The 288,358-nt window shown below is 37.4% G+C and overlaps 2 long non-coding RNA genes and 1 pseudogene across 3 annotated transcripts; 2 read left to right on the forward strand and 1 right to left on the reverse strand.

Annotated features, from left to right (window-relative positions):
* The first annotated feature begins 67,651 nt into the window (after nt 1-67,651).
* Nucleotides 67,652-68,336, forward strand: LOC145513732 (peroxiredoxin-5, mitochondrial pseudogene; annotated as a pseudogene). Its single transcript, XR_014059708.1, has one exon. The product of XR_014059708.1 is annotated as a peroxiredoxin-5, mitochondrial pseudogene (transcript).
* A 5,497-nt stretch (nt 68,337-73,833) lies between these two features.
* Nucleotides 73,834-195,401, forward strand: LOC145515056 (uncharacterized). Its single transcript, XR_014060653.1, has 8 exons — nt 73,834-73,945; nt 76,380-76,614; nt 77,130-78,071; nt 84,387-84,774; nt 85,091-85,119; nt 88,696-88,756; nt 99,638-99,718; nt 194,748-195,401. It is a non-coding gene; the product is annotated as an uncharacterized LOC145515056 (long non-coding RNA).
* Nucleotides 102,959-206,998, reverse strand: LOC145515059 (uncharacterized). The gene is made up of 3 exons (XR_014060656.1): nt 206,760-206,998; nt 198,418-198,660; nt 102,959-106,180 (listed from the first exon to the last, which is right to left on the reverse strand). It is a non-coding gene; the product is annotated as an uncharacterized LOC145515059 (long non-coding RNA).
* Nucleotides 206,999-288,358: the final 81,360 nt, after the last annotated feature.

The raw sequence follows: 288,358 nt of genomic DNA on the forward strand, positions 1-288,358 counted from the left end.
CAGGAAGACAAAACTGGTCTACCATTCTCACACACATAAAAATATTAAATTGCAATAAATTAATATTAAATTGTAACTGTGAGGCTATGCAAAGATACAAGCAGATATGGTCTAGTAATTCTATATCTCCCCTTGGGCTTTTAAAATGTATTCTAGCCTATAAAAGTTGCTGAGAATCCCTAGGCTGTAAGTATTCTGTACACGTCTCCCCCAACATAGCATATTCACCCACAGTATGGAACTCAGCTCTGACTTGATTCCTGAGCACCCGGAGAGCCCCAAGAACATAGTTGTATATGGGCCCCTCTAAGAACAAATAAACTAGAATCTCTGAGAGAGGATCCCAGGTGATTCACATGTGCAGCTAGGGTCCAAAACCTCTTCTCAACCTTAATGGAGTTTGGCACTGGGACTGCCCCCATTAAATTCACCCAGAAGTAACACCATGGACAGCTGTGCTCTCACTTCTGGGGCTTAGTATGTCCCTTGACCCTGTGTTGTCTTCAGTGCCTATCAGCATGTGCTCCATGGTGGGGACGCAGTGGATATTTGATAAGTAAAAAAAAAAAAAAAAATGCTTTTTTGGTATTCCTAATAAGGGGAATAATATATTAACACACTTTGAAATTTTGGTCAGTTTCATAAAATACGATGGATGCACAAATATAGTACAAAGAAGGAAAATGTCATGCATTACAGATGTCATGTCTTACAGATTATTTGTGCACAGTCCAAATAATTAAATAGAACCTACTGAATGACATTAATATTAGATTTCACTTAAAAAAATGTTCAATTGAAATGAGTCTTACTATCATGTGTTTATTTAATGTGGTTATATTTTAAGTTGTTATTAAATCAGTGGTGTATTTTACAATAAAAGCTATCTTAGGTTTCAGTAAAATGTCACTCAATCAGTAAATGCTTATTATATTGGTTGGCTGCAATATAAATAAAATCAATTGTCTTTCTGTAAAGAGCAGTAATCTGTTAGATGATAAAAACAAAAAGTTAAATCTCATTTTCAGTACTAAAACAAAATACTTTTACAGTAAATGTATTAATAACACAAAATGTTTGTGATCTATTTGGAATAAAATAGATAAAGGAGACTTGCATAAGAGAAACACACACCTTGATGTATGGCAGAAACCAACCTAATACTGTAAAGCAATTATCCTCTAATTAAAAATTAAAAGATAAAATAAATAAAAACAAAAAGATAAACACTCTAGTTTCTGCATGAGAAAATGGAACATTATTGCTTTTCCAGGTTATTTTTGAGATATACACGTGGTTGACTGAAATGTACTGATTCATTTATTCATTCATAAGATATTTTTGAGCCCTTAATAGATGTCATATTATATGTTGAGAGCTGAAGATTCAATGAGAGAAAGCCAGGTGTGTCCCCACAGAGTTTTAAATCTGGAATCTTTAATATAAAACATATGAAATAGATGATATGTATAATTGTCAAATACTTGTGTGCTCTGCTGTGCTAAGTCACTTCAGTAGTGTCCAACTCTTTGTGACCTCATGGACTGTAGCCCGCTAGGCTCCTCTGTCCATGGGATTCTCTAGGCAAGAATACTGTAGTGGGTTGCCATGCCTTCCTCCATAAAATACATACACATTTAACTAAATAACAAAAATTGCTAGAGACCTATTGTCCTGGAAGAATCAGCAAGTATTTCTATCACGTATTATTTTGATTAAAAAAATTTTCCAGCAGAATGTCTTTATTGCTGATAGCAATAAAAAGTATAGATGTGCTTTCCCTTTAAACAAACACAAAATCTAGACCAAAGTAACAGAAGTCCAAGGAAAATATCTGATAACATATATGAAATTCCATAGTGATAGGGTAGAGAATAGTCATTTAACAAATGATTCAGGGAAAACTGGTTAGCTATTTAAAAATAAAAATTAATCTATACCCCATTGTACAGCATATACCAAAACCCAAACAAACAATGGCTTTGTAAATATATGCATACATACAAACACACTCATATAAATGTAATCAAATAAAATAGAACTAGTCAGATCTTATGAAACATAACATCCTAAGTTTTAAATCAATACAGAAAATAAGAAAGGAAGAGATAAATTCGATATTGTATAGTCAAATATTCTCGTATTGGAAATGGTATGATAGACCATTTTGTATTTAAAAAATACAAAGCAAGAAAAAACACTGACACCAAATATAACTGACATAATGTAACCTTTCCATCTGATGAAAAAGTAGCTCACACAATTTGATGAAGAAAAATACCACATCCCCAACAGAAATAGAAAGAAAAGGTACAATTCACGTGAGAGGAAATACATTTAGGTTTAACAGATGCATTCTGTTCAAATCATCATAGAAATGTATAATAAAACCTTTAAATGCATAATCTATATATATTAATAGAAAACAGGGGAACATTACGTGAAATATCTATACTTAAAATGTGATGGTTTCAGTGTAATTGAAATGCCATTTGACAAGACCCATTAACCATTACCCTCTTTCACCTGACCTATGGCTCACATTCTTAAAGCATTGTTAATTCTGTTTCTAAAATTTATCTTGGATCTGAACAATTCTCTCCCTTTCTCCTTCCACTGTCTTAGTTTAAAGCCACATCATCTCTTGTTTGGAAGACTATGAAAGCAGCCTCCCTGACCACCCCATTTTGACTCTTTCTTATTCTGCACCCTGCAGGCAGCAGGATCATTATAAAACACAAACTTCACTGTTAATCTTCTGCATAAAGGGCCCCACTGGCTTCTTCTTGTATCTAGAATCAGTTTCACACTCTTAACTGTGACCCACAAGCTGCAGTATAATCTGGTTCTCCTTGGTCTTCAAACTCATTTCCTGCTGCTCTTCTTCCCTCTTGTTGCCTGGCTACCCTGTCCTCTTTCTGTTTCCTTTCCGGCTGCAAGAGCTCCTTTGCACATTGCTGTTCCCTCTATGCTGGATGCTGTTCTCTCTTTTCTTGCCCAGGATGACTTCTCCTTGTCCTTGAGATTTTGTATGCCTGTCCTCCCTCTAGCAGGGATTCTAACATCATGTCTACATCAAACCATCTACTTACCACTCCTACCCCACTCCCTTTCTTCACCATCCTCTTCTTTGCAGTGCGCACAGTGAGTGATTATTCATTTGCTCTCTGTTCTTTGTCAGTCTCTTTACTAAATCCTGTTTCATGAGTGCAGAGTCTGTTTCACTCTTTGTCCTTAGAACAATACACAGAGCCATGTACATAGTTCATCCGTATGTGATAACTATTTGGAGACTGGATGAATGAATGAATATGTAAATGAATGAATGAATTAAATCTCTCTGCCTCAGAACACTCAATTTTCCAATTCCAACTTGGCTTTCCACCCAGAGTAATCTTTACAATATGACTATGCTCTGTTTTATTTTAGGCATGACAACGGTTGTTTGCTGTAACTCAAGAGAAAGTACAAACACTTTAACAGGTATATTAGTTTCTTAGGGATGTCATGACAAATTATATGGTAGGCTGAAGATATAACATATTTTGGTCATAAAATCAAAATTATATCCACATTATGAATTCAACTATGCAAAATGTACGCAACTATAAATGAAGGACTCAAATGAAATATGGAAAGATAGAAAATTCAAATGTCAAAGTGGGGGAATTAGGTGGGTAATATTGTGGATTTTTTTTCTCCTGTTTATTTTAGTGTTGTCCTAATGTTATTTGTATAATAGAACCATTTGCAGGCATAACGCTCGTGAGGTGGAGAACCCACCAATTTGAATTTCATGAAAATACAAAGAGCTGTCTTAGATATGTTTTCTGGCTATTAGAAGTGGAAATGCCTATGATAGGCTGTGTCTTGAGATGATGATGATGATGGTTTTTAAGGAAAAAGAGTACAAATAAAGTAATATAGGTCATCTAATTTTGGAAGAGCTTGGTCAAATTCATTTACTCTACCAAGCCTTTATTTTCATCTTATATAAAATACAGAAAGTTAGACTAAAGAATTGTTTTTATTTTTCTCCTCACAGAATCCCATCAACATATCTATTACTCCATACATAATTCTCTGCTTTTGTTTCTGTTACTCAGTTGCTAAGTTATGTCTGACTCTTTGCAACCCCACGGACTGTAGCACACCAGGATTCTCTGTCCTTCACTGTCTCCTGGAGTTTGCTCAAACTCATATCCATTGAGGCCATGATGCCATCCAACAATCTCATCCTCTGTTGCCCTCTTCTCTTCATGCCCTCAATCTTTCCCAGCATCGTGGTCTTTTCCAATGAGTCAGCCCTTTGAATTAGGTGGCCAGAGTATTGGAACTTCAGCTTCAGCATCAGTTCTTCCAATGAATACTCAGGGTTGATTTCTTTTAGGGTTGACTACTTTGATCTCCTTGCAGTCCAAGGGACTCTCAAGAGTCTTCTCCAACACCACAGTTCGAAAGCATCAATTCTTTGGTGCTCAGCCTTCTTTATGGGCCAACTCTCACATCCATACATGGCTACAGGAAAAACCATAGCTTTGACTATATGGACTTTTGTTGGCAAAGTGATGTCTCTGCTTTTTAATACACTGACTAGGTTTGTCATAGCTTTTCTTCCAAGGAGCAAGCATATTTTAATGTCATGGCTTGCATAACTCTCTACTCATTGCTTGTTTACTATCTCAAGTCTGCTGGCTGGTGGACCATTGCAGAAGGGCTTTTCAACCCTTCTTTCATATTAGAAGAGTTTTATCTGAAGAGCTTTGAAAAATGCTGATGCCCAGTCCCTCCCCAACCCTAGGTTTTGTTATATAATTAACTAGGAAGTGGAAACAGCTGTCAATATCTTAAAGCTCCCTGGCAGTCAGTGTCGAGATCTAGTCTCCCACAGGGAAGGATCTGCTTCTGAGCCACTGCTATCTGTGCGTACTTCTCAAGGAGCGATGGGGGGATGTGCAGGTCTGCCTTTGCTTAGCTGAAGCATGCAAGTGTTGAAGAGGCATGTTCCTGGCATGGTTGTGAAGAGTCTGCATTTTGGGAGCTACATTACCTTTCAGGTCTTAATCAACATTTACTACAGGTAAGATAAATTTCACCAACCACCTCATCTAAAGTCCATCCTCGTTTCTCTCTGTCAGAAAATAATCTTTGTCACATGCTCACTACCATTCTTTAATGAGGATCAACCCCAGCAAGAGAGTCAACAGGGAGAAGAAACACCAGGACTCTTACTTCCTGAGGGTGGAAATAAGTCAGGCCACCCACTGAGATAGTCTAAGTGTCCCTCAGATAATCCAAGAAGGAATATATTGCTGTGATATCTTTTAGCTATCTAAAAGAATGTGTCAGAGGCATGAATGTTGCTTCTAATTAGAGAGGGATTTTTTTTTTTCCTTCTTCATAGATTTCAGGTGTTTTCTTAGTTTACTGAGTACATTAGTTAAATAAACAACAAAATAACATTAGTAATAAATGTTTCCTTCCCCCAAAATGCCGATGCAAGTCACAAGATAGTCTGGCTTGAAAGCAGCTGTGAAGATGGCTTTAGTGAGAGTACACTCACCCATCTCCCGAGTCTAACACTCCTAAATAATTGCATTTGCAATTTTATTGCTTTCACCCAATAAACTCAGTTTCTATACTTTCTCATTTCTGCAGATTTTAATATGTGTTTCTCTCTTTTAGTCAAAATCAGGTCAATTTTATTGGCTCTTAAAAATAGGTAGTTAGTTGGTTAGCAAGAGTATGAAAAGGTATCAAATGGCTCCAGGTATATGGAAATAGCTTTAAATAGATTCCAAGTTTATGGAAAGATTGAACCTCAACCATGCTGACTGCAGCAGAAAGTGGAAATTAAGTCTTCCCTGAGGATGGTTGACTGTTGAATATAATTTTTAATGATGAAACATCTCTAAATAGGGAGGAGTGCAGCTATTTTGACCACAGAGGGAAATATATAATGTAAACCCCTGAAAGAATAAAGAGCAAACACAATTTGAATAAGGAAAGATGAGAAGTAAAATAGCATCTCAGATCCTAAGATGATAAAAGCCTGTCCTCTGGGGACCCATTTTCAAAAGTGTCCTCTACAATAACACCCATCCCCGAACAGCAGCGGTGCTTGCAAACAGGTCCCAATTACATGACTTGATTACAGATTCAACCCACTGTCATGTGCAGCAACTAAACTTGACATCCTCTCTCCTACGTCTCTGCCCTTGTAAGATTAGAAAAAGGGCAGCTTCACAGAATTGCAAATACTTTTCTCTTGAGCAGGAAAATAGGAGAAATCCATCTGCAAAGTGATGAATGTTATAGAAAGTGTCCAAGGGAGTGAGGTTTACTGCTTTCTCATTTCACTTGGGTGACACAACCGCTGACAATTAAGTGTGTTTGTGTGTTTATGCGTGTGTGTGTGTGTGTGTGTGAGTTTGGTTTCACTTTTGCAGTTTCATCTAAATGCATTTACATCCAAAAATATACACATTATTTCTTACACACATTTAAGGCTGGGTTTGCTTTTGCTCTTCCAGATCACAACTGACCTTTCCAGCAATGGCACACAAAAAGACATTCCCTTTGAAGGGGAGGAAATAAAAGCACAGAATCGAGTCCTTATTTGTTTGTAAGAAAAATGAACTGAAAGGCCAATCTCCCAACTCCTAAATTAGTGCTGTTTCCATAAGCAGCACTTCTTAAACATTAATATGTGTAGGAATCACATGGGGTCTTGCTTAGATGCTCATTCTGGTGAACCTAGAATGAGGCCTCAGAGTCTGTATTTCTAAGAAGCTCTGATGCTGCTGGACCATGCACTGAACGCTGAGAAGCGAAGTATTAAATCAGAGGAGCCAGCCAGAGCACATTTCTTAATCATGCTTTTGCCTGAACATGCTGAAGTGAACTAGTTTTTTCCCAGGATAATTTTTCTTTATTCTGGTCAGAGGGTCCTAATTAAGGTAAAGGGAAAATAAAGAAATGGGACAAAGTTAAGGTTTCTGAAGTACTTAATACATGCGCAGTATTGTGTTGGGGAGGAGGAAAACTTTCCTCTACTCTTCAAGGTTCTTCTGGCTAGTCTAAGAATTAAATGGATGTGAGTAAATCAACTATACTTCAGCAAAAAATAAGATAAATTGATGTGCAATGAGTTAACAGGAGAAAAATAATCAAATTTAATTTCATATACATGGGACTCTCAACATACATGAGAGGGTCAGAGAAAGGCAAAATGAGGTCTGTGTGCCGTCCTGAGGTAAGGAGCGGGACTCGGGGCTGCCAAGGAACAGATGGGTCATTCCCAGGACAAAAAGAAGATGACCAGATGTTTCAAAATGAGATGTTTTCCCTGCCATATAGATGAGACCACTTAGATGAAATTTATCTCTAGTAGTAATTCTCTTCTGGGGGGAAAAAATTAAATTCTTCTAGATAGTTAAGGGAAGGGTAGAAGTTTCTCTTGAAAACATAGAGTTTCAATTGCTTTTAGATCAAAATAATTCTCATGCAAAAGTGGTACATTTTAGGGAGGCTTGTTCTGAACCCCTATAGTTGTACTGGGGCTGACATCTGTCTTTTTATTATATCACTCAATTTTCACTGAAACAAAATATTGTTTTCTCTTTTATATCTACCATGAAATATCCTCAGAGACATTAGGAGGCTTCCCGAAGGTAAAGTGACAAAATTACAGAACAGGAGTCCAACCCAGTTCTACTGACCTAGAGTCCTCCCTGTAGTTTATATTACAGCATAGTAAAGGTGGCATCTTTGAGCTAATTAAAACAAATCTTGTGTCCTTGTTTTTTAATGAATTTTAATACTGCCAGAACTGAAAGTGTGTGATTCTTATAGCAGCTGTGTCCCTGGTGACTCCTGACCTGACTCAGTAGTCCTCAGCTTGGAGGAGGCACAGGGAGGGTTTGCAGTGCTATTCTAAGATGTAACTTTGGATGGATACTAAAATAAATTTTGTTTTCATCCCTCCTATGTGGAAGATGACAATCTTTGAAAAACTAGAGCCCAAAGAAATGGAAATACAGCTTATTCAGGCCTGACATTTCAAAAGAGGTCACCCCCACCAGCAGTACCAGCCCTGGTCTATCATCAGCTTTTCTGTCACTCATGTTGATTAAGGTTGATAAACAGTGCTAAGCACTGGAGGTAGACCAGAGGGCATAAAGAGAGATGTAGCTGACTTGAAAAGGACTGCATTTCCTGAGAATAGAAAAGCCCATCCTCCCTTTATGCCTTTGTTTCCAAAGAGGAAATCTTTTTCCTTCAGTGAGAGAGCAAGCATCTTGCAGAGTACTGCTAGTTGGTCCATGGTGGGGACAGTTAACCAAGCTACGGAAACTGCTGGGTGGAAGAACAGCCACTTGTATCATTGGGCTTCCACTGTGATCCCTACTGCATTCCATCTGACTGGTCCTAGATGGGTTTGAAGTTAGTGAAAAAGGAGACAGGGATGTACAAAGACTTTTGTGGGTTAAAGGAAGTACTTTTGCTAGTGCTGTCTCACCTCTAATTCCTACCACTGACCTGCCATAATTCCAGTTTGTGAGGCTTTCCCCCCACAAACAAGCAATTCTCCAACATCAGCTGGGTGTCTTACAACTCAACACAATTCTGACACTATCTACTTGGACACAGCACCAGATCTCACAGGTTAAGACTTCAGTCATATAAGACCATCCTTCAAAGCCCACTTGAGATACCAACCCCAAGTCTAGGTTGTCATCTGTGTGTCTGATGGACCAGCTATAGATTAGAAGTTCTAAAGTCCCCCTCACTGGGATTGATGGCTAAAGTGACTCATGGGACTCAAAGAAACATTTTACTTACTAGATGATTGATTTATTATAAAAGAATATAACTCAGGAACAGCCAGATGGAAGAGATACACAGAGCAAGGCACGGAGCAGGAGCCTTCATGCTCCTCTGAGTATGCCACCATCCAAGAGTTCATCAACCTGGAAGCTTTCTGAAATTAATCTTTTTAGGTTTTATGGAGGCTTCATTACACTGGCAGAATGATTAAATCATCAGTCATTAGGGAGTGCGGAGAAGGCAATGGCACCCCACTCCAGTACTCTTGCCTGGAAAATCCCATGGATGGAGGAGCCTGATAGGCTACAGTCCATGGGGTCGCTAAGAGTCGGACATGACTGAGCGACTTCACTTTCACTTTTCCCTTTCATGCACTGGAGAAGGAAATGGCAACCCACTGCAGTATTCTTGCCTGGAGAATCCCAAGGACGGCGGAGCCTGGTGGGCTGCCGTCTATGGGGTCGCACAGAGTCGTACACAACTGAAGCGACTTAGCAGCAGCAGCAGCATTAGGGAGTGATTCAACTTTTCTCTCCCTTCCCCAGAGGTCAGGGGAGTGGGATTGAAAGTTCCAAATTCTAATCACTTGGTTGATTCTCCTGGCAACCAGTCCCCATTCTTAAGTGGGGTCCAAAAGCCACCTCTCTAATATAACAAAAGACACCTTTGTTGCTCTCATCACTTAGGAATTTCCAATGGTTTTGGGGACTCTGCACCAGAAAAAGGAAAAAAGACCAAATACATATTTCCCGTTATAAATCACACCCAGCATTGGTGACAGCCCATGGGGGCATGATATCCAGCTCATGCTCTTTCCCCTGTCTGAAAGAATAGTGTGCTTTCTTTCAGGTCCAGAATTCTGCTGTCTCCTTATTGACTGTGAGGCAAGAGCCTCCCATGAAAGCCTGGGACCCTGTTGGGGACCAGTTGTATGTCCTTCAGATTTTGGGAATCTCTGCTCTCTTTCTTTTCTGCTTTCCATGTGAAACACACAGCATTTATTTTTCAGTATTTGGGACTAAACATTCAGTTTAGTTCAGTTGCTCAGTCATATATGACTCTTTGCAACCCCATGGCCTGCAGCACATCAGCCTTCTCTGTCCATCACTAACTCTTAGAGCTTGCTCAAACTCATGCCCATTGAGTCGGTGATGCCATCTAACTATCTCATCCTCTATCGTTACCTTCTCCTCCTGCCTTCAATCTTTCCCAGCATTGGGGTCTTTTCTAATGAGTCCGTTCTTCCTATCAGGTGGCCAAAGCATTGGAGCTTCAACTTCAGCATCAGTCATTCCAATGAGTATTCAGGACTGATTTCCTTTAGGATGGACTGGTTGGATCTCCTTGCCGTCCAAGGGACTCTCAAGAGTCTTCTCCAATACCACAGTTCAAAAACATCAATTCTTCGGCGCTCAGCTTACTTTATAGTCCAACTCTCACATCCATACATGACTACTGGAAAAACTATAGCTTTGACTAGATGGACCTTTGTTGGCAAAGTAATGTCTCTGCATTTTAATATGCTGTCTAGGTTTGTTGTAACTTTTCTTTCAAGGGGCAAGAGTCTTAATTTCATGGCTGCAGTCATTATCTGTAGTAATTCTGGAGCCCAAGAAAATAAAACACACAGCATTTGCTTTTCAGTATTTAGGACTAAACTTTCAGTTCAGTTCAGTCACTCAGTCGTGTCTGACTTTCTGTCAACCCATGAACTGCAGCACACCAGGCTTCCCTGTCCGTCACCAACTCCCGGAGCTTGCTCAAACTCATGTTCAAATAAACTTTGGATTCAAGCAATTGTTTCCTGTCTCACAAAATGTCCAAGACAAGAAAATTAAAAGGGAAGAGAAACTACAGGGAAGACATACTCAAACTTGTGTCTCAATAAATTATAACAGCAATTGATATTCTTATAGTTTGCTTGTTTTCCCCTAAGAAACACAATTATGAAATATGGTAAAGGCATTGGACACATACAGGATCAGATTCAATGTACCAAAATGTAACAGAATAGCTGTGTGAATAGGTTTCCTGTACTACAAAGTAAGTCTAAACATAGTCCCTGCTTCATGTTGGCATAAGGATTATGACCAAATTTCTAACATTGCACTGCCTCAGAGTACCCAATAAATTGGACCTATGTTGCCTAGGTTGGGCTTAATAAAACTAGAAAGATAAGATACTCCAGAGGAATGATGCTATTTATACCTACCACATTCAGAGAGATTTGAAAGGAAACTTTATATCAACCTGAAATACTCCTCAATCTATAGCATCCTAAAGTGGGATTAATCCTCACACTGATATCCACCAGTTCTAATAATTTTAAGAAAGAAAGACAAAAATGACAAACAAGCAAACAAAGATTATAGTAGGGTCCATGGTTAATTTAACTGTTGAGTTCTTTCCTCCACATATAAAGAAGTTCAGTTCCATCACATAAAATACAGACTGTATTTCCCAGTAATTTTTTTTTACTATCATAAACAGAGAATATAATCATATTTATACAATATTCTGGATTAAATTGATGAAGTTGCTTGCAATAGAAAGCAATAGACTTGAGGGCCCAGACAGTCCCATGTACCTTATGATAGCCCTTAGGGCTAACAGAATCAAACTTTTGGCCTAATTGCAACCCAATGAGGAATGTCAGAAGCCAGAAATTGGGAAACTCTGAGTTAAGATATAGAAAATGATTTTCACACATGCATATAATGAAGAATACAGCTATATTTAGGAGTGAAGTATACATTGGAATAAATATAAATTAATCAATATAACCACTGACTCATTTAATAACCCTAAGTGCCTTCTGATCTATTCACTGTTATTTGGTAAATGATAAGATCTGATTCCTACTTTAGAAGCACTTACATAATTTTTCTTTTTTTTGCCCTTGCCATGTAACATGTGGGATCTTACATCTCTGACCAGGGATTGAACCTGTACCCCCTGCATTGGAAGCACAGAGTCTTGACCACTGGACCACCAGGGAAGTCCCGACATATGTAATTTTTAAAAATTTCTAGGAGGGTAAAAAGAAAGAGATGTGAATTCTAATATTTTCTAGTTAACCCAATACATCCAGAATAGTATCATTTCAACATGTAATTAATGTGTCATTAATGCATTCTACATCCTATTTTTTTGTATTAAATCTTTGAAATCCAGTATCTGTATCTCAGTTTGTACTAGCTGTAGTTCTAATGCTCCACTGTAATGTGGAGCTTATAATAGCTATGGTATTAAACTGTTCAGGTCTAGAAAGATAAGATATGCCTGTAAACAGACAAGAGCAATAGAAAGGTGGACAGAGGTGAGTGAGAAAACAAAGGAAATAAGAATGAAACCCACCTTTCAAGAGCACTCAGAAGAAAAATATGCATATTTTTATCTCATGTGATACTTAAGGATAGGACAACTTTCCTTAATTATTTATACAAAAAGACTGAACCAGAGCTGCTTTCTTTTAATTGCCCGAGAAATTACAAGGAATAAAAAAAATATATTTTAAGTATGATACAACACCCTATGTCTATTAGGTCTTTTTTTTTTTTTGCCATTTATAGACTGCAAAGTACATTTTAATAATTGAATATAAATTAAAGGTGCAGTGTTTTTCATCAAGGAGATTTCTGTGACCATCACTTTCCCTCTCACATTCTATCTATGGGGCTATGGCCACTCACTCCCCAGTGTGTATCCCTGATCTGACTGTATAAAATCAGGCAACAAAAATGTGTACGTTGGGGAGCAGGAAGATCAATTGATGGGAAGAAGTGGGTGGGAGAGAGAGAGAGAGAAGGGAAGGAAGAAATTTATTTTGACACGATCTTCTATTTTAATAAGTATAATCAAGATGGCTTTAAAACATTAAGCCCCAGATTCCATGGTCATTTAACTTTCAAACAATTTGAAGCTGTTGGCTAGTCTGGGAAAAAGCCACTTACTTATGGTCTTTAAGAAGGGACATCCTCTAGAACCAGAGTAGGCAGTAAAATGAAGCCTAATTGGGTAAGTGGCTCAAAAGAAAATAATAAATTTAATTCAACAAGTAAAAGTACTAAAGAGATATGCAAAATTCATGGGTTTCTTATGTCTGGCATTTTAGGATGAGACTGTTACTTATTTTAAAATTGGACTCTTTAGCAGGATTACTCAATATCAGCAGCATTAAAATTGGCTTTGGAATCATAATTTAAGGGGTAAATTAAGGTGACCTCAACTAGGGTGAAATACCTTTAAAGAAGCTGAGATATATAATATGAGCCATTTTTATGAAATGGAAGACAATTGGGAGCTGTTGAAAATGGACCAACAAAAGTGGAAAGGGGAAATAAAAAAACAGATTACAGGACAAAAGCCTGAGCACCTAATTTAAAACAAAAATGGTTTCCTATGGTTTATGATGAGTGATAAACAGAGTCCACTGTGTGGCCATAAAAATATATCTTTAGCTCAGAAAATATGAGTCTCACTGTCAGCTTAATGTAGTGATTTAAACTCATAGCTTTTCTCCTTGAAAGAGTTACAAGGCTGCAGTTACCAATCATTCCAAATGATGTGTATTTGGAAATTATTAACTATGACCCACAGACATTATTTTTTAGTGTAACTTAATCATGGATTTACCTAGTTCAAGTTGTTGTTTAGTTATGTATTTCTTACTGCAGCAAGAGTTGTGGAGTATTAATAGCTATAAAGCTTCATTAAACTGGCATTAGGCTTCTGAGAAAAAACCCATAAAACTGGAAAGAAAGCCCCACACTGGAGTTCTGCCTGCCTCTTCTGGCTTCAAGTCAACTTTGTTCTAATAAAGTCGTTCAAAAGACTCAACCAAGAGCCAAGAGGGTCTACTGAGAAACCTCATGATGTTATAGCAGGAAATTTCTGATTCATGTAGAAGACTAATGAGCATAAAAATCATAGGAAATTCTGAGATAGAGCTTCCTAAGAAGCATTAAAGTGGCAAATGAGGATATTGACTCTATTAGCATATGAAGACAACACAGAAAAGAAAAAAAGGAAAAAGAGAAAGAAGGAAAGAGAAACAGTATAAAATGGCCATTCACAGTTCTTCTACTGTGTCCCTGTGTCTAGACAGTGAGAGTCTTCAATCACAAGGTCATCCTCTTGTAAACGCACTAAGGAAAGAGGAAAGTCACAAATCACTGAATGTCAAGCAGAGTTAAACAAAGTGCAGGAGCCATAATATTTTAAATAAGGAACTCAACTGAGAACTCATCAAATTGGAGATGGAGGACAAATACAAAAATCCATTCCTATCTCATAGCAATTTCTAAAGGGAGATAAAGAAAGTGGAAACCAGGAACCAACATTTCAGAGTGCGTACTCATACTTATTAATAGATGCACTGCAGCTGTGTTATTCAAGCTGTGGTCTGTGGGCCTGTGGCATCTGCCTCACTTGGGAGCTTGTTAGAAATGCAAAATCGCAGACCCTTTTCCTTTGGACCACACTGCCTTTGTATCAGATTTTAGTTGATTTTTAAGCCCATGAAACATTGGTTGAGAATCAAAGCTTTGCATTCCTATCATTTAAGACTACATTTCTACCAGTTTTTACTCTCACTTCAAAGACAGGAAAATGGAAACTATAAGGACTGTCCAAAGGTGTCTTGCTAGCCAACTGGGAAAATGGAATTCCAAATTAAAACAGCCAAATTCCTCTAAAAACAAAACCAATTTTCTTTGCTTTGCAATACATATATATGCATATTCTACATTGTATATTCATCAATAAACTAAAACAAGATTCTCAAGATTGTGTTTCATTTCTTTGTTCTCATTTGCTTTTCTCATTTGCTTAGCATGCCTAACAGATGCTTACTAAAGTGTTGATGATTAAGAGTTTATTTATGGAGTGCCTGTTCTGTGTCCAGTTCAATTCAGTCGCTCAGTCGTGTCCGACTCTTTGGGAACCAATGGACTGCAGCACGTCAGGCTTCCCTGTCCATCACCAACTTCTGGAGCTTGCTCAAACTCACATCCATTGGGTCGGTGATGCCATCCAACTATCTCATCCTCTGTCGTCCCCTTCTCCTCATGCCTTCAATCTTTCCCAGCATCAGGGTCTTTTCCAATGAGTCACTTATTTGCATCAGGTGGCCAAAGTATTAGAGTTTCAGCTTCAGCATCAGTCCTTCCAATGAATATTCAGGACTGATATCCTTTAGGATTGACTGGTTTGATCTCCTTGCAGTCTAAGGGACTCTCAAGAGTCTTCTCCAACACCACAGTTCAAAAGCATCAATTCTTTGGCATTCAGATTTCTTTATACTCCAACTCTCACATCCACACATGACTATTGGAAAAAACCATAGCTTTAACTAGACAGACCTTTGTTGGCAAAGTAATGCCTCTGCTTTTTAATATGCTGTCTAGGTTGGTCTGGTTTCCCTCCTAGTTCAGTTGGTAGGGAATCCGTCTGTAATGCAGGATTCCTGGGTGAGGAATATCACCTGGGGAAGGAAATGGCAATGTACTCCAGTATTCTTGCCTGGGAAATCCCATGGGCAGAGAAGCCTGGCGGGTAACAGTCCATGGGGTCTCAAGAGTCAGACACAACTTAGTGTGTAAACCACCAAATCACCACTAGGTTGGTCACAACTTTTCTTCCAAGGAACAAGCGTCTTTTCATTTTGTGGCTGCAGTCACCATCTGCAGTGATTTTGAAGCCCCCAAAATAAAGTCTCTCACTGTTTCCATTGTTTCCCCTTCTATTTGCCATGAAGTGATGGAACCAGATGCCATGATCTTAGTTTTTTGAAAGTTGAGTTTTAAGCCAACTTTTACACTCTCCTCTTTCACCTTCATCAAGAGGCTCTTTAGTTCTTCTTCACTTTCTGCCATAAGGGTGGTGTCATCCGCATATCTGAGGTTATTGATATTTCTCCTGGCAATGTTGATTCCAGCTATCAATAACCTCAGATATGCAGATGGCACCACCCTTATGGCAGAAAGTGAAGAACTAAAGAGCCTCTTGATGAAAGTGAAAGAGGAGAGTGTAAAAGTTGGCTTAAAACTCAACTTTCAAAAAACTAAGATCATGGCATCTGGTTCCATCACTTCATGGCAAATAGAAGGGGAAACAATGGAAACAGTGAGAGACTTTATTTTGGGGGCTCCAAAATCACTGCAGATGGTGACTGCAGCCATGAAATGAAAAGACGCTTGTTCCTTGGAAGAAAAGTTGTGACCAACCTAGTGGTGATTTGGTGGTTTACACACTAAGTTGTGTCTGACTCTTGAGACCCCATGGACTGTTACCCGCCAGGCTTCTCTGCCCATGGGATTTCCCAGGCAATTTCTCCTGGCAATGTTGATTCCAGCTTGTGGCTCATCCAGACTGGCATTTCTCATGATGTATTCTGCATATAAGTTAAATAAGCAGGGTACAGTATACAGCCTTGACATACTCCTTTCCCAATTCGGAACCAGTCCATTGTTCCAGGCCCAGTTCTAACAGTTGTTTCTGACCTTCATACAGATTTCTCAAGAGGCAGGTAAGATGGTCTGTTATTTCCATCTCTGGAAGAATTTTCCACAGTTTGTTGTGATCCACACAGTCAAAGGCTTTGGCATAGTCAATAAAGTACGTGTTTTCCTGGAACTAGCTTGCTTTTTCGATGATCCGATGGATGTTGGCAATTTGAGCTCTGGTTCCTCTGCCTTTTCTAAATCCAGCTAGAACATCATAAGTTCATGGTTCACGTACTGTTTAAGCCTAGGTTGGAGAATTTTGAGCATTACTTTGCTAGTGTGTGAGATGAGTGCAATAGTGCAGTAGTTTGAACATTCTTTGGCATTGCCTTTCTTTGGAATTGGAATGAAAACTGACTTTCTCCAGTCCTGTGGCCATTGCTGAGTTTTCCAAATTTGCTGGCATATTGAGTGCAGCACTTTCACAGCATCATCTTTTAGGATTTGAAATAGCTCAACTGGAATTCCATCACCACCACTAGCTTTGTTTGTAGTGATGCTTCCTAAGGCCCACTTGACTTCACATTCCAGGATGTCTGGCTCTAGATGAGTGATCACACCATCGTGGTTATCTGGGTCATGAAGATCTTTTTTGTATAGTTCTTCTGTGTATTCCTGTCACTTCTTCTTAATATCTTCTGCTTCTGTTAGGTCCATACCATTTCTGTCCTTTATTGTGCCCACTAAAGTTCTTTTTCCAGAGTACTGACAAACAAGAGAACCCCATGAACAGTTCTATGCCCAGTGCTCTGTAAAATATATCTCAGTCTCCAATGATGATGGACAACAAATGGCTGAAATCTTAAATCAAAGTGAGACAAGAGAAAGCAAAGTATCAAATGATCGCACATAAATATAGAATCGTAAAAAAAAAAAAAAAAGAATACAAATGAAATTACTTGCAAAATAGACACAAACTCACACACTTGAAAAGCAAATTTATGGTTACCAAGGGGAAAAGTGAGGGAAGGGATAAATTTGGAGTTTGAGATTAACATATACACATTATTACATATAAAATAGATAATCAGCAAGGACCTACTGTATAGCACAGGGAATTCTACTCAATATTCTGCAGTAACCTATATGGGAAAATAATCTGAAAAAGAATGGATACATATATATGTATAACTGAATCACTTTGCTTTGTACCTGAATCAAACACATTGTAAATCAACTATACTCTAATACGAAAGAAAAATAAATAAATGTGAAACTAACACTTTGAAAAAAAAAAAGATTGCCTTCAAAATCAGTAAAAATAATGAAAACAATTTTCTGTTCACAGAATCATGGGAAAAAAAATCAGCAATCTCTCAATATGAATATAGAGGAGGGTATGTCAAAACGGGGAGAACTATAATAAATTTCCCCTATAAAAGTTTCTAATCTCTTTTTTAGGCAAGAAATTTACTTATTGATTTTCCTAAAGCAGCATTATTGCTAAGAGTTAACTTGCCACTGTGGGCTATAGGAATAATAGCTTCCTAATCAATCACCGTTCCACTTTCCCCACCACCCATCTTGCTGATACTTCTAGCACATATCATAGAAGCTTGAGGTGATGGCAATAAAATGATTTGTTAATAAAGCTTGTAAAGAATCAATATGTGCTAGTGTGGTAGATTAAAGATGGATGTAGACATCTTTCTGCTTCCCACTAAGAGCGCTGAGAAGTCAGATGAGTTTGACTGCCTAATACTGCCTGCTGGAGAGGCCGCACGTAGGTGCTCTAGTTGATAGTCCCAGCAGGGAACAGCTTTCTGTCCCAACCTCTTCTGCATCTCACCCAGGGCACCAGCCCCTCGAGTGAAGGTGTATTAGACCCTAAGGTTCACCTGCTAACTGAATACCAAGAAGTGACCTTGGCTTTTCCTACCCAGTTTCAATTCCTAATCCACAAAGTTATGAAGTATAATCACATGACTGTCGTTTTAAGCTGACGAGTTTGGGGGTAGTTTTTTTGTGCAGCAGTAGGTTACTAGAACAGCTGGTGTAACTAAATCTATTCATGGGGTAGTTTTTACTCTAGATTCATTTTCATCATTATGATCATAGCAAAAATCAAATAAATCCTCCAAGGAATAGATTTACTTTGCAAACATGTCAGGAAATTTCAGAAATGTGTGAACTGATTACAGAGTAAACAACTAGTCAAAAATCCCAACTTTCGTTCATTGCCAAGTGTGCTTTTAAAGTAAGGGATTATGGCCTTCCCTGCCCCAAAATTGAGCAAAGCAAGATTTGTTGCAAGAATTTAAAGAACTTAAAGCATCCAACACATCCTTTATGCAAAGAGCACCTAGAGTGTTCCAAAGCAATTACCACAAAGATAACTGCAGATGAAATGAAGCAGAGTGCTGGATTTGTCTTCATGTACAGTTTTCTACATAGTAAAATGTCTCCCATTTGTCTCTGCTCCTTTGACATTAGATTGATCAGTTAACTAGCTTTAGAAGCAAAAGATCAACCAGCTGACTAATTGTTCCTCTTGACTTCAAAGCACACCGAGGCCTAAATTTTAGGCCTAATGATTTTAAATCACCCTTCTTGTTACAACAGAATGCACAATGCGACTTAATCAAATCTCTAAGAAGTCTGTAAAACATGGCTTGTTTGTGCACATCAGAGGCATCAGAGTAATAAATGGATGTGGAGTGGACGGGGTCCTGGTGTCTTCTATGTGTACCACGTGCAGGATTCTATTGAGTTAAGCAGGCATCCCCGTTAACAGAAGAGACTGCATAAATGGACTCAGCTATAAATTAAGCAGACCTCATTAGCCTGCCTTTCTGCGGGAAATGAGTTCCTCTTTGTGGATCAGAGTGAAATAAGACCTCAAGGGCTCATGTAATAAGAAGAATTCACAACATTCTACCTGGTAAAACCAAAGCACCCAATGCTTTAAATTTTATTCATCCACCAATTTTAGCTCATATGCAAGGAATTTAGTTTTAATAATCATAATAATACTGTTTGTTTGTAGTAAAATATTAGTAATGTTATTGGGTTATAATAATTATTATTAACACCAGCAGTTACAGCTTCTATTTATGTCAGTTTTCTTAAAATAATCAGGAACACAACGTTGAGAATAAGAGTAGGGGATTTTTTTTTTTTTTTTTTCCTGTAGGAAAGAATGCTTATATGCAGAAAACTACAGACTATCAAAGGGCTATGCATGCCTGAAGTTCATCTAAGGACCCTCCCCAAAACCCTTCCCAGGGAGGTTTGCTTTCTAGGTTAAGAATTTCAGGATAAGTGCATAAACTGGCCTTTAATATAGGGTCTCTTTTGTTAATCAACTCAATAACTCCCCATGTTGGATGATCAGTTCAGTTCAGTTTAGTCACTCAGTCATGTCCGACTCTTTGAAACCCCATGGACTGCAGCACGTCAGGCCTCCCTGTCCGTCACCAACTCCCAGAGTTTACTCAAACTCATGTCCATTGAGTGAGTGATGCCATCCAACCATCTCATCCTCTACTGTCCCCTTCTCCTCCCATATTCAATCTTTCCCAGCATCAGAGTCTTTTCCAATGAGTCAGTTCTTCCCATCAGGTGGACAAAGTATTGGAGTTTCAGCTTCAACATCAGTCCTTGCAATGATGTTCAGGACTAATTTCCTTTAGGATGGACTGTTGGATCTTCTTGCAATCCAAGGGACTCTCAAGAGTCTTCTCCAACACCACAGTCAAAAGCATCAATTCTTTGGTGCTCAGCTTTCTTTATAGTCTAACTCTCACATCCATACATGACTACTGGAAAGACCACAGCTTTGACTAGATGGACATTTGTTGGCAAAGTAATGTCTCTGCTTTTTAATATGCTGTCTAGGTTGGTCATAATTTTCCTTCCAAGGAGTAAGTGTCTTTTAATTTCATGGCTGTAGTCACCAACTGCAGTGATTTTGGAGCCCCCAAAATAAAATCTCTCACTGTTTCCATTGTTTTCCCATCTATTTGCCATGAAGTGATGGGACCAGATGCCATGATCTTAGTTTTCTTAACATTGAATTTTAAGCCAACTTTTTTCACTCTCCTCTTTCACTTTCATCAAGAGGCTCTTTAGTTCTTCTTCACTTTCTGCCATAAGGGTGGTGTCATCTGCATATCTGAGGTTATTGCTATTTCTCCCGGCAATTTTGATTCCAACTTGTGCTTCATCCAGACCGGCATTTCTCATGATGTACTCTGCATATAAGTTAAATAAGCAGGGTGACAATATATAGCCTTGAGATACTCCTTTCCTGATTTGGAACCAGTCTGCTGTTTCATATACAGTTCTAACAGTTGTTTCTGACCTGTATACAGATTTCTTAGGAGGCAGGTCAGGTGGTCTGGTATTCCCATCTCTTTAAGAATTTTTCACAGTTTATTGTGATCCACACAGTCAAAGGCTTTGGTATAGTCAATAAAGCAGAAGTAGATGTTTTTTGGAACTCTCTTGCTTTTTTGATGATCCAACTGATGTTGGAAATTTGATCTCTGTTTCCTCTGCCTTTTGTAAATCCAGCTTGAACATCTGGAAGTTCATGCTTTACATACGTAAAAGCATATTGAAGCCTGCCTTGGGGAATTTTGAGCATTACTTTGCTAGTGTGTGAGATGAGTGCAATTGTGCAGTAGTTTGAACATTCTTTGGCATTGTCTTTCTTTGGGATTGGAATGAAAACTGACCTTTTGCAGTTCTGTAGCCATTGCTGTATTTTCCAGATTTGCTGGCATATTGAGTGCAGCACTTTCACAGCATCATCTTTTAGGATTTGAAATAGCTCAGGGGAATTAAATCACCTCCGCTAGCTTTGTTTGTAGTGATTCTTCCTAAGGCCCACTTTACTTTGCATTCCAAGATGTCTGGCTCTAGGTGAGTGATCACACCATTGTGATTATCTGGGTCATGAAGGTCTTTTTTTATAGTTCTTCTGTGTATTCTTGCCACCTCTTCTTAATATTTTCTGCTTCTGTTAGGTCCATGCTGTCTCTGTCCTTTATTGTGCCCATCTTTGCATGAAATTTTCCTTTGGTATCTCTAATTTTCTTGAAGAGATCTCTAGTCTTCCCCATTCTATTGCTTTTATCTATTTCTTTGCATTGATCACTGAGGAAGCCTTTCTTATCTCTCCTTGCTATTCTTTGGAACTCTGCATTCAAATGGGTATATCTTTCCTTTTCTCCTTTCCCTTTCCCTTCTTTTCTTCTCACAGCTATTTATAAGGCCTCCTCAGACAACCATTTTGCCTTTTTGCATTCCTTTTCTTGGGAATGGTCTTGATCCCTGTCTCCTGTACAACGTCACAAACCTCTGTCCATAGTTTTTCAGGAACTCTGTCTATCAGATCTAATCCCTTGAATCTATTTGTCCCTTCCACTGTATAATCATAAAGGATTTGATTTAGGTTATACCGAATGGTCTAGTGGTTTTCCCTACTTTTTCAGTGTAAGTCTGAGTTTGGCAATAAGGAGTTTATGATCTGAGCCATAGTCAGCTCCCAGTCTTGTTTTTGCTGACTGTATAGAGCTTCTCCATCTTTGGCTGCAAAGAATATGATCAATCTGATTTCGGTGTTGACCATCTGGTGATGTCCATGTGTAGAGTTGTCTCTTGTGTGGTTGGAAGAGGGTGTTTGCCGTGACCAGTGAATTCTCTTGGCAAAACTCTATTAGCCGTTGCCCTGCTTCATTCTGTACTCCAAGGCCAAATTTGCCTGTTACTCCAGGTATTTCTTGACTTCCTCCTTTTGCATTCCAGTCCCATATAATGTAAGGGACATCTTTTTTGGGTGTTAGTTCTAGAAGGTCTTGTAGGTCTTCATAGAACCATTCAACCTCAGCTTCTTCAGCATTACTAGTAGGGGCATAGACTTGGATTACTGTGATATTGAATAGTTTGCCTTGGAAACAGAGATCATGCTGTTGTTTTTGAGATTGTATCCAAGTACTGCATTTTGGCCTCTTTTGTTGGTATGTTGGCTACTCCATTTCTTCTAAGGGATTCTTGCCCACAGTAGTAGACATAAGCGTCATCTGAGTTAAATTCACCCATTCCAGTCCATTTTAGTTCGCTGATTCCTAAAATGTTGATGTTCACTCTTGCCATCTCCTGTTTGACCACTTCCAATTTGCCTTGTTTCATGGACCTAACATTCCAGGTTCCTATGCAATACTGCTTTTTACAGCATTGGACATTACTTCTATCTCCAGTCACAACCACAACTGGGTGTTGTTGTTGCTTTAGCTCCATCTCTTCATTCTTTCTGGAGTTATTTCTCCAGATGAATGTTATTTTCTCCATGTTGGATGTTACTATCATCATTTTAGTGGTGGGAAAAATGAGTCTCTAGGCATAAATCAGTGAAGGAATTGAGTTTGAATGTCATGTTTGTCTGTTTTCAAAGCCTTGGTCTGTGGAATAATGCTGATTAATTTGATGCAGGCATCTTCCTTTGACTAACTGCCTTATGAGAATTCTAACCCTTCAACTTTATTGAGATTGAGAAAAGAATGGGGATGGTAATGCCCCATCTCCTAATTCCCAGATAGTGGCAAATTGCCACGTTTCAATCAGTGGGGGAAAAAAAAATATACACACACATACATACCTCATACATACATCTATATATAATGTGCACATGCCTGCATAGATATATACATACACATATTCCTATCTTAGTACATATATAAATGGTCAGTAGGCACTTGGTAGACGACTATAATCTATCAATTACTTGTTTGCAGTGGCTGAGATGTTTCTTTTTCTATAGATCTTATTTTTCTCATCTATAAAACAGAGGGTGTTAAATATTTCAAGGCCTGTGGAGTTGTAAAACTGCAAGAGCTTTGAAATATAAATTGGGCACAGGGTTGGGGGGTATGGAGCAAAGGAGGAAGAAGAGATGGGAGGGAGAGACAGAGAAGGGATGAGAATACTAAAGAAAGAGAAAGAGATTTAACAGTGGAGATGGTGAGATTTATCCCAGGTCCATGCTGTGTGCTTTCATTTTCACAAAATGCTTAGTCTCAGGCATATTTTTAGCACCACTGCAAGCATCTGTTTGTCATTGACAAGGTTGCATTCACTCTGAAGAACAGAAAATATGGCCAGTCTTTCAAGAAAGTCTTTCTAAAAAAATACTTTCTCCTGTATCTTGAAACAAAATTATTAGCACATATAAATCTATATATTGGTGAATCTCATCATGAATCAATCCTCTCTACCCTGGACTTTGTTGAAGAAGTGATATGATATGGTTCCTTTGGTGTTCTAGAGTACATTTGCTTTGTATAATTTCTTTTCTAAAACTTGTCTTATTGTCATTGTTATAAAAATTATGGATATTCATGGAAAAACACAAATACTTCGGAATGAAAATCAATTAAACAATATACTGTATTGATGCCTTACACAGTTCCAGCATCCAGAAACACCACTATTAAGAGTCAGTTCAGTTCAGTTCAGTCGCTCAGTCATGTCCGACTCTTTGCGACCCCATGAATTGCAACACGCCAGGCCTCTCTGTCCATCAACAACTCCCGGAGTCTACCCAAACCCATGTCCATCGAATCGGTGATGCCATCCAACCATCTCATCCTCTGTCATCCCCTTCTCCTCCCACCCCCAATCCTACCCAGCATTAGGGTCTTTTCAAATGAGTCAACCCTTCGCATGAGGTGGCCAAAGTATTGGAGTTTCAGCTTCAACACCAGACCTTCCAATGAACACCCAGGATTGATCTCTCTTAGGATGGATTGATTGGATCTCCTTGCAGTCCAAGGGACTCTCAAGAGTCTTCTCCAACACCACAGTTCAAAAGCATCAATTCTTCGGCGCTCAGCTTTCTTCACCATCCAACTCTCACATCCATACATGACCACTGGAAAAACCATAGCCTTGACTAGACGGACTTTTGTTGGCAAAGTAATGTCTCTGCTTTTAAATATGCTATCTAGGTTGGCCATAACCTTCCTTCCAAGGAGTAAGCGTCTTTTGATTTCATGGCTGCAATCACCATCAGCAGTGATTCTGGAGCGCAAAAAATAAAGTCTGACACTGTTTCCACTGTTTCCCCATCTATTTCCCATGAAGTGATGGGACCAGATGCCATGATCTTAGTTTTCTGAACGTTGAGCTTTAAGCCAACTTTTTCACTCTCCTCTTTCACCTTCATCAAGAGGCTCTTTAGTTCTTCTTCACTTTCTGCCATAAGGGTGGTGTCATCTGCATATCTGAGGTTATTGATATTTCTCCTGGCAATGTTGATTCCAGCTTGTGTTTCTTCCAGCCCAGAGTTTCTCATGATGTATTCTGCATATAAGTTAAATAAGCAGGGTGACAATATACAGCCTTGACGTACTCCTTTTCCTATTTGGAACCAGTCTGTTGTTCCATGTCCAGTTGTAACTGTTGTTTCCTGATCTGCATACAGGTTTCTCAAGAGACAGGTCAGATGGTCTGGTATTCCCATCTGTTTCAGAATTTTCCACAGTTTACTGTGATCCACACAGTCAAAGGCTTTGGCATAGTCAATAAGCAGAAATAGATGTTTTTCTGGAACTCTCTTCCTTTTTCGATGATCCAGCAGATACTATTAAGAGTAGCTTGCATATATAAGCCTACTGTCTATCTATCACCATCTGGCTTATTACAATGGCTTATTATAAGTAAACATATTAAAAGGAAACATGTTTTCTAAAAAAAATTTAAATTACATACTTTAATGTCTCATATTTATACACAAAGGTCTGATTCATTCTTTTTACTGGCTAAGTACAATTCCGTTACACATTTATTTGGTCCACTATTGATAAATACTTTAAAGGAGTTTTCATAGAACTTTACTATTACAACAAAAACTTCAATAAGCATTCTTTTACATATACCTTTGTACACTTGAATAAGTGAATGTAGTGAATATATATTTCTAAAAGTGACTGGATCTATGGACACCTTATCTTCAACAAAGGAGGCAAGAATATACAATGGAGAAAAGACAATCTCTTTAACAAGTGGTGCTGGGAAAACTGGTCAACCACTTGTAAAAGAATGAAACTAGAACACTTCCTAACACCGTACACAAAAATAAACTCAAAATGGATTAAAGATCTAAACGTAAGACCAGAAACTATAAAACTCCTAGAGGAAAACATAGGCAAAACACTCTCCGACATAAATCACAGCAGGATCCTCCATGACCCACCTCCCAGAATATTGGAAATAAAAGCAAAAATAAACAAATGGGACCTAATTAAAATTAAAGGCTTTTGTACAACAAAGGAAACTATAAGCAAGGTGAAAAGACAGCCTTCAGAATGGGAGAAAATAATAGCAAACGAAGCAACAGACAATTAATGTCAAAAATATACAAGCAACTCCTGCAGCTGAATTCCAGAAAAATAAATGACCCAATCAAAAAGTGGGCCAAAGAACTAAACAGACATTTCTCCAAAGAAGACATACAGATGGCTGACAAACACATGAAAAGATGCTCAACATCACTCATTATTAGAGAAATGCAAATCAAAACCACAATGAGGTACCATTTCACACCAGTCAGAATGGCTGCTATCCAAAAGTCTACAAGCAATAAATGCTGGAGAGGGTGTGGAGAAAAGGGAACCCTCTTACACTGTTGGTGGGAATGCAAACTAGTACGGCCACTATGGAGAACTGTGTGGAGATTCCTTAAAAAAACTGGGAATAGAACTGCCATATGACCCAGCAATCCCACTGCTGGGCATACACACCGAGGAAACCAGAATTGAAAGAGACACGTGTACCCCAATGTTCATCACAGCACTGTTTATAATAGCCAGGACATGGAAGCAATCTAGATGTCCATCAACAGACGAATGGATAAGGAAGCTGTGGTACATATACACAATGGAATATTACTCAGCCATTAAAAAGAATACATTTGAATCAGTTCTATTGAGATGGATGAAACTGGAGCCCATTATACAGAGTGAAGTAAGCCAGAAAGAAAAACACCAATACAGCATACTAATGCATATATATGGAATTTGAAAGACGGTAACGATAACCCTATATGCGAGACAGAATAAGAGACACAGATGCATAGAACAGTCTTATGGACTCTGAGGGGGAAGGTGAGGGTGGGACGTTCTGAGAGAATAGCTTTGAAACATGTATATTATCGTATGTGAAACAGAACACCATTCCAGGTTCGATGCATGAGACAAATGCTCAGGGCTGGGGCAATGGGATGACCCAGAGGGATGGGATGGGGAGGGGAGTGGGAGGGGGGCTCAGGATGGGGAACACATGTAAACCCATGGGTGATCCATGTCAATGTATGGCAAAAACCACTACAATATTGTAAAGTAATTAGCCCCCAACTAAAATAAATAAATTTATTTAAAAAAAAATCAACAATAGCATAAATAAATAAATAAATAAATAAATAAATAAATAAAAGTGACTGGATCAAAAAATACATGTATTTGAAATGCTGACAGATATTTCTGAATTACCTTGCAAAATGGTTACACCAGTTTCATTTCATCTAACCATGCAGAGCAGTGTTTCTTTCCCCACTTGGTCAAAATGCGACGTTACCAACTTTTTTGTACGTAGCTAGTGATATTAGTAAATTACGGCATCTTAATAATTTCTAGTGTTTCTCTACATAAATTATCAATGCATTCCCCATTCCCTTCACTTCTTCATAATTGTCAAATATCTTTGTTTCTATTTTCAGATCATTGTTTTAGGACAATGGATTACTTCTGGAGAACTGGTTATATTTGCTGATTGTAATTTACACAGGAAGAATTACACTTTCGGTTCTTAAATTTCCATATTACTGTCTCTCGTCTCCCATTTATTTATGCTGGTGCTTGCTAATATATTCATTTATATTCCATCCATTTCCAAGGCTGATTTGAAGTGGCATATGATAAAATAGCAGGCATAAAGAAAAATAGCATTGAAATGGAAGGAAAAATATCCTTAAAAAATTAATATTGTGACTTTAGCAGTAAATCTAGTTCTGGGCTTCCTAGATATCAAGGCCAAAAGAGCAGTCGGTGCTTTGATTAATGCATAGCCTATTGAAAGAGAAAACATATTAGCTCATATGGAGATCAACCTTTTTTCTGATGTTTAATTATTTAATGTATGTTTCAAGTATTCATTAACATTAGAACATATTCTGTCCTCAAAAATTATGAGCCATATGAAGCAGAACTTTTGTATAGGATTGCTTAAAAAAGAGATAAGTATAACTTGAGAATATCATTCACAAAAGGCATTTCCTAAAGACAGAGAAGCTTAGCTACTGCTATTAGATATTAATTTGAATATAAATCATTTTTATTATATTTAATATATTCCCTAAATGCACAGGCTCACTGCTATTGTATTGAATTTGGGGTCTAAAGAGAAAAAAAGTGTGAAATACATTTAAATGGCTGAGCAAAAAAATACTGATGATAATTATGATAAAGATAATTATGATTTATCCTCATACAAATTGCAGCTGCCCTTTTTCCACTTGTATCCAGCATTCATTTTTTTTCCCTCACAATAACACAAGAACTTCAGGTAAAGCAACTGAGGGAAATCTGGGAACATAAATAACATTTTCCAACATTAATTCAGTCCAATCCCATCTACCATTGAACGACATCAGCACATCAATTCATCGGTCCCTTTGTTTGTATTATCTTTATGAGACAGATCTCATGTTCCCTAATCACAGGTTTCCATGTTCTCTGATAAATGCCCTGCACCTTCTGTTCGATATATTTATCTTCTGATACTTCTCTACGTACTGGTTTAAGAAAATGTCGACTTCAATAGCAACTGTAGGAAAAACTGGGGAGAACGCCCAAATAAATGGAATTCAACAATTTCACAAATTAACTTCTTTTTTCTCAAGCCACATCAATCTTCACTGAAATTGTATCCATTGTATACAGTCCAAATTCTAATCTACCCCTTTGCTTTCATGTATTACCATCCTCCCTGTAGCACTCCCAATCATTCTGAATTAATTATTTTCTGAAAACAAGAACTCCCTGCCTTCTAGACTTTCCTTCTGCTTACTTTTGGGAGAATTTCCATTGAACAAATTACCATTGCTTAAAGGCCTTTTCTGCTCAATCAACAATGTTAATAGTATGCAGCATGCCTTGAAAAACTCTGTTGACTTGATCATTTCTTTCAATTGAAGAATACATATGTATGTGTACACAAGTATATGTGTATACAAATATGGAAGAGTGAATGTATATGTTTGTGTGCATGCAGCATCAGATCCCTTGAGACTCATGCTCATGCTCAGCCACTCGGTTGTGTCTGACTCTTTTGTGACCCCATGGACTGTAGCCCACCAGGCTCCTCTGTCCATGGGATTCCCCAGACAAGAATACTGGAGTGGGTTGCCATGCTCTCCTTCAGGGGATCTTCCCAACCCAGGAATCGAACCCACATCTCTTGCATTAGCACGTGGGTTCTTTACCACTGAGCCAGCAGGGAAGCACCCCACTCCCCTTGAGTCTAGAAAGCACTAAATAAATATTTCTTAAGCCAATATATTCTTATTTCTTAAACAAATAAGTAGTAAATCCTTTCCAGTCACTCATCGGGCATTTGTTCCTAACTGCTTTGTGCCTTGCATAGTGGGAGGGTCTGCAGATACAGGGAGGGCTACACACAATCCTTAGCTCAAGAACTCCATAGTGCAGTGAGGAGGTTTGTCCACATATTCAGAGCATACTCACGTTAGGAAGTAATGCTAAAATGGAGATGGACTCAGGACACTCTGAAATTACCCATCAGGGAACACCTGCATCTTCATGTATGTTCAGGAAGGGCTTCACAGAGGAAGAGGCTATGAAGGATGAACAGGAATCTCAAGGTGGAAGACAGAGAGACCCTTATGTTGGACAGACATACAACGTAGCCACTAGAAAGGAAGCCTCTAGTCCATATTAGGGGGAGCCATACTAACAGATTTTCACAAAAGGAAAAAGAAAAATGAATCCACTTAAATCTATTAGTGGTAGATTTATGTTACCACTCCGAGGGGTATTTGCCTGCACACAGGAAACACAAAAGAATAATCTGAAATAGAAACATACTAGACATAAAGATAAACTATATAACATTTACTAATCAGAGGCTAACACACTAACTGTAATTTATACTTGAACTGTTTACTCAAAAAATAATTGAAGAGAGAGTCAATTGGGGAAAAGGCCAATGGTCATTTAAATTTGAGAGATCCTTGATTGTATGGAATTAATCAAAACCCTCACTGGAGAATGAAGTACTTTGAGAATCTATACACTTCTCCCCACCTCCACTAAGGCACATTTAGCCCAAAGTCCAGCTGGGTCACATCTGGACAAGTATGGCAACTTCTGAACTCAGTTTCTGCCTCCCTGCAACGTGTAAGCTACATTCACTGATCCCTCTAAAATGCCAGCCAGGTTACTTCACTCGTCTTCTCAAATCCCTCCAACCACCATTTCCAGAGTCACATCATAAGTTCCTACAATCCTTATACTGCTTCTAAAACAGGAGACAACCTGGCCCCTTGCTACCAGCCTTCTCTCCTACCTTCCTTCCCTCCCAGCTCTAGGCACACAGCTTTTGCTCCTTCTTAAACCTATGAGCCATACTCCCACTGCAGGACTGCTGTATGGCTTCTTTGTAATATGCCTGGACATTGCTCCCTCTCTTCATTTAGGGATTTGTTCAAATAGTATTTCAGGGTTGTTTCTCTTACAGCCCTTTATGGAATGGCATGCCCCTCAATAATTTAGCTCTTTGCTTGTTTTATTTGTCTTTATAGTGCTTATTTATCTACCATCTGTTTCCCTCCAGTCAAAATACAATCTTTCTGAGAGCAGGAACTATTTCCTATATAACTACCTTTCTTGAGCTTAGAATAGGTGCCTTATAATTGGTTGGCACTCAATAGATACTCCCTGAGGAAATGAATAAATGCCTTTTAGAACCTTATCCTGTAATATGCATTATAAAAATAAAAAGTAAACCATAAACATCCAGGAGAAGGATATGATACTTGGTGCTTCTAAACAGTTTGCACATGGCACTGTTTTGCAGATTAGCTCACATGTATCCATCTCTTCAGCAACTATTTACCTATTATGTTCCAGCAACTTGCCATGGAAACTAGCATGTTCTGAACAAACTCTGGAAATTACTGTTTCAACAGACACCAAGGGAGGACGACTCTCCCTACTTTGGAGCCTGCAATGAGTCACAGTGAAAGAAAATGAAAGTGGCCTACAGGTCTGTCTCAGTGACAGTCTAGGATGGAGGGACTGTGAAGACTCTGGACTCTGACATTAGAAGAGGTAACAATGGAAAAATGGGTTGAAGCCCATTGAACACACCTCAGAAGGCAGGCAATAAGATTACTGAAGGGAACAATGATTAAATTGCTAAAATGGAAGTTGGGACCTTTAACTTTATGTGTCAATTTGATTGGACCATGGGGTGTCCAGATATTTGGTTAAACATTATTTCTAGATGTGTCTTTGATAGTATTTATGGATGAGATTTAACATCTGAATCAGTAGCCTGAATAAAGCAGATTGCCTTCCACAATATGGATGGACTTCATCCAATCCCTTGAAATCTTGACTAGAATGAAAGGCTGAGGAAACAAGACTTCTTTTTCTCTGTTTGCTTGTCTTTGAGGTGGGGTGGCTTTCTCCTTTCAAACTCAGGTTTGGACTGGAACTACACCGTTGGCTCTCCTGAGTCTCCGGCTTGCTGACTACACACTGTGGAACTTCTCAGCCTCCTTTATCACAAGAGCCAATTCCTTCTAGTAAATATCCTTCTCTTGCTCTCTAGATAGATAGATAGATAGAGATGCGTATAGATAGATACAGAAATACAGAATAGTATATCCTGTTTTTTATATGTATGTATAGATATAGTTTGAGTTTCCCAGGTGGCACAGTGGTAAAGAATCCCCCTGCAAAGCAGAAGACATAGGTTTTATCCCTGGGTCAGGAAGAGTCCCTGGAGAAAAAAATGGCAACTCACTCCAGTATTCTTGCCTGAGAAGTCCCATGGAGAGAGGAGCCTGGAAGGCTACAGTTCATGGGGTTACAAAGAGTCAGACAGACTGAGATACTGATCACACAGATACTGATCGCACAGAAATATATATTATCTATCTATCTTACTGGTTTTGTTCTTCTGGGGAACCTAGACTAATACCAAAGTTAAAAAAAAAAAGAAAAGGAGAAAACATAGTATAAAGGGATCCGTACAGTTCCTCGATGAACCTGCAGTTCTGAGTAAAGACTATTTAGATCTGTAATGAGTCAAAAGTTGAACATTTCCATAAAGACTTGGGAGGCCCTTACTTTTAAGGCAAAATGGAAGTGACTCTTGAGGGCTGTGGTTTCAATGCTATGCTCTAGATTTATGGTCAGAGGGGAAACACCTCTGAGAGACAGGAGAGCCCAGACAGTGTGAAGGAAGAAGAAGAAGGGAAGGAGAAAAGAGAGGGAGAAAAAATAAGGAGAGGGGGGAAGATCCAGCTAACATCAAAGGGTTTTCTACTCACTTTTCTCCCTGTAGCTTTGGAGGTTATGTTTCAACAAAAACTGGCTATTCTCAAAATTCTGTAACTTTTACTTTCCCTCCTCAGGAGACTCAAATAAAACTGCAGTGTTGGGGAGAGGTGGTTGCCACTTAGTTTCCATGGAAACACCTCTGGTTCCATAGTGGCATCTCTCTCATATCTTAATCAGCATGTTGTTAATAAGACAATTTGATATTGAATGATAAATATGAGTGATGAGGGGAGCACAGGCTTGGTGGTGATAGATACGTGCGGTAAAGCATGCAGCCTCAGAGGATACTAGGGGCCAGATGGGCCTGGATGGATCTTGTCCCAGGCTCATTGCTGTCCTGCTGCTCTGGGGAGCGCGATGCCCAGAGCAGGGGAGCCAAATTGCAACAGATCAGGGTTTGGATCTGAGCGCTGCCAACCAGTCCTGTGATCTTGGGACATTCTTTATACTCTCTGGGTTTCATATGTTATTTAAGCTTTGAGAGGAGGATAATCACGCCTCCTGTTTACAATGCACCATGACTATTGAATGGCGCTAAGAACACGAGGGGTCTGGCATGTGCACAGAGTGTGTTTGGTGTTCAGTAAATGTTAACTCACCCTTCCTTTCCTGAGATAATATTTTCTTTCATTTGTTCAATTATTAATTTATTCAGCAAATATTTACTGACCAATTCTAGGATGTCAGGCACTGTGCTGAGCACTGAGGATAAAATGAGGAGAGACAGAGAGAGAGACAGAAATAAAGGGAAAATCTACTTATTTATGACAGTTATTGTCATTATTATTAGAGTTATAGTTTCCATTTTTAGAATTGTTGAGGCTTTTGATTCCCTGACATTAGAAAATGGTCAGTTCACTCGATGACAAGAAATGGCTCCTGGCTTTCACAATGTTGCTTTATTTTTTTCATGTAAAATACTTTTTCTACCCTTATTTCCCTAAAAGTTCGCCAAACTTCTTTTCAGGCTCCACGTGTATACCAGTTCTGGACACTGAGATTGCAACATGGAACTAAAAAGATTTGGTTTCTGCTCCCAGAGGCTTACAAACTATTTTTATGACCCTGGTCTAACACCTAGCTTGTGACACAGGACCTAGTAAATAGGGCTTACTGAAATAATGAAAGATTGAATGAATGTCTAACTGAGGGCATGCAACTAATCCCCATCAGCACCATCAGAAAAACTGTCCTGAAGCAGCCATGTGGATGGCTGCAGAGAGGTGGGTCTAAGAGAGTGGTTCCCAGCCCTGGGCACACTGGCATTACCTGGGGAGCTAAAAAAGTTATTGGACACATTGCCAGGAGTTATAGAAACTTAGCAGATAATGCTTAAGTGCAGCTTGAGTGGAAAATGACTATTCTAAAGAGGATCAGCATGAAATCACCTCAGTTCTCTCTATGAAATGCCCCATGGACTGCAGCATGCCAGGCTTCCCTGTCCTTCACCATCTCCCAGAACTCGCTCAAACTCATGGTAACTTTTGATAAATCGAAGTTCTTGATTTTTTAAAAGTATTTATTGTTTTTGGCTGTGCTGGGTCTTCATTTCAGTGCATAGGTTTTCTCTGGCTATGGAATACAGGCTTTCTCTAGTTGTAGCGAGCAGGCTTCTCATTTCATCTACAAAAGCTAATAGAAGGAGTGCTACCACCATGGGTAAACTTTGGATGATTGTTGTTTAGGCCCAACTCTGCTAAGCTGAGGCCATTCCATCAGGCTAAGGTGGCTGTGAACATTATCAACCAATAGAGGGCACTTTAAAAAATAATTCAAAATGTTGTATATACATTCAAGAATGCACAAAGCATACCAATCAATGAATGTCACAAAACATGTATATTCATAATACCAACAACCCAAAGGGAGAAGGAAAACATTACAATAAACCAGAATCTCCCTCACTCCCCTACCCCACCAGTCTCTGTGTCCTTCAAGGGAAATTGCTGCTTGGATTTCTAGGTGGATGGATTAGTTTTGCTTGTTTTTATAAATGAACCCATAGCGTATGTGCTCTTGTCTGGTTGCTTTAATTCAGTATTAGGTTTGAGAGATTCACCCATATAATTGTATTTAGCTGAACACCATCCATGTTTTCTCTTCATATTTCATTGTTGTGAATATATTACAACTTACCTATTCATTCCACTGCTGAGCATTTGGGTAGTTTCCAATCTTGGATTACTAATAGTGTTACTATGAGAGATTTAATACATATATTTTGGTGAGCATACGTATCTATTTCTTTTGTGCACATATCCAGGAGTAGGAGTATTCATCATGGGTATACATGAGCAGATGCTGAACTTTTGGTGGATAACTGGCAAAACACTTTTTAAAGTGTTTTTTTTTTTTATCAACTTATTTTTCCATTAGCAACACTAAAGGTTCTTCTTGCTTCATATCCTAATAATAGTTGAAATCATCAGTCTTTATCATTTTAGCCATTGTAACGTATTTGTATTGACAGCTGCTGCTAAGTCGCTTCAGTCGTGTCCAACTCTGTGCGACCCCATAGATGGCAGCCCACCAGGCTCCGCCATCCCTGGGATTCTCCAGGCAAGAATACTGGAGTGGGTTGCCATTTCCTTCTCCAGTGCATGAAAGGGAAAAGTGAAAGTGAAGTCGCTCAGTTGTGTCCGACTCTTAGTGACTCCATGGACTGTAGCCTACCAGGCTCCTCCATCCATGGGATTTTCCAGGCAAGAGTACTGGAGTGGGGTGCCATTGACAGCTATTGTGGTCTAAATTTGCATTTCCATGAAGGTGGATGAAGCTGAGCATGTCTTTGTATGTCAATTATCCATTTTCACAGCTTCCTTTATGAAGCACCCATTCATGTCATTTGCACCAGTGGATTGTCTTATCTTTTTCCTTTTGATTTGTCTGGAGTTCTTTATATATTCAGTATACACAAATTATTTGTGGGATATACATTGAAAATATCTTTTTCCCACTCTGTAAATGGTTTTTTCACAGTCTCAATGGTTTGTTGTTCAGTTGCTCAGTCGTGTCAGACTCTTTGCAACCCCATGGACTGCAGCATGCCAGGCTTCCCTGCCCTTCACCATCTCCCAGAGCTTGCTCAGACTCATGGTATCTTTTGATACATTGAAGTTCTTGATTTTTTAAAAGGATTTATTGTGTTTGGCTGTGCTGGGTCTTCACTGCAGTACATGGGTCTTCTCTGGCTGTGGAATACAGGCTTTCTCTAGTTGTGGTGAGCAGGCTTCTCATTTCAGCAGCTTCTCTTGTTGTGCAGCATGGGATTCAGGGCACGCAGGCTCAGTGCACAGGCTTAGAAGCCCAGCAGTATGTGGGATCTTTCTGGACCAGGGATGAAACCCGTGTCCTCTGCATTGGCAGGTGGATTCTTACCACTGGATCACCAGGGAAGTCCCAGTTCTTGATTTTAATAAGATTCAGTTTATCTTGTTTGATTGATCCTTCATTATTAGTTATTTTTGTTTGTTTTAAACAATATATACTGTTGTTGTTATAAACAACAATAAAAATATTGTTGCTTACTCCAAGTTCAGGACATATTTGAGAGTGAAAAGGAATATTTAATATTTTAGGACAAATGACAAATATTGTTGCTTACTCCAAGTTCAGGACATATTTGAGAGTGAAAAGGAATATTTAATATTTTAGGACAAATGACACAGATTGGATTGTCCTAAGCATTCCAAAATGTATGTACATTCTAAGCACATTTTCCCCACTCTGAGCTGCACCAGACCAGGGAGTCTCAACCCTGGTGGCACATCAAAGTTATCTAAGATGCTTCTAAGAATTATTGCTGCCAGGAGCACCACCTGAGACCAGTGAATCATGATTTCCAAGGGTGTGGTCAAGTGTGGGTAATTTTTTTTTTTTTTTTTTTTTTAAGAGCTACCCTATTGACTCTGTGACCCTCAAGTGTGAAGAACTACACTCTAGCCCAATGTCTCTTAAACTATGAGCATATGAATCCTTTGGAGTCTTGTCTATATAAAGTTTTTGATTCATTCTTTGGGATAAGGTGACATACTACACAAAAGTATGCAGTATGATGCTGATACTGGTCCATGGACTAGAATTTGAGTACGAGGGCTCTAGATCAGATTTCTCCACCTGGGCACTGTTGACATTTTGGATCAAATAATTCTTTGTTGTAAAGGACTGTCCTATGCATTGTAAGATGTTAACCAGCATTCCTGGCATTACACACTAGATGCTAATTGCATCCCCCAAGATGTGACAAAAATGTTCCCAAGCATTGCCAAAAATTCACTTAATGGGGAAATCAATCTTGGTTGAGAATAATTTGTCTAAATCTTTTAGGCACAGCTACAAATGGCTGAGAAGCCCAGGAGGCATCATGATGGATCTCAGGTCACATTACTAAATCGTAGATTAGATCAAATATTATTTAGTATTTTGTTGTTATGACTGTATGACAGTTTTGGTTCAAAAAGCCAGACTGAGTGTGCCACATATGGATTGGTTGAGCTGTTTAGGTATTAGTTTGTTTCCTCTGCAATGACAAAACATGGCACCTGATCCATGGGTTCTTATCCATTTGGGCTCCAGAAGTAGTAGGTACCCTTAGGAGTACATTGGAGGAAAAGAGATAAGGGTGAGGATAACCATTTCTTTACAAAGGCTTCAAAACAAGGAGATTATCACCACCTCCTCCCACCTAAATGTCTGAAATGTATATTCCAATAATACAAAAATGCCTCTTTTTTTTTTTTTTTTTTTTTTGGCCCCACTGTGTGGCATGTGGTCTATTATCTCCCCAACCAAGAATCAAACTGTGCCCTTGCTTTGGGAGCTAAGAGTCTTAACCACTAGACCACCAGGGAAGTCCCTAAATGTCTCTACTTTGACACAGTCACTTTAAAAGTTATCAGAGCTAAGACCCCAGAAAACATTTCTTAGTATTGTACATTTAGTAAAGTTCTATAGATTACAAAAACAACAACAAAAAAATTGCTGCTTTGTTTTGTGGGCTTACATATGCATATCTCTCCTACCATATATAACTATTGTATCGTATCATGACTGATTCCAAAGACATTCTTCCTTCTTTACTCCTGTGACATCATAACTGACTAATTTATCCTACCCAAGACCGGAAACAGAATAATAACCCATGTTCCTTGCTCCCTTGAACTTTAATCTTCTAGGAAGATTAAAGACTTTCCTTCTTCTAAGGAAAGTCTTCTAGACTTCTAGAAGACTTCTAGAAGACTAGAAGTCTTTCTAGACTTCTAGAAAGTCTTCTAGAAGACTTTCCTTCTTCAAGGAAGTCCCAAATGACATAGCACAATGGTTATCTTAATGGCCACAATTATTATCATTAAACACCCACTATCTTTTTTTTTTTCTTATAAGAGTGCATCTAGCTACATTTATTTTACTTTTTTAAAAGAAAGAAATAGTGTGACAGACAGAATAGAAATAATCAGAATTCTGAATGCCAAATGGAATTCAAAACACCTATGAATAATCTCAGTGTAATATGCTCTTAGCTTTGGCTTAGATAAGAAATCCTGGCCATAAAATAGTACAAGAAAATTGATGTAAAGAAATTGTTCAAAATGTAAGGCCTATATCTTTTGCATTTTCCAGCCTTCAATTACCCTTACCCTGGTACTTTCCAAAGATATAATCTATTTTTGTAGGATGGAGAAAAGGTCTAAAAAAAAGTCACTGCAATGAAAACAACTCAGAAGTTTCAAACACCAAATCAAGAACATAGATTGCTTTGTTTGAGTTTTCTCTATGCATTACTAAATCCAATTCAACTAAAATTGTTGAGGACTCATTATGTGTCATTCAGCATGCTGAAGAGGCATTAACATCAAGTTACATTCAGTTCATTCTCTAAGAATTTCACCTTTTAATACTGAAACAAAACATGCACCTGAATTATCATTATCATCAATATCACCATTTTTATCATCATCACCACATTATTAATATATGTTATGGGGTGTTGTGTTATAAGAAATGAACAGATTCAGGGCTTTGGGTTTGTGTTTTTAATTTTAGTGTTGTGTGGGGTACAAAATTCGTGGAAAACTTTTGAAGTAGATGATATTTTAGAATGATTTCATGTATTATACAAGTGGAAAAATGAAGACAGGAAAGACATCCAGGCACTTCAAGAACTGTTAAAAACACACTTAGGCAGAGGTAGGCAAGCAAATTTGGTACAGCCAGAACACGGAATTGTACAAGGAACTGGGTGCTGGAAGTAGGGTGGGGTGAAAAGGTACAATGTGGATTTGGTCACAGTTACTTAGGTCCTTGAATGTCAACATACACAGAGATCTTTACATGAAGTCCCCATGAATGTTACACAATCTGAAGTATACAGATGCCCCAGAACATGTGTAGAAATTATCTAAATCAGAACACAATTCGTCAGTCACTGTGTTTCTCTGAACTGAGTGGTCTCACTAGAGCTCCCTCTAATAAGCCCTTGTCAGAAAGCCTCTCACCACTTCCCTGAAAGACAGTGAATTAGACTCTCACATCTGACAGAAAAAGATTCTGGGGCATAGAAGGACATCAAGCAAGAGAGAGCAGAAGCTTGGCAGAAGCCAGGGTACCCACGAGCATGTGCAAACTCTCAGCGGAGCCTAGGTGATGTAATAAGGTGAGCTAATTGAAAGGACTGTATTTCCCTTGGAGAAGGTTTTCCATACAGCAGGATGGAATGGAGAGCTGTCATCATTTCTGTTCTCTCTCAATTTTTGTTTTCCCTTTTCAAACAGGCAATTGAAGCCAGAGGCTATTTTTAGTCCCCTGGCTAAGGGTGAGTGATAGAGTACATTAGTGCATTGGTGGGGCTGGAGGTAAACCTAAGTGGGAGCCTTGATGGGATAACCCCACAGAGCTGGCCAGGGGCAGTAGATTGGCAGCAACATTACAGCGACAAACAGGATCCAACCAAAATCTTCAGGGGCTATACTTTCAAGTGCTGCAGCTAGTAGACTCTATATAAATAGAAGGAAAGGAGAAGAGGAAGAAAACCAACTTCTAGGACTGATTCCTTTCTGATTTGGATGCACAGGTTCTGAGAAAAATGTGGAATTTAAGTCAATTTTGTAGGCACAAAAGATCCCAGATGGTAGACCGAGGCAATCTTGTTGGAGTTGGCGGGTTATTTTATGGATTTAGCTTGTACGTATAGTCTCAAACCTTTAAAAAATTAATTTTATCTATTACATATCTACCATCATCTATTAATACTTATTTTGTCTTTTTTTATTTTTTTTATTTTTTAGTATTAGCTGGAGGAACTGTCTTAAACCTAATGTCACACTACTTCTAGTCCAAGGAGATTTCACCTTTTCTTTTTTTGCAGTGAAGAAAAATGAAAATAGCTTTCTTTTCATCAGGTATTTACTGGGGATCAGATTCCACACATACATAGTATAATCTGCCATGCCATGCTGTGCTAAGTCACCTCAGTCATGTCTGACTCTTTGTGACCCTGTGGACTGTAGCCCACCAGGCTCCTCTGTCCATGGGATTCTCCAGGCAAGAATACTGGAGTGGGCTGCCATGCCCTCCTCCAGGGGATCTTCCCAACCCAGGGATCAGACCCACATCCCCTATGTCTCCTTCATTGGCAGGCAAATTCTTTACCTCTAGTGCCACTTGGGAAGCCCTGATGCTATAATCTAATAACATATATACATATGTGTGTATATATATATATATATATAATTTAATATTTAGTAAAACTGCAATGTTGGCCCTCTCCCGAACTTATAGATGAGTGTTGTGAGATTCTCAGAAGCTATGAGACTTGTCTCAGTTTCTATTACATACAAGGATTTGAACTTGAATTTGAACCCATGTCTGTTTGCCCATATGCCACACATTTTTGTACTGCTCTTTCTGCTTGTTGAGTGTGTGTGTTTTGGGGGGTGAGTAGTAAACAACAAGGCTTCCTGATACATCGATGTTCAGAGAGTTGATGGGAGGAGATCATACTGGAGAGTCATGGTTTAGTAAAGAAAACTGGAAATGGTTTGAACAACAGTTGTTAAATAATCACCTCACATTTAAAAAAATGCATCACCCCTGAATAAAAGTGGATTATCTAAAACAAAAATTGGAGAAATTTGATCAGTTAATTCCTTAGACACTAACTAAACTCAGATATGAGCCTTCTGGGCATAAGCTCCAAAGGACGCTAGTGCATCCAGTAAGCCAGTAAGTATGGAATAATACAATTCCTTTGATTAGAGATTCAAATTGTTCTAGGGCAGTTTGCAGAGGGAAGGAGGAGCAAAGAAGAAGGAGGAATCAGAGTTTCTATCTGTCCAGTGAAGGATATTCAGACAGACAGATGTGAAGGCACATGACTGCAAAGTGGTCCCTGATTTGGAATTACTTGTATGAAGAGAAAACAGCCGGTGAAGATAAGTGGGGCTGGGGTGAGCTCTTCTTGCTGTTTAGAGAAACATTTGAAGTTAAACTCAGGAATGGGTTGTCAGTCAGAATCTCAGAAGTGAGACCAGATGCCAGTCAGTGTGGTAGGAGTGAAGTCTGAGTAGAGGCTCGTGCCTGTCATCAAGCTACACAGTGATGCCTGGCTAAACCTGAACCAGGCCACTGGCACAAAGCAAGAGTAATGAACTGGCAGCCTGTGTTTTGGCATGATTAGAGGGAGTGATGTTGGGGGAAGGTGGTTGTTTGCAGACAGCTCCTGCTGGAAGCCTAAGGTTCTGCCCTGAAGGCAAACTTTCAGAAGCCTTCATACCACTCTCTTAAGTTTGCTCTGCAGCAGTTCTGCAGCTGAAAAATAAACAGTCTTATAAAAATCATGTCCCTTGACCCTCACACACAACCATCAAAGATATAGACAAATTTTAATCCTTACAGATGCTATAGATTGCAGTCAAGGCAATTTTGAAATATAGAACAGAACTATTGTATGCAAATACACATTTGTGGAATTAATGCATGAGTGACTGGGAACAAACCAGCCATGGGTATACAGCTCTCTGTGTGAATGCATTTGTGTGTGTGAGAGAGAGCGAGCGAGCGTGTCTGTGTACCTTATGGAAACAACGTCCTAAAACTTATAGAAACCAGAAGGACCTGGAATGGCCTCCTTTAGTCGTGTAAATATCAGAAAGTTGGAATAAACAAGCTTATATTTCTTAAACATAAAGAAGGAAAGTATAAATATTTAAGGAAATACTCAAGTTTAATTCAATTCTCAGTTATGGTGAACTGACCATATTCTGGAAATAGAAAAAAAAAAATAGTAACGATACCAGTACCAACTATTAAAGCAATGATAATCACAGTAGTTACTGAGTTCTTGCTTTGTATTAAGTATCGTGTGATGCACTTAATGGACAGTATCATACAGAGCAGGTACTATTATAATCCCGTTTTACTTATGGAGAAATTAAGGTACAGTTAAGTGATTCACACAGTGTCACTTAAACTAATACATGGCAAAACTGTATTTCCATCCTGTTCTATCTGACCTGAGTCCAGATGAACTGGGAACATAATGAGGCATTTACCAGGATCATTCTTCTGATTTCTCTACTCTCTGCAAGGAAAGGATAGGCAGGGTTTTCCTCAGAAAATGGTGCCCTTCAGTTGTTTACTCTGTCTCATCTTCTTATCTGTGGGGCACATCTATCCATGCTCATTAAACTATGCTTAGCATGTGTGTGGAACATCTGGATGTGAGTAGACTGTTGAATTTAGTAAATGCTTATCACTTCAGGGTACTATCATGTTATTCGTGATTAGTATCCCTCCTCACTTCTTGTTTCTCAGAGTAAGGCTTTTCTGTATAAACTCAAGGTGTAATTTCCACAGATTTCATGCTGGAAATAGGATCTGCCTTTGCCTGGCTAAGTGCCTTGCAGGCTGTTGACGGCCTTCAGAGTTGAGAAGGAGACTTTCAGGTCGGACCTTCCATTCATAGTCAGGATGTGCTTTTCCAACCAAATGAAACTCTAGCTGTAGGCAATTGGACAGAAATGCACTATTCTGTTCAGACTATATGAGTCCTGCACAGAAAATTAGGTTCCTCTCCTTGCTGGCTTCATTCTGGCGTTTTCAACACCTTCGACTCGTAGTGGAAATGATGGAAAATATGGACAAAACAGAAATGAATTCTAAATTAAGGCTCAAGTGGTCACTTTGAGCTCTCATTAGAATGGAGAGTTAATATCCCAGAAATGTTTGACTGCATGTCCAAATTAAAATATGTCCCCTGAACAAATTTTAGTTCTAGAAATTTGGACTAATGCCTTCTTCTGCAGAATAGGGAAGGTGATGAATGCTCCCCAGAAGCAGTCACAAAAGACTGCTCTATTTTGACCCTGAAAATTACAATGAATTGTTTTGCTTTTTATCTTAATAAGAAAGAAAAATACCCTAAAGTTTATATTTCTTTCATATCCACCCACAGCAGGGACTCATAAATGTCTGCTAATGAAATTAAGGAGAACTATGTGCTCAGGCACTATTAGCCCCAAGCACTCAAAAATAATTAAATTAAATACTTAATGAGAGTCATTCTTTTTGGGGGAGGATGGGGTATTAGTTCTGAAATGTTTAGGTTACTGGAACATTTTGGTCTTAGTGTAGCTGCTTAACTTAGGCTGAAACTTTTTGCTCTATATTTGCTAAATAAGTGTTAGATCATGATGAAAGGCAAATAGTTTTGAATATTTTAACAAGAGCAACTACCACCAAGACCAAAACATTGTGCAGTTTTTATTGTCACTACTCTTGCACTATAATGCTATCCCACAAAAGCAGCAGTACTTAGAAAACAATCTTTTTCTCTGTCCAGTAGAGAAGAAACAGTGACTGCTTGGAAACTTTCGAAGACAGAGTAAATTCTGGAAAGACTAAAATGATTTTTTTTATGTAAGTTTTCAAGCCACACAAACTTTTATTAACCTCTCTGTAAACTGCAGAGGAAAATAGTTAATGCTTTTCAAAAGAAGTCCTCCACAACCAGATTTCAGCCTTCAGCTCCAGTGTAATCAGTATTTTCCATAATCACTATTCCCTAAATTTCATTTGTAACAAGAGTGAAATAGTTACACATCAAAAGCCCATGGTCTAAATCTAAGGAATAGACTTGCTTTATTTTACCCATTTTGTTTGAAAATTGGGATATTTTACTAAAAAACTAAAACTTTGGAAACATTCTTTAAAAATGGAAAGGTCTGGAAACAGTGAGTTCATATTTCTGCATAGCATTAATTAGCTAGAACTAAGTAATGGCTGAACTGTGTGGATGAGGTAGGGATTTTCTTGTTTACCCTACTCCTCTCTATTGTCTTATTTCTAGGTCTTTGTGCTGATTTACACTATATATATATATATATATATATATATATATATATATATACTTGGTTGTCATAAACATTTGAATTTGCCCTTCAGGTACTTTTCTAATTCCTTGTTTTTGATTTTCCTTTCTGCTGTGCTCTCTCTACCCGACACCCCCCCCCCTTTTTTTCCCCTTTCTGATGAATGCTTTTTTCAAAGATTACCTCTTTTTTGGTATCTTTTTCTGGTTCTTATAACCTTTGCACAGAATTGATTATACCCTCAGCTGTCTTCATTCATTCAACAAGTATTCAGGGAGCAAAGGCCATAAGTCAGGTACTCTGCCAAGTACTGGGAGCGTAGTAGTAAGTCATTGCACGTAGTAAGTCATTACTTGTGTCTAGGATGTGTTCCTGGAGTCATTTGATCACATTACTGTTAAAGGACTCAGATTAATCTTATAGATGTGAGAACTAAATAGTCAGTGCAGTTCCTCCAACAACTGCAGTTTTCTTCCAGGCAAAGGGTAGGATTGTAGGTCCCTCCCTTGCTGGTGGTAGGTATGGCCAGTTGATTTGTTTTGGGGAGTGAAACGTGTGTAACTGATGGGTATCACTTTTTCAAGGAAAAACATTAAAAAATTCTAAGTGACTTATCACGCACTCTCTTTCCCTTTGCCAAAGTGATCAGCTGCACTGGTGACTTCTCCAGTGACCCAGGTCCTCGAATAGGATATAGAACAGAGTCAGGTGATCCATAATGAACATGAGTTCTGAATGAGAAATAAAACTTATTATTTTCACATCATGAGACTTTTTTTAGTTTCCTTAGTAAAACTAGGATAGATTCTAGTCTGTCCTGATTGCCACATTTAGTGCTTCCCAAACTGGGGACTAAAAGACTCATAAGATTTAAGAAAACAAATTAGTAATCTAAATAATACAATTTAGGATGACAAAATTTCTTATTTGCTGTGGTTACAGTAATTGAAAATGGGTGTTTTGTTTGTTTTTTGGCTACACTATATGGCTTCGGGGATCTTGGTTACTCACTAGGATTGAATCTAGGCCCATGGCAGTTAAGGCGCTGAGTCCTAACCACTGGACCACCAGGGTATTCCCTGAAAATGGGTTTAATACACTTAGAATATTATATTCCTGGAATTAAATATTATTCATACTGGTTTTCTGGACAAAATGACTCCTTGTATCTCTATTTTGGATAGAAATATTTTTCCTTTTGTAAAATCATCCATCTAATGGCTAAACTCGAGAAATATTCTCTGGGTGAAAAGGGCAACTGTAACAATCTTTAATTCTATTTTTGATGTTTATTTCAATGAAACATAAATATATCTGTAGATAATTGCACTAAACACAAAGGTCAGTGAATTTTTATAAAATAAGCACAACCAGGTCATTATAAAGGCCAACAAATATAATTATCAGCATTATTTCTTCTCAAATGCCTTTAAAAAAAAAACAACCCTCTTTCAATCAATATCCTCCCTGTCCAAGATCAATATTAACCCCTACTGGGAATTCAAATATCATAGATTAGTTCTGCTTATTTTTGAACTTTATATAAATGGCACCATATTGAATCTACTCTTTAGCGTTTGAAAGAAAATTCGCTAAAGCTTTGTGCTATTCATTCATCTTGTGTTGTATAGCTGAAGTTATATTGTAATCCAGTATGTAGATATACAGCATAATTTATTTATGTACTGTATTGAAGATGGCCATTTAGATTATTTTCAGCTTTTGCTATCAAAAGTAGTGTTGTTGTGAACATTTTTTAAAATATATATTTTGTACTTGTATTTTGGTAAATGTGTGGATATTCTTATAATACTTAAGTATTACACAATCTGACCCTTTAGGGTCAGAATGTTTATAGTAGAATTACAGGGTAATAAGGTATGAGAAGTTCAGCCAACAGTTTGTATGTATTAATTTCTGGTTACTCCAGATCCTTGTCAATACTTGGTATTATCTATTTATTTTTCTTCCTCTTTCATCCTTTTCTTCCTTCCTTCCTTGTTTCTTTTTCTCCCTGTCTTTACCTCTCTCCCTATCTCTCCTTCCTTTTATTTCCTATAATTTTGGGACAGTTGTGTTACTACATTGCTTTTTCTTTTCTGGTTGTAGTTTTTTTTTTTTTTTTAATTTAGTTTTAATTAGAGGATAATTGATTTACAATGTCATGTTGATTTCTGCTCTGCAATAATGTGAGTCGGTCATAAGTATACACAGATCCCTTCCCTCTCCAGCCTCCCTTCCCATCCACCCCCATCCTGCCCCTTTAGGTCATCACAGAGCATCAGGCTGAGCTCCTTGTGCTATACAGAAATTTCCCATTAGCTGTCTATTTTACACATGGTAATGTATATATGTCAATAGTAGTAGTAGTAATAGTTTAGTCGCTCAGTCATGTCTGACTCTTGCGATCCTGTGGACTGTAGCCTGCCACACTCCTCTGTCCATGGGATTCTCCAGGCAACAATAATAGACTGGGTTGCCATTTCCTTCCCCAGGGGATCTTCCTGGCCCAGGAATTGAACCTGGGTCTCCTGCATGGCAGGCAGATTCTTTACTGACTGAGCTACGAGGGAAGCCCGATATATGTCAATACTACTCTCTCAACTCGTCCTACCCTCTCCTCCAGCTGCTGTGTCCACAAGTTTAATCTCTGTCTGCATCTCAATTCCTGCCCTGCAAACAGGTTCATCACTACATTGTTGCTTTAACTCTGCTTCTCTGATTACTAGTGAATTTGAGTATCTATTCATATGTTTTGACATTTAAAAAAAAATTATTTTTTTCTTATTGTATTGTAAATAGGAGTCATTTGTTAGATTAGATATATGCAGAAAACTACTCAAGAAAAAGTCTTAATGGTTATATGTTACACAGATTCCTCAAATATTAATGTTTTACTACATATGCTAGTCTCCCCCCAGGCCCACCTACCTATCTAGGTGAATAAAGATGTTTTCTTTCGTTATTGGCCTATATGGTTAGAACTTTTGGTGTCCTGTTTAAGAAAACATTGCCCTCAAAGCCCTAAGTATGTCCTGCTTATCTTTATTTTACATCAGTTTAAAGGAAGAAGTGCACTGAACCTGCTGTTGAGATGCCTGGACATTTTTCAGGCAGAAATGTGGGATTAGGTAAATACATGGAGAGAATTACAGGCATATTTGTTATTCTCTTCAGAATAAACAATTTTTTTTTATTCTGTTCTTTGGCTCTATGCTTTTGTTTTATTTTGTTTATATTTTTTGGTTCTTGTTGCAGTTTAATATTGTTATTTTAGATTTACTAAAGTGATAAGTCCCAAGATGCAAATTTAAGCTTAAAGAAAATTATCATTTAAAATATCACATCATATCAAATGTATTCTGCATATAATTTGGCTCAGTTTACCAAGTTTAAGGTCAAAGGCAGCCATATGTAAAGCAGTATTTTGCCTGCCTTTGACTTCTTTGTGTCTGTATCTCCCCTCACACGTTAGGGAGGCATAATGGCCAGGTGACTTTAGCTATTGCTACATCCTATGGACTAAGTCCCGTTATTAGTCTCCTAACTTCAAGTCTTCATAGATATATGTTTTATCGATCCAGCAAATTTTCTTATAAATGACAAAAAATCAGTAAGAAAATGGAAAATTACAATTGGTTTGAACTTTATGGGAAAACTAGACAGAGCTGAATAAGGAAGAGGGGGAGCAAGAGCATACCTTTTTGGTATAATTGTTTACTAATAAAACATATGGAAATTAAATAAGCTAGACTAAACAGTCTCCTCTTTATATTTCATGAAGAACTGTATTATCTTACATTAGGACAAGGCCTTTCTACAGTATGCCCAAATATTTACTTTCACATTATGAACATTTGAACTCTTTTGACATTTTCTACAAACCTCAGAGCATCCATTTAAACCCCACTGCTCACTTATGCCTTTTAATTTCTTCATGCTGTAATTTAACACTAGAATTACTTTTCTGATGTATTTGGTATGAATAAATTACATCCTACAAATGTTTCAAATGTTCAATAGGCTCTAACTAGTCATCATTTATCTATGAGTACCCTTTAGAAAAGAACAAAATGATCTTCATTTTTTTGATTTGTACAATTTAAATCTAAGAAATGTGCAGTTATGTAAGCGCAAGATTAAGGACTTCTCTCATTGCAAATTTCTAATCCTCCTGCTGGAGGATTATAAACTCCCATGCTGTTGTAAAGTTTCTCTGTACACCAGGGTTTTATAACTGACTGGAAGATTGAAGGGTTTTTTTTTTTTTTTCTTCAATTTAAATATGTTTGAATTATGGGAGTCCATTAGAAAAATATAGCCTCATTGGAATTAGGAGAAAATATACCCTTTGTTCAACATTTAATATTGTATTTCCAATTCATATATAATTGTTTATATGGTTTTCAGTCTCCCACAACCCAAATAAAAAAGGTTTTATCCTCTATAGCTATAAATTTCAAAAGACAAAGTCAAAACATTCAGTAGAACAGAACTTTCTTATCACTCCCAGCAGACTCTCAGCTCCTACATGGCATGGCAAGAAAAGGGCTTAATTACAACCGGTTCCTATTACAGTAACCTACTTGGTTACCACATGTTGCAAAGTTAGCAGACATGAAAAAATGTGGATCATGTTTCTTTCTGTTTATTTTTCCAAGATGTTTGGGGAGGGGAGTTGCACTAGGGGAGCAGAGTCATGGCCTTTGGGGCAGCCCTTAGTGATCACTAAATTTACATTAAAATGAACTGGATTAAGGTTTAAACAGGCTCCATTCTGTGTATGGATTTATTTAGTGGCTATTCAGTAGATACCAAGTCTTAGTCTAAATCAAGACATACATGTTTGTGAGGCAGGGGTAGGGGTGAGGTGGGTATTTTGCTGACTCTGACATTAAATCTGGTAGTAAAAATAGGAAGAGGGGAGGAGCACCCTCTTACTTTTCTTGTTGACTTAATAGAAAAGAGAAGTGGGAGTCACCAGTAGGATGCATAATAAGGGCCTGGATATTTGTCCATAGAAATAGCCTGGATACCTAGGTTTGACCCAGTACCTAGAATGCATTAAAAACAAAACAAAACAAAACAAAACAAAACAAAAAGACAAAACAAGAGAGGGAGAGAGAGAAAGGAAGAGATAGAGAGAGCGAAAGGAAGGATGGAAGGGAAAAAGAAAGAAAAAAAATTGGTTTTCTTCCCACAGAGGTACTTAGCACTCAAGGCAAGGATACTTGGATCTAGATCTAATTGTGTCACAATGTATCATAATGTGATGCCTTAGTCAAATCATTTCCTCTCTATGGGCCTTAGTTCAATCATTTATTAAATAGTAGGGAGGAAGGAGGATGGTTTTGTCTGTGAGGTTCAGAGGAAATGCTGGGTATAAAAGGATGTTCCTTGAGAAAAATCATTGCTGAAGGCAGTTTTATTTTCAATAGTCTGTAAAGATGTGCTTGGTCCAGAAACCAAAAATTAGAAGATTGGCACCCGAGCCTAGGGGAAGGTCAAGATGACTCATGACTGAAGCAAATTTAGAGGCAAAGAGTCCTGTTGGTTAAAGGCACCTGTACCCAGTCATGATGCAGTGTTGTAGATGTGGTAACCTCATCAGCGACTAGCTTAAAGCTAATGACCATCATTCCCCAGCTGTGCCTTATTTGGGCTGCGCTAAAAGTAGTTATGTGCAGATGTGAGAGTTGGACCATAAAGGAATCTGAGCACTGAAGAATTAATGCTTTCAAATTGTGGTACTAGAAAAGACTGTTCAGAGTCCCTTGGACAGCAAGGAGATCAAACCAGTCAATCCTAAAGGAAATCACCTATGAATATTCATTGGCAGGACTGATGCTGAAGCTGAAGCTCAAATACTTTGGCCACCTCATTGGAAAAGACCCTGATGCTGGGAAATGTTGAGGGCAGGAGAAGGGGGTGACAGAGGATGAGATGGCTGGATGGCATCATTGACTCAACAGACGAGTTTGAGCAAACTCTGGGCGATAGTGAAAGACAGGGAAGCCTGGTGTGCTGCAGTCCATGGGGTTGCAAAGAGTTGGACACAACTTAGCCACTGAACAACAAAAAAAGTGAGCTGGTGATTGCAGTGCCCAAGGTGTTTGCCTCTACTCTTTGAGTTTAATAGTGTCAGTGAAAGTGTCAATTCCATAGATAAGAAAACCTTCCCCTCGACATTCTGAAAAGCAAGTCCAGCATCCAACCACATAATGATCTGAATTATATTTTAAAATTTTATTTTGAAGAAAGTAAACCTTTTGGAAGGAAAAAGGAGGGGAGGATGAAATCTGATGCAATAAAGGGAAAAGCTCTGAGCTTGATTATAGTAGATGTGACTCAAGTGAACTATCCATATAGTAGATGTGACTCAAGTGTTTATGTGATTTTCTACCCAGCATCACTTCTTTCTCCCACATTTCTATCCCCTCTCCTCTCTTTCACTTTGACTGCTCACACAATCGTGTTTATTCTATTACTTTGTCTGTTACTTGTACCATGTTCTGTCACAGGCAACGTGAGGGCTGGTGGGAAACAAGAATGACATATATCTGCTTCCATAGGATTTACCTTTTAGTGTTGGAAACAGGAAGGAATGAGGCCCTTAGAAATGATCCCATGATAATCAAGACAGCAGATGATCTGAGAAAGAAGCAAGTGGAGTTTTAGAAAACCAATGATATGAAGAAGTACAGGGTTTTAGAAATCCATATAACAAGAGGACTGCAGGCATGCCTCGCTTTATTGTACTTCTCAGAAACTGCATTTTTTTTTTTTAACATTGAAGGTTTGTGGCAACTCAGTGTCACGCAAGTCTACCAGCACCATTTTTCCCAACAGCGTTTGCAGATTTCGTGTCTCTGCATCACATTTTGGTAATTCTTGCTTATATCCCAAGCCTCCACCAGCAAAAGCTCAAGAAGACGGTTAGTATATTTTTTAGCAATGAAGTATTTTTAAAATAAGATATGTATACTGATTTTTTTACATATAATGCTATCACATACTTACAATATACACTATATTTACAGTAGATTGTAAAAATAACTTTTATGTTCAATGAGAAACAAAAACAAATTCTTGTAACTCACTTTATTTTGATGTTTGCTTTAATTGAAGTGGTCTGGAACTGTACCCACAATATATGTGAGATCTGTCTGCACTCTCTTTAGGGAGTTCTGGAAAGCTTCCGTGAAGAAGCAATATTGAAAGGGAGACACTGTCAGCTAAGTAGGAGTTAGTATCAGGTTTCTGAGTGAGTTAGAATCAAAGACAATATATTTAAGTCAGTTGCTTTTTACACTTCTTTTTCTCATTCTCCTATGTGTGTTTATTTGCATAGCCAGCATATATGCAACTGGATATTATTTCTGAAACATTTTAAATTCCCTGATTCCTTCTCTAACCAGTAGTGGTTGGGGCTTTTACTTCTATGAAACTCTTACATGGTTTCTTCTTTCTTAAATTCACAGCCAGGTAGAAGCTAATAATATTCCTACTCTCTACAACTGGAAATTTTCATTTTTGCAAAACATAAAAAGCTGCATGATTGTCTATTTTGACTGTGTGGTGCTAGGCACTGTATTGAGCATTTAAAATACATGATCTCCTTTAATGTTTGCATAACCAGGTGAGTATTTACAGATGATAAAACTAAGTTACAGAGAGATGCTATAGCTAGTCTACAAGCTAGTGATATACTGAACCTGGAATTTGCAACCAGAAAGTTCCGAAGCTGACATCTGCATATTTCATTTCATTCATTACATGCCTCTTCAGTTTAATCAGCTTTTGCTTCTCCTGAAGCCCAAGGAAGGAAAATTGACTTGCCTAATATGGCAGAACTTAGTGAGAACAGTGTTCTTATATCACCAGTATCCACTATGAGGAGGAAAAAATATAGTCTAAGACGCAATTTTTTTTTCTCTTTCTATCTCATTTAAGTATACAGATATAGAGATGATAGATAGATGTTTATTATATATATATATATTTGGATATATTGATACATAGATTTAACAATGTCTTTTATGGATATACATCTTTAATTTTACTATAGCCCCGTTTATTTTTCCATTATAGTTAGAGCTTTGGTTTCAAGATTAGAATCCAGGCTCCAGTACTTTCTAGTTATATGCCTTTTTTGACAAAGCATCTTAATGTCTTTGCTCTGTATTTCCCATCTAAAAATAAAGTTAATTAAATGATGTGTCTATCATGTAGGTTGGTAGTTGATGGAATGTATATCAAGTGGCATCCTCAGTGGTCAGCAGACAGAAAACATCAGTAAATGAGAAGTTAAGTCAGGTTTAACACATAAGGTATGGGCTTCTCTGGTGGCTCAGAAGTAAAGAGACCACCTGCCAATGCAGGAGATATAGGTTCAATCCCTGGGTTGGGAAGGTCCCCTGGAGAAGTAAATGGCAACAGACTCCAGTATTCTTGTCTGGAAAATTCCAAGGACAGAGGAGCCTGGTGGACTACAGTCTATGTGGTTGTAAAGAGTCAGACGCAATTTAATGACTACACAACAACAACACATAAGATAGGCTTGAAAGGAAAGAGAACATGGAAGGGCAGCCTGAGTAGATAATGTGCCTGGAGGGAGGTGGAGGAGAAAAGGCATAACTCTTTTATTTCTTTTTTTATTTTAACCAGCCACTCTGTACTTTTTCATAAGTATTCCTAAGCTGGAGGCATTATATGAGCTCTAACAATGTGATATCCTCCAAATTATGAGCAAATTTCCTTCAAGTTAAGTAGGCTGACGATGATTGATCACCTCTGAAATCTGTTCCTTTTCTGACTCTCAGTACCAATTTATCTGCCCTGCTCTTTCAAAATGTATCTCTTCCGATCTCTGTGACTCAGGTCTACTCTCCCATAATAGAAAATGAGTCCCTTTAAGACAGGGTCAAGGAGATTGTTTTCCCCCCTCACTATCCTTCCTTCCAGGGTTATGCTTTTACATGGAGGAGGGAATAATAAATGCTAACTAACTGTACATAGAGCAATTTCTTTTCCCACTTTTCTTTCTCTTCTCTGCCTTTGGCCAAGTGTCACCATCACAGACACTTTTTTTCTGCTTCTCAGCTTTCTTTACTTCCAGATCATTATGATTTTGACTACAGATTATATATCCAGGCTTCCAGATATCTGACTGACTATGATGTGAGATTCATAATAACCTTCCTTCTGGTTTAGATTTTGTGACAAATCTAGCTGTATGGTCTTTGACAAGCCACAACCGCTCTCTGGACCACAGCTTTCTCATCTTCAAAATGAGGTTGCAGGCTCCAAGACCCTTGATTATCTAAATTCCATGCCTTTGGCAGCCATCCTCATTCCTGAAATAATGAAGCTCTGAAATAAAATTTCAAGTGGAACGTTTTTGGGTGAACTGGAGATGCTCGTAGATGCTCATGAGGTTTATCTTGAGGCATGAGGATGCAGAGCATCTTCCTGAATCTGACCTTGGGTCTGGATCTTGCCTGGCTCTTGGACTATAGTCTTCTTTCTATAATGACAACACAGCATCAGCTGAGCGCTGTCATCTGCCGAATTACCTCTTCCATTCCAAAAAATGAAACTATACTCTCAGATACATTTTAAGGCGTGAAATGTACATGCTATGTAGACACTTCACTGTCTATGGAAAACAAAGGTTTGAAAAGAGAAAAAAAAATGTTTTTCAGTCTATATTCATCCCATTCTTAACTTCATCTGACATTAACTTCAATACAGAAACTAAGTTTTATGTGGGAGAAGAATAATCTCTGATTCTTAGGACTTTGGTTATAGTTAGTTCCAGCTCCATCGCTGACTTAAGGCAATGTTTTAAATAATTTGTTCAGCATTACTTTGTCACATCTATCTTTGTGTAAAATGGAGATAAGGATTCTTTCCTTTGAACCTAAGGCACCTTACATAGGAACACTTGATAAGAAGGAGATAACTGGTCACTTACTAGGTTTAGTGATAAATTCCTCAACTTTTCTGAACATCCTTAAGATGATGATTCCTACCTCATGCAATTTTTGTGAGAATTAAAGGATTGTAGCTTAGCTTCTGGCACTTAGTAGGTATTCAACACACAACAGTAGTAGTTAATGCCTTGAGATAGCAGCCATCCTAACTGTCTATAGTTATGCTTTGTTAAATCCTAGATGTAGAGCAGAGTGATGGCAACAGAATTCACGTTGGAGGACACATGGTGTGGCACAGGCATTCGGTATTCTAGGGTCTGGAAGAAGCTGTACAATAAACACAGAAACACCTTTGGCTGGACCTGAACTGCTCTGTCCTTTTCAAAACAGGTTCCCATTTCTCCACCTCTCTTTTTCTTGCCTGGCATTCGAGCAATGTCAGTTAGGTATTGTCAGTGTTTCTTCAGGCTTACCAATGTTAGGGGTGAGAGACTGAGCCTTTCTCTTTCCAGGAATAGTTTCTAGGGATTTGATGGTTTCAAAATTAAGATAAGTTGTAACTGTACCCTGGAGGTACAATGGGGAAACTTCAGGTGTGTTAAATCCATTGTAGAGTGGGGAAGCCTTAGTTTCAAGGATGCCAACAACAATGTCCTGTTTGTAATGTTAGTAGCTTGTATGTTTCTTGGCCAGTATATTCACCAAGACTCAGAAATATTTATGCCATTTTTCGCTCTACTCAAAGACCAAAAGACTTAGCTTCTTAAAACTCCAAGTGATTTTTTTTTTTTTATCAAGCTCCAAGGCTTGATAAACAACAGGGTATGCTAATAATAATCATTATGAGGATTTTTTATGACAAAAGTATATCTATGCCAAATTCTCTAGGCACCTAAGAACGCCAAACTGAATATATTGCCTAATAAAAGGGCAGCCCAGCTCTATAAATCTGAAGCATAGCGAAGAAAAATTCTCCATAACCACCACCAACTATATAATAAATAAAGAAACTATTCACCCATGCAAAACAAAGGAAAGAAGGAGCTTTATAAAGCACCAGTGTTTTGCATCTGAAGACTGTAAAACAGAGGTTGAAAACTTAGAAAGGTGTTATATGCAGAAATGGTCTACTAGGCACTTAGAAGCTAAACTAAACCTCTTCTTAGCTGGGTAAGCCAACTAGCCATTGACAACTTTATAGCAGCTGAGATAGAACAAGATGTATGTGCTGCAGTAACACACACTTCCAAAGTTTCAGTGGTTTTAATCCATTAGATGTAATTTCATGTTCATGTTAAGTCCTATGGGGATTTGAGGTTTGTTTAACTTTCATCCATGTCAACTATGGGAGCTAGGCTGGATCTTGGCTGCTACCATCTATTGACCTCAAAATCTTGATGTTCTTCACTTCTAGCCATACAAATGAGGGGAAGAGATAAGGAAGAGTAAAAGACTCACATTCTTTCTTATTTACCTTGGGCAAAGGATAACTCTTGCCAGTGCTGCTCACAGCCCATTGCTCAGAACTAGCCACATGCCTTAAGTTTAAATGAGGGAGACTGATGTAAGAAGACTGCATTGTGAACAAAATCATTTTGCTTTTTAGCAGATCTCTTTCATCCTCAAGGGTGAATCTTGTCTGTGTCTCTTACCTTGATGCATGATCCTGGAAAGAGCTTGCACCCTCATGGACTACAGTATACTCAGGAGTGAACACATAAAAATATTTTTTTCAGGTGGGCAGACTGCAACAAAGATCAAGTGGAATAAAGGCCAAGGAAGTGTTGAGCCTTCCATAAAGAAGCATCCAAAAATGAGTTATTATATATCAGGAAGATTATGGGTCCTGGTGCTGTTGTATCTTTGTTCAAATTGTAATATTGACACTTATTTAAACTATTCCTTGTCAAGTTACTTAAGGCTTCCCTGGTAGCTCAGAGGGTAAAGTGTCTGCCTGCAATGCAGGAGACCCAGGTTCGATCCCTAGGTCAGGAAGATCCCCTGGAGAAGGAAATGGCAACCTGTTCCAGTATTCTTGCCTGGAGAATCTCATGGACGGAGGAGCCTGGTAGGCTACAGTCCACGGGGTCACAAAGAGTCGGACATGACTGAGCGACTTCACTTTACACTTTACTATTTGTCGAGTTACTTAATCTTTTGTTTCTGATTTCCCATTATTTAAATGGATTCATATTTGCCTTAAAACTATCAGAGGTGAGTTATGAGTTTTTTATATAATAGATGTGGTCAAAAACATTATATACTTAATTTGAGTTGAGGGTCTTAGGTCCTATAGACCTCTTGAAGTCAGATAGAATACTGCTTTCAGTAGCAAGTAACAGATGGCTTGATCTAAAACAGAACTAAATAATGAGGACACTCATTATCTTCCATAATGCGGAGTCCAGGAAAAGGTAAATATGGCAGATCACTGATGACTCAAGTTTGTGTCATGTCTCCACATTAATATCCTTCACACTACTTCACCCTCAGTCTACCAACAAGGAGACTGTTGCAGTTCCAGGGGTCATATCCAGACAAAACAATTAAGGGCAAGAAGAATTATCATTATTCATAGGTTCTCTTTTTTCAGCCTGAAGAATTACATAAATTTTACATTTCCCTCTACTCCTTCCTGTCAAAACTTTCCCTGCCTATTTCTAAATGAATAGTTGGCAAAAGGGATTAGAAAATTGCCATAACTGGATTGAACACATGGCATCAAAATTAGGCTGTTAAGGAATCAACTGGAATAATATCTAGGCTTACTTTGTGTTCAATTCTAGAGTAGCATTTCCTTCTTGAGGAAATGTTTCCTTTTTATGATAGAGTCTGCATTGTGTTCTCTTGAAATCTAACAAAGAATCTTAGCTTTGCTATAGCTGTCAAGGGATCCTATTTGACACCAAGGTGAGGATATCAGATAGATCAAGATTGGGCTGGCCACCTGACCTTGTGAAAGAACAAGGGCATTGTAGGCAGTCGGATTTAGATTAAAATCCTGACTCGACCACTACTGACTTGATTTTTGAAAGATGCTTACATCTTTTATGCATCATTTCCTCTGTATAAAACTGGCTATTACCAGCTATCTCATGAGTCTTTAGAGATGACTGAATTAAATAATGCAACATTTCTGCACATAGTGGTCAATCAGTAAGTGTTATTATTGGAAATAGTGTTAATATTGTTAGTGGCTCAGTTGTGTCTGACTCTTTGTGGCCCCATGGACTGTATCCCACCAGGCTCCTCTGTCCATGGAATTCTCCAGGCAAAAATATTTCAATGGGTTGCCATTTCTCCCTCAAGGGGATCTTTTCCTCCCAGGGATTGATGCCATGTCTCCTGCATTGGCAGGTGGATTCTTTAACACTGTGCCTCCTGGGAAGCCCCAATATTAATATTAGTGTGCGAATAATAAAGAATTAGAAGAAGAAAAACTATTTTTGGTACCTTTTCCCATATCCTTTTTCTTCTGGTCATGTTGGACATATATTACACTATTTCTTTTCCAGGAAACTCTCTGTCAGAATGTATAATTCTCACGTTTTTATGCAAAGACCGCTTAAAAAATATTTGTCTTCAGTGTCCAAAAAGAGGGGTATGGTTAGGTAAATTGGGGAACATCTGCATGACAGAAAGCCAATCAACCATTAAAAATGATGTCCGTGTAGCATTTTTAATAACACATAGAATGACTTACATTACACTTTTAAAATATGGTCCAAAGTATATCCATAATTGATATCAACTATGTAAGAGAAAAAGATTCAGAGGAAGAAAACTTGGAGAGAAAATTAATAAATTGAACAAACTTTGGCTCTCATCAGATAAATTCTGTGCAATATTATATTTTCAGTTCTTTAATTCCATATTATCCACATTTTCTATTTTGAGCATTATTAATTATGCATTTAAATTAAACTATGTCAAATATAGAGTTATCAATATAGACATATAGATAGACATGGGTATGTAGATGTTATCATTTATTACAGATATTATCACTTATTGAGCTTATACCTGACCTTGTGTTAAACTCATTATATAGGCATTACCTCATAAATTTCCTACTAGAACCCCAAGGAGTAGGTAAAATTATTTCCATCACTATTTCCATATGATGAAAATGGATCTTAGAGATGGAAGTAATTTCCAAGATTACTGATGCCTGTGAGAAAGCTAGGATTGGAACACTAAGTCTCAGCCCCAGCACCCATGATTTGAACCACTCCAAATACCTCTCCTTCTACAAGGCAGAGACTTAGAGATGAATTATTTGTTGGATGTTAGTGTGGTAACTTAAGTACAAAGCCAGGTGAACTTAAAGGTCCCATTCAATGTAAAGACTCTTTCTTTAATTCCATGAAGAGTAAAGTGGGATGCGTGTCTTGGACTTGTGAGTATCCAGCAGAAAATGATGTGCAGGGAGGTAAGGAATAACTGATTTGGGTAGAGATAAAATGGGGGGAGAGCAGGATGAAAGACATGATAAATAAGAAGTGGCATTTTGGTTTTTCTGATTACGTTGCTGCAGCGCGATGGTAGGTGTTGGCTATTTCTGATGGAGACTGCCATCTACCTAACTTCCCAGTCCATCGCATTTTGTTCACACAACCAAGAGGTATGGATATATTTGCATGTCACCCTATGGAGCAAGAGTGGAAGCTGCTTTTTCTGGAAATGGGAGACACATATGATTTGTTTAAAAGTCACATCATTAAAGACATAAATTAAGATGAGGAAGCAACATATCAAGGCAAATGTGTGCTGTCATTTCTAGTACCTTGATGACTCTAGTGAGGGGTCTATAATGAACTAAGTATAAGGAAGTTGCTTGGGTTAAATTACAGAGTCAAATCTTATCTTCCACATTTTCTGTGATTTTTTGATGAGCACTGATATGATGGAATCAAGATTTCTGGGAGAAATATCAGTAACCTCAGATATGCAGATGAGAAGAGGAACTAAAGAGCCTGTTGATGAAAGTGAAAGAGGAGAGTGAAAAAGTTGGCTTAAAACTCAACATTCAGAAAAATAAGACATTGGCATCTGGTCCCATCACTTCATGGCAAATAGGTGGGGAAACAGTGGCTGACTTGGTTTTTCTGGGCTCCAGAATCACTGCAGATGGTGATTGCAGCCATGAAATTAAATGACAGTTACTCCTTGGAAGGAAAGTTATAACCAACCTAGACAGCATATTAAAAAGCAGAGACATTACTTTATCCACAAAGGTCTGTCTAGTCAAGGCTATGGTTTTTCCAGTGGTCATGTATGGATGTGAGAGTTGGACTATAAAGAAAGCTGAGCGCCGAATAATTGATGCTTTTGAACTGTGATGTTGGAGAAGACTCTTGAGAGTCCCTTGGACTGCAAGGAGATCCAACCAGTCTATCCTAAAGGAGATCAGTCCTGGGTGTTCATTGGAAGGACTGATGTTGAAGCTGAAACTCCAATACTTTGGCCGCCTGATGAGAAGAGCTGACTCATTTGAAAAGACCCTAATGCTGGGAAAGATTGAAGGTAGGAGGAGAAGGGGATGACAGAGGATGAGATGGTTGGATGGCATCACCGACTCAATGGACATGGGTTTGAGTGGACTCCGGGAGTTGGTGATGGACAGGGAGGCCTGGTGTGCTGTGGTTTATGGGGTTGCAAAGAGTCGGACATGACTGAGCGACTGAACTAAACTGAACTGATAATGATGATTTGCCAATGCAAATTCTTTGTCTGAATTCCGTTAGACTGTATGTGCTGGAGAGAGGATACTCCTACAACAAAACCCCATGCCGTTTCTGCTACTATCTGTGGGTTCTTGTCCATGTCATGTTGAAGAAATACAAGTGTGAAGGCTGTGTTTGCTTATAGTGGATATACTTAGATGACATAAAAGAGAGAGAACTCCATGACTGTGATGAATACTATGCAACGCATTATTTTTAAATGTCAGTCTCAAAGTATAGATGCTGCCTGAACTGAAATGGGATGTGGGAATAAATTTGGCTATGACATTGACACACTGACATCTACCAGATTATGATGTGATGGCAGCAGGACACTTGGGTCTTGAGCAGTAGGCACACCCTTAGAGGGAAGCATATGGTTAATATTATCTAGAATACTGACATTTTCTAGCTGCTCAGCACTCAACCTTCTTTCTTTTAGTAAGATCTCTCAGGTTCTGGAGACACCATCTTTAGTCTTTCTGGGTACAGTGAAGCTGACTCTGGTTTTAGTGCCAGGAGTTGGGTATGTAACCAGGTTGGCCAACCAGAGTCTCACTTTTCTCAACAGCAAAGCTTGAATTAGGGATAGTGAGATGGCCAGGACTAAACCAATCAATCAGAAACAACAACTGCCTGACAACTTCTTCATTTTCTTTTTTTTTCAATTTTAAGAGAAGAAACGATTTTCCTATTTAACTTAAAGATCAGTCTTTATGTGATGGGGGACAGAGAGGTAGACAAGGAATAAAGATAATCTTCCTTATGAAGAAAATAATACAGAAGCAAAAAGAAAGTGCACAATAATGAAGAAAAACCTTATTCAAAATACACTGAGTGAGCCCCTGTATCCAGCAAAATCTGAAACTATACTTAGGATTACTTAATTATATGAGCTGATAATGTCATTTTTTCTTTATTCTGGTTTGAGTCAGGTTACTTTCATGAAAATATAAGAATCTACATTAGGACCAAGTTTTCTGTATGTAAAAATTGCCACATCTGAAGTTTCCTTTTCATAGATTTTTTCATTATATATATGAGTTTATTATAGTTGAAAAATTAAACTAGTAAATGGCAAAAATAATGTAACTATATACATCAATAACAAACAAAAAATCCTCCACTTTGTTCCATCGTTAAGTGAAATGTTTTAGAATTAATAAAGGGAGTTAATATCTCTTGTAACAGGTTTTAGAAATGCTAAGATTTGTCCCTTGAAGGTGGGTGTTCAACTCGACGAGTGAATGGTAGCTGTAACTGTATTCAGCCATCCGTGTTTGTGGAATCCATAAAAGAGAAACTGATCATAGACAAACACAGCTTGTGTTATGAACCACTGCATTTAAAAAGAAAAGACAATGATTTGTTCAAGCTTATCAAAGACTTCTGTTAGAAGCATAAAAATACACAGCTACATGTGCATTGATCTACACCGATGACGCCCCTGCTAAGCTTGGGTAAATTCCAGAATGGTTCTTTAAGAAAAGCGTACCTCACAGCTTCATTACAGACTGTATGTTGCACAATCATGAAAAGGCTGCAAAACCCATTCATCATAATCAAGGAATGCTTTGGTTACTGCAGCAAACATAGTCAACTTCAAGGGAGGATGTGTTCTCAATTATCATTGATTCTATTTCTTTTGTTAATAAATTGATAGAGAGCACTGCCTTTCTTTTCTGTGAAGAAGTACAGTGACTTTTTTGGTACCTAGATAATTACTTGTATTTTTTTTCAAATGTACAAAATAAAAATGTCTCTTTACAATTGAAACAATAGTTCAGTTGACTTAAAAATAATTGCATGTAGTAGATACACTCAAATACTTAGCTATACTAAATGCACATTAGTCAAAATCAGGATAAGCACAATAATGGCTAGTGTGAAGTTACATCCTTTTATTAGGAAGTTACATTAGAGTGAAGTTACATTTCCTTTTATTAGGAAACACCATGTGGTTCATAATTACTTCACTACCATTTCTTTTTAAATAAAGAGTTGTTATGGAAAAAGAAGGAATATCCCTCATCCCTCATGAGTGAATGACTATGCATTTGCCACATTTGAAGTCTCCTTTCCATGAATATTTTTACTCTGGAGGCAATGGTGTGGGAAAAAAATAAGTGCTAGGCTCCTTCCCAATATTGATATGATGGAAGTGTAAGTTTTACACCACTGTGTCCCAAATTTTAACACCTGGAACAGTGCCTGGCATGTAGTGGGAGTTCAAAAATATTTTGCAAAAAAAAAAAAAAAGAATAAAGGAAGAGCCAGTTGTTGCAAATGAAGGGAATGATATTGAAGTTTGAGACTGTCGATGTGCTCAAGTATCATCTTTTCCAACAACATGCAAATACGGTGCTGTAGACCTGGGCGCCAGACAGCATTATCATCACTTTACACATTCAAACAAAGACCTGGAACCACTTAAATGTGAACGATGACATGTATGTGTCTATTTCAGCAAGGCTCCTCATTTTTTCCAGAGTCATAGACACAAGTTCTAACAGAAGAGTGATTGACAGAGCAATAATAATAATAATAAATAAAGAATAAACAAGAAGTAGTAAATTTGACACTATTTCATGTACTCTTAGGATTCTTTTGAAACTAAAAATAAAATATAATGATAAGCCTTTCATTGCTTGCTCATGATATATCTAAAATTTTAATAACTAACGTCTCATGTGCTTTTTTTTTTTTAATAAATTTATTTATTTTAGCTGGGGGCTAACTACTTTACAATATTGTAGTAGTTCTTGCCATACACCGACATGAATCAGCCATGGGCCCACATGTGCTCCCCATCCTGAACCCCCCTCCCACCCCCCTCCCTATCCCATCATGTGCTTTTTAATAAGATACATGAGGACAGGTCTTGAAAACAAAAGGCAGGGGTCTGAGGAAGGCTACAGTGAAATTAAGTACCACTGATGTGTACTAAACCTACACAGTTGTCTAAACAGAAGCTGTCAGAAAGAGAAAGACCGCTATCAGGTTATGTCATGCGATCCTTTCACATAGCCTCTGACCTTGCAGAGTTTTCTTGAAGGAAGTGGTAGACTCTACGTTTAGCCTCTGCTCTGTCCATTGCCCTCATCTTCTTGCTGTGCCCAAACCTCAGTTGACTCTGCACCCTCATTCTCAGGACTCCTGTGGGGTGAGTCATCAGGTTTCTATTCCACTTGCCTGGTGCCAAGGAAGCCAGGCAGCAGTCATAGGTAGGGCATCTACATTTGAGAGTGAAGCTCTCAGAGAGAGCAGGAGATGGAGAACATTAATTCAGGATGGAAAATAATGTAATCGCAGGGGAAAAAAAAATGATTCCAAGGATTTGTTAACTCCAACTTCATAGTCCCATCTTAGCCTTAGAGACAGATGAATATTACTTTCAGTCAACTAAGCTAGAGGAGAAATATTTTATGTATCCAAGCTACTTCTCCATCCATCTCATGGGCAACATAAAGCCTATAACCCTAATGAACAAGACATGGCCTTAGTTTGCCCATGAAAACATCATGCTAGTGTTCAGACAAGAGTGTATCAGCTCCTCTGAGTCTCAGCTCCCTCTTCCAGGAGGCTATAAATGCTCCTTTTTCCTAATTTTATTAGGGTTTAATTTAATCCTCTTTCTCAAGCTTACACTGCAAAAATCACATACCTTTCTAATGTGCTATTCATATGGCACTTCTCTTCTCACCTGCCAAATATCTCATTTTTAATAATTCCTTAAAAGCACAATGAATGGCCAGCTCCTGGTAGGTCAGACAATGGATTTGTGATTGATGTTAAGAGAAAAATAGTGTCTGAAGTAGGGAGATAATGTTTCTACTTTGTGACAGTGGCCATACCATACTTGGAATATTGGTTTTCATTCTGGATACTAAATGAACTTTGGTCAAAGAATCATGTTCAGAGGGAACTGGCAGAAAGAGGAAAGGGCCAAAAAATATACTATTCATGGAAAAATTGAGGAATTAGTGCCCAGAGAAGGAAAGGAATAAGAGAACATAAGAATAGGATTGAAGTATTTGAAGAAGCATCCCACAAAAGTAGAAGCCTTTTACTTTTTAGTAATTCCCAAAATTTGAATATATATTTAATTTACTAAATTAAAGTTACTTTCTAAAGATCAGATTCATCCTCAAATTACAAAGTTTGCTTTATAGGACATAGTGGGTTAACAGAGGGTCTAAAGAGGTCTTGGAAAAATACCTGTGTGTGTGCATGCTAAGTCGCTTCAGTTATGTCCCACTCTGTGCCACCCTAAGGACTACAGCCTGCCAGGCTCCTCTGTCCATGGGATTCTCCAGGCACGAATACTGGAGTGGATTGCTGTGCCCTCCCTCAGGGGATCTTAAAAAAGGAAGTCAGTGAATTTATGGCCATGGACCAAGTTCAATGTGCTGCCATTTTTACTGGGAGTCACCTCATCCATTTAGTTACAGATTTGCTATGCCTGTTTCACCTCTATAAAGCGGAATTGAATGGCTGTAATAGAAACTGTGGGCTTCCTAGGTGGCGCTAGTGGTAAAGAACCAGCCTGCTAATGGCAGGAGATGTAAGAAACATGGGTTCAGTCCCCGGGTCAGGAAGATTCCCTAGAGGAGGGCATGGCAATTCACTCCACTATTCTTGCCTGGAGAATCCCATGGACCAAGGAGGCTGAGAGGCTAGAGCCCACAGGGTCTCAAAGAGTCGGACACAACTGAAGCGACTTAGCACACACTCACAATAGCGACCGTATGGCCCAGACAATCTAAAATATTTATTATCTGGCTCCTTAAAGAAAAGATTTGCTGATTCCCCCCATAGAAGAAACTCAAGTGCATGAATAGAGACCTTGAGAGGTTAAATTTTCTGACTTTGTCTTGCTGACTTTCTTTACAAGGGAGAAATCTCTATTTGGAAGCAATGGAGAAGAAAATGATTTAATTCCCAAAAATATTTTGTAGAAACACACCCTTATAAATAAGTACTATAAAGGGAATTATCGCTTGATGGAGAATTTATGGATTACCTCATTAAAATAATCATGAGTGGGAGGCATTAATAGTCCAAATTTAACAGTTTCTAACAGCTATTGCAAAGTCATTTTCATGATCATCAACAAAATATTATTACCTAGTTCTTTTTGAGATACACGGAAAAATTTGAGATATCATCTCTGTAATGTATGCATACAAAGCATATTGAAGGAGGAAGCAAGTTACCGAAAGAAAAGAGTTTTGGAGAAGTAAATGATAAATCTCTATATCATAAAACATACTCCAACTTTTATAGAACCTTATTCATATTCTTGGAATACGTTTTAAAGGTTCAGGCATGTTTTTACTGTACCTGAAGTCAAGTAAGTCTTTTAATTGCAAACATTATGTTCATTTCCATATGCTCATAACTTCGAAGATGGTGAATAGCAGACATTTTGCAAGATTTATTGGAGTGTTATTTCCTGTAGGCATTCATTTGGTGAGTTTTTATGTGATGAATGCATTTCTAATTGGGATTATTTACATAGGCATCTGGGACCTAGTTAGGAATGGAGAGTGGGGACAGGGAGACTCAGGTTCAGTTGATTTTACATTTGATTTAAAAATTTCCAGAATGGAGTGGGGTTCACGATATGTCATTTCTGCCACAGTTTTGGAGTGACATAGGTAGCTTTCACGGTTCCTTCCAGCTCTTATTGTCTATTAACTCCATATCCCAACAAAATTTATCTTTACAACACCCTGGATATATGTTAAAGGGGGAAAAGAGGAGAAGGTAAAGAGGCCAGAAACCTCTAGCTCAGACTGAAAATTTGTTGATTTTGTCAGCTGGGTTAGGCTGGGAAGACAGGTACAAGTCAACTACAAAGCAATGAGAATTTTTCCAAATGCTGTTTGTGTGCCCATGCTTGTGGGGCCTAGGAATAAAGTGAAGAGGTGTTTTTTTTTTTTTTTTTTAAGTTCATAAATAGATTTTTCTGGAGATTATTTTTGTACATTCATAATTTGGGAATCCCTCATCTAAGATAGCTATTAAAACGTTTTTTTTTTTAACCACTGTCAGACTGCATGTCTATTGTTCCTAAATTAGTAGGGCAATTCAGACAGCAAAATCAAGAATAATAATGACATATATTGCTTTCTATATGTCTAAGTCTGCAATAGGCTGAATAGTTCTCACTTTGGGTTATTTAGCACCTAATAGATCACAGGAAAATAAGAGGAATGTATAATAGGAGGGATGGGGATTGGTTGGGAAGAGATAAGTGGACAACAGAATAAGAACAGGACCTGCAGAAGCTGGAGCTATCTATTTTGGAGACTGTGCATTTAGCAGAAGTATGGTTAAGACTAAAGGTTGTATAACCATGGCAGAAAAGTAAGCATACATCAAATGCTGTGTGTGTGAGCTTAGGAAAGAGAAGAATCTCCTCTCATGATTGTGCAATTTTTAACCCTAAGTCCATCTAGTTTTCCAATGTCTCTGTGCAATCTAAGTTGAAAAGCTGTAGAAAGTTACAAATGCATGGCCTGCTCTGGATTCTTCGCTGTTTGTGAGACACTGTGTGGTTTGTTTACCTATTGCTACATAATGAACAACCCCAAAATGTAGTGACTTAAAAACAACTGTTCATTATTTCTTATGATGCTGCCATTTGGCTGGGTGGTTCTCCATGTGAGGTTGGCTAAGGTGACTCATATGGTTCATTCAGCAGGGAGCTTATAGGGCTGGAGCATTCTGGACTGGGTCCTTGTTCTGACTATTGGTAGAGGACTTTGCTTTTCTTTTGATTCCTCATTCAATAGCCTAGATCCAAGTTGTTTTATGAGAAAGCAAATATTAACACTGTCCAGACCGCCTAAGGGGCTTCTCTGGTGGCTCAAATGGTAAAGAATCTGCCTGCAATGTGGAAGATCCAGGTTCAATCCCTGGGTTGGGAAGATCCCATGGAGAAGGGAATGGCTACCCATTCCAGTGTTCTTACCTGGAGAATTCCATGGACAGAGGAGCCTGGCGGGCTACAGCTCATGGAGTTGCAGAGAGTCAGACACTAAGACCCCATAAGGGCTGGTCTCAGATCAAAAACAATACTATTTCTGCCATAGTTTATAAGCTACATAAAGCCGGGGAAACAGACCTCATCACCTGATGGGAGGAGCTGCAAGCACCTACAGCCTTCTGTACTATGTGCAATCTTCTTTGGACATAAGCTACCACACCCCGATTAATGGAAGTATTTGATAAACTCCAAACTGTAGTCATATACAACTATATTTCCAAAGCCTATGTCTTATTCAGAAAGTAGGTGAAAGATAATTAAATGAATCCATAGAATACCAAAGTAGAAACATGGTTGTATGCAGTTTGAATAATAGCTATGGTGATATAAGTACAGAAAGCTTCCTGTGGTCACAGAAGTTGAAACTTACTCAAGCAACTTTCTTTACTTCTTAGACTTACAGGATTTCTCACAGCTTTTAATGTGATAATATGCACTGCTGTTTTCAAAATACTAAATATATTGTGAAGCATTCCTGTATGGATTTGATTACAGATCTCTTTTTTCATGGAATACTTTAAAGAAGAAATGCTTTACGGAATACATTCTGGAAAACGCTGAGGCAAAGCATTAGAGGGCCATATAAATGTGTGTGTGTGTGTGTGTGTGTTCTGGAAAACGCTGAGGCAAAGCATTAGAGGGCCATATAAATGTGTGTGTGTGTGTGTGTGTGTGTGTGTGTGTGTGTGTGTGTGTGTGTGTGTGTGTGTGTGTGTGTGTGTGTGTGTGTGTGTGTGTGTGTGTGTGTGTGTGTGTGTGTGTGTTATGTTGCCTCAGTCATGTCCAACTCTTTGCGACCCTATCGACTATAGCTGACCAAGCTTCTCTGTCCATGAGATCTCTAGGCAAGAATACTGGAGTGGGTTGCCATGCCCTCCTCCAGGGGACCTTCCTGACCCAGGAGTTGAAGCCACATCTTTTATGTCTTCTGCACCAGCAGGTGGGTTCTTTATCACTAGCACCACTTGGGAAGCCCCAGATAAGTGGTACATATTAATACATCATACCCTCTGAGACTGCAGACACAAGAAGAAAGTGAGGGAAAGCCCACAAAGCACACTAGGACATGAAGGAAAATGCCCAGGGTTTGTATTCAGAACACCTTTCTGTCATTTCCAGCCCTGTTGAGTATGCTGAGCAGTGATTTCATATGATCTATACAACGGAAAGAAAAGTGTTCCTTTCGCATAGGAAGGATTCTCTGCACAGGTTCAATTGGGACATGAATTATGATGTTGTTGGAGGTGGTTTCCAAGTTTTTTTTCATTATGAGAGTATTGTTTTTATTATTTTTCTATGAATCCTATAATCTAAGTTTGCTTACCAAGTAGTGATTAAGGAATGACACAGGCTAAACTTGGTCCACTAGAGATATGTATGCACATACTAGTTAGTTTAATTTTTACTAAGAACTGTTAAGACATATTCTAACCTTTGATATCTCTGGTGGCAGCACTATCACAGGATTTTACTGTGTGGATTTGGAGGAGGGTCATATGATCTCCTGTCAGCCCTCTCACATATCCCTTAGTTTTGAAATTAGCTATTCTCTTTACATTCATTCCTGCCACTGCTTCTCACAAGAGCAGGAAGAGGAAGAGGGGATAATAGTCACCTCAGAGACAATGATCTCAGGGCATGTTTTAAAAATGGTGGAAAGGTCCACGCCTGCGCGGTGGTGGCGCCTCGCGGCTGGCCAGGTGGGAGATGCTATTCCGTCAGTGGAGGTATTTGAAAAGGAGCCTGGGAACAAGGTGAACCTGGCAGAGCTGTTCAAAGGCAAGAAGGGAGTGCTGTTTGGCGTCCCTGGTGCCTTTACCCCTGGTTGTTCCAAGACCCACCTGCCAGGGTTTGTGGAGCAGGCTGGCGCTCTGAAGACCAAGGGGATCCAGGTGGTGGCATATCTGACTGTTAATGATGTCTTTGTGACTGAAGAGTGGGCACACGCCCACAACACAGAGGGCAAGTTTCGGCTCCTGGCAGACCCCAGTGGGGCCTTTGGGAAGGAGACAGATTTGTTACTTGATGATACACTGGTGTTTCTCTTTGGGAATCAACGACTGAAGAGGTTCTCCATGGTGATAGAGGATGGCATCGTCAAATCCCTGAACGTGGAGCCAGATGGCACAGGCCTCACCTGCACCCTGGTCCCCAATATCCTCTCACAGCTCTGAGGCCTGGAGCCCAGATGTCCTCCTCTGGCCCTTTCCTGTTTTTACCTGCCCAGTCCTGGGCAGAGGGCCCCAGCCTAGCCTCACCTGTGGTCACTCAGCTGAAATCTTGGCCAAATTTCTGCAATAAACACTTCTGGTTCAAAAAATAAAATAAAATAAAGATGGTGGAAAGAAAACTTCTAAGATCTGTGAATGACTGGCACACATGCAGTTGTACCCATCATGATTTTGCCTTCCACATTTCCATCAGAACACATGGGCATTTGCATTTTTTTATTTCTCTCTCTTCTCTCTCTCCTCCCTTTCTTTTTCAGACTTCCTTATCTCTTCCTCTCTCCCTACTCTCTCCCACCTCCCATTTTCTCTCTCTCCCTCACGCACTTTCCTTCTTTTGTCCTCACTCCATCCCACTGCCTTTATCACACTTCTGTTAAATCTTCAAGGATATACTCATCCTATTCTACCCTTTAAGGCTGAGGGCCTGAATTACTGTAATGAAGGTGCTTCTGGAGGCTAAATAGTGTTAGTGTCATCCGCTATAATGAAACTCTGTCAATTCCACCCCCACCTCCACCTGCTCTTTTAATAGTCCATTCTGTTGTGAAATATAGAAGTTAAAATTTCATTAAAGCTGGATTTAGGTCATGAGATATTTCAAATCCAGCCTGGGCATATAATAGGCACTTGGTATATTTTGTGGGATTTGTTGATGTTGCTGTTGCTCAACAGGAGAATTGGGGATCTACAGTTATTTGTCCTATAATGTAGTAGAAAAAAAAAAAAAAAGCCATGGTGTAATATATTGGGGGAAATTGTATTTTTCTTAGAGATTTTAATATTAACATTAACATCTTAAAGTCTCTGACATGTCCTAGAGCCAAGAAACATTTATCTTTCTTTAGCGCAGAATCTTTAGATTTATTTCAAGGCAGAATTAAAAAAAAAAAATTCAACCGATATCCAGGGGAATGCAGAGAGGAATTGAAAAAAGAAGAAGGAGAAAAAGAGAGGAATTGGGAAATCTGCTCTAAATATTCTCAGAGTCCTTCAATTTATCAACTCTATAGTTATAAATTAGCAGGATATCTTCATGAATGTGTTTTATTTTTGTATAATATTTTCTGCAAATTTCGTAACCAAAAATAAATAAATAAATAAAAATCCCTGGCCTGCTTTGATCTAGTAATTGATATGTAAATTTTAATATCATGTGAGGTGATTGCCAAGTTTTTAATTATCAAATTATTGCTTTAATTATTTTTCTATCAAACCCGTGGTATGAGTTTGCTTACCAAACAAACTGCGTTTATTCATAGCTCATTTGTTTTCTTAGGGTTATTAATCAGAGACATATCTTTACAGCTTGAGCTAACCACAGTGACTTCATAACATTTCAACCAAATAAAATTTAAAAACAGAAACTTTTTATTTGTATTTAAACTGTGTAGTCTAATTAGAAGTAAGACTTTTTTTTCAACATGGAAAACAGCTCACAAACCCCATTTACTGCTGTTAAAGTAGCCAAGGATCTAGAGTAGTGGTTCTCAGCTTTGCACATTAATCACCTGAAGAGCTTGAAAAAGAAAATGCCAATGCTGAAGCCTCACCCTCATGTTTAAGTCTGAATCTCTGAGATAGGCACCCAGTACTTTTGTAATAGGGCTTCCTGGGTGGCTCAGCGGTATAGAATCCGCATACAATGTGGGAGCCTCGGGAGACATAGTTTCCACCTCTGGGTCAGGAAGATCCCCTCGAGGAGGGCATGGCAACCCATTCAAGTATTCTTGTCTGGAGAATCCCGTGGACCAAGGAGCCTGGCAGGCTACAGTCCATAGTGTCGCAAAGAGTCGGACACACTGAAGCAATTTAGCACAGCACACACTTTTGTAATGCTCCAGATTATCCTCATTTACAACAAAGATTGAGACTCTCAACCCCTGGTATCACTACTCTGGTTAAATCATATAGGTGAGATACAGAGATGGAGTTACCTGTTTGGAGACAAAAGGTAAAGAGGAAGGCACTGCTTAATAATGAGTCAGCTCATTCAGGGTCATTGCTCCCTTGAAAAAAGTGTTCTTTGGTTTTATCCAATCTCCTATATTGTATCATAATCTTAGTCATAAATTAAATCTCCCCAAAGCAATCATGTGGGACATTGATGCATGTTAGAATGTAGAATTTGGATAAGACCCCAGAAACTAATTCCTCTTAGCTCATTATTTAGGAAAATTCATTGAACTGCATCTCTCTAACCTTCAGTTTCTTTATTTTCATTCCAATAAAAATACCTGTGTTGTAGGCTTTTGTAAGATTTAAACAACAAATATAAATCAAAAATTGCATGGTTTTACATACAAAGTTGTTGTTCAACAAATGGTAGTTGATGCTGGATCATTAATTCCAATGTATTATTAAAAAACTTAGGATAAGCATTATTGATACACTTCAAAATTAACCAAGAAAAAAGTAAATAGAAAATTTGCTTTAATTAGAATTCTGAAATTGTAGCAATATATTCTGAAAAATATGTAACATTCATTGCTTATTTATTTTTGTGCTTTTTTCATGGAAAGATTGCCAACGTTCAGTCTAAAAAACTAGCATTTTCTCCAATGGCTCCTCATAACTTTGAGTTAATAGGAAAGATATTAGTAATCTTCCTTTTTACATTGAAAGCAAATTTGAAGATGGGCCCAATGCTGGCTAAGGACGTGCACAATCTAGGAAGGTTAAGAAAACAGTTCCTTACTGATGTATTAATACAGGATCTATAATTTTTCAACTCAGTTTGTCTTTGAGTTAATTTTTATTTTTTCAATATTTGAAAACTTTTCAATTTTCTGGAGTTAAATTTCTCAACTGTTTCTTCTGTTATTTTATTGCTTAGTGGGTAAAAGATCCTACCTCCCAACAATTACTAGATAATTAGCTATATTCTCTTCTTATATTTAAAATCTTTTTTTGAATTTTACATTTAATAATTTAATCAGGAAAGCCCAATAATTTAATTTAATTTAACTTAGTTGGAACTAATTTGATGTATATTCTGATACAAAGAGTATTTTATTGCTGATATTAGAAAATCTTTGTTACATAGAACTAATGTTGACTCTTTGTCATGATATATATGCCATCTTATTACTATATTTAAAGTAGATTAATGAACTTAATATACAAGCTCAACATGGCACACAAGGTCTTACAAATTCAGCCCTAGATTCCTTCTCTGATCTGTATCCTACTGCCCAAGTTGGCTGTTGGCACCTAGAAAGCATATTCATTGAGTACAGGGAACATTCTAGTGATCCTTGATCCTGTTACCTCCTTTAATTCACACCTTGATGCGTTTACACTCAGTCATGCCTCCTCTTCAACTGGTAAATTTATTAAGAAGATAAAGGAAGAATAAGTAATATCTCTCATACATTCTCTATATCCTGACAATATTCACAATTATTCCTGTATCTATTTGTCCTCACCAAATTTTTGAGTGGAAATTTTTCTCCATTTTAACATTGGACACATCATGTCTAAAATTGTGAAATGTTAAGAATCTGCCCAATGTCTCACAACTGACAAGTGAGCAAAATGGGATTTTATAATGTGGATCTGTCTTAAGTCAAATCTCACTTCCTTATATTCTTAAATTCCTTGTATTCTATACTGTTTTGCTTCTCGTTTTAGCAACTTTATGCAGTCTGCTTGCCAGCTCAGACTTCCCTAGTCATCCATGCTTCAATGTACTTATGTACATTTCTATGCATCACTTATGTATCATGTGTTATTTTGTGGGTGGGTGTTGATATTTCTGACCACTTGTGATCTCATCACTTTCTTGAGGAATCACATAGAATTAATCTTTGTGCTTTCATCAGTTAGCACAAGGCTGGACACAGATTAGATGTGATAATAATAAATATTGGATGGATGGATGCAATTTGATCACATGGTATTGTCTATTCTCTTATTTGCTTTCTATTTTAGTTACATTGCACCTCTCAATATAAAGTTCCATTATAATGTATTTGCCATTCCAAATGGTTTAGAGGCGCTTTTATTTTAATTGAAGATACAGTAATACAATTGTGTGAGTGATATCATATCTCTATGAGAGGCAAAATATATTCCTTTTAAACATATACTGAAGAGTTTGTATGGGAATTGTTTCCAAGCTATAAAGTTATTTACTGCTGCAGTGAAGAGAAAACAAAATCAATTTCCCTCCAGAAATTTATGAGTGGTCTAGATAGAGCTTTAGGTAATACATCTCAAGGAGATCTTTTGATAGACCCTCGCTGCTGCTGTATTTCTTTTGAACTGCACTCTACATTTCCTAATCAGCTATATCCAGACATTAAAGTAAAATTTATGATAAAAATAGAAAAGCCTAAAGTCCTTGAATTCCATTGGTTTGAATAAAACACTAGATGGGAAAATTGTTCAACAGTTGATTTTTCCCATTAATCATCTTGTTAAAATATTTTTGTAAGTCAGAGGACTAGAAGTGGATTTCCCACATTTTATTCTGTCAAGTCTAAGGCAAGGAACACTTCCTGCATAACTAGCATGAGAAACAAATGAATACAAAAAAAGCATCATCAGTATCCTTCATTTTCAGCACACTCATTTTAGTACACTTGAAATACTGAAGTTAGGAAAAATGAGCAAGAATGTAATTATCATCATCAAGGCTCTATTATTAGGAATTTGATCTGGATTGCATCTTTGACACTGTAGGCTAAGTATGTAAGAAAAAAACTATCCCTATTGTTTACTGTAAATATGGAGAATATACTGAAAGGAATCAAACTGTAAGAGTTGACTTAGAAGTGACATATTTTAATATTGAAAATAGTTAATGGTGTGGTCATTTTGTTCTGAATGAGATTAGAATTTGAAATTGTGGATTTAATAACTATCACAATGTGGGTGGCATCATCCAATCTCTTGAGGGACTGAATGAAAAAAAAAAGTTGGAGGAAGAAAGAGTTTATTTTTTTTTCTGCCAAATTGCTTGAGTTGGGACATCCATCCCCCCTTCCCATGGTGCTCCTGGTTCTCAGGTCTTCAGAGCTTGACTGAATTACAACACTGGCTTTCCTGAGTCTCCAGTTTGTAAACAGAGGGACATCTAGGCCTCCATAATTATGTGATTTGATTTCTTGTAATAAATCTCTTCCTGTATATCTCGTGTTGTTTCTCTTTCTCTAGAGAACTCAGACTAGTTCAAGACTCATTATAATGCAGAAGACCACAATGTAAAACAGATAAATACCAAACTGCCATACCTGAAGCACGAAAGGAGATTGGAGACCTGCCTAATTATCTGTCTCTCAAATCCAACTCTAGAAGCCCCTCAGTTCCATAGTTTACAGTTTAAAATTACCAATTAATTCTCATAACTTTCTTTTAAAATTGATGGTGGATATGGAAACTGAAAGAAGTTAATCCCTCAGCCCAAAATGAGGGATTTACTTATGTAACAGCCAAGTCAAATCTATGTAGTTTAGTTTCCAATTTGACAACTTTGAAGATGAAAATTAAAGTACCATTGTTAATGAAAAGAAAGTAGAAGCCTGGGAATCACACAGTTGTACAGTAACTTCAGAATTTTAGGAAAGGAAATGAGGTCACATTTGTTCTAAACTTCTAAGTGAAGTGAAAGTTGCTCAGTCATGTCCGACCCTTTGTGACCTCATGGACTGTAGCCCACCAGGCTCCTCTGTCTATGGGGATTTTCCCATAGACAATAAACAGGATACTGAAGTGGGTTGCCATTTCCTTCTCCAAGGGATCTTCCCAACCCAGGGATTGAACCCAGGTCTCCCGCATTGCAGGCAGATTCTTTACCATCTGAGCCATCGGGGAAGCCTGACCTTCTAAGTCTCAGTGCAAATACCTTTCCTTACTATGGAGAATTAAGATAGCCTTTTCTATCCCTTTCTATTCCTATGCTCCTTAGAGCATATTAAAGCATAGGATGCTTTAATATGCTCTAAGTTATTTGCAAAAAATGGTCAAGGGCTTGAGAATTATCATATTTTAAAATCATCTGAGTGAGGTTGTCTATCACTATCTATTGCTATTCTCACTATAAATGTACACATGATAGATATACTCTATTTGCTCCAATAAGTTATTTTATTATAAAGGGAAGCCCTGTTCATCCTCACATTGGCTTTTCAGGATATTGTTCTGTTTTCTTCATTCTTGCACATCTATGAAGATGTCCCAGAACATCTTATGTTGGTTCCTTTTCCTTTTGTTTTTGACTCTTAGCAATAAATAGCATGTGTATTTACTTTGACCTCGCTGTTCACTTTGGTGATGGTCAGCCTCTCCTTCCAAGTCCAGGCGATTCTGCCTGTTGCACGGTACTCAGCTTTGCTGTACAGAGGTGATTGCTTCCTATCTCCAGTGCATGGTTCTCCAAAGTTCTCACTGGTTGGTGGGCATGGAAAGTGCAGCTGGATAACCTGCTGTAAGAGCTCTTTTCAGTAAGACCCTGACACAGCTATGACTTACTACGACTTGTTTCTATCTCCAGTACTGCAACTGCCTGCCATTTTTACTTCCTGCCCAATTGTCTTCTTGGAGTTTCACATTAGGATGTTAAAAAGGAAAATTTCTATTGGGGAAGGAGATTAAAAGTAGCAGCATTTGGGGAATCATACACCCAGAATCAGATGATGACCAACTGGCATTCAGTGGTGGGGTTGAGGTGGGTTACAGCTGGTCCAATATCAATACATTACAGTATATGAACTTGTGAAATAAGGACCAAAGAGTAGGGGGAGTAAATAGGGATTGTTTTACTTATTTTCTGGAGAAATAAGCAGACTCTAGTCCTCTAGGTTGTTCCATTTCTTGCCTTCAGAGTTGAGGTGAATTCACCTCAAGAATAGAAATTTCTCTCAAATTCCAGCAGTAAAATTGACAGCTATGCCCAGTTTTCAGAGACGTGATTTCTCACCTCTGTTGGTTTCTTTGTAGGTATGTTGGCAGAGAGGTGGGAAAAATGCCATCAAGAGTTGCTTTCCAAATGCCATTTTAAACCATCATCACAAGTCTCTTTTGGTAAAGGATGAGTAAGGAGGAATGTTCTGTACTCAGCTTCAGAGGATTTTATTTCCCTCTTATGTAAACCACTTCATGTCAGAATAAGAGTTTATGTAAAATTAATGTGTTATATATACCAAGACTAAATGACTTAATTTTGGATATATAGACATTTTCAGTGATTAAATATTAGTATATAGAAATTGAAGGGCCTCTCAGGAATGCTGGAGCTCCCAGCCCTCCTTTATGTTTTGTCTAAAACAGGATTTAAAGGTTTTTAATAGACTTGAGAAAGGCTAGAAATCTCCATATATACAACCTTGCCTGCCCTGATTTATTGGTGGATTTCCTGCAGAATTTTTAATGCGACACTTGATTTCCCCTGTGGGGCTTGTTAACTCCTGATTGGATAATGTAAATTTCCAGCCAAGATTAAGCACAAACAAAGCCAAAACTCATTTATTTTAAGGAGGGAAATTGAGATTCTGAAGGTCTGGTGTTTCCCTTTTCAAATAAATGAGTTTGTCAGGTGACTCTTTTTAAAATATCTGATTGGGATTAAGAACAAACAAATTTAATGTTTTAGATTCTGAGTTATTCATCAAAGTTTGAAATCAGAAATTAAAGTTGGAAAGTATTTTGTTTGAGTCTCTCCCTCTCTGTCCCATTCTCTTTTTTTGCCTTATAGGATAAACTACTGGGAGATGTATTTCTACTTTTCCTTAGGCCTGTGCTGTGCTGTGCTTAGCACTCAATCTTGTCTGACTCTTGGCAGTCCCACGGACTACAGCCCTCCAGGCTCCTCTGTCCAAGGGGTTCTCCAGGCAAGAATACTGGAGTGGGTAGCCTATTCTTCCTCCAGGGGATCTTCTTGACCTGGGAATCAAACCAGGGTTTCCTGCATTGCAGGTGGATTCTTTATCAACTGAGCTACCAGGGAAGCTCTTCCTTAGGCCCAGGTACTCCCCATCTCAAATGTCTTGCTAGATTCATTCTCAACATAGAGATGGCATTTCTGCTGGCCTTCAGCAAATTAATGAGACATTATTTAGCCAAAGACAAACTAATGATATGTTTGTACTAGAAACTGTATAAGCTCCTTACATGTTTTTTTTTTCTATTAATTATTTCTCACCAAAAGAAAGACCGCTGTAATGGAATAAAAGACTTTCCTCAGAGTAGTGACAACATGTGATAGAGTAGAAAGTGTTTCCGGGCAAGACAATTAGGAGAAAGACGTGATGGTGGGAAAACGTCGATTGGGAATGTGAGGGGAGAAGAAGGAAGAAATTATATCAGATTTCCTGGCTTGAATTAACTGATGACAGATTTACGGATGGGAAAGACATGAAGAGAAGAAGATTGTTGGTTGAAAGGTGAGAAAGTTAATAAACTAGTATTTGGATATGCTGAGTTTAAGTTACCTTGGGGACATCTAAGAGGTCATGCTGACATCTTGAAACATATATTTGGAGTATGGAAGGCAGTCTGAGGAGATAGTTATACATTTTGGAATAATTTTCATAGGAGTTCCTTAGAAACTTTGGATATTAAAGTTGTAATACACATTTTGTCTTGTTTTTTGCTATAATTCTGGCATATAAATTACCATATCACTCAATATGTATTTCTTAATATCTGAATGGATTAATATGTGAATCAGTAAATGAAGTGGAATAATGTCATTAGAGAGAGAAAGAGTTACATTGGATAACAAGTTATTACTTATCTACTTGCAATTTTCTATATTCATTCATTCAGCAAGTTCAATTTTTTTGATAGTTTCAACTCCTTGACATTAATGAAAATTCTTTATCAGTCAGAAATTGTCACAAACCACTCCAAAACTCAGTTTCTTAAAATAATAATTATTACTCATTTTTGTTCTCAGGACTTCACACTGGCTGGAGTTCAGTTGGCTTGGACTACACTTATCTGGGATTGGCTTCAGGCTACAGATTGAATCCAGTTTTTTCTCATGCATCTGGCATCCTCCTTCATAACAGCAACTATTAAGATTCTCGCAGCAGAAATAGGAGGCAAAGCCCTACCCTTCAAGCACATTCTAAAACCCCTTGTCTACTATGTAATACTGTCTTTAAAAGTCACATGAGTAGGTTCAAAATTAAGGAGCAGAAAAGTCCATTCCCTACACAGAACCATGAAAAGGCAGTGAATATTTATCAATGATAGTTCTATCTACCTCATTTTCCAAAATCAGTATCTGAAGTTTCATAGTCTTGCTAACATGTTAGGTCAATAAAATGCCTACTGGATATCTTTCTTTGAATGTACCACATCCTTTCTAAGGGCAACACTTTTCAAAATCCTGTCAAAGGACTCTCTTCACCTCACGGTTTCCATATTTACATGATCTTTTAGGTTAGGAAGTAGAAAGCTTTATGTACTCTAAACCTTTCATAGCATCTGGTCATTAAATGTTTTCAAATTTCCCTATGATATTCCTGTTTAGTTTCTCTCTTTATGCTCCATTTCAATTGTCCAAACTGCACTGATTCCCTCATTCCCTCTTCCTGATATAGTCACTCAAATTCAAGTCATTCCTTACCAAATAAGCCTGCGTATCATTTCCACTTTCCCACAAAAATGACTTTCTTCACGTCACACCCTGCCAAACATTGGTTGACCATTTTATTAATACAGCAAATGTCTATGTAGCCCTTCTAAGTGCCAGATACACTGCCATGTGCAGGGGTAAAATAGTGAACAAGGAGAGAAAGTCTCTGGGCTCTCTTGCAGCTTCATGCCAGCAGGGTCAGAGAAAAAAGAAACATAAAAATGATCTGAGAAATATCTAAGAAAACTCTTAATGGTAAGTAACCTGCAGTATGTAGAAGGTGATGATTTGATAGACTACAACTGGGCACTGCCTTTAGAATGAGTGCTAGTAGGGCTTTTTTCTGAAGAGGTGATGCTTGAGTTAATACTTGGATGGTAAGAGAGTTACAAACATGCAAGGATCAGTGAGAAGAACATTGTAGGCAAAAACTGTACCAAACCTATAAACAAACATTTTAGGTAGGGAGAACAACCGATGCAGAGACCATGAAATAACAGGAATGATTTTGGCAAGCCTGAGAATCAGAAAGAAAGCCACCATGGCTGAAACATGGAGAGAAAAAGAAGTTGGCTGACAAATGATTTTGAAGAAATGACATTGAAGATTGAGGGAAAACCATTTAAGGGCTTGAGGCCAAGAAAACAAGATTTAGATTCCATTCTAAGAGTGATGGAAAAACACTGAAGACTTAGATGGTTAACAAAGCTTTATTTAAAAGAGTACTTTGGCTATGTTTTAGAGAACTGATTGGTCAGAAGTAGTAGTAGTCAAGATTGGAAGAAGAAATCAAAGATACATGGCCAAGATAGCAGTGCAAAGCATATAACAATGAAAAATCAAGTTTTATTTTATGTCTCACATTGTTTTGTGAAGTGCTAAAATCAAGAGCTCTGTTTAGACATACAAGATTTGAATTGTTTAATTAGACATCTAAAGTGGAGTCATCAAATAGTTGAAGTCAAATATCTGGAGATCTGTCAATTTTAACAATCATACAGATATTGTTATGGTTTTTTCAAGGTTTGAGGACATTTTGGATTAAGTGGGGCTCAATAACTTGTTAGTGTGTGTTGGTGCTAGAACTAGTCCCTAGAGAATTAACTTCCAACTACTGCAGAGCTCTTGACTGGCCTCCTCCTGTGCTTAACCCAGAATAGGCAAATATGTTCTTTAAAAAACAACAATAAAAAACTTGATAAGGTGAGGAACAATTGTCTGCCAGAGTGGAACACTTCTCATAGAATCTAGCCATACACAACTTAAGCAAATGGACTTCCCACTACTGCTCTACCCAAATTGTCCACTTTGGGCCATCACATCTTCTTTTGACCTTAGTGATCCTTCTCGCATCCAGCTAAACTTTACTTTTTCCTTTATTTAAAATCCTATTTCTGTTCTTCTCAGTACCTTTCAATTTCACTCATTCTTTAGGTCTTAATCATGATGATTCATAAAACACTTTACTTCCCCTAGCCTACACTGATATCTCACCTAATTTTATTTCTTTACCATAAAATTTGGCACTCCTACATCATCTGCATCTAATTAATTATCCTTGAGTTCTCAGGTTGTTTTTCAGCCAGACCTACACTCTTTGTATACTCTTAAGCCCCAATTATGAAAATATATTAATAAGAAAAATGTGAGCTTTGTACTTAGAATTCAGCTTGCAGCTCCAAGCTTTATCAGTTTTGGATCTTGAGCTAATTATTTAGTGTCTCTAAGCCTTCAGTTTTCTTATAAAATTGTTGGTTATTGGTTCTGCCTCAAAAGGATGTCGTAGGCCTGATATGAAATGTAATATGCAAAAACTTCTCCTACAATGATCTGTACATTGTAAATTCTCAATAAATATTAGACTCCCTATTTTCTTCTCCTTAGAACCTTAGCATCTATCCAAATATTGGGATCACAATAGGAGCTGCCACTAGCTATATGGACGAAAGAAGAAAAAATGCAATTTGTTATGAATTGCTATATGGAAGATTTTTGTTTGTTTGTTTTCCTATTTGCAATACCCCACTGTGACTCACTTGATTTTCTGAAATGTCCTTCTTAATCAAAGTGCAGCATGGCCTGCAATTTTGCAAATTGAAGTGGATTAAAATTAGTTTTGTCAGAGAACTTCATGACACCCTCCACCCCCTCCTGGAAATAATTGGAGACATCCTGGGATATCACAGACCTGGACTCAGGAATCACCACTCTCTATGTTGTCTCACTTGTGTTTTTATGAGAACTAAATTGACAGCAGCAGTTCATTAGGGGAACATGATTGAATGTGCATGGTTTGCTGATAAACTTGTAAGCACTTGGGGAACCATGAAAAACGCCTTCCATTTTCTCAAAGAGGTTGAGCAGAAAATGTCAAAGTGTGAGAGTGGGTGTGCATGTGTTTAATAAAAAAGTAATTAGAAATAAGATGCCTAGATATCTAACTATAGTAAGAAATTAGTCAATATTAAGACAAGCTTTTAAAGATACACTCAGTAGTTTTACTGCTCCCATTACGCTATCTAAAAGTAAGAATGTCATACCTACACTATATATTTATAGCTTATGTGTGTTAGTCACTCAGTTGTGTCCAACTCTGTGACTCTGTGGACTGTAGCCCTCTAGACGCCTCTGTCCATGGAATTCTCCAGGCAAGAATATTGGAGTGGATTGCCATTCCCTTCTCCAGGGGATCTTCATAACCCAGGGATTAAACTTGGGTCTCCTACATTGCAAGTGGATTCTTTACCTTCTGAGCCACCAGGGTTGTATGCAATTCCAAAGAAGGAAGACATGAAAAACAAATGAGAGGATGACGGATGAAAGGAACGATACGAGTCCTCAGCACCAGGAAGTGTTTACTGAGCTCCTAGGAATTGAGGAAAAAGCTCCTTTCCAATTTTAGACTGCTGGGGGTGGGGCAAAGAAAGAGGCAATTAGACTTGAGTTGGATTGCTGCCCATCACGGATTTTGAGTAAGAGCTATCTCCCTAAAACCCACTGGCATGTAGGAAGGGTGTAATCCCACAGTGTTCATTAATAATAGATGTCTACTAGAATTTGTGCTTATTACCACTGCTTTTCTCTGGACTTGCATTTTGAAATTGATCATCTTGTTTCTCAGCATATCCAGTTTAGGAAGTCAATCAGTAGAATTTCGACACATTCTTAGAACACTTAAAGATTCTTCTATGGCTGTGGTCATGCTCATTAGCAAATGATCTGCACACTAATTCCTCAGCCCAGAGGGTTCACAACAAGCAGAGACCTCATTAGGAAGTCCTTTGACACTCCCTTCCTCTCTTCTTTTCATCTGTTCACTTCGTCCTGAGAAAAGCCAGTGCCCCTACAGATCTGCCTCCTTTGGCCAGCAGCCTAAACTCATGGAAGCCAGCCACACAGGAAATGTGGATTCAGGGGAAGAAGCCTATTTTCAAGCCCCCAGGGATACTTTCAGTACGAATTACAGCAAATGTCTGAGTCAGGCACCAAGTCCTGAAACCACTGATGGTGGGTCAAGGACTGAAGCTACAGGGCCTCCCTCTCAAGCTTCCTGAAATATTTTTTATCTTAATTTTTCTTTTATCCCATCTTCTCCATGAAGACTCTCATGCAAGTCAGATCATGAGGATAAAATATGATTTGAAAGACACTGTCATTGTAACAAATACACATATTACAATAGCTTATCTAATAACATTACTAATACTAGTATTTATGAATTGCTGAAACATGGGAAAGCATTCTATCTGTATTCTCTAATTTTATTTTCATGGCACTCCATATGTGTTATTGGTTCTATTATAAGGAAATTGTGACTTGTGATAATAACTTGCTCAGAGCCAGGAAGTATTAGAGTCAGCTTCTAAATCCCAGTCTGTATTATATCATAGTCTGTGCCCTTCCTACCATACTGGGCAGCTAATAGATAGTTAAATAGATAGATAGACATATGTATGTTTATAAATACAAGGGCAGCCATTAAGCTTGGCTTTAAAAGATCCTTGCCATCCAGGGGAAGATCTTATTTGCTAAAAGCTTTTCCAGAAATCAGAATGCATGATATTTTGGGGCTATTTTCACCTTGGTTATTCCTCCTGTGGATCAGCTTTCCTCCTGTCCCTAAGGATAAATCTTATTGATAATGTTGATACCAGCAGTAAGCTCTGAATTGATTCCCATCTGATATGCATCCTTGATAGCAATTTGTTCTTTCCTTAGTGTTCATTGGCTTTGGCCTGCTTTCCTTTTAGTTAGTGAAATGTAATTAAACTTGGAGGCATTGCTTAAATTCCATTCCCCAGTGTCCCAAACTTTCTCTTCCAAATCAATCTTATCAAAGAAAATGTCGAAGTTAAATTAGATCTTGGAAGGGACTTAAAAACAAAACAAAACAAAAACATAGGACAAGAAGATTGAGTTCTAAGGTTTGGGGTGGTTTTTTGCAAGGTCAAAGAGCTGACAATGTATGAGAGGTTGCAGTGTGGATAGAATAGAGTAGATTGAATTAAAAAAATGAATATATGGTTTTAAGCAAGGAACCTAGAAGGTCAGGTTTGGAAGCTCACAGTGGAGAGATTGCTCTCATCCCTGTGGCCCCTTTAAACTTTCCTAGGTGAATCTCCTACTCTTAGAAAAATCAAAGTGCCTCCCATTTTCATGTGCTGTTCTCCAGTGAAACTTTATCGGCTATTTTTGGTCATTGTTGCCTCTGGGTTCCCCCTTCCTTCTCCCAAACCAAATGTCATGCTGTTGGTGGTCTTCCTCACTTACCTGAATTTTAGTATTTGTGGTCATACTTTGTCACCTACTTTTGTTGTAAAGTATTGGAGTTTTGGAGTTTACTTTGGCCACCTGATGCAAAGAGCTGACTCATTTGAAAAGACGCTGATGCTGGGAAAGATTGAGGACAGGAGGAGAAGGGGATGACAGAGGATGAGATGGTTGGATGGCATCACCGACTCAATGGACATGAGTTTGGGTAGGCTCCAGGAGTTGGTGATGGACAGGGAGGCCTGGTATGCTGCAGTTCATGGGGTCACAAAGAGTCGGACATGACTGAGCGACTGAACTGAACTGAACTTTGTTGTAAATCTTATCTATCAATGTTGGTTTTGTAATTTCATTCTGTTTCTATTAATATGTGATATTTGGAGAGTCTGAACCTATTGCATTTTTCTTCCACCCCATGATCCCCATGTGGCCTTTATGGGACTCCTTGCATTTTTTTTGCTAATCTAGACCATTTGCTTTCCTTCCTATCCTGTAAGCTGAGTTCCTTTGAAACACATAAGATCAGATCATTGTACTCATTGCTTCTTCATTAGATTTCTGGTCACTTCTTATTGATTAAAGATTTTAGCTATAAATTATAATATACTATTCATCATTGTTACTTATTATTCTTAGAAAATTCAACATCCAAATAAACTATATATTCAACACCCTGATCTCATTAGTCCCTGAACTCATTCATATATTATCCTACTATTTCCTACCTCAGCAACACATTCTAATGGTCATATTTGAGACATCACTAATAACTGCATCATTTGAAAATCTTGATTTCAAGTACAGCATTCTCCTCTAATCATCTTTCTATCTCCCTGTTCTATTACCCTGCATCCAAAAGTTTTTTGATCTTATTGAGACTTCCAGACCATTCACTATAATATTTTTCACTGAATATACCTTCATGTTTTTATTATTGTCCTTAATTAATTATGAGAACATAACCTATCATTAGTTCACTCCCTTGGATATGCCATTCCTATAACATACTAAAATATTATGAAACTTAGATCATATATTATCCACCATTTTAATAGTAATTCCACATTCAAAGGCCTAAGGTAGAAGAAGGAGACACTTCTGGGAGAATAGGGTTGCTATTTTAAAGGTCAAACCATGTGGAAGAAGAGTTAGGCTGAAAAAGTACATAAATGTCAGGTAACGAGAGTTTTTTCATGCCAAAGAACTTGCTTTTGGTTTGCTTGTTTTTCTTAGGCAATAAGGAACCATGGAAAGTTGATGAGGTGTTTGTGGTATTATGAGTCGTCTTAGATTGCTAGAGCTGCTGTAACAAAGTGCCACAAACTGAGTGATTTAAACAAAAAACATTTTTTTGTCTCACTGTTCTAGAGGCTAGAAGTCTAACATTAAGGTGTTGGTGGCACCATGTTCCCTCTGTGAATACAAGGAAGGATATGTTCAAAGATTCTTTCCTAGTGTCTGGTAGTTCCTTATGACAGCATAACTCCAATTTTCACATAATACTTTTCTAGTGTATATATTTCTGTCTTCAAATTTCCCCTTTTATAAAGGACACCAATCATATTGGACTAGGGGCTCATTCTACCCCTGTATGAAATCACCTTAATTAATTATATTTGCAACGATCCTATTTCTAAATAAAGTCATGTTCTGAGGTACTAGGGTAGGGATTTCAACATAAGAATTTTGTGGGACAAAACTCAACCTATAACATGAATATTTGTGAAAAGCATTTTTGATATCACATAGGAATTCAAATGCTACCTCACCAAAAAGGACTCTATTTTCTCCTACCATTAGGAAATAAGTTTGCTGCAGGATGGATGAGAAAAACCCAAGAGGGTACCTCTGTAGATTTTCTCTTTCTGCAAATGGCCTGGTTAAGAGACGGAGAAAGGATTTCAACATAATGTGCATTTGGCACTCACTGCTAATGCAGGAGAGGAAGATCCAGAGTGGAACACAGAGATGGAAGCTGTGCCTCGTTATTTCTATGGGTGATGCTCAAAAAGGCCTCCATTTTCATGTCTGGTAGCATTTGTCAAAGATAGGCCAAGAGAAGTCAAAGTAATTTAGATTCAATCTTCTCTCAGAAATAAAATGAACAGAAGTTTTATTAAAAGGAAATGAAGAGGAAATTGAACTTTCATATTTCATTGTGCAATTGTGATGACAAAAAACAATATTCGTGAGTAGAAGTTTGAAAGATTGTTATTTATATGTCTTTCCCCTCCCCTCCTGTGTTCACCTACACTCTACCTGCTCTTGTCAAAATAGGGGGCAAGGTATTTTTTTTTCCCTTAAGAGCTGAGTCATGGTAGTGGCATGGCAAGCCTTCAGATAATACGTTCTGTATTATTTTTAAATTTTTATAGTTTCCATGAAGAACAAATTTACTTAAAATATTTAATAGTGGAAGTTGGAATAATATCATAATTTATTTTTATATAATTATTAACTAAAACATAGATAAACATGTATTTCTGGCTTTTTCTATCTTTTAGGGGAAAGAATATAATAGAAGAAATCTATAGTAAGTAAAATCATAATGGAATTAGCAGTTACTTGAGCAAACTTTTTCTACTGAGAAATCAGAACATGTATTTTAAGATTCTGTTTCTACTTACTTGTATCATTCTGTTGCATGGAAAAAAAAAAATGCCTGAAATACGATTGCTATGACTAAATTCTTTAAGAGACAGGGGGTGTTGCTTCCCTCATTGGAGTCAATCTAGGTAGTGAAGTGCTGACTTTAGTGGTCAGGAGGGGTCCTCAAGGTAAGGAATCTTCATTACTATCTTGAGAATTCCTTAATGTAGGGCTTTATGAATCTACAGTGAGTCTGTTGAGAATAGCTGATGGTGCATTTAGAAATGGGCATTGGAAACTACTTTTTCCTGATACCTAAAAGTCAGTCCCCCATTGCAGCAAAGGTGAAATACTGGAGATATGTGCATAGTGTGTCGCTGTCCTGGCTCCCAAATGACCTGCATCGGTTTTAATCACAGGAAGGGCCAGAATTAGTCATACTCAACTACTAAACTTCAAGAAGCTTAGAAACCTTGGGACTATTTAGTGAGCAGCAGCATAGGTCCAAGTTTCCTTACTGTATATCAGAATCCACCTCACACTACCCTCTTTATGGGCTACAACCTGAGCTTTATGAACAATGGTGTTGCTGAGGGATGAATTTTTTCTTAGTGACTGGCAATGCTGGGAGGCATGAATGAAAGTTCAGTAAAGCAGGACCACCATCTGGGCAGGGTCAGAGGTTGAGGGAAAAATAAAAATGAAGAAAAACCTATAGTCTGAAACAATTATTATTCAGGAAGATTATTTAGGACTCAGACCATTGTCTTGACTTTTTAAATCATAAGCTTATTATTTCAACTGTCAGTCCTTTTAATTACAATATTCAAATCCATAGGCTCTGTATTTATAATAAGAAATTAGGATACCAAGGTGGGGCAATCAAAGAACTAATACTTAGAGAACTCTGACAGTAAAGGGTTATTTCTGGTGAGGGTCCTGCCTCAGGAGTGGCTAGGGAAGGACGTAAGAAGGAGCTAGAAAATAGGAATGGCTATGCATTAAAGCAGAAGGGATTAGGGGTCTTAAGTAGAAGAGTTTCTGCCTTGGAATGATAAACACTGAAACTGGTTAGCAGTAGAAAGGGGTAGAGGAATATAACTTCGCAGAGAGTAGAGGTCCTGAAATTTAGAGCTGGGTGTTTCCTTACATGCCACTAGACCATCTCCTTAATTTTGTTATTGAAACATAAACACTAGAATACATTTCATAGAATGTTAGTAGGCTTTCCTGGAAAATAGTATTCAATGGATAATTAAGTTTAGGAAATGCCTCTTAAACACAATTAAGGAGATAGGTGTGACACTGGGCTTCTTTCAGTATTTAATGTGATAATGCATGCAGTTAATCTCCAAGAGAAAGGATATATTAGAGAATATTTCTTCAAGATTTGACCATGGTACATTATTTTTGTCAAAATAATCCCTGTGACAAAACAAGCGTGTGGAAATACTGAAAAAAAAAAAAAAAAAAAAAAAACAAGCAAACAATAAACAAACATAAAACAGCCAAACTGTCATTTCTTCCTGAGGATTTAAACACTAATGCTTTGGTTAGAAAGGAGAGAGGTTCCCATAGCTCACTGTGGTCATATACTGGTTAGTATTCTGCGCTGTGGCTGGAAGATGGTGAAGGACAGACAAGCGTAGTGTCCTGCAGTCCATGGGGTCGCAAAGAATCGGACGCAACTGAGTACCTGAACAACAGCAACGAAAGAAGATGCACCCATAATCTTTTCTCCTCCTGGACTTTGTCAGTGTTAGGAGTTCAAATATCAGGCCAAGAAAGAGTTTTCTTAGAGGTAATCTTACCTTTATTACATATCAGCTGTCTGTTTTCTTGGTTTGTGGGCTCACAGTAGGAATTTAAACCTCACTATAAATGAAAAGTTCAACCTAGCCTTTCAGGATTCTGTCTTGAGATCCATCTAGTCTGGGCATGTGCTTGGGAGGAGGTATGAGTGTTCTCACTTGCACCTGCATCATTCAGTTGCTGGCAGATTTCATTTATATAAGAATAGTTTGGCATTTAAGCCAAACTAAATTGAGGATAGGAATGCAAACGTGCCTCAGAAACTCCTCTGCCGTATCACTTATCCTGGAAACTTTTATTCCTTCTGGAGCCGTGGTGGAGTAGAAACTCAGAGGAAAAAAAAAAAAAAAAAAAGTGGTGTGTTCACTATGGATGGGACCTCTGGCTTTCACAGATTTATATGATGTTTGAAAACAACCATGATTACAACATGTAAATAAATAAATGAACACATGGCGTTGTATATGTAGGATGGTATCTTTCTCAGTAAAAAAAAAAAAAAAAGAAAAAAGTGCCACACTGTTTAGCATCACAATTCCTCACTGACACATGCTGATCACTCACGGCCCTGACAGAAGACACTGAATGGACAAAAGGGATTGACATTTTCAAGTTAGAATATACATACTCAGAATGAGCATCATATAGCTCCCAGATGGTGGTTTATTTTTTTTGATTGCTTTGAAAAGCAGAAAACTGCAATAAAAACTGCTGCTCTGACTTGCTCACTTATTGAATTCTTTTTTTTTTTTTTTTTTGAGACATGGAAATCATTAAAAGTTGTAGCTAAAATTAAGATTCAACAAAGGTCAGTTCACTAGGCTATGAAAGAGAAATCAGAGCATAAGAATAGCTGAGTGGATCCCACCAAGTTGACCTATAGGAGTTAGTAATGATTTGCAAGGCAGAGTGAGAGGAAACAAATGACTTTCATGAACAAAATGGTGATGCCATTATAAGAAAGAGGAACAAGGGAAAATGAATATACTCTGTTAACATAATTAAATATCTTTCTTGCTGGGATCATTGCTAGAGTAATTGTCCACAGTACTTGCATTTTTATTAAAGGAGCCTAGCTTTTATTCGTGGTAAGTTAGATTACATTAATGATATAAGGGACTTTCAAATATACTTCAGTAACACTATTTACAGGAATGATTTTTTAATCCATTTGGAGAGTTGAAATTGACCATATAAATTTTTGTATTTATTGAAAAGTTGAAAATCTGGCTGGAATGTGAATGATAATATATCTTACTAGAACCTGGTTGGCTCTGTTAACAAAAATCACTACATCACTTTACATATCATTGAAGTAATGGGCTGAAGAAGGTAGATTTGTATTCGTTGCCTTGGTTTTGAATGCAAGGATGTGCCACAGATGATTTGTAATATAAGTACACAAGAGACACATTTGTTGTATGATACAAATTGAGTTTAAGACTTCTGGATATTTCCTTGTGAAAGTCATTTTGACAAATTATATACAGTATATTGTGATATAGTGAAGAGTTAACATACTAGTTGTATTTTAATGACATACATATTTTTAACAAATTAGAATACCCTTAGGAATATTGAAAATTATGATAATATTACTAAACCTACATTTTCTCATTCCAATACTTATCATGTTTCTATGAAGGGAACATGATTATATCCTTTTGTAAATTTTAAAAATGAAGCATTATTTTAACTTTCTTTGCAGATTCATAAGAATCTACTAAGCGTTTAAATCTTCGTAATGGATGTGATTTTTCACTGCATAGGTGAGTAAAGAAAAAAACACTACATATAACAAAGCTTCCTGTTTAGATGAAAATGGATACTCTAATATATGTGGCATTTTGTGATGATATGGGTTAGTTCCTGCACCCAGCAGTGTAGTACCTGTTTAATGTTTTCTTGTAATGTTCACATATTCACTTTTGTTGTTCAGTCACTCAGTTGTGAATGGCTCTTTGTGATCCCATGGACTGCAGCACACCAAGCTTCCCTGTCCTTTACCATCTCTGGGAGCTTGTTCCAAGTCATGTCCATTGAGCCAGTGATGCCATCCAACAATTTCATCCTCTGTTGTCGCTTCACCTCCTGCCTTCAATCTTTCTCAGCATCAGGGTCTTTTCCAATGAGTTGGTTCTTTGCATCAGGTGGCCAAAGTATTGGAGCTTCAGCATCAGTCCTTCTAATGAACATTCAAGGGTGATTTCCTTTAGGACTGACTGGCTTGTTCTCCTTGCAGACCAAGGGACTCTCAAGAGTCTTCTCCAGACCACAGTTCAAAAGCATCAATTCTTTGGCGCTCAGCCTTCTTTGTGGTCCAACTCTCACATCCATATTTGACTACTGGAAAAAACCATAGCTTTAACTATACAAACCTTTGTTTGCAATATTGACTTTAGTATTGGGCTAAATTTCAGTTTATTTTGCCACGTGCGGCAGAAGCCCACACTGCAGAGCTAGGTGTGTCTTTCCCTGGTCAACAGAGGACCTAGTGCCATCATTCAGCTGCTGAGAATTCTATCTGTGGCGGGTCATAAGGAATCAGAGAAAGGCAAATTATTGCTGCACCAGAGCCTTTTACACTTTAGTTTTACTCAGTATTCCTAGTATTTATGAGGAGCTAGACCCTTCTGCATTCCAGAGCCAAATTTAGGGACAGCTTCACCAGAAAGGTACATGTCCTAGAGCGTCATCTACCTCTTGCTTTGAAGCACCCCAGGATCCCATCATCCTATAAGTGGAGCCCCCTCTCCACTTGCTTCCATGGACGTTCCCCTAATCCCAGTGGAAGATAAATTCCATGACTCAGGGGTTCCTTTGCCTGCTTGTTAGTTTTTCACACCTAAACCCATAATACTTAGAAGGTTGCTTGACACAGAATGGGGATTCAATGAATTCAACCAAATAAAGAAATAATTTCCTCAGTAGATACAGCTCTAGCCATACTCAAAGTCCCTCCATGTGGAACACCTCAGAATGTGCTGGGGCCTTCTGACCTGTTTCATCATCCCTCTTACCTGGATTTTAACTGCTTCCTATGCAACAGACAGACGTAGAGTGGTTTTATCTTTCCCACATCTAATTTGTAAAATTATAGTACTCCCACCAAGGTATAGAGTTAAATGTTTTCTTAATTCTCACACTATAATCCTCTGCTTTCTAATCTGTACCAATAAGAAAAACCTGAACAAATTAAATTTCTTCTTTTAAAAGCACTGTTGCAATTTTAACTTGAAATACAAAAACAAAAGACAAATACATTCCTGTATCTTTCATGTTTATGTTTTCTCCTCATAAAAAGTGTATGTGTATATATATATCTCATAGATATTATAGACAGTAGAAGGATGCATGCCACATAATTATATCTTCCAGGAATTTTTGTATGACTGTGTTTATATCTGCTCCTGCCTTGACAAAAGACATACACAGACACACACTGCCCCCACAAACACACACATAGGCTGTATATGTCTTTTTGTAAATTGCTTTTCTTAACCCCTCAAAATATTTTATTGTACACATTTTCTTCTGGGAGTTCCACATCATGTTATAATAAGAGGATGTGATGTGAACTTGCCTATTCCAAACACAGCAAAACTAGATCAATGCCAACCAGTGTGATAAATCTACAAGCAGACAGGTAGAGGAGGGAACAATGAGGTTGAGAGAGAAGAAAGGTACAGATTAAAGCAATGGAAACTAGAGTCTGGAAATTCAGCGTTGGCTGCAGGCACAGGAGAATACATCTGGGCACTCAGGAGTTAGAACCACGGAGGGAAGACCCCTACAGAAGACCCTTGTGAAAAGGGGCAACCTCTATGAACAGAGGACTATAAAATGTCACACATTGGTCCAGATAAGCAATAAGAAAACCATTTTTACCCACGTCTCTTTGACAATAAATGTTAGAAAAAAATTTCCCCGTGAGGATTTGAAAGTCCTATGCTTGTACCATATATTGGTATGAGGCCTAAGTTTTCCAAACTCATGAGGCATTGATACTCCTTGAGAACATATTTATGAATGGAACAATGCCAGAGCTAACCAAACACAAATGTGACTTGTATTCTTAGGAGACTCATCTCTAACACAGGGCATCACCGGCTTCTGCAGAAAACACCACACTATCTTTAAGGAAACTTAGAGTCCCTAATTACAGACCCAAAGAAGAAACAATATTTCTTGAAAGAGAGCCAGCATACACAACCAACATGAATGTCAGCGTAAGGGTTGTATCTGGCACATTTGACACAGTGAATCCATTTTTTTTTCTTTCTTTCAACAGACCTGTCTTCTATACTGTAAATATTCTCAATGATAGTCATGAAATGTCATGATACTGGCTAAGAAAGAAATGCAGACAATGAAAATGTCTTTTACTGAACTTTCTATGTGAAATCAGTCCCATAAATATAAAGTAAATTTAATAATGCATAAATTTAAAAGTAATGGATGTATAATATTTAAAAGTCTGTTAATGCCTTTTGTGAATAAGAGGGGAAAAGCACTCAAAGAAGTACTTCCCAGAGAAAGCTCTACAAGTTTCCGAGAGAGAGCTCTGCATAGAAAGTAGAACTGAATTAACTCAAGTTCTATTTCTGAATCTGTATAATAACTATGTTATTATCATTTAATTTTGAACATAGTTTACACTCAGGCATATAAAGTACCAAAATTCTAGAGAACCATTTATACTGAAAGAGACAAAAAAGTTATTCTAAACCTATGAACTCACTTTCTAAACAAATGAATACAACCGAGGTCATGTGCATGGAGGTCCATCATATAAATTAGAGTTCTCCAAATTAACTTCCATGTGGAATATAATGTTCATTAATTGAACAGTAATAAAAAAAGAAGACTAAAAATTAATCTGCACACAAGCATAGATATGAGTGTGCATAAAATTAAAACCCAAATTTAACTGTAACAGTTATTTAGATCTTATACCACCATGCAATATTTTTCATGGAAGAATATTAATAGAACAAACTGAAAGAGAAAATGGTAATTACAGTAATAAAAATAATAATATTCAGTTATTATTACTATAGTTCTTAATTGTAGTTAATATATTGTTATTTCTTAATCTTTTTAAACAAGAAGTACCTAAAATATTGCAACAATTAATTAGAAATCATAAGGAGATATTAGGGGTTAAAATGTTTAAAGGATCTTGAGTTTTTGAAAGGACAGTTGAGTTATTGACTAATAACATGCTTTATGTCAAGCAGAGATCAAATTGCCAATATCCGCTGGATCATCGAAAAAGCAAGAGAGTTCCAGAAAAACATCTACTTCTGCTTTACTGACTATGCCAAAGCCTTTGACTGTGTGGATCACAATAAACTGTGGAAAATTCTGAAAGAGATGGGAATACCAGACCATCTGACCTGTCTCTTGAGAAACCTGTATGCAGGTCAGGAAGCAACAGTTAGAACTGGACATGGAACAACAGACTGGTTCCAAATAGGAAAAGGAGTATGTCAAGGCTGTATATTGTCACCCTGCTTATTTAACTTATATGCAGAGTACATCATGAGAAATGCTGGGCTGGAAGAAACACAAGCTGGAATCAAGATTGCCGGGAGAAATATCAATAACCTCAGGTATGCGGATGACACCACCCTTATGACAGAAAGTGAAGAAGAAGTAAAGAGCTTCTTGATGAAGGTGAAAGAGGAGAGTGAAAAAGTTGGCTTAAAGCTCAACGTTCAGAAAACTAAGATCATGGCATCTGGTCCCATCACTTCATGGGAAATAGATGGGGAAACAGTGGAAACAGTGTCGGAATTTATTTTTTGGGGCTCCAAAATCACTGCTGATGGTGACTGCAGCCATGAAATTAAAAGATGCTTACTCCTTGGAAGGAAGGTTATGGCCAACCTAGATAGCATATTTAAAAGCAGAGACATTACTTTGCCAACAAAAGTCCATCTAGTCAAGGCTATGGTTTTTCCAGTGGTCATGTATGGATGTGAGACTTGGACGGTGAAGAAAGCTGAGCACCGAAGAATTGATGCTTTTGAACTATGGTGTTGGAGAAGACTCTTGAGAGTCCCTTGGACTGCAAGGAGATCCAATCTATCCATCCTAAAAGAGATCAATCCTGGGTGTTCATTGGAAGGTCTGATGTTGAAGCTGAAACTCCAATACTTTGGCCACCTCATGCGAAGAGGTGACTCATTGGAAAAGACCCTAATGCTGGGTAGGATTGGGGGCGGGAGGAGAAGGGGACGACAGAGGATGAGATGGTTGGATGGCATCACCAACTCGATGGACATGGATTTGGGTGGACTCTGGGAGTTGGTGATGGACAGAGAGGCCTGGCGTGCTGCAGTTCATGGGGTCGCAAAAAGTCGGACACGACTAAGCGACTGAACTGAACTGAACTGATGTCAAGCATACAGGTTGATATCAAGAATATCTATAAATACATGAAAAAGCAATAAATGAAGTGATGAGAATTAAAGATCATTGAAATAATCTAAAGAATTGTAGTAAAGAGAACAAAATAGTAAAATAAAGGTTTTAATAGAAAAGACAAGAGAATGGCAGAATTAAGTTCAAATAAATCAGTGATTTATCAAAAGAAAACTTGGACATTATACAGAGTGAAGTAAGCCAGAAAGAAAAACAACAATACAGTATACTAATGCATATATATGGAATCTGAAAGATGGTAACGATAACCCTATATGCGGGACAGAATGAGAGACACAGATGCATGGAACAATTTTATGGACTCTGAGGGAGAAGGTGAGGGTGGGACGTTCTGGGAGAATGGCATTGAGACATGTGTATTGTCATATGTGAAACAGAGCACCATTCCATGTTCGATGCATGTGACAAGGGCTCGGGGCCGGGGCAGTGGGATGATCCAGAGGGATGGGAGGGGGAGGGAGGTGGGTGGGGGGTTCGGGAAGGGGAACACATGTAAACCCATGGCTGATTCTTGTCAATGTATGGCAAAAACTATTACAATATTGTAAAGTAATTAGCCCCCAAGTAAAATAAATAAATTTATAAAAAAAAAATAAAATAAAATAAAACGCAAAAAAAAAAAAAAAAAAAAAAAAAAAAAAGAAAACTTGGTAAAACAAATACCAAATATTTATGGCTATTTTAATTTTAGGATTTTCTATTTATAGAGTATTGACAGCAATAAAGATACAATTTGTCATAAAGGTAACAATTTGCAAAAAAATATCACTTACATTCAACTTATACATACTTATATCATTGGATCAAAATAAAGAAGAAAAGTCTAGAATTACAAAGATAAATTGACATATCAATTTCATTGCAGACAAATTCATTATTAAATAGTCATGCACTGAAATGACCAAAAAAGAATCTCAATATAATAGAATGCTGAAACAAATAAAGTATGAATATATTTCTTTTATTCATATACAAAATATTTTCAATGGACTGCGTACTAAGAAGCAGAAATCATCTTAGTGAGCAGTGAATTAAAAATTAATATGAACATTTCTTTTAAGAAGTGTATTTTGAGAAATATAAAAAAATACAGAAGTGCAGATTAAGACTTTTTTTGAATCACAATAAAATACTGCATATTAAAGTTGTATAGTACAGCTACTGTTGTATTTAGAGGCTAATATATAACCTTCAATGTGAACCAGGAAAGAAAATAAGACCAAAAATTAATGTAAGCATTGAATTCATTGTTAGTAATTATAGGACACTAGACTAAATTTCCCAGCTTGCTCAGTGGTAAAGAATCTGCCTGCCAATGCAGGAGACACAGGAGACTCTAGTTCAGTCCCTGGGTAGGGAAGATCCCCTGGAGAAGGGAATGGCAACCCACTCCAGTATTCTTGCCTGGAAAATCTCATGGACAGAGGAGTCTGATGGGCTATAGTCCATGGGTTCTAAAAAGACGCAGACACAACTGAGCATGCACACATACTACATTTCAAATAGGAAAACAAGGTATCAGTCAGTTCAGTTCAGTCGCTCAGTCGTGTCCGACTCTTTGCGACCCCATGAATTGCAGCACGCCAGGCCTCTCTGTCCATAAGGTATAGTAAATACAAAAGAAGAATACAAATACAATTTTAAAAGAAAAAATAAGGAATATTGTAAAGATAGGAATCAGTTTCATGAACTTTAAAACGAGAAAAAACAAAAACAAAACAAAACAAAAACTGGGGAAGGACCATGAATGTAGGCATAACATTTCCATAAATAATCGACATTAAGAATTTAAAAAAGGACACTATTGAGGCTTTAAAGTTTATTTTTTAGGTATAAGAAAACTTTTTCATTTCATTGCATATTATTAACAAACAAACTTTATTAATTGCATTATATTTACTTGCAGACTACTTGCAGAGTTTTCTTGCAAAATTTTAAGGACCGGAGTATTGGAAATCATTCGACTCCCATGCCCATGGTTCAAACTAAAAGAGCATTTTCTCTCTAGACTCAGAAAGGGGAGAAACGGAAGCAGTCCTCTTTTATCCCATTCAATCAACTCCACCCCCAGTACAGGTAACTCTCACAACTGAGCATTTTTCATCCGAGAGGTAACACATAGGAAAATAATAATGCATTTATGATATAATTTAACTTCCTGTGTTCACTTTTCTTCAAATCCCCCCCCACCCCCACCCACACACACTCCATATACTCTATTCTCTCTGTCACGCTCTCTTTATTCTAGCTGTGCTAAGTCACTTCAGTCATGTCTGACTCTTTGTGACCCCATGGACTGTAGCCCGCCAGGCTCCTCTGTCCATGGGATTCTGGAGTACTGCAGAATTGCCATGCCCTCCCCCAGGGGTTGCCATGCCCTCCCCCAGGGGATCTTTCTGAGCCAAGGATTGAACTCTAATGTCTCTTGTACTGGCTGGCAGGTTCTTTACCACTAGCACCACCTGGGAAGCCCTTATTTTAGTCACTTGGTTTGCTTTTCCAGCAATAATACTTTGAGCTGAGTTACATCTCAACACATTACTTGTATAAGACCAATCTACTTGATAAAAACCTCACTTTAACTGGAACCTCATTCTCTGATCCCTTTGAAGAAAACTTTCTCTGAAGTGGTGCCACTGCTTTAGGTATGTTTGTTACATCAGAATTGGAGGCTTATTTCACAAATAATTTGTTTATTAATATCTTGTGGAAAGTTCCCCCTAAATAGGTGGGCACCTGTTTTCACTGTTCTTTCCCCAATCCTACTTCAGGCCAAGCTTAGATAATCAAGAATAGACCATTAAAGAGGGTCATGTTATAAATACTTACTTTTGTAAATATTCTTGCAATATTGGATTTTTATCGGGTTCTAGTTTCTTGCTAATACAAAAAAATTATAATGGACATTCATGTATATTTATTCAGCACTGCTAATATCCTCCCTAGAACAAATTTAAAGTAGAACAATTAAGTCAAAGTGTGTGATGATTTTTAGGGATTCTGATTCATATTGTTTTATTAATATTCATTAAAACCTCCTAATTTGTGCTGTCAGCAATGTATGACTTATCTATCTCATTGCAGTCGCATGAGCTTGAGAACTCAAATATTCTTTTTCTTATCTAATTTGATAAGTAAATATGGTATCTATTGCTTTTAATTTAATTTATTTGACTACTAATATGATTTTGCTTTTTTAATGACATGCATTGTCATCTTTTATACTTCACTGGATATTTATTTTCAACATCTCACAAGCCTACTTACTTATGAAGGTATTAACATTTTATCCCACTTTAAAGCAATTATTTATATATTGAAGTTTTTAATCTGTTGTCTTATTTTCTATTATTACTACAAGTCAGTGCTTTGCAGTTTTTTATATTTTATTGTTTATACTTATTCATTTTTTGATTATTTCATTATTTTCACACTTTAATGAAACTTTACTCTCTTGAGATCAGTTAAGTATTGACCTTTTGATTCTACCCATTTTGCATTACTTGGTGGCATCTTAGAACTGTATGCACTATAGAAGTATATTATAAATTTAAAATATGTTTTACTGTATGGAAAGGTAAACTCACAGCTATTATGAATTTGTGGGTGCAGATGGCATGTTCTTGATTACTCTAAATATCTTTCAGGGTCATTCTACATAATTTCATCCTAAATAACATCCACTTTCAGTCCATTTTACATTGGTAAAGCTTTCATGTTAAACAGACATTTTCCACTTCAATTTACCTAAGAACAACTTATAATCTGAGGGCTTTGATTTGTTTAGGTAAGCTCATATGTGCATGACCATAATGGATGATAATGAGTATGATAATGTATATGGAATTAAGGAAAAGCTTTACTGGTGGAAGATTGACTGGAAAATAAAAGTTACTAGAAGTTTAAGCCTTTAGTTAACACATGAAGACAGCATTCAGGTGCTACCATTGGAGACAACTTGAGAATGTGGGGATCAGGCTTTCTTTAAGAATTTGTTTATTTCAGGGAATCAGAGGCTATATAGAAGGTCATAATTAGCAAAAGCACCAGGGCCCTCAAAACTGTTTAGAACCTGCTTTTGTTACCTAAGAGCTATATAAGTGCTTAGAACAGAGAATGTACATATCAAGGGCACAGGCATTAGGACATAATCATAAGAATCTGTATCTGTCAGTATTTCCCCATCTCATAGTATTTTCTGTGGTCATGACTTTCAACTGATTGGAAAACCTACATTAGGGAGGGTAATATGCATTGTCGTTGTCAAGTCACCAAGTTGTGTGTGACTCTTTGTGACCCCATGAACTGCAACACACCACGATTCCCTGTCCTTCACCATCTCCTGGAGTTTGCTCAAACTCCTGTCCATTGAGTCGGTGATGCTATCTAACCATCTCATCTTCTGCTGTCCACTTCTCTTTTAATAAATAAGATCAACTGATTGTAAATATTAAGGCATTCAAAAAATAATTTCACTGCAACATCTAGACTACTATTAGAAAAAAACAGCTTGGTGCTGTAATCTAGCCAAGAGGATACATAAAATTAACTATCACAGACATCAAAAGAGCATCACAGTCTGTGGTCCTGAAAAAGGTCCAGGGTCACTGGAGGAGAGTTAATCCAGCTATGTCTACAGAGAGACTCAGAATGCAGAAAGTCTCCTAAGACAGGCCTATACTCTCAATATTAGCTATTTGAACTTTAATATTCACTCTACACAAGGGAAAGTGTCTGACAGTTTCAAGGAGGAGAGTTATATTTTAAAGTGTACAGCAAAGGCTCTCTGGCTCCATTTTATTCCTTGCATCAGCCATATCCTCTGTATTTTCTCCCTTAAAGGGCAAAATCTGAGTATCCTCATATATGATGACACTGCACTTAAATACAGCTAGATTTCAGTGGTACTAACATAAATAAATTCAATATTTTTCACATCTGTATTTCCAGAAGTGTAAGATTCCTTTTAACTCTGAATGGATCCCTGACCCCCCTCCCAACCCCTGCCTCTGGCCTCTACTCCACTTAGCTAGGTTAGTTGCCAGACTGCGTTGATTTTTCCTTCTGTCACATTACCAAATTTCTAATTGATATTAGCTCTCTGGAACCAACATGATTCTGACCACCTGATACTTTACTTGTGAATTATTTAAGCTCATCTGCTTCATTGGCTATTTCATGTCCATTTGCTAAATGATCATTCCACAGAATAATAGTAGAGAATCTAAATTTTTTCTGTAAAGGCCAAGATCCAACATCTTGATATTCTGTAAAATCCCCCCTTCATTCTAACATGCTTTTGCTACACTTTTTTTTTGTCAATACTCTTTGGTGTAAGAACTTGTTCTATACTGATAGTCTGTGGATATCAGATTCAAATGTATTTGAGACAAAATATTTCAGTTGCATCTCTGTCCAAATTGCTGGAGATTTGCCCGTTTTAGTACTGTCCAATAGAACTTTCTGCAATATGGTAGCCATTGGCCGTTTGTAGCTACTGAGCACTTCAAATACAGCTAGTGCCTCTGAAGATCTGAATTTTTAATTTGATTTAGTTTTAATCAATTTAAATTTAAATAGCCAAATGTTGCTGGTGGTGCTTATATTTGACTGCACAATCTTAGATACTGCACAGGGCTCTGGCATCAGAGAATCTCATTATGTCAGTGTTTCTCCATATAAGGGCAAGAGTCTGCAGGTTCAGAGGACACTCCCACCCGGAGCCCACACACTCCACCTTCCAGATCACTCTCCCGGGACTCCAGTACCCCACGCCCAGATGGGCCCAAGTGTAGTCCTAGGACCTGTGCTGTCTCTTTTCTCATGCCTGTCTTCTGAAGCGAAATTCTTGGAGAATGAGTAAGGGGTTATGACTAGCTCTACTGACTATGGTCTTGCTTGTATATAGATGTGAAGAAGATTAGCAGAGAAGTGGGGTGGGGCTAGAGATGGAAAGTGAAGGGGGTGAGCCAAGGATCTGCTCTCCCTGTGCCACTAATGAGAATTTAAAATCTGAATTTGTCTTTTATTCATCAGGTTCCTAAAAGGCATGCTGGAGTAAGCCCCTTATGGTCAGATATGTCCTGGCTTAGACTGGGTCAAGGAGAAGAAACCCAGCAAGAATAGTGGAGATGGTGTTGTTAGGTGATCATTAGGTAACATTGGACAGGGTTAAGTGAGCCTTCTTTCCCTTTCCACAGGAAGAAAAGGAAAAACAGAATTTTGTCCTGTGAATTTCCCAAGTGATTAGAAGATTGAGAGAGCAAAAAATGAGTCAGCAGGTATTTATTCTATTTTTGTTATGATTGCATATTTGTCAAGTTTCAATATTTTATCACATGATTGCTAACCAGATTTATTAAATATTCAAATATTTCAATTTATATCTTAAATATCTAAACAGTAAGGTATATGGGCCTCTATGTGTACTCTTGTTTCAGGCCCCACACACTTTAGGGGTGAACCTGGTGCCTACTCAGGAACTTCCTCATTACAGTGTCCGTTAGGCTGTCTCATTATTTATGTTTTTTTCTAAATTATCTTACTAGACTGTGGAATAATTTAGTCTTCAATGACTAGTCAATACTTGGCATATAGTATATTCTTAATCTATGAGAGTTGAAGGAAAGAATGAATAAAATGCCACATAAAAAAGGACTCATGCTTCCCCCAACTTCTGCAGATAGAAGTACCTAGGATGATTATATAGCCAAAGGTATATTTTTAAATCTGAAAACCCATACATTCTCACTACAATATTCTCAAATCCTCCTCTTTGACCTAATTAGTATGCAGAAGCACATCTTTGCTTTTTTTTTTTTTTTTGCATTTTCTGCAAATAACCTTTATGTGAAATAAAGAAGAAAGAAGGGAAGAAAGAAAGGGAGGGTGGCAATTGCCAGATGTCCACGTTCTCCAAGAATCCACCTATTACTTTTCTGTGACACAATTTTTAAAATTAGATTGTGCTTCGATACTTTGTAATAAGTACTTTTGCTAATTTGGTAAGAGAGTTCATCATTTGATAGAAGTATATCTCTATCTGTTTGATAAATTCTATTCTGTTTTATAAAGCTGTTGGTTTGGTCTTTGTTGAGAAAATAAATACATTAAAATAAACACATGCTATTAAAAACTCAGGGATTGGAACAACATTTGCTTCATTTGACACCATAGCTTTCTCATTCACATATTCTGCAATTCAGTACTGCCTATTAACTGAACCTGGAGTGTGATTGAGGGATATAGACTAGTAGGAGAAATAAAATACTGCTGGAATACATCTGAAATGTAGTGTCAGTTGATTCAGGTTTCTATACAACTCCAATATAACTGATGAAAAATAAATTGGCTCTATCTCTTTCAGTGCATAAAATAAGTCCTCTAAAATATTTTTAAGATTAGTGAAGAAAAAGAAAAGTATGTCATTTTTAATACCCATTCTCTTTTAAGAAATACAGATCTTGGAAGCTAAAGAGTCTTTGCTTTCAAATCTCAAAATTATTATCTTCTGGGTAATGGTTTATGTCACACTTGAAGACTTTTAAAATTGTGGGTGGAGGCAGGGAAGCTTGGCAAAAGAAATGGGGACAGAATTAAGTCCTTTTGCATGTGAGGATGGAAGTAGGTGGGGAATTTCCCAGTGAGGGGCCAGGAGCGATGAAAGCTAAGTTCTGGAAGAATGGGGGGGATGGACATAGTGGCTTGGAAGCAGGGACATGCAGAGAAGACAGATGAGGCTAAAAGTTTTTTTTTTTTTTTTAGTGAAATGCTAGACATTGTGGAATATGAATTCCTCCATCTTCTTTTTTTTTTTTTTTGTAATCCTATTTTGTAATGATGTATTTCTCCTTAGTATTCTTGGGCAAAGGACATCTGGGGAGAGGTGGTTGAAGAAGAAGGTGAATGAATTACAAGCATACTGAGAGAGTAGTCAAATTTGGGACTTTCTAGGTAGCTCAGTGCTAAGGAATCTGCCTGGCAATGGAGGAGATGCAGGAGACAGAGGTCAGATCCCTGAGTCAGGAAGATCTCCTGGAGGAGGAAATGGCAACCGACTCCAGTAATCTTGCCTAGGAAATCCCATGGACAGAGGACCCCGCCAAGCTACAGTCCATGGGGTTGCAAAGAGTCGGACATGACTGAGTAAGCACCCTGAGACAGGAGAGAGGTGAAATTCTATAAATAGAAAATAAGTATCTATATGTGTGTATGTATTTTCTAACCCAGCTGTGAAATTATTAACCTGTCAGCACACTTACTAGTCTTGTTCTGGCCCTAGGTTAGCCTAAGACTGAGTTTGGTAGAATAATAAATTTAACAGTAAGTGTTTCCTAAATGTCAACTGTATGTTAGATTTTGAGTTACATGATATGGTACCTGCCTCTCCTCTCCTATAGTTCTGGTCTTTTGTTCATTCAAATGTTTGTAGAGAGCCCGAGTAGAAATAACTCCTTCCACACACACATGTGTATCTCCAACAGAATAGGAATTAGGGCCCTTTATCATTTCAGAAATGAATGACATTGTTACAGTGCAGGGAAATTTGGATTTGACACATCATATTTCAGTAAAAATAAATGTAAATGAAACATGCATACATTTCTGTATATCCTGTAGAAAAGTACAAGGTCTATATTGTCTTGGAAAAGAATGGAATGATTAACAGCTCTCTAATTTAGTCAATATTAGAATTTTAGTTATCACTTCATATTTCAACAGTTTCTTATCAAACACCATTTATGGGTTCCTGCTGCCTATCAGTCACCTTAGGTCTGACATCTGAAACTCAACATGTCTAAAATGGATTTTACAAATTACATGCATTTCTTCAACAATGGCATTTGCTTTGACTTTTGAGATTTTTCTCTATAGGCTGATAACTTTTCCATAAGACCCTGAAATTCTCTACAAATCTATACTCTCCATTTCTCCCCATCTCAGTTACCAAAGGTCTCTGATTGCTTCTTCCAAAGTTGTTCATTTATGTAACTTCTCATTGTCAGCTGAGAGTCTGAGCAGGTTGAACTATTGAAGTGAAGTGAAGTGAAAGTAGCTCAATCGTGTCTGACACTTTGCAAGTCCATGGAATTCTCCAGGCCAGAATATTGGATTGGGTAGCCTTTCCCTTCCCCAGGGTATCTTTCCAACCCAGGGATCAAACCCAGGTCTCCCACATTGCAGCTAGATTCTTTACCAACTTAACTCTCAGGGAAGCCCCAAACTGAAAGGGGAACTTAAGTATTTTGGGCACTTTTACTCTCTGTTCATATTATCATGTTGGATATAGATGCTAGAATAATCCTAAAAGACAGCTTCGACTCCATCACTCCCAAATTCCTAAACCATACTTGTTTTCCCTTTCCCCATAAACATAGCCCCCAAAGATATCTATTCTTGTACCCTATCACATTTTCATTTGAAACTTATCCTCCATTTAAACTGCCTCTTTCCAGCACAGCCTGTCTTTCCTCTTCTTTGTCTTGATTGATGGGGCTTCCTTTACCTGAAATACTCTTTTCACTGCTTTAATTTCTTTCTTTCTTTTTTTTTTTTTTTTACTTTTTATTTTGTATTGGGGTATAGCCGAGTAACAATCGTGTAATAGTTTCAGGTGAACAATGAAGGGATTCAGCCATATGCATACATGTATCCATTCCTATTTCTTAAAATTGTACTCTCTTCTAAAACCTAGAATATATAATTTCAGCGTGTTAATACTTGACTTGTTTTGTTTAACCAGTCAATATTTTTCAAATACTAAATGAGTAGTACTTTCTGTCAGTATATACTAATTAGCTTTCTTTAGGGTTCAGATAAGAGAAACTCAACCTGACACATTTAAGTGTTTGGTTAGACCACATAGTCAGACTGCAATGAGGAAGAGAGTAAATTATATATTTAAATGCTTTGGAGTTGCTCACCACCATGGCAAAGTCGAGTTAAAAAAAAAAAAGACACAGAATATTTATCAAATGCATAATTTAAATGTTTTTCATAAAGGTACTTGAGTGTCTCAGAGAGCCTAATAATGAGGTCACAGTAAATTTCAGGAAAACCTGGCTCCTCGGACATAAACACTGCCAGGTTTCTTCTCGCTGTTTTACTATTTTAAACATACACCCTCTGTGTGACTTTTCACTCATCTATTTATGAGTCTACCTTTCATTCCCCCCTTACTCAGTTTACCTTTTAGGACATGGCAACCAGAGTTCCCAAGGTTACAGCTCCCCAATTCATAGTAGTGTGGCAGACTCAGATGGTATTTGGATCCATTTCAAATACCCAGGGAGGTATCACATTGGATTATTTACTGATCTTCAAGCCAGGGGTTAGGGCTACTTGGACCAGGATGGTAGGGAAAGTGGCTGCTCCTAGGAAATGAAGGGTTCTGAGCCCAGAGTAGCATAGATGTCCACTCTAGAGGGTTATAAAGACAAGGAAAACCAAATCCTGATTCTAGGAGGTCAGGACAGGATGAACAGATGTGATGCTTCTCTTTGGACACATTTAAAAGCATTTTCATATTCAATAAGATATTTGATCTAATCTTAACTTTTTCATGGCTTTTTTGCATTAATTTGTGATTTTACATCTTGAATATTAATCCCAATGTTAGCATTTTTGGGTAGTTACACTTAATGCAAATTTCTTAACAGCCATACTTGTGGGGAAATGTAAAATTAAATTAGTCTTTACCATATTTTTCAAGTAATTGAGTTGCATCGGCAACTGATCTAAATCCCATCTAAATTTCTGAACCGTTCTCAGTTTAATGGGATTGTTTCAATTAAATTTTCCAAAGCACTGTGAATGTCACTGTCCGGGTACAGGAAAAGGTTTGGAACAGATTTGAAATCCTACTGGGGCAATAAAGCCAGCAGTGCTTCTTACAGTATCTACTTCCCTTTTTTCTGTTACACCTGGGCTGCTTTATTTATCTAACAGGGTTCTTTGCTGCCAAAAATATATACAGCACGCTTACTCCTCTAATTACCATAGCACAGAGAATCTCCTCGGAGAAACTTGGAGAGGGGTTCCCACACTAAGCGCCAAATGAAGAGAGGAGTGAGCTTATTACCCAGAAATTAGTGGAGAAGAGATTTGTAAGCTATTGTAGGCAGAAGATTGAGAAAGTTCTGAGGCAGCCATGGTGAGAGCACTGGGCATAGTGTCAAAAGATCAGAGAATCTGAGAAAATTGTTATAATAACAATTGAATGATGCTTTTAGACTCATTTTAACATTTTCTGTTTCAGAGAAAAATGAGGTACGATGGAAAGCATAATGACTATCAGATTTACCAACTATTTCCCAATTTCTCTTTCCAAGTCATTAAACAGTTCAGTGATACTGTTTTATTAAATCCATTTACCATTGGTGTTTTAAAGACATGTTCACTTGGGAGTGACTCATCTTTACTTTCAAGCTTTCACTGTATTGCCTATTCTCCTGGCTTTATTGATCATCACTTCCAGATAAAATTATGAATGGTTTGTGTCTCCTGATTAATTCCAAATTTCCTAGTCTCTTAATATGTTCAGGGAATATAGGAACACTCTTTTTACAGGAAATGATATGCAATAATTTAAATACTAAAGAAGTGTGTTATGTTTAACAATAATAAAAAAAAAAAAGGTCAGATTCTTGAAAAGTTAAAAGGATTTCAATTTGAAGGTTTTATATGTGGCTATAATTCCTGAGGAGACAGAAGAATGGATTTCTCTTAAGTATGAGTTTTCTGAAAACCAGCAAACAAACAGAAAGAAGACTGTTTTGATCACAAACTTTCATTGTTGTTTCTAACCAGAAGTAGATTAATTCATAAACTGCCTATGACTTTTAAGTATCATATTTAAAACTCCTTAAGTTCAGTTATTTATTTGCAACTTTTTTCTCTTCTACCTTTGGATATATTATAGCCTAATGTACATGTTGACACAGTTTTTATGATAATTGCCTTTTTGTTTCCCATGTCTTCAAAAACTCTTACATTGATAGCATTATTTTAATAAATATGTAAGAATCTAGGGATTTTGTCTGTTTTTCACTTGTGACTAAATGTGATTTTATCCTCATCTTTGGTTGAATTATGTACTATTTAAAATTAAAGAATTTTTCTCTAAGATCAGCTGGATGCTTTTAAAGCAGTATGAGTGTTAGATCTTGATGGTACAAAGGTTTCTCAAGCCAACTTCTTTTAGCTTTAAAGCCTATGACCTATTCTGAGGGTTTTGACAGTTTCTATTTTCTCCCATCACATGCCTAACATGTGACGAGAAATGATCTATATTCCCACAATGATTGTCACTTCAATCTTGCATCATGACATAATCTGATAAAATACATTTTAAGTGACAATTTAAAAATTAAGTTCCAATTAAAATCCATCCCCATGGAGCATCACTGCACAAATGCCTCATTTCACCTCAGTCATGTAGATGATTACATAATGCAATATTCACTTACAACACTAAGCTTGTTTGTGTGCTGTCAATACTAACTCCCCAAAAGCCAAAAGCATTGGCTTTTGACATCTGTGGAAAGCAAACTATCACTTCAAAGGTATTAAACAGGAAAAAAAAAAAAGTATCAGAATCAAAACAATCAGCAAGTGTAGATTCTCAAAGCAGAAAAAAAATACACATTAAAACCACATACACCTACCATCTAATTTCTTCAGTGAACGGAGATCCAGGTATATTCAAAGATGTTACCAAATATGACGCAGCAATACAGGAAAACCTACAACAGAAATAGCTTATTTTACTTCTCAGTTGGGTCTTTTCTACCATGACTGTCTGCTGTGCAAGTGTAAATGAATGTGCCAAATAAAGAAGTGAGAAAAACAATTCAGAGACAAGTATACCAGTAATTCATCCTCACTGGATACCTTCCCATTTATTTGGGAGTGGGAGGCGGTTGATCTTGAGATAAAATAATGACAACTGAAATAGACTCAGAGATAAAATAATGAGAGTTGAAATGCTAGACAGTCTACCATGGGGGGGAAAAAGGTTACATTTTTTTCAGATCAGATCAATTCTAGGAAAAGTAAGAGAAACTGGGATTTCTCTGAGGTACATACATCAGGTTCCAAAAGTTTAAGAAGATGATGAAGTATATTTCATAAACCACTAGCTAATCCATATAATAAAAGTTTTAACAATAATCAGATTCTATTTAGCATCTATTCAATTATCAAACTTTACATAGTTAACATCTAACTAGTGAAGATGCTGTATTAAAAATAACCTACTTTATTGGCAAGCAGTTTGGCTTACAAAATCAAAAATATCTTGACCTAATGAATTAAATTATGGTAAAGGATTCTAAAAATAACTGCAAAATACAATATGCACATTAAATATTTACTTTGTATGACTAATTTATAATAATGAAAAATACAAATGTCTAAAATGCTTCAGAGTAGAAGATTCCTTAAATAAATTACTATTTGTCTTCAAAAGATAATACAGTTATTCACTGAAAGCAGGAGAACAATGAATGATTCTTTTTGTATAATGGTAAACCCAAAAGGCATAAAGGAAAATTATCATGGTGTTAAACATGTCTTTATGTTGAAAAAGATTAGAGGAAATAGTTATAAATGCAAACATGAAAGATCTAGGGATCATAAGTGAGTATCCTTTTTCTCTCTCATTGTCTCTTCAAATTTCTAGCAATGTCAATAGATACAATGTAAAACGTCTGAATCATTCCCACTTCAGTAGTTTGACCCACCTCTCAGAGACCTCCCCTGGCATTCTGGGAAGTACCCAGAGTGCCACACAAATTCTCTTCAGAGCACAGGCATTTTCTTCTCCCTTTCTAGATGACCTTGGCTGCCTACCAAAAGAATCAAAGACTCATCCTTGACATTGCTGCTGCTGTCTTTTTTTTTAAGAGAGCACTGCCTCTCTAAGGAGCTAACTCGTAAAGCTGCAAAATTCTTAGGCAGCACACTAGGTCCTCCATTTTCTGGAGTACAAAGTGTCCTCTGAGTTCCCTGCAAACACTGGAAGACTGTCAGGAAGCAGCCAAGAGAATTTCGTCTTCTGGAGTCCTCTATTTTTCTCCAAGGACCCAGTCAATGGAATGTTCTTCTTGAAAGTCTCCTCCCCTTATGTGCACTTGCATTCTCCACTACAAATTGCACAAGGGAAGAAATCAACATATTTTTATTCATGGGTTATCTTTATAGTCTATGGCAAAATGAGGAATTCAATTGATGCTCAACAAATAGTTGTTGAATGAGTGAAAGCATGAACGCACATAGACTAGTTGCCAGCTCACCAGGATGTCAGTCACAATCAGGAATAATGAAGGAGTCAATGCCCTACTAGATCCAGGGTGAGCATTTCGGCCTGTATTGATGACCCTCACTGTGCAAAGCACAATTAGATGGCCCATTTAGGCCAATTTTTAATCACACAGGGTAACAGTTCACAAAGCTCTGAAACACTTCCTCCCCCCTTTATTCTCCTTCATGTTCTTAATAGGCTTGTGGTTCACAGACCTGTTGTTAGAGAACCTCACACTCTATTCTCCTGCTACAGGGAAACTATTGGGTCCATGTCCTGCATAGCCCTCCCTGTCACATCTGCTCTTTGTCATATGCTGTTCACTATCTTGTGGAAGACCCTCATTTATTACCTAGAACATAGCAGATACTCAATAAACAATTTTAAGAAGTCAACTATTTACCTGTTGTTTAGTGGAGGAGAAATATAATTCCATGATCCCTTTCTTACATTTAGGACACTCTCATGAAAATAAGGTTTCTATTTCTTCTTCTACAAAAAAGATTTTGATATCTTAATTCATGAAAAACATTGGAAACTGTGCTCTCTAGTTATTTTCCCCATCTTTAAAAAGATGCAAGCACTTTTAGAAGAAAAAATGAGTTAAAAAAGCCCTATAAAAAAAATGTCTTATGTGGAACACAACCTGTTTTACTGTATAATTATTTCTCACATATTTATAGCTCTATCATATTTCCACATTTTCTTTTACATTAAAAATCCTTACAAACATACTATTACGTTTGCTCTTTAATTTTTATTCACTTATTCATTCATTTAGACAAAAAATATTACTGAACACAATAAATGCTGGGGGTTCTGTTAGTGACCAGGGGATTCAAAATGTACCAGTTAAATGTATCCATAAAACCGAAGCAAGGTCAATGGCAGGGAGCAAACATGTAAGACTACATAAATAAATGTCATCATGGTTGCACGAGTACTATAGAAGGAAAGTTCAGGGTGCAACGTAAGACTAAGGAAGGTCTCTGTACATTCACCCCCATTCAGCTGAAACTTAAATGATGGTAAGAAGTAATTCAGATGAAGTGTATGATTTAAACTACCTCCCCCAGGCAGAAAGAATGGAACATTTATGCTCCAGATGTATAAATAATTTTGTCCACTTTGAGAAACAAAAGGAAGGCCAGCACAGGTGGCATTAAATGTGGGTGTCAGGTAACTACAAGAGATGTTGGTGGGAAAGGTGAGCACCAGGCTTTCATAGCCATTTAACCCAAATTAATGATTTTAAACTTTATTCTCAAAGCAATAAAAAAACATTAATGGCTTGTAAGCCAGTAAATGATGTCATTGGGTTCACACTCTTGAAATGACTCTTCTGACCACTTCTCTGACCACTGTATGAATGATAGATGAAAGGGAGTTGTCAAGAGCAGACATGGGTGCCCAGTTAGAAAACCACTGTAGAAATTCCTCCAGTAGATAATTGTGATATGAAGACAGGCAGGAAGAAAAATTGATATTTATTTTGGAAGCGTAATGTACAAAAGTGGCTTCAGATACTACAGATACTAGCAAGCTAAGAATTATCAATCTAATTTCAAAGAAAAGGAAATTGGTCCTCAGAAAAATGTTCTAAGGGTTCATAAATCTAAGTGTCCACCGTTTGGCAGTCCTTTTAGTTATATACACACACACACACACACACTCACACACACACACACACACACACACACACACGAAGCACACCTGCGGCACTTTCCTCTTAATGTTACATTCTATACTTTGCTTTGACCAAGGAAATAGAACCCACCTGCCATTTATGGGTTGAAGCTTCAAGAGAAAGCATATATGTCTCGTTATGTTCCCCTCTAATAAACCTAGATCAAGGCTTTTCCACCAGCCTGACTGAAGACAACTTGGAACTGATTTTCAATCAAACTATTATGGACATGTAGTAGGAACAAGTGATTAATATTTGTTATGCTAAGTCATTGAAGATTTTGGAATTGTTTGTTATTGCAGCAAAACCAATCCTATTCTGTTTCAATATATATATCATTATTCTCATCTTATGTTTTGGAATGGAGGGTTCAAAGAAGGTTCAATGTATAACTGAGAGGGAAGTAAAACCCAAGTCTATCTGAAACCAGATAAAACGATTTTCCTACCATGATTGCAAGAGTCATTTGCAAGTATAGCAGATATAAGAACCTATAGATGAACACACTGAATACATGAAGATGTAAAAGTCAATAAAAAAAAAAGATTAAAATCTTGTGAGCTGAAAGCCAATAGTAGAGCTATTTTCAATACTTTGAGAAGCTACTGCATGGATTGTGTGTAACTGAAAAGGGAGAAAGAAAATGAAAGTATTTAATAGGAGTAAGGGGTTATAATATCTATGTTAAAATTGATTATATTGAAGAATTATTAAATCTTGGAACATATTTTCTTATTGGAGTTAATAAAAAGGTGTCAAAATGTAAGTATATAAAGCCTGAGATAGAGACAGTCAGATACAAAGTGAGATTTTTTTTTGTTTTTTTTTATCTTTTTTTTGTCTAGAGAGATATAGATAGGTGCATGTAATAATGGGTTCTGGGAATAATATCCATTGAAGTTGTAAAAGCTACTCTAAATTTAAGACTTGTCAAAACAGTTCATTCATTTCGGAAAGGAATTTTACAACATATGTCGGTGTCAGCTGCATGGCAGTAAAGAATCCAGTTTCAGTGTAAGTGGGCTTAAATGGCTTCTGCTGCCCCCTTAGCTCTCCTTTTCCTTAAAAGTGGTTGTTAGAGAGATCAACATATGGCAAATTTGGCAGTAAAACATCATTAGTGAAAAACACCCACAACTGCAGAAGTTGAAAGAATTTTGAAAATTACAAAGAAACTTGAGGGCTTTGATGGTATGTGCTGTTTGGAAATGGTGTTATTTTTTTCTGTGCCTATGGGGCTTCCCTCATCAGCATTCATTCTCCTATTGGTGTAACTATAGCCCTCGCTCCGCCCCCACCACACACACAGTGATTGGTTCAAGGTGAACTCATGACATAAAATCATCAAATCAGGTTTACTGGCACTCCCAGAAAAAAGTCTTTCTCTTGATTTACAGTTTTCAGAATGTAAGATTGAAGATTCTCTAGCCACTTTTTCCCAATGAAAGGAGAATGGAGCCAACTTGAAAATCATAAATGGGAGACAGAAACTGGATTTCATGATGTTACAAAAGCGATGTCCTAGTCACCTCTTGAGCTGGGCTTCTCTGAGCCAATGGGGCTGCATGAGCTGTTTTTGTTGTTGTTCACTTGTGAATAAAAGAGTCATAACCAATGAAATACTTTCAAATTTGACCATCTCTAAGAAGAATATTTTATATTCAACTGCTCAAAATACATGCTATCAATGAAAATATATTTACTCATCTATTTTACAAATATTTTCAGAATCTCTTCTTCCTTAAGGGATTGTATTGATAGTTCGTGACAGTTACACAGAGACTTAACCTTCAAAAAAAGTCTTCATTTATCTGGAAAACAATACCTAATTGCAATGTAAAGCAACGATAGCAGAGGTAGTGGATTCCTTGAGAGCAGAGAGGAGGGACAATTCAGCAAGCCTGTGGGTACTGAAGATGTCCTGGTGAATTATGACTTAACTCTTTCTGGCTGCAGGAATCCACTTTTGGGTGGGGATACAACCTGGGGACCTGCTTCATTTCAGCATGCAGGACACCAAATACCTGAAAGCTCCAAGAGGAAATGTTCTTATGGTTGAGAATCTCAGGTCTCCATGATTGTTCTAAACTGATCCTGTATATTTAGAGCCCAGTGAAAAGCCCCACTCATGAAGCTCAAGCATCTACAGACTGCTTTCCCAATCACAGATAGTCTTTTCTCCTTGCACTGTACTTTGTCCCAGATCTCCTTTTCCATTTTTACAGTTTTCTCAAATACTCTGCTACTCCCCCTCTTACAGATTACATGATCCATCTCCCCTTTCCCTGGGGTATGGGTGTTATAGCCCAATAAAATGTTAAGGAGTTGTGGAAGCTATGACAGGGCATCCCAGGCAATCCTCCTGGAGGGTTTCAAGGTTTCTTCAAATAAAGGTGGTATTTTCAACAATAAGTATAAAAACTAGTGCTTTTGGAAAAAGAAAATCAGGCTTGGGAAAGGGAATTAAAAACAAATGGTTAAAAGTGCTCTCACAGTTACCGGATTTTGTTCCTGTAAATAGCATGTGTTATGTGCTAAAAGTTCAAATAGGTATATATTACCAAAAAAAAAAAAAAAAAATAGGAAAAAAGGAATGAACCTAGGGCATATAATTTTATTTTAATAAGTATTTTCAAACTTACTGTTTTAAATCAACTATTGATTGTGCTTGATAATAAAATATATATTAAAATTAATTAAACATGCACAAACATATATGTTCTCACCAAAAATGTTACTATGAAAATGGTATTATATAGCTACCTATATAAATATATAAAATTTGCCATATTATATTAATATTTTATTAAGACTGAAATTTTTATAGTATAATGAAGTAATATTTTAAAGACTATTCAATCTTATCATTTATCTGATTGCATTTTGGATTCTGTTTTATACTGTATATTATAATATGTAAGTTCAGTTCAGTGGCTCAGTAGTATCCACCTCTTTGCGACCCCGTGGACTGCAGCATGCCAGGCTTCCCTGTCCACCACTAACACCCAGAGCTTGCTCAAACTCATGCCTATCAAGTTGGTGATGCTGTCCAAGCATCTCATCCTGTGTTATCCTCTTCTCCTCCTGCCTTCAATCATTCCCAGAATCAGGGTCTTTTCAAATGAGTCAGTTCTTCACAACAGGTAGCCAAAATATTGGAGCTTCAGCTTCAGCATCAGTCCTCCCAATGAATATTCAGGCAGGACTGATTTCCTTTACGATAGACTGGTTGGATCTCCTTGCAGTCCAAGGGACTTTCTAGAGTCTTCTCCAACACCACAGTTCAAAAGCATCAATTCTTTGGTGCTCAGCTTTCTTTATGGTCTGACTCTCACATCCATACATGACTACTGGAAAAACCATACCTTTGACTAGATGGACCTTTGTTGGCAAAGTAATGTCTCTGCTTTTTAATATGTTGTCTAGGTTTGGTCATAACTTTTTTTCCAAGGAGCCAGTGTCTTTTAATTTCATGGCTGCAGTCACCAACTGCAGTGATTTTGGAGCCCAAGAAAATAAAGTCTGTTACTATCTCCATTGTTTCCCCATCAATTTGCCATGAAGTGATGGAACCACATGCCATGATCTTAGTTTTTTTAATGTTGAGTTTTAAGCCAGCTTTTTCACTCTCCTCTTTTACTTTCATCAAGAGGCTCTTTAGTTCCTCTTTGCTTTCTGCCATAAGGATGGTGTCATCAGCATATTTGAGATTATTGATATTTCTCCCTGCAATCTTGATTCCAGCTTGTGCTTCATCCAGTCTGCCATTTGCAAAATGTAATCTGCATATAACGTAAATCAGCAAGGTGAAAAGATACTGTCTTTATGTACTACTTTCTCAATTTGCAACCAGTCCATTGTTCTGTGTCCAGTTCTAACTGTTGCTTCTTTACCTTCATACAGATTTCTCAGGTGGCAGGTAAGGTGGTCTGGTATTCCCATCTCTTTAAGAATTTTCCACAGTTTGTTGTGATCAACACAGTCAAAGGCTTTAGCATAGTCAATGAAGCAGAAGTAGATATTTTTCTGGAACTCCCTTGCTTTTTTGATGATCCAACGGATGTTGGTAATTTGATCTCTGGTTCCTCTGCCTTTCTAAATCCAGCTTGAACATCTGGAATTTCTCAGTTCATGTGCTGTTGAAGCCTCGTGTGGAGAATTTTGAGCATTACTTTGCTAGCGTGTGAGATGAGTGCAATTGTGTGGTAGTTTGAACATTCTTTGGCATTGCCTTTCTTTGGGACTGGAATTAAAACTCTTCTTTTCCAGTCCTGTGGCCACTACTGAGTTTTTCAAATTTGCTGGTATATTGATTTAACAGCATCATCTTTAGGTTTTGAAATAGCTCAATGGGAATTCCATCACCTCCACTAGCTTTGTTCATAGTGATGCTTCCTAAAGCCCACTTGAATTTGTACTCAATGATGTCTTGCTCTAGGTGAGTGATCACACCATCGTGGTTATCTGGGTAATTAAGATCTTTTTTTGTATAGTTCTTCTGTGTATTCTTGCCACCTCTTCTTAATGTCTTCTGCTTCTGTTAGGACCATACAATTTCTATCCTTTATTGTGGCCATCTTTTTATAGTGTAGTTCTAGAAGATCTCGTAGGTCCTCATAGAACTGTTCAACTTCAGCTTCTTAGGCATTAGTGGTTGGGGCATAGACTTGGATTACTGTGATATTGAATGGTTTGCCTTGGAAATAAACAGAGTTCATTCTGTCATTTTTGAGACTGCACCCAAGTATTGAATTTTAGACTCTTTTCGTAAGTCAATAAATACACTTTTGCTTGCGTTAGCATGTGTATTTTTAAAATACTTTTTAAATGCTAAAAATTGTTTGGTAAAATGAATAAATAATAAGTAAATATATGACCACTATTATACTTATTCTCACACTTCCTGTACAACAGAATACCACTTTATAATAATATCTTTGTTGCCTACTGCAAATGCCAGAGACATGATTTCTCTGTTGCATTTTTGCAATGGAGAGCCATTAGATTTTTTGACTTATTTTTGTTTCAGGTAACATGAAGGTATGGATTTGGAAAGAATAGCAGTTTGAAGTAACCTCATTACCAGAAATTGTTAAAGGGCAGAAGGATATTTTAATCTAGTAAAGAAAAATCATTTCTGATGTATACTTAACTTTAGTTTCCAGAATTTCAAGCACAGGCTGGTGGGAGTAGATGTAACAAATTCTTCTTGAATGCTGGGGACAAGTGACAAGTGCTGGGGACAAGTGCTGAGGTACTGGGTGCATTTAGTAATGGAGACTGTATGACTAAGATGTATGACACACTTTTTTATTTATTTGCAGTGGCTCAGAGGTAAATGCACAATTCAAGGTTAGTTTTTAATGTGAAACATTGAATTAAAACTTTCCCTGGGGGACTTTAACTAGATGTCTAAGAGAATAGTAACTCTTAGATCTTTTTTGATGATTTTGCTTGCTTTTAAATGGTTTCAGATGGAGTGGAATTTGTGCATGGGAGTTTTCAATTATCACACAGCTTGGGCATATACTTAGTAATATGGATTTCATTAGTAGATGTAAAAGAAAGTCATAAGATCTTTGCTATGAAGAGTTAACAATTTAAACTATTTTAACATAGCCGATCTTAAACTCAGGATTATTTATATGTTGAATATAAGCAAGAATTAAATTCTTCAATACACTTGAGGGATTTTATATGTAGAATCTATATGCTGTTGGGAGGTCAGCAATGCTTATTTTCTCTCCTTCAATGCAAAAGAAAGATTTGTCCCTAAACATTCCTATCCTTTTGCTCTGTTATTCCTCCCTAAGGAGACAAAGGATTGCCCTGTTGGTAGGTGCATTTGCTGGTTTATCTTTCTCTGGTGGGTGGAAATAATCAATCATCACAAATCAGCATGGGAGAGAATTTAGTTTATAGCTATGTTCTTCTCCTCATGACAAGTGGGAGACAGAGACCCTGGGCTTTCTGCTATGTATTCCAAACACTGCATAAGCCTGGATTAATGTGTTTGTATGCATGTGTGGTGTGGGGTGGGGTGTCTGGGTGGTGACAAAAATGGAAGAAAGATTAAAATGCCCAGTGTTGAATTTATAACTGAAGTCTTCCAATCTAGCATTTATTGGATATAAACTAAGATGTAGGGATCTATTTAAATGCATTTTTTGCCCATATTAGTTGATGTTGTTGTTGTTGCCTAACTAAATGTTATGTAATATCTTTATTGTTGCCTAATTCAGGCAGGAAAAAGAAAGGTGTCATCATTGGTTGTATCAAATCCCATCTGATTTTCTTAAATTTACCCCACAAAATTTCTGTTCTACAAGACCGATATACTTTTAATTATTTCATATATTCTAATATTTTATAACCTGTTCCTTTGCATAGACTGATATCCCATTCTACTTCCTCTGGACTTGAAAACAATTATTTATGTTTCAGAAGTGTATATATATCTGCTCTAGGAAAGTCCAGATCTGGTGCCCAAGTTTTTCTTGAAATATCATGCAAATTGAACCCAAATTTCTGTAAGACAAGGTTCAGTAAAGAACATCCCATAGGCTAAATATGATGGACCACCATGTTCTGTCAACAAAGTTTTATTAGAACATAGCCACAACCATTCACTTATGTATTATCTGTGGCTACTTTTGGGCTTCTCTGGGCTTCTCTGATGATTCAGATGTTAAGAATCCACCAGCAAGGCAGGAGACCTGGTTTGGGAAGACCCCCTGGAGAAGGGAATGACTTACCCACTCCAGTATTCTTGCCTGGAGAATTCCATGGACAGAAGAGCCTGGCAAGCTACAGTCCATAGGTTCACAAAGAGTCAGATATGACTGAGTGACTAACACACATGGTTACTTTTATGGTATAATAGTAGAGTTCAGCAGTTGTAATAGATACCACATGGCCCACCAAGACTGTAGTATTTACTATCTAGCTCTTTATTGAAAGTGCTTATTAATCTCTATTTAAGGCAACAATTGGTTGAAATAAAACAGCAAGGATTCGGTGGAAACAGTGTTTTCTAGGGCACTAGCAGCCTCATCAGTACCCAGCATGTTTCACTCTCAGTGTGTCATTCACTTGTATTCCCAACCTTGTTCCCATTGGCATTTGAGTACATGAGAGTCTTCTTAAAGAAGACTTACTTAATGATCAAAATCTAGAACTGACATATTTCTGGAATATTTGTTCAGTTACTTTTTATCATTATATTTTTCTCCAAAGATATCCTATCTTTTTTCACTATAGACATGTTTCCCTTTATTTCTTGAGCCTAGTTATAATAGTTACTATAAAATCCCTGTCTGCTAGTTCTAATATCTAGATTATCTCAGGCTTAGTAACTGTTGCTTATTTTCTCTTGAAAACTTTTTTGTTGTTGTTTTAAATTTCTTTGTATGCTGAGGGCTTGGAACTGCATTCTGGACATTGTGAATGATACTTTGTAGAAGACTCTGAAGAGTATTATTTTATATTTTTAGTAGATAATTTGAATGAACTTAAACTGACAAATTTATCGTTCTTTGCAAGAGGGGGACAGTTAAAATTTTAGTTTTATTCTGTTAAGCATACCTTTCAGGTCATCTAGACATTTATCTTCAGCTTTCCATCCTAAAGGAGATCAGCCCTGGGTGTTCATTGGAAGGACTGATGTTGAAGATGAAACTCCAATAATTTGGCCACCTGATGCAAAGAGCTGACTCATTGGAAAAGACCCTGATGATGGGAAAGATTGAGGGCAGGAGGAGAAGGGGACGCCAGAGGATGAGATGGTTGGATGGCATCACCGACTCGATGGACATGGGTTTGGGTGGACTCAGGGAGTTGGTGATGGACAGGGAGGCCTGGCATGCTGCGGTTCATGGGGTCGCAAAGAGTCAGATACGACTGAGCGACTGAACTGAACTTTCTATTCAATATTTGCTTACCCAGCAAGCTGCATGGAGAAGGCAATGGCACCCCACTCCAGTACTCTTGCCTGGAAAATCCCATGGACGGAGGAGCCTGGTAGGCTACAGTCCATGGGGTCGCTAAGAGTTGGACACAACTGAGCGACTTCACTTTCACTTTTCCCCTTCATGCACTGGAGAAGGAAATGGCAACCCACTGCAGTGTTCTTGCCTGGAGAATCCCAGGGACGGCGGAGCCTGGTGGGTTGCCGTCTATGGGGTCGCACAGAGTCGGACACGACTGAAGCGACTTAGCAGCAGCAGCAAGCTTCAGACTTAGGTATGAACATCATAAAATAAACATCATAAAAATAGTAAACATCATAAAAATGAAAAGCTAATTAAATGTTATTTTCTTTTTCAACAAATTGACTCTCCTTCTTTGATTCTTCTTCTTCCTGCTTTTGTTTGTGCTCTGGTGCCTTCACTGAATAGTCATTGTCTCTTTTGTCCAGAAGTTACTGTTATTTAAGGAAGGCTGATTCGATTGGAAAAATTTGGATATTACCAGAAGTAGAACCACTGAATAGTAGTTCTTAGATGTTTCATTTTGTTTTCTAGACTCTTTAATAAACATCAAAATTTGCTAAAAATCATTCTTAATCCTTACAATCATTAGCTCAATTTTACTGTATTCATTTTACAGATTAAAAAAAAAAAAACAAAAAAAAAAACGAGGATCAGAAATATTAAGTAAAAAAAAAACTAGCCAAAATTTCATAGGATATGGGATGCAGAAACGAATTCAAATCCAAATTTGACTGACAGTTGTCCTATAATCATGGAGCCTCCACACTGATTAGGTTTCTGTCATTCAGGGTCAAGTAGCTCTGTAAATAAGGTGCTCTGCTCTGATGTTGGGGCAAATTATTGAGCAACAATAACAACAACAACAAGAAAAAAGTAAATTCACATTTCCTGAATTAATCTTGTGTTTTTATGATTTTGTTGCACTGCATTTATGTTTTCTCATTCTTTTCAGATGATCTTTTCTTGATAAGGGTGGTATAAAAGATTCATATTTCTACTGAAGTGTTTCTCCAATGTTTATCCAAGTCTAACTGTTAAGAGTATGAAATGTTGTATGTTTATTGTTATGAATTAGATGTTTAACCTTCCAAAATATGCTGCAAATGGGATAACTATTAGGATGTTGTCATTCTTTTTTCTGTTAGCAATGAGTTTAGATGAACTTCTACTAGTTCCCTTCAGATGAGGAGGATGAATTTTCCCTTACATTTAATCCATGTCTTGGTATTTCTGTACTTATTTGCTCATCATACTTTCCTGACTTTTTCTTCTGTCAGACAGATTTGCTGCACAGTCCACAAGGACAGATATACAACCCCAAGTGGGCCAATTATGTACTCTCAAGGAACTTGGAACTAGAAAATACTCACAAGAGTTTGAATGCAGTTAGAGTATAGCAGCTAAAGAAGTAATTATGGAACCTGGAGTTTTTTAGTGCTGTACTAGTAACTTTTCTTTCTAAAGATTGCTTTTATAGCCATACTTTTGTCTTTGTAAGTAACTTTAGTTTCTTTTTGTTACATTTCTCATTATTCTCACAAGAAATTCCTTTTTGGATTGCTTGTTACTGATATCCTCACTCCCCTCTCCAAAAAAAAAAAAACAAAAAAAAACCCACCACATATAGTGACCTACTGACACTGTTACACACACATACACACACATTCAGAAAAGAGGCCATTTTGAATTATTTAGATAAAAAATAATAGGAGTTTGAAATTGTTTTCTATGTTGTCTTGATTGCCTCAGTTCCCTCAGTTTGTATTCTGGAGATGGAAAGATTAGAACAAGTGAAGGAATTAGGAGCTGCCAGATTTAGCAAGTAAAAATGTAAAATCCCTCATTAAGTTTGAATTTTAGATAAACAACAAGTGACATTTTGGTATATCCCATTAAGTATGGATAGTAATACTTACACTGAAAATATTAACTTTTGTTACCTTAAATTCAAATTGACTAGGTGTCCTGAGTTTTATTGGGCAACCATATACTGGCCACTATAGCCCATCATGTTTTCAAACCAAAGTAGCATTATTCAGGTAATAGGAACTGATCAAATAATACCTTATCAGCATACTCTTGCCTCCCATGGAATATTTACTGATATATAAAAACTTTGTTTATGAATAGTTCATGGCTGAAGGGGAAAGATCATTAAACAACACTCTGACTAGATGTCATCAAACCACTCTATCTTTTCCTCCCTAAGAGTTGGGGAAAAGTTTTCTCTTTCTGTATGATATGATAGTGAAAATAACCCTTCTTGTAGAAGTCCATGTCTTCAATTAAGGCTGTTCCATGGAGATAGGGTTATCAAAAAAGTTTTACTGTAAAGCAAAAAAGACCTCTGGAAAGAAATTTTATATATATTTTTATACTTTACCTATTTGCCACTCCAGGGACACACACACATATACACATAGGTATGCACACTCACACAAACAGAGTTTTAGGAAACCTTTCCCAATAAGTAAACAGTAAAAAAGAGTTCAATCAATACAGTCAGAAGGTTATATACTAGAGATAAGGATGAAGAAACAGACAATATACCAGGGAAAGACAGAAACTGAATAACAATGAAAGGTGATGCTGGGATGTTAAGACTATGATGGGACATGGCTTAAGATTGGATTCAGCTGTTGACTCAAAGAGTAGATTCGAAGTATTTTTGTCTAGCATAGGAGAGAATCAGTAGTTTAGGGACTGATGGAAGTTGGTACAGCACTCACAGTTCTTTAGTCCCGACTTTATAGACATCTCTATGATGTGTTATATGTGGTAAAATTCATGAGACCCTGCAAGGATCTAGGACTGTTAGTCTCAACCCAAAATAAATAGATCTAATATTTATTGACAATATTTTTCTTGGTTAAGCTTGCTTTTTCTAACATATGTGAAGAAGGATTATAAGTGGGGTGCATCCAATTGTCTCAGGAAAGGATGATGCTATTTTATCTTAGGGAGGGAACTCAATGAAGCTTTGTGTTTCCTGCCAGAAGAAACTCCAACATATGGGCAATATATCACTGCTACAAATTTTCTTCAAGCACAGACATGCAAGGGGAAGAAGGGATGAACATTTTTTCTGGACTAAATTTAACATTATGGTTTCTGCAAAATTGACCATAAGTAAGACACATGGAAAGTACTCCAGGATGTAAAACTGAGGGAGAATTTGCTGAGGCATGGCTGTAGATACTGCTTATGCAACTGGCATCTTCTTGAAAAATTGGATAAAGATAAAAGCTACAGAAAATTGCAGAGTCTGATATTTATGATGGCAAGGATTGAATACATTGCCAACATCAGAGTCCCACTCCTAGAAGATTAAAAAGATCTAGGAAAGCATCACCCCTTTGAAATCACCAATGGCTGAGAAAATAATAAAACTGAAAGACAATCAAAGAAAATTTTAGTTCTTACATTTAAAAAGGTTTCATACATGCATGTACACATACATGCATGCATGTAAAACTCATGAATAATGTGTTATTTTTTAAGATCATATGTTTTCCTCTTTGTGTATTATCCCATGCAACTCTATTTCTTAGAAGGAGCTAGCAAGGTTGCAAAGTATTCCCAGGAAAATTTGTTTATAATCTCAAGAAGAGTTTGGCAGTAACAGTTTTTATTTAGGAGAGTAAATATAAATATCCCACTAATATGTTTGTCATTTAAAAACTAGTTCAGAATTTTGGTACAAGTGGATTTCAGTTTAAAGAATTCTGACAATCAGAAAATAGGTTGCTTAAACAAATTACAATGAAAAGTAAACATATGCTCTCATATAAAATTTAATCATTTATAAAGCAGAGAATTCAAAAAAAATTGTAAAGCCAAAGAATTGATGATTTTGAACTGTGGTGCTGAAGAAGACTCTTGAGAGTCTCTTGGACAGCAAAGAGATTAAACCAGTCAATCCTAAAGGAAATCAACTCTGAGTATTCACTGGAAGAAATGATGATGAAGCTGAAGCTTCAATACTTTGGTCACCTGATGTGAAGAGTTGACTCATTGGAAAAGACCCTGGTGCTGATGAAGACTGAGGGCAGGAGGAGAAGGGTGCAACAGAGGATGAGATGGTTGGATGCCATCATCAACTCAAGAGACATGAGTCTGAGCAAACTCTGGAAGATAGTGAAGGACAGGGAAGCCTGGCATGCTGCAGTCCATGGGGTCACAAAGAGTCAGATAAGACTGAGCAATTAAACAACAACAACAACAAAGCAGAGAATTAAGTTTAGTAACTCATTTGTATGAAATTTTAGCTCAAAAATATAGTTCACAATAGTTTTAGTGATTTTTTTTTTTAATCTATCTCATGAGGCAGGTAGAACATGCATTATCATCTCCATGGCAAAAGAATCTGGGATTCAGATGGACTGAGTAATTCATCTGAAGCTGAACAGTGAAAGATTATGGGGGGTGGAGGTGGGGAGAAGGTCAGAGATCAAACTCATCACCTTTCTTGTCTTAGTAGGCTTTTCCATTTTATTATTCTTGCTTATTCTTTTGATATTGGAATACAATGGGAAGAAAAAAGGTAGAAAGTCATCATTTATAATACCAAAGGATTATATTCCAGCATCAGTTATATTACCCCTCTGATATAAAATTAAAAAGGAATTTTGTCACGGAAGGTCTGAAGAAGAGTAATTGACTCTGCTGAGAGATGTTTTATGTCCAAACAGAGGGACAGTGTAATGACTGGAGTTTGGATACTAACTCTTTGATGATATGGACATTTTCAATGAGGAGAAGAATTAAATAAAGTAGAACTTGGATTGCTTTTGAATTGAAACGTGAGAAAACTGAAGATGTGACAAGTTGTTTCACAGGAGTATGAAACCCACAAGTTGCTTAGGGAGTGGAAAACCACACTCATGCTATGACTCTAACAGCGCTGACAGGAGATAAAAGTGTGACTGCGGGAATGACATACTGTTTGTACCTTGACACATGAAACTGGGAATCAGAGTAGCATTTTGGTTTTAAAAAAGTCCACAGAAGGAAGTCAGTCATATGAGGGGGAGCACCCCCTCAGTAGATAGTGTGAGAAACTGGACAACATAATCTCTGAGTTGGACAGATCTAGGTTTCCATCCTAGCTCCATTAATTGCTAGATGGATGAGACTGGACATGTCTCAAGATTCCATTTCCACTGGAAATTCTAACACTAGCTTCACAAAGGTTGAGGTGGCTATTACATGAGCACCAGGCTGGGCTCCCAGCTGGTAGCAACTTCTACCAGCTATCTATTTTACACATGGTAGTGTCTATATGGGGATTCCCATGTGGCACTAGTGGTAAAGAACCTGCCTGCCAACGCAAAAACATAAGAGACTCAGGTTTGATCTCTGGGTTGTGAAGATACCCTGGAGGAAGGCATGGCAACCCACTCCAGTATTCTTGATTGGAGAATCCCATGGATAGAGAAGCCTGGCAGACTACAGTCTATAGGGTCACACAGAGTCGGACATGACTGAAGCGACTTACAATGCGTGCATGCAGTGCATATATGTCGATTCTACTTTTTCCATTCGTCCCACTCTCTCCTTTCCCCACTGTGTCCACAAGTCCGTTCTCTGTATCAATGTCTCCATTCCTTCCCTGCAAATAGTTTCATCTAGATTCCATATATGTGTAAATATATGATATTCATTTTTCCCTTTCTGACTTACTTCATTCTATAACGGGCTCTAGGTTCATCCATTCCACTAGAACTGACTCAAATTCATTCTTTTCTATGGCTGAGTGATATTCCATTGTATATGTGTACTATTTCTTCTTTATCCACTCACCTGTTGATGGAAATCTAGGTTGTTTCCACATTCTAGCTACTGTAAATAGTGATGCCATGAACACTGAGGGCACATGTGTCTTTTTCATTTATGGTTTTCTCAGGGTATGTACCCAGTAGTGGGATTCCTGGGCCATGTGGTAGTTTTATTCATAGTTTTTTTAAAAGAATCTCCATACTGTTCTCCATAGTGGTTGTATCAATTTAATTCCCATCAACAGTGCAAGAGGGTTCCCTTTACTCCACACCCTCTCCAACATTTATTGTTTATAGAATTTTTGATGATGGTCACTCTGATAGGTGTGAGGTGATGCCTCATTGTAGTTTTGATTTGCATTCCTCTAATAATTAGTGATATTTAGCATCTTTTCATGTGTTTATTGGCCATCTGTGACTTCTTTGGAGAAATGTCTATTTAGGTCTTCTGCTCATTTTTTGATTGGACTATTTGTTTTTTCTGATATTGAGTTGCATGAGCTGCTTATATATTTTGGAGATTAATCTTCTGTCAGTTGTTTCATTTGTAATTATTTTCTCCCATTCTGAGGATTTTCTTTTAATCTTGTTTATTGTTTCCCTTGGTTTCTCTGGTGACTCAGATGATAAAGAATCTGCCTGCAACACAGACCATGGGGTCTCAAAAAGTTGAACATTACTGAGCAACTAACACACACAATGCTGTGCAAAAACTTTTAAGTTTAATTAGGTCCCATTTATTTATTTTTGTTTTCATTTCCATTACTCTAGAAGGTGAATCAAAGAGGATATTGTTGTGATTTCCCCCTATTTCTTTAATTAATGAGGTGATTCCCTTTATAACATAATTATTGGGGACAACAAACTTCTTTCTGACTATCTGACTAGAACCTTGACACCAAGTGATATATGCAGTCACTACCAAAATAAACACAATGAGTCTCCCAAACCCAAGATTTCCTCTTATACCTAAGTATTGAAAAAAAAAGAAAAAGTATACCAGCCTGGTGCTTTTTTTTGGCTGAATTATCCACATAATTGCCTCAATTCTTCACATTATGAGTGTGAAATATTACCTTGTAATTCTTACATTAACGCGTCTCATTGCTGAACTAACATTCAAATAGTTCTTAAAGTGTAAGGTAGACAGTATGGCATTAGCAGGTTAAATTAAAATGCAATTAAAAAAGTAATAATTTTCATTCTGACAGGAGCAGTGTAATAGAGATGGTACCATATGAGAGCATTAATTTTTAAGGGAATTTAAGAAAAAAATGAAAGACTCCTACTTCTCTAGCAATCCTACTGCATTAGTCTTTACCACTTTGCTAAACATTGCTTTAGCTCTCCACTTTAATAGTGGCAAATTCTGAGGTCTGACATGAAATAGGCTATTTCATCTGAGATGGTTTAAGCTGGCCTAAGGAGTGACAGGAGAATATAGCAAGCAGTCAGTGCTAATGACAGTATACCGTTTTTATAGACTAAAGGTCAAGCAATGAATTTCAATTACAGAGTGTCAGGACGACCAAATGCAGGTATCTGATAACGAGTTAGAAGCTCACAGTTTCTGTAAGGTTTCTGTTGAATTTCAATAAAGCTCTTCACCCTTAGAACAGCCGTTTTTATGCTTTTTTTTTTTCTTTGCCAGAAGCCAAGAGATGTAATCTTTTCTGAGCAACTCCATCTATAGCACCCTTCAGCCATCATGTTGCAATAGCTAAATGAAGCATGCCTTTCTAACATATGGGCTTCCCCTGTGGCTCATCTTCCAATGTTTTTGGAAGTGACATCAAGAGTAGCATAGATTTTCATCTGCAGTGTTTAAATGGAGTTTTCCAAAAATGCATTATTAGCTCAGCAAATAGCGAGGTTTCTATGATGATCTGATAAGGCCATTTTCCTGCCAAATATTTGAACAGGTTGGAGGAAAAAAGTAATTGTAAGGGACCACACTACTCACTTGAAATTGAACAAGTGAAGATTTATGCTCAAAAAGCAGTAAATATCACTGATTCTATTAAATTCACTTCTCACATAGCTCAGGGGAATGGTTAGGGAAGGCAAAATGAGAGCAATCAATGTATTCCATATTTTTATGTTGAAATAAATGATAAATGGTTGAGTTTACCATCCATTTCCTTTAAATGATATCCATTTAAATAATGATAAATGGGTTGAATTTACCATCCGTTTCATTTAATATTTTTTATTATAACATGCCCAAAAGACAACTTCTGATTTTTCTCCTTTAACTTGCTTTACCTGCAGTGGTTCTTAACTTGGTGGTAGGCAGTACCTTTCAGCTGCTAATGCCAAAATAATTGGATTTCTTCTTGACCCCCTTTTTTTCTTATATCTCACAGACAACCAAGCAGGAAATCTTTTTTGGCTCTGGCTTCAGAAACAAACAATTTCCCTCGATCTCACCATCACCATTATGGTACCAAGCCTGTCGTTTAGATGCATGAATTCTATAGTTGCCACCATACAGTACTCTCTGCTCACTCTTGTCCCACCCTACCTCTGCCTGTTTTTCAACATAGCAAACCAAATTACTCTTTGAACATTATATATGTGTGTGTGTGTGTGTGTGTATATATATATATAAAATGATGAACATCATAGGTTTTTATCTACTCCAAAGAACACTACATTTCTTTTCGGGCCAGCGGATAGAGTAATGGTGGTATATTTCGATGCTGCCATAGGCGGGTTCCAGCTCCACTCAGGCTGGTCAATTTCAATTTTCTTCTTACTCCTCAGGTTGGTTGTATCACATTTGAAAGCTTGAATCCCAGCATTTATCTTCTCAGCAACATGACTGATGAAATCTCTGCCCAGTTCCTCAAGCTCCCACATGTTGTTTTATTTTATTTTTTTCTTTCCTTGCATTTAAAATTAAAAGTGAAAGTTGCTCAGTCATTTCCGACTCTTTGAGACCCCATGGACAATACAGTCTGTGGAATTCTCTAGGCCAGAATACTGGAGTGGGTAGCCTCTCTCTTCTCCAGAGGATCTTCTCAACCCAGGGATGAAACCTAGCTCTCCCACGTTGCAGGTGGATTCTTTACCAGCTGAGCCACAAGGGAAGCCCAGGAATACTGGAGTGGGTACCCTATCCCTTCCCCCGCGAATCTTCCCGACCCAGTAACCAAACCGGGGTCTCCTGCATTGCAGGTGGATTCTTTAACACCTGAGTTATCAGGGAAGCCCAAGTGAGCACCTCTTTTTTGTTTACTTGTTTGTTTGTCTGTCGCTCAATCGTGTCTGACTGTTTGCAAACCCATGTACTACAGCTCACCAGGCTCCTCTGTCCATGGGTTTCTCCAGGCAAGAATACTGGAGTGGGTTGCCATTCCCTTTTCCAGGGAATCTTCCTTTTTCCAGGTCTCCTGCATTGCAGGCAGATTCTTTACCATCTGAGTCAGGAGAAAAGCCCTTGAGCACCTCTGAAACTGGCCAGTTTCTTGGGAAAGTATTATTCATATAATTTTGAGATCACCTCTTTCTATTTCTCTCCTGTCAAGGATTTTGCTACTTTAACCTCGGTTCATCTTCCAGTTCAGGACCCTACTGTCGGTTCAGTCAGTAAGACTGAGCTTTCTCCTTGGGTTCCATTTTACCTTGCTGCAAATTGGCATAAAACCTCAGGCAAAAGATGGGGTAAATGTGGATCTTATGTTCTAGTATTGTTTTTTTTTCCAAGATTTCAGCCTCACAAATCCTACCTACAGTGGTTATTCTCTAACATGTCAGGAAGGTTTGTTTTAAAATTGAATTGTATCCAGCATGTATAGTTAATTCCAAAGGTAGGGTTAGTCCAATTCAAGTTACTCCTGTATGGCCAGACCTGGACATTCAGTTTTTTTCTTATTTTATTCTCTAGATATTAACATTTTATACCTCTCTATTTCAATGGCTTTACTGTTAATGCCCACCCTGTTTTTCCCACATACCAATTTAGAGACTATGCTTATCCCAGATGTTAGGGGTCAAATCTGTTTTACAGACTCTCAGTGTTTCTGTGGGTTATACCTTTCCACCTTAATAACTCTAAGTTCAGACCTTTCCATTGTCTTCACAGCTCACATCCTAGAACAATTAATGATTTATGAAGACTTATGAGGTTATTGACAATGAAACTGCAAGTTTTTCTCTAACTTCATTAAAAAACAAAAACAAAAAAAAAAACTACCCTCACTGTATCTCACCTACTAATCTTTCCTTCTTATCTAAGGTTCTCAACGTGCCAGTAAGAAAATGGAAAGTGTTCGAGCATTATAATATACAGGGCAGGGAGGTTTAAAATATCCACAGGCATGAAATTTTCTGACCTAGTATTTTCAAAAGTAACTGTGTGAATATCTTCCCTGTTAAACATTTTCCAACAATGTTATTTGCTTTTCAGATAAATATATTATTTACAACACAACAAAGCAAAACCACTGTATTCATCTCAATGATGTCCTTCCACTTTTTTTTTTTATTCTTTGAAAAGTATCTTCTTAAGAAATTCTGCTTGCTACCTCATCTTTTCAGTACTGTCTCTGCAGATTTTAACATCTAATCCCAACTGGAAATCCAAAAGCAAGTTTCAACAATAAACCTCCCATTGTCTAGTCAATATGCATGCATGCATAATTTAATTAGAATATCAATGTTTTACATCTCACTATTATTCACATTTCTCCAGGTTTTCAAGTTCTTAAAAGCAAATTATGATTACTAATATTTTCAGAGCATTATATTGACTATGTTTTCTATATTGCTTTTTATAAAAAAGGTCAAAGCCCTAGTCTGTATTCAAGTGAAACATCTATCCTCAATCTAAATATCTGTTATAAATATTTTCCCTTTCTTTCCAAATTATTACACAACTTTCCCTCTCTGACAATTATTTAGAATTTGCATTGATGATGAGTTTTAATGAGAATTTAATTCATGATGGCTTTTGTGCACCAAAGTATATGTAACAATAAAGAAGTACAAAAATAAATAATTTAAACCCTTGAAATTCCAAAGCACTTGAAAATGTTGTTATGAAACTTGTTACTTAATTTTGTGGATGGTCAAATACAAACGGGGCCCATTATATGCTACTCTGACCTTGTGCAGAAATGAAATAATAATCTGGGATATTGTACCCAAAGTAATTATTAACTCATAGCTCTTGCCTTTCCCTTAGTTTCTGCCTGACTTGGTTATTCATATTTTCCTTTGCAATTTGTCTTGCTTCATATCCCCTGGAAACCGGTATTTTGTTCTTTCATTTCCATAATTTCAATCTAGCTTTCACGTTCCCCAAAATGCATGCTTGTAAATTGTATGTGCATGTCTATTTTGAACCTTTCAGTGTTTTTACTTTTAAATAATTTCAAAGGGACCATAGGCAACTCTTTTTTTTTCTACTTTATATTAAATGTTCTCAGGTAAAGTCAGTCTTTACACTTACACATTTTCAATTAAAATCTTAGGAATATAGAACATCTGAATGTTTGTTTTTTAATGTAAGTAATTAAAGATTGTCAGTTTGGAAGGCTATACATATATTTAGAGAACCATAGTAAACTTGGATAAAAAGTTGTACCCTAAATAATATAATATTTCCCTCAGAATTTTGAGAAATAAAGTGACAGATACAGTTGGAATAACTGGTATTACTTGTATCTTAGACTTGGGAATTTGATTCTCTTTTTGTCCAAGGACTTGCAAAAATATTGTAGTTGAGGTCTCCTTGATATTCTAAACATATTTCTATGCATGTGAGCCGATACATAAGCCTCCTTAAAAATGGGGGATTTTTGTGAACACGTTTATCTGAGAAAGGCTGGAGTTCAACAACAAAAAAAAATTGGAAGATTTGCTGGAAACTAATATTTCATTCAAATGAAGATTTTCTAGTCTGTGATGACTGATTGAAAGTTAAAGTGTCTTAAGTAGAACCCTTTGAATAAAATCCTGTAATTAAAATTAGGGAAATCATTTCATCGTGTTCCAGTCAGGATTTACCTACAATTCACGATCATGTCAAGGGGAACTGTATTGCTGTTTTTTTCTTTGTTCACCATTTCCAGTCTTAGAACCAGGCAATCTGGTTTCAAATCCCTATCATCCACACACACACACACACACACCACTTATAGATACTTAGACACAGATATTTTCACTGAAAGATTATTTTTAAAAGTGAAGCTTAAAACGTTGATATAAACTAACTTTCAGCAGTGGGCAAATGGATAAATACATCATGTTTATTTAGCATGATGAACTATAATGAAATAATACAGAAATAAATACTAAATAAAATTATATATGATAAAGGTTGTGTTAATAGAAAACATATGAAATTATAGCATTAAAATATGTCTCTATGTATATTTTAGTAACGTCCTCTTTGGACTCAGATGACCTAGAGCAGAGGATGGACATGGCCTCATTACTACTGGACAGTGATGAATGCCCTGACTCTCCACTAGGCATCCTCTGATAACACCTCAGCTGGGAGACAGGTGCTCCTCATTACTATTACTGTGGAAGTCTAGGCCCCCACGTGGTCTCCAATGACACTACAGAGGTGTATCATTATTGCTAAACAGAGATGGAAATGCAGGCAACGTTCTTAGCCTTCCGTCTCATTACCAGCAGAAGGGCCGGGGTAACGTCTTGTCTTTCAGTTTAGCAAAAGTGGAAGTCTAGGCTTTCCACTTTGTTGGGGGAGGGTGGAGGCAGACCCATGGTGGTGTGTGTGTGTGTCTGTGTGTGATGTTAGATTGTAGTAGTAAACCAGTTAACTTTTCTCTACTGCTAGTTTGTCCCTTTCCTGGTTCATTGGCTAGAAGGAATGAGTTTTTGTTGAATGTTTTTTCTTTCTTTTTATTTTCAGGGGAATTGGGTGGGGTCAGGTCTGTGCACTGTCATTTCCAGGATACTCAGATCTTCAGCCTCATGCCAGGGATTATGAGGCAAAAATAAAACCCACCACCATATCATCCCTTAAGACTTAAAATCCTTTGCCTGTTTGTATTCTTTCCACATTACAGAATCTTTTAATACTTGTTTTGCATACAATACAGAGGTCTTTGTTTACATTCAGTGGAAGAAATAGAGAAAAAGATGCATTCATCTATCTTACTAGAATCAGAAGGTCAGGTATTTTGTACTTACATTTGGAATACCCAGATATCAAGCTATCCTACTAACCCACAGTACCTGACAACTCTCATCTGATTACTTTTGTCCTTGCAAAGTCTTTCGTCTATGGCAGGCATTTCTTCTGCCTCACCTAGACTAGGAGCTCATTCTCAGGTATGGAAAGTGGCATAGCTCTCTTCTTACCTCTGATGGGTTTAGTCTCTCTAGAATTTATCCCTTCAAATTTTTTTTTTTTTCTTCTCTCTATCACACTTCAGCAGTCCTGTATAAGTATATAGTTTTTATTTTGTCTGGGATTTCTTATTTTTTAACTACATGAATGAATAAAGATCTTTCATATCCTTCCACATATTAACAGACAGAGGGAGTATTTTTAAGTAATCTGGAAGATAGAGATATTTAACAGTTTATGCTTGAATGAGGTTATGGTTGTATGCCTGTCTGTTGGTTTTTGGTTTGTTTGTACTCCAGACACATTTCCTCACGTCTTGGCTCTCAGAATTGCAAACCTGAATCCATTAGTTACTTTCTAAATTACAAAAGTTTGGTAATCTTTAAAACATTTTTGTTTAAAATCATGCCAAGTATTAACACAATTTGTAAGTTTTTATAACTTACAGAGGCATATTTTATGCCTAAATTTAAAAATCTGATTTAATAAAGTTTATTTTACTGATTTCCAAAATCAGCCAGCTAACGCATTTGAATGACATATATTGGCAATTATATATAGGCCTTGTTAGTCAAACCAACACCATTCAATAACTTCTCAATTTCTTTTCTATAATCAGTTAGCTCTTAATTTCTGGGTGAGATGATTAGATAGCATGAAATGCTGGTTAAAACAAAGATAATGAGAGTGACTGAGAGACCAAATATTCTCATGAATTACATTATCAAAATATCAGATAGTTCAAAAGAGACATCAGGAAATTTACATTTTCCCCCTATTAGGCAACAGGATAGTTTATGAACTTAAAACTATTTCTGGAGACGACCAGTTTAAAGTTGAATCTTGTAGAAGATTCTGAAAAGACCTCTTCAATCTTCTCAAAAAATACTTGAGAAAATTCTGGGGAAAAAAGCCAACAAACTTTAGAACATAATATTATATACACAGCTGACAGCAGCCTATCCCTAAATGTGAGACGGTTTTCTATACACAGTAAAAACAATGCAGATTAAAGAAAAATAAAAATATGAACAGTAAAGTTCCTCTCTCTACATTTTGTCAGATCCTTTAATACTCAACCAACATTAGGAAAGAAATAAAGAGACCTTGATGAGATTAGTAGTTACTTATTGCCTAAAGAATATGCAGTACTTATAAATAAACTATGATATGAAGTAGATATTACAAGTTGAGTGTATCAGCCAGAGTGTGGGGCTGAAGTTTTCTCCCCAGTTCCCAAGAGCAAGCAAAAAGCAGGGAATCTGCATCCTATGTCTATTGATAAAAATTATCCATCTAGCTGTATCTCTTTTCATTCAACAGGGGTAAATCAAAGGATGAAACCTAACAAACAAAATCTGAATGAAAATAAGACAAAAGGAAATTGACACTCTGAAGACAAGTATAGCTTTATAATTGATATAGTGGATACCAAATAATATTTGAGGCATATGTTCTTCACTTTTGGTAGGATGCAAGAAGATAATTTCATGAAACTATTATACAACAGCATAAAGAAAGAATGGTGAAAAAGAAAAGTTTAGATCATCCAGATTAAAACAAATAAAAATTAATGATGCCTGAGCGATGTCTGCTCACCTTCTGCTGAAACATCCATATGATACAGATGAACAAATGTGCATGAACCCATACCAGAAGTTAAGATTACCAATCACTAGAACAATTTCCTAATCAACAAATTACTAAATAGGGCTTTGAGAGATCGTAATGGACTCAAGAAGTAAAATGGTTAAAGATTTGTACGTACTCCACTGTGTACTTAAAACCTAGAAACTTAAAAATTTCTAATTTGAGAAAGGAAACCATTGCCCAACGTGCAGGGTTTGCTCTCCAGGACAACCACCTCATTTTTTACACACGTCCCTGTTATTTCTGAAATGTGAAAGGGAAAGTAGGATGTGTCTGAGTCGTGAATTCACTGAGAATGGTGATGGTGCATTCTGGGAGTCGTAGTTTCTTGAGCACAGTCTGAACAAGAAAAATATTCCAGATGAATTCTCACTATCCTTGGTACACAGTCTATGGATCACATGAAGGTAAGAGAGCAAAAAACTGTATTTAAGCATGACTAGATACTCAGAAAATGGACTATATATTGTGCTTACAAAAATTTTACCAGAGACCTAGTATGACCTGAGAGAAAGTTGGGTCATTCCACCCAGTTGGCTTATAGTATTGTCATCCACTTAATTAGAGATGAGTAACAAGATATGGAAGGGTAGGGGGGTGAGGGATATGGTAAGATTTCTGAAATAGAAATCAAAGGAGTCCTTGGATTCACAAAAGTCACATTTTTGAGGAAATTTACCATATTATCAGGAATAAATGGTGGAAATAAGTTATTAACATAGACCATGAAAATAGTATTTCAATACTGAAATATTATTGTGTACAGGAGACTACTGGAGCACAAATGCCTTGACTTTATCTGGAAACAGCACTGAAACCAATTAAACATATGTTACCTCTAAATTATTTTCAGTGGAAATCTATACTAAAGCAATTCACAAGCAAACCATTTTATTACAATCCCGTCACATGAAATTGGACCTATGGAATATAAAATTCACATAATAATATTCATTCAGCAATAGGCATTGATTATTTTAATCTAGGTCAGACAGTGGTAGATGCTGATGAATCAACAATGAACACTATGAGAGGCAGAAGCCTGAATTACCACCTGGCTTGGCCATTTGCTCTACCATTGTGACTAAGAAGAAGTTAATTACGATCTCTATTAAATAATTTAGTGTTTAGTTCCTCATTTAAATGTTTTAAATAATTTAGCCTTAGTTCTTCATTATAAATAGAGGTGATTTTATTTATATTATTTAACTGACACTCTATTTAATTATATATCTATATTTGTATATGTCTAGGTATGGTTATCCATATATATGATTATCTATATTGCATGAATATTCATGACTGTGCCTAATTAGCCATATATATGTGTGTGACTATATACTTATTTGTAAAATAGATATATATTTGTACATATACACATGTATTACATATTCCATATACATGTGGATGGATAATGTGTATGTACATGCATATATATATGTTTGTGTGCATCTATACAGGAGAAAGAAAGTGAGAAAATTTAGACTTGCATTCAGCATGTTTTAAGTAGTATATCATGGAAGTTTGTAAGAACCATTATCACCATTAAAAATTTCACTAGCTTAAAGGATGAATAAGATGTATAAATACACATTTGAAATTTAATGGGTAGACATTATTGTGGGAGATCAGAGTGTGTCACTTTTTTGGGGAAATATGAGATAGTATCCTAGGATTGGAAATATTTTGGTTTAGTACTGGTTATTTACATTTTTTTCTAAATGGGAAAGAAGAATAAATATATTTTTAAATAAATAGTGGATATGGAATATTCAAGAAAGAGTGCTAAGCTCAGTAGGACACATGATAAGACATCTAGGAGAGAAGTGTTGGACTTGGGCCTATGGTGGGATATTAGTGGCAAATTGTAAATGGTATGTTACTTTTGAAGTAACTTGAGGTTTCTTATTCTATTCTGCAATGTAATTAGCGAATTTCATCAGTCAAATATCAGTTTTCAGTGATTAATCATATTGTCAAATTGATTTGATACTCATTTTTCTACCTGGAAACAAATTCATTCCAAGTTCTAAAAGATATCCTTAACATTTCTCATTCTCTTAAAATTATTAGAACCATAAAAATTTGTATACTGAAAGATCTTTGAAATTCAAATATAGCCAGAGTGTCTTCCTCAATGCCAGAGAACATGTTGCAATTATATTTTTATTTTCAACATCCTCAAACAATGTACTATTAATTTATTGAATATATGTTGAATGAACTACTAAAAGTATCAAGAACTTCCTGTTGACAAGCCCTGATCTAATATTTTACATGGATTATTTCAATAATTTATGAGAGACAGAGAGAAATAGATAGAGGTGTTAAAACAAATAACTGATTTAGGAATCTTCACAGAGTGTGTGCTTTCATATACAAGCACAATGAATGAATGATAAATGGGGAAATCTAGGAAAATCCCATGGACGGAGGAGCCTGGTAGGCTCCAGTCCATGGGGTCGCGAAGAGTCAGACACGACTGAGCGACTTCACTTTCACTTTTCACTTTCATGCATTGGAGAAAGAAACGGCAACCCACACCAGTGTTCTTGCCTGGAGAATCCCAGGGACGGGGGAGCCTGGTGGGCTGCCGTCTACGGGGTCGCACAGAGTCGGACACGACTAAACCTACGCGGCAGCAGCAGCAGCAGGACTCTCAAGGAAAAAATAGCTGAATCACAAATTTCCACAGCACCAAGAGCTGAGCTGGGCCCAATTCTGAACTGGTTGTTTTCTAAAAGAAGATTATTTAATATCTCTTGTACGAATCCTATGTATGGATTTTTTTTTTTTTTTTTTTCTGTTTGAGATATATTTTCAGTTCAATGGTAGATTTTCAAAATCAGTAAAACAATTTCGTTTCTTTTTCCTTATCCTTTCATGTTCCCATTACCAACCCTCAGAAGTAGATCACCCTCTCTTACCACTATTTAGGACTTCCCTGGTGGCTCAGACGGTAAAAGTGTCTGCCTACAATGCGGAAGACCCGGGTTCAATCCCTGGATTTGGAAGATCTCCTGCAGAAAGAAATGGCAACCCACTCCAGTGTTCTTGCCTGGAAAATCCCATGGACGGAGGAGCCTGGTAGGCTACAGTCCATGGAGTCGCAAAGAGTCGGACACGACTGAACAACTTCACTTTCTTTACCACTATTTAGGGGTTTCCCAGGTGGCGATAGTGGTAAAGAACCTGCCTGCCAATGCAGGAGACATAAGAGACACGGGTTTAATCCCTGGATCCAGAAGATCCCCTGGAGGAGGGCATGGCAACCCACTCCAATATTCTTGCCTGAAGAATTCTGTGGACAGCGGAGCCCGGCGGGCTGCAGTCCATAGGGTCACAGAGAGCCGGACACGACTGAAGCGATTTAGCGCACACACATCACTACTTAATGTTAGTGCCAGATCTCCCAGACTGCACTGCTCTTGCAGTTGTGCTCCTTTCTTTGGTGGGGGCACTGGGCAGTGAGAAGTGCCCCCTTCTGTTTCCAGCAGCTGGGACAGACAGCATGATAAATGTGAGATGCTGAAGGAATGCACTCAGATCACCAAGAAAATGGACTGCAGGTTATTTGAGGACTTTCTAGTCTTCACTCATTTCCCAAGCTGACAAAACATTATTTGAATCATAGTTTTTCCTTCCCCTCATCCATTTTCTCCCGCACTTGTTCTTCCTCTTTCTTGAATTCATCAGACATTTGTACATCCCTGCCACAAGTCAGAGCTGTGTTAGATATGGGGGGGTGGTGGTAATAAGTATGCTATCTATAATGGACTAAGTGGACACAGAAATGAGAATCAGTTTCTCTGAAGCCATGTAATAAATTTAATAACACAGTGGCTTTCACCTTTTTACCTTGAGATTCTGTTAATGTCCCACGATATTACACATCCTAAACTCTTTGAGGCACTGCTATTACATCATCCACTGAATTTATACTTTGAAATCTTTGCATTTTACCTAATCACCATTATTCTTCTTCACTGTCTTAAAAAAACAGACATTGTTTTTGTGTGGCCATCAGGTTAATTAGCGGGAGTTTTATAACAGAATAGTACTTCTTTCCTCCTGAATTTTAATGTCCCAGTTCGAGTTTTTACTGTTCTCTGATGAGCAAGGTTATACAGTGCTAATGGATGATAATACATTAAGTCAATATGTGGTTAAGACGTGAGATGGAAGAGGGGACATAGAACATGAAGGATAACTTATTTTTAGGTGTGTCTTTGGGCTGGTCAGGAAAGTCCTCCGGATCTCTAACTTTTTCATCAGCAAAATCAGAGTAGATAACGATTTTTTTTTCTCTCTCTCATGGGCATTAATTCCCAAAAGTTTATCAAAGCGTGATTCCTCACTGCATCCCCAGCGTTAAACATGTTGATTTCTATAGCATATATGCTTTTAAAATTCGGTTTAATTAGTGAATGGAGAAATATTTTGAAAAGTATAAAAATTTATATAGTACATGCATAAAAATTATTGTTTATTTACTTAGAGCTCATGCATTTAGGGCTATTTGAAATAACAGGAAAATATGGCTTCTCATACTTTCCTTTTCAGCCTGGTAAAATGGATATTAAATTGGTTCAAGGGTAAGAATGCTATTATGCAAAGAGAATTGAAGCTCTGGGATCTGATATTCATGCATGGAGGTTTCTCACACTAGCCAGGGGCATGGCACCTTCATGCATCAAAATAATGGAACAATGCTGACAATAATGAAGATGAATGGCTTGACTTTAGGTATTGATAGACTTGTATTTTCAACTGTAAAAATGTAGGTGATCCAAAGCATAAGCTAATGCTGCCTGAAAATTGTCCAATAATTACATATCTAAGTATATAGGAAACAACTGTATATTCTCATTCAGTGAAACTTAATGTTCTAAAATGTTTTCCAAATAAGTTGTAGGTACCTGGTGTTGTATCAATAATTAACTGAGCAAGAAAAACTTTGATGTTCACTTTTCACTTCTGATTTACTTTTTGGGCTCTGTGAAAACTGTTTCTGTTCATGAGCACCCTTCAATAATGAATTGATTTTCATCATCAAATATTTGAAGCTCAGGAAAAATAATCTTAAAAACTCTTAGGTATCTAAAGAGGGATAGGATGTTAGCCTGTATTATTTAAAGATATCTGTAGGGCCAAAGTGGCATATGTAGTAAAAATACAAATGTTCTTTATTCTTGTCTTAGCTGAACAATCTTGTAAATGATTAAAAAATAACTCATTACATCATTTAGTTACTTTTGAAAGGTAGTATATATTCCATGTCTAACGTGAAAAATATAGACAAGGAGAAAATTGTAATGCAAAAAATCTATATTACACCACTCCCCAGTAATCTACCAACACAGTATTGGTATACACTTCTGGTTTTCTTTTTTCCTAAGTATATGTGTGTGTGTGTTGGGAGGAGAGCTAGAAAATTGGAGAGAGATTGTATTTAAAGTGTTTTTTTCTTCACAAATTGTTTATGCACTTAGGAATATAACCTGCACATTTTTCATGTCATTATATCATTTTGGAAAATATTTCAGTGTCCCCATGCTATATAATTATGTGCATACACCTACATTTTTCATATTTAAGTCTTCTGCACGTTTTTGCTAATATACATAACCATGGTAAACACTTCAGTCATCCTAAGACTGAATTTATTAAGGTACAAAAGTCAAGTGAGCAATTTACTGTGATTTCCAACAGGAGATATAATTGAAAGTTAATTAGATAAAGAAGGTAACCAAAATACATTACTGCTTTGATTTTCCTTAGAATATCTTAGAAAGCTCTCAGATCTGTTCACTCCTTTCCATGAGCAAAAACTTTCATCACCTATAACAGCTGCCAACTTTTAGTGTCTCGCCTATTTCACCAAGTTCCAAACTGGCTTTCTTATATCCACCTCCTGGACTCGTTTTCTACAGAATAGCCAGAACATGAAAAAGAAAGAAATAAAGAAAGAAAACAAAATTTAAACATCTAGTGCAGTCACCACCTTGGTTTCAACTCATTCTCTTCTGCTTATTAAATAATTTTAGGATAGATACTGAACTCTTGTCAGGCTTCACGAGGTTCCATGAGTTCTGATCCTGATCATCCCTCTTGCCCTGTCCTCATCACATATCTATCTATTCTTGCTCTTTAACTCCAATCATGCCAGCTTTCATTCAGTTCTGTTTTTATTAGTTTATTTTCTAATATATGTGATTCTTACTTATCTTTCAAGGCCACTTTAAAATTTTCTTCCAGAAGAAGATAAGTCTTTCCTGATTCCCAGTCCAGATCAGTCCTTAGTGTATACATATATACATATATATATATATACATATATATATATATGTATATATATATATACACTAATGTATTCATCACTTGTGAAATATTTCTACTTGTGAAATTCATCCTGTACAACATTGGATTATCATTTGTGTCTGTGTTGTTACTTGATTAAACACTACCACCACCCCAATGAGAGTGTAATTTCAGTTCAGTTCAGTTGCTCAGTGGTGTCTGACTCTTTGCAACCCCATGAACTGCAGCACGCCAGGCCTCCCTGTCCATCACCAACTCCCGGAGTCCACCCAAACCCATGTCCATTGAGTTGGTGATGCCATCCAACCATCTCTTCCTCTGTCGTCCCCTTCTCCTCCTACCCTCAATCTTTCCCAGCATCAGGGTCTTTTCCAATGAGTCACCTCTTCGCATGAGGTGGCCAAAGTATTGGAGTTTCAGCTTCAACATCAGTCCTTCCAATGAACACCCAGGACAGATCTCCTTTAGAATGGACTGGTTGGATCTCCTTGCAGTCCAAGGGACTCTCAAGAGTCTTCTCCAACACCACAGTTCAAAAGCATCAATTCTTTGGCGCTCAGCTTTCTTTATAGTCCAACTCTCACATCAATACATGACCACTGGAAAAACCATAGCCTTGACTAGACGGACCTTTGTTGACAAAGTAATGTCTCTGCTTTTTAATATGCTGTCTAGGTTGGTCATAACTTTCAAACTCTATGGTAATAAGAATCTCATAAATTTGAAGACATTACTGTATCAACAATGCAAAACATGTACTATCAATGAGTGGGATTATTTTATTCCAACACTGTTTCCTACTGATAGAATGGAGAGATAGGTGGGTAGATAGAAATATCCTTTATTTCCTAAGAAGTACATTTCTACTGAAAGTTATCAATTCATTGGCATTGCCATCTCAATAAAGGATAAAGGGATACAGGGTATTTAAATTTAAAATGTTGAAATAAAAGACCACATAATCTTAGTTTATGCAAGCACTTGATTTCATTGAACAGAGCACTGAGCTTGGAATAAAAAATTGTAGGTTTAACAGTCATGAGTTGTGTGGTTTGGGACAAGTCACCATCTAATTTAGAATCCCTGGCCTGGGAAGGGAGAAGCAGGAGAAGAAACTGGTATTTCTGGATAAAGTCCTGCATAAAACGTCTGTGCATGCTAAGTCACTTCAGTTGTGTCCAACTCTTTGCTACCCTATGGACTATAGCCTTCCAGGCTCCTCTGTCCATGGGATTCTCCAGGCAAAAACACTGGAGTGAGTTGCCATGACCTGCTTCAGGGGATTTTCCCAACCCAGAGATTGAACCCATGTATCTTATGTCTCCTGCATTGGCAGTCAGGTTCTTTACCACTAGTGCCACCTGTGAAGCTCCCCCTAAATATGACAAATACTCCCAAATGCTCTACATTTCCTCAACAATTTTATTTAGAATTATCCTTCCAACACCCTGACCAGTAACTTTCTCATCATTTTACAAATAAGAATCTGCAAGTTAGTGGAGATTGGCTACAACCTCCAAAGTTATATGGAAAATAAGTGATAAAACTAGGTTAAAATTATGTGTATATGACCTCAAAGCAGATGCCCCTTTTAATCATAAACCATGTGGCCCTAGTTGGAATTAAGAATATCTTTCTCACCGAGTAGTTTTGAGACTTGAATGAGATCATACATGTGATCACAAGAGTGCTTGGCTATTAGTAGATAATTAGTCCACATTCGATAAGTAAAACCAAATATATAATCCATGGAATAACTTTTGTGTAATAAACACAAATTACCATGGCTCACTCTCCCTATACAGAAGCTTTATTCATCACAGAGAACTTTTGCAAAGATAGATCAGTTTCTGCCTCTGTAACACTCATAAAAACTATTTTACATCTTTCTACAAGAACATTTGGTTAGAAGACTGAATCACTGAATACATATAGGGTAATTTTGGGGGAAAAAAAAAAAACTAGCCTATAGAAGACATTGTTTCACACAACTAGTAATTAAGATCTACTAGCTGTTGAGAGGCAGTAACCTTGAAATACATTTTTGGCTCTGTGTATCGCAAAAGCAACATTTTATGATTGTTCATAAAAACATGCATAGGCTTAGAAGGACTGGTTATTAAATGAATAAATAATGTGGGAATTTCACAGAAAAATAACAATTTGAATAATAAACAAGAGTTGTTTGGGTATTTCAATGATTTACTTATAATGGCAGCAGTTTAAATTAGATACTGTGATATTCATAATCATTGTACAAACTCTAGTTCAGTATTTTAGCTCTGTGCACTTAATATACCATGCATTTTCAATGTAAGCCAATTTGTCTAATAAAATGATGGAAAAATATACCAGTTCAATGAAGCAGCTTTATAAAGACTGTAATTTAAAGATAGAGTATTAAGCAATCATTTCCTGCTGTTTCCTGCCTGCATATTAAGCAGCGTACACACAAACCTAGCAATTCTGATGCTTCAGAACAGTTCTAAAAAGTTAAAATCAAACTGAAGATTCTTTCATCCAAACAGAATACTCCCCAGGTACAAAAGTCAGAACAATACAAAAGTCTAATTTGCATCTCTCATAATCAGACATGCATTCAAAAGTGCAATTAACCTGAAGTTGAATTCAACCTGAACAGTTAAGAGTTTGTTAATACGTTGAGTTCGAGATTTTCCTTTTTTTAAAATTTTTTTTTAAAATGTCTTCTGTTACTATGCAAAAACTTTAGTTATATTGCTTCATACTTTTTTCAAATTGTAATTTGGATCTGAGCCCAAGAACTTTAATGGCTGGCTTCCGATATCAGGCCGCCTCTGTGAGCGTGTCAGACAATGGGAGGAAATCAATTTGTCTTGAAAAGATTATTTGCATAAATAGATGACTTTTCCCTGAGTATGACTTACTATAAAGAACTTGTATAATATCACCAAAGGGTTATAAGGGTATCAAAGGGATAAAAAATCAGCAAAACAAAGTCTGTATTCTCCAAGCCTGAAATGACTTACATCTGCTTTGGATTTCATTCTAATTTTACTTCTAAACCCCTCAGATTAAGTTTCTGTTGTCTTAGCTTTCTTGACTTCTCCAAAACACTGGTGAAAGAGCATGGACAAGGCAATTCAAATAAAATGGGAACAAATTAAATACTGAAAACTCATGTTGAATAGGATGCAATTGTGTTATTAAATCTCCTACACATAATTACATGTTATGCATTAGCTTAGGCAGCAAATGAATGACCATTTATAATTATGTTCAGAATCACTTTAACTTTAGGTCTGTGTTTAAGAGACTAGTAGTGCATTTGGACAGGAAGGCAATGGAATAAATATGTCTCTGGTCATTGAGGACAGCTCTCTGATTTTATAACAGTGAGTGAGATGTGCCCAGTGAAATTTATAGCATTCTTCTTCAATATAATTTAGTTCAACAAATGTTTATGAGCACCATATATATTCTAGGGATATATATCTTTTAATAAGGAAGTTTCTCTTCCCTCAGGATGCCTGCAAACTAATGGAGGAGTCCTAGATGGCAGAAAATTAAATTATCACACACCTTTCTCTCAGCCCAATGTTCTGTTCACTATATTAAGTTACCTCTAACACATACATCTAAGGAAGCCACATTGCAATGTCAAACACAGTTTGAAGAGACTGAAAACAGATGTACTTTCCAAATACTCTCTGTGTGGATGCTTCTTGAATTTCAGTTTTCTGTAACGGTGAGTAATAATTTGAAAGTGATTGCCTTCATATGCAAATGCCTAGTATAAATGTGCAAATAAATTTTAAAACATTCCAAGTTCACAACAATTAAAAATGGAGTGTGGAAGAGTACAATATGTGAATAAGTGTGGTAAAGTAGATATCCTTTGTCTAAGAGGTACACAAAGTATACAAAGAAATTTGGGTTGTTCCCTTCAATAATCCATAAAAATAAATTATTGATGAAAAGTTCCATAAAGATATTTCAACTATTAACACAATGCTCAGTGTATGGTAGGTACTCAAGTATTTGTTTAAAGTAAGAATAGTACTAGTTTTAGGACAGGTGAACTATTCTACTAATATTCTCTTCACCCACAAAATTTATTATCAGATTGAGGATTTAGTATTTCTGAAACCCATGTGTAGTAGACAAGAAGAAATTAGAAGTATCACAGTGAACCAGCTGTCACAAGAGGGTACCTCTTGATAATAATTCCTATAACTGAATAGGAATATGAGAGCAGGTCTCAGGAAACCACACATGAGAGAAAGTCGTGGAGTAATGGAGTCATGGCTTCCCAACAGCCTTGCTCAGAAAATCTCAGCTCTATTGTCCCTTTGCTCTCACACCCTATTCAAGCAGGAAGGTCATCAGAATCTCTCCTATCAGAACTTCTTCACAGATGGCATATGCAACGTTCATTTCACTCTGAGGATTTGCATACATTGTCCATTTAACAGTTCTTGTGCCTGCAGAATCTGCAGTAGCACAGACAAACGATAGTGGCTGGAGCAATAGGAAAACCATTATAAATGTTATTTGGTTGAAAATGTTTCTCATGTTAAAGACTGAATTTTGAGTAGTAGCTGGAAAAGAAAACGAGATTGCTGCAACTGTTTAGATATTTAGTTTGCTTCAACTTAGATCCCTGGAAGCCTCCTATATATTTTTGAAAGGAGAAGTAATAACATCAGGCAGAGAAACAGAATGAGATGGTGAGGAGAGGGAGAATAAGCAGTGGTAGAGAACAAAAAGGAGAGAAAATATAACACCACCTCAATACAAGGAAGCTACTTGAGCACAAGGACTCCTTTTTATTCATTGCTGTATCTGGAAATCCTAGAACACAGCCTGACAATTGTTCTTTAAATATTGGTTGACTCACTTTCAATGTGCCTCCTAGCAAATGAATCTATCACCATTATTCTAGCTACAATCTACAGATAGTTAACAACCACAACTTCCTATGTGTAGTTCTATCTCACTTTATTTGTAATTTGAATAAATATTTACTCATTAGGTAATTGTGTAGCAAACCAAACATAGTTCTCTCTTCAGGGTGCAAAAGCTTCTTCTCAACAAATTTTTGGTTGCTGTTAAACACTGAATTAAAAACATTTCATTCATCGAACACATATTAACTGAAAAGCAAATGATACTCTTGGTATCTTGCAGGCACTAACTGTTAAAACATGAATAAGAAAATATAAACTTTTCCTGTGAAGAACCTAAAGTGTAGAATCATTGTTTATTATTATTATATTTTATTTTATTTATTTATTTATTTATTTATTTTTTAGAAGGGACTTCACTGGGACATTCCCAGAAGCTCATGTGAGTCATTCTTTGGGTTCCTGCAGTGGGAAAATTTGTAAAGAGTATGCTGTTTTACACAGTGGTGCCTGAACAATTATGTGCTCAGGCACAACACCTCTTGACTTTCGCAAACATCTAAAGTTAGTCATTTGGAGCCAAGTTTGGTGAATTGGGTTTCCTGTCCAGGTAATATGTGCTCCCAACCCAGCATGAATATGAAGAAGTGAGACAGAATTTCTTGTGTCTCATAAGTTATCTGGGGGATTAATATTCAGATAAAAGTCCCTAAATATACTGAGTCATAGATGCATTCTTGAAGTAAGTGTAAACATCACCAAGGGGATCACTCTGAGGGATTCTGCTCTTTGCATCGTACAGGTCTGGTATAAATACCAGAAACATTTGTTTCTTTGTGTCTTATATGTGAAAATAGGTTCCCCTCCACTCTCCTTTTTTCCTATATTTATCACCAAAGGAACTTAAAATTTATTGAATATGCCAAAAAACTGTACAGAGATAATTTTAAGTGTCCTCTTTGTCCTTTTTATATTAGTAAAAATACCATCTCAGTAATTTAACTTTGTGTCTTATATACATTAGCTTAAATATCAACTCTGAGGGCCTCTCCATAAATGTGTCCTCTAGTCCTTTACTCATTTTACATGGTGAATTTCCTATCTTAATGGCTCTAAATGCATAAATACAGTCACTTCATACTAGTGATATTAGTCTACCTGTTTACTACTTTTGTCCCTTATTTCATGAAAGTAGGAATGTTGCCTATCTGAAGAGACCACTTTATTTTATTCCCAGATCCTCTAATAGTGCCTGAGATATGAAAAATACTTAATTTGTTGAATGAATAATTGAATAAAACTTTGGGTATTCAGCAAATTCATCTTTCCTCATATTCTACATTTAATGGGAACGATTGCACGGACTGCTATAACATCAAATCTGTAGGTCTCAGTTGCATATCTTTGTTTCCTAAATAAAGCCATCCTCAAAAATAAAGCAATGCCTAAATAGAGCAACAGAAACATTTTAAAGGTATGTTCTTTGAAACAACAACCCCTGCCAAAAATAACACAAAAGTAGAAAACCACAGGCTGATCTCATTCATGAATACCAAACAAAAAGTAACCTGCTAGCATGTTGAGTTTAGTAACATCATAATAGAGTAATGCACAACAACCAATTAAGTTCAATTAAAAACTAAGAATGATGTGATATTAGCATAATTCACAATATAGCCATCTCAATAGGCATTAAGAAGCATGTAATACACTTCAAACGTCAGTAGTCTGCCTCATGCTTAACTGTGAAATATTGAAACATCTCTTTTACAGTCATATCTATATAAAGATATGATTGTTCATAATAATCATCATAATTTAGTACTATTTTGAAAGTACAAGACAAAAATTAGCAAAGAGAATGAAAAAGAGGGATATGTTTTGGAAAACAGCAGGCACACTTACAATCATTCAGAAATCTATATTTAATTATGAAATAATAAATATTTAAAAAATAAAGTCTAAATAAGAGAAGGAAGTGATGTTATTGACTAAAAAATGAGTGAAAAATTCAATGGTTTCCTTATGCACAGATAACTGGCTAAAAAATATAAACCAAGAAAGAAAATGGTAAAGATTACTAATTAATTTCTAACTTATCCAGAATTCTCTGGGGTCCTTATGGAATGCGAGACATTAATGACCATTTTATGCATAATCTTTTAAAGAATACTTATCTTAAATTCACACATTGACATGTAACTGAAATGATATTCCCATAAATTTCCTAAAAAATGTTTGGAGGGAAAATATTAAAAATATGAATCTAGATCTAAGGATTTAATCTAAAAGACAAAGCCTTAGAACTAGTCATAAATAAAAAGGATGAAGAGAATAAGAAGAGGGTGCCAGATCATCTAAATATTTAAATGTATCAATTAAAACTGCATGGCAATGACACAAACAGATCAACAGAAAATAATGAAGCCTGAAATACAACCAGTATATTTGTGATCTTAATATGTGAGAAAATGGCACTTTAAATAAGAGAGGTAAAATATGGATTATTCATAAATAATGTTGATATACCTATGAGTTTTTGTGGGGAGAGTTAGAGCCTTATGTCATTCCATTCATCAAAATAAATTTCAGAGACATGAGATATTTAAACAAAACAATAAATTGGGAAAAAGTTTCAGATGACTTTTTTCTTCTTCTGCTAATAGTTTTTCTATTCATATCATGAAACCAAGAAACCATAAAGGTCTGAACTGTTAAATCTGATAATGAAATCACTGAAAAAACCTAAACCATATGTCTTTACATAAAATGAGATACAGAAAAATAAAAGATATGACAAAAAAAGTTTTACAGTTTATAATGTAGAAAGTGTTCCTTCAAATATTTAAATAAAACAAAACAACGAGATAAACTTATCAGAAAAAAAAAATAATGGAATCAATGATATGGCTAGTGTGTTCAAAGATCATTGATACATTTAGTCAGGAAAAGATCATAAATTCAAATTTTGTGCTTCTCACACTCTACCCTGCACTAAAAACATCACAGTGATTATATGTACAGTATATGGGAGAAATATGAAAAGACACTGAAGCACTGAAGAACAAAATTAACATTTCCACAGAGCAGACTAGAACAGAAAGGCAAGAGGGTAAGCAAGCTTCGCTGAAGATGTTCTAGGGGGTTTCTGTTTCAGAGGTGTTCATGGTAGAGACTGTTGCCTCCTGTCAAGCAAGGAGACCCACATGGGGCTGGAGTGAAGGCCAATTTGTGGTTTGAGACCAGAGGACAGAACGGCACATCTCTGATGATGAACAGATGCTGATGTTTAAAATATGCTGTAGCTTTGGTTTATGTTACGTAGAAAAGAACGAGAGAATGGAGTATGTATAAGTGAAACTTAGTGAAAACATAATTTGCAGAGTCACAGGCTATCATATCCCATTGTGACTATGATCTAAAATATGTACAAACTGAATCACTCTTCTGTACACCTGAAAATAACACATTTTAAATCAACTATAATTATAAAATATATATTTTTTTAAGGTAGGGCTGCCTTAAAAGATTAGGAAAGGGAGGCAGGGAGGTAAAGACAAACCCCTAGGAGACAATGAGGAGTGAGAGAGAGAGATAAAAGTTGATTCTCAGTAAAGATAATCCTGCCCACCTCAAATGAAAGCATATTAATGTAAAGAAATGGACTTCCCAGGTGGTGCTAGTGGTAAAGACTCCACCTGCCAATATAGGAGCTATAAAGAATCTCAGGTTTGATCCCAGGGTCAGGAAGATTCCCTGGAGGAGGGCATGGCAACCCACTCCAGTATTCTTGCCTGGAGAATCCCATGGACAGAGGAACCTGGTGGGCTACAGTCCATAGTGTTGCAAAGACACAACTGAAGAGGCCTAGCACACAATGTAAAGAATCTTAAAAAATTAAGTTAGCAGAAAAATAGAACCCCTCACAAAACTGAAAGTAATTTCAACTACTTTCAATAACATAGAACAACATAAAATAATTTAAAAATCAGTGAAGGTCAAGGTCTTCAGAGAAATGAAAGAAAAGGTTACATTGACAAAAAGTAGAACTGGAAATTACAGAAGAATAATAGGAGGATATGAAAACCCAAATAAAAGCCTATGAATGCTAGAGGGAGCAACTGAAATAAAAGACAAAAACAATACCAACATTGCACACAGATGAGGAAAGAATTTCTGAAAATAAAGTAGAAATAGTTTGCTAGGCAAGATGGAATTTAAGGACACATAGAAAAGAGACAGAGTTTCCTAAATAATTCCATTGTTCTGGAACAGAATAGAGGAAATTAAAAGATGAGATATTTGAAGAGTTGACTTTTTTCCAGAAATGAAGAAAAATATGCATGATTAAAATTACACTCTGAGTAGAGAGAAGGTGTATATAATTTAGTGTGCATCTAAACATAGTGATCTCAAAAACGACAGAATGATCTCTGTTAATTTCCAAGGCAAACCATTCAATATCACGGTAATCCAAGTCTATGCCCCGACCAGTAACGCTGAAGAAGCTGAACTTCAACGGTTCTATGAAGACCTACAAGATCTTTTAGAACTAACACCCATTATAGGGGACTGGAATGCAAAAGTAGGAAGTCAGAAAACACCTGGCGTAACAGGCAAATTTGGCCTTGGAGTACAGAGGGAAGCAGGGCAAAGGCTAATAGTTTTGCCAAGAGAACACACTGGTCATAGCAAACACCGTCTTCCAACAAAACAAGAGAAGATTCTACACATGGGCATCAGCAGACGGTCAACACCGAAATCAGACTGATTATATTCTTTGCAGACAAAAATGGAGAAGGTCTATACAGTCAGCAAAAACAAGACCGGGAGAAGACTGTGGCTCAGATTAGGAACTCCTTATTGCCAAATTCAGACTTAAGTTGAAGAAAGTAGGGAAAACCACTAGACCATTCAGGTATGATCTAAATCAAATCCCTTATGATTATACAGTGGAAGTGACAAATAGATGTAAGGGACTAGATCTGATAGACAGAGGGCCTGAAGAACTATGGACAGAGGTTCATGACATTGTACAGGAGACAGGGATCAAGACCATCCCCATGGAAAAGAAATGCAAAAAAGCAAAATGGCTGTCTGAGGAGGCCTTACAGATAGCTGGGAAGAGAAGAGAAGCGAAAAACAAAGGAGAAAAGGAAAGATATTCCCATCTGAATGCAGGGTTCCAAAGAATAGCAAGGAGAGATAAGAAAGCCTTCCTCAGTGATCAATGCAAAGAAATAGACTACAGATCTCTTCAAGAAAATTAGAGATACCAAGGGAACATTTCATGCAAAGATGGGCTCGATAAAGGATAGAAACGGTATGGACCTAACACAAGCAGAAGATATTAAGAAGGGGTGGCAAGAATACACAGAAGAACTGTACAAAAAAGATCTTCATGGCCCAGATAATCATGATGGTGTGATCACTCACCTAGAGCCAGACATCCTGGAATGTGAAGTCAAGTGGGCTTTAGAAAGCATCACTATGAACAGAGCTAGTTGAGGTGATGGAATTCCAGTTGAGCTATTTCAAATCCTCAAAGATGATGCTGTGAAAGTGTTGCACTCGATATGCCAGCAAATCTGGAAAACTCAGCAGTGGCCACAAGACTGGAAAAGATCAGTTTTCATTTCAATCCCAAAGAAAGGCAATGCCCAAGAATGCTCAAACTACAGCACAATTGCACTCATCTCACACGCTAGTAAAGTAATGCTCAAAATTCTCCAAGCCAGGCTTCAGCAATACGTGAACCATGAACTTCCAGATGTTCAAGCTGGTTTTAGAAAAGGCAGAGGAACCAGAGATCAAATTGCCAACATCCACTGGATCATCGAAAAAGCAAGAGAGTTCCAGAAAAACATCTATTTCTGCTTGATTGACTATGCCAAAGCCTTTGACTGTGTGGATCACAATAAACTGTGGAAAATTCTGAAAGAGATGGGAATACCAGACCACCTGACCTGTCTCTTGAGAAACATGTATGCAGGTCAGGAAGCAACAGTTAGAACTGAACATGGAACAACAGACTGGTTCCAAATAGGAAAAGGAGTACGTCAATGCTGTCTATTGTCACCGTGCTTATTTAACTTATATGCAGAGTACATCATGAGAAATGCTGGGCTGGAAGAAACACAATCTGGAATCAAGATTGCTGGGAGAAATATCAATAACCTCAGATATGCAGATGACACCACCCTTATGGCAGAAAGTGAAGAAGAACTAAAGAGCCTCTTGATGAAAGTGAAAGAGGAGAGTGAAAAAGTTGGCTTAAAGCTCAACGTTCAGAAAACTAAGATCATGGCATCTGGTCCCATCACTGCATGGGAAGTAGATGGGGAAACAGTGGAAACAGTGTCAGACTTTATTTGGGGGGGCTCCAAAATCACTGCTGATGGTGTTTGCAGCCATGAAATTAAAAGATGCTTACTCCTTGGAAGGAAGGAAAGTTATGACCAACCTAGATAGCATATTTAAAAGCAGAGACATTACTCTGTCAACAAAGGTCCATCTAGTCAAGGCTATGGTTTATCCAATGGTCATGTATGAATGTGAGAGTTGGACGGTGAAGAAAGCTGAGCACTGAAGAATTGATGCTTTTGAACTGTGGTGTTGGAGAAGACTCTTGAGAGTCCCTTGGACTGCAAGGAGATACAACCAGTCCATCCTAAAGGAGATCAGTCCTGGGTGTTCATTGGAAGGACTGATGTTGGAGCTGAAACTCCAATACTTTAGCCACCCCATGTGAAGAGTTGACTCATTGGAAAAGACCCTGATGCTGGGAAGGATTGGGGGCAGGAGGAGAAGGGGACGACAGAGGATGAGATGATTGGATGGCATCACCGACTCAATGGACATGGGTTTGGGTAAATTCCGAGAGTTGGTGATGGACAGGGAGGCCTGGCGTGCTGCGATTCATGGGGTCGCAAAGAGTCGGACACGACTGAGCGACTGAACTGAACTGAACTGAAACACAGTGATAAAATTGTAGATACAATGGTTAAGTTAATTTAAAATATAAAGATACTAGAACAGTAAAGATGAAATTAAGGAATTTCTGATAAGAAAACAAAAACAGAGGAAAGGAATTGAAAAGGGGAGAATAAGTAGAATGGAAACTAAAGCAACAAAGAGAACTATTCTTTTGCAAAATTAATTGACTTACCAGAAGGCCAAATTAGATTTTAGAAGGAAAGCAAAAGAAAAATAAGATAAAAAATGAAGTCCAAAATATTCTGTGACACACTAAATGAAAATTAACTAAATTCATTTTGTAAAAGATACTGTCTGATAAAATGATCAATTTCTCTGACCACAATGCAAGTTTATTAGAAAGTAACAATAGGAGAGTTATTTATAATGTTTCCTAATAAGCACAATTAAAATCATGTAATATTAAAAGGGAAATAAGCTAATATCACATATCAAAATGTGTTAATACAACTATATAAATCGTTCTACATTCAGTTATTAAAATGAAAATGACTGAAAATAAATGTGTTGAACTCAACAAATTATTCAAGATTAATAGTATAACTGAAGAAAGTTTAAGAAATAAAATAATAGTTTATGACAATGTTTAATGAACAACATATACAGAAACAATAGAAGATCAATGACACAGTTAGTTCATTGAACAACCAGACAAAATATAAATCTTTAGCAAGACTGAACAAAATGAGAAAGGAAAATGTACAAATAAATGAAAAACAAAACAGTTACAAATATTTAGAAATATAGATGGATAGATGTCACATGTGTAATAGAAATGTTATAAATTTAAAATAAGCTCAAGAAAACATTGTGAGGCATTAATTTGAAAATTTAGATGAAATGATTATTAAAATGAATATATATATAAATACACACACACACACACACATACACGTATATATAATTGTGGATGAAAAATGTTACCTGCCATATCCTTCTACAAAGGATGTTGTGGCCAATATGCCATCAGACAATGCAACCACTCTCAACTGTGCATTCTAAGTGGATTCAGGATGAAAAATAACAGAATGCTGGCACTAGATAGTTAAGGTGCATATCAAAGGAATTGTTGCAGGAAAGGGGACCCCTTCCAGGACCCGAAACTGGGCTCTTGTCTAACACTCGGAAATGAATTGTCCAAGGAGACACATGTGCTGACAAAGCAAGAGATTTTATTGGGAAAGGGCACCCAGGTGGAGAGCAGTAGGGTAAGGGAACCCAGGAGAATAGCTCTGTCACAGGGCTTGCAGTCTCGGCTTTTATGGTGATGGGATTAGTTTCTGGGTTGTCTTTAGCCAATCATTCTGACTCAGAGTCCTTCCTGGTGGTGCAGACCTTGTTCAGCCAAGATGGATGCCAGCAAGAAGGATTCTGGGAGGTGGTCTGACATGTGGTGTCTCCTTTTGACCTTTCCTGAACCTCTTGGTGGAGGCTTATTAGTTCCATGTTTCTTACCAGGACCTCCTGTCATAAAACAACTCATGCAAATGGTTACTATGGTGCCTGGCCAGGGTGGGCAGTTTCAATAAGTGTGCTTCCCCTAACAGAATGGTTTCAATAATTCCAGACTCTTGCATTTTCCCATATATAGAAAAGAGCTAAATTCATTAACTTGAGATGTTTATTTTTTTAATAGCAGAAATCTTTTGATGTTCAACTAACTGGTTTGTTTTTGCAAAAACTCCTATATATCCTGGCTCCTCCCTTAACCTCTTTGGAGCAGTCCCTCAGAGCTATCTTAGAGGCTGTCTCCTAGGCCTATATGATTAACATGTCTGATGAATAAAACATAATTCTCAACCTTTAGGTTGTGTATTTCTACTCTTAACATAACCAAAATTGACTCTGAAGGAGTAGAAAATACAAATTTTTGGAAATACATTTCCGTGTGGTTTTACACACACACACACACACACACACACACACACACACACACACACACACACACACACAAAACCCAAATAACTTATAGGAAATTGCTACAAAACACTCAAGGAATGAATAAGCAATCCCTCTGTCCCATAAAGTATTTCAAAAACAAAACAAAAATAAGTAAATAAAATAAGACAGCTACTTTTATGTCAGCATTAGATATCTGTTATTAAAACCAGGTAAAAATAGAAATTGACATATTAGTATGTTTTAAATAATAAAAAAAGCTCTTAAAATTCATCAATATAAACTATATATTGAATTATGCACATGTAAAGTTTATCCCAGGAAGACTGGCTAAACACCTAAAAATTCTGACGTACTGCATCACATTAACTAAAACCAGAAGAAACAAAAGAGCAAATTTTGTAGATGCAATAGATTATTTCAAGAGATTTTAAAAAAGAGACATTTGATAAAATTTGATAAAATTCAGCATCATTCATATTAAATTTCATCAATTAGCAAACTCTTAGAAAGAAATATATATTTCCTCAATACATTAAAAATATTTTTAAAAACCTACCACAAATCTCCTGTATCTGGTAAAACTCTAGAAATTTATTCATTAAGTCAAGAACAATTTTTTAATTGGATTTTACAGAAGAGACAAAGAAAAATAGCAATGAACTACTGTCTTTTTTTGTTTTGTTTGTTTTATTTTTGGAAGTCAGTAGGTCACAACAAAATTTGTCGCAAAAAAAAAAAAAGAAGAGAAAGAGAAAAAGAAGAAATCAGCAGCCAAGGCAATGTTTCATAAGATTCAGAATGCGTGTAAAGACAGTCTAACACAGCCTGCCTAATGACTATATTCTTTTCAGTGGCTGTGTCTCTTTAACTAGCAAATGTTTTTCACTCTTCTTTCTCAACTTTATAACACATTGTTAAATGCTAGTCCTCTATTTGATATTCTCAAGCAGTTGTGTCAGCAGCACAACACTTCTCCTCTGAAAGGTTTTGAAGTCTTTGGCCTAAGATCCCAAATTAATTTTGATTAAGAATGAACTTTAACTTACTTGGGATTGGAAAATATTTAACTTCTACCATATAAACAGATGATCTGTGGAAGATGGAAATTGAATAATAAGATATGTTAAAAGATGTTCAGTTATCCTAATGATCAGGGAAATGCTTATTAAAACTACAATGAGCTGCAATGCTATGCCTATCAGGTTGGAATATTTAAAACTATCAATTACACTTTTAGAGGACTACTTACCATATCAAAAAATACCTATGGAAAAGATTTACATTTGATAAAGTTCTGTGACATGCAGGTGCCCATATATTCTCTACAACTTTCTATATGTGCACTAAGTATTGCAGTTAATTATAGTTTTTGTAGCTTACATGCATTCAATTTTAATGATTTATTTATAAATATTATTTTAAATATGTCCGTGAAATACTGTTAAGTTGAGTTTCTAAAATATAGATGATATAACTATATTTAAATACTGCACATATACACAAATATACACATTTTAAAACAGAAGAGTGAGAGAAGGAATGAGAGAGAGAAGCATTGCTGTAGATAAGACATATGCAGAGATAGATAAACATCAGAGAGGAATAGGAATACAAGAGAGTGTCACACAGACACAGCGATGAAAAGAGAGAACAGAAAGGTGAATAAAAACTTCAAGACAATGCACTAATTTATATACAGGGACTTCCCCGGGGGATTCAGTTCTACTACTTTGATTTCTGCTGCTTTTTTTTTTTTTTCTTTTTCTGTTGAATAACCTCATACTAAATACACTTTGAGAAAAAAAAATTGGAGTTTTATTTAAAAAATCAATAAAAAACACAAAAACTAGTTCTGTTCACACTGATCACACTCCTTAGGATATATATTGAAATACTTCAATATTTCCCACCCTATGATGAGGTAAACAATAATTTTAGAACACTTTCAAGATTTTTTTTTTAGTTTATTTACTATTTATTGAAAGATAATTGCTTTACAGAATTTAGCTGTTTCCTGTCAAACCTCAAAATGAATTAGCCATAGGTGTACATATATCCCCCTCCCTTCTGAAACTCCCGCCTATCTCCCTCCCCATCCCACCCCTCCAGGATGACACAGATCCCCTGTTTCAGTTTCCTGAGCCAAACAGCAAATTCCCGTTGGATATCTATTTTACATATGGTAGTGTAATGTTCCTTGTTACTCTTTCCGTACATCTTACCCTCTCCTCCCCTCTCCCCATGTCCATAAGTCTATTCTCTATATCTGTTTCTCCATTGTTGTCCTGTAAATAAATTTTTCAGTACCATTTTCCTAGATTCTGTATATATGCATTAGACTATGGTATTTATCTTTCTCTTTCTGACTGACTTCACTCTGTATAATAGTTTCTAGGTTCATCCACCTCATTAGAACTGACACAAATGTGTTCATTTTTATGGCTGAGTGATATTCCATTGTGTAGATGCACCACAACTTCTTTATCCATTCATCTTTTGATGGACACATAGGTTGCGTCCATGTTCTAGCTATTGTAAATAGTGCTGCAATGAACAATGGGATACAAGTGTCTCCTTCAATTTTGGTTTCCTCAGGGTATATGCCTAGGAGTGGGATTGTTTGGTCATATGGTGGTTTTATTCCTAGTTTTTTTAAGGGATCTCCATACCGTCTTTCATAGTGGCTGTACCAATTTACATTGCTACCAACAGTGTAACAGTATTCTCTCTTCTCCACACCCTCTCCAGCATTTATTGTTTGTAGGCTTTTTGATGAAAGCCATTCTGACCAGTGTGAGGTGCTATCTCATTGTAGTTTTGATCTGCATTTCTCTAATAATGAGCAACGTTGAGCAACTTTTCATGTGTTCATTAGCCATCTGTATGTCTTCTTTGGAGAAATGTCTATTTAGGTCTTTTTCCACTTTTTGATTGGGTTGCTTGTTTTTCTGGTATTGAGTTGTATGAGCTGCTTGTATATTTTGGAAATTAATCCTTTGTCAGTTGTTCATTTGCTATTACTTTCTCCCATTCTGAGGGTTGTCTTTTCACCTAGCTTATAGTTTCCTTTGCTGTGCAAAAGCTTTTTAGTTTAATCAGGTACTACTCGTTTACTTTTGTTTTTATTTCTGTTACTCTAGGAGGTGAGCCATAGAGGACCCTGCTTTGATTTATGTCATCAAATGTTCTGCCTATGTTTTCCATTTTGAGTTTATCTTTGCACATGGTATTAAGAAGTGTTCTAATTTCATTCTTTTACATGTAGCTGTCAAGTTTTCCCAGCACCATTTACTGAAGAGGCTGTCTTTGCCCCATTGTATATTCTTGCCTCCTTTGTGAAAAATAAGATACCCATAGGTGCATGGGTTTATTTCTGGGCTTTCTATCTTGTTCCATTGGTCTGTATTTCTGTTTTTGTGCCAATACCATACTGTCTTGATGACTGTAGCTTTGTAGTATAACCTGAAGTCAGGAACGTTGATTCCTCTAACTCCATTCTTCTTTCTTAAGACTGCTTTTGCTATTTGGGGTCTTTTGTGTTTCCATACGCATTGTGATTTTTTTTTTTTTTTTTTAGTTCTGTGAAAAATGGCATTGGTAATTTGGTAGAGAGCACATTAAATCTGTACATTGCATTTGGTAGTATAATCATTTTCACAATATTGATTCTTCCTACCCAGAAACATGGAATATCTCTCCATCTATTTATGTCGTCTTTGATTTCTTTCATTAGTGTCTTATAGTTTTCAGTGTACATTTCTTTTGTCTCCTTAGGTAAGTTTATTCCTAGATATTTAATTAGTTTTCTTGCAGTGGTGAATGGGATTGATTCCTTAATTTCTCTTTCTCATTTTTCATTGTTAGTATATAGAAATGCAAATGATTTCTGTGTATTGATTTTGTATCCTGAAACTTTGCTAAATTCACTGATTAGCTCTAGTAATTTTATGATACTATCTTTAGGGTTTTCTATGTACAGTATCATGTCATCTGCAAACAGTGAGAGTTTTACTTCTTCTTTTCCCACCTGGATTCCTTTTATTTCTTTTTCTTCTCTGATTGCTGTAGCTAGGACTTCCAGAACTATGTTGAATAATAGTCGTGAAAGTGGACACCCTTATCTTGTTTCTGATCTTAGGGGGGATGCTTTCAGTTTTTCACCATTGAGAATAATGTTTGCTGTAGGCTTATCATATATGGCCTTTACTATGTTGAGGTAGGTTCCTTCTATGCCCATTTTTTGAAGAATTTTAACATAAATGGGTGCTGAATTTTGTCAAAGACTTTTCTGTATCTATTGAGATGATCATATGGTTTTTATCTTTCAATTTGTTAATATGGTGTATCACATTGATTGATTTCCTTATATTGAAGAATCCTTGCCTCCCTGGAATAAATCCAACTTGATCATGGTGTATGAGCTTTTGATGTCTTGCTGAATTCTGTTTGCTAAAATTTTGTTGAGGATTTTTGCATCTATGTTCGTCAGTGATATTGGCCTGTAGTTTTGTATTTTTGTGTTGTCTTTGTCTGGTTTTCATATTAGGGTGATAGTGGCCTTGATGAATGAGTTTGGAAGTATTCCTTCCTCTGCAATGTTCTGAAAGAGTTTTAGAAGGGTAGGCATTAGCTCTTCTCTAAATGTTTGACAGAATTCTCCTGTGAAGCCATCTGGTCCTGGGCTTTTGTTTTTGGGGAGATTTTTGATCACAGCTTCAATTTCAGTGCTAGTAATTGGATTTTTCATAATTTCTATTTCTTCCTGGTTCATTCTTGGAAGATTGAACTTTCCTAAGAATCTGTCCATTTCTCTCAGGTTATCTATTTTATTATCATATAGTTGTTCATAATAGTGTCTTACAGTCCTTTGCATTTCTGCATAATCTTTTGTAACCTCTCCTTTTTGATTTTGAATTTTGTTGAGTTGATTCTTCTCTCTTTTTTTTCTTGATGAGTCTGGCTACAGGCTTGTCAATTTTATTCATCTTCTCCAAGAACCAGCTTTCAGTTTTATTAATCTTTGCTATTGTTTCTTTCATTTCTTTTTCCTTTATTTCTGCTTGTATCTTTATGATTTCTTTCCTTCTATGATTTTTTTTAATTGTTCTTCTTTTTCCAGTTGTTTTAGGTATAACATTAGGCTGTCTATTCAATGTTTTTCTTGTTTCTTGAGGTAGGATTGTATTGCTATAAACTTCCCTCATAGGACTGCTTTTGCTGCATCCCATAGATTTTGAGTGGTCATGTTTTCATTGACATTTGTTTCTAGAATTTTTTTTTTTATTTCCTTTTTGATTTCTTTAGCAACCTGTTGGCTATTTAAAAATATGTTGTTTAATCTCCATGTGTTTGTGTTTCTTACAATTTTTTTTCTTGGAATTGATATCTACTCTATAGCGCTGTGCTCCGAGAAGATGCTTGATATGATTTCAATTTTCTTAAATTTATTGAGATTTGATTTGTGACCCAAGATATGGTCTATCCTGGAGAATGTTCCCTGTGCACTTGAGAAGAAGGTGCATTCTTCTGCATTTGGATGGAATGTCCTGAAGATATCAATGAGATCCATCTCATCTAATGTATCATTTAAGACTTGTGTTTCCTTATTAATTTTCTGTTTGATGATCTATCCATTGGTGTGAGTGGGGTGTTAAAGTCTCCTACTATTATTTGTTTTACTGTCAATTTCTCCTTTTATGTCTGTTAGTTTTTGTCTTATGTATTGAGGTGCTTCTATGTTGGGTGCATAGATATTTGCAATTGTTATGTCTTCCTCTCGGATTGATCCCTTGATCATTATGTAGTGTCCTTCCTTATCTCTTGTAATCTTCTTTATTTTAAGGTTTATTTTGTCTGATATAAGGATTGCTACTTCAGCTTTCTTTTGCTTCCCATTTGCATGGGATATATTTTTCCATCCTCTCACTTTCAGTCTATATGTGTCTTGAGGTCTGAAATGGATTTCCTGTAGACAGCATATATATGGGTATTGTTTTTATATCCATTCAGCCAGTCTGTGTCTTTTGGTTGGAGCATTTAGTCCATTTACATTTAAAGTAATTATTGATATATATGTTTCTAGTGCCATTTTCTTAATTGTTTGGGGTTGATTTTGTAGATCTTGTTACTTCTGTTGTATTTCTTGACTATATAAGTCCTTTTAGCATTTGTTGTAAATCTGGTTTGGTGGTACTGAATTCTCTTAACTTTTGCTTGTTTGAAAAGCTTTACATTTCTCCATCAACTTTGAATGAGATCCTTGCTGGGTACAGTAATCCTGGTTGTAGATTTTTCCCTTTCAGTACTTTAAATATATCCTCCCATTCCCTTCTGGCCTGCAGAGTTTCTGCTGAAAGATCAGCTGTTAAGTATATGTGGTTTCCCCTGTATATTACTTGTTGCTTCTCCCTTGCTGCTTTTAATATTGTCTCTTTGTATTTAGTCTTTATTTGTTTGATTAGTATGTATCTTGGCATATTTCTCCTTGGATTTATCCTGTTTGGGGCTCTTTGTGCCTCTTGGACTTGATTATTTCCTTTTCCATGTTGGGGAAATTTACAACTATAATGTCTTCAAAAATTTTCTTATATCCTTTCTTTTTCTCTTCTTCTTTTGGGGCTCCTATAATTTGAATATTGGTGCATTTGATATGGTCCCAGAGGTCTCTGAGACTGTCCTCAGCTCTTTTCATTCTTTTTACTTTATTCTACTCTTCAGAAGATATTTCCACCATTTTATCTTCCAGCTCACTGATTCGTTCTTCTGCTTCAGATATTCTGCTATTGATTCCTTCTAGAGTATTTTTAATTTTGGTAATCGTGTTGTTTGTCTCTGCATGTTTATTCTTTAATTCTTATAAGTCTTTGTTAATTGATTTTTGAATTTCCTCCATTTTGTTTTCAAGGTTTTTGATCATCTTTACTATCATTATTCTGAAGTCTTTTTCAGGTAATTTTTCTATTTCCTTTTTCTTTATTTGGACTTCCATGTTTCTAGTTTGTTCCTTTATTTATGCAGTATTTCTCTGCAAATATTCAAAATACTCAAATATTCAAAAAGGAGAAAGCAAAGATGACCCCCAGTAAGTGGCAGTTACAAAATCAGGCAAATAATAATTAAAATAATGGAATATACACATATACATATATACCCATGAGCAGAGTGAAAATAATCCAACAAAAATAAAGTGTAGTAGATTGATCTGGCATACAAAGGAAATAAAACAATATATTTACTAGTTAAGAACAAAAATAACTTAAACGAAAACTGGAAAACAAAACTAAAGCAAGGTGCCAAATGGGAAATAAAGCTGTGAAAACAAACTAACAAATATGTTGACAGGAAAGGCAAGAAAGAAAGAATAGATATGCAAAGTTAAATAGAGATAGATGAGGAAGATTTATATACATTAAAGATTAACTGCAAGGGGAAAAGAACATTAGGGAAGGCAAACAAAGGAATAAATTTAGAAAAAATATAATAGGTTTAAAAAAATAAAAAAGTAAAAGTAAAAAAAGTGAGAAAAGAGAAAAAAATGGAAGAAGAAAGATAAAAGGAGGGAAAATGGAAAACTCCAGAGAACTGCAAAAGCCTATAGTAGAGGCAGAAGTTTATAACAACAATAGAAAATATGACTGAATATACACATATACATATACACCCATAAGCAAAATGAAAACAGTTCAACAAAAATAAAGTACAATGGATTGAACTGTTGAACAAAGGAAACCAAAAGTAATATCTACCAGAACAAAACTAATTTAATCACAAACTGGAAAAAAAAAAAAACTAAATCAAGATGCCAATTGGGGAATAAAGCAATGAAAATAAAACTAACAAATATGTTAAGAGGAAGGGAGAGAAAGAAAAGAAAGAAAGAATAGATATGCAAAGTTAAACAGAGGTAGATAAAGTAGATTTATATTTGTTAAAGGTTAACTGCAAGGGGAAAAGAAAAGAAGGAAAAGCAAACAAAGGAATAAATGTAGAAAAAATAGTAATAGGTTTAAATTTTTTTAAATTAAAATTAAAAAAAGAGAGAGAAAAAAAAGAAGAAAACTCCACAGAACTGCAAAAGTCTAACGTAGAGGCAGAAGTTTATGGCAACAACAACAACAAAAAAATGTTACTGAGAAAAAAAGAAAAAAGGCTCAAAAGCTTAATTTGGTATCTTAGTGCCAATAAAACTGACAGCTACAACAGAGCAGGGAAAATTCGAAAAAAAGGAAAAGAAAAGAAAAGAAAAATATCCAAAAGAATCTACTGAAAAAGTAAAAAAATAAGAATAATAAATGCTTTTCTTGAGTAACTGCTCTCAGAGTCCTTTCCCATGTTTGGAATCACAGTCCACCTTACCTCCCTGGTATGCCCTCCAACACTGTGCTGATCTCTGGACCTGCTGTGGGGGCTGCTCAGATTCTAATCTGGTCCTACTCCTGTGTGTTTTTGCCTCCAATGTCCACGCTATCAGAGCTAGTGCATTTTCTTTTGTGGGTACTCTCAATGGCCTTTTATATATTCCATAGACACAGAGCCTGCTTAGTTGATCATGTGGATTTAATCTGCAGCTTGTACAGCTGGTGGGAAGGTTTTGTATCTTCTTCCTTAGCCACACTGCCCCTGGGTTTCAATTGTGATTTTATTTCCACCTCCACATGTGGGTCGTCCACTGGGGTTTACCTCCTGAGGCTGCCCTGGGCACAGGTTTGCCCCTGTGAGAGCCAGGTGTGGAGGCGGTGTAGCTGTTTGGGTCACAGGGGTTCTGGCAGCACCAAGTACTCAGGAGGGTTTGTGGCTAGGGAAGTATGAAATACATACCGCTCTAGAAGGATATCGCAACCAGTCTTGTCCAATATGCTTCAGTATTCTTGCCTGGGGAACCCCCTCTCTGACAGAGAAGCCTGGCAGGCCACAGTCTACAGGGTCCCAAAGAGTCGGACATGACTGAAGCGACTCTGTGCATAAACTGCGTGCCAGATTTTTTTTTTTTTTTTTTGCCTGTGGCATCTCTGCCCCACCCAGTGAGAGTTGAGCGTGAAGGTGGTGTAGCTGCTTGGTTTTCCGGGAACCTGGCGGCACCAAGTGTACAGGGACACAGACTGCCTCTGCCGCAAGAGTTATGGCCCTATCAGTGTCTTTTTTTGAGCCTCTTGTAGCTGGTAATCAGAAGGCCTCTCTGGCCAGTCCTTCTCCATAGCTCCGCCCTATCAGGCACATAGATTGCCCCCCCCCCTTACTGGGGTCCTACTCTGTAGATTGGTGCATCAGGCACTTAAAGGGGCACCCTGAGAGGAGTCCTACTCTGTAGTTCAGCACATTAATCACTGAAAGGAGCTCTTTGGGTGGAGTCCTACTCTGTAGTTCAGTGCGTCAGGCATTTGATGGGCAGCCTCTATTTTTCAGCTACAGATGCTGGTGTGTGGGGAGAGAGAGGCTATGGTGATGGCTCCACCTGCTATGTGTGACTCAGCAGTATCACCTTGCTTCCATGGCTTGCCTCCACTGGCATTTCCCAACAGGATCTCCTCCCACACATCCCCTCAATCCATCTCTCTGCAGTCAACAGCAGCCCTCGCCCTGGGATTGCTCCACAATCTCTTAACTCCAGCTCCCAGCCTCTGCCCCTTCCAGAAGACCAGCGTTCCTGCCTGGGGTATGTATGGCTGTGACAAGGACTGTCTGATTCTCATTCTATTTAGGCTGCCACAGATCAGCTGTTTCACTCTTAGTCTTAAATGTTTCTCCTCTGACTCAGACAATTGACCCGCTGTGGGGATCAGACCCCTTCTTCAGGTCCAGTCCTACTAACACTCCTGTTTTTTTCCCCTAGTTCCTTCGTCCTACCGAGTTTTGTGTGGTTCTAAATATTCTTTTCCACTGGTGAGGTACTCCTGTCTACTCTCAGCTGGTCTTCTGCATGCACTTCTGTGTCTGAAGGTGATGTACTCCAAGTCCACCTACTCCTCCGCCATCTTGTTTTCCCACTTTCAAGTTTTATCATACAAGTACTACTCAGACACCAGTGGCTCTCTTCAGAATATCATGGAATTCCTGAACACTTCCCACCCCTTTTTAAATAAAATTATTTTATCTTATCACTTCATATTTTGTAAAGCCTTCATAAGCTTATTTTTAAAAGAAAAAATAAGTTACACTCACCAATTAAATTACTTCATTTTTTGGAGTTGTGACTGTGATAAATGGTAGAAAAATCTTTGGTCTAATTAACTATGCTAATTAGATATGTTTGTAAACTCATTTATATTTGTGTTAAAATCAATAATTTATTTAGCCATTGTGGCTTCCCTGGTGGCATCTGCTTACAATGTGGGAGACCCGAGTTCAATCCCTGGATTGGGAAGATCTCCTGGAGAAGGAAATGGAAACCCACTCTAGTATTCTTGCCTGGAAAATTCCATGGAAGGAGGAGCCTGTAGGCTATGGTCCATGGGGTCACAAAGAGTCGCACACAACTGAGCAACTTCACAGTATTTAGCCATTTACCTGTTGACAGTAAACATGAAACCTAGAATGGCGCTCCCTTACTGCTACAAACACAATGATGAACCTTTTTACTGTATTTTTCTCTAAGTAGAGAGCACACATCACGAAGAACAAATATCAAGATTCAGCTGCTTTACCAAAACTGGAGGTTTAAAGTTGCAGATGATAGGAATAATTATATTTAATATTAGTCCCAGATTATTATAGAACCTAACAGTAATTTCCAGCATTAATTGTAATTACTAGGAAACTGTCTCAAGTCTCACTTCATATCAATTGTATGTACCCCTTCTTAGACTATTTATCCTCCATGGCATTCATTTACCCAAAGTATTGAACCCAAGTCCCTGAACTACAAGATTATACAATTTGAGCACTAAGTAAGCATTAAACATACCCTTCTAGAAAATGGGCTTTCTGGATCACTATATATTTGAAAGTAGAGTTACACCTGGCTTATTCTTCCTCCCACAAGACATACCTTAACTAATGCTGAATGTGGTTTGATAACTAAGAGGAACTCTAAACATATTTTACAATAGGAACAGATTCTTGTATAATTGCTTCCTGGGTGATGATAAAGGTGTTAGGTATTTAGAATAGGAAAAAGGAGTCCAGAATGTCAGTGGCTAAAAGACAAGGGGAAAGCCTGCAAAAATAGAACAAAGGAAGGTCTGAGGACCAGAGTGAGGACCTCAGGTAAAACAAACAGCACTCCTGGCTAGCCCAATTTACATAGGGGAGGCCCACGGGGAGGAGAAAAAAACATATAAAAGAGGAGCCAAAGGGCTGAGTCTCTCTCTGTCTCTTCTCTTGGCATCTTTTGGGTTGGCATGCCCTCGGGCCGGGAGGATATATTTTCCTTTATTTTCTAAATAAAACTGAGCTGTAACATGGAACAGTAACACTGGTCCATCCGAGAGCTGTAACACTGGGCTGTCCAAGAGCTGTAACACTGGTCCATCAGAGGACGGTAATGCTGGTCCATTGCTTCAAATTTTTGTTGTGAGTAGACAGAACCGAGGAGATTACACACTCCCCGGACAAAGGTCTGAGTGAAAAAGAACTCCTATACAGCCAGAAATTAAACATCAGTTATAAAAGACATTCTATTCAGGGTCTCTTGTTGAGAAAATGGAAAACCAATATGAGGTGAGCTGGATTTGCTTTTACTCTAGGAACTCCCACACTTTCCTGATATTTTGAATTATTTATGAAGAAATCCCATAACAATCCATTTTTACAGTGTGTGTGTGTGTGCCGGGGGGAGGATCTCTTTCCACCATTCTGAAGCCCTCCTGTATAACAAAGGCAGACTGAACAAGTATACTGTCATTTCCGTATCTACATAGAAACCTGACACTGAAAAATAGACTAGTCCAAGGGCACAGAACTGGTGATATTTATATAAACAACTGAACAAAAGATGTCAAAAACAGATAAAAATCTGCATCAAGATTGCTGAGTAATTTAAAGAACACTTGTATAAAAACTGAAAAAGTAGCTTTGCTATAGTCTTAAGATAATTTTGGCCAGATCCTGTTTTCTATGAGGATGCCTGGTGCATAGAAAGTGAGAGAAAAGTAAGGAGTCACAGAAAAGTTTGAACATAATTCTCTCCCAAAATATATCTAAAAGAAATTAGATAATGCAATTAAGGTGTGTGTGTGTGTGTGTGTGTGTGTGTGTATTCTATTTTAATGATGTTCATTCATTTCCTACAAAGTTTACACATTTAACATTGTGTGATTTGGATCCTATTAAAAAGTATATTAAACTAAAATAAAATATTCTAAGAATCATCTTGGTGATGGGAGAATATTTTTACACAGCTAATTGAGAGCACAAATCATACCATTAAAACTATGTTAAGTGTAACAAAATTGTAAATTAAATTGAGAATGGATCTGGGCTTTTCTGATCATAATTCTCTAAGGGAGAAAGTTAAGTTGAATGAAGATTCAATTTTTAAGAGAATCTTTTGAAGCAACTGAAAGAATAATCATATTCCTATCAAAGCTTCATAGATGGGACTTTCCTAACAGTAAAATTCTTCTCATACTGAAGTACTGGGAATTAGATAATGTTGGCTGTTATGCCATAAAGAATCAGATTTTTAACAATCAGGTTATTTACATCTTTTTCCTTCTCTAAGTTTCTGTGGAGACAAACTCTTCCAGGAACACATGCTTTATGGGATGGTGGGCAGTGCAAGAAAGGGGCCAGGACCTCATTCCTACCAATAGAGTATTGAAATGGCCAGTTTATACACAGGGCCCAGATGTGTTCTAGATTTTGATTAATAACATTGACAACTCCTACTACCTGGATGATAAACAAATAAAAAAAAAATGAATAGTCCATTTCTTCCTGGAAAAGGCTGATGATGACTCAGACTTTTAAGTTATGGGGTCTCCTCAAGGCTCTGACTACAGCCTTAGTCTTCTCTCTAATCCTTCTGGGATCTTTCATCCAGTTCTATTTCTTTAAATATTATCCATTTTCTGTAGAGTCTCAAGTTTAAATCTTTATGCTCTACTTGTCCCCTATGTTCCAGACTCATATATCAAACTGCCTACTGTCTTCTCTACTAGGAATCTCAATATGGCCAAAACAGAACTATTCATCCTTCCCAAATTCAACACCACTCCAAGCCTTCTCTATTTCAAAAGATGGCATCATTATTTACCCAGTTTCTCAGGACCAAAACTGACAATTTATTCTTGTTTCTTCTATTTCCCTCATATCTCATATACAGTATGTCTGTGAATCCTGATGACCTACTTGCAAATCATATGTCAGATCTGTCAGTTCTCATCACTGCCTCTGTAATTCACCATCATCTATAGCTAGGAACTTCAGTTACTTCATCATTCTCTGTTCTTGCCTCCTCTACAAAATATCCAGAATGATTAGATGGCTCCTTAAAATCTACCAATGTCTTCTCATTGCAAAATAATTACAAAATAATCCAAACTCTTACCAAGGTAGAGCAAATTCCACTGGATGCTGACCAGTCCTACTCATGCCCTCTTTGAAGAATTCTGCTATTATTGTAACTTATTCATTTGCATTTTTGAATCATTTTATCAAGTTGTATCATAAAACTGCATCAATATTTTGGTTTGAATTTTATTGAATTTGTGGGTTAATTCTGTTAAACAGACATCTTTATGATATCATCTTCATGTCTATATACTTAATATTATTTTCTTATTTGTATAGGTCTTTTGAAACATCTCCTACTAAAGTTTTATAGTTTTGCCTGCAGATGTTTCACAATTTCTGTTACACTTGTTCTTAAGCACTTGATATTTTTGGATATATGATGCCTTATAACTGCATTTGTGGTTGTTTTTGCTCTTTGATAGAAATTCAGCCACTTTTGTTACATTAATATTATGTCCAGCCACCTTATCCAAATTCCCTATTACTTTTAATAATTTGTTCTGAATATCCTTTAGAACTTCTATGCAAATGATCATATTTTCTAATGATAGTTTTATGTCCCTTCCAATCTCATGCATCTAAATTGTTTCACATTAATTTAAAGGCTGATAAAATATTGAATTCAAAAGTCATCCTGGGCACCCTTGTCTCATTTACAATTTTAGGTGCAATACTCCTAATCTTTTCCTATTTAGGATTTAGGATTACACTTAACTCTAGATTTCTATTTTTTTTCCTTTTTTGTGTCTACATCATCCTCATCATATTAAGAAAGTTCTATCTTACTTTGCCAGGGATTTTTCTTTTTCACCAGAAATGAAATGAATTTTATCTCATACTTCTTGGTTTGTATAATTCAAGAAGAAACTATAGTCATAATTTTAAATTTGTTAGCACAGTGTATTAATGTATGTTTTCTTCTAACAATAAATTATCACTGATGTTCAGAAATCAGTTTGTACATACTCGTTCACTGAAATTTATTGACCTTTATAGTCTAGAATATTGTGGTGAATTTAAACCATGCTCGCTACTGCACTGCTAAGTTGTTTCAGTCGTGTCCGACTCTGTGCGACCCCATAGACGGCAGCCCAACAGGCTCCGCTGTCCCTGGGATTCTCCAGGCGAGAACACTGGAGTGGGTTGACATTTCCTTCTCCAATGCATGAAAGTGAAAGTGAAGTCGCTCAGTCGTGTCTGACTCTTGGCGACCCCATGGACTGCAACCTACCAGGTTCCTCCCTCCATGGGATTCTCCAGGCAAGAGTACTGGAGTGGGTTGCCATTACACATGGTCAATACATGCTGTGAAACTCCCAAGTTTAGCACATAAAAGTCAACACAGCTTTTGTCTGCCTGTGTGTCTTTGGACACAAACTTTTAGACTTAAGCTATCAGGCAAAGAATTCAGCTGCTCTGAGGCTCTGTGCTGCAAACAAAATTTGGTGATATTACATGAAGACAGAGATGCTTTAAGACCCTCTGTTGCTCCAGTTTTCAGCTCTTGAGGCTTTCTAGCTCAAGTGCCAAAAAAGTTAGTAAGTCTTTCTATGTATCTGGCCCCAGTTACCATCTGGATTGCTACAATTTGAGGTAAGTTGAGTGAAAACTACCTAGTTGAGTCCAGTCAACCTCCAGAACCATGAAAGATAATGATAAAACAAGTGTTGTCTTGACATTGAAATTGGAATGATTTAATATATAGAAATAGATAATTGGGAATTTTTTGTTGTTGTTGTCAATGTTCCAAGGGAACTTGAGAAATTTGGAATATTACATATGTCCATAAAATCAAGCTTATTATGTTGTTCAGATTGTTATGATTTATACATTATGTATTTGTCTGAAAGTTTATTTGGTATTAATACAGTTAGTATAAGGTGGATGCATTTAGTCTCATGTTAATGATTATGGAGAAATAAGAATGTAATTTTTACCCTAGACCAAAAGCCTATGATTCACAAACACACACACACACACACCAGTTCAAACAACCCTCTGGTCACCCTGGGGATTTCATACCATTCTCTCTATGAAATTCCACTCTGTCCTTCCTCTAGAGCATGGATCTACAATATTTTTCTGTAAAGGACCAGATAATAAATGTTTTAGGATTTGTGGGCTATATATACTCCTTCTCCTCCTCTTCTTTGTCTCTTGCTATCTTTATTTTCTTCTGCTGTATTTGTTGTTTGTTGTAAAAACACTTCATATGCTATGTGCTAAGTAGCTTCAGTTTTGTCTGACTCTTTGAGACCCTATGGACTGTAGCCTTCCAGGCTCCTCTGTCCATGGGATTCTCTAGGCAAGAATACTGGATTTGGTTGACACGCCCTCCTCCAAGGGATCTTCCTGACTCAGGGATCGAAACTGCATCTTTTATGTCTCCTTCATAGGCAAGAGGGTTCTTTACCACTAGCACCACCTGATTAAAAACAAAAGAAAACAAACAAAAACCCCACATTGTGGTTCATGGGTGAATGGGCTCTAAGTTGAGTTTGGCTTGTAGACCATACTTTGCTGATCTCTGCTTTCAGGATCAATTTGGATGGAGGAAGTCAGGAGGAATTTTGCATCTTTGAAAATCCAACTATTTTTTTTTTTTCCAGAATACACAGGAAGATTATCTTCTCCACACTTTCTTTTTATTGGGTTGGTTCCAATAACTAGTTTCAGGCCAGACCTCTAAATCATCTTGTAGGATCAACCACATTTTCACACTGATCTCACTGGATATCTGGAAGGGGAGATCCAAATAAGGACTCTGAGGAGAACCTAGAAGATGAGCAGGGACCACTGAGGCACTGATTAAAAGAGACACCTGCAAGAGTTATTCAACTCACATCGAATTTTGGAACAAGAGGGGGACATATTCATTTTGAATTAAGTCAATTAACTGATTAGGAGGTTGTTTGTTAGAGCACATGTGTTACCATGTCATGGTTCACAAGACTTTTAATGATACTTTGTTTATTTCTCTAATCTTATTTCTCTCAGATTTTCCTCTCATTCATCATATTTCAGCCAAACTGGACATTCCTGTTTCTCATAAACATGCCAAGATTGTCCCTATTCAGGGCCTTTGCCCTGTCTGTCTTGATGGGAACATTTCCTTTCAGATTTCCCTCATGCCTCCAATCAAATGTAAAACATTCAGACAGACCTTTTGCAATTACCATGTGTGAAGATGAGGCACCCCATCCAGTTTTCAAAAAATTATATATATATATATATATATATATATATATATATATATATGTATATATATACACACACACACACACACACACACATATATGTGTGTGTGCGTGTGTATTCTTGATATCATTTATTGAACTGAGATGATCAAAATTCTGTATTAATCATGATATTCCTTTACTTTAGCATATAGAGGATTTTTATATTGAGAAGGGGAGGCAAAAATACACAGAGCTATACAAAAAAGATCTTCATGACCCAGATAACCACAATGGTGTGATTACTCGCTTAGAGCAAGACATCCTGGAATGTGAAGTCAAAAGCTAGTGGAGGTGATGGAATTACAGTTGAGCTATTTCAAATTCTAAAAGATGATGCTGTGAAAGTGCTGCACTTAATATGCCAGCAAATTTGGAAAACTCAGCAGTGGCTACAGTCCTGGAAAACGTCAGTTTTCATTCAAATCCCAAAGAAAGGCAATGCCAAAGAATGTTCAAACTACTGTGCAATTGAACTCGTCTTCAATGCTAGCAAAGTAATGCTCAAAATTTTCCAAGCAAGGCTTCAACAGTATGTGAACTGAGAACTTCCAGTTGTTCAAGCTGGTTTTAGAAAAGGCAGAGGAACCAGAGATCAAATTGTCAACGTCCTTTGGATCATAGAAAAAGCAAGAGAGTTCCAGGAAAACATACACTTCTGCTTTATTGACTACGCCAAAGCCTTTGACTGTGTGGATTACAACAAACTGTGGAAAATTCTTCAAGAGATGGGCATAGCAGACCACCTTACCTGCCTCCTGAGAAATCTGTATGCAGGTCAAGAAGCAACAGTTAGAACTGTACATGGAACAACAGACTGGCTCCAAATTGGGAAAGGAGTATGTCAAGGCTGTATATTGTCACCTTGCTTATTTAACTTTTATGCAGAATACATTATGTGAAATGCCAGGCTGGATGAAGCACAAGCTGGAATCAAGATTGGCAGGAGAAATATCAATAACCTCAGATACAAAGATGACACAACCCTTCTGGCAGAAAGCAAAGAAGAACTATAGAGCCTCTTGATGAAAGTGAAAGAGGAGTGTGAAAATATTGGCTTAAAACTCAACACTCAAAAAACTAAGATCATGGCATCTGGTTCCATCACTTCATGGCAAATAGATGGGAAAACAATGGAAACAGTGACAGACTCTTTTTTTTTTTTTTTGAGCTCCAAAATCACTGCAGCCATAAAATTAAAAGATGCTTGCTCCTTGGAAGAAAAGCCATGACCAAACCTAGATAGCATATTAAAAAGCAGAGACGTTACTTTGCCAACAAAGGTTCGTCTAGTCGAAGTTGGATGGCTTTTCCACTAGTCATGTATGAATGTGAGAGGTGGACTATAGAGAAAGTTGATCACCAAATAATTGATGCTTTTGAACTGTGGTGTTGGAGAAGACTCTTGAGAGTCCCTTGGACTGCAAGGAGATCAAACCAGTGAATCCTAAAGGAAATCATTCCTGAATATTCATTGGAAGGATTGATGCTGAAGCTGAAACTTCAATACTTTGGTGACCCGAAGGGAAGAAACGACTCATTTGAAAAGGCCCTAATGCTGAGAAAGTTTGAAGGCAGGAGAAGAAGGGGATGACAGAGGATGAGTTTGTTGGATGGCATCACCAACTCGATGGACATGAGTTTGAGCAAGCTCTGGGAGTTGGTGATGGACAGGGAAGCCTGGTGTGCTGCAGTCCATGGGGTCACAAAGAGCCAGACACAACTGAGTGACTGAACTGAACTGATAGAAGCTTTGTTGGACCAGTCTACTTTTTGTATGTCCAGCAGCTAGAATAATATCTAATATATGAAATACCCTCAAGAATATGCAAAGCTGATAACATGATATAATTAGCCATGGTATAATTAAGTTTCTAGATATGTTTTTAAATTTCCAATTGCTTTTGCAAATGTATAGAACATAAATACATACATGTATAAACAAGAATGAATATAATAAGAACATAATAATATGTGCATATGAATTAACCCTTCATGTATCAGTTTGCTAGTACTACCATAACAAAGTACTACAGACTGGGTGGCTTAAACAAGGATAAATATAATATAGAAATTTATTTTGTACAGTTCTGTAGGCTAGAAGTCTGAAATCAAGCTCTTAGCAAGGTTTGTTTCTTCAGAGATCTATGAGAGAAGGATCTGTTTCAGATCTCTCTCATTTGTTTATAGATGGCTATCTTTATATCCACCTGGTATTCTCCCAGTATGTGTGTCTCTGTGTCCAAAACTACCCTTTTTATAAGGACACCAGTCATGTTGGATTAAGGTCCATCCTAATGACTTTGTCTTAGTTTGATTACCTCTGTAAAGTCTCTGTCTCTACGTAAGTTATATTCTGAGCTACAAAAGGCTAAAATTTTTTCATATACATTTTGATGTGGGGACACAATTTAACTCATAACACTCTGCCCTCTGGACATCCAAAATCCATGTCCTTCTTACATGCAAAAGACATTTACCCAGTCCTCACATCCCCCTTTCTGCCCACCTACCTTAGTTCATTAGCATCAACTCTGTCCAAAACCTCATCTGAATATCATTTAAATCAAGTATGGGTGATTCTGGGTATAATTCACCTCTTCTTCTGTAAATCTGTGAAACTGGGCAACAAGTTATCTGCTTCAAAAATATAATGGTGGAAAAAATATGTTAAACATTCCCATTCCAAAAGGGAGAGATTGAAAGGAAGAATGCAGTCATGGGTTCCAAGTAAGTCTAAAATATTAGCAGAGAAAACTCCATTAGATTTTAAGTCTTAAGGCTAATTCTCTTTGACTCTATGCTCTGTCCTCTAGGCCCACCAGGATGGCAGCCCTACTCTCGTGGCCAGTGTCTTTTGGGTTCATGGCACCACTGGCAGCCTCATTGGCCTATGAACTGCTTTCAAGTTATTAGTCCCTTTTCTTGAAAGAAAACCCGGGTTCAATCCCTGGGTTGGAAGATCCCCTGGAGAAGGTAATTGCAACCCACTCCAGTACTCTTGCCTAGAAAATTCCATGGATGGAGGAGTCTGGTGGGCTACAGTCCAAAGGGTTACAAAGAGTCGGACATGACTGGGCGACTTCACTTTCTTTCCTTCTTTTCTTTCCACAAGCTTTCCTTGATAACCTTGTCTCTATTCCTGGCTTCTGCTGAGGTGGTTGACTGGACTCATGAGTCAGTTGTCTTCTCTTGAGCAAATTCTTTATCAGCCAAATCCTCATCCCTGTTGCCACACTCTCTGCATAGGCTGACAGTTTTCCAAACCTTCAAGTTCTAGTTCCCTTTTGCTTACAATCCCCTCTTTAATTAATCTCTTTTCCTATATTTTCCTACACACAGCAAAGACAAAGCAGGCCACATTTTTAGCACTTTGCTTAGCAATATCCTTAGATAAATATCCAAGATTATTGCTTACACATTCTACCTGCAACAGAACACTGTAATGCAATTCAGCCAAATTATCTACCACTTAAAACAAGGATGGCCTTTCCTCCAGTTTTTAGCAAAATATTCCTCATTTGCTTGTGAGATTTTTCCAGAAGCACTTTAATGTTTATATTTCTAACAATATTCTGGTCATTCTATCCTCTTTCTGAGCTCTCTCCAGAATTACCTTTAATGCTCATTGTTCTACCATTGTCTCTTCAACTCAGTCCAGGCCTTTTCCATCATACACCTCAAAAAAGTTTCAGCCTCTATCAATTATTTCTCACAGCAGCACTCTACCTCCTGTTCCAAAATCTGTATTAGTTAGCTAGAGCTGCCGTAACAAAGTACCATAAATGGGGTGGTTTAAACAACTGAAATTGATTATCTCAGAGTTCTTGAGGCTAGAAGTCTGAAATTAAGGTGTTGGCAGGATTGGTTTCTTTGAAGGACTTTAAGGGCCATCTTTGTTCCAGGGCTCTCTGGTTGGCTTGTATATATATATGGCAGACTTTACATTCACATGACATTCTTTCTATATTTGTAACTTTGAGTCCCAGTTTCTCATTTTTATAAGGACACTAGTCATACTGGATCCAGGCATCCTTATGACCTCATTTAAACTTTACTATCTTTGTAAAGAGCCTATCTCCCCCAAAAGGTCACGTTATGAGGTACTGGGACCTAGGGCTTTAACATGTGAATTTGTGGGGAGCATAATTCAACCCTTCCTGATAGATCAGTTGGTAAAGAATCCACCTGCAATGCAGGAGACCCTGTTTCAATTTCTGAGTCAGGAAGATCCGCTGCAGAAAGGATAGGCTACCCACTCCAGTATTCTTGGGCTTCCCTTGTGGCTCAGCTGGTAAAGAATCCACCTGAAATGCGGGAGACCTGGGTTTGATCCCTGGGTTGGGAAGATCCCCTGGAGAAGGGAAAGCTACCCACTCCAGTATTCTGGCCTAGAGAATTCCATGGACTGTATAGTCCATGGAGTTGCAAAGAGTTGGACACGACTCAGCGACTTTCGCTTTCACTTTCATAATTCAACCCATATCATCCTATCCATGTGTAGGATAGGAAAAAAAATGTGGATGGTGGTTCAAGCATCTAACTTTACCTATTTAGTCTCATTCATTAAGTTTTATACTCTAGAAGCTAAAGCATATTTCAGAAATACAAATGATATCCAGAGATAAATGGTAACTTAATTCATATTTATCTCAAATTGTGGACATACACTTGTTTCAGACACTATGCATAATAGTATAACCTCATAACTTTTCCAATTAGAATTATCACTTGTTTCCAACATTCTTTTTAATTTCCTTATGCATGTCTGTAGTTGAGCAACTTCATCTTACAGCTCCTTCCTACCTTCTTAGTGCATTTAGGTAAAGTATACACACATTAGTCTGTGTAAATCAGGCTTTGCCACATACTGTTTCATGTACAAATCTTTGTAATTATGGAATGTGCCTTTAGTCTTGTAAATTACTTTCCCAACTCTATCAATAGTGAGTTTCAATATTGTTTCATGCATAAGTCCATGACCATAATTTGCTTCAGATAGATGGCAACATAAACATACCTATAGACTATTCCTAGGTAATTTGTCCATTTTTATCTATAATAGAGGGCTTTCCTTTTTCTCAACATCGTTTTTAATTCTACTTTAGGATTCAGATTAGGTATGAACTGTGCATAACTGCTAAAATTTATTCAATCAAAAGCTGAAGCACGCAATCTCACTAATATGAGAACAAAGGGAAAATATTTGAAATTAGACCTGTAGCAAAAATCCACAATGTATGATTGCCTTGGCTATGCACCATCAAAGCATCAAAGTGTGGATTGTAAACATCTTTAAAGTAGTGACTCAAAACAGAATGCAATGATATTAGCAAATTTTACCCTTATCAGAATGGACTTGAGCAGTGACTTTCTGCCACTCTTGTGGAGGTAACTAGATGAGATGTCAATCATATCCAAATCAGAAACATTCAAGGCACCATTAAATAAAGTGCTATCAGTATAAATGTATCTCGAACTGAAAAACTATCATGATTAAAATATCGGCATGAGGAATTTTGACTTGCACACAGTGTGATGCCTCTTTTCCCTTGACTCTTAAACTTTGACAAAGTTTTGTTAAATTTTCTCAATAGTCTTATGAAGCCAATATAAAGCCAGCCTGTTCATAGCACTATAATGGGGATAGGGACATAAAGATTAATATAAATGGTTTCATTTATTATGTATATATATAAATACGTATGTATATCTATACATAAATTCCACATCAGTTTTTTAAAAATAAAGTTTCCTTTATGCGAGACTATTATAATTGAGAGCTGGAGTTGCCAAGGGTTTCAGGATAGTAATATCTCAATTGTTCCAATAAACATTCTAACTTCAGATAGTTGATTAGAAATCATAATTAAATGTGAACTGTAATATTAGCTAATGACAAAATTTATGATGCAGATATACTGTCACTCATTAAAATATTTGCATTGTAAAAGATCAAAAACATAAAGGCTTACTTGACAAATGTTCATTCAGAAGCATATGTTTTCAATATTGTGAACTTTTTGAGAGAAGTATATGCTAATTAAGTTTCTCCATAGAATTTAAACTAGTTTAAAAGCATTTTGAAACAAATGTCTCACAAAAGAAATCTGTTGCTACCATGTCTAAGTTATCCCTATTTTTTTAAAAAAACTAAAATATCCTGAAGAGTCTTTTTCTTCTGGCAAACTACGACAATTAAGTACATCTTTCTAGACATGATTTATGTATAATGTGGAGAAAGTAATAGTACTTACTTCTTTGGATAGGGATGAAGAGTAAATTAATTAATACATGTGAGGGACTTACTACAAATGAAACCTCGAATACAGTAAGTGCTTAAGGTTAACTACTGTTTGGTCTTTGGTTTATTTTCTAATAACTAAAACTTTATCTTCTAAAATTAATTCTGTTCAAAGTTTCAGGCAATAAGATTTATTTTTTAATGAATCATGTTTCAGTCCCTGATCCATAAGACAGTGTGTGTGTGTGTGTGTGTGTGTGTGTGTGTGTGTGTGTTTAGAAATGTAGATAGAAGTTGCTTCATTAAAGTAAAAGTTTGTCCAGGTTTGACACACACTAATAGAATGGAGTCACCCCAAAAGATAGCAGTTACTATTTTGAGTCACCAAGAGTTCAAGAAAATCAAAGACATATCTTAAAGTAGAGCAAAGAAACAAACACTGTATGAATATGAGCCAGCACTGTGGATTTGAAGAAATGGAAGTGTATCAAAAGTTTACAGCAAGAGAGATAATACATTTAGAATAAGTCCAAAATCTATCTGAAGTTGGATTCTCCAAGAAACAAATGCTGACATGGCGTTTTCCAGCAGGAAGTTTATTAGGGAATATTCTTTGAATATACATCTGTGGAAGACTGAAGAGCATGGGATTGAGAAAAGGGAGTAACTGGGCTGTGAGACAGTTGCAACGAAGGTCTTAGCCATAACCATAGCTGGTATGGTCTTCAGGGTTGGCCCACCTTGAGGCAAGCAGGAAGGATCTTCACACCTTCCTACCACTAGCCAGTCATTGGATACAAAATCCTGTTGACAGGCAGCTCTCAGAAAGCAATTTTCAGGGGAAGCACAACAAAGCAGCGGGGAGAATGAATGCCTCAGACTTGAGGGGGAGACATGGTGCTTACAACAGCATTCACTACACAATAAAACCAATCTCTGAAGTTCGATTTTATTGCCCTGCAACTCTGAAAAGGGAAGGGGGTTGTAGCAAGAAGTCAGAAAGAGAGTTGAGAGACCTGATAAAGCCATCTTCAAAATACCTTTTTCATGTTTCTTTAAGAAAGTAAAAGTTGAACACACAATTTGGAAAAGGCCAGGGCTTAGAAATTCCCTTTTTGATTATAGAATCACACAATAATATCAGTATTATGAGTGGAATTTGTCGATAAAGATGTATTAATTAAACTGCTTTGAATTATATTTCTTGTGTGCACAGCTGTTTCCAATTACATGATTATCGCTTACAAAGCCAACAATTGAAATCATGTTTTGTTTTTTATTTTTTTACCATCCATGGGAGAAAGCACACTGTATAACTATAAAAATAAGCTCTCATTCTGTTAGAACATGAAATGCAGGATGAGGACTACAGACGCCAGCCATTGAGGGAATTCATGCAGAAATAGGCCCTCCGGCATGATGCTTATCCTAAATGATATGACTCATCTCAGAGCTCCTTTCACCAAGCAGATCTTTAAATTAACAATAGGTCAGATTTAGAAATATTTGGTTAGGAGATACTCAACATAAAAATGTTTGTTTGTTTTTTTCATTTTTAGTGACCCACTGCTTTCAAGTTAGGTATTCTCAAATCACCAATGATGACATACAGCGGTCAGTGGGACTCCATCTCTCTTGCTTTCCATAACTTTTTATGTCTTGTGGACTTAGACCTAAGGAGAATAATTCATGACCTATGCAACTAGAAGAGTTCAAGGGTTTAACACTCAGGCTCTGTGTTCACACAGATGTGGGTTTGAAGCCCAGTTCCTCCAGTTAGTCACTCTGATTTTTAACAATTTCATTTAACAACATATAATATATGCATCAAAAAAGTCATTGTGATAAAAACAGACTGTAGACAAATTTATTAACAGAGATGCTGTTTCAGTCTCTTAATTAGTTATTAATTACCATTTACTACATACCACTTATGTGTCAGAACAGTCTTAGGTGCATTAACTAATTAAATCAAGTCAGCTTTGTGCAGGGCGTACTATTATATTCTGTGTTTTATAGATGAAGAGCTAAAACTTTGAGAGATTATATGAATTGTGCAAGCCGACTATTAGTAAATGGTAGAATCAGTATTATTATGTAGTAACATTAAAATAGTGGTCATGACAATAAATATTAGGTGCTGTGGTCACTCGGAGAAGGCAATGGCACCCCACTCCAGTACTCTTGCCTGGAAAATCCCATGGACAGAGGAGCTGGATAGGCTGCAGTCCATGGGGTCGCACAGAGTTGGACACGACTGAAGCAACTTAGCAGCAGAAGCTGTGGTCACTAGTTCTATGGTACTAATACTACTTTTACTACTGCTGCTGCTACTAACTCTATACAGTGCTAAGGGGTTAGAAGACAGTACAGTCTGATTACAGAATCATTTTACCACATCTACTTCTGGTTGAAATCTTGGTTTCTTATAGTAATATTTAACTGAAGATCATAATACAGATGACATTTGAACAATATGGGTTTGAAGTGTGCAGGTCCACTTATATATGGATTTTTTAAAATATAAACACAAACTGCAGTACTACACAATCCAAGGTTAGTTGAATGTGCAGCTATGAACTGCAGATACAAGGGCTGACTATAAAGTCTTACTCAGATTTTTGACTGCTGGGATCAGTGGTGCCCCTAATCCCACATTGTTGAAGGGTCAACTGTACTTTCAGCTTTAATTTATATTTATATATGCCATCTAACTTGCACTGCTCCAAATCTTCAGTATATTACTTATGGCAAGTATTTACCTAGTGTAGATGAGAAGAGATAGAAGCATAAAAAAAGGAAAGAAAATAAGCAGGGTCTCAAATTTGGGGGACTGGGAGGACTGGAATTAGAGCTTGAATCTGATATTTTGTCCACTTAGTTTATTATAAAGGAGAAATAAAAAAAACTTATCACCAAACTTCAGTTTCTTTTTTTCTTTTGCCAAATCACATGAGTGATTTCACTGCATTTGGAGAATGTAAATGAGATGACACTGTGTAAAATACAGGCTACATAGAGTAAAGTACTTCACTTTGATGGCCCTGTGTGCTACCTGAGTGTCAAGTTGTCATCTACAAGAACAGCTCAAGTTCAAGAATGGAGTGAGATCTGCAAGGTTGAAAACATGATCAAAGAAAGCACAGAGTAGTTTAAAATGTATAATCCAGTTTGACCCATGAGATGAGTGGCTTCAGAAAGCATGTACAGTGGCTGTCTGTGGGTTCCACATCCATGGATTCAACCAATCATGGATACAAAATATTCAGAAAAAAAGTTTCCAGAAAGTTCCAAAAAGCAAAACTTGTATCTGCTGCAATCAGACAATTTACTTAGTATCTACATTGTATTTACAACTATTTATACAGTATTTAAGTTGCAATAGGAATTATAAGCAGTCTAGAGATGATTTAAAGTATACAAGAGGATGTGTATACTATACTATACTATGCTACAGTATTTGCCATTCTATATAATGGGCTTGAGGATCCACAGAGTGGATTTTGGTATCTGAAGGGTGTCCTAGAACAAATACCTTGTGGATACAAGAGATCACTGTACTGATTCACCACTGGTCTGATTCTTACACACGGGCAGCTCTAGATAACAAGTTCCAGGGTGAATGCCGGTAGGAAATTAATTCTTAGCTATGGTCTATTTCCTCTCAAAGGTAGAAAAAACAAACAAACAAAAAAATCTATGGGCATTTCACCAAACTGAGTTACTCCAGTTCAGTTCAAAAGCTGATCTGCTGATTCAGATAATTTAGTTTGCCTACGGATACAACAGTCTGACTTTGAAACAGAGACATCAAGGGAAAAGTGAAAGTGTTTTTGGAAAGGAAACTTAATGTCTTAGGTAGGATGAGCATCAGATAGAAATAGGACTTTCTATGTTGAATTATGGCACTTATGAGCTGAAAGTGTATGTCCCCTCAAAATCCATATGTTGAGGTATGATGGTAATAGGAGGTGGGGAGATAATTAGGTCATGAAGGTGGAGTGTTCATGAATGGGATTAGTGCTTTTATAAGAAGCAGGAGAACTTGATCACCCTCTACTCTCTACCACGTCGGGATACAAGAAGATGGCCTTTTGTAAACCAGGAAGACTGTCCCCACCAAACAGTTAATCTGTTAGTGTCTCGATCTTGGATCTTCCAGGATCCAGAAATGAGAGAAAGAAATGTGTGTTTGTTAAGACACCCAGTCTATGGCAATTTGTTGTAGCATCCCAAGCTGACTTAGACACTTGGTCAGATTGCTTCAATCATTTAGCCTATATCATCTCATGTAAACTTCTCATGTTCTTGTTCAGTCACGCAGTCATGTTAGACTCTTTTGCAACCCAGTGGACTGTAGGCTGCCAGGCTCCTCAGTCCATGGGATTTTACCAGGCAAGAATACTGGAATGGTTTGTCATTTTCTTCTTAGGGGACTTTCCTGACCCAGGGATCAAACTCATGTCTCCTGCTCGTGTCTCCGGCAGGTAGATTCTTTACCACTGAGTCACTTGGAAAGCACCTCATGTAAATTAAAGATCTTGAATTTGCTAGTCAATGCATGGGTATTTTCAGAAGTGAACTTCAGGGACATTTTCAGATCATACACTTTGCCCCCATAGGGTAATATGAAAGAATGATCTAGTCATTCAGACAGTTTGCTAAACCTCAAACATTCATGTATTAACTTCATGATTTTTCTACATCTACTTGTACTATTTTTACTTATTTTTTTCTTTATACCATTACATAATTATACTTAGATTTATTTAAAATCAAACCACATTAAATCAACACTGAAAGTAGAATATAAGGTAAAATTTGCTTTAGACCAGAAGTGTAATGATAGAACCATAAATTCAACAAAAGCAAAACATTTTGTTAAGGTGATCAATTTGTTTAGGGATCTGAATGAAAGTTTTAGTCTTTTTATAATGTATAATGAGTAAATACTGAAGTGGTTGAAGAGTTGTTTCCAACATACTAAGACTTTTTCCTTGCATGACTGAGGGAAAATCAAAAGAAAAAAAAAAAGTACTATATTTTAAACAGTGATTTACTTTAAACAAATTCTTGTTTAGGTACCACCAAAAATGATCTCAGATCCAGATGATATGCATACTAAATCTTGGAATTCTACATTTCCTTATGCAGAAAGTATTGAAGTGTTCTGCCTGACAAAAGAAGTAAACTCACTTGAATCACAGTTGATTCATGCTTTTAAGGAACTAAATATGCATTATAAAGCAGTGAAGAAGCACATGTACATAAGTAACTACCGAGCAAGAAAGGGACTACCCAGCAGGTTTCCTCTTTTTGGTGTACACTAGGACCTCTAACGTGGCTGTGCTCCTTTCTGGAAATACAACAAAATACGCTATTTTCAGAACAAGAGCTTCTCTCTTCTTCCAGATTAACTATTTATGTCTTCACTTCTGAGAGTGTCTTCTTACTTTCACCATTTTGTTCTTTCCATCCCAATCACCTTCATAGAAATGATCATTACCTCGTATTTTCTTGTGTGTTTAATTTAGATATGGGCTTATTTTATTTTTCTCTCTCTTAGAATATTCATTGATGGGGAGGGAGGTGGAAGGGGGGTTCTGGAAGGGGAAAACATGTACACCCATGGTGGATTCATGTCAATGTATGGCAAAACAAATACAATATTGTAAAGTTAAAAAATAGAAAATAAAATAATTAAATAAAAAGATGATTTAAGCCAAAAAAAAAAAAAAAAAAAAAGAATATTCATTCCAAAAGGGAAAGGCTCTTGTCTGCTTTGTTGATACTTGGGTCAATGGTGTGCTAGACCTGGCTTGTTCAAGTACATCATAGTAGATTAGTAAACTTTCAGGAATTTTATAAACCAGCTGACACTATACCAGTAGTTTAAAATCAGTCATGTTAGGAATATTTATATAAGACTCAGCAAAACTATAAATACTTTTTTTTCTGGGGAACTTGTTTTCTAACAGTTACTTGCACACCACTTGCTCTGTTTCCATGCTAGAAACATGCTTGTAATATGGAAGAGGCCTAATGAATTTCTGTTTATTAAATAAAATGCATATCCAAAAAATAGGAAAAAACAAAACACTATTCCAGCTCAAAGGAAGTCAGGCAGGAATTCCTTCTTATTCGGCCTTTTTATTCTATTCTGGTCTTCAACTGATTGGGTTAGGCTTGCCCATATTAAGCAGGGAAATACACTTTACTCAGTCTACTGATTCAAATGTTAATCTCATACAAAAGAACCCTCATCAATACACCCAGAATAGTGTTTGACCAAATATCTGGGCATCTAGGAGCCCAGTCAAGTTAACATATTAAATAAATCATCACAACTAAGTTCCTGATACAAGCTGCTATTATAATAATTGCCATTATTAATATTAATATTATGATATTAATATTAGGTGACAAGTATTTTGGTGGACATTTTCACAAATCAAATGTTTTATCCATATCTATCCTTCACATATAGTATTTTAATTATTAAATTTCAAAAAACACTGTTACAGCAAATCATCACATTACCCTTAGCATTAATTAAAAAAACTAAAAGAACTTACAGACATCCTATTATTAACCTTGAATTCCTCTGCTGTGGTACACATAGTAGGGCCACAAGGAGTTCTTTGTTGAATATTTTTTAAGAAAATCTAGGACAGGACTCAGGGACCTTATTCAGAGAAACAGAGAACACATCTGTTATCAGATAAAAACATGAACTTATTTCAGCAGTTTATATTTGCTTTAATTTTTCTTGCCTCTACAAAGGCCATGGTTAAGATTTATTTTTCAAATTGCTAGAAGCTGTTATATAAAAATGACCTCTGAATGCAAGAATAGAAGCATAGTTAAAAGTTCATGATTTGGACAGTCAGCGTTAATGTAGATTGGAGAAATATTTTGGCAACCTCTTTCCTTTTCCCTAGGTAGCTTGATGAATGACCATTTCCTTTATTCTGTGTTCAGAAGTTTTATGGGCCATGGAGAGTGCAAGATCAGAGTTATTTGGGCCTGAAATAAAAACAAGTATTATCCAGCCACACTTAAACAAATGTTGTAAAAGATCTGAACAAAGCATTTTTGAGTACCAAAAATTCCACTTTTCAGAGAATTTTTTATAGTGTTTGCAAATAAATAAGAAAGAAAACTATATTTGCTGTTTCAAAATAAGGTCATAGCTCCTAGCATTGCAAATTATTTTGGGAATTGGTATTCATTCAGAGCTCCATAGAATTAAATTAAAGGCTGTGCAAGATGGATTATCTAAAGCCCTAATTTGGAGAATTTTCTAGACATTTTCAAAGACTATTGGAAACACTGAGCTCACCATCAATTAGGTTAAAATTTGAACATTCTAGCTTTTTGGATAAAACACAGAACAGGGAATGAGAAAGGGGAAGGATCCTAAGCTCTGTGTCTGAGTTTCCAAACTTCTATTCATTATACTCTAAGATATTCTGGGACAATTATTATTTTATAAAGATCTTTTCCATCATTGGAGCACATCTGGTGAAACTTGATTCACTCTCTTAATATTCTAATTTTAAAAATTGTTCTTATTCATAGCTCCCTAGTAAAAGTTGATACCTTGATTCTTTTCTCTCTAAATTTGTCTTAGAAACATACACATGTACTTTGTCATCTGCCAGTCTTCCTTCTTTCCAACTTGTTCTCATTACACATGTCACATTCTAACACATGTATCCCTCTCCATGTACTGATTAGTCTATGAAATGATCTATGAATGGTCTTATTACCACCTCCTCCCAAATATGGACCACCAGAAACTTTTATCTGAAAAATTTCCAAAACATGTCCTGTGTGGTTCTCCCTTCTTCACAGTGCACCAGTGATCTATGCCATCTGAAAAGCAATCTGACTGTGTCATTTCTATGATTAAAATCTTGCTAGTCTACACTTGCACTTCCAAGTCAGTGCAGATCCCAAGCTTCTAAAACTGTCTTATTAAGCCTTCCTGAGAGGCTCATTGTCTGGCTCTCCAATCATTCACAACTCCGTGTGTTCTACTCCACTGTTTTGTTATACCAAACTTCTTGCATCCTATGAGAGCAATTCATGTCCTCTCGTCTGTCCAACTTCACATAGCCAATCACCCAAAATCCAATCCAGTCCCTGGCACCTGAACATTTATTTGGCCAAAATACACCAGTTCTCTGATGTTGCCTTGGAGAAGGAAATGGCAACCCACTCCAGTATTCCTGCCTGGAGAATCCCACGGACAGAGGAGCTTGGCGGACTACATTCCATGGAGTTGCAAAGAGTTGGACACGACTGAGCAGCTAACACACCTGATGCTGCCTAAGCTGCTACTTCCTTCCCTAGTGGCCCAGGAATTGCTCATGTTCCTTCTTTATGTATTCTCATCACATGTCACACTCAAACACACGCATTCCTCCCTAAGTACTGAACAGTCTATTTTCTTAGCTGTCTTCCCAACTAGTCCACAAGAGTAAATTGTGACATATCCATCATTGCAAATGAAGACTTTATTACAGTTCTGATCATGAAAATGTCTCAGTGAATATTTGGAGAAGGAAGAACAAATAATTTTTCCTATAGAGAATAATTATAGAAAATAAAAATTGGATCAATCTTTCCACTTTTCTCTCCTCTCCATTCCTCTCTCCCTCTCCTCATTTCTCCTCTCCACTCCTTTCTTCACTCTTCTCTCCCTCTCTCCCTTCCCCCACTTTCTGGGCTCGTGCTACTTGGAATCTCATTAAATTCCATGTCCATTATACCTTTCTCTTTTTCCATAATAGTGGTTTTATTGACATACTATTTCCAATGAGATTTATAGATACAGGTGGAGTGAAAGAAGGATAGAAGGAAAAGTAGGAAGAGAAGGAGAAAATGCAATAGTAGTAGATTTTAACATCCATGAAGCGCTTTATACATGCCATGCACTATACCAAGTATTTCATCAGGATCTATCATTACATCCCTACCCATACAGATTCTGCACCCTCTGCTAGTACTTTCCTCAGTGACTATCCTGCCTAGCAACACCGCAGTGACAATGCAATAGAAAGGCTCTTTTCCCTAGGAACACATTCCAACACTGTATCAGGCCAAGGCACATGTTAAGAGTGAAAATCAGAGTCCATGAAGCCCCTTCCATGCAATGGGTTTCTCCTTTTGCTGCAAACTTCCTGACTCGGCTTCTTTAAGCAGTGGACATTTCCCAAGGATCTCCAGGTATCCCTTCCTGTGATCGGTCATTACCTCTCTAGCTGCTGAGAGGTGAAAAGGTGCTATTAATGCAAGTGGTATCCACTCCAAGAGCCGCATTGATTTTAGGTCCTGCACTGCAATCCCTTTGTCAGATGCTGTGTGGAAACAGATGCTGTGTCAGCCACTCATTCATCACAGGTGCTATTTCTGGTATGTTTGAAACTTGTCCTGTGCTTCTCCAAAACCTATACAGGCTAGTGTGCCCATTGCAAGTGTGTGGTAGATATCACATACTCATGAAATGGATATGAGAGTGTATGTAAATATTTATGACTCTTTAAGAAGGCAACAATTGGTTACACCTCTTCTGGTTCCTCAAATACACCTTCTCTCTCTTCCTTGTATCTCCTTCTCTGTCTACAAAGGTGAGATTTCCCTCCTCCTTTTGAGTTGACTTGAACTGATCTCATGTTTGAAATTCAGCTCAGGATCTCCCTTCTTCTGTTTTATGAAGCAAGCCTTGGCCCACATATCTCTCTGTTAGGATTCTTTTCTCATTGGGCTGTGAAAGCCCACTCATTTATATGTGTGTGTGTCTTCAATTACCTCTTTTCTTTTCAAAATCTAGAATTACAGACCATCATCTTTAGTATCTGGTATTGTGTGTGTTCTCAGTCATATCTGACTCTTTGTGACCCCTGTGGTCTGTAGCCCACCAGTATCCTCTATCCATGGGGTTTCCCAGGCAAGAATGCTGGAGTGGATTGCCATTTCCTTCTCCAGGGGATCTTCCTGACCCACAGATCAAACTGCCATCTCTTGTGTCTCCTGTATTGGCTGGCAGATTCTTTACCACTAGTGTCACCTGGGAAGCCCTATCTTGTATTGTAGCTGGAACCAAGTCTTGTCTTAATATGTTTTCATTGAGTGAATAAGTATTCTAATGGTTTCACTAAGTTCAAAATAAGCTTATCAATTCAATTACCTGAAATCCAATAGTTTGGCTAAGGTATTCAGGACATCTAGTTGTACAGCATTCATTCATGCTTTCAGCTGTGCTAAAGGACTAAAGTTTGCTTATCTTTTGAAGTTTGACACACTCATTAATGTTTCTTCTGCAATTGTAGCTTTGCCCCAAACAGAGAAAAAGTTTAAGGTAGTCTTTTTATCCTCCTTCTCTTTCTTCTTCTGCAGAGGAGTTACCATGAAGGAGTGGAGATTGCAGAGATTTGACATCTGACATGCTGAGAGCCAACCCTTACTTTTGCTAGTCTTAGGGACTGTCATATAAATTGAGAGCTCATCCACAAGATGGATATAATAGTGCCTTCTTTTTACATCTTGAAGGGTTGTTGTAAAGATCCAACTATATTATTATTCATTTTTTTATTCTCTGGAAATACTCAAAGAAATATAACTTCTGCTAGAACTTGTAGAATACCTCTGATATCTCTATCAATCAATTTATGTTCTAGTTTCCCTTAAACGCCACTTTATATCTGGTTATTAGTGTCCTAAATACAAGCTACTGCAGTTTTATTTATTACTTCTCCTGGATACATGTTTTTATTTCCCCGAACTTATGAGCCTTCTGGTGAACAAGAGCTATTTCTTCAACTTGAAGTAAATTTATTTGACTTAATCATTTAAATACAAATTGAGGGTGTTTTAGTAGGGCTGCATTACAATATTATAAAATTATGGTTTCAAATACAGCTGGTTCTCAGAATTATCCATGGAACTTAATAAGAACAAAACAATAAGAAGAGCAGGTTTCTTGTCTTTATTATGGACCCACTGCAAGTCTGTATGAAATATCTGCCTCACTGACTCTGATGATGGTGCTTGTGTTCCTCAGCAGACTCTGTTCCCCAGCAATGGTGTTTTGCACCAGAGAGTTCTTTACCTTGGCTACAGGTAATTGGACAGGGGAGGTTCTTCATTTAATGAAGTCAAACTGTAGGCTTCTCAGTGATTTATCTTCTGAATACAAGGGCTAGTCTTATTTGCTAGTGGCAGAGATCTAGTCATTAACTATCTATTTCTACTACTTAATAGTTGTATGAGTGAGAGAGTGAGTCAGTGAGTGCTCAGTCTCCCAGTCATGTTTGACTCTTTGCGATTCCACGCATTGTAGCCCATGAGGCTCCTCTGATCATGGGATTTTCCAGGCAATAATACTGGAGTGGTTGCCACTTCCTCCTTCAGGGGATCTTTCCACCCAGGGATCGAACCCGTGTCTCTTACATCTCCTGCATTGCAAGCAGATTTTTTACATCTGAGCCACTGAGGAAGCCCCACTAGTTGTATAAACTAACAAATCACTAACATTATCACTTTGAGCCTCAAATTGGAAGTGGGGATAAGTCAAAATGCGCTATTTGTTCCTTTGTGAAATAAAGGAAACAACAGAACTTAACTCACAGGCTTCCAACATTTATGATGCATAGAAAGTACTAGATTATAGGTAGTTATCATCTTACCTTTCACAGGGTTGTTGAAAGGAATGATTTACATGATGCATATAAAGCGATTAGAATATTTCCTGGCATCTGTAATTGCTCATTAGCAGTTAATAATATATTACTATTGTTGTTTTATTTTACCTTATTCTTGGTTGTGTGCTTTCTTTTATCTCCTATAACATGTATTTATAATTCACTGGACTTGTGCATCCTCATACACTCATTCAGCAAGAGTCCTCTAAACAGCCCCGTGTGTGGGTACCTGCTGAGCCTCTGGGTATGGAATGCCCTGCCCAGTGTCCTGAGACTGCCTGGTCTCTTCCAATCCTCTACAACTAGTTTCAGATCTCAGCTCTGCCTCTGCAGCTTCACTGACAACTTGGCCTCCATAGAGAGCCTCCTCATCTAAACTCTCATTGCCTTCTGAGACACACTCAAGTGCCTGTGCTCATCACAGAATATTAGCGTCAGTTGTTTTTATGAACGCATAGGACTACTATATACAGCTATAGAGGTCCTGCCCTGTACGAGATTCTAATATGAGTAGATATCTGGATGCAGCCCTAGTTACTAGTCAACGCTGCTTGGCACGGGGCTGGATTTAATTAGTTCAACAAGAAGCAAGTTTATAATTTATCTGTCTGAAGAGGTTGTGTTATATGATTTATTGGAACCAAAGGAGGGCACTTATTGATAGTTGGAACAGTTGGCCATGGTAGCCCTAATCATGTCCTCATTAAGTATGTTATTGTTGTTGTTGTTTAATCACTAAGTCATATCTGACTCTTGTGATCCCATGGATTGTAGAACACCAGGCTCCTCTGTCCATAGGATTTTCCAGGCAAGAATACTGAAGTGGGTTGTCATTTCCTTCTCTAGGGAATCTTCCTGACCCAGGGATACAACTTGCATCTCCTACATAGACAGGCAGGTTATTCAACACTGAGTCCCCACTAAGCATGTAAGTCCCCTGAAGTCTGGAATCACAATCATCTTCAAAGTCATTCATTTATGTATCCACTCATTCAATCATTCAACAAATATTTATTGAGACCCTAATTTCTGTTCATTCTCCTAGATTCTGCATCTGTTCTTTGTCTCACGTGGTGGATAATATAAATAGGTTACAGTTTCTTCATATATCTGGTTTCAGTTTTGTTTGCATGAGTGTCTAGATGATGTGAATAACTAGCATACTAGACAAAGTTACCTTCTTACCTTAATTTTTCTCCTCACTGACTAAAACTTATTTCTATAACTCTTCAAGACCATATTGTGCTATGCTGTGCTTAGCTGCTCAGTCATGTCCAACTCTTTGCAGGACTGTAGCCCACCAGGCTTCTCTGTACATGGGGATTCTCCAGGAGACAAGACTGGAATGGATTGCCATGCCTTCCTCCAGGGGATTGTCCCAACCCAGGGATCGAGCCCAGGTCTCCCGCATTGCAGGCAGATTCTTTACCATCCAAGTTACCAGGAAAGCCCAAAGACCACATTAAATGATAATAATAAAAAGATAGCTCATAGAAGCTACTGCTACCAACAAGTATGTTTATATTGCTGACATTCATCCATCTCTCTTCAACATATGTATGTAACTCCCATGTCCCTGGCTTGAGGTTAGGTATGAGGAATACACAGGCAATTAAATTAGACCCTAGTTCTGCAAAATTCAAAGTTTAGCATTTTCATGTAACTAAATGAACTTAAGGAATGGACTTCAAAAGTAGTGAGAAATGGTAATAGCAAGTTAATGAAGAACAATACACTACTCTAAATTGCATCATTTCTGATTTGAGTTTTAGGGAAAAGTATGTTTACCCTGTATAGGTTTATGGAGGTTGGGTGTTCAATGCAAAACCTGTTGAAAGGTGCAGAGTTAAAACTTGAACAACAAAACATGTTGAGGCCAAAAAAAAAAAAAAGTGTTTTGGCTAGAGCCAAATTTCTGTGTTAGCATTTAAGCAGGTGTTTTATGGGAGGGGGGAAGTTATTTTATGGAGGAGTCCCCAAATTTCAAGTATCTTAGGTGTCCTATCACATCATAGCTAGCAAGACAAATTGATATCATTGAATAGAAGTGATTCAGACTAATGAATAGACAGAGTGGGTTCCACTTGAAGAGAAATGTCCTTAACCTGGACAAGCCATGTTGGAATACTATTTGAAGAACAGCCTTCAATCTGTTGCCTTCTGTGATATCTCTAATTTTAAAATGTTGGCAATATACTAGAAAAAAAATTAATGTGCAGAACAAATTAACCATATATTGATCTGCCCAACTTATAACCTCTAAGATTAGGACTTATTTGTCAATTTTTATCCTGAAAGATTGTGAGTGTGGTGAAGAGTTCGGGGTGGTTGCAGGAGAGATGCTGATCATGTTTGCATTCTAAGGATACTTCTGGCACAGTTAGAAATATCACTCATAGTATAGAAACTTGCATTCAATCCCTCTGAAGTACTTGTTAAAATGCTTGTTCCTGGCCACACCTAGGATGTTTGGAGTCAAAGTAGCTAGAGAGTGTACTGGACACCACGGTGCGAGGAGAAGCCCAAAATGAAAAAGACCAAATAGTATGCTATCTTCCCATTAGGGGAAGGGATATTTTTATGCTGTGTTACTCATTATGATGAAATAATTCTTGAATTCGATTGCTGTACAGAATCAGGTCTTTCTCTCCTTATGGGAATAAGGACAGGCTTTGAAATATTGGAGACTCTGAGAGTTGACCTGTTGCTTAGTGTCAATGTCACTCATTTGTAAAGTAGGGATTTACTTATTGACTTAATAACTCCCTGGTAATCACTGCTTATGCATCTTTGTACACAGAGACCTCCTGATTAGTGCATTATTGACCTGGAAGATGATGTTTTTATCATTTAGTTCAGGACAGTGCAAGTTTTTGGCATGCTCACTCCAACAAATCCCCACATTAAAATAAAAACATTACTCTCATTAAAATTAATGGCTGTTATGCTTACCCACAAAAGGGAGACTTCATCACGAACTGCAGTGGCAAGGGGTAGCATTAGACAATTTTGGCTGAATGTATTAAGACATCACACTTACTTTCCCATTTACAAAATTAATGAAATTATCAAATTCTAATTTAAAATCCATTTACTGTCACTCACAGAGCTTTGCTTTTTTTGACCTATTTCATCCTTTTGCTCTATCTACCTACTAATAAAAATTTCACCTCCTAAAACACAATGATAAATGCCAAAACACATGAAATATTTTCATAAAACTCCAGAAATCCAGTATCTTGATTCTGGGCAATCAGGAGCTGAAGATTCCATTTTCATCAGATGACATATTGGGGAGTGCTTCTTTATTACTGAATCAAAACTGGCTTCAGTTAATGGTGGAGCTGAAAATAATTACATGTCTTACTCAAGAGCACACCAACTGGGAGGCTGTACACTGGGAAAATGATTTGAAACCCTGGTAAGTGCTTATCCAGATCTTATACTTTTCTTATTAACTGAATTACAAACAGACCAAAGTCTTACAAAAATTATCACATACCACAAAGGGCCCTGTAGAATCAAAAACCTTATAACATTCATGGTAAAGCAAAATAAGTTTTCTACTATCAGGGGAACAGCTTACATCAATGGTACCAACTTACGGTTGAAAAAAAAATATTGAGAAAAAATCGCCAATTTACCTTAAAATGAGAGACCATTATTGTTTAATTTAGGGTCATGCCAGGTTATATTTCAGTCCAGGTGTTCAGCTGTGTCCAACTCTTTGCCATCCCATGGACTACAACACACTAGGCTTCCGTGTCCATCACCAACTCCCGGAGCTTGTTCAAATTCCTGTCCGAGTTGGTGAGGCCATCCAACCATCTCATCCTCTGTCATCCCCTTTTCCTCCTGCTTTCAATCTTGCCCAGCATCAGGGTATTTTCCAATGAGTCAGTTCTTCACATCAGGTGGCCAAAGTATTGGAGTTTCAGCTTCAGCATCAGTCCATTCATGGTAAATTAAATGGTAAATTTCATGGTAAATTAAATTACCGTGAATCAAGGTAAATTGGAAGTGGTCAGGTCATAGTTCAGTTCAGTAGCTCAGTCGTGTCTGACTCTTTGCGACCCCATGAATTGCAGCACGCCAGGCCTCCCTGTCCATCACCAACTCCCGGAGTCTACCCAAACCCATGTCCATCGAGTCGGTGATGCCATCCAACCATCTCATCCTCTGTCGTCCCCTTCTCCTTCCGCCCTCAATCCTACCCAGCATTAGGGTCTTTTCCAATGAGTCAACCCCTCGCATGAGGTGCCCAAAGTATAGGAGTTTCAGCTTCAACATCAGACCTTCCAATGAATACCCAGGATTGATCTCTTTTAGGATGGATTGATTGGATCTCCTTGCAGTCCAAGGGACTCTCAAGAGTCTTCTCCAACACCACAGTTCAAAAGCATCAATTCTTCGGCACTCAGCTTTCTTCACCGTCCAACTCTCACATCCATACATGACCACTGGAAAAACCATAGCCTTGACTAGATGGACTTTTGTTGGCAAAGTAATGTCTCTGCTTTTAAATATGCTATCTAGGTTGGCCATAACCTTCCTTCCAAGGAGTAAGCGTCTTTTAATTTCATGGCTGCAATCACCATCAGCAGTGATTTTGGAGCCCAAAAAAATAAAGTCTGACACTGTTTCCACTGTTTCCCCATCTATTTCCCATGAAGTGATGGGACCAGATGCCAAGACCTTAGTTTTCTGAGCGAAACCATCTTTTATTGACAAAGATCATATAAAAGGGTCATCAAGTCTGAAAATATGAAGGAAGCAAAGAGTAGAAAAAGAACACAGGAGAGGGCTTGAGGCTCTAGATATATTTTGATCAGGATAGGCATGCATTTCTTTTCAATGGTGAGCCCGGTTCTACAGCCAATAACTTATGAATGCCCTGGGTTCTATATCAGGAATTGTAAGATAAGGGCAATTGAAAAGAGCAGAGTCAACCATGTTTATTCAATCAATAAAGAAAGATTCTGCACACTCTTTCTTATTGATCTTAGAGAAAAAATATGCAGAAAACATTAGGAATAACTCACTTCCATGAGGTTTAACTGTAGCCCAGCAATTTAAATAAAATTGTAGATAGAAGCCTTTTTATGCAGGAATCTTTGCAACTGCATTAAATAATTAAAAGTGTGCATAAGGAAAAAACATCTTAATACATGTGATCTCTTTACATATCATAAGTTTTATCTTTGTCTCAGATACATGGTTAAGATGGATTGAGTTTTTGATAATATGAGCCATAAGAATTTAAAAAACAAAAAATGAAACAAAGCCTTGAATTGGTCATTCACTCAGTGCTCATGAATAAGTGCTGTGCCAACTTTAGTGTCTGAGGCTCTTGTTAAGAGCTAGGATTACAGTGTGAGCATACGTGGCTCAGGTCTTCAAGAAGCCTATGTCCTATTATAAATGGGTGACCAACCCACTTAAATTTTCTGAGCCTCGGGTTACTTCTACTGACATTGAAAGGGCTGGATAAAATTTTCCTGTGTTCACTTTTCAGATCAAAATTTTAAGAAATATTTAGAGGGCTGTATAGAAGGAAATTGGGCTTCCCTTGTGGCTCAGACAGTAAAGATTCCACCTGCAATGTGGGAAAGCTGGGTTCCACCTCTGGGTTGGGAAGATCCCCTTGAGGATGGCATTGCAACCCACTCCAGTATTCTTGCCTGGAGGATCCCCAAGGACAGAGGAGCCTGGTGGGCTATAGTCCATGGGGTCACAAAGAGTTGGACATGACTGAGCAACTAAAACACACACACACACACACACACAGAATTTAGTTTACAAAAGAAATGTATAGATATTCTAGGAGTGTGATGAGCAAGGCTGCTGTGAAAATTCATTTTCTATTCCTGTTATCATATTTTACCTTTCAAATTCTTCCCATAAGTGTACTGTTATAATTTGCTGTGCTGAGTTCATTAGATATTCATTACCATTTCCATTCTTATTTAAAGAGTAATGTCTGACCTCCCTGGCAGTCCAATGGTTAAGACTCTGGGCTTCAAATGCAGGGAGTGCGGGTTCGACCCCTGGTCAGGGAACTAGGATCCCACATGGCACATGGTACGGCAAGAAATAAAAAGAGTACTGTCTATGCTGTCTACGTATAGGTTAGTCAGTGTACTAGGGATTTTAAACACATTATCTTGATTTTGATCCTCAACACAATCCAACTATTATTATTATTCACATGTTCCAAATGAAAATAAATGGGGCTCAGGGAAATTGAGTAACTTATCAGTGTCACACAGGTATCAAGTGACCAAGACAACATTTGAACTCAGAAGGCTGGTCCCTAAGGCAAGTGCTCCTAACCTATTCATTTTCATCACAACAGGGTCATTGTTAAAAAATGTACTCTTTCACCTCTAGCATTACCATCATTCTGGGAACTAAGCACTGCACCCATTAAATTCACTGGCTTTCATCCTCTCCAAGGTAGCACAGACATCAGTTACTCTGAAACATTTCCTGATCGTCTCTCCAGTCTGGCTGGGAGTAGAGCTCCTCCTTTGTGCTTGCTGCCATCATTGATCCACTGTAGCTGACAGCTTTATATTTGCTTGATTTCCCCCTCTAGATGTTGATCCCCTAACAAAACTGTGTATGCCTTTCTCATCTTTGTATCCCCTGTTCCTAGCACAGGATTTCACTATCACAAGTACAAGAATATATGTTGAATAAATAAGTGGTCATGTGAGCAAATGAATGCAATGACACTCAGTCTGCCTTGCCAACTATAATTAAACCATATGATTTTACTGAGTCTTGAGAAATTATGTCTAGGAATGGGTGAGCTAACTAGGAAGATATTATACTTAATTTTTATTGTCCTGCATAATGTTTTGATTAGTGAAGAAAAAAGAAATGACAGGAAGTTAAGTATATGAGCAAGGTGACACTTCCTGTGACTGTTCACATGCTGTAGAAAATGTTTTGTGGGAGATGACATAGAACAGTGTGACTCAAGATGAGGTCCTGGACCAGCTACATCTGCATCATTGGGTAAGTATTAGATTCAGAAATATGAGGTATGGACTTGGCAATCCAAAATCTGAAAAACATTGGTGTAATCATTCCTCACTCCTAGGTACTAGTTACAGAAAGTAAGCATGGCAATGTTATGTTGTATTGTGCTCAGTTGCTCAGTTGTGTCCAACTCTTTGCGACCCGATGGACTGTAGCCTTCCAGGCTCTCTGTCCATGGGGAGTCTCCAGGCAAGGATACTGGATTGGGTTGCCATTCCCTTCCCCAGGGCATCTTCCCTACCGAGGGATTGAACCCAGGTTTCCCACACTGCAGGCAGATTCTTTGAATTGCCCTTTTGGTCACTCAGTTTATTTTATGTTGCATGTAAGGGGTGCAAGGGGAATATTGCTGGTTCTAGCTGTGTCCCATTGAAGCACAATCTGAGAGAACTCTCCTGAATCCATATTTGGGAACATATACAGTAGTACTAAGTGACCATACTGATGGAATGCTTCTGGACTTCCCATCTGTGTATACAGTAGACACTCAATAAACATCATTGGCAGAGTTAACAGATGACCTGGATTGACAAATCAAATCATCCCAAGGAGTTTATTTTCTGCTCATGGGTTAAAATGATACCCTGTCAGAATAGGAAATGCAGCATTGAGCCCTCAGATTCTAATAGTCAGCACTGTCAGTGTGTGCCTTCTCTCTCCTCACACAACTATAAAATCTCTCTCCAGTTGCTTTCAGGGAAATTCTTTTACAATTATCTATTAGTTATGACTGGATGAGCAAAATTGTTTTTGCTTTTTTGTTTATTGTTTTTCTTTATTGCAGTCTTTTTTTTTTTTTTTCAAATAAACCAACAAGAAAACAACCCAAAAGCACAGACGGTAGCATCTGGACGATGTTCTTTGCCGACAGATCACGTTGCTCTTGTGTTTACAGCAAGCTCCATTGTGCACTGCTGGAATGACTTTGGGAGAACAAGCTCTTTATCTACACTAGTGGGTGCTTTTATTTTCCTGACTGACTTTCGCAAGAAGATGGTTCAATCACAGTTCAGCAATGAGAAGGCAAGAGGAGAAGGAGGAGGGAAAGAGGAGCAATGCAAACAAAACTTCTATCCTACAAGAACTCTCTTCTCATTTGTCCCTTTGTCAGTCTTAACAAAACTAGCACACCTGGCCAGTGATGCAAACCACTCTGTATGGCCTCTACACTATTACAAGATGAGTGGTGGTTGGAAGAGCTGCCACTGAAATGAAGCCAGTTTTCAGAGAAGTTTAGCTGCAGCTCATGGATGATGGAAGCATTAACTCATTGGTGTTAAGACATTCTGGTGATGGGGTAATGCTCAGTTTCATTTTGAAACATCAATATTGCAGATATCCACTCTAGATGTAAAACTGGTTCATGTGTATTTAATTTATTTGAAAGACACTGCAGACTATTGATTTTTTTTTCTCCTTCAAGAAAATGAAAGCAGCATATCAGTGTGTCCTTGAGCAACTGACATAACTTACATATGCCTCTCTTTGCTCATCTGTATCAGACACAGGACTAAAAGTTCATGGCATGGTTCATTCATTTGTAATCACATACTGAGTGTATGATATATGTCAGATTACAAGGGAAGAATGAGCATGGGAAGGGGCAAGAAGGGGGCAGAAGTAACAGAGGAGGATAAGAGGCAAAAGTGGGGTGCTGTGCCGAATGGGTAAAACATCCAGCGAGCACATAATTAAAATAAAAGGTCTAAATGTTGTAAGAGATACACGTCCCGGGTAGTCGACCAGCACAGAGAAGTAATAGATAACTGAATTTGAGGGTCTCACAGAAAGAGTCACGAAGGAACAGAAACTGAGTTATTGGCTGAGAGAGCCCAGAAAAATGTGCTGCAGGAGAAAGAGTGAGTGCTTTAAAAAGGAGGATGAGCATTTTCAAAGGGATGGAAACAAAAGATTGAGATTGGACCCTGCACTGTATAAAAGAGAGGGATGGAAAACCATCCCAGGAAATGAATAGTATATAACTGCAATCTTTTTTTATTTAATGCTAACAGAATGGTTAGAAAGAAATGCACCAAAATGTCAACAGTGACTATATCTGCACAGTATGAATATAAGCTCATTTTACCTTATATTTTATATAATTTAGTATTTTCTTTAGTGAGTGCATGTGTACATGGTTAGTCCCTTCATTTGTGTCCAAGTCTTTGTGACCCTACTGACTGTAGCCTGCCAGACTCCTCTGTCCATGGGATTCTCCAGGTAAGAATACTGGAGTAGTTTCCCATGTCCTCCTCCAGGGGATCTTCCCAACCCAGGGATCAAATCCACATCTTTTACATCAACTGCACTGGTAGGTGGGCTCTTTAACACTAGCACCACTGGAGAAGAACATCAATCACACAGGGTCATGGGGCATATTAAATGTGACTATGTATTCATTGACCTAACATTTGCATGCCTACTATGTACAATGAACTCTGGTCCTTTTAAAGCCTGAGGAGAAAAAAGAGACAGTGCCTGTTCTCTTGAAGCTCATTATTTTTGTGAAGGAGACAGAAACACAACCAGTTTGAAGGGAGAAATCAGGTCACATGGAAGCACCAAAGAGTGTCTCAAAAAATTTAGAACAGAGTTTGTCAGGACAGTTTACTAGGCTGGCCTTTGAAGGACTGACAAGAAAGAGCAGTCAGGAAGGAGAAGGCAGCACATCTGGAGACAAGACCATGGAGTGGCTTTTGGGAAATCACAAGCAATTCTGTACAGTAAACTAGCATGGGAAGAGTATGCAGCAGCCACTGGAGAAAATCAGATGGTATCTTTAGGGTCCAGCTCGAGGAACTGATCTTATAACATAAAGTTAAAATAATTGGAAAAGTATTTTTGAAAGAGTTGGGGGAACAGGTAAGTTTACCATGGAAAGAGGTTCTAGACAACTCATGGGTTGGTTTATTTCACAAACGCTGAAAGCCAGAGATGTAGGGACATAAGCACACAGGGGATATCAAAGGGGAGTAAGGGTGAACCGGGAACTGGCTGGGTTTTTGCTTATGAGTCAGCAAATAGTTCTCAATGGTCATCTGTTACTTTTCAGTCTGTCCTGAAATTTTTCCATTTTGAAAATTCCTTTCTGTTAGTCCATGTGCATCTGGTGAGCTCATCAGTCATGTGACTGAAACTGACACATGAAGAGGCTTTACCAAGACTGGCCAGAATGATTCACTGTGGGGTAGTCCCACAATATAACCAGGGACAGAGGGAATCCCTATAGGATGGTCTAGAATGCTAGGAAGAGAAACTTGGCTGGAAGGATGCAGTAAGCACAAAGTTAATGGAAACATCATTGAGCTACATGGGAAATCTTTTCTTGAGGATGAAGACAGTAGAAAGAAAGGTGAAACTGGGTAGGGGTAAAGAGTGAGAGAAAGTCAGAGCAAGAAGGAGAAAACAAGTTGATAAAAGGGGAGGAGAACAAATGGGAGAAAGAGGAGGCAGACAAAAACACAATGAGGCCTGACATCATAATTTGACTGGAACTAGCTGTTGCTGACACCAGCACCACATATTGGACCGCTTCATTGAAAGAGCCAATATACTCTAATTTTCCCTCAAATTAGTTTGCATATGGGAATCACAAATTAGGAATATATAATATATGGAATCTCATATGAACTATGAAGGTGGAGAGGGGAAAGAGGAGAGATGAAAGAGCACCTTGAGAAAGGAAGCAAAGATGAACTACTCAGTGTCCAGTGGATGAAATGAGGGAGATGAGGATACAACCAGGCAAAGAAGTGGAGTCAGGTTATATGGGGGCACAGTAGAGTGTCGCTTTTGAATGGAGTTCCTTGGGACAGCTTTCCAGAGGAGATGAACCTAGCCCAGACTTTTCAGGACAGGTGAAAAATTGCATTCCAGAAGGGTCATTAAATTCTGTTGTGAGGCCACCTGCTTGGCTTTGTGGTTACCCTTTCAGCAGCCTTTTATTCTCCTCTAAGTTTCCTCTGTCATATCTAGAGATCACTGTCTTTATTTTAGTGTTTCAGAATGTTATTTAACTTTTTATCTAAATTTATTCTGATTTTAAGCACTTTGAGAAAGGAACACATGGCATAGGGACTTAAGCTTTCCATGTGGCCCTAGTGGTAAAGAATCAGCCTGTCAATACAGGTTAGACTTAAAGAAACAAGGGTTCAGTCCTTGGGATGGGAAGATCCCCTGGAGGAGGGCATGGCAACCTACTCCAGTATTCTTGCCTGGAGAATCCCATGAATAGAGAAATCTGGCAGTCTGCAGTCCACAGGCCTGCACAGAGTCAGACACGACTGGAGTGACTTAGCACACATGTACATACAACATAGGGACTTAATAGTCTACAGCGGATACCACTTAATCTTTGCATTATGTACTGCTACACAGCAATAGAGGTTTAAGATAAATAATGCGCATGCATTCCATCACTGCTTTGGCAGATAAGGAATCTAGCTTTGGCTTACCTGGATCTTCTGCTCCAGGATGTCTCACCAAACTCCAATGAAGGTAGTAGTGGGGCTTAAGGTCTCATTTGAAAGTTCAGCTGAGGAAGAATCTGTTTCCCAGTGATTGTTGTCAAGATTCAGTCCCCTGTGGGCTGATGGACTGAGGTACTCATTTCCTTCTTGGCGGTCAGCTGAAAGCCACTCTCAGTTCTTTTCAGTATAGGGAAGTTGACAGTACTGGCAGCTTGTTCCATGAAAAGCCTTTAAAGGAAAGTGTATACAGGGAGAGACTGAGAGAAAGATAAAGGTATATCTTATGTAATATATTTATAGAAGTCATATGACATTGACTGAGCCATATTCTATTGGTTAGAAGCAAGGCAGAATTATCATGCATACTCAAAGACAGGGTGTAACCACACAGACACATACTATCCAGATACAAGGAGCATTGACAGCCAACTTAGGATGTGTCCTCCACAATCCTCTCACTTAGTAAGGGTAAGATCCATTCTGTCTCTTCAAGAACATCTGGATTTGTAAAGTATAGAATAAATGTTTCAAAAACAAAAAAATAGCAGACAGAGGTGACATTTCTAAATTTTTGCTTAATCATCTTTTAAATTTGCTCAATTCAGTTCAGTTCAGTCACTCAGTTGTGTCTGACTCTTTGCGACTCCATGGACCGCAGCACGCCAGGCTTCCCTGTCCATCACCAACTCCCAGAGTTTACCCAAATTCATGTCCATTGAGTTGGTGACGCCAACCAACCATCTCATCGTCTGTCGTCCCCTTCTCCTCCTGCCCTCAATATTTCCCAGCATCAGCGTCTTTTCAAATTAGTCAGCTCTTGGCATCAGGTGGCCAAAGTATTGGAGTTTCAGCTTCAACATCAGTCCTTCCAATGAACACTCAGGACTGATTTCTTTTAAGATGGACTGGTTGGATCTCCTTGCAATCCAAGGGACTATCAAGAGTCTCCTCCAACACCACAGTTCAAAAGTATCAATTCTTCTGTGTTCAACTTTATAGCCTAACTCTCACATCCATACATGACTACTGGAAAAACCATAGCCTTGACTAGATTGACCTTTGTTGGTAAAGTAATGTGTCTGCTTTTTAATATGCTGTCAAGGTTGGTCATAACATTTCTTCCAAGGAGTAAGCGTCTTTTAATTTCATGGCTGCAGTCACCATCTGCAGTGATTTTGGAGCCCCCAAAATAAAGTCTCACACTGTTTCCACTGTTTCCCTATCTATTTGCCATGAAGTGATGGGACCAGATGCCATGATCTTAATTTTCTGAATGTTGAGTTTTAAACCAACCTTTTCATTCTCCTCGTTCACTTTCATCAAGAGGGTCTAGTTCTTCTTCACTTTCTGCCATAAGGGTGGTGTCATCTGCATATCTGAGGTTATTGATATTTCTCCCAGCAATTTTGATTCTAGCTTGTGCATCATTCACCCCAGCGTTTCTCATGATGTACTCTGCATATAAGTTAAATAGTAGGGTGACAATATACAGCCTCGATGTACTCCTTTTCCTATTTGGAACCAGTCTGTTGTTTCATGTCCAGTTCTAACTGTTGCTTCCTGACCTGCATACAGATTTCTCAAGAGGCAAGTCAGGTGGTCTGGTATTCTCTTCTCTTTCAGGATTCTCCACAGTTTATTGTGATCCACACAATCAAAGGCTTTGGCATAGTCAATAAAGCAGAAGTAGATGTTTTTTCTCAAACTCTCTTGCTTTTTCGATGATCCAGCAGATGTTGACAATTTGATCTCTGGTTCCTATGCAGTTTCTAAATCCAGCTTGAACATCTGGAAGTTTTCGGTTCACATCCTGTTGAAGCCTGGCTTGGAGAATTTTGAGCATTACTTTGCAAAGTGTGTGAGATGAATGCAATTGTGTGGTAGTTTGAAGATTCTTTTGCATTGCCTTTTTTGGGATTGGAATGAAAACTGACCTTTTCCAGTCCTGTGGCCATTGCTGAGTTTTCCAAATTTGCTGGGATATTGAGTGCAACACTTTAACAGCATCATCTTTTAGGATTTGGTAGCTCAGCTGGTAAAGAATCTGCCAGCAATGGAGGAGACCCTAGTTCTATTCCTGGGTCATGAAGATCTGTTGGAAAAAGGATAAGCTACCCATTCCAGTATTCTTGGGCTTCCTTGGTGCTTCAGACAGTAAAGAATTTGCCTGTAATGCAGGAGACCTAGGTTTAATCCTGGGTTGGGAAGATCCCCTGGACAAGGGAACAGCTACCCACTCCAATATACTGGCCTGGAGAATTCCATGGAATATACAGTCCATGGGGTCGCAAAGAGTCTGCACGATTGAACGACTTTTCTGTTATATGAAACCTTAAGACTTTTCTGTTATATGCAACCCTAATAAATCTGCCAGGCTACTCTCTTCATGGAATTCTCCAGGCAAGATTACTGGAGTGGATGACCATTCCCTTCTCCAGGGGATCTTCCCAACCCAGGGATCAAACCTGCATCTCTTGAATCTCCCACATTGCAGGCAGATTCTTTACCATCTGAGCCACCAGGGAAGCCCCAGAGGTGGTTTAATACATCTTGATTTAGAAATGAAAAAGTGGGGAAGCAGAGAATTCAAGTGACACTCTGGAGTCAGGACTAAACTTGGTTTACCTGAATCTAGGGCAGTACCCATTTTCAAACTTTAGCACTCATTAGAAGGCAGTTAGAAATACTTGTTAGGAAGGACAGTTAAGACACAGACCTTGGACTTTATCCCTAGAGTTTCTGATTCAATAAGTTTGGGATGGGGTTTGGAATTGGCATTTCTAACAATTTCTCATGTAATGCTAATGTTGCTGGTTCTAGGGCCACACTTTGAGATCCTCTGATCTGGGACATTCAAGCTTTGGCATGAAAGTTCGACCTGTTGAACAAATGCAAAATGAATGCCATTTATGTGTCTTACTAAACTTTTAAGCAGATGTGGTTTATGGTCGAACTGCGTGTAACTGTTTCATATTTAGGATCTTACGTAGAACTATTTTTGCTCATGAGTGAATGTTGTAGGCTGGAATATATGATCACCTCATTACACTGCCAAACATGGATCTTGCTCTTGTTTAAAGGTGTGGCAAACTCAATGAACTCTTATTAGAGTTGTGCTCTCCTGTTTCTCTATTTCCCCTAAACAAGCAAGTGGCCAATAAAAATCATGTGAGTAAAAACTACCTATGGTCGATCTTAACTTGCTTACAGACACAAGTTCAATACAAACTGGGTCTAGTTTGTAGAAAAAATAATTTTTTAGATCTCTCCTGAAACCAAGCAAGATGTACTTTATTATGTTTGGTCTTTACTCAACACACTGATGAGAGAAATTCAAGTTTTTCCTCTGACACCCAACTGTCACTCCAGTCCTCTATGACACATCACATACAAGAAAAACATATATACATTGAATACCTAAATACCACATTTTTCACTAACACATGTTTATTTTCCTTATAATATTATCAACCACTGTCTGGCAGAGGTTTCCAGAGGATTTGATCCCATGAAAGAGGAATTTTTACTTGATAGTTATAAAAAAAAAAAAAAAAAAGCCATTTAAAACACATCATTCTCAGTCTACAAAAAAGTGGATTTTTTAAAAAATGCTTTTGTAAAAATAAATGTAAGTGCCATATATCCTGATCATCAATTATAAAAGCAGAAGTTTCTTCCAGAGGAAATTGTTTCTGGACTTTTGAGCAATTGTAAAACATTATTTTCCAAGCATTAATTTCCTGTATTCTCAGAGGGAACAAACATAAAGGTTGCCACCAAGCACTGATATATGAGTAGAGGGCAAGGATTTATATCATTCTATTTTTATTTAATAAGTATATAGTATTATTTTAGTCAGAGAGGGAATGAAAAAATAGATTTTTAAAAAATATTATTTATATTTACTAATTATTTACCATTGTAGATCCAGGTATTAGGAAAAACCTGGGAAATAAACTTTAGGAAATAAGGTTTTATTTATTTCCTAAGATAAATCTTAGTCAAAACCTGGGAAGATTGAAAAATATTTCTTGAAAAAAACTGAACAAATAAGTGAATGCTGTTAGAATTTAAGATGAATAATTTTCTTCAGGTTTCTTTTAAAGATATTATATATCTTACTTAGTTTTTAAAATATATTTTTTTTTCTCATTACATTCTTGGCTAAAATAGCTCTGTTTTTCCTACTGTGAGATGAAGACTGTGCTCAGTACTGAGGGTATAATCATAAGCCAAAGCACAGGGTTCTGACCCTCATGGAGGTGCCAGCTTAGAGAGAGACACAGGCATGGGTCTAAGAGTCACCAAATATATTTATTATACTGAAGTGAGCACTCATATGGGGTGAAAATAGGAGATGGAGATTTAGTCAGCAAGGTCTGAGAAAGCTTCCCTGAGGAAGTGATTCTGAACAGCCATCTGAAGAAAGAGTAAGAATTAACTATATCCAAACTTAGCCCTGATGGTCCAGCAGCTAAGACTGTGTGCTCCTAACGCGGGGTTCGATCTCTGGTCGGGGAACTAGATTCCACATGCTGTGACTAAGAGCTTGCACGCTACAACTAAAAGATCCTGCATGTCACGATGAAGATTGAAGATCTTATGTGCCACCACTACGACATGGTGCAGCCAAATAAATAAATAAATAAGTGAACTCTGTCATGAAGAGGGCAACAGTGGTCAAGGTGGATCAAGTGGCGCCTCCCAAGGTCCAGTGGCAGAGCAAGCATGATCCTTCAAGGACCAATACAATTTGCCTTTCAAATTTGCTACAAAATCAATTATATGCACTGTAAGCACAGGGTACAACTAGGACGTCTAAGCTTATTAAATGCACAAATCATATACAGTAATATGATTATTTTTCCCACGCAGCATAGGGTATCATTGCTTTTGCAAAGGTAGAGGCCACACTTTCAGTCAGATGAGAAGGTGACTCATGGCTGTAATACACTAGTTCTTTCATGGCCTGAGTTTCTGGTTAAGCTAGTGGAGTGTATAAATGTGGAGAGTATTTAGGAGTTAAACCCTTAATCCTACTCTCCCACATAGGAAACACTCTCAAGCAATCTCATGTAAAATCTTTACATTAGGCAGCCTGATTTATCATTGCAGCCAAGAACTAACGTGGAAGCAATTGCTAATGACAGCACACCGGTGAGAGTTCACATCGGTGCTTATAATGGTCAGCATGCAGACCTCCAGACCACTGTTACTGACCTGATCAAAGCCATGGGTACCGCTGGGAAGCTGGGCTCACACTTCTACTCCATAAATTTAGCAGACCAAGAAGTTTATTACTACCCTGAGACAAGCTGATGATGGAATGGCTGGTTGAGTTAGTGCCTTAGCTCTTCCAATCTATTTCCAATCACTGGTAGAGGAACCAAGGGTGTGTAATGTGTGCATTTTCATTGGGTTCTTGTTACTAAGACCATATGATAAAGCTCCTTGAAGACAAGTGTGCTGGGCTTTTAGCAAAATCCCAAAGGCTAGTGAAATTGTTCTGGGGGGAGGGGGGGAGGGGGAAGATAGGGCAGGAACATTAGCTCCAGATTCTTTCAGAATGATGCAAACCAATCAAGAGGCTTTGAGAACCTGATCCTTGGCTAGGTCATGGATGAATTTTAGATTCTATTATTGTAGGCATTTTTAAGTGGATTTTTGGCATAACACAAAGTTGTAAAGGATCTAGTGATAGTTACCTGAATTCAAGCCAAATAATCTTGCATTTATGGAGAAAAAAAAAAAAAAAAAAAACACTGGGAATTGTCTCTGTGAATTTGGACAAACAGAAATAATTACACAGCTTAAAATCCTAGTTTGATTTTAGCTCAGTAACTTTTGTCTATAAGAAAAGAAGAAACAATTAGGAAATGGAAGTATATAACAGTGGTTGAAAGTGTGTACTCTGATAATTGCCTGTCTGTGTCTCACTTCAAACTGTGCCACTTATTCACTGGAAAATTTAAATAGTACCCTGAAATACCCCTGATTTTCTGCATGTATAAAATAAAGATGATGACACCATGTTCAAAGCTTGGTCATGAGAAATGAATAAAGTATGGCATGTAAAGTGGTTAGCATAATTCCTAGTACAGTTCTGCTATCAGTCACCCTCATTAAGATAACATATGACTTATTCAGTTAATCCCATGAGCTGGAGCAGCAGTTCTCCACCGCCATTCCATAACCCATTTGTGTCTGGCACAAAGAAAGAGAAAAGGTCCAGTGTACTGGGAACATGTGGCTTGTTCACACTACAGAATGGAAGCCTTCTGAGCATCTCATTGTGTAGATGTACCAGCATAAGATTGTATATTAAATGCCATATATTTTATAAGGGAACTATTGACAGACGTTAGACAGAGGAGGGACCAGTTTCAGTTTCATACTGAAGGAAGGTTGGTCTGACAACATAAGGTATATGAGTTGGCCTGATTAACACAGGGGTGAATGTTTTATCACAGAAGTAGTTGTGAAAAGAATGAGAGCCTGATCTAAGGTAATACAATGGGGATGGAAAGGAGAGCGTTTAAAAAAATACATTATGATAGAATCCTTTAGATGTGGTGGAAAATCAGATTTGGAAGAATACTTATTCGGATGTCTTACTTTGAAAAAAAAATTAATTTACCTCCTTTAATCCCTCTTTATTCTTTCATCCCTTCCATGCGTCCTTCTTGTGACACATGGGACATCTCTACCCAAGATGGAGAAATATGGATAAGGAATCAGACAGCAGAGAAACAAGCTTTGAGCTCAGGAAATCTATAGGACAGGATAGTCCTCTTGTGTTCAGCACATTCCAATCAGGCACAAGGACACCTGGAAGAGGGCAGTGGATGTCTTTTCCATCCCAGGATTCTCAAAGAACTAGAACATGCCACCTTGGGTGGCTGCACCAACAGTAGGCAAGAGACCAGAGGGGTTCAGAATGGAAAGGCTGGGCTGTAGATCATCTGGCTGGGCTAAGCAATCACAGTAGTCACGATTCAAGAAACACACTTCTGTTTCTATTTAAAACTAGCAAACATAGTACCAATATATTTGAAAGGGAGTTAGCTTTTGTGACAGGTCTTGATAGAAAGTCTAAAACTTTAGCATGGTCTACAGGGTTTAAAAGACTGGCTTCTGCTTAGCTCTTTAATTTTACCTCTCACTAGCCCAATCCCTCCTTCAGTACCTTCCTGGCTTATTGTCCATTCTTTTCCTACTTTTCCCAAAATGCTGCCACTCTGGGGCTGAGGCCCTGCTGGTCTCTGGGCTTGAAATATTTTTCTCACTCCTCCTTCATGTGGAAAGCTTCTCTTCATTATTTACATCTCATTTTGACTTAAGGCAAAGCAGGTCCCCAGTCCTTGGACACTGTTTTATAGAAATAGTTGATATCTTCATAGAATCCAGTTCTTTTCTGAAGAAAATGTATTAGGTTGTAACTATGCAGTATTTAAATTATTATTTTTATAGAAAATACTAGCACATAAGCTGCACAGAAACAGGCTCTGGGCTTGTTTTTGCTCACACACACACACACACACACACACACACACACACACACACACACACAAGTGAAAGCATTCTACATGCCAGATTGCTAAAGAAAGGCATGAATGAATTCCTTTACATTATAACACTGAATTTTCATGTAATCTTCCTGAAGAAGGTATTATCTCCATTTTATAGAGGAAGAAAAGGGGGCCCCAAAAGATTATGTCAACCTTGCTAGGTCACAGATGCTGGTTTTGACTAATGCCAATGATATTGTATACACCAAACTCTTTTGTTATGCCTCTGTATTTTGCCTTCCAAATAGAAAAAGTGGACTCCATACAGAGTACACACAGAAGTCACAGAGACAGTCCTAATCTTGAGGGTATTTCCATGCTGAAACATTTGACAATTTATTTTTGAAAGTCACAAGGCCTGGTCTTGAAACAGACCAGATGCCACAAAGAAGCAAACAAATAAAATAGGAAACTGTGAATCCCTATATATGCTTCTGGTTATTAATATTCTGTGAGAAAAATGAAACAATGAAGAAAGACCTCCCTTACTTCTAATTCTTCAGAAATGCTGGGGTCAGTGAGACCTATAAAACTTCCACACCAAAGTGCCCCATAAACTGATAACCAGAAGCAATAAATAATAGGTAGGGAATAAGAAGATAAGGCTTTCGTATGAAAAAGTAGAAAGCTGTTACTTATGAAAAATAACGAGTTCATGATCTGAGTCACAGTCAGCTCTCGGCCTTGTTTTTGCTGACTGTATAGAGCTTCTCCATATTTGGCTGCAAAGAATATAATCAATCTGATTTCAATGTTTACCATCTGGTCATGTCCACATGTAGAGTCGTCTCTTGTGTGGTCAGAAGAGGGTGTTTGCTATGACCAGTGTGTTTTCTTGGTAAAACTCTGTTAGCCTTTGCCCTGCTTCAGTATGTACTCCAATGCCAACACTGCCTGTTATTCCAGTTACCTCTTGACTTCCTACTTTTGCATTCCACTTCCCTATGATGAAAAGAACATTTTTTAGGTGTTAGTTCTAGAAGGTCTTTTAGGTCTTCATAGAACCGCTCAATTTCAGCTTCTTCAGCATTATTGGTTGGGGCATAGAACTGAATTACTGTGACATTGAATGGTTTGCCTTGGAAACAAAGACAGATCATTCTGTCACTTTTGAGACTGCACCCAAGTACTGCATTTCAGACTCTTTTGTTGACTATGAGGGCTACTCCATTTCTTCTAAGAGATTCTTGCCCACAGTAGTAGATAATAATGGTCAACTGAATTAAATTTGCCCATTTCTGCCCATTTTAGTTCACTGATTCCTAAAATGCTGATGTTCAGTCTTGCCATCTCCTGTTTGACCACTTCTAATTTACTTTGATTCATGGGCCTAACACTCCAGGTTCCTATGCAATATTGTTCTTTACAGCATTAGACTTTACTTCCATCACTAGTCAAATCACAACTGGGTGTTGTTTTTGCTTTGACTCTGTCTCTTCATTCTTTCTGGAGTTATTTCTCCATTCTTCTCCAGTAGCATATTGGGCACCTACAGACCTGGGGAGTTCATCTTTCAGTGTCATATCTTTGCCTCTTCATACTGTTCACGGGGTTCTCAATGCAAGAATAATGAAGTGGTTTGCCATTCCCTACTCCAGTGGCAGTGGCCACAGGGCCGGAAAACGTCAGTTTTCATTCCAATCCCAAAGAGAGGCAACGCCAGAGAATGTTCAAACTACTACACAATTGCACTCATCTCACACACTAGCAAATTAATGGTCAAAATTCTCCAAGCCAAGCTTCAACAGTATGTACACCGTGAACTTCTAGATGTTCCAGTTGGGTTTAGAAAAGGCAGAGGAACCACAGATCAAATTGCCAACATCTGTTGGATCATAGAAAAAGCAAGAGAAGTCCAGAAAAACATCTAGTTCTGCTTTATTGATCACTCCAAAGCCTTTGACTGTGTAGATCACAACAAACTGTGGAAAATTCTTCAAGAGGTGGGAATATCAGACCATCTTATCTGGCTCCTGAGAAATCCGTATGCAGGTCAAGAAGCAACAGTTAGAATCAGACATGGAACAACAGACTGGCTCCAATTTGGGAAAGGAGTACATCAAGGCTGTATATTGTCACCCTGCTTATTAACTTATATACAGTGTACATCATGTGAAATGCCAGGCTGGATGAAGCACAATCTGGAATCAAGATTGGCAGGAGAAATATCAATAACCACACTGTTCTCCATAGTGGCTGTACTAGTTTGCATTCCCACCAACAGGGTAAGAGGGTTTCCTTTTTGCCACACCCTCTCCAGCATTTATTTTTTGTAGACTTTTGGATAGGAGCCATTCTGAGCAGTGTGAAATGGCACCTCATTGTGGTTTTGATTTGCATTTCTCTGATAATGAGTGACATTGAGCATCTTTTCATGTGTTTGTTAGTCATCCATATGTCTTCTTTGGAGAAATGTCTGTTTAGTTCTTTGGCCCATTTTTTGATTGGGTCGTTTATTTTTCTGGAATTGAGCTGAAGGAGTTTCTTGTATATTTTTGAGATTAATTCTTTGTCAGTTGCTTCATTTGCTATTATTTTCTCCCATTCTGAAGGCTGTCTTTTCACCTTGCTTATAGTTTCCTTCATTGTGCAAAAGCTTTTAAGTTTAATTAGGTCCCATTTGTTCATTTTTGCTTTTATTTCCATTACTCTGAGAGGTGGGTCATAGAGAACCCTGCTGTGGTTCATGTCAGAGAGTGTTTTGCCTATGTTTTCCTCTAGGAGTTTTATAGTTTCTGGTCTTACATTTAGATCTTTAATCCATTTTGAGTTTATTTTTGTGTATGGTGTTAGAAAGTATTCTAGTTTCTTTCTTTATAAGTGGTTGACCAGTTTTCCCAGCACCACTTGTTAAAGAGATTGTCTTTTCTCCATTGTATATTCTTGCCTCATTTCTTATGGGACATTATTTCTTCACACAGCAATGTTAGTATTAAAGTTAAGAATCCAACTTTTACTAAATTGCTGCTTTTTAAGTGAAATCAGATTCAATTGACATTGTCCGAAATATCCAGTACCTTTTCAGGACATAAACTAATTTATGTTTGAGGTAACCTATAGACAAAAAATCAGTGCTCAATCACTTTCTTGGATTGTCATGTTTAGAATTAAAAAAAAAAAAAAATTCTGCCTATATCCCCCTATTTATGCAAGGGTAGCAGTTATTCCACTGTCCACACAAACAAAAAGTGCATCAGAGATGAGACTTTTGAATGCCCAAGGCTTCTATGATAAAACCAGCTTATACTGATGGAAGCTCTGCAGGTGAATATTGTCTTAACATTAAGGGTTAAATGTGGTGTCCCCACCAATAGAGAAATGAAGATCCATTTGTGAAGGCACTGGGGAGCTGGCCTGGTCATTCAGGGAATGAGAAAATGAAGGTTCCATTTAGTTTTCTAGTGCAAAGGTCAGTGAAGATGGAATAGAGGAAAACAAGGCAGAGGCACTGGCAAATTTCTCCCACTATTTCACCAGTGACCTCATTTGACTCTCCTCCCTGCTGCTGACACATCCTTTCCTTTAAAATTACACATAGTGCTAAACAAATGGGTCTCTTCAGAGTTATTTAGCAGAACTAATCAGCACACCAGCCTGGTTTCAAAATGAAGGGTCCATTCCATGGCGGAGGAGGGCGATTACTTTCCCATCCTCCATCAGAGGTAGGGGTCACCTGAAACTCGGAAAGACTTGGTGCTTTGTCCTTCATCCAGGGCAGGAAATTGTACCCCTGTCATCCTGAAATTTCATTCTTCCACCTGAAAACTCATTTCCTTTTAGTGTTATCCTTCTGGACTCTTCCCATGCCAGATAGAAATTGTGCTCTGCCCCGATGTACATAAGAAGTGAAGATGGTCTTTCATGCTGCCTAGGGGTAGTGTTTCTCCCTGAGGGGAAATTGCTGGATGGTAAGAAGCCAGCTAGCTAGAAACATACACTTTAATAAACTTTCATCTGATAATTGAATCTCATTCTAATCAATGGCGGTATGGAACCACTCTGCTCTCCACCAACACTAATTATGGTTCATGAGCCAGTGATGATGGTTTGGGCATGGGATTGAAAAGGAAAGGCAGTGTAGCACACTATTTTCACTCTGTTTTGCAAACACTGAATTTGGCCCTATTAAACACAGATACCTAAACCAAACCGTCCCTGTTTAATGGGCATTTGAGAAGCTCTCATTTTTTTAAGCTGTTCTAATTCCCTGTATCTAAAAGGTATCAGGGAGCAAACAAACTAATAGCAAACCCAATCAGATCACCTGAAAATAATTCAGTAGACAGATCCCACTGCAAAAAGTGGATTTAAGCTCTGATCTCATTGTACATCTACAACCATCCTGGGTGCTTGGAGATGTTATTCTCATTTTACAGATGATGAAATTGAGGCTTACAAGGACTAAGTAGCTTGTTGTATGCACATGCATGCATGCTAAGTTGCTTCAGTCGTGTCCAACTCTTTGCGACCCTATGCACTGTAGCCCACCAGGCTCCTCTATCCATGGGATTCTCTAGGCAAGAATAATAGAGTGAGTTTCCATGCTCTCCTCCGAGGGATCTCCCTGACCCTGGGATTAAATCCATGTATCTTATGTCTCCTGCATTAGCTGGTGGGTTCTTTACGACTAGTGCCACCTGAGAAGACTCAAGTAGCTTGTTGACTAAAGTCAGAACATAGCAACTTAGGAAGAAGGACTGAAAGCAGATTTTCTGACTTCAGGCCCACTGGGCTGAACAACAGTAATCTATAGTTCTGGAACCTTTTGTAACCTGGAGATACGGTACCCTCCTAGATCCTAGAGATATTTGAAAAGAAAGTCTCTGCAGATGATGTACACATGAAAGTAGGAAGACTCTGGTAACAGTTGCATCTCTTATGCTCTTTGAAAGGAGAGGCACATGATGACAAGATCTTTTCTTATTGTTGCTTGAAAATATTGTGAAAAATGTCTTTATTCATAAAAGAGATGCTGGCATGAATCTTTCCTACTTGTAACAAGTGCCTAAATAAAGTTATTTTTTTTTTTTCCCAAGTGACTTACCACAGTGAAGTTTTCAGCTACATTTTGGGTATGAACTCATATTAACATCTTAATACTGTCACCTGTGAGAGTTCCTTGACAGTCTCTGATTAGATTTCTATGATGCACTTTACAAATCAGACTCTGTCCATGTTCTGGAATACACAGTTGTACAAAAATAGGTATGATTTCACACAGGCATGGAACACTGAGCTAACTGTTCAGACTTTTCTAAATAGTGTCAGAAGAAAAGTGAGTTCAGCCCTGTAAAGAACAAGGCAACATAAGACCTTGGAAAGCAATAAAAAGGAAAGTGGAAAGTGTTACTCAGTCACATCCACCTCTTTGTGACCGCATGGACTGTACCCTGCCAGGATTCTCTGTCCATGGGATTTTCCAGGCACAAACACTGGAGTGGGTTGCTATTCCCTTCTCCAGGGGATCTTCCTGACCCAGGAATTGAACTCAGATCTCCTGCATAATAGGCAGATTCTTTACCATCTGAACTATTGAAGCCAAGTTGGATATCTTCAGTGTAACCTATACAAAGAAAAGACATGTCCATTAAGGATTACCTCCCTCCTTTGCATTTATATTATCAAGGATTTGTAAACTTAATTAAAAACAAACAACTAAGCACAGAATTATGTTGCTAAAATCTGACAGCAAATATGTGTAATGGAATTTAGCTCCTGCAGAGACTATCAAATTCCTGGACCAGCAAACAAGTTCTCTACAAATATTTGTCTATCATCCTTGAAAGATAGATTCAGATAAGTCAGGATTCTTGGTGTGAAAGAACCATGGAAACACATTAATAAGGGAAAATCCCTAGAATGTTGTAGGCATCTGATTCAAGCAACAGGAATAACTTTCAAGCACTGGTTTTGTCTAAATATATGGGCTGCAATGAGAGTTAATTAGATAAACAACTTCTTATAAATGTTATTATACCTTATAGATGAATAATTGGGTAGTTAATCATATGTTCATTGAGATCTTATTTTTTTATCCCATGAAATGATTGACAGCAATATTCATTTATTATATGTAGTTATTTACCTGGAGGTGAAAATGAAGATTAATCAGAGCCAAACTAAAATTCTCTGACAGTTTTTCTGAAGATACAACTTGCAGAATAGAGAAAAGTTCTCTATTATTTTTTCCTATTTATATCTTTTCATTTTTAACATCTTCATTGAAGCTGTCGGAAACGTTCTCAAATATTAGAGATGAGATTTATAGAATAAAAAATGGAAATTTCACCATGGATTTTGCTTGATTTTGTCTATATGATAAGCTATTTTATGATTCTACAGTTTATCATTACTTAACTGAAAACAGAGAGAGTTTGGTTTCTCTTTGTGTTTTTATTAAAAAAATGAGTACAGTTCTTGCTTGAAATTTGAGATATATAGAAAAGAAAAGGTGAAACAAATTACTAACAATTTTACAAATCCTTGAAAACCACTGATACTATCTTGAGGATTCCCTTCCAATCACTGTTATATATAAACTTCACATACTTATGTTTACTATTTGGCACACTGAATTTAACAACGACAAAAAAAAATTAATGTCTTCAACACTCAATAAATATAATGAGTAATGAAATTGCAACATTCTTTACACTAGGTTAACCATAAATCATTTATGTAGAATATTTCAAGTGATTTCTGATGTTAATATCAGTTCAGTTCAGTCGCTCAGTCGTGTCCGACTCTTTGTGACCCCATGGACCATAGCACTCCAGGCCTCCCTGTCCATCACCAACTCGCAGAGTTTACCCAAACTCATGTCCATTGAGTCGGTGCTGCCATCCAAACATCTCATCCTCTGTCATCCCCTTCTCCTCCTGCCCTCAATCTTTCCCAGCATCAGGGTCTTTTCAAATGAGTCAGCTCTTCGCAAAAGTATTGGAGTTTCTGCTTCAACATCAGCCCTACCAATGAACACTCAGGACTGATCTCCTTTAGGATGGACTAGTTGGATCTCCTTGCAGTCCAAGGGACTCTCAAGAGTCTTCTCCAACAGTTCAAAAGCATCAATTTTTTGGCGCTCAGCTTTCTTCACAGTCCAACTCTCACATCATACACGACTACTGGAAAAACCATAGCCTTGACTAGACGGACTTTTGTTGGCAAAATAATGTCTGCTTTTTAATATGCTGTCTAGGTTGGTCATAACTTTCCTTGCAAGGAGTAAGCATCTTTTAATTTCATGGCTTCAGTCACCATCTTCAGTGATTTTGGAGCCCCCAAAAATAGAGTCAGCCACTGTTTCCACTGTTTCCCCATCTATTTGTCATGAAGTGATGGAACCAGATGTCATGATCTTAGTTAATATAGTAACTATAATAAATATCCTTTTATGAAGAGAACTTCTTGCATTTCTTTTGGATAAATTCCTAGCTGAGAAATACTGAGTCAAATTGCCTTCATTGTTAAAGCTCTAAAAGCAATACCAAATGAATTTTCAGATTGATTATGACTCTCTCCCTCTCAGTTGCAGACTCTCTCTTTTCCGCCCTCTGTCCTGTCTTTCATTTCTTCCTTCTTTCCTTCCCTCTTTATTTCATTCTTGTTTCAGAATAAGCCAGGGACGTGGTTCTCCCATGAAATGGCAATGTTATCCCTTTTGGGGAGACATATAATCATTCTGGAAGATAATGGTATCACTAACTGCTAAGTGTATCACTGAAACATTGTCATGGCACCATGAAGCATATTTTTCAGAATACTTCGATCTGAAATTGCCATGAAATCCCATTGTGAGACAATTTTTGGTTTCAGCATAAATTTTATATAAGAATTCTAATGATGTTATGGTGTTATTTCTTCTCATGGCTCTTCAGTTTTTGAGAGGCACAGTTTATCAAAATATAATAAGTTTATTGCATACTCTGTGTCAGGCATTATGTTTAGAGCTCCACATGCATCCTCTCATTTAGTGTACACAACAGTGATATGAGAAAGATACAGTATTTTGTTCTCAATTTACAGATGAAAAATAATCAGATACTTTACATTATTGACCTGGGTCATGTTATGATTTTATTATGCTCACAATTTTTTGGTTATAAATTAAAGCAGGGAACAGTAAATTAAAGCAGGGCACAGTAAAAAATAACTTATCCCTTTTCCATAATGACCATGATGTTGACTGAGATAGACTGAAAAACAGAGATGTTTGGGGTAGTCCCACTGGGGACCATATGTTTAGGGACTTTCTTCTGATTGTCATCTGAGTTCTTTGTTTCTTCCCCACATCATCTCTACCGGGTCTGATGTATCTAGCATTGTTTCCTTACTACATGTCTTATGCCTGGGCTAAGATGACTATCACATCCAAGCATGCCCAGCTCTCCCCCACCCTGCACTCTCCTTTCTACTGATGATGAAAAACTATGTGGTAAAAACTTATGAGTGGTTTTGGTCTTTTGGCTCTCAGGACCTGCCTGCCAAGTGGTCAAAGATGAGTTCTCTCCTCTTTCAAGTCGCCAGTCTGTGAGAATGGTGAGTATAGCTGATGATGGAAGCCAGGACCTGTCCTGGTTCTTTGGCTGTGATTGGCGAGGGAAGTTTCTTTCAAGGAGAAACTTCCATGTCTTAGGTGTAAGCCAGTAGTTATATGTTGATATGTGTCTGAAATTTGTGTCTCTTTTTCCGTTGACTTGGAGTCTGGAACCCAGACCAATGTGAACGACTGACTCCCTCAGATTCTAGTACGTGGTGAGCTGGCCTCATGCTGCCCTCACTCTTTCTTGTGGTGATAAGAATACCAATATTAAATGTAATACCAATATTAAATATTATATGTATATATACATATATCAGTTCAGTTCAGTCACTCAGTAGTGTCCAACTCTTTGTGACCCCATGGACTGCAGCACGCCAGGTTTCCCTATCCCTCACCAACTCCTGGAGCTTGCTCAAACTCATGTCCATCGAGTTGGTGATGCCATCCAACCATCTTATCTTCTGTCACCTCCTTCTCTTCCTGCCTTCAATCTTTCCCAGCATCAGGGTCTTTTCCAATGAGTCAGTTTGTTGCATCAGGTAGCCAAAGTATTTTATATATATATATATATATATATATATATACATACACACACACACACACATAATTATTAATATAATTATATATATTAAATTATATTATATAATTATATGAATAATTATATATTATATACAATATATATATAATTTTTTGCAAATTCTAATACTATGTCTTTTTGTCTTTTAAAATCACTCTTTAGTTTACTTATTCCTTTTAATACTATATTATTCAGAATTTTTAAAAGAATTTTAAGATAATATTGACACAAAATAATTTTGTTTATCGTTCTTGATCTGAATGTCACTATTATTTCACTATTAACTAGGTGTTAAAAATGACATGTATCTTTTCACTTAAATAAGGGAACCTATATGAGAAATACATTCTTCAACTGAGATGTCCATGGAAATTTTTTCTTATTACACTTATAACTAGATGGATATTTAGGAACATATTTAGAAATAAAGTATTTCTGGAAGTGAGGGGTGGGGCAAACTCCACTTGATGAGGGTAAATTATTATGTAGATGCAACCATATCTACAAATGAAACATTTTTCAAGTATTTTTTATAATGATATATATTTTCATGAATAGATTATACTGTAGTTTCTTTGTATGTATTTCCTACCTTTGTGGGCTTCCCTGATGGCTCAGAAAGGTAAAGAATCTGCCTGCAATGCGGAAGACACAGGAGACATAGGTTTGATCCTTGGGTTGGGAAGATCCCCTGGAGTAGGAAATGACAACCCACTCCAATATTCTTGCCTGAAAAATCTCATAGACAGAGGAGCTCGGAGGGCTGTAGTCCAAAGGTTTGTAAAGAGTCAGACATGACTGTGTGACTAAACACACAACACAACAGCACCCATCTTTGTCAAATTTTAGTACAAGCATTTTGCTAGCTTCCTAAAATGAATCTGATAGCTTTCCACTGAAAATAGCTGTTTTGATTAGATTCTTTCAACATATTAAAGTGCCATGTTAATTTTGATGACTATTTTACAGATCACAAATTACTTTAGTCAGAAGGTCAATTAGCAGAAAAATAGAAACTGTAAAATATTTAAATATACATCTAATGGGGTGGGTGATGTGTGTTTAGAAACAGACACAGGCAGTATCTCTTGCATATAAACATTTCACCATGAAGGAGAGTTTATACATTTGTTGTTGCCTTTGTAAGAGGAAAAAAATAAATTAATGCTACTCAGTTCAGAAGGGACTTTGACTACACAAGCCTCATTTGAAGAGATAACAAGTTAGACCAAACACTGGCTGAATACAGACACCCTATTTATCATGAATATAAAATATTAACAGCATTCAGAGTGTTCATGACAATAATATAACTGGCCTGTGCTTAATGAACTTAAAAAGAAGAATTAAATCCAAGTTTTAAGAATTAAATCCTAGATTTAAACCTAATTCACCCAGTCAGAAAACCTTTATAGAGTGATGGTTAAGAGGTTAGGTACCAAGCTAGGTACTGTGTCATAGGCATGAGAACAGAGAGGAAAATGAGGTCTTTAATAAAGTGATATAAATGGTTATTGAGCTCTCACAAACACAAAGATTCATATGCTTTCTCATCAAGATAATGAGAGTGATAACTCACCTCCTAGTACGTATGCAAAGGTTTACAAACAACTCTGATCAAATGGGGCTTCTCTGATAGTTCAGTTGGTAAAGAATCTGCCTGCAGGAGATCTGGGTTCAATCCCTGGGTTGGGAAGATGCCCTGAAGAAGGGAAAGGCCCTACTTCAGTATTCTGGCCTAGAGAATTCCATGGACTGTATATAGTCTATGGGGTCGCAGATGTGTCTCTATCTTCCTTATTTCCTTCCTTTATTTTCAGTTAGAGAAAGAGAGAGTGGGAAAAAAGAAAGGGAGAGAGAGAGGGAGGGAGAGAGAAAGAGATAAAAGGAAAAGTCAAATTTTAAAGTATTATAATACAGTATTCTTGTGCACCTGTATTTTTATCTGATTTTCTATATAGCAATATATCATGTTTAATAAATGAGAGTGGTAATGAAAAATCTTAATGTTAAACATACATGCTTTGCAAATGTTGCCAACACCATTGTGTATACTTTGATATCCTGTTCATGCTTCAAAATCCAATCCAAATGTTCATCTCTCTTACAGGAAGTCTTCTGAGGATGTCAAGTGAAATAAAGGGATTTCAGCTGACATTTATTGCTCCTCTATTACAGGCTAAGGGTTCTGTTAGGTTCTCCAAAAATGCCATCTTATTTAGTTCACAGAATAATTCATTATATCAAATGCTGACTCCCATTGTATAGTTCAGGAAACTGAGGCAAAGAAGAACAATTATATTGTCCAAAGTATCAGCTAATCAGTTACACAGGCTAGATTTAAACTTAAGTCTTCTTGAGTTAAAAAAAAAAAAAAATCACTATTCATTCCACAATACAAGCAGTGTTTCCTCTAAACTCCCATATAATTGTGTTGACGAAGTATTTTACATGTCATTTTGTCTTATATATCAACACACAACTTGGCACTCTGAAAGCACTATTAAATTTGACTTAGATTTATTTATATACGATATACGGAAATTGGGTAAACGTCACATTCAGTAAATGTCCAATGTACACATAATTGGATACATTCAAAATGGTAAGAGACAAGGACACCTTTGAATTTATGCCTGGCAGACAGAATAGAGAAGAAGAAGATTCGAGGAATAGATAAAATGTACCCACTTCAAAAATATTTTATACCAAACCGAATATAATTTTCCCTTGTAATTTTTTTCTGGTGTTTATCTATCTTTAGTGATCTCATTTTCCTTTAGAGGCTTAATTTGAAAAATTTTCCCAAAGAGGAAGCCACTGCAGTTAAGGCAGACGGGATACTTGCTTATGAATGTGCCACTCACCTTACAGTTACCAACAACCTCTTCTATTAATCATTGGCAGATATTTACTAGAGCTTGTGGTTAATTTTGGGCAATAGGACCAATTTAGACCTCTCTTAGAGGAAAAATATTCCCCATTAGGCACTGAAAGCAACCCCAGGAGATGACAATTACAAGTTAATAGGGTCATTTATTTTTGTGTTTATATTTTCAACTGAAAGAAATACATTAACTACTACAGTAGACTTCAAGAGAATGTGAAGGAGCTAAAAGGACAGTTTATTTTCTCATCTGAAAATCAAGCTATACATCAAAAAACTAAAGTCTAATCCAAGCTTTGCTACACAAATGTAAGTGAAGGGGAGAGGAGCTGTAATGTAAGAACCTATTTAGCAGGATTGACTCCGAGTCTGAAATTCATTGGAAAACATAGGATAGCTTCCAAGATGAAGTATTTTGATAATAGTTCAGAAATTGGCAAACGTTCACTAAGACCAAGTGCAAGACACCCTACTAGGCAACATGGAAGGTAAAGCTGGAAAGCCAAGTCTATCTTTGACTCCAAAGCTGGAAACTAAGAAGATACAGTGAGTCAGTATGTAGCAACTTTTTATCCCAGTGGAGGAAATGACACATGACAAATAAATATACACCTTTCTTGAATATTAACAGACAATTCATGTATAAATTTTGCTGAGTCAGTGTCAGGGTGGATAGAATAAAAAGTGTTTAAATGTAGAAACTACTGCTTTTAGAAAAGGAAGTACCATAAGAATGGGCTTTCCAGGTGACACTAGTGGTAAAGAACCTGCCTGACAATGCAGAGACATAAGAGAATGTGGGTTCGATTCCTGGGTCAGGGAGATCCCCTGCAGAAGGGCATGATATTCTTGCTCCAGGATTCTTGCCTGGAAAATTTCATGGACAGAGGAGCCTGACAGGCTACAGTCCATGGGATCGCAAAAAATCAGACATAGTTGAATCGATTTAGCACACACACACCATAAGAATGTAGAGTGATCTATAGGAAAGAGAGAGATTGTACATCACTGAAGACCATAAGTCATGAGAATATGATTGCATGTGCAACATATCTCCTTTATTGGATATATGAAATATCCTAATGGAGGGCCTGGCTCAGAACCAAGGATTCTGAAGACAGAACTACAGAATTGAATGGAAGGAGTCAGAAACCCATGGGACACATGAGTATATACATGAAAGTGCAACTTTCTTTCATCTCAACTGCTTCATAAAAGGACTTGCGGAAAGTGCAATAGAAAATACTTTATTTTTGCTATTGAAAGTTTGCAATTAGTCCTATTTGCAGGACAGAACCATTACAAAATTAAAATCCAAGAGAGGTATGCAGAGTTGCAATTCAGGAATATTTACCAGTGGATGGTAACATTTCAGTTCAGTTCAGTTCAGTCGCTCAGTCGTGTCCGACTCTTTGCGACCCCATGAATTGCAGCACGTCAGGCCTCCCTGTCCATCACCAACTCCCGGAGTTTATCCAAACGCATGTCCATCGAGTCGGTGATGCCATCCAGCCATCTCATCCTCTGTCGTCCCCTTCTCCTGCCCCCAATCCTCCCCAGCATCAGGGTCTTTTCCAATGAGTCAACTCTTTGCATGAGGTGGTCAAAGTATTGGAGTTTCAGCTTCAACATCAGTGCTTCCAATGAACACCCAGGGCTGATCTCCTTTAGGATGGACTGGTTGGATCTCCTTGCAGTCCAAGGGACTCTCAAGAGTCTTCTCCAACACCACAGTTCAAAAGCATCAATTCTTTGGTGCTCAGCTTTCTTCACCGTCCAAGTCTCACATCCATACATGACCACTGGAAAAACCATAGCCTTCACTAGACAGACCTTCGTTGGCAAAGTAATGTCTCTGCTTTTAAATATGCTATCTAGGCTGGTCATAACTTTCCTTCCAAGGAGTAAGCATCTTTTAATTCCATGGCTGCAATCACCATCTGTAGTGATTTTGGAGCCCCCCCAAAATAAAGTCTGACACTGTTTCCACTGTTTCCCCATCTATTTCCCGTGAAGTGATGGGACCAGATGCCATGATCTTAGTTTTCTGAATGTTGAGCTTTAAGCCAACTTTTTCACTCTCTTCTTTCACTTTCATCAAGAGGCTCTTTAGTTCTTCTTCGCTTTCTGCCATAAGGATGGTGTCATCTGCATATCTGAGGTTATTGATATTTTTCCCATTTCAGTAGTATTTAAAATATCATAGAGATGAAGAACATGGGTTTCAGAATCATAATGATCAAAATACAAGGGCTAGGTTCATAACTTGTTGGCTTTTTGACATATGCCTTACCTTCCTCATTTATACGTACCTGGGAGATACTGTTGGGTTTGGTTCCAGACTACTGCAATAAATTGGATATTGCAATAAAGCAAGCTACATAGATTTTTTTTTGGTTTCCAAGTGCAGAAAAAATTTATGTTTACCCTATACCATTATCTATTAAGTGTGTGATAGCATTATGTCTAAAAAACAATGTACATACCTTAATTAAAAACAAAACAAGACAAAACATTGTTTGACTTCCATGGTGGTTCAGTGATTGAGGATCTATCTGCCAATACAAAGGACACAGTTTTGATCCCTGGTCCAGGAAGATTTCACATGTTTCAGGGCAAAAAAAGCCATGTGCCACAACTACTAAACCGAGCTCTAGAGCCTATGTACCACGATAAGACAGGTCATTACAATAAGGAGCCTGAGCACTGCAACTAGAGAGTAGCCCCTGGTCTCTGTGACTAGAGAAAGCCTCTGTACAGCAAAGAAGACCCAGCACAGTCAAAAATAAATACATAAATTATTTTTTTTTTAAAAATAAAAATGCATGATTGCTGAAAAACAAAATATTAACCATCATCTGACAATGCAAGGCTGCCACAAACCTTCAATTTAAAGAAAAAGTGCCATATCTGCAAAGCACAACAGAGTGAAGCACAATAAAGTGAGATGAGTCTATATATAAAATGGGTGCTACACTACTTACTTCACATTTTTTTTTTAAAGTAACAGAGGTGATAATATTTTTGTAGCATTTAGCACAGTGCTTGACACATAGTTAGAAATTAATAAATGGCACTGTGGTCATTATTTCCATTGATATTCATGTGAGGCGATCCTTGAGACAAAATTCCAACAAATGTATAGGAAATAATTTGTGAAGAGTACAACAAAGGTCCATCTAGTCAGAGTTATGATTTTCCCAGTAGTCACGTATGGTTGTGAGAGTTGGATCATAAAGAAGACTGAGAGCCAAAGAATTGATGCTCTTGAACTGTGGTGTTGGACTGCAAGGGGATCAAGCCATGAATCCTAAAGGAAATTAATCCTGAATATTCATTGGAAGGACTGATGATGAAGCTGAAGCTCTGACACTTTGGCCACCTGATGTGAAGAGCTGACTTATCAAAAAAGACCTTGATAGTCTTTTCAGGAAAGATTGAAGGCAAGAGGAGAAGGAGGCGACAGAGAATGAGATGGTTGGATGGCATCACTGATTCAGTGGACATGAGTTTGAGAAAGCTCCAGGAGATGGTAAAGGACAGGGAAGCCTGGTGTGCTGCAGTCCATGGGGTCACAAAGAGTCAGACACAACGGAGTGACAGAGCAACAAGGATTATGACCTAAGAATCAGAGAGGATGGGGCAAAATGTGAGAGAATTTGCAAAGTTAAAATCTTCTGACAGAGGTAGGAAAGATCTGAGAAGGAGCCCCTGACCTTCCAGATCTTTTTTTCCAGTTTGCCCAAACGGTTAGATTATGTTTACCTGTAGCCATGCAATCATTTAGAAATGATCTCTGATGGGTATGAGTTTTTTTGAAAATAGGGTTCTGTGCGTAAGCTGAAAGTGTTAAAATCGCCTGAATATTTCTTGTCCCAGTGTGCTTCACCACCATCTCCAATTTTCTGTACTTTAAGGCACCTCCTTCAATAGTTGTTGATTACACTTACCTTAATTATTCTGTCTGAATATGTGGATATTCTCATGTGTAAGAAATATAGAGAAGGATGGAACCACAAAAACTGCTTCCTGATTTGGGGGGGTGATGAAAGAACATTTTATTTCTTTTCTTTCTTTGTTTATTTATCTTTTGCGTGTTTGTTTGCTCCTTCCTCCTAAGATGATGGCCATGCAGATCAAGTGCACCTAAAGTACCCACTGCATTGAGTATAAGATCATCTACATGAATAGATGGAGATTATATGAGTAACTCACCTAGGGATAAAAGAGTAACTTGCCACAGAATTGTTTTTCATTTCTATATTTGGAACCTAATAAGTTGGAACCACACTTTACTGATTTTGACTGATCAGGACTATCTCCCTAGGTACCTAAAAGCATCCAGAGCTATTTAGGAACTTTAGGATTCATGTTTTTCTTTTTTGGATCTCCTACTAAAATTCACTCAAGTTAGTGAAAACATGAAGAGCTTCTTGCTGACAGAAATACCTTAGTTATCTAACATGCCCCCAAACTAAATCCATTGTTTTAATTTTACTTTTAAAGTGACCAGGGCTGGAGGCATTTATGGCAATATTATAATTTATGGTGGAATACTAACGACCCCAAGTGGACCAAGAGTGGGTCATAAGTGGGCTGGACATGCTGGGGGGGGTGTGGACCCTTGGAGGACATCTTTGTGGAGCACTGTTGGATCACTCAAGAAGAACCAAAGATTATTAGAATTCTTCAGTATTCTTGTAAATAGATTCATCACACTTTCTACACAAAGCTTGGGTCACAGGTCTCCACTCAGCCTCCATCTGCAGATCTTGCACACCATGGACAACTATGGTATAAAAAGGGATCTGTGGAAATCTAAGGGATTGATCAAATGAAGGTCTCGCATGCACACTTGGAGACTGAACTAAATATGGAGAAGTATCTTCTGGCTCAAAGGGTAGAGCCCAGATGTCCCTGTTAGAGGTAAGAAATCAAGTACCTATAGGTGTCAGGTGCTTAGAATACATAGATTTGGTTTTGAGTTCTGATACTTTCTCTGATTGGGAGTAGCTGGATAATGCTGAGAAATATATTGAGGAAATACATATACCTATATCTATTATCTATTTATCTATCTATATTAATATTTATCTATATGTAGAGTTGGACACGACTGAGTGACTGAACTGAACTGAGCATGCACATACAACATGCATATAATGTGGACAGCATACAAGTACAGGGAGAATGTAGAAAAATTGCTTATAATGGTGTTAAGAAATTATCAGGTAATTAGAAGCTGCTATAATTCTAGCACTACTTTTTGAGAGCAGATCATGCATTTGGTCCATTGGCAACATTTTACCCTTTGATTTGCCGTGTTATACACAAGTCTAAACTTCTGTTCCAAAAATCTTTAATTTTTCTCAGGAAATATTGCTATAAGAAATAATTTTTAAAGTGCATCTCTCCTCAGATATTCGTACTCTTTTTCTATTCTACAATATTACATACCTTTGATTTTCTAAGAAGTTTGGTCAACAGGAAAGCACAGATAAATCCAGCACTTAATATACAGATTTTGAGATCTGCTTATCTAGGAAACATTTTATTATTATCTTTTTTTCCTGCCTGGTTCTGGAGTAGACAAGGTCTGGACACTTAAAATTAAAAAAAAAAAAAAAAAAACCCTCTTAGTTCACTTAAATCACATTAACGTAGATCTGAAACAATGGTGCCAGACAATAGCAATTGATGCCATCACTCAGAACATGTGAAGAAGACACAGCAATTTCAATCTCTGTTTTGAGACACTTAGCATATTCTATATACTCTATTGAGGCCTTAGGATATCCCAACTCAGTCAAGGGAAAGTAAAATCATAAATGAATGAATACTTGAAATAAGCTAAATAATATTATCAGCAACTATATAGAAGAAATTAATTACAGGGGAGAAAAGATGAAAGAAAAAAAGTATAGGATTTCACAACAGTTACAATAAGTGAAGAAAACTGCACACAAGAAATATATAGTGCTTATGCTTTTGTCATTTAAACATGCTTATAATTTAATAGAAAACACATTGGAATGATCTCCAGATTGACATGTGCTCTACTAAAAGATACCAGAACTTGTTTTCTTCATCTTGATTTTTTCTTTGGAAATATTATAATAAAAGTATCAAAAGTTGCATCTCAATAACATGGATTTGGTTAAACTGGAATTCTGATTTTCTCTGTGTTATAATGATTATATTGATATCAATTACACCTAGGATCCAAGGTAGTCTTGTGGGAAGAAAATTATAGGAATCCTCCAGTTACCATGGAGGAATGAGAGATCCTATTGTCTATTCTATTCTCACTTCACTTAAAAATTCTCCTTGACACATCTTCTGGTATATATATCAATGCTTTATTATATTGGGGTTGTTTCATCCTAGGGAAACCAAAAGACGGTCAGTCATCTAGGAGTTCAAAAAGGGGGAAGTGTTGGTTGGCAAATAGTTGTGTGAACAGTTCAGTTTCACGTAACAGTAAGCTACAGATGAGGTCTGCCCCTGTTCAGAGAATAAAATGAGCGCTGGCCATGAAGTCCTTCACTTCCCAAGATATAAGAATAGGGAGAAGTTCATGTTGAGGTTTGACAGAAAACAGCAAAATTCTATAAAGCAATTATCCTTCAATAAAAAATAAATTAATTTAAAAAATAGGGAGAAGTTATTTGAATAAAGTGTGTCTCTATAGGAAACTGGGACTAAAATAGTTGTTTTAATAATATTTCTGAGTTTAAGGAGTTATCCCCTTAGTTTTATGTCATAGAGATGAATATGAATCAAGTAAAAATATTAACTGTTAATAATGGAGTATTAGAAGATATCATCTTTGAGTTTGTACCTATATTGCTAAGGACTGTACTAAATGCCAGACTTTATCTAAAATATTCTTTACAATGGGGTAGGATATACAATGGTCTTCCCTAGAGGCTTAGTGATAAAGAATCTACCTATAATGCAGGAGACCACTTGCAATGCAGGAGACTCAGGTTTGATCCCTGGGTCAGGAATATGCCCTGGAGAAGGAAATGACCATCCACTCCAGTATACTTGCCTGGATAACTCCATGGACAGAGAAGCCCGGTGAGCTGCAGTCCATAGGGACACAAAAGAGTCAGACGTGACTTGGTGACTAAACAACAACAGGATATATATACATATTTTATATATAATATATAAACTTTAAAAATATAAATGTAAATACTCAGAATTTAAGTAACTTCTCCAAATTTTCAGAGTTCCTCTAAAGTCTTTTATACAGTACAAAGTGTATCTCAATAAGCAAGTTAGAGCCAAAGCTAATTTTTCTTATGTAAAACTTTCCCAAAATGAAGGAGAGGGAGGAAAAAGAAAATCATCCTTGTGATTTTATATAGGATCAATTTAATTTGGAATCACAGTACTTAGTCCATGGTGAATATACAATAAATGTCAAATATATGTCAGTGCTATTAGTAGATGTGTTACAGAAGTTTATCACAGAGGTAATTCATAGAAGGTTCTGTTACTATACAATTAAAACTATATGTGGCATGGTAGAATGAAAAATAAAACATTTGATCCATAAATGTACTGCTGCTCAAACCTAACAAATCCAGTATCCTTAACAGAAGAAAGAATGAGACTGTTTCCAATGTCCACTCCTGACTTAAAAGCAGACACTATGATCCATATTGATAACAGGTCTTTGCTGTCTAAAAATTGCATACTGTTCTTTTAATAATTAGAACCTATTATTTGAGATCAAGTTAGACAAAATAATCCCAAGAAAATGATTGCTTACCGAGAAGAAAAGGTTGATAATAGCCCCTTGCTTCTTGGCAGCAAGAGCCCCCTGTATGTGTTTCACTAAAAGTACAAGACAAAGAAGCTTGATAGAAATTCTGGCTTTCTCATACCTCTTTCTGTTCAGAAAATATATAAGAAGGTAGAATTTTCCATTTCAAGCAGGAGATAGAGATATTAAAGTATTCTGTAGGAAGACAGAATTTCCTCAGAGGCTATAAACCAACCTGCTCTCTTCATACAGAAAACTAACTCCACCAGAGACCCTTATTCCCTGTCCTTGGACAAATGCCACTCTCTAGACAGGGCCCTCCCCATTTCAAAAAGTAAAATTCGAAATTAAATCAAATTAAAAATAAACAAACAAAAGCATAACCACCTCATTAATTCATTAAAATAAATGTTCATTGTCATGAAAACTCAGTGGCTGAGATCATTTCTGAATTTTCTGTTTAAGCTACAGGAGTAAGAATGGAAAAATAATGTTATTTTTTAAATGTTTGGAATCTTTAGTAGATATTTTTAAAAATACTTACTACTTACTCTGCTTGTCTTTGTTACACATCACCTTTTTAGGAACATAGGTTAATACAGACAAGATGGAAATCAGTTAGGATTACACAAAAGGGGGGTGTTGAATTGATTTTAACTATTCGATGATCCTAGGGAAAATTTCCCCATGCCAAATTTTAGCGTATACTCTCTCTCTCTCTCTCTCTCTCTGTATCTGTGTGTGTTCTATTGAGGTATTATATACAAATACAATTAACACACATGAATTATACAGGTTGGTGGCTTTTGACAAATGTTTATGCTAAAGTAATCACCACTTCAATCAAGATAATGAACAGTTCTATCACTCTAGAAAATGCACTTATTCCTTCTCACTCCCACGCTTCAACCCAGGAAACTACTAATCGAACTTTGTTCAACATTAGTTTTGCCTATTCTGAAATCTCATATAAATGGAATCATACACTATGGACTCTTTTGTGTATAATCTCTTGTTCAGCATAATATTTGTGAGATTAACCCAATGAGTAGCTTGTTCCTTATTATTAATATATGCTTTCATTTCTCTTGGGTAAATACCGTGGAGAGAAATGCTAAATGTCTATTTCTTTATAGGAACCTACCAAAAATGTTTTCAAAATTGGTTATACCATTTTATACTCTCGCCACAGTATATGAAGTTCCAGTTGTAACATATTATTGTCCTGAATTTTGGTATTTAGTGCTCCTTTCATTTTGGCCATTTTAGTAGGTGTGAAATTGTGTGTTGTGATTTTAATTTTGCATTTCTTGAATGACTAATGCTATTAAGTATCTTGCAATGCTTATTATTTGCCACTTGTGTATTTCTTAAGTGAAGTGTCTAAGACTTTTGCTCATTTTTAGATTAGTTTATGCCTTTTTTTCTATTATTGAGTTATATGATTTTTTCCTACATTTTGAGTTTAAGTCCTTTTTCAGGTAAATGTGCTAAGAAGTTGTCATTGAGTCCTTAGTTTTTAATCTCCAGATAGTTTAATTTATAAGGTAGTTTTTGGAGAGTAGAGCTGAGGCTTTAGGCTAAGGTGAGGCAACACAGGCTCTTGTTACATGGGTTTGAAAGGAGAAAGTCAACACCACACTGTGTTAGCAGCATCTGGGAACACCCATTAATATACGAGGAGATAACGTGTAGACAACAAAGAACAAACTCACAGTTTGGCCTCCACATAGAAAATGATTATTCCTGAATCTCTCCTGAGACAAAGGACAGGAGAGTTGTTTTTGTTTGTTTGTTTGTTTTTAAGTGCAAGCTTTTTACTTTTGATCAAGCTGAACTTAAACATTTTTCTATGCTTCATCTTTTTATATTTCATATTAGATATCCTTGTTTAATCAAGAATTGGGAAATTTTTTTCTCCTCTGTTTTCCTCTAGAGATTTTGTTGTTTTAGTTCTAAGATTTATTTCTGTGAGTTAATATTTATGGATGATGTGACTTGGTGGGTTAAAAATTTTTTTTTAATATATGTATATTCAGTTTTTCTATCATGATTTGTTGAAAATAATATTATTTACCATTGAATTATTTTGGCTACTAATTGAAAATCAACTGACAATGCATTTTGTTGTTGTTCATTCAATAAGTCATGTCCTACTCTTTGCGACCCCATGGACTGCCACACACCAGTCTCCAGTTTCCTCTACTATTTCCTGGAGTCTGCTCAAATTCATATCCATTGAGTTGGTGAATCTTTCCCAGCATCAGAGTCTTTTCCAATAAGTCAGCTTATGGATATCTATTTCTGCGCTCTTTATTCTGTTTCAATGATCTATATGTAAGTCCTTATATCAATATCATTCTATGTTGACCATTAAGCTTTAGAATAAGTCTTCAAGTCAGATAGTGTCAGTCTTTGTTTGTTTGTTGCAAAGTTATTTTGACTATTTGAAGTACGTTGTATTATGTGCAAGCATGTAAACTTGCTTCAGTTGTGTCCAACTCTCTGCGGCCTATGGACTATTGCCTGCCAGGTTCCTCTGTCCATGGGATTCTCCAGGCAAGAACACTGGAGTGGGTTGCCATGCCCTCCTCTAGGAGAACTTACCGACCCAGGGATTGAACCTGTGTCCCCTGCATCTCCTACATAGCAGGCAGCTTCTTTACCACTGAGCCACCAGGGAAGCCTACTTTGTAATGTATTTCCATATGCATTTTAGTCAACTTGTCAATTGCTACAAAAAAAAAAAAAATTCCCTGTGATTTCAGCTGAGATTGGGTTGACTCTATAGATCAATGCAGAGCAGATTTACATCTTTATGATATTAAGTCCTTTACCATGAACATGGCATAACTTTACATTTACTTATATTTTCTTTATTTCTGTAAGTAATGGTTTATAGTTTTTCATTGTACTAGTCTTGCACATATTTTGTTAAATGTACCCTTATTTCATGTTCTGATGATTTTGAGTGGTGTTTTTAAAATTTTATTTTCTCATTGCTCACTGCTAGTATATAAACATAAACTTTATTTTTGTATATCAACTTTATATCCTGTCAAATGCAACTAAAGATCAACCCTTCCAGAATTTTACAAAATAAATTTCTTAGAGTTTTCCATGTGGACAATTGTGTGTCATATAAAATGTAAAGAGGGAGTTTTACTTCTCTCTTTCCAATCAATAAAACTTTACTAGTAACAATGATAATAATCTTTGCTTTCTTAAATGATGATGGTGATGATGTTGTTGATGATGTTCATGGCTGCCTTATTGTACAGTTCCTGGTTCCAGAGAAGTAGTGAGTAGAAGTGATAAGACAGGCTATCTTGTCATAGGGTAAATTAACTTTTTGTCATTAATAATGGTGTTAGGTATAGATTCATTTTTAATGAACCTTTTTCAGATTCAGCAAATTTCTTTTTATTCCTAATTTGCTGATTATTCTGAGAATGTACATATACTGAATTTTATCAAATATTCTCGAGACCTTTTTTTTTTTCCTATTTCTATTAAGATGACCATATATTCCTCTTTTATTCTGAGATTGGAGTATAGACTGATTTTTAGATGTTGAAGCAAAATACATATATTTGAGTTGCTGATGTTTTGTACAGGATTTTTGTGTCTAGACCCTTAAAAGATATTACTCTGTAATTTTCTTTTTTTGATTTGCCACTGTCAGATTTTGTGTGCAAGGGTAATAATGTGGACCTCACAAAATGAGCTGGGCAATGTCCATTCCTCCTCTACTTTCTGGAAAAGTTTTGTCCTTCTTCCTCCTTCTTTGTCTGATCATGTTAATCATGCAGACTTATTTGTGGGCGATTTTGTTCATAGAACCTTGATTTATTTAATACATTTATGACATTCTTATCCTCTGTTCTTTCTGCAATCAGTTTTGGTAACTTGTTTTACGAAATTTCATCCTTTATCTATCTTGTAGAATCAGCATAAGGTAGTTCATACTATTTCTTCATTATCATTTCATGTCTGTTGAATCAGTACCAATATATTCACTTGCATTACTTATTTGGGTAATTTGCTTTCATTCTCTTTCTTTTTCTGCAAAATGGTGTTTACTTTGATTGATATTTTCAAATATCTAGCCTTTGACATTCTTAATTTCCATTATTAGTTGTGCCTTCTATTTTATTGGTTTTGGCTTTTTATTACTTCTTGCATTTTATTTATTTTATTTTATCTTCTTTAGGTGAAAAGATGAGTCATTGTTTTAAAACACTTCTTCTTTTCTAATATTGTTTAAAGCTGTAATTTTTCCTCTAACTACTGGTAATTTTACCTCTAAGTAGGTATAACTCACAGATTCCAATACATTTATCTTTTTGTATTTATGTAGCCCATGATATTTTAAATTTTCTTTTCTTTTTTTTAATTAGTTTATTTATCTATTTTTTAACTTTACAATATTGCATTTGTTTTGCCATACAGTGACATGAATCCACCATGGGTGTACATGTGTTCCCCTTCCAGAATCCCCCTTCCATCTCCCTCTCCATCCCATCCCTCTGGGTCATCCTGGTGCCCCAGCCCCGAGCACCCTGTATCATGCATCGAAACTGGACTGGTGATTCGTTTCACATATGATAATTTACATGCTTTTATGGCATTCTCCCATATCATCCTGCCCTTGCCCTCTCCCACAGAATCCATAATACTGCTCTATATATCTGTGTCTCTTTTGCTGTCTCACATACAAGGTTATCTTTACCGATTTACTAAATTCCATATATATGTGTTAGTCTTGAGATGGATGAACCTAGAACCTATTATAGATAGTGAAGTATGTCCAAAAGAGAAAGATCAATATCATGTTCTAATGTATATATACAGAATCTAGAGAAATTGTACTGAAGAATTTATTTACAGGACAGCAGTGGAGAAACAGACATAGAGAATAGACTTATGGACATGGGGATAGGGGAGGAGAGGGTGAGATGTATGAAAAGAGTAACATGGAAACTTACATTACCATATGTAAAATAGATAGCCAATGGGAATTTGCCGTATGGCTCAGGAAACTCAAACAGTGGCTCTGTATCAACCTAGAGGAGTGGGATGGGGAGGGAGATGGGAGAGAGGTTCAAAAGGGAGGGGCTATACGTATGCCTATGGGTGATTAATGTTGGGGTTTGACAGAGAATAGCAGAGTTCTGTAGATCAATTATCCTTCAATAGAAAAATAAATAAATAAAGGAAAATTGGAAGTAAAGTGCATGATCTTTGTCAGAAAATGAAGACAGTCTTAGTTATGAAAATAGTCCTAGTAACAGCTCCCACCAAAAAAATAGAAACTTATAAGAAAAAGCTGAGATTTACTTTTCAGCGGTAACAAAGTTTTACATTGATATTGCATTAATGGTCATAATATAATTAAACAGTTGCACTATTATAAAAGTGGGGATAAAATGAGACAGCTGTACACTCCTAACAAGTAGCATAGGAAATGGAGCATGTACCCTTCTAGGGTTACAGATTTGAGTTTTCTTTTTATTTGTAAACTTAGGCTAACAGTGTCCAGCAACAAAATCAGATAAATTAGAAGGAAAGAAATAATACATATTAGAGGTGAAAATTGGAGAAGGCAATGGCACCCCACTCCAGTACTCTTGCCTGGAAAATCCCATGGACAGAGGCGCCTGGTAGGCTACAGTCCATGGGGTCACTAAGAGTCGGACACGACTGAGCGACTTCACTTTCACTTTTCCCTTTCATGCACTGGAGAAGGAAATGGCAACCCACTCCACTATTCTTGCCTGGAGAATCCCAGGGACAGTGGAGCCTGGTGGGCTGCCGTCTATGGGGTCGCACAGAGTCGGACACGACTGAAGCGACTTGGCAGACTTAGCAGCATACTGTATTGGTGTTTTTCTTTCTGGCTTTTCTTTTTTAATGAGTCATTTAGAAGTGTGTATTTGCAAATACCTAAAGATATTGAAAATATTTTAATGTATTGATTTATAATTTAAATTTTTACAAATCTTATAAGATTTCAAACTTTTGAATGTATTGAGCAGTACCACAGGCAAACGTCTGCTTGGTTAAGACTAAGGTGTACTGTCCCTCTATCTAATCAAATTACTCAATTTGCATAGAAAAAATACAAATGCATGATAAAATGGGTTTTGAAAAGTAAATAAATTAATTGTGACTATTATTTTACAAAAATATAAAGATAATTACCATTGATAATAAAATCAAAATCTGTAAACTATCTTCAAAGTTATAAAGAGGTAAATGGCAACCAAAGAGAACATATAACAGAACATACAAAATTAATGAGAAAAAAAAAAAAAGGTAAGATAGTCAAAGATAAAACATAATATAGAGGCTGCCCTGGTGGCTCAGTGGTGAAGTATCCACCTGCCAGTGCAGGACATAACGATTTGAGCTCTGATCTGGAAAGATCCTACATGCCCCAAAACATTTAATCCCTTGCACCACAACTATTGAGCCTGTGCTCCAAGTCCAGGAGCCACAACTACTGAACCCACATGCTGCAGCTACAGAAGACCATGAGCCTAGAGCCTGTGCTCTACAACAAGAGAAGCCACCACAATAAGAAGCCCAAGACTCGCAGTGGGAGAGCAGCCCCTGCTTGTCACATTAGAGAAAAGGCTGCACAGCAACAAATACCCAGCATGGGCAAAAATAAACAAATAAACAAATAAAATTATAAAAAAATAACATAAAACAATGAAAAATAAAATTTTAGTGGTATATCCATTATGATATGTATTTAAATAAAAATTAATTACTTAAAATCTCCTAAATTCCAAGACTTTAAGATTTGGTAAATTTATTTAACTCAAAGTTGCTTGTAAGAGATACAAGTAAAACGTATAGTACAGTAAAAAGTTAAACAAAACAAAATTTAGGCAATTTTAATAAGAGAAAAAACTGCAAAAGTATTTTTTTTAATTGTCAAAGGATAAGTGGTTAAACAAAGAACATTATTTCGTATGGAAACCCAATGACAATGTAACATTTATAAAACGTTATGCACTTAACAAGTACCTTCTGGAACTAACACCAAAAAAAAAAAAAAGATGTCATTTTCATCATAGGGGACTGAAATGCAAAGTAAGAAGTCAAGAGATACCTAGAGAAACAGGCAAGCTTGGCCTTGTAGTACAAAATGAAGCAGGGCAAAGTCTCATAGAGTTTCGCAAAGAGAACACACTTGTCATAGCAAACACTCTCGTCCAACAACACAAGAGAAGACTACACATGGACATCACCAGATGGTCGAAACCGAAATCAGACTGATTATATTATTTTCAGCTGAAGATGGAGAAGCTTTATACAATCAGCAAAGACAAGACTGGGAGCTGACTGTGGCTCATATTAGGAACTCCTTATTGCAAAATTCAGACTTAAATTTAAAAACGTAAGGAAAACCACTAGGCCATTCAGGTATGACTTAAATCAAATCCCTTACAATTATACACTGGTAGTGACAAATAGATTCAAGGGATTAGATCTGATAGACAGAGTGCCTGAAGAACTATGGGCAGAGGTTGGTAACATTGTACAGCAGGTGGTGATCAGAACAATCCCCCAGAAAAGACATGCAAAAAGACAAAATGGCTATCTGAGGAGGCCTTACAAACAGCTGAGAAAAGAGGAGAGGTGAAAGGCAAAGGAAAAAAAGAAAGATACACCCATGTAAATGCAGAGTTCCAAAGAATAGCAAGGAGAGAGAAAAAATGGCTTCCTAACGAACTGTGCAAGGAAACAGAGGGAAACAATAGAATGGGAAAGACTGTAGATCTCTTCAAAAAAATTAGAGATTTCAAGAAAACATTTCGTGCAAAGATGGGCACAATAATGGACAGAAATGGTATGGACCTGAGAAGCAGAAGATATTAAGAAGAGGTGGCAAGAATACACAGAAGAACTATACAAAAAAGATCTTACTGACTCAGACACCCATGACGGTAAGATCACTCACCTAGAGCCAGACATCTTCGAGTGCAAAGTCAAGTAGGCCTTAGGAAGCATTACTACGAATAATGCTAGTGGAAGTGATGGAATTACAGGTGAGCTATTTCAAATCCTAAACAATGATGCTATTAAAGTGCTGTATTCAATATGCCAGGAAATTTGGAAAACTCAGCAGTGGCCACAAGACTGGAAAAGGTCAGTTTTCATTCCAATCCCAAAGAAGGGCAATGCCAAAGAATGTTCAAATTACTGCAAAATTGCTTTCATTTCACATGCTAGCAAAGTAATCCTCAAAATTCTCCAAGGGAGGCTTCAACAATACATGAACTGAGAACTTCCAGATGTTCAAGTTGGATTTAGAAAAGGCAGAGGAACCAAAAATTAAATTGTCAACATCCTTTGGATCATAGAAAAAGCAAGAGAAGTCCAGAAAAACATCTGCTTCATTGACTACGCTAAAGCCATTGATTGTGTGGATCACAAAAAACTATGGAAAGTTCTTAAAGAGATGGGAATGCCAGATCAACTTACCTGCTTCCTGAGAAATCTGTATGCAGGTCAAAAAGCAACAGTTAGAACCAGACGTGAAATAAAGGACTAGTTCCAAATTGGGAAAGGAATACATCAAGGCTGTGTATTGTCACCCTGCTTATTTAATTTATATGGAGAGTACATCATGCAAAATGCCAGGCTGGATGAAGCACAATCTGGAATCAAAATTGCCTAGAGAAATATCAGTAATCTCAGATATGCAGATGACACCACCCTTAAGGCAGAAAGTGAAGAGGAACTAAAGAACCTCTTGATGAAGGTGAAGGAGAAGAGTGAAAAAGCTGGTTTAATAATCAACATTCAAAAAACAAAGATCATAGCACGCAGTCCCATCACTTCATGGCAAATAGCTGGGGAAACAATGAAAACAGTGACAGATTTTATTTTCTTGGGCTCCAAAATCACTGTAGATGGTGACTGTGGCCATGAAATCAAAAGACATTTGCTCCTTGGAAGAAAAGCTATGACAAATCTAGAGAGCATATTTAAAAGCAGAGACATTACTTTGCTAATGCAGTTTTGTCTAGTGAAAGCTATGTTTTTCCCAGTAGTCATGTATGAATGTAAGAGCTGGACCATAAATAAGGCTGAGTGCCAAAGAACTGATGCTTTCAAACTGTGGTGTTGGAGAAGACTCTTGAGAGCCCCTTGGACTACGAGGAGATTAAACAATCAATCCTAAAGGAAATCAACCCTGAATATTCATTGAAACGACTGATGCTGAAGCTCTAATACTTTGGGTACCTGATGGCAAGATCCTACCCATTAGAAAAGACCCTGATGCTGGGAAAGATTGAAAGCAGGAGGAGAAGGGGACAATGGAGGACAAGATGGCTCTGGCATCACTGACTCAATGGATGAGTTTGAGCAAGCTCTGATAGATGGTGAAGAACAGGGAAGCCTGATGTGCTGCAGAGTCGGACACAACTGAGCAACTGAACAACAACAACAAATGTACTTAATAATAGGACACACGAAGATTTTAAAATTAACTTGGGGGGACTTCCCCGGTGGTCAAGTTGCTAAGACTCCAACCTCCCAAATCAGGGAACATGGGTTGGATCCCTGTTCAGGGAACTAGATCCCACATGCTACAACTAAGAGTATACATGACACAACTAAAGATCCCAAGTGCTGCAAATGAATCTGGCTCTTTGTGACTCCATGGGCTGTAACCTGCCAGGTTCCTCTGTCCATGGGATTTTCCAGGCAAGATACTGGAGTGGATTTCAATTCCTTTCTCCAGGTAAGCCTCCCAACCCAGGGATTGAATTCAAGTCTCTCACATTGCAAGCAGATTCTTTACTGTCTGAGCCACTGGGGAAGACCTAAATAAAACCCAATGCAGCCAAAGAAATAAACATATTTTTTAAAAATTAGAAAACTTTTAATAATAAGGTAAATTGATATAATCTAATTTCTTAGAGAGTTAATAAGTTCCAATAAGATTTTGAATGATTAACATAAGGAAGACGAAATTATAAATATCTAAATTAATATAAGAATAAAATCAGGGGGCAGCCCTAAGATGGCAGAGGAATAGGACAGGGAGATCACTTTCTCCCTGACAAATTCATCAAAATATCATTTGAATGCTGAGCAACTTCCACAAAACAACTTCTGAATGCTGGCGGAGGACACCAGGCAACCAGAAAGGCAGCCCTTTCTCTTCGAAAGGGGGTAGGACACAATATAAAAGACAAAAAGAGAGACAAAAGAATTAGGGGTGACACCCATCCCAGGGAGGGTGTTGTGAAGGAGGAGAAGTTTCCAAACACCAGGAAACCCTCTCACTGGTGGGTCTGTGGGGAGTTTTGGAATCTCAGAGGGAAACATAACAAGGAGGAAAAACAAAACAAAACACAGAATATGCACCTAACCGCAACTCCCAGTGGAGAAGTAGCCCAGACGATTGTGTTAGCCCCCAGTGAGCGGGAGCTGAACAGGGAGGCATGGGATGCATGCTTGGGGTAAGGACCAGGCCTGAATGTCCTGAGGAAAATCTGAGGGAACTAACGTGAGATAGCAACCCAAACTGTGGGATAGCCACAGACAGAAAAAAAAAAAAAAAAAGAGAGAGAGAGAGAGAGAGAACTTTCTCGCGAAAAGCTCTAACCTAAGGTACAGCCTGACCCGCTCACAGAATGAAGGATTGAGTGAATACCAAAGGAGAGCTAGCTGACTGTGCACTAGGCCATCCCCCTGCCAGAGGCAGAGAGGCAGGTGGGCAACAGCTAGAGCCAGAAGGCGAGGGGCAATCTTGGCCCCAGAGATGGCATCCTCCATCAAACTGTGAGCAGGCTCCAAGTTGCTAACCAAGTCTTCCTGGGATCCTGGAGGGTTGACGTCTGCCAGAAGGGTTGCAGCCAGAGATCAGCTCCCCAGAGGAGACACACAGCACACCTAAGATGGCATTGTTGCAGCACACCCGGGAAACCAAGTGGCCAGGACCAAGGAGGTGATTAAGATGCACAGCCCATCTGGGACAGTGAGCTTGCCAAGCATCTGGTTGCCTGAGCTGCTCGAACCTGGGAAGGGTACAAAACACATGCCCAACAGTCTGTGCCTTTGTGGAGTACCTGAGAACCTGAACCTGAGCAGCTTAGATGTGGGAAGTGCATGAAACCCAGGGCCCATTTTGGACAGCTCACCTGAAGAGCAACCTGTAGCCTGAGCAGTGTAGACCAGGAAATCACACACACCATGAACTGGGGCAAACCCAGTGTGGTCTATACACTGCGAGCACTCCCCACACATGCCAGTGATATTTGTTTTCAGTGTTCCTCCCTCCCCACAGCACAACTGAACAAGTGAGCCTAAATAAATGACTACCTTCGCCCCCTTGTGTCAGGGCAGAAATTAGACACTGAAGAGACTTGCAAACAGAAAACCAAAATAAATGAAGAGGTGACTGCTCTGGAAGTGACAGGTGTAACAGATTAAAACCCTGTAGTTAGCATTGACTAAGCACTGGAAGGGGCCTATAGACCTTGAGAAGAGAACACCATTCCAGGTTCGATGCATGAGACAAATGCTCAGGGCTGGGGCAATGGGATGACCCAGAGGGATGGGATGGGGAGGGAGGTGGGAGGGGGGTCCAAGAGGGGCAACGCATGTAAACCCATGGCTGATTCATGTCAATGTATGACAAAAACTACTACAATATTGTACAGTAATTAGCCCCCAACTGAAATAAATAAATTTATTTAAAAAAAAAGAAGTATAAGCTTAAACAAGGAACTATCAAAAACTGAACTGAACCCACATTGCCCTCAACAACACCAGAGAAATTCCTAGATATATTTTTATTATTACCATTTTAATTTTTTTTTAAATTTTCAGTTCCTTACTACCCCTTTAATTTTCATTTTTATAACCTACTATTACCTTGCAAAAAAAGACCATATTTTTAAAGAAAATTTCATATATACTTTTTAAAATAATTTTTATGATTGATTCTGTTTTGCATTTTTAATACTGTATTTTTCAGAGTCTAACATCTACTCTAGATTTATAATCTTTGTTTTTTGGTAATTGTTATCAATTTTGCACCATTAAGAATCTAATCTTCAATACCCTTTTTTGCTTCAGTTCAGTTCAGTTGCTCAGACATGTCTGATTCTTTGCAACCCCATGAACCGCAGCATGCCAGGCCTCCCTGCCAATGACCAACTCCCAGAGTGCACCCAAACCCACGTTCATTGAGTCGGTGATGCCATCCAACCATCTCATCCTCTTTTGTCCCCTTCTTCTCCTGCCCTCAATCTTTCCCAGCATCAGAGTCTTTTCAAATGAGTCAGCTCTTTGTATCAGGTGACCAAAGTATTCGAGTTTCAGCTTCAACATCAGTCTTTCCAATGAACACCCAGGACTGATCTCCTTTAGGATGGACTGGTTGGACCTCCTTGCAGTTCAAGGGACTCTCAAAAGTCTTCTCCAACACCACAGTTCAAAAGCATCAATTCTTCGGCACTCAGCTTTCTTTACAGTCCAATTCTCACATCCATACATGACCACTGGAAAAACCATAGCCTTGATTTGATGGACCTTTGTTGGCAAAGTAATGTCTCTGCTTTTTAATATGCTGTCTAAGTTGGTCAGAAATTTCCTTCCAAGGAGTAAGTGTTCTTTAATTTCCTGACTGCAATCACCATCTGCAGTGATTTTGGAGCCCCCAAAATAAAGTCAGCCACTGTTTCCCCATCTATTTTCCATGAAGTATTGGGACTGGATACCATGATCTTAGATTTCTGAATGTTGAGCTTTAAGCCAACTTTTTCACTCTCCTCTTTCACTTTCATCAAGAGGATTTTTAGTTGCTCTTCACTTTCTGCCATAAGGATGGTGTCATCTGCATATCTGAGGTCATTAATATTTCTCCCAGAAATATTGATTCCAGCTTGTGCTTCCTCCAGCCCAGCGTTTCTCATGATGTAGTCTGCATATAAGTTAAATAACCTGGGTGACAATAGACAGTCTTGACGTACTCCTTTTCCTATTTGGAACCAGTATGCTGTTCCATGTCCAGTTCTAACTGTTGCTTCCTGACCTGCATACAGGTTTCTCAAGAGGCAGGTCAGGTGGTCTGGTATTCCCATCTCTTTCAGAATTTTCCACAGTTTATTGTGATCCACACAGTCAAAGGCTTTGGCATAGTCAATAAAGCAGAAATAGATGTTTTTCTGGAACTCTCTGGTTTTTCTGATGATCCAGTGGATGTTGGCAATTTGATCTCTGGTTCCTCTGCCTTTTCTAAAACCAGCTTGAATATCTGGAAGTTCACAGTTCATGTATTGCTGAAGCCAGGCTTGGAGATTTTTGAGCATTACTTTACTAGTGTGTGAGATGAGTGCAATTGTGTGGTAGTTTGTGCATTCTTTGGCATTGCCTTTCTTTGGGATTGGAATGAAAACTGACCTTTTCCAGTCCTGTGGCCACTGCTGAGTTTTCCAAATATGCTCACATATTGAGTTCAGCACTTTCACAGCATCCTTTTAGGATTTGAAATAGCTCAACTGGAATTTCATCACCTCCACTAGCTTTGTTCCTAGTGATGCTTCCTAAGGCCTATTTGACTTCACATTCCAGGATGTCTGGCTCTAGGTGAGTGATCACACCATCGTGATTATCTGGGTCATGAAGATCTTTTTTGTACAGTTCTTCTGTGTATTCTTGCCACCTCTTCTTAATATCTTCTGCTTCTGTTAGGTCCCTATCATTTCTGTCCCTTATTGAGACAATCTTTGCACAAAATGTTCCCTTGGCATCTCTAATTTTGTTGAAGAGATCTCTAGTCTTTCCCATTCTATTGTTTTCCTCTATTTCTTTGCATTGATTGCTGAGAAAGGCTTTTTTTATCTCTCCTTGCTATTCTTTGGAACTCTACATTCAAATGGGTATATATTTCCTTTTCTCCTTTGCTTTTTGCTTCCTTTCTTTTCACAGCTATTTGTAAAGCCTCCTCAGACAGGTATTTTGCTTTTTTGTGTTTCCTTTTCCAGGGGATGGTCTTGATTCCTGTCTCCTGTACAATGTCACAAAACTCTGTCCATAGTTCATCAGGCACTCTGTCTATCAGATCTAGTCCCTTGAATCTATTTCTCACTTCCACTGTATAGTCATAAAGGATTTGATTTAGGTCATACCTTAGGTCTAGTGGTTTTACCCACTTTCTTCAATTTAAGTCTGAATTTGGCAATAAGGGGTTCATGATCCGAGCCATAGACAGCTCCTGGTCGTGTTTTGGCTGACTGTATAGAGCTTCTCCATCTTTGGCTGCAAAGAATATAATCAATCTGACTTCAGTTTCGACCATCTGGTGATGTCCACGTGTAGTCTTCTCTTGTGTTGTTGGAAGAGGGTGTTTGTTATGACCAGTGTGTTCTCTTGGCAGAATTTTATTAGCCTTTGCCCTGCTTCATTCTGTACTCCAAGGCCAAATTTGCCTGTTACTCCAGGTGTTTCTTGACTTCCTACTTTTGCATTCCAGTTCCATAAAATGAAAAGGACATCTTGTTTGGGTGTTAGTTCTAGAAGGTCTTGTAGGTCTTCACAGAACTGTTCAGCTCAGCTTCTTTAGCATTAGTGGTCAGGGCATAGACTTGGATTACTGTGATATTGAATTTTTTTGCTTAGGGGTGTGATTACTGGCTTGATTGCTCTCTCCTGCTTTCGACTCTCCCTTTTCTCCCCCAGGTCAACTCTGTTTCCTCCCTCCCCCTTCTCTTTTCTACCTAACTCTGTGAATCTCTCTGGGTGTTCCAGGCTGTAAAGAACACTGGGGGAACTGATTACTGCCTACACTGGCCTCTCCCGTTTTGACTTACCCTCTTCTTCTCCTGGTCACCTCTATCTCCCTCCTCCCTATTCTCTTCTCCATGTAACTCTGCGAACTTCTCTGTGTGTCCCTCACTGTTGAGAATCTTTTCACCATTAACTGAGATGTTTTATCACTTGTGCTGTATGGATGGAGAAGTTTGAGGCTACTGTAAGAATATGACTGAAAGCCAGAGGCAGGAGGCTTAAATCCAATACTTGAGAACACCAGAAAACTCCTGACTCCTGGGAACATTAATCAACAAGAGCTCATCCAAAACCCTCCATACCTACACTGAAACCAAGCTCCACCCAACAGCCAACAATTTCCAGAGCAAGACATACCATGCTAATTCTCCAGCAACGCAGGAATTTAGCCCTGAGCATTAAAATACAGGCTGCCCAAAGTCACATCAAACCCATAGACACCTCAAAACTTACAACTGGACACTTCATTGCACTTCGGAGAGAAGAGACCCAGCTCCACCCACCAGAACACTGACACAAGCCTCCCTAACCAGGAGACCTTGACAAGCCACACACCCAACCCCACCCACAGGGAGGAACCTCCACAATAAAGAGGAACCACAAACTTCCAGCATACAGAAGGCCACCCCAAACACAGCAATCTAAACAAATGAAAAGGCAGAGAAATATTCAGCAGGAAAAGGAACATGATAAATGCCCACCAAACCAAACAAAAGAGGAGGAGATAGGGAGTCTACATGAAAAAGAATTCAGAATAATGATAGTATAGATGATCCAAAATCTTGAAAACAAAATGGAGTTACAAATAAATAGACTAGAGACAAGGATTAAGAAGATGTAAGAAATGTTTAACAAGAACCTAGAAAAAATAAAAAAGAGTCAGTCAATAATGAATAATAAAATAACTGAGATCAAAGGCACTCCGGAGGGAAAAAAACAGTAGAATAACTGAGGCAAAAGATAGGCTAAGTGAGGTGGAAGATAGAATGGTGGATATAACTGAAGCAGAGAGGGAAAAAGAAAAAAAAAAAAAGAATTAAAAGAAATGAGGACAAACTCAGAGACCTCTGGGACAATGTTAAACACCCCGACATCCGAATTATAGGAGTCCCAGAAGAAGACAAAAAGAAAGACCATGAGAAAATACTTCAGGAGATAATAGTTGAAAACTTCCCTAAAATGGGGAAGGAAATAGCCACCCAAGCCCAAGAAACCCAGAGAGTCCCAAACAGGATAAACCCAAGGCAAAACATCCCAGGGCACAAGTTAATCAAATTAATGAAGATCAAACACAAAAAGCAAATACTAAAAGCAGCAAGGGAAAAGCAAAAAATAACACACAAGGGGATTCACATAAAGATAACAGCTGATTTTTCAATAGAAACTCTTCAGGCCAGAAGAAAATGGCAGAATATACTTAAAGTGATGAAATAGAAAAATCTAGAACCCAGATTACTATACCCAGCAAGGATCTCATTCAAATATGAAGAAGAAATCAAAAGCTTTACAGACAAGCAAAAGCTGAGAGAATTCAGCAGCACCAAACCAGCTCTTCAACAAATGCTAAAGGATCATTTCTAGACAGGAAACATAGAAATGGTTAATAAATGCGAGCCCAAAACAACAAAGTAAATGACAATGGGATCATACTTATCAATAATTACCTTAAATGTAAATGGGTTGAATGCCCCAACCAAAAGACAAAGACCAGCTGAATGGATACAAAAACAAGACCCTATATATGCTATCTACAAGAGACCCATCTCAAAAAATGGGATCCACTGACTGAAAGTGAAGGGCTGGAAAAATATATTTCACAGAAATGGAGACCAAAAGAAAGCAGGAGTAGCAATACTCATACCAGATAAAATAGACTTTGAAATAAAGGCCATGAAAAGAGACAAAGAAGGACACTACATAATCATTGAAGGATCAATCCAAGAAGAGGATACAACAATTATAAATATACATGCACCCAACATAGGAGCACCAAAATATGTAAGGCAGATGCTAACAAGTATGAAAGGGGAAATTAACAGTAACACAATAATAGTGGGAGACTTTAATACCCCACTCACACCTATGGATAGATCAACTAAACATAAAATTAGCAAGGAAACACAAACTTTAAAAGATACAATAGACTAGTTAGACCTAATTGATATTGATAGGACAGTCCAACTCAAAACAATTAATTTCAGCTTTTTCTCAATTTCACACAGAACTTTCTCCAGGATAGATAACATCCTGGGCCATAAATACAGCCTTGATAAATTTGGAAAAATTGAAATCATTTCAAACATCTTTTCTGATCACAATGCAGTAAGATTAGATGTAAACTACAGAAAAAAAAACTATTAAAAATACAAACATATGGAGGATAAACAATATGTTTCTGGATAACCAACAAATCACAGAAGAAATCAAAAAAGAAATCAAAATATGCATAGAAATGAATGAAAATGAAAACATGACAACCCAAAACCTATGGGATTCAGTAAAAGCAGTGCTAAGGGGAAGGTTCATAGCAATACAAGCTTACCTCAAGAAACGAGAAAAATCAAATAAATAACCTAGCTTTACACATAAAGCAATTAGAAAAAGAAGAAATGAAGAATCTCAGGGTTAGTAGGAGGAAAGAAATCATAAAAATTAGGGCAGAAATAAATGAAAATGAAACAAAGGAGACTATAGCAAAAATCAACAAAACTAAAAGCTGGTTCTTTGATAAAATGAATAAAACAGACAAACCATTAGCCAGACACATCAAGAAAAGAAAAAAAGGGAAAAGAATCAAATCAACAAAATTAGAAAGGAAAAGGAGAAATCACCACAGACAACACATAAATAAAATAGATCCTAAGAAATTACTATCAGCAACTATCTGCCAATAAAATGGACAACTTGCAAGAAATGGACGAATTCTTAGAAAAGTATAACCTTCCAAAACTGAACCAGGGAAAAATAGAAAAATCTTAACAGACCCATCACAAGCATGGAAATCGAAACTGTAATCAAAAATCTTCCAACAAACAAAAGCCCAGGACCAGATGGCTTCATAGGTGAATTCTACCAAAAATTTAGAGAAGAGCTAACGCCTATCTTACTCAAACTCTTCCAGAAAATTGCAAAGGAAGGTAAACTGCCAAACTCATTCTATGAGGCCACCATCACCCTAATACCAAAACCAGACAAAGATGCCACAAAAAAAGAAAACTACAGGCCAATACCACTGATGAACATAGATGCAAAAATCCTCAACAAAATTCTAGCAAACAGAATTCAACAACATATTAAAAAGATCATACATCATGACTAAGTGGGCTTTATCCCAGGGATGGAAAGATTCATCACAATATTCACAAATCAATCAATGTGATACACCACATTAACAAATTGAAAGATAAAAACCTTATGATTATCTCAATAGACACAGAGAAAAGCTTTGACAAACTTCAATGTCCATTTATGATAAAAACCCTTTAGAAAGCAGGCATAGAAGGAACATACCTCTACAAAATAAAAGCCATATATGATAAACCCAGAACAAATTATCTCAGTGGTGAAAAATTGAAAGCATTCCCCCTAATATCAGGAACAAGACAAAGATGACCACTCGCACCACTAGTATTCAACATTGTTTTGGCCACAGCAATCAGAGAAGAAAAAGGAATAAAAGGAATCCAGATTACAAAAGAAGGAGTAAAACTCTCACTGTTTGCAGATGACATGATCCTCTACATAGAAAACCCTAAAGACACCATATTACTATAGCTAATCAATGAATACTCTAAAGTTGCAGGATATAAAATCAATACACAGAAATCTCTTGCATTCCTATACACTAACAATGAGAAAACAGAAAGAGAAATTAAGGAAACAATTCCATTCACCATTGCAACGAAAAGAATAAAATACTTAGGAATAAACCTACCTAAAGAAACAAAAGACCTATATATAGAAAACTATAAAACACTGATGAAAGAAATCAAAGATGACACAAATAGATGGAGAAATACACCATGTTCATGGATCGGAAGAATCAATATAGTGAAAATGAGTATATTACCCAAAGCAATCTAGAGATTCAATGCAATCCCTATCAAGCTACCAACGGTATTTTTCAGAGAACCAGAACAAATAATTTCATGATTTGTATGGAAGTACAAACAGCCTCGAATAGCCAAAGCGATCTTTGAAAGAAGAATGAAGAAAGAAAGAAGAATGGAACTTCTGGAATCAGCCTGCCTGACTTCAGACTATACAACAAACCTACAGTCATCAAGACAATATGGTACTGGCACAGACAGAAATATAGATCAATGGAACAAAATAGCCCAGAGATAAATCTGCTCACCTATGGACACCTTATCTTTGACAAAGGAGGCAAGAATATACAATGGAGAAAAGACAATCTCTTTAACAAGTGGTGCTGGGAAAACTGGTCAACCACTTGTAAAAGAATGAAACTAGAACACTTTGTAACACTATACACAAAAATAAACTCAAAATGGATTAAAGATCTAAATGTAAGACCAGAAACTATAGAACTTTTAGAGGAAAACATAGGCAAAACACTCTCTTACATAAATCACAGCAGGATCCTCTATGACCCACCTCTCAGAGTAATGGAAATAAAAGCAAAAATAAACAATGGGACATAATTAAACCTAAAAGCTTTTGCACAACGATGGAAAGTATAAGCAAAGTGAAAAGACAGCCTTCAGAATTGGAGAAAATAATAGAAAATGAAGCAACTGACAAAGAATTAATCTCAAAAATATACAAGAAACTCCTGCAGCTCAATTTCAGAAAAATAAACGACCCAATCAAAAAATGGGCCAAAGAACTAAACAGACATTTCTCCAAAGAAGACATACAGATGGCTAACAAACACATGAAAAGATGCTCAACATCACTCATTATCAGAGAAATGCAAATCAAAACCACAATGAGGTATCATCTCACGATGGTCAGAATGGCTGCTCTCCAAAAGCCTACAAACGATAAATGCTGGAGAGGGTGTGGAGAAAAGGGAAACCTCTTACACTGTTGGTGGGAATGCAAGCTGTTACAGCCACTATGGAGAACAGTGTGGAGATTCCTTAAAAAACTGGAAACAGAACTGCCATATGACTCAGCAATCCCACTCCTGAGCATACACACGGAGGAAACCAGAATTGAAAGAGACAAGTGTACCCCAATGTTCATCACAGCACTGTTTAAAATAGCCAGGACATGGAAGCAACTTAGATGTCCATCGGCAGAAGAATGGATAAGAAAGCTGTGGTACATACACACAATGGAATATTACTCAGCTATTAAAAATAATGCATTTGAATCAGTTCTAATGAGGTGGATAAAACTGGAGCCTATATATTTTTGAGATTAATTGTTTGTCTGTTCCTTCATTTGCTATTATTTTCTCCCATTCTGAAGGCTGTCTTTTCACCTTGCTTATAGTTTCCTTTGTTGTGCAAAAGCTTTTAATTTTAATTAGGTCCCATTTGTTTATTTTTGCTTTTATTTCCAATATTCTGGGAGGTGGGTCGTGAAAAGACAGCCTTCAGAATGGGAGAAAATAATAGCAAATGAAGCAACAGACAAACAATTAATCTCAAAAATATACAAGCAACTTCTGCAGCTGAATTCCAGAAAAATAAACGACCCAATCAAAAAATGGGCCAAAGAACTAAACAGACATTTCTCCAAAGAAGACATACAGATGGCTAACAAACACATGAAAAGATGCTCAACATCACTCATTATTAGAGAAATGCAAATCAAAACCACAATGAGGTATCATTTCACACCAGTCAGAATGGCTGCTATCCAAAAGTCTACAAACAATAAATGCTGGAGAGGGTGTGGAGAAAAGGGAACCCTCTTCCACTGTTGGTGGGAATGCAAACTAGTACAGCCACTATGGAGAACAGTGTGGAGATTCCTTAAAAAACTGGGAATAGAACTGCCATATGACCCAGCAATCCCACTGCTGGGCATATACACCGAGGAAACCAGAATTGAAAGAGACACGTGTACCCCAATGTTCATCGCAGCACTGTTTACAATAGCCAGGACATGGAAGCAACCTAGATGTCCATCAGCAGACGAATGGAGAAGGAAGCTGTGGTACATATACACAATGGAATATTACTCAGCCATTAAAAAAAATACATTTGAATCGGTTCTACTGAGATGGATGAAACTGGAGCCCATTATACAGAGTGAAGTAAGCCAGAAAGAAAAACAACAATACAATATACTAATGCATATATATGGAATTTGAAAGATGGTAACGATAACCCTATATGCGAGACAGAATAAGAGACACAGATGCATGGAACAATTTTATGGACTCTGAGGGAGAAGGTGAGGGTGGGACGTTCTGGGAGAATAGCATTGAAACATGTATATTATCGTATGTGAAACAGAACACCATTCCATGTTCGATGCATGAGACAAGGGCTCAGGGCCGGGGCAATGGGATGACCCAGAGGGATGGGATGGGGAGGGAGGTGGGTGGGGGGTCCAGGAAGGGGAACACATGTAAACCCATGGCTGATTCATGTCAATGTATGGCAAAAACTATTACAATATTGTAAAGTAATTAGCCCCCAACTAAAATAAATAAATTTATAAAATTAAAAAAAAAAACAAACAAAAAAACAACTGGAGCCTATTATACAGAGTGAAGTAAGTCAGAAAAAAAAACACCAATACAGTATATTAATGCATATATATGGAATTTAGAAAGATGGTAATGATGATCCTATATGCGAGACAGCAAAAGAGACACAGATGTAAAGAACAGACTTTTGGACTCTGTGGGAGAAGGCAAGGGTGGGATGACTTGAGAGAATAGCATTGAAACATGTATATTTCCATATGTGAAATAGATCATCAGTCCAGGTTCAATACATGAGACAGGCCACTCAGGGCCGGTGCACTGGGATGACCCTGAGGGATGAGATGGAGAGGGAGGTGGGGGGAGGGGGGTTCACGATGGGGGACACATGTACACCTATGGCCGATTTATGTCAATGTAAGGCAAAAACTACTACTATATTGTAAAGTAATTAGCCTCCAATTCAACAAACAAATTAAATTACAGAAAAAGAGAATAAAATCAATTTAAGAATTAAAGTATATTTCCGAATGGATTTTTGAATATTTTTTAATGATAAAAAATTGAGATCACCTATTCATAGTTTTTATATCAGGAAATTAGAAAGTCAAAAAAAAAAGAAAACAGCTAAAACACACTATAATTTAAGAAAATTGCTATTAATATTTTCATACTAAATGCACATTACTAAATGTGTATTGCTTATGTTTATGATAGGGATAACACATAGTTCATTCTGAATAGAATATCTCAAAGTATATTTTCCATTATTGATATGCTTCATCTCCTGTTTCCAAAAAAATGAAACTTTAGCTTAAATTTTTAAACATAATCTAATACAGGATAATTGAGAATAAAATTATAATGAAGGAAATCTAAAAGTAGCTGTAGTTATAAATATCATCAGCTCCCTAATATAAAGGTACTGCCTTTGCAAATCTTCTCCTTGACAGAAAGAAGAGCAAAGTAAGCTTATTGTTTTCATTGCCTAAAGAATATGTTAGAATGTAGTTACTATTTTTTTGTTCTGTATAAGCTAATAGAAATTAAGATCCCTCCCGTGCCTTTATTATAAAAAGTATTATAAAAGTGTACACTGGTTTGCTAAGAAAACATATGCATTTAAATTCAATCACCAATTAATAATCTATACAAATCTAGGATGAAAATCTATTACACGTTTTAAGTTTATGATTTTAGGAAAATCAAAACACTCAAGTGTATATAATTTGTACTCAACATCAATCCTAATCATTAACTGACTCAACATTATGTCAAAGGATTTTGACAAATTGGATACTAGGTCTCTGAGTATTCATTGGAAGGACTGATGCTGAAGTTGAAGCTTCAATGCTTTGGCCACCTGATGTGAAGAGCTAACTCATTAGTAAAGACTCTGATGCTGAGAAAGATTGAAGGCAAAAGTAGAAGAGGGAGGCAAAGGATGAGATGGTTAGACAGCATCATCGACTCAATAGACATGAATTTGAGCAAACTCCAGGAGATAGTGAAAGACAAGGAAGCCTGGTGTACTGCAGTCCATGGGGTCACAAAGAGTCGGACATGATTTAGCGACTGAACAACAACAAATAATAATTAATTCAAAGAAACTTTGTGTTATATATATATATATATATATATATATCCCCCTTCCCCCCACTGGCAGAAATCTTTTTCAGATTATGTCATTCTTATTTAGCTTCTTGGTCAAAAGATGGAGACCTACAATGATAGCATCTTCTGACATATTTAAAGGAACCTATCACCATCCCTTTGTCTAAGAAATATTCATTAAGATTTTACGATTTTGTTGCTTCTATGGTGAAAACAGTTCATAATGGTGGTGAGAGATTATCTTCAATTCATGTATGTTTTTCCAGGGTTTATGAAGTATTGTAAAAATACTTCTTTTATTCATTTAGTTTTTTAGGAGATAAAGGTACAAGGGAGAAATCCACATGTAACCAGTACACAACAAAGCAACATGGCTCATAATTTGATAGAAGAGTGACTGAGAAGTCACATGAGGGGCATGGACGTGCCCAGAGGAGGTATACTAGAAATGCAGGTAATGAAGGGCCTTGATTTAGCAAGTCATGTTATCATAAAGCTGACTAGTTACAGCTGGACAGCAAGGTTCTCTCTCAATTTTTTTACCTTCTCACACTCACATCCTTTGCATTGCTCTGCAGATCCAAGGTTCTTTAATCTAAATGAGCTGTACCATGTGAATGGGTGAGTTCAAGTGTACATATCCCGAAATATTCATTTAGAGAAATGGAAAAAAACAAGGCCTTCTGATGATAGCAGGTTAAAAATATTCCTATGTAAACAATTCTCTAGTTGTCAAAGTTGAGTTTTTGTTTATTTTCCTCACCTGTTCCTCTTACTGGGCCCTGTAAACATTTATTTGGCTTTCCATATATATTACCATTTCAAATTAAAATCTATACTACTAATGAAAATCCCATAATCTGCATTTCATTGTTTTGGCAAACATTTTCCAATGTTTAACATAAGACATAACTTCTTAATTACGTAGCTTCTATTTTTGTCTATTTATCTGTGTTGTGCATTTGTCTATTTATTTCTGTATATAACATCACCTATATAGGTCAGATGGTAAAGAATATGCCCGCAGTGCAGGAGACCCAAGTTCAATCCCTGGGTCGGTAAAATCCCCTGGAGAACATAATGCAACCCACTCCAGTATTCTTGCCTGGACAATCCCATGGACGGGGAGCTTGACAGGCTAGAGTATATGGGGTTGCAACGAGTCAGACACGACTGAGCAACTAAAACTTTTACTTATACAGGTACAGGAGAGAGGCATGCTATATAACATGGCAGAAATTTAAATGGTGGTGGTAGTGAGAGCAACTAATATAATGTAAAGGTTTATTTTGTGTCAGACTCTGTGGTAAGCACTTAGAAAGTGTTTTTACTGTCACAATAACCTTTAAAGGTAAGAGCATTTTTTTTTTTTTTTTAACAAAAGAGGAAATGACAGTAGAGAGGGGCTGAGTAGTTTCTAAGGCGTTAAATTTGAGAGTACGCATGCATCTGGGGTCTGTGGAATTCTAAGGCCTTATATTCTGATCTTCCTATAGTATCTCTCTTATCCAGTATTTTCCTCTTCAGTAAAATGAATGAAAAAAATAAATAAGAGAAGTGTCAACAAAATATGTCTCTCTGACAATACACCTAGCTAGGCTGCCTGCTCAGGTTCATCTTGGTTGCCTGTGATGACCCAGAGGAAGATGTTTCCCTACCACATTCTCATTCTCAGAAAAGGAAAAACTGACCATCTCCCAGTCATTGTCTCTGGCTACTGTCCCTTTCTTCCCTTTTATGGTTCACCAATCCTTCTTATCTTCTTGTTATCCACATCAATGTCCCAACCTCACATTGAGTTTTTACTACACAGGTAAATTTGATACTCTGATCACCAGTGTCACACTGTCCAGCAAGAGATCCTGCAGCACTTCTCAAAGGGGTGCACTAAACTGACCAGGGAAGTCCTTCCTTCTGTCCTCAGAACAATGTGAATAATATGCAGAGCTGATGGCTGAATTCAGAGAACATAAACATAGCACTAGTTTCCATTCCCTTCAGTCAGCCAGTCAGTCAATTCAGTCACCGAGTCATGTCTGACTTTTTGTGACCCCATGGACTGCATTCCCTTCTTTTTATTTAAAAAAATATCTGAAATCCTTATGCTGAAATATTTAAAATATACCTACATCCACCGGACAGATCCAACTTGGCGTGATTATGAGAATAAATGAAACATATGTCACATGTCTTGTAATAACAAGAAAATCTCTCTCTGTGTAATAGCTCCTTGAATCTATGGAGCAAATGACCTCTTTAAGTAAAGTTTCAGATTTCCCAAAGTGAAGTGCTCCCAGGGGAGAGCAGTCATCAAATTCCCTGAGGTGACATCTCGGTAGATCTGCCAATGTGTGAGGGCGACAAGCGATTTAATTACTGAATAGGCCCTCCTTCCCTAAGGTCCCTTTGTGAAATTGTATGAAACAATTCCCTTCAAATTTATTCCTGAAATGTGTCATCACTGTACATCTTTTCATTATTTTCACATAAGCCGAGAGATGGATTCTTTTCCAAATGAGATCCTGGAAACTTTCTTTTTTTTAAATCAACTTTGATGCTAGTTTCCTTTGAAAAGCAAAACAAAAAATGCACAAATCATTTTCAGAACCAAACTAACCTGCTTGTATCTGTTTTTCTTCAGCACTTTTTTTAGCTCTAGGTGAATCTTGTCTCTCTTTTCCTTTCTGTTGTTTTCTTCTCTTTCTTTCTATCCCTGTCTCCCTCTCTTCTTATGTCCCTACCTCTCTTTTTGTCTATATTCAATGTATTTACTATGTGAATACTCTGTTCCAAACTTTGGAGAGTATATTAGATATACTAATAATAGTTGATGTAAAAAATAAGATTCTAAGCATTGAGTGTATATTTAATTTAATTTATATAACAATGATATGAAATCAGTACTATTATTAGTCCAACTTAAAAATGAAACAGAGGTTGAATCAACTGTCTAAGGGCGTCTCAGGTGGCGCTAGTGGTAAAGAACTCATTGCAGGAGATATAAGAGACATGGATTTGATACTTGGCTCAGGAAGATAATGAGGAAGACATGGCAACCCACTCCAGTATTCTTGCCTGGAAAATCCCATGGACAGAGGAGCCTGGCAGGCTACACAGTCCATGGGGTCACAAAAGAGTCACATACAACTGAAGCAACTAAGCACAATAAATTGTCTAAATTCACCTGGCTGAAAAGAGATAGTAAAGAAGGCATGAACCCAGGATGTTTCCCTACAGAGACTGTCCCCATAAACATGACATTCTTTAGCTAGTATTACCAACACCCAGGGGGAATGAAAGAAAACAGACATGAGTTACTTCAAAGGTTCTCTCAAATTATTCTCATGATTAGAGTTGCCAGTTAAAATACAGAACACAGTTACATTTGAATGTCAGATAAAGGATCTAGAGTGTAAGTAAAATATATCCCAAATATAACATGAGACACACACTAAAAATTGTTTCAAATATTTACCTGAAGTTCGAATTTAGCTGTGGTCTTTTTGTTTGTTTTTTGTTTTTGGCTAAATCTGGTAACGTGGTACTTGTGAGAGGCAATTACTATTTTTATAGTACATCTCTTTTTATATATTTTAACTTGCATTACATATATTACTTTTAAAAAGTGAGACTCAGAGTCTCCATGGCCATATGCCTAGCAAATGGTAGAGTAAAAACCTTATCTCTGGCTTCAACACATTATGTCATTGCAATAAATTCAGCTTTATGGAGATATAATTTAGTGGTTCAACCCATAGACACACAGAAGCATTTAGTTGACTAAACTGATGACATTACACTGCTAAATTGATTATGGAAGTGACCATTTCCACTTTCCAAAACATCTCCAAAGTGCTCGATTAAAAGACTCTAGCGATCCCTACTTCCAAAAACTCAGAGATATATTCTCATAAGTGAACAACAGAGAATAATGTATAGGTGCTGAAGCTTATTATTCAAAATGCTAAAAAAAAATCACCCAGCATTTACTTCATAGGGGTTGGGATGCTTATGGTTATCAAGTAAATAACCACACGGAGGTCTTTCCCTCTTTCCCAATAACTTAAAATGAAGTTCAATGAGAGGAACCTTGTCCTATGTTGTAATCCATATTATGAGTGTTGTGTGGTTCCTTTATTGATAATCTCCCAAATTATTTAAATAGCCACATGTTTTTCAAGAAAACCCTGGAAGCCCTTTACCTTAAACTCTTCAAAACAATGCATGGAGATGAATTTCATCTTCAGAAACTCACACTTGAACAAAACCAAGCTAGATATTTCTTCAACATAAGCTCTTTGGGAGAAGACTGACACATAATAAGGTCTTTGCTGCTGCTGCTAAGTCGCTTCAGTCGTGTCTGACTCTGTGCAACCCCAGAGACGGCAGCCCACCAGGCTCCGCCGTCCCTGGGATTCTCCAGGCAAGAATACTGGAGTGGGTTGCCATTTCCTTCTCTAATGCATGAAAGGGAAAAGTGAAAGTGAAGTCGCTCAGTCGTGTCCAACTCTTAGCGACCCGATGGACTGTAGCCTACCAGGCTCCTCCATCCATGGGATTTTCCAGGCAAGAGTACTGGAGTGGGGTGCCATTGCCTTCTCTGAATAAGGTCTTTAGGTAACCCTTATAAGGGCAAGGGTATGGGTTTATCCTTTACCAGCCATTACTATTATTTTTACCAATATCCTTACTATTTATGAATGAGTGAATGCATAAACAAATAAAATAATTATTATTCAGTGAATAAACAACTGAATTATATATATATATATATATATATATATACACACACACACACACAAATAATGATAAATGTAAAAGGTATATGTTAATTTTATACATATATTTGATCGTCATATAAATATCATTTAAAACACTTAAATTATATATATAATATAAACACCACTGTATATACGTACATATGCATACATACTATTTATTACCATTTAAATTGCCTTGTATCAGACATTTCTAGACATCACAGCACATGATAAAAGTAAGATATCTTATTCCTGCTATGTATTCTCATTTCTCAAAAATGTCTCTGAAAATCCAGGTTAGGATGAAATTTAGGGGAAAAAAAACGGCTGAGCAGTGGAGAGATTTTTTTTTTTCCCTCCTTTCAAGGAACTATCAGTAATCAATTCAACCTTCTGAAGACGGTCTTCCAGTCATGACACACTGAACCAAGAGATTAACTAGGAGGAGTTCTTACCTATTTCTTGGGGGAGGAATTAGAGACACAGACTACAGCAAACAAAAGAATAAACATCAAAAGTCTTCCCATATCCAGAACTACTGAAAGCAACATTTAAGTTCAGGGTTTTGATGACAGAGGTTATGATGACTGAGTTGTGCTCTAGGAGACTGACTGGGTTCTGAATTTGTCAAAGGAACAACTTTCCTAATAATGAGACCTGGGTGCAGTTTATCTCATCTTAGGTCATTGACAAAAGGACAACGAATAGATTGTCCACTTTATTAAAATGTGTCAAAAATCAGCTATGTGTTAGACAAGTTACTGAATTTCACTGGGCCTAGGTTGCTACAGGGGCTTCCCGCATAGCTCAGTTGGTAAAGCATCTGCCTGCAGTGCGGGAGACCTGGGTTCAATTCCTGGGTTGGGAAGTTCCCCTGGAGAAGAAAATGGCAACCCACTCCATATTCTTGCCTGGAGAATCTCATGGACAGAGGAGCCTGGCAGGCTACAGTTCATGGGATCACAAGAGTTGGACATGACCTAGTGCTTTCTTTCTAGGTTGCTACTATATAGCAAGATGGATATGGCAAAGAATTGTTCGTTTTACTTCTAGGTGTGACAATCGAAACTAAAGTGCTGAGAGATTTTCTGCATTAGGAGAAAAAAACAGGCTCCTTCCAACCCAAGAGGGTGCACCCCAGTATGTACAATTAACCAGCATCCTCCAAAATCTCCCTCTGTGGTCCAGTTGTCTGTCATTCACTTGCCTTTCTCTCTACAGCACAAATTCCTTGAATAGTGATCAGACATTGTTTATGTTGGTCTGAAAAAATGTCTAATATGTAGTGTGTAAGAGCAGCTCAATAAATGTTAAATGAGTAGCTGATTGGAAGAACAGGGTGAAGCAGTAAATGAGCCTGAGTCCCACTTGTATCTTCTTCCCCATGACTGGTAACTGGGATTCTGCCTTGTTCAGTCAGACAATTCAGTCACTCAGTCGGGTCCAACTCTCTGCAACCCCATGAACCGCAGTGTGCCATGCATCCCTGTCCATCACCAACTCCTGGAGTTTACCCAAACTCATGTCACTGAGTCGGTGATGCCATCCAACCATCTCATCCTCTGTTGTCCACTTCTCCTCCTGCCCTAAATCTTTCCCAGCATCAGGGTCTTTTCCAATGAGTCAGCTTTTCGCATGAGGTGGCCAAAGTATTGGAGTTTCAGCTTCAACATCAGTCCTTCCAATGAACACCCAGGACTGATCTCCTTTAGGATGGACTGGTTGGATCTCCTTGCAGTCCAAGGGACTCTAGAGAGTCTTCTCCAACACCACAGTTCAAAAGCATCAATTCTTTGGCGCTCAGCCTTCTTTTAGTCCAACTCTCACATCCTTATATGACTACTGGCAAAACCATAGCCGTGACTAGACGGACCTTTGTTGACAAAGTAATGTCTCTGCTTTTTAATATGCTGTCTAGGTTGGTCAGAACTTACCTTCCAAGGAGTAAGCGTCTTTTAATTTCATGCCTACAATCACCTCCTGCAGTGATTTTGGAGCCCCCAAAAATAAAGTCTGACATTATTTCCACTGTTTCCCCATCTATTTGCCATGAAGTGATGGGACCGGATGCCATGATCTTAGTTTTCTGAATGTTGAGCTTTAAGCCAACTTTTTCACTCTCCTCTTTCACTTTCATCAAGAGGCTCTTTAGTTCTTCTTCACTTTCTGCCATAAGGGTGGTGTCATCTGCATATCTGAGGTTATTGATATTTCTCCTGGCAATCTTGATTCCAGCTTGTGTTTCTTCCAGCCCAGTGTTTCTCATGATGTACTCTGCATATAAGTTAAATAACCAGGGTGACAATGTAAAACTTTGACATACTCCTTTTCCTATTTGGAATCAATCTGTTGTTCCGTGTCCAGTTCTAACTGTTGCTTCCTGACCTGCATACAGGTTTCTCAAGAGACAGGTCAGGTGGTCTGGTATTCCCATCTCTTTCAGAATTTTCCACAGTTTATTGTGATCCACACAGTCAAAGGCTTTGGCATAGTCAATAAAGCAGAAATAGATGTTTTGTTCTGGAACTCTCTTGCTTTTTTTATGATCCAGTGGATGTTGGCAATTTGATCTCTGGTCCCTCTGCCTTTTCTAAAACCAGCTTGAACATCTGAAAGTTCACGGTTCACATATTGCTGAAGCCTGGCTTGGAGAATTTTGAGCATTACTTTACTAGCGTGTGAGATGTGTGCCATTGTCATTCTTTGGCATTGCCTTTCTTTGGGACTGGAATGAAAACTGACCTTTTCCAGTCCTGTGGCCACTGATGAGTTTTCCAACTTTGCTGGTATACTGAGTGCAGCACTTTCACTGCATCATCTTTTAGGATTTGAAATAGCTCAACTAGAGTTCCATCACCTCCACTAGCTTCGTTTGTAGTGATGCTTCCTACAGTGCACTTGACTTCCCATTTCAGGATGTCTGGCTCTTGGTGAGTGATCACACCGTCATGATTATCTGGGTCGTGAAAATCATTTTTGTACAGTTCTTCTGTGTATTCTTGCCACCTCTTCTTAATATCTTCTGCTTCTGTTAGGTCTATACCATTTCTGTCCCTTATTGTTCTGCCCTGCCTTGTTCAGGAGACACTATTCTACTCATTGATTTCAGTTCTTTCAAAGCTATTAAGCCCTGGCCTCATAATCCTGCTCTTCCTATACCTGGTGAAATGCCCATTGGAGACCATTCAAAATTCCATCCCAAACCAACTACATGCTAGGCATTATTGTCTGTTATGGGAATTTATACTTAATAAAATAGATTAGAACAGGTTTCAGCTCTCTCTAATCTTAGTTTCTAGTGAGGGAGAAAGACAACTACCAAATAATTACACATATGAATTATTCTGAAAAAATGAAACTAGATGAGGTAAGAAAAGGGGGAGAGAGAAGATCAGTGTTTATCAGTTCAGTCCAGTCACTCAGTCATGTCTGATTCTTTGTGACCCCATTGACTGAAGAACAACAGGCTTCCCTGACCGTCACCAACTCCTGGAGACAACTCAAACTCATGTCCACCGCATTGGTGATGCCATCAAACCATCTCACCCTCTGTTGTCCCCTTCTCTTCATGCTTTCAACCTTTACCAGCATGAGGGTCTTTCCAATGAGTCAGTTCTTCACATCAGGTGGCCAAACACTGGAGTTTCAGCTTCAGCATCAGTCCTTCCAATGAATATTTAGGATTGATTTGCTTTAGGATGGACTGGTTGGATCTCCTTGCAGTCCAAGGGAATCTGAAGAGTCTTCTCCAACACCACGGTTCAAAAGCATCAATTCTTCACCGCTCAGCTTTCTTTATAGTCCAACTCTCACATCCATACATGACTACTGGAAAAACCATAGCTTTGACTAGATGGACCTTTGTTGGCAAAGTAACGTCTCTGCTTTTTAACATGCTGTCTAGTTTCACCATAGCTTTTCTTCCAAGGAGCAAGTGTCTTTTAATTTCAAGTGTAGTGGTTATTAATTTCTTGTTAAGGAGATTATTCTAAAATATTTGCAACCATGGGAGATCAAGAGAGGGTTCTTTCTGGTTATATGTCTAAACCCATATGGCCATATGGTCATTGTTGGTAAACCCATTTTGAAGTACTGTTTTAATTCTTCCTTTATCTCCTATATACATCGTCTCATCTCCCTTCCACCTGATGGCATTTCTGTTGCTACTATGTTTCCCAGATCCTCTAAGGCTCTCCTCTTAGGACATGGTTCTTTGGTGGTGGTTTATTTTTATTTGTTTATCAGGACACAGTTTTTAAAAAGCCTTCAAAAGTTTTGTTATAAGGCAGTGTATTTAGCTTCTCCTACCTTTGACACCATTGATCTCTGAATGGGAAAGATTCCTATATTCCAGACTTAACTTGCCTGAGTTAGCCTTGCCAACTGTTGTGGTAAAGTTGGGGGGATTACATGTCCTCCTGAGAGCAGGCGTACACTGTTCTCAAACCAGGGGGAAATGATGGATTGGGAATACTCCTCTAGTTTTCTGGTACAGGTCCACAAATATTAATCCACATGGATTTCTTTCATTCTCTTCTAGCTCATTCTATTTCAACCTTTTTTTTTTTTTCCCTCAACAGCTCCAGTTAGTCACATGACTATGTTTCTTTCATTAAAAGCCTATACTTAACAAAATCTGGGTTTCTTTGTAATTAGCATGTCATGCACAATTTGGAGGAATGCTGTGGTTAAGGCACGCATATTTTATACAGTTGTTTTTTTTTTATTGCAAACTGCTTATTTTGCTAATGTCTTTTTTTTTTTTTTAATTTATTTATTTTAGTTGGGGGCTAATTACTTTAAGAACTAAAGAAAGTTTTCTAACATATTAGGCCAAAAAGGTAAGTTCTTGTTAAGGAAATCAGTGAATGCTGCAAGGAGAGAGGGTACACACTATTCTGCCAATGTCTTTTTTCATTGAGTCTAAAAGAATTTGGGGATTGGTTTTTGTCTTAATTTGTCTTGTTCACTCAAGAAAGTGGGCTTCCCTGGTGGCTCAGTTGGTAAAGAATCTGCTTGCAATGCAGGAGACCTGGGTTGGATATCTGGGTTGAGAAGATTCCCTGAAGAAGGAAATGGCTACCTACTCCACTATTCTTGTCTGGGGAAAACTCATGGACAGAGAAGTCTTGTTGGCTACAGTCCATGGGATTGCAAGAGTTTGACATGACTTAATGAATAAACTACCACCACCACTTCATGAAAGTAGTCTTTATTTGGCTTGAAGAAGCTGGGAATTGGGTATCTTTTATTCTTTAAAACTGTTTTGGCAATGATCAACAGCCTCTTCAAAGTAGATTGTAGAATTTTTTTTTCTGATAGTTAATGTATCGTAAGGGTAGTACACAACCCTGGATCATCCAGAAGAATCTCCATAATATATCCAAGTACATCCTGAAGGTATTTTTTACTCAAAATAACCAAATTGTATTCCCTGGTTATGTTTCATATATATTAATACCACAGATCATTAGAAGATTCTGTTCAGCATAATCATTCTGGGGTGCAGTCTGATAGACAGCTTGTCTTCATGTAGGATAAAGAAGGCTCTGCAGGGTCTTACATGGGTAAGTAAATGCTCAAGAAGTGGCATTTCTATTTCTGCTCACCCCAGCCAACCATTAGAGAGAAAGTAAAGGTAATACCACCGGGGCTGGGGAGAGAATCATTTGTGAACTACACAAACTTCCCATAATGGCAAAGCAACAGAGTAGTCATGAGATTAGACTCTGGGTCTGGGCTGCCTAGCCTTCCTAGGTTCAAATCTGAGCTCCACTGCTTATCATGGGGCTTTAAGCAAGATATTTAACCTGGCTGGTTCTGGTTTCCTTATCTGTGAAATAGGAGTCATTAAAATAAAATGTACCTCATGATGTTGACATGAAGATCAAATGAGTTAAATATGTGAAAATACTTAGAACAGTGCCAGGTAAGTGATATTGTTACAGTATCATTCAAACATATAATAGTGTTCTTGTATCAAGTTCTGGACAATAAAGAGAGCTGGACAATAAAGAAGGCAGAGCAATGAAGAATTGATGCTTTCGAACTGTGGTGCTTGAGAAGACTCTTGAGAGTCCCCTGGAAAGCAAGGAGATCAAACCAGTCAATCTTAAAATAAATCAAAGCTTAATACTCTTTGGAAGGACTGATGCTGAAGCTGAAGCTCCAGTACTTTGGCCACCTGATGCAAACAGCCAACTCACTGGGAAAGACCCTGATGTTAGGAAAGATTTACAGCAGAAGGAGAAGAGGGAGACAGAGGATGAAATGGTTGGATGGTATCACCAATTCAATGGACATGAACTTGTGCAAACTCTGGGAGATGGTGAGGGATAAGGAAGCTAGCGTGCTGAAGTCCATGGGACTACAAAATGTAGGACATGACCTGTCAACTGAACAGCAACAAGTTCTGTTTTTATGGGGTATACAAACTGAAGAAAGAATTAACCAGAGGTAGGCAGAAATGCTGCACTGGGTCAATTTATTCATTATACATCTCGGTAAAAACTTATATCCTCATCCATGATCTAGCTGTTGCCATTAAGGGACACTCTGGCATTTTCTGAGCCTCAGTTATGAACTGAGGAAGCAGCACAGATTGAGCAAGGACACTACAGGCACACAAACATTTCACTCATCCTGCTTATCTCACCCCCAGTCTCTAGCAGATATTATTAATGGAGGAGACACTCTCTCTGGCAGGAACAGACATTCTCTGCAGAGCCAGAACATAGTCTCAGGATGCTTTTCAACTTCCTGTCTGTGGAATCTGGCCTAGGTCAATTCTAGGTTCCTTCCAGCTTCAAAAGTCTGTGAGTCTAAGATTTAAAATTGGCACTTGAAAACACAGATCCAGTTATCTCACTGGAAAATTATAACACAAGGATTTATATGGTCGCCAGGTCAAGTTGACCAGTACTCATAAGATCCAAACCCATCAGGCCTGCATTCAAGGTCATTCCGGATTGAAAGTTGCTTCTCCCTTTGCTCTGTCACATGAAAGTTTTTCTCTAGATTATCTATGAACAATGAATATTTGTAGTAAGTGTGGTAAGTGTAAGTGTTGATGGAATCTTTCTGCCTTCTAAGGCAACATGTTAAAGCTTTGGACAAGTCTGTCTATTAAAGCATTCTTCCTTGTATTAGGATCAACGAATTTCTATTGCTCCATAATCTGACTCTCAGACTAATATCAACTATAACTGAATTTACTGAATTTGCACATAGTTGTAGCCAGCTATTTTTTTTCCAGCTTGGTTTTTCATCATTGAATTAACCCTCCACGGGTCTTCAAATATTCTGCCAGTGGGTAGGAGTGGTTTAATCCTTTCCTTCCCAGTTGCCCTACTATGGGTATCATCTAATGTGTTGATCGGTGTCCTCTAAAGCTTTCATCTCATAGTCCCTTTCTTTTTTTTTTTACACTCAATAAGTATCTCCTTTTCCTCTTTTCGCCACATTCTTACATAGACTGATTTGAAGAAGACTGTGCCATCCACTTAGTTTCTGAAAAAAACAATTCAAACTGGTTTCTGGGAACATTTTCAAAATGTCAATTGAGAATCACAGAAAACTATCTATAGATTATTACAATAAATATGGATCCAATCTAGGAAAAGTGTCTATTATGTTGGTATTGAATAAGATGTAGGCACTTAGGCCTTCTTTCAAACACAAAACCTTTTTGGATCCAACGCTTACTTGTAGTGAAACACTGTGCTGGTTTATAATGGGCCCCAGGACCATCTATATCCAATTCTTTCCTTCTGTTGGGAACTACCATTAGAACCAGGATTATTCATAAATGGAAAGAACAGGATTGTGCACAATTAATATTAATATTACTACAAGTACTCTGTTACTACTTTTATCATTGGTATCACGTATCACTAAAGAGAACTTACCCAGCACCAGGTTCTATACTGCAAGCTTAACAAAGATGTTCTTATTTAACTTCTCAGTAATTGTGGAGAAGGCAATGGCACCCCACTCTAGTACTCTTGCCTGGAAAATCCCATGGACGGAGGAGGCTGGTAGGCTGTAGTCCATGGGGTCGCTAAGAGTAGGACACGACTGAGCGACTTCACTTTCACTTTTCCCTTTCATGCATTAGAGAAGGAAATGGAAACCCACTCCAGTGTTCTTGCCTGGAGAATCCCAGGGACGGCGGAGCCTGGTGGGCTGCCGTCTATGGGGTCGCACAGAGTCGGACACAACTGAAGCAACTTAGCAGCAGCAGCAGCAATTGTGAGATAAATATTATCATTCACCTCCACCATAAGACAAAATGAAACCTAAGATCTTGAGGTAACATGAGTTTGGAATTTCACCTATAGTTATTTGGTAAGGGAAATATTTTAGCCAGTTATTACTATTATTATTGCTGAGGAGACACTGCTAAAAATTAGCATTTTAAATTATTAGCAAATAGCTTGAGGAAGTTTGGTCTGACAACAGAATCTTAGCTCAGCAGAGCTTCTAGCCACTACAGTATATTTTCTTCTGTAAAATAAAACCTCAAGATTACTCCAAACTGCAAAAAGAGACAAGAGATTAAGGTAACTCCAGGGCTTAAATGCTGGGGTCACAGGGAGGCTCACAGTGCTTAACTGACACAGTAGGCCCAGTTAGATTTAGTCAATACTGAATTTTTCAGAGAATGTGGCAAAACTGCTTGAGTCCTTCGAGGGCAACTGAGCTGTTGCATTACTCTTTGTTCCTTTGGATGATTAACTTGTCCCCATTTTTCCATTTCATTGTAGGAAATAATTCCCCCCTCTGTGTGGCCACATAAAGATCTGTGCACATGTTGTTTAGAAATCTTTAAAGTTTGTGGATAATCATAGTTGTATACATTCATATATGCCTTCTGTATAATTATACTGACTTTGCGAGAATTGAGGCTTGTTCCAGGAATAGAAGAAAATTCTATGTACAAAGATACATTTCCCAAGCATTCATATTGCAATTTTAATGAGGCTGAAAAAAACTTACTACTTAAAAGTTTTTTAATATGGTTGAACATACGATGTTTCAAGTGATGTCAATAAAGAAACCTGCATTATGTGTGTGTGTGTGTGTGTGAGTGTTATTAAAGTATCAGCTTGTGTGGCATTTGTGGTGCTTTCTAAAATAATGTCTTATCTTTCAAAATAAATCACAAGCAGGGACGTCCAACAGGTTGATTATTTTAACAATAAACACTAACTCAGGAACTATAACAGGAAAGTAAATTTTCCAGTGACAGGAACATGTGGACCACTAACATATGGCAGATGATTTTCAGGAGCACTCCATGGTTACTTAGGTTCACTGGATTCTCTGGACCAGAAGGCATATCTGGCAACCTTCAGTATAGTGATCCTAACAATGAGGAAAAAATCAGCATCAACTTATATTGGTGATGATATTGGGATAGTGCAGTGTTTTTGATGCAAGAAATAAAAGAGAAAGTCTGACAGGGAGAATATTACTACCTCAAATCAGTTTAAAAAAAAAAAAAAAAAAACACCCAAAAAACCTCCTCTGCATAACTGTCAAGTTCTCACATGAATTTCTCATTCAGAGAAGGACCGATACATTGATTTTTTTTTTTTTCCACTGTGGTTTCTCATTAACTTAACCAATAAAACTAAGGCAGACTTTAATGGTGATTTCATTGACCCAGTCCTGTTTTGTCACCATTAACTTCCATTTATTGAGGCTCTATCTGAAAAAACTGAGCTAGACATTTTGTATGACTGACAAGATAAATAGAAAGGGAATTATGATCATTGACATTCAGAACAAGTGTGGAAATACTGTGGTTTATAACCACTAAAACTCATATTCAAAGCTCAGTTCAGCCACTACATATTGCTTTCTGGGCCTCAGCTTACTCACTCATATAGTAAGGAAAATTATACCCATCTCATAGGGTCGTTGTGAAGATAAAGTGAACGCCTCACTGTTATGTGTCTTGTTTCATGATGGCATACTATAGGTTCTCAATGAGTGCTCACCTCCCACCTCCCTTTTTCTAAAGGGTTAATTTTCTACTACTTTAAGATACAGATATAGAAAAGTAGAAAATAAGACAGAATGCTTAAAAATCTTAATTACTGAAACTATAAAATAATTTATGTAGGGAACTATATAATATAGAGAGAAATAAAATGAAAACATGAGAATGACACTACTGTATCAGAACCATGATCTTTGAGAACACGGGAGTTACTTCTAGAAGTATTCGAAGTTTCATTTACATTTGAAATCCCAGTGAGTAAAATCACTGATTTATTTATAAATATCAAATGTTGACTTAAAAGTACAAATTTATAATTCTCTATGAGAACTGGATTAATTGTGTGTGTGTGTGTGTGTGTGTGTGTGTGTGTGTCTGTGTCTGTGTCTATGTAATACCAAGAATCAGTAATGCTATAAGCAGATTATAGGCAGATGTGAGATTCGAGGGCAGTAAACTTCTGTACCAGCATTCAGGTCATCTGTAAATGGACATACTATCCTATACTGTGTTGAACCAAACAGATTTCATGATAATAACAATAGCAGTGAGTTTCATTTTATTTTTCCTTTATTATTTTTGTATACAAATTTTAAGAACTTTGTATCTTGTGTATATGATATTTGTCATCTTGAAAAACAGAAGGTGGGGAATCTTAATCTGATATTCTGCTCAAGTGTTACCGTTTTAAGAATACAAATAGACACAACTTTCAACTTAGTATCTAATTACACTAGAATAGATTTAGTATTTTCCAAAGATGGATTGTGTGTATGCTTGTGCTTGTATATCCATATACACAGTGCATATATTTGTATTAGTGCCATTTGGCATATGAGAAATATGGAAATCAGAATATGAGTGTTTTGGGAAAGATCAAAGAGCCAAACCATCTCATGATAGTCTAGTATACTATTCTGTTTTTACTTGCTTTCAAAGATGATAACTTGCTGACTGCCATCCATTTTTAGCTCAATTTATTCCATGAACATTATCTTTAACAGACATAGTTTCACCAATCTAGGTTTATTTCATAAATCAGGTAATTATAATGGCTTTAAATATAATGACCTGCTTCCAATCTGATTAGTACCAATGAGACTACAACCCATGAATACAGTACATATATCTGGATTTCTTTAGGTATCAGTTATCTGTCCAAACTCTAAGAAAGATACATAACCAAACACTCTTCAACCTTCAACCAATAGGCCTCCCTATGTCCATTTCCTAACCTATTGGACACTTACACAGCCTCATATCTTCATTTTAAGCAAGTGTTAATCAAAAGATTCTGGGAAAGATTGAAAGCAAAAGGAAAAGAGGGGGACAAAGATGAGATGGTTAGATGTATCACCGACTCAATGGACATGAACTTGAGCAAACTCTGGGAGATAGCAGAGGGTAAGGAACCCTGGCATGCTGCAGTCCATGGGATCATAAGAGTTGGACACAACTTAGCGACTGAACAACAACAACAATCAACGGATAATGTAACACCAATCCATTTGTTGAATTCCTATTGTGTGAACTTTGTCTCAGAAACTTTACTTTGATTGTCTCAAATTTAAAGAGCAAAACTATACAGGAGTGACTTAATGTCTCTGTATACTCCACACAAAGATATTTAAAAGGTCACAGAAATTAATAACATTACCAAAAGATGAAGAGTTGATGTATAAACAGGTCTTAAACTTAGTTCAGTTCAGTCGCTTAGTCGTGTCCGACTCTTTGCGACCCCATGAACCGCAGCACGCCAGGCCCCCCTCTCCATCACTAACTCCCTAAGTCCACCCAAACTCATGTCCATCGAGTCGGTGATGCCATCCAGCCATCTCATCCTCTGTTGTCCCTTTCTCCTCTTGCCCTCAATCTTTCCCAGCATCAGGGTCTTTTCCAATGAGTCAGCTCTTCGCATGAGGTAGCCAAAGTATTGAAGTTTCAGCTTCAACATCAGTCCTTCCAAAGAACACCCAGGACTGATCTCCTTTATGATGGACTGGTTGGATCTCCTTGCAGTCCAAGGGACTCTCAAGAGTCTTCTCCAACACCACAGTTCAAAAGCATCAATTCTTCGGCGCTCAGCTTTCTTTATAGTCCAACTCTCACATCCATACATGACCACTGGAAAAACCATAGCCTTGACTAGACCTCTGGACTAAAACTCATGTATTTTCTTCCTTTAACTGCATCCTGCTACAAAGTAAACAAATTGGGTCTCCTTTTGGTTGTCATCAAGCTATATTTTAAACTTAAATTCTATTTCTTGACTTATAATTATCTGAGTGCCCCAGACATTTTCTGTACTTCAGCAGCAGAGATAATTAATAATCCACAAATAATCTTGTGATCCTAGGGGGCATTTCTGTTCATAAAAAGCATACTTAATCTCCACTAAAAAACTGGTGTTTAAATAAATGAAAATAAATGCATCCCAATTTAGGTCAGATTTGTGTGTATGTGTGCTTCCTAAAAAGGTGTATATCTGCATTCACCTTTTTGTTCCTACAGGAAATTTTAAATTTGAAAAATGCTCAATTTTTAAGATGCACTGAATTTTTTTATGTCTGACAAAATCTTATAGTTGAACATAAAGTTTATTTTCATTTTATTTCATTATCATTTTGGTGATCAGACAATTCCACAGAGATGAGAAGGATATACTAAGCAAAAAGTTAATGGCAGTTTTTAACACTGATTACAATCTAAATCTTAGTAAAAGACAATTTCGCTTTTTGATAGTAGAACTAGCAGTTTAGTTGAATGTCTATCTAAGTAAAAATTTAATAGTGCTTATTTCATGGTCATATGGTCAAGTTTTTGGCCCAATCTATAATGAGTTAGAGTAACTGATATGCTAACCACTGTTGGTTAATTAAAAGTGGAGTTTCCATTTAGTTACAAAGTACATTACTGTGTCAAGCATATCACATGCCAGATGACCTGAGTCACATATTTGAACTCCTAAAATGAAAAGGAGGTGGTGGAAAATATATTTGATGTGTTGCCAGGAGTGTCACTAAGTTCCTTCTAGAAATAGATTTGGCCTGATGATCAGAAAGACTGGGTTTATACCTTTCTCTACAGCTGTTTTGCCCTGACCCTTGAGTTTTGTCTCTTAAATCTTCAATGACTCAATTTTCCAAGAGCAAAGTATGGAATAAAATTAAATAAAGTCCAGGCCCACTTTCTCGTGATTCTATGAATAAGATTTTAAAGTAATTCAGGGGTTTGACTCTCTGCTCAGCCACTTAATAGCTCTGTGATTTGGAGAATATATTTAACCGCTCTGATCTTCATTAAACAGTTAGGATGATACAAGGGCAAGAGTGGTATTCACATGGCATTTGTGCTCAAATACAGTTCATGACTGTGATGAAGAAAAAAAAAGATGAGGATGATAGTGACAGGACATAAGGAGGAGGGGAAACAGCAGGGTAAGAAGCTGGAGGAGAGGAAATAGTATTCAAGAGGAAGAAAGAAAGAAATGCTAGAGTTAATTTTACTGATACTATAAAATTTTGTTATGAAGCTCCTGATAATGCAAGTAAATGTAAAATAAGAAAGAAGAAGAAAAAAAAATATAAAAGCAGGCACTGAAATATAATCTAATGGAGCTTTTCTGAAAACCTTATCCACAGGGTTCTGTCAGCAAGTATCAGTCAAACACATATTTCATGGTTGACTAAGTTTTGGGAAAAGATCAGTTAAACAAAATTACTTATAGAAAGCAGGGCCTCCTCAAATTTTCTGAATATTACTATACACAGTGATTCCTCAAGACTGTTTCTTCAAAATTTCTTTTTTTTTTTTTTTTTCACGTTTTTGGAGAGCAAGTAGAAGGAGGCAGAGGTATGGAGATTGTACAGGCCTCGTGCTCTGTGGAACAAACCTTAGCAAACATGAGAATGATGAAAATAAGTGAAGGACTGGATTTTAGAAATCTAACTGAGATCTCATTCCTGCCACTTAACTATGTCACTTAACCAAGCTAATCCTTGGTTGACTCTAAATGGAGACAATCTCATCTTGAAAGATTGTTTTAAGAACGAGGATCAATAAAGGTAATGATACCTGCCTGTGATACAGACCAAATAAACTGATGGTAATAATATGATAGATTCCAGGTATACTTCCTTTCATTGGAGCCCCAAAAAGAGGAAATTGTGCATTTCCCCCCATTCTCCACTGAAATCTATTTGTTATGAAAAACAGCAAAGACTGATTCCCATATGTGGAACACTGTGGGAACAATTTGTTGTTGATTGCTTCCATCTTGAAATGGAATTAGAGGAAAATGGGATGGAAAGTTCTGATTCCCTCAAAGAATGAATCTGAAATAGGACTGAGGGGGTAAGTATAACACACATTTTGAGGTTAACGATATTAGAAGTTAACTAATTCTTTCTGGAGAATGGATATCATTTGCAGTAAAGCATCTGCCAAACATTGTAAAATATCAGAGTAGCTGGACCTGTCATTGAAACAAACCAACGTGAACAATCCTTTTCCTAAAGGAGGCATGATTAAAACTAGAGCCATTTTCACAGATAATCCATCTATAAATCATGGTGATAAAATGGTCATCATGACAGCAGCTCAGTGACATTTTTTCACAAGCTCAGCTGTATCCAGGCAACCAAAACATCTTAACTCAGATGAGAAGAAAGGCAGGCTGGGGTTCCATGAGTCAGGGAGCAAGATTCCACTGTCTGGTTCTCTTTTCCCGTGAGAGAAGGTAATGAGTTGATGGCTAAAGAAGCTTTATGTGGTCCTGGGTACTACAATGTGTTTTATTTGCATGTCAGAATCAATGGACATCAAGACTTTAGGTGTTTCTCAACTCTTTCTTTACTCTAGCAACTGATAAATAGGGAACTCCAAGGTCCATTATATCCACATCCAATTTTGATCCATACCTTGCTGTGAGAGATTCAACTGATCAGCAGGAGCTGGAGAGAGAACATATGGCAGAAATCCAGATATTCCCTACTCAGCTGTCTACATTTGTAATTGCAATTTGACAGTGGCTGTGATATTATTGAGAAGAGATTCTAATAAGCATCACTATAACAACTATCATGCACTATAATGCTAGAAAAATGTGTCTCTTTCCCCCAGAGAAGAGACAAAAATGATCTTTTCACTACTTTGGGAATTTTCTATGCAATTCATCCTCGTAAGCTTCTGACAACTGAACTGTCCTCACTCAGCAGGGATTAAAATATTTAATTTTTTTTTAAAAGTTACAAAGTTTCTTTTTTTGAGCACTATAGCACAAATAGATTTGTAAAAAAAAAAACCCTCATTAAGTGACCTGCTTTAGGGGAAAGACTAAATATTATGGATTGTTAAACATATTTTTAAAGATATTTTTGTCTACACGTGTGTACATATGCATATGCATTAAATGAGACTTATCTTCACCATCTATCAATACAGAATAACAATCCTTCACAGAGCTAAATGACATGAGAGTGAAAGTATTAAGGGCAAAGTACTATGCTCAGGGAAACTATTATTAGCATTATTGCTATGAAAGATGCTTCTCTTATCCTTATGGATTCCTTTATCCTCTCCTGTTTCATAATCTTTGTTGAGGAATAGTTGAAAAATGTAATTCTATACATTTCAAGTGTGCAAGGTGATGATTATAGATATACATTGTGGAATGATTACTGATATCAAGATGTTTAACACATCCATCACCTCACATAATTAACTTCTTTTGCATGTTAGTGAGAATGTTTAAGATACATTTTTGTCTATCCATTCCAAGTGTGCTTTCATCAATAGCTGCTAGACCTATGCCTCTTGGTAAGAAGCTTTCCCACAGGCTGTCTGCAATCACCTCCTCTTAGTAGAGGCAGAGCTTTAAATGCCTGGGGGTAGCCTTCAACCAATAATTGCTGGATACAACCTCAAGTTTTCTTGAGGTTTATTTGGGACAATTCCAACTTTTCCAGGGAGCCAGATTACCTGCACATCAATGTATAACCCATGCTCCTCCATGGGACTGAGCCAACATTTCCCTCCCTGGGACTCTGCTTGATACCACACTCTGTGTGGTCTCTTTATTCCCCACTCCCCACTCTTCTACTATTTTTTCCTGACAACTCTCCCAGATTAAATTACATCCTCATAAATCCTTTGCCTGATACTTCCTTCTGAGGAACTGATCTTGTACATCCAGAAAAGAGATGGACGTAGTTAGGACCTGAGTAGGGGCTGGACTCGAGACAGGCTCCCAAGCACTGACACAGTATTTCCTGTATAAGACCTAGGAAACATCAAGTAGCCAAAAGCACAGTTCAGGTAAAAGGATTTCACCAGGAGATGGCTATGGTTAGAGGCCAAGAACTGGAAAAACAAATAACCACACTGATTAAAATATTAATAATCTACCATTGTAATAACATACAGAACTGATTGAGGCTTTCTGTTAGGTGCTGTGCTAAGAGCTCTAATGCATTCTTCCCCTCATTCAGTGCACACAGCATTGAAGTAGGGGCTGTTATCTTTTCTATTTTACAGATGTGGAAACAGAGGCTTGAGAATGTTTTATGACTTACCTAAGGTCACATAGCTGTGGACTTGGATTTGTGCCTACATTTGTCAGGCTCCTATTATAAGGATAATCACTATATTGTAAGATATTTTTACCAATCTATTGGTGTTTTTGAAGAAGAAAAATGCCACAATGAGGTGAAGGAACATGACTGATGTGATCAAGCTGCTATGATAATTAGTTGGAACAAATGTCATATTTTAATGCCTATTTCTGTGTTCCTTATATGTGTCTCTTTGAGGACATGGGGCTGAACAGAAAGTTAACACTCACTGTGTCAGAAGAAGACTTTTGTTCTTTGTTCTCAATAAATCTGCCTCCTCCCTGCCTACCACCAGCTTACATACACCCACCACCTTACCTTCCAAACCTTAGCAATATTAAGTGATACACTCAAGGTCACAGAGCTATAAAGGCAGGTTTGGCAGCAAAGCCATATCTTCTGATTCCTAGCCCAGGTCGGTTTCTTTCCAACAACATCAGGCTAATTTAGTGTTGCATATCCAAATCCTGGGCACAATCAAAACTGTTTTAGTATTAGATGGCTGTCCAAACATAAGTTTCCAGTGGAGAAGCCAAAACCAACCCTCTGTAAACCTCAACTTTCTAAAGGAATGTCAAGATTCAGCTTCTGTCATCATCTTTCCGCCAACCCGCTGGCCTTTGGACTCAGCCAGATTTTGAAATGCTAATTTAAAGTGACTCAAGTGGATATTAACCAAAAAATTATTAGTAAGTACTTCTCAAGCTCAAGTGTAATAGGCCCCATGGAAAACACAAAATTGTTTAGTCAACATATTTAAATATGTCTAAAATGAACTAATTGCTTTTCTTGGGTGTATGGCAGATTTGTGGCTTTGTCCCTGCTCCAGAGATTGCGAACCTGAGGAAAAGAATCTATAGACGAACAGATATTTATCTTTTCATGCATATGCAGACACAGAGGCATTGAAATCAATCATTTCATAGGAGGAAGGTCATAAGCACAATTTATGTCTTCCTGGATTAAGTTCTGACCAAACCAAAAGGAAGGAGAATAACTTGTACACAAGATGGAAATCCAGGGCAGTTGGATTCCTCCATTTGTGAGGACATTGAAACCACCTTCATTTCCACTCTGCCATCTCATTTCCCTGACACACAGGCTTGTTTAAACATAGTTCCCACAAGAACGAACCTCAATATTATCCCTTGATTACAACCAATTATCTCTCACTAGTGGGCTGACCACTTGTCTCTTTCCTCTCATATTTGTTTGTTTCTTTTTGCTTATTTTGCTCTGATAACTGCCAGTTACATTCACCAAACCAACATCTGGTTCTGTTTAGTCATTGGGATCAGTTCAGTTCAGTCTCTCAGTCGTGTCCGACACTGCGACCCCATGAATCGCAGCACGCCAGGCCTCCCTGTCCATCACCAACTCCCAGAGTTTACCCAAGCCCATGTCCATCGAGTCGGTGATGCCATCCAACCATCTCATCCTCTGTCGTCCCCTTCTCCTCCTGCTGCTAATCCTTCCCAGCATCAGGGTCTTTTCCAATGAGTCAACTCTTCGCATGAGGTGGCCAAAGTATTGGAGTTTCAGCTTCAACATCAGTCCTTCCAATGAACACCCAGGAGTGATCTCCTTTATGATGGACTGGTTGGATCTTCTTGCAGTCCATGGGACTCTCAAGAGTCTTCTCCAGGGTGTGGAGAAGAGGGAACCCTCTTACACTGTTGGTGGGAATGCAAACTAGTACAGTCACTATGGAGAACAGTGTGGAGATTCCTCAAAAAACTGGAAATAGAACTGCCATATGACCCAGCAATCCCACTGCTGGGCATACACACTGAGGAAACCAGAATTGAAAGAGACACATGTACCCCAATGTTCATCACAGCACTGTTTATAAGAGCCAGGACATGGAAGCTGCCTAGATGCCCATCAGCAGATGAATGGATAAGGAAGCTGTGGTACATATACACAATGGAATATTACTCAGCCATTAAAAAGAATACATTCAAACCAGTTCTAAAGAGGTGGATGAAACTGGAGCCTATTATACAGAGTGAAGTAAGCCAGAAAGAAAAACACCAATACAGTATACTAACACATATATATGGTATTTAGTCAATCGGTAACGATAACCCTGTATGAGAGACATCAAAAGAGACACAGATAAATAGAACAGTATTATGGACTCTATGGGAGAGGGCGAGGGTGGGATGATATGGGAGAATGGCATGGAAGCATGCAAATTATCATATGTGAAATGAATCACCAGTCCAGGTTTAATGCATGATACAGGGTGCTCGGGGCTGGTGCACCAGGATGATCCAGAGGGATGGGATGGGGAGGGAGGTGGAAGGGTGTTCTGGAAGGGGAAAACATGTACACCCATGGTGGATTCATGCCAATGTATGGCAAAACAAATACAATATTGTAAATTTAAAAATAAATAAATAAATAGAAGATTATTTTGGAAAAAAAAAAAGTCTTCTCCACCACCACAGTTTAAAAGCATCAGTTCTTCGGTGCTCAGCTTTCTTCAACGTCCAACTCTCACATCCATACATGACCACTGGAAAAACCATAGCCTTGACTAGATAGACCTTTTTTGGCAAAGTAACGTCTCTGCTTAGAGCCCCAAAAAATAAAAGTCATTGGGATAACCTGGTAGAAAACTGGAGTATCAAATAGAGGAAGAGGCTAGCCTACTTCTCTCCTCTCTATGCTTTGGGAAGCATCACTTATGGTGGGATGATGTATTTTCCATTGTTGCATATCCTCTCAGACAGGAAGTCCTTACCCTGAGGTCAAGCACCCATTAGGTGAAACCATATCCTAGGCATTAGAAAATGATATTTGCCCCTTTACAGCTGGTATGGTAGCAACTTCCAGTTATTGCTACAATCCAGACTGCCTTACTGCCTCCCTTTTAGCCATTTATCTTTTCCAACATATTAGTATCTAATTAAATTCCTCTATTAAACTACCTATTGTGGGCTCATTTTTTTTTTCTCACTGATAAAACTAGTTTCAGTCATTTGCCCTTTTATCAGAGTAATTATATGCACTTTTCCTAACCTTAGTGTCTCTCTCAAATGAGCACAGCAGACCACCCAACCCCTCCCCATACTCTTATTTCCAGGATATTTGTGATTCATTCTTATACACATTGACAAGGGCCTTCCCTTCCTCATGCAGGGAACTATGACTCAATGGGGCATTTCCAAAATATATCAACAGGACCTCACTTATCTGATACAAATCTTTAAGAATGTAAATTTTAACTCTGAACAGTTGAGAGAAATGGCAAAAAGGACCAGCTTTGAATCCAGACAGGCACTCATGAGGGCACTTCAGGTATAAAATCTGATTCTGCTCTTACTTTACACACAGTTCCCATAAATGTAGATACCTGATTTCATAGTAGATTAAGGAAGAACAAGGAAAAATACCAACAGCCACTGACACATGGTAATAAAACTGATGGCTGACAATGAGAAAATAATAAATGGAAGCAAAACTTTAAAATTAATTATAATATTCCCAAAGTAAAATCAGTTAGGACACTTTGATCTAGGAGAAAACACAGCTGTCTATATCTGTGAATCACAACCTAACACCAGAAAGGGGTAAAGACATAGTATATACATAGTGCCAGGAATCATTTTAGGGGTTAAAATATGCATTATTTTAATATTGGGGGTACTGATAAAAATGTTACTATGTACTATGCTCAACCATTTCATAGTTAAGGACAACACGGTTCTTTAAACTAAGTACTGTCGGTAGCGTTACAGGCCTGTGACAAAGGAAAAGACGGAGATGTGAAACATGATTGGTCTCTCTCAAAATCCAATGGCCTTACTGCTCCATGTTAGAGAATTGTCCTTTGTAATTACAAACTTCAGATTCTTTTGTTTTAAAAGAAATGGCTGATTTTTCTAAATACTCACATTTTAACAAAGTGATTAAGTATCTATTATCTTGCAGAAAACCTTCCTTTTGTCATGAAAAAGTAAATAATATTTTGAGAATTGAGTGTTGGAAGCTTTAATGCAGAGGGGTTAAAAAGGAAGCTTTATGAAAGCACCTGGGACAGCTCAGATGTATATAGTGCTGCTAAACCTCTTTATATTCCATGTTGTAACCAAATTTCTATTTGTTCTCAGTGACCATTTATAAATCAGTGGTTAAGCCCTGGCTTTCCTATCACTCTCTCTCCAGAAATACTCACATTGTCTAGGAAAGTAGACTCAGAGCAGCTTCAGTCCTACAAATACCCATCACTTCCTCTATTGGTGAATGAAATTTAACCAGACTAGAAAACTAAACCAAAGTCATATGAAGGGTAAGATTTGATGTGCTTAACGAGAAACCTTTATGCAACTGTTCCCATTAGTCAGACAGAGAATAAGATGATGCTATTTTTATTTCATCTTGGCTTTCCACAGAAAATTTTAAAAGCCTTAGGATCAGTCCTGGTTGTCAATAGATCATCTCCCATTCTGTGTCAGGACTCACTGCTGTTTCCATGAGACCTGAGAAGGTCACTGATATGGCTGTTCCAAGTAATTTTAAATCTACTTTCTCTTTTATTGTAATAACAACTGAGACTGCTACAGCTGAATGCCTTACTTTCCTCCTTCTTTTTATCTTCCGATGCCAAGTAAGATCCTCCACTCCTATCAGAAAGTGTGGTGCTTATTACTTCAATATTTATGGAATGTTGCTCCCATGTCAAATGTAGTGCTAGGTATCACAAGGATATGAGGAACAAGTTATAAGCACACCTATCAGAAGCTTGTAAAATCAAGAAAGAATAAGGTTTGAATTCTAAAAATTATCTGACTCCTTCTAATTACTCACTGGTTAACCACTAAGCCTTTTCACGTCTATATAATGTCATTTGAATCTACCTATTCATTCTTATGGTTTCTGGTCTTGGCTAAAACCAGTCCTCACCTGGATGACTGCCATCAATAATTCTTACCACCTTTTATATTAAATACTTGAATTATAATGAAAATGTACAAAGTGCAATTGTACAACTCAAAGAATTATAACCATATGTAACACTCTGCCCAGATCAAGAAATGGAATATCAGTTGTATCCAGAAACTACCTCCCCAAAATGATTTCCATTTTCTTCCACAAAGACAATCAGTATCCTGAATCTAAACACCATAGATTGGGTTTCAAATTTTATATAAACGGAATCATATAGCAAGTGTTCTTTTATTCCTGGCTTCTTTTGTTCAATGCTTTGTCAGATTCCTCAATGTTGTATGTAGTGGCAATTTGTTTACTCATTGCTGCAAAATATTCCATTATATTATTATATCATAATTAATTATCCAATCTACTCTTGAGTTTTTGGTTTGTTTTTAGATTAGTGATAGTACACATAATGTTGCTATAAATTTTCTTGCATGTCTCTCGGTGCATATGTGCACGCATTTCTGTTGGGTAATATATTTAGGGGTGGGTTAAAAAGTGACGTGGTTACATGAAAAAGTAGACACAATCAGTTTCTAGTATTTACCCACCCATTAGTAGTATAGAAGAGATTTTAACATCCATTTCTGCTCCATAAGAAAATCTTCTTTATTTTCTGGAATGCAAATGTGATCATGTGATGCTCCTGTTTAACGGCTTTTAATAGCTGCTCTTTTCTCTTAGAATAATGTTCAGGATTCACTAGTACATGAAAGGCCTGCAGAATTTACTCTCACCTAAATCTCCAGGCTAACCCCATATCTCTCTACCTCTGATGTTCTCCACTATGACCATCCCAAACCTTTTCCAGGTTCACATGCATGCTGTATTCTCACTCACGTCTAAGCTCAAACTTACCTCCTGTAAGATGTTTTTCCAGATCTACCCATCTCATTGTTTTTTCCTTCCTCTTCCTTTTTTTGACAGTACCTATCACATAACCCTAATGTAAATCCCCTTCATTACACAAGTTAGTGCCAGACATGGCATAATAGCCTCGTTTTGTTACTTGTTTACTCTCTGTCTTCTCCACAAGAATTTAAAGCTCCAAAAGATCTGGGAATTTCCCTACTTGTTCACTTTTAAGTTTCCAGTATCCAATAGTGCTCAGCATCAAGTAGGAACTCACTGTTTGTTGAGTGAGTGAGTACATGAATGAAGAAATATTAGCATATCAGCATATTGTTTCCCTCTGGTAAAATCAGTTGTCTCCTCTTTCTTTAATTGGTAATTTGTACTCATTCTCGAAGTCTTGGCTTCAATGGTATTTTCATCGGGGCACTTAATTTGACTAACCAAGCTCAATTAGAACACTCTTGTGTATATTATAACTGATTTTGAGATTCAGTCTCATAGCACTGGTATATTCTTAAAAGATCAATGAATGATTTTTAATTATTTTGCTTATGATCCACATTCACCCCTATCTTGTAAGCTCTGAAAGGGCCTGAATATCTGCTTTAGTCACCACCTTATTCCTTGTGCCCAGTACAGTGCTGTATGCAGACTTTCTAATATACAAAGGCAGATACTCAAATTCTATATATCAGGTCAAGGGAAAATTGTCTAGCAGTTCTCATAATGCTAGGAATCTAGTGCTGTATATACAGAAAGAAGATATAATCAGGGCCAAATAGGGGAGGACTGGGGAAATATTCATACAGGCTATAGTAGATAATCTAAGCCTTATATATTATGACAGATTTTGATAGGCACAACTACTCCAGGAATAATAAATGCCATGTAAAGCAATGGGGATGGAAAATAGTATTTTTGAGCAAAAGAAGGAAAATCTAAGCACTTAGTGGGATTTTTTTCACTTTTTCTTGTAACCAAATATATATATGTGTATATATATATATATATATATATATATTTTTTTTTTTTTTCCTTAAAGATCTCCCTTTGTTCATGCCCTCTCAAGCAGCACCTATTAATGGTATTAGGTAATTTAATAAAAATTTATATTGCACTCTGTGTGCACACAGAACACCAACTTATAAACACACAGGTGTTTACCAAATGGCCAGTTAGAATGGTGAGAAATGGCCGAGGCTAAAAATAAATAGGGTAAGGATGTGGGGACAATACATACACACACACGGATGTGTATTTGGAGGTTTCTTTTCACATCTCAACTACTTTGTATGGGAAAATAATAATATTACTTAAGACGTTGAGCACTTACATGTCAAACACTATTCTAAGACATCTATCTATGAACTTCGTGGGGGACAGGATTTGTGACACCTGCTCAATTAATCACAACTTCATCTGAAAGCATTATATATTTTTGGTGATGTTAGTACCATCATTATTACCACCACTACACTTTATTGAGAACCTAGTAATGGCAACCCACTCCAGTATTCTTGCCTGGAGAATCCCAGGGACGGTGGAGCCTGGTGGGCTGCCGTCTATGGGGTCGCACAGAGTCGGGCACGACTGAAGCGACTTAGCAGCAGCAGTATACGTCAACTTCAAAGTAGTTGATTAGTACCGGGGGACAGAAAGCAAGTGCTCCAGGGAAGAATAAAGTGATTCTATCAGACAATCCTGCTGCTGATGACAATGATATGGAGCTTTAGGAAAGAACTGCAAAAGTAGAGGAGTGGACTTCTCTATCAGATAGAGCGAGTGATTATAGCACAGGGAGAGAGAGGCTCTTCTTCCAAGAAATTACTTAAACATTGACACTCTATCTCAAACAAGGTGGACTAGACTGTCTTTTTGGGAAGTCTGGGATTATGACTGATAGCCTGTCAGCAAGCTTGGTTTTACTTGCCTAATAGAAGCAATTCAACACAGAAATATGCTATGGACATGAAGGAATGAAGCAATGTACAAAAGCAATTTGTAGAAATGAGAACATGATACATATTTAGATATGTGGAGAAGATAATAGAAATGATTTAGGATTATGGCTTTTCCAGTTCTACTCCTGGAGAGGTTCTGGAGAAATCCCAGTAGTTACAGAAAATAAGGAATTTCCATTTGGCTTCTCTATAAATTATGTCATCTTTATTAGAAAACTGTGACTCAATTATATATCTGAAAATTCTCTATGATCCCCATGGATGATGGTGGAATATTAATAGCTGTTGAAATTTGTTACATAAATACATGAGTGAAAGAAAGAAAGCAAAGGATAGAGAAAAAGAAAGGAGGGAGGAAACAAAAAAAGAAAGGAACATTTAGAAGAGTACTAATAACTATGCTAAGTCCGTGGAATAGGAAGTGACTTTAGGAACCTAGGACAACTCTCATACCACAATATCAATTCTGATGATACAACTTTTGGTAAGCAACACAGGGTGCCCAGATGGTCCCCAGATCCTACATATGAGGTAGTAACTTAATGCTCCATAGAAAGATAGAAAGGGTAGGAGTGTGTTAAAGCATTTAAAAGCATCCCGCCTTTGCCAGGATTGTCTCAAGGACCAAGAAGGTCTGAGCCTGCAGGGAGAGGTGGAACAGAGCCCACAGCAGAGAACTAACTGTGAAAGCAAAGGGAAGCAAATCAAGATAGCCTGGATCTCAGGCTGGGTTAAGGTGTTTTCTCTTCCAAAATTAGTCAAAACTTTACCAATTTTACAAGGCACTTTTTAAAAAATCTCTCTTTCTTTTTCACTCCAACAAAGATCAAGAGTCAAAGAAATATCAAACAAGCATACAGCAGACAACCCAAATAAATAAGCTCTTCTTTTTGGAGAACAGCATCTTTTGTTGTTTGTCAGAGAGCAGTGCTCAAGCCAGAGTGTACAAATTAGCCTCTGGAAACTCAGAGCTCTCCCTGGAGCTCACCTTTATTTCTGAATGTTTAGTCTAGCATTTGTGGCAAGCTGTGTCTTGCAAGGGGAATCTAGATTTCATTCTGCCCTGAAAATGGGAAAGAGGAACTGTTGATATTATAAACTCTTTTCAAGACAGGCCTAAAAACATGCAATTCCTTTTTTCTTTTCATTTCTAGCATAAGATACCAAAGGTAATTTTATAGAATCCACACAAAGCATGATTCAGAACCTTATGCTATTTTATTGAACTAATGTCCAACATGGAAAGACAATTTGGCCTCATTATTTGAAAAGCCAAACCCTATTCGCATACAATTTAGTAAAGCTGCTCTTTCCTTCTTGACCTCTTCCATATTAAATATATAAATATTTATTTAAAATTATTAAATTATTACTATCTATATTTAATATTTTGTAAAATACATGACTAATAATAATAATAGCTGGTCCACTGTTAACCACATTGACAGAAACCTGAGCATTTGTGTTTGTGTGTGTTTCATACTGAATTGGTGCTCTGTATCAGTGTCCCTTATTCTATCTAAAGCCTGAGAAGGATGAAAATCTGGTAAATGTGTGCCTAGCTGAAACCACAATTCTAACCAAACTGATTCAACTTTGAGCTACTCAGAATATGGCTAGAAGCAGTGACTAAGAAACCTGATCATGGTCAAATCCAGCAACATTCTGGCTTTTCTAGGTAAGAAACTTTGGGTAAGATCCTCAAACCTTACTATACTCCAGTTTCCTGGTAATGTTTCATGTGTCAGTATTTGCAACTATTTAGCACATTCCCTGATATTGTTTTGTCTTATATATATTATAAGCAAGTTTTACATTATAAAGTTACTGATATTGTTTTGTCTTATATATATTATAAGCAAGTTTTACATTATAAAGTTAGTTGTTATTATTATTGGCTAAAAGGAAAAGAAGCAAACAACATTTGTGTATTTTAATCTTGCCCCCACTATGCTTATTGTTTTAGTACTAACCTGAATCACACCTTTCAGAAATTTAGAAAAGAAGTCCAGTTCTGTGCAACAAATTTTACTGGAGAGACATACCAAGCAATGAGACCACTGAACTGGATGTTGAAGTTATAAAGATATACATACATATATATATATATATATACATATATATATATATGTATATATATATATATATATGAATTTGTGGAAAAGAAAGGTCATGGGGTTTCCTAGTGTGGAAGTGTCTTAGCAGAGCCTAGATAGAGAGATCAATTTAAATGTCTTGTTAAATGTCTAGGCTAAGATGATAAGCCCTGAACCAACATTTCCCAAAATAAGGTATCCATATCACTGGCCAAGTATGGGGTATATATATATATTACAGGGTGCAGAAAAGGTTCAAAACAACGCTATTTGCATAATGAGTTTCCTTTTCTCGTGCTATTTCAGTCCTCCTGATTACAGAAAGTAGATGGTCTCAGTTTGGTGATAGCTGTTCACATCTCTTTAAAGCTTGCTAATCCCCCATCTCAACAGTCAGAGCTGACCTCTAGGCAGTGGCTTTCAGCTAGAGTCAAACAATTCATTTTTTTAAAAAAAATTGCACTTACTTTAAGGTTATCTTCTTTTCTTTGCTGAACTGTTTTTTTTTTTTTTTTTTTTAACATTCATGATTGAAATATATGTTTTTTTTTAAACAAATGCACTTAAGTTTGTGTGTTTAGATAAATATATTAGGTAATAGTTTACTGTGTCACCCGAGTACAGAAAACATCAAAAAGGTGATAATCAGTGCCCCAAAGTAGGTATGCACTGACATCAGAGATTAAATAACAGATTAGAGAAACATTTAGAAGAGAGGGTAAGCAGAAGTTAGCGATTTGTTTAGACAGGGAAGAGCTTCAAGTCAGTGGTCAAGTGATTCTGAGACTCAGCCAAATCTCTAGTTGGTTCAGAGTATCTGAAGAGGTAACTACCTGATTAATGCGGGTGTTGCCTGCAGGCAAGAAGCTTATTTGAGAAACCACATTCTCTCTGTATTTATATTCTTGACATATGTTGTGTCTGCACAATTTTGTTTTTCTTGGCCATTTCTGGGGAGTGAACACCCTTATCAAAAACATGAATAGGTATCACTGATTGCCCTCCCTATTCAAAATGATGGGGTTGGACATATTCCTTAATCAGGTATATACCTGGTGTGTGGAAGGACTCTAGAAAAATTGAAAAATGCACAAAGTACCTAAAATTTAATTTCACAAAATGCAACTTTCTCTCCAATAGCATATGACCATTTTAATTTGTGAAGAATTTCTGAGAATTCCTCCTCTCTTCACTGTTGGAGTAGACAAATATGTTTTAAGCCATCATTAGACTTTATGAGAAATGTCATTTACTATAGGTTGTGACTTAGAGGAAATTGGGATATAAATAAACAAAACACAATCTTTGCAAGTTTTAAGTTCCACAGGAGAATTGCATCTGTTCTATATACTGCACAGGGTTGTTGGGAATATCTAATAAAATTACATGGAAAAAATATTCTCTAGTAGTTTTGGGTGAAAATAAACAAACAAAAAATAATTTTCCATTATTCACTGTTTAGTGTATAATATTTCAGGGTCATGACACTCATATTAATTTGTGATGGAGTCAACAACCAAACAGAAATTATTTCTTCTTTGGACAGACTTTTCTAGCCCTCAAGATAAAATCAAACTTTCTTTTGCACTCATAGTTGTGTATGTTTATGTCTATATGCACACAGAGCTTCTCAACCTGGGTGCTGCTGACATTTGGGTTGGATAATTCTTTGCTGTAGGGGGGTGCCTGTGGATTGCGGCGTGTTTACCAGCATCCCTGTCATCTACCCATTAGGAGCTAGTAGCACTCTCTACCTGTGACAATCAAAAATGCCTACAGACATTGCTGGATATTTTGCCTAGTAGGTCAAAATTGTTCCAGCAGCACTGTCACACAGTTATGTGGCACATATTTCACTGTATTGAAGTTGTTTGTTTTTCTGTCCATTTATATGAATACATTAGAAATAATCTATACGTCACTGAGCACTCCCTAGTGGGTACTCATCTTTTTTTTCTGGATTTTATAGATGACACATACTATAGAGATAGGCACAAATTCCTATCTATCATTTCTCTGCATCTCAAGGACCTGCTCAGTGAGGAGATGTGTAAAATTCTCAGTAACATTTACTCATTGAACAAATGATGAATGACCTCTTCAAAAGCAGCACCTAAATAATTTTCAGCTTGGCATTTCTGGTATCAAACACAATGTAGGACATATAGCAGATTCTTGATGAATGTTTTGGGGATGAATCAGTGAATGAATGGATAGAAGGATGAATAGAGAAAGACAGCCTCATATTCACAGGGTCAGACATTCAACTGTGTACATCCCTAATTTTCCCCTGGTGTTACTATGACTACAAACACCTGAGCTGCCAACTTTCTGTCTGAAACTCTAAACAAGATTCCAGGTGAGGAAGTGTCCTTGGCAGGATCCCAGCAGACTCAGCAGTGGCTCACAGGAGGAAATCTGCACAGACTTAAGTGAAAATCAGATTCATCCTAGCTGAACTAATCTGTGACTAGGGAAAAAAAAAAAAAAAATACAAGTCAACATGATTGGGCAGGGACAGGAGGGACTGAGATCAGACAATTTAATGCCAGACAGTTTCACAAAGGCAGTGTCCAGAACAAGTATTAATGGAGCTGCTGCATCTAAAAAGCCTCACTGTTCAATCAGGGGCAAACATTTTAGATCTAAAGGGTATTTTGGAAGAGGAGAATCCATGTGGATCACCACAGAGTTTCCTCTGTTTGTTCTCCTTTACAGGGAAAGGACATAGAACAAATGACTGGTTCAAAATTGGGAAAGGAGTACGTCAAGGCTGTATATTGTCACTCTGCTTCTTTAACGTATATGCAGAGTACATCATGCAAAATGCCAGGCTGGAAGAATCACAGGCTGGAATCAAGATTGCTAGGGAAAATATCAACAACCTTAGATATGCAGATGATACCACTCTAATGACAGAAAGTGAAGAGGAATAAAAGAGCCTAAAAGAGGAGAGTGAAAAACCAGGGTTAAAACTTCACATTAAAAAGAAGAAAAACCTAAGAACATGGTATTCAGTCCCATCACTTCCTGGCAAACAGAAGGGGAAAAATGGCAACAGTGACACAGTTACTTTTCTTGGGCTCCAAAATCACTGCAAATGGTGACTGAAACCATGATGCTTGTTCCTTGGAAGAAAAGCTAAGACAAACCTAGTCAATGTATTAAAAAACAGAGACATCATATGGCCAACAAAGGTCCAGATAGTCAAAGCTATGTTTGTTTGTTTGTTTTTTCCAGTAGTCATGTATGGATGTGAAAATTAGACTATAAAGAAAGCACCCAAGAATTGATGCTTTTGAAGGGTAGTACTAGAGAAGACTCTTGAGAGTCCCTTGGGCTGCAAGGAAATCAAACCAGTCAGTTCCAAAGGAAATCAACCCTGAATATTCACTGGAAGGACTGATGCTAAAGCTGAAGCTTCAATAATTTGACCATCTGATGCAAAGAGCTGACTTACTGGAAGATACCTTGATGCTGGGAAAGATTGAAGGCAAAAGGAGAACTGGGTGGCAGAGGATGAAATGGTTAGATTGTATCACCTACTCAATGGACATGAATCTGAGCATACTCCAGGAGATAGTTGAAGGACAGAGGAGCCTGGCATGTTGCAATCCATGGGGTCACAAAGGGTCTAACATGATCTAGTAACTGAACAACAACAACAGGGAAATCTGATTCTTCTGAATAGATTTGTTCTACTGGTAGCTTTTCCAACCACAGGAGCTTTTATGACCTGCATAGAAGAGGGAGAATCATAACCTCTTGGAGAAGAATCTTCTACCATCATCTACTTAGCATCAACTTCATATATTCAGGGGTAAGTTAATTTGGGATTTTAAGAATTTCTTTGGTGTCTGTTTTCAAGAGAGTGTTGATGTTGAAGCTGCCTTGTTCTCTGCTTAGCTAAATCATAATCAAAGTTTATAATATCTCTTAAGCAAAATAAGAATCATTTCCTATACTTATATAGGAAACCACTTACAATCTCTTACATCTATCCGAATTTTTTCCTATAGTGATTTTGCTTTTATATTTATTTCCACTAAATTTAACTTACTTGATATAGGAATGTGTATGCATGTGCACATGCTAAAGTCCCTCAGTCATGTCTGACTCTTTGCAATCCTATGGACTGTAGCCTGTCAGGCTTATCAGTACATGGGATTCTTCGGACAAGAATACTAGAGCAGATTGCCATGCTCTCCTCCAAGGGATCTTCTCAACCCAGGAATCAAATCTGCGTCTCTTTACATTTCCTGTATTGGAAGGCGGGTTCTTTACCACTAGTACCACCTGGGAAGCCCTGGTGCCAGAATAGTGTCTGAATATTGATGACTATGATGATGATGATGATATAGAAAGAAATAATTCACTGAGCATTAGTACTAATCTAGCCAATGACCTTAGCAATTTATTAAAAATTACATTTGATTGTTAATATAAATTTATGAATCACATCCAACTGTATATTCTTATGTCTTTGGTACTCATATAGGCTCTGACATAAGGGTGATTACTAATTTTCATTGCCCTGAATTTATATATAAAGAAATAAAAAAAGTGGGGTAGAGAAGAGGCCAAGGAACAAGGAGTATCATAAACTGGGATTCAGTGTTCTCTAATGGACACTGGAACTAAAGAATAACTTGAATTTGAATCTCAGTTTTGTGTGTTGTCTGGGCAGTCATTTAATAATTTGAGTCTCTATTGTCTCTTTTAAAGATTGTGGATCATGATATATGCTGAAGAATAGCTAAAAGGGTGTGAAATTTAGTAAGGGCTCAGTCTCTTTTGTTATTAACATGCATTTTAACAATTGTACATATCATAAAGAAAAGAAATAAAGTTAAAGAAGCATCTAGATCAAAGCTGGTTAATTCAGGTTCTATTGGTATTAAGTCAAATCACTGCTCTTGTGCCAAAAAATTAATAAAGAGACTTTCAAATTATAGTTTTTAAGTCTATTTACACAACATTCTGAAATTCTCAGCCCAGTTGCTCAAATCAATGACCTACACTTCACATTCAACATATTTGGTAGAACAGCACAAGACTAATTACAGTTTAGCTAACATTCAGGGAGTTTATCAGAAATCCTCATCGTGAAATTCTCAGTATCTCAGTTTAACTCAGAGGTACTATATTTTTACTTTTTACATAGCCAAGATGGAAAATCATGATTCCTCTGAGTGAACAGTCACAAGGAATACATATCCCAAAATGCTGTATGATGACTCTTTTGCCAAACCTCTGAAGACAAAACTTAAGGAGGCTTATTTTGATAATTTAAATAACTGAAACTCTGTTTTCTTAAAACTTTATCATTTAATGGGGTACTTTTGATAAATTTTAACAGCTCCAAGTCCTAAAAAAACATATTAAACTTGGTAACTAGGTACTAAATGATATTGCTTTTGTTGTTCAAACACTAAGTCATGCCTGCATGTCAGGCTCCTTTGTTCATGGGTTTCTCCAGGCAAGAATACTAGAGTGGGGTGCCATTTCCTACTTCAGGGATCTTCCCAATTAGGGATTAAACCTGCGTATGTTGTGTCTCCTGTATTGGCAGGCGGATTCTTTACCAGTGAGCCACCTGGGAAGCCCCTGAGGTTGCTTATGGATGCTTAAATTGCTAAACGCCTTACACTCTAATGGATTTACTCCAATTTTAAAATATTTTTCAACACAAAGTCTCTTTTAGCAACTAAAAATACCCTGAATCTTAAAAATATCAAATTTTTCATTAAAATAAGCTTTAAAATATTGTGTGCTCTTTAATTACCATGTGCTACATTATCACAGTGAATTATCATCCATTCAACACAAACACACAACAATATGAGTGAAGATGACTTTGACTTAAGGCCTAGAGAGGACTCCCCCTTACATAGCAGTGTTTTCTGTAGAATTTAGGAGAGCCTGTTTCATCAGGTTTGGGGAAGGTGCTAATTAATGGAAGATACTGCATTCCATTCTCAAAGATTCTTATTCAGTATTTTTGGTGGGAAACATTTAAAATAAGCAGCCAACGTGTTCTTTATAGTGGGAGTGCTTCCAAGATCACACTTTGATATTATTGTATTCACATAGAAAGGTGATCAGATTGAATATTTGCTTATGATGTGTTCCCAAATAATAAGATATTAAGACATTTTCTTCTATAGACAGGATCTTGACTCTTACCAAATATAGTGGGCCATGTGGAACACTGTCCAGACCACTTTCTAAAACAGAAGGACTTATTCCACCAGCTTTTAAGAATCTTGGAGATTTGCCTCAGATGAAGACCGTTTTCTTGTCAATATCATATCCTCTTCTGAGGGGACATAATGCATCAAATGTTTTTTTCCATGCAGGACCATAAATACCATTTCCCCATAGTTTAGGACAGTATGGAAAAGGATAGTCTTCAATAACAGTCCTGTATGCAGATCTCTATCCCAGTATCTGTTTCTTGGAATCCGAATTAAGACTAGAAGCTAACTGATAACTGGCCATTTTTCATATTTGTTGTAAATAGCTTATTGTTTCAAATATCAAACTGCAGAGAAAGTCAGAGAGTGAGTTCTAACTATGTCTGGCAAAAAGTTAAGCATTTCACCATCAACACTCCATGGAAAGTCCAGTTCTGAGAAAGAGAAAGAAATATCAGATCTCAAGAATCACATACAGAATTGGATGAGAACATGAGTCAGTCAATGCAGAGGACATTGAGAGAGTTTGGTACTTTTTGATGTAAAGTTTGTATTGGTCTACTTCCTGCCACTTTTTGCACTGATGACCTGTTAGATTTAAGAACGTGGGATCAGGCAGTCAAAAGTGGCTGCTGTAAAATTACATGGTGTCCTTGATCTATAAGACTGTCACAATAAAGGGAGGTAGGGTTTATGAGCTCTGAGAACAGGTTAATATGAGGGATATGGCTGCATTATTTGAAAGAGCTCAGGTCTACCTCTACCCTTCTGTTCTGAGGCTTAAAATTCCACTATTTGAAATATAAGACAGAAAAAAGGTACAAAAGCCTAAAGCTTAGAAGTTAACTGTAACACGAAGTGAAACTGTTCTTAGGCACAGTAGGGGATACCGCAATAAAAGCTGTTCTCTGATCCACATAAAGAGAACTCCTAATCCCAGGATCCATCCAAATATTTGTGTTTTAAAAGGTTCCAGCCACATCTGGCCTAACTTTTGCAGACTTTCTTGACTTATATTGAGAAATGGACACAATTCTCCTCTTTCAACTTCTCAATTTTAAAACAAAATATACAGCAAAGGGAACCAAAGAACTACAATAGAGAGTAGAAACCAAATAATTACAAGAGATGGTATGAAGTAATAGACATCACAAAGGAGTAACGGAGAATATTTGGTGAAGATTGATTCTTTTACCTAGGATAAATCGATAAAAACATCATGCAGGAATAGCTTTTGACCCAGGCTTTGACGGATATGTAATAACTGCCCAAAGTTATACCAAGATTTTTATTTGCTTTCTAGAGAATATATAATAAACAATTATTTCATCACAGGTTTTATAGTATGCCTGGTACACCAGACATATTGCTTGCTGTTATGAATGTATTAGAGAACCAGTTTAATAAAATTCCTGTCCTTGTGCTACTTATAGCACAGTGGAATGCAATACCAAGCTAATAACTTGAGAATACTCAATCGAAATTAAAAATATAATATGCTAAGTTGCTTCAGTCATGTCTGACTCTTTGCAACCCCTTGGACTGTAGCCTACCAGGCTCCCCTGTCTATGGGGATTCTCCAGGCAAGAATACTGGACTGGATAGCCATGCCCTCCTCCAGGGGATCTTCCCAACCCAGGGATCGAACGTGTGTCTCTTAAGTCTCCTGCATTGGCAAGCAGGTTCTTTACCACTAGCGCCACCTGAGAAGCCCAAAACATAATATGGAGTGAACAATTTACGCTACCCCACGGCTGAGGTTGGGGGCGGCAGCCGAGAGGAGTTACCCTATAGCCGATGTCGGGGGCGGTGGCCAAGAGGAGGTACCACACGGCCGAGGTCAGGGGGGGTGGCAGAGAGGAGCTACCCCACGTCCAAGGAGTGGCAGCTGTGGGCACAGGAGGGCCAAGAGGAGCTACTCCACATTCAAGGTCAGGAGGGGCGGCTGTGATGAGATATCCTTTGTCCAAGGTGAGGAGCAGTGGCTGTGCTTTGCTGGAGCAGCCGTGAAGAGATACCCCACATCCAAGGTAAGAGAAATCCAAGTAAGATGGTAGGTGTTGCGAGAGGGCATCAGAGG

This window comes from Giraffa tippelskirchi, chromosome 7 (assembly GCF_054371585.1).
Source record: "Giraffa tippelskirchi isolate mGirTip1 chromosome 7, T2T-mGirTip1v1.2.pri, whole genome shotgun sequence".
In the NCBI taxonomy this organism is placed as follows: Eukaryota; Metazoa; Chordata; class Mammalia; order Artiodactyla; family Giraffidae; genus Giraffa; species Giraffa tippelskirchi.